At 46.1% G+C, this 284882-nt stretch overlaps 7 protein-coding genes, 2 long non-coding RNA genes and 3 other non-coding genes across 17 annotated transcripts in view; 9 read left to right on the top strand and 3 right to left on the bottom strand.

Moving 5' to 3' along the window:
• The first annotated feature begins 2665 nt into the window (after nucleotides 1–2665).
• On the top strand, nucleotides 2666–45683 carry WASF2 (WASP family member 2). 2 transcript variants are annotated; one of them, XM_033157896.1, is made up of 9 exons: nucleotides 2666–2756; nucleotides 28346–28499; nucleotides 33111–33245; nucleotides 34100–34253; nucleotides 36751–36868; nucleotides 37877–38007; nucleotides 41690–41839; nucleotides 42853–43352; nucleotides 44269–45683. In XM_033157896.1, exons 2-9 carry the CDS (start codon nucleotides 28370–28372, stop codon nucleotides 44424–44426), a joined length of 1476 nt encoding a protein of 491 aa, XP_033013787.1. In that variant the 5' UTR covers nucleotides 2666–2756; nucleotides 28346–28369; the 3' UTR covers nucleotides 44427–45683. The 2 variants fall into 2 exon arrangements, with proteins under 2 accessions (XP_033013787.1, XP_033013788.1); XM_033157897.1 differs by lacking the exon at nucleotides 2666–2756 and adding an exon at nucleotides 3718–3742.
• A 21551-nt stretch (nucleotides 45684–67234) lies between these two features.
• On the bottom strand, nucleotides 67235–68472 carry GPR3 (G protein-coupled receptor 3). The gene has a single exon (XM_033157899.1). The coding sequence runs from the start codon at nucleotides 68430–68432 to the stop codon at nucleotides 67443–67445; it is 990 nt and encodes a 329-aa protein (XP_033013790.1). The 5' UTR covers nucleotides 68433–68472; the 3' UTR covers nucleotides 67235–67442.
• A 28543-nt stretch (nucleotides 68473–97015) lies between these two features.
• Nucleotides 97016–131461, top strand: CD164L2 (CD164 molecule like 2). Of its 2 annotated transcripts, none has more exons than XM_033157901.1 (6): nucleotides 97016–97257; nucleotides 110459–110566; nucleotides 113858–113935; nucleotides 114912–114980; nucleotides 117851–118013; nucleotides 130618–131461. In XM_033157901.1, exons 1-6 carry the CDS (start codon nucleotides 97167–97169, stop codon nucleotides 130622–130624), a joined length of 516 nt encoding a protein of 171 aa, XP_033013792.1. In that variant the 5' UTR covers nucleotides 97016–97166; the 3' UTR covers nucleotides 130625–131461. The 2 variants fall into 2 exon arrangements, with proteins under 2 accessions (XP_033013792.1, XP_033013791.1); XM_033157900.1 differs by lacking the exon at nucleotides 130618–131461 and adding an exon at nucleotides 122707–123030.
• Nucleotides 131462–134711: 3250 nt separating this feature from the next.
• On the top strand, nucleotides 134712–146080 carry LOC117051967 (ficolin-3-like). Its single transcript, XM_033158694.1, has 7 exons — nucleotides 134712–134851; nucleotides 138086–138169; nucleotides 138250–138326; nucleotides 140870–141100; nucleotides 142413–142542; nucleotides 144096–144230; nucleotides 145772–146080. The coding sequence occupies exons 1-7, from the start codon at nucleotides 134761–134763 to the stop codon at nucleotides 146011–146013; spliced, it is 990 nt and encodes a 329-aa protein (XP_033014585.1). The 5' UTR covers nucleotides 134712–134760; the 3' UTR covers nucleotides 146014–146080.
• Nucleotides 146081–154371: 8291 nt separating this feature from the next.
• Nucleotides 154372–193309, top strand: MAP3K6 (mitogen-activated protein kinase kinase kinase 6). Its single transcript, XM_033157902.1, has 29 exons — nucleotides 154372–154974; nucleotides 158354–158493; nucleotides 162800–162823; nucleotides 164327–164517; nucleotides 168731–168899; nucleotides 169292–169398; nucleotides 170077–170247; nucleotides 170519–170631; nucleotides 171465–171624; nucleotides 172271–172421; nucleotides 174444–174551; nucleotides 174904–174953; nucleotides 176250–176345; nucleotides 177913–177991; nucleotides 178195–178328; nucleotides 179441–179568; nucleotides 180542–180678; nucleotides 181827–181932; nucleotides 182053–182210; nucleotides 183741–183918; nucleotides 184277–184424; nucleotides 186036–186207; nucleotides 187122–187331; nucleotides 187872–187977; nucleotides 188461–188710; nucleotides 189562–189671; nucleotides 190388–190506; nucleotides 191762–191838; nucleotides 192638–193309. Exons 1-29 carry the CDS (start codon nucleotides 154638–154640, stop codon nucleotides 192780–192782), a joined length of 4074 nt encoding a protein of 1357 aa, XP_033013793.1. The 5' UTR covers nucleotides 154372–154637; the 3' UTR covers nucleotides 192783–193309.
• Nucleotides 193303–231643, bottom strand: SYTL1 (synaptotagmin like 1). Of its 3 annotated transcripts, none has more exons than XM_033157905.1 (15): nucleotides 231406–231643; nucleotides 217041–217445; nucleotides 214885–215033; nucleotides 213234–213330; nucleotides 207918–207966; nucleotides 205159–205222; nucleotides 204423–204514; nucleotides 203516–203644; nucleotides 201416–201579; nucleotides 200865–200967; nucleotides 200143–200304; nucleotides 197097–197175; nucleotides 195244–195343; nucleotides 194301–194506; nucleotides 193303–193860 (listed from the first exon to the last, which is right to left on the bottom strand). In XM_033157905.1, exons 2-15 carry the CDS (start codon nucleotides 217166–217168, stop codon nucleotides 193721–193723), a joined length of 1662 nt encoding a protein of 553 aa, XP_033013796.1. In that variant the 5' UTR covers nucleotides 217169–217445; nucleotides 231406–231643; the 3' UTR covers nucleotides 193303–193720. The 3 variants fall into 3 exon arrangements, with proteins under 3 accessions (XP_033013796.1, XP_033013794.1, XP_033013795.1); XM_033157903.1 differs by having other exon boundaries at nucleotides 213234–213333; XM_033157904.1 differs by lacking the exon at nucleotides 231406–231643 and having other exon boundaries at nucleotides 213234–213333; nucleotides 217041–217553.
• Nucleotides 231644–237317: 5674 nt separating this feature from the next.
• Nucleotides 237318–243559, top strand: LOC117051489. Its single transcript, XR_004427188.1, has 5 exons — nucleotides 237318–237404; nucleotides 238821–238897; nucleotides 240590–240643; nucleotides 241414–241557; nucleotides 242907–243559. It is a non-coding gene; the product is annotated as an uncharacterized LOC117051489 (long non-coding RNA).
• Nucleotides 239507–239715, top strand: LOC117052533. Its single transcript, XR_004427273.1, has one exon. It is a non-coding gene; the product is annotated as a small nucleolar RNA SNORA73 family (small nucleolar RNA).
• Nucleotides 240958–241166, top strand: LOC117052534. Its single transcript, XR_004427274.1, has one exon. It is a non-coding gene; the product is annotated as a small nucleolar RNA SNORA73 family (small nucleolar RNA).
• LOC117052532 lies at nucleotides 241843–242050 on the top strand. The gene has a single exon (XR_004427272.1). It is a non-coding gene; the product is annotated as a small nucleolar RNA SNORA73 family (small nucleolar RNA).
• Nucleotides 243560–246789: 3230 nt separating the features above from the next.
• RCC1 (regulator of chromosome condensation 1) lies at nucleotides 246790–262396 on the top strand. 2 transcript variants are annotated; one of them, XM_033157907.1, is made up of 10 exons: nucleotides 246790–246893; nucleotides 251972–252041; nucleotides 253510–253697; nucleotides 254595–254774; nucleotides 254877–255000; nucleotides 256139–256261; nucleotides 257668–257823; nucleotides 259516–259635; nucleotides 260707–260859; nucleotides 262157–262396. In XM_033157907.1, exons 2-10 carry the CDS (start codon nucleotides 251984–251986, stop codon nucleotides 262327–262329), a joined length of 1275 nt encoding a protein of 424 aa, XP_033013798.1. In that variant the 5' UTR covers nucleotides 246790–246893; nucleotides 251972–251983; the 3' UTR covers nucleotides 262330–262396. The 2 variants fall into 2 exon arrangements, with proteins under 2 accessions (XP_033013798.1, XP_033013797.1); XM_033157906.1 differs by having other exon boundaries at nucleotides 246790–246879; nucleotides 251970–252041.
• A 17822-nt stretch (nucleotides 262397–280218) lies between these two features.
• LOC117050645 overlaps nucleotides 280219–284882 on the bottom strand; it is a 6462-nt gene continuing 1798 nt past the window's right edge. The window contains exons 2-3 of the long non-coding RNA XR_004427115.1: nucleotides 284551–284729; nucleotides 280219–280367 (exon numbers count right to left, since the gene is read on the bottom strand). This is a non-coding gene — a long non-coding RNA (uncharacterized LOC117050645). The remainder of the gene's footprint in view (nucleotides 280368–284550; nucleotides 284730–284882) is intronic.

Raw genomic sequence — 284882 nt, forward strand, 5'->3', positions numbered from 1 at the left:
AATTAACACCAGAGTGGTGTGAGTTAGAAGAAAAGCAGCAAATTGGAGAGTCCATTTGAATAAAAGGATGCAGCTATGGGGGAAGAAAGACCCTTTTGGGGTGCTGTGAACCACTCCGTAGTAAATAAGCCATCTATCATAAAGACACCATAGTCTCCACGAATCCCAGGTTAGCGCCTGGAATCTCACACAGCTCAGAGATTGGGCTGGTGTGCAACAATAATGTCACTTTGTATCATGAAGCACTGGTGATGCATATGTGCCATTTCCCCAGTTAATAACATTTGGAAGAATCCAAGGGGAATTTCAGGCTTGGGGAGACCAAATGTAATCCTCCAAGTCTCTCTAACTGGACCTCAAGGCTCTTCCAAGTCTGCACCCCCTCTCAGGCCCTGCTTTGCATCTTCCTTGAGTGTTTTGGGCTGGCTGCAATGTGTCCTTGAATTCTGATATTGCCTCTTGCTTGCCGGGATGGAGAACGGAGAGTGGGGTGTGAGTGTGTACAGAAGCTAGCCTACTAGACAAAGGCAAAACTTGCATTCATTGCTGTGCCTGCTTTGCTTCTGGCCCTGGCCACCAGTGACATGTGGCCCACAGAAGATTGCACAGAAGGGTATGTGGCCCCCTGGCAGAAAAGGCTTTCCCATTCTGGCTTAAATGTAGCGTGCACACACAAACACGTATAAAACAATGCAATAATCATCCAACCAATAGAAAATAAAAAAGGTGAGTAGAACATTAAGAAAGAAATGTAAATGAGAAAGATGGGTTTTAATAATTTATTTAAGCAGGATAAAGAGGCCTGGTGAGCCTTGAACTTTTTCATCCATCTGTTTTACCGTATTTTTCAATCTATAAGACACCACCCCTATTTTGGGGGATCCCCCCACTCTGCACTATCCGTGTGTAAGACGATCCCAGATTTTGAACATAATTTTAGAGTAAAAAAAGTTATACATGGAAAAGTATGGTAATTGTTTTTTAACTATTAAGTTATGATTTTCAATTGGCTAGTTTTATTGTATCTTCCTATATACATTAAAACAGTGTTGCAATGCTCTGCTGTTCACACGGCCACCAACAGAGGTTTATCATGGTGGCCAGGGTGGGGGCAGAGAGGCCCTTTATGCAGCTTTAGCAAGCTGTGTGAAGTGTCTCGCCCCTCCTTTGAGGGTTGTGGGACTTGGGACAGGAAGGGCTTGGGTTGAGCTTTGGGGGTTAGGTGAGGTGTAAAGGGAAGGAGGAGGAGCTGGTCAAGTGTGGGGAAAGACGAATGGGGTACGTGGAGTTGATGCCTGGGCAGTAGCCACTAGTATTTTAAATAAGTGTGTTTTAATGTTTTGACGGAATGGTTATTGTGTATAGATTTTATTATTTATCTATATTGATCTATATATTTAATAAAAGTTAAATACCGCTTGATTGTAGAAACCTCAAAGATAAAACAGTAAAAATCAAGAAAAATGCACAGCCCTATTTTAAAAGATACAAAATACTTTTTTAAAAATATTGAAATTAACTCAACTTTCTAAGCATCTGGGTAGGCTTGCCCAAACAGGAATGTTTTTAACAGGCGCAGAAGAGAGTACATGGAAGGCACCTCCTGCTAGATCTCCAAAGGCAGGTAGTTCCAAAGTGCAGGCTCTGCCACGCTAGACGATGTACTCCTTACAGATGCCACCGACTGATTTTTATGCTTGGAAACGAAATCAATCAATCAACATCTGAAGACAGGGTAATTCCGCACAAGGAGCCATCAGGGAGACAGACCACAACTGGGTCGAGAGAGGTGGGTGGAGAGAGAAATAGCAAAAGGAAACAAGGTTTTTTAAAAAAATAAGGTTAGTGTTTAGAGTGGCCAGATGCAAACCAGGGTTGGGCTCCTGTGCCTTCAACAGCTCTTTGGAATTCTACATAACTTTTAAAGCTCCAGGAACCTTGCCGCCCCCCCTTGCATCTGGCCACCCTGTTTTGTGTTTCATGAATGGAGAGACCGCCGGAAGAGACGTCTGAAAGTACCGCAGGTTCCACTGAAAGGGAAGTCCCAAGCAAGTGCCACCCCGGCTCTCGCCGCTCCCTTCCGTCTCCGGAGTCTCAAAAAGCAACCCCGCCCCTTTCCCCCTTCTTGCAGTAATACCTCTTACGCGCCAGGGGGCGCCCTCCTTTTAAGCCCGAAGAGCAGAGCACTGGTCGGCCCCGCCCGGGTGAACGAACGAGAGGGCGGGCGAAACCACGAGGAGGTCCGTTCCCTGCTGAAAACTGACGCGAATTTATCAACAAAGAAATGACTTCTGTTAAAAACAAAACAGTAACCGATAACAAGCTGTAACTTTCCTTTCTCAATCCATTGGCATTCGCTCCTAAACGTGTTTCACCTCCCCGACCGACCACTTTAAGGCCCCCCTACCCACCTCGGCATTATGGTACTTCCCGCGTTGTTCTCTTATAAAAAAAGAAAAATCAAAGAGGAGGCTCGGTTTGGGTGTGGTCATTTAAGAAATCTGGGCGGGTACGCAAATCGCGTAAGGTTATCAAGTGACTGACAGCCCGGCGCGGCCAATGGCATTGGGACGGGAACACACTGGCCGGCCAATGGGGGCGCGGACCGGCGGCGGAGCAGGCGGGGCCACCTTCAGTCAGGGCAGGCTGGGGCGGGGCGGGGGAGAGGAAAAGCTGTGGAATGGCGCCCGGTCGGGACGGCCCGCTTCGGTGCTGAGGAGTTCAGAGGGAGGCTCGGAGAAGGCGGCCGTGGGCGGGTAAGCCTCGCTCCGTGGCGGCGGGAGGGCGAGGCGCTGCCCTTTTCCGGGTGTCCGCTGGGGGGCATGGGCAGGAGCGGTTATTATGGGATGGGGCAGCTTTTTGCCTTCGCTGTGTGGGAGTGGGAAGAGGCTGACACGGGAGAGACCGAGGAGCGGCAGAGGGTCGTGGCACGGGCGGGGCCTTCGGGCTTTCTGAACAGGAAGATGTTGGGCCGGGGAGGGGGGGGGGATCCGCGGCCCTCCAGGTGCTGCCGGTCTACAACTCCCAGCATCTCTTAGCCTCGGCTGCACTTGCTGGGGCTGATGGGAGTTGTAGTTCAACTTTATAGAGGGCCGCAGGGTCCTCAGCCCCTGGTGTAGGAAGCGGGCTGCGATGGCTACCTTCTCCTTCTCCCTTGGGTGTGTGTCTCGTCCCCTCTACCTTCTTCGTCAACGCCCTTCTTAGGCAGACCCATCTTTTTGTAGAAGTTTTTTTTCCCCTTCGCTACCAGCCACTGGTGTAACCTCTACTGCTCGATGCGGTTTTTATTCATCCCTTCGGCCAAAAGAAAGGAGAACGAGTTAGGGGGCTCCCAGAGTGGGTTACGAATCACAGGATTAAGAGGGAGGAGGAAATAAGCAAATGTTTGAAAGTTTAGTTGGGTTCTGCTTTTAATAAGGGCTGCATCACCCACCGGTGGGGTGGGGTGAGAGGGCTCCTTTCGAAAATGAGAAACGTTGGTCTTGATTGTTTTGCTCTAAGATGGCTTTTGTACTACGGAACGTACAATATGGTATACACATACGCATGCACGCTTCTAAACTGCGACAGCTTGCTCTCTTGATAAATTCTGAAGCAAAGCACTCTTTCTACCATGCAGTCTCGCACTGCTTACTAGGTGGAGGAGTTGGAGGTACAGATAGATAGTATCAAGCGGAGTACTTTGCTGCTGAAGCAAGAGATCGTTTTTGGAGAGGACAATCCTGTATGTCCTTAAGCAAAAGTAAGTTCCATTGTAAGAACCAATGTGATGCAGTGGTTAGAGCAGCCTTTCTCAACCATGGGTCTCCCGATGTTGTTAGACTATAACTCCCATCATTCCTGACCACTGGGCCTGCTAGCTAGGAATGATAGGAGTTGGGGACCCAAGGTTGAGAAAGCCTGGATTAGAGTGTCAAACTGCGACTGAGGTCCAAATCCCCATTCAGTCAGGATGCTCACGGAGTAATCCTGTTCCTGTTGCTATCTCTTAGCCTGACCTACCTGATACTAGGAATGTTGTGTAAGTAAAAAGGGTGGAATAAAAATGAAATAAATCACAATATAACAGTAATAGTTGTGCCCAGTAGGGCCTCCTTCCTGATCAGTGTGTTTTGGATTGCAGCCTGAATTTATTCTCACCTGCCCAATGTGAGAGCATAGGTATGAATGTACTACCCATTTGTGTGCTCCACAACACAGCCCTTTTAGCTTATGGCAGATTTTTGGGTTTGTCCTAAAGTAATGCATGTCCTTTTCCATCTCTTTCCACTTTCCTGGTAAGCTTGTTTTGGGATTGGATTTCCTTTCATTCTTCCTTAGGGGTTCATCAGCTGCAAGTGATGGGGGAAACCCTTTATGAGTGAGGTGTTACAGTTAAATGTGTCATGTGATAGGAAGGATGTGGGTACCTTGGGACCGGAAGAAGGGCAGGGTGTTTTTGTGTTTATGATGGCGGAAGGTAGGACAACTGATATACTGTAGGTGGCACAGCTAGGCAAAGACAATAGGGACAGGAAAGGGAATCCAGGGGGAATAAAGAGGACTTTGAGTGTGGGTGGGACAGGCTTCTGACCATACTGAATGTGAGGGTGTTGGTGCAGGAGACAAAGTATGAAGCAAGTCTGTAAAGATATGGAGACTGTCTTAGTCATTAAAAGCAAAGATAGCTTTGTTGGTCTGTAAGGGGGGCGGGAACCAAATGCAAAAGCTACAGTTGGGCAATACCTTTTTTAAAGACCAATACTTTTGGTTAGTCCCAATAAAGATATTGCCAAGCTGTGGATTTTGTCATTTCAGTTGTAGGACTCTTGGTAGGAGCATGGTAGATTAGGGAGTCAGTGTGGTTTATGTGGGGGAGGAGCCTAAATTGGGCCCTAGGATTAAGAAGTACTGGTTTTTAAAGCTATAATGTGTATGACAAATGCTGTAGGCATGGCTGGAGGTCTTGGGGTAGTGATCTATGTATTTGTGACCTTAGTGTCAGTGTGGCATGGACATTGATACCTTTGAGAAAGGTGGTCATCCTGTAATAAGAATGGTATCCATGCTCCTTATTTTAATTTCAGATTTATGCTCTATTATAGAGGCAGTGGCTGGGCAGAGATAGAGGAATGTTTGCTTTGGGAGGCTCTTGGATTGTGAATTCCAGGGGTTCATTGAAAAGTGCACCTGCACTTGGTTGGGGTTATCCAGGTACAGGACTGGACTTTGTAACGTTGCCACAAGCATTGGGGCAGTTGTGGTACTCGGTAGTAAGGAATGAGACTCTGTGCTTCTGCATCTACAAGTTTAGACTTTGGAAAGGGAAGGAAGTTGTGTGCCTGCGGTCTTTCTTGTTGTCCTCAACTTTCGCCAAGGAGGTCAGAGCAGTACACATACAGTTTCCTCCATTTCATTCACACAGCAACCCTCTGATGTAGGATAGGCTGAGGAATTTGTGACAGGCCCAAGGTTGTACAGTGAGCAGTGTGACCGAGTGAGGATTTGAATCTGTTTCTCCTGACCCAAGTTCCATGCTCTGGCCATTACGCTGGCAATGGCATAGTACAGTGGGGGTGCCAGTTCTGGAATGCAGGAATGTTTCCTTTATATGATGAAAGAATTAGTTCCTTTAAGGCCACCTGAAGATCTCTTTAAGAAACAAAACAGGTCTTATTTCTCAAGGAAACCTGGTGGATACTATGATTGGCCTGCTCCTGAACAAATCAACAAAGTTTATTAGCGTTTTTGTTTATGTGGGATCATTTTCTGTATGCACGTTGATGGAATTTGTCTCCATGAAACTTGCTTTGCTTGTGAAAATCTCACCCTTTTTGTTGGCACATGCAGCCAGTTGCCCTTACTTGTAAAATCTATTATGGGTGGAATTGTTCTGGAATTTACTTGCATAGTAACCTTTTAAAACAGTGTTTTTCAACCACTGTTCCGTGGCACACTAGTGTGCCGCGAGATGTTGCCTGGTGTGCCGTGGGAAAAATTGAAAAATTCAAGAGAATTACTTTATATATAGTCAATATAGGCACAGAGTTAAATTTTTTAACATTTTCTAATGGTGGTGTGCCTCGTGATTTTTTTCATGAAACAAGTGTGCCTTTGCCCAAAAAAGGTTGAAAAACACTGTTTTAAAATGCGTATCAGTTTTCACTGGTGTGCAGTATTGGCTGTGAAGCAATTGTCTGCTACTTATTAATTGCCCTTCACAGGGAGCTGCATTTAGGGTGGTTTTCTATATAAAAATATGGAGATATATTGAATGCTCAGCCTATGTTTGCCTATGTATGTTAGTAGAACAGTGCATAGCATAAGACTGCTTCCCTTTGCCATCAGTACTAATATTAGAAATGTCTGAACTCCTTAATTGCCCTAGTACTTTACTGTAAATATCACTGGCAGCATTGCACCAGAACTGTCCTTGTTTTTCAGTTACCCCAAGATTCTTTGTTTACATAGCATTAATATCTTTTGCCTTTTTTCTATTTGTGTTATTTTATTTCTTAACGAGAGCCTTTTATATAATCATTCGATATAAATTTCCCAAGGACTGTGGAACATAAAACCACAACAATCCAATAACAAAAATACAGTTTAAATACACACACAAATCAAAGCTAATAAATAAAATAGAAGTTTATGTGTTGCTACCCGTTTGGAATACATGACTGAGCCATTCAAAAATAAATCTCATTTGCCCACAAACATACCTTCCACAAATAGAAAAATAGGATTTGTCATGGTTCCCTGTTAAAGAAGGAAAAGAACTGGGGAACTTCTGGCCGGTGTCTGCACAGCATATCTGTGGAAATGAGTCATTTACAGACCAAATGGTCTCATACTAGTTTTATTAGAAATTCTATTTCAAGTCATATATAAAGTGTTTGTTATATTTAAGTTCTGATTGCTTTCTGCAGTTATTAGTTTGCCAGAAGGTCTTGGTACAAAGTAGATTCATTGCTTGAATTTGTGGCATACTTCTTGTGCAACTTTTCAAAACTGAGGCTGCAGTCTTATGCACACATACCTGTGCATACCTTATGCACACATTCCGTTGAACTCAGTGAGTCTTAACTTCTGAGAGGACATATATTAGAGTGTCATGCCACTTTTAGGTTATTGTCATGTTGCATTGTATTCTGATAGGCATATGTTCTACACTACCCTGAAATCCTTTCAATAAAGGATGGCATACAAATGTTTTTAAACAGGTGGAGCAACTGATTTATTCATCACACTTGACTAATCTCAATCTACTATGGTGTCACTCACATTGTTTATCTTGGAATCCCCAGTAGAAAGGAGTAGGGAGGAACACTGCTCGGGTTATTGGGTGTAGCCATGATTACTTAAGTGTAAAGGAGTGGAAAAGCTTTCCAAATCTAGAGTTGGATGTCTTTGCTGTAATGAGAAATTCCAATTTATCTTTTAGCACAGCCTTTTAGATTTAGTTTAAAATTAAATACCTTTGAAATAAGCCTTCCTAAGAGGATGCGGGTGGCGCTGTGGTCTAAACCACAGAGCCTAGGACTTGCTGATCGGAAGGTTGGCAGTTTGAATCCCTGCGACAGGGTGAGCTCCCGTTGCTCAGTCCCAGCTCCTGCCAACCTAGCAGTTCAAAAGCACGTCAAAGTGCAAGTAGATAAATAGGTACCAATGTGGCTGGAAGGTAAATGGCGTTTCTGTGCGCTGCTCTGGTTTCGCCAGAAATGGCTTAGTCATGCTGGCCACATGACCCGGAAAAACATGTCTGCGGACAAACGTTGGCTCTCTCGGCCAGTAAAGCGAGATGAGCGCTGCAACCCCAGAGTCGTTCATGACTGAACTTAACTGTCAGGGGTTCTTTACCTTTACCTTTACCTTTACCTTGTACCGTATTTATAACAAGCCATAGTCAGTCCCCTCTTAAACTGCGCTTGCGGCTTCTTTTCATGTTGCAGCATGATTTCCTGAAGAGGTACGAGTATTTGTTCCAAGGATAGGCAGGTTCAGTTTTCTTAATGTTAGTTGGCTCACTTCATTTCTCACAATAGGTTGATGACTTACTTTACATGAGCAGTGTACCAGTGCATGCTGCTCCATCACACCCCCTGTGCTCCATCTCTAGTGTAAACATGAGCAACAAGCCAAGACTTTTGGCTTGTCATTAACATCCAAACACCAGCATTGTGTTTTATGCCTGTGTAACAAACCATGATCATGGTTTGTTCTTGGCTGGTGTGTTGTTATGTCCTGGTTTGGATGTCAGACTTTATGGCCTGTTACTTCTGCTTGCCCCAGGGGAGGAGCGAAGCAGAAGCAACTAGGCAAGCATGTATTGTTACTCTGTTCATGCAAGGTAACCCGTTTAACCATAACTTAGGTGATGTGTGAACTGAGTTACCCCTCCAGGAGGCAGACAGTGGCTGTTAGTGCATATCTTTATTTGTATTTGTATTTATATATCAGATTTGCGAATACCCAGTAGGTGTTTTCTATTCCTTGTGTTTTCAATGCTTATTATATTTTGTTTTTGCTTGTATACAAAGTACATGCTGCTAGATCTCATGGTGCCTACTCAGTGCTTAACCAAACAAGAAAAGTTGAGTAGTGCCTAATGGATTGGTATTCCAGTTAATACAGCATTTGTCATACACATTATAGCTTTAAAAAGCAGCTTAAAAATGTAAAACTGTGATGTGACATGAATATCAGGTCTCCTGCATTGCTACAGTCTTGGAAAAGCACACATCATGCTTGTTACAATTGCATAGAGGTTTTTATACCTGCTTAACTGTTGTGGTTCCCCCAAATCTTAGAAATTATCGTTTGCTGATAGTGCTGCAGCCTTCTTCTCAATTTGGAAGTGGGGGTAGCAGGTATGAATCTCGCAGTTGAAGCATAGTGGTTGGGGATTATTCCCTCCTTGGCTCTAGGTCCCCTCTCACATTTGCCAAAGGGTAATGGGACACTTGTCTATGGTGATTGAAATTGTGGACTCCTGCTCTTACATCTCTCTTCCCCACCTCCACATTTAAAATGCTGAACTGGCACTTACATGGTTTGATACATTTTAAAGAACGCACCCCCCCCTCATTTTTTTAGCACACTGCTATTGGGATTGTAGTTAAAAGATTCCATTTGATAACTGCACTTCCAATAGTAGGTCTGAAAAAATGATAGTAGCAATTTGCCATTGGCGGTTGTCTGCTTTTTTGCATGTCCTAGTCATCAGGATAGGTTTTCACTTACTTATCCCTAGACACTGCAACTTTCTCCGATGATAAGGCTATTAAGGAAAAGCAGGGGTACAGCTGTACAACAAGAATTCAGTTTTTCTCCTGGCATTCGATGTTCCTACTCAGGTTTTATTTTTATGTTCTTTATTCTTCCTACATTACTGAACTTTGGGATTCTGATCATCTGTTTATCTTTTTTTCCAAGGGCCTGAATAAAGTCTGTGTGCAGTTTATTTTAGCCTTATATCTATTATGATAGAAATAAATGTTTCCAAACAGGTGACTCATAGAATACAGATTTGTTTTCTCTTGAGACATTGGCAAAAGGGGAGATGGGACCATTGTTCATTTAGCCTCACTTTGCATCAAAGTTCCACATTCTCTGTAATAAGTATAGGATGTCAGGGAGGCACTGTGGTCTAAACCACAGAGCCTAGGGCTTGCCGATCGGAAGGTTGGCAGTTCGAATCCCCGTGATGGGGTGAGCTCCCGTTGTTCGGTCCCAGCTCCTGCCCACCTAGCAGTTCAAAAGCATGCAGTGCAGGTAGATAAATAGATACTGCTCCGGCAGGAAGGTAAATGGCATTTCCGTGCGCTGCTCTGGTTTGCCAGAAGCGGCTTAGTCATGCTGGCCACATGACCCGGAAGCTGTCTGCAGACAAACGCCAGCTCCCTCGGCCTATAGAGCGAGATGAGTGCGCAATCCCAGAGTCGTCCGCGACTGGACCTAATGGTCAGAGGTACCTTTACCTTTACCTTTGCATCAAAGTTCCACATTCCCTGTAATAAGTATAGGATGTCAGGTATGTCAGAAAATGCTGAACTAGTATTAAATGTCTATCCAGGATTAATAGACTTTCTCATACTTGTTTTTCAGCTTGGTAGTAACCATTAGGTGTATTTTATTTTGACTTTTAGACTTTCTCAAAGTGGAACTACTAAAAATGGAATTTAACTTAAGGATAGTAAGTGCTGTTAAGATGGTTTTGCTTCTGAGGCTGTTGTTCCCACTTGCTTTCTTGCATTCATTGTCTCTGATTCTCTGCATATAGTTTTTCAGGGGGAAACTTGATACTGTCCTTTGGCCTTCAAGCATATTTACAATGAGATACTCCAAATTGAATTCATGGGCGAAAAACATGCCACGTGGGGCATGTTGCTATGGCTGCAACATGTGCAGAATGCAAGCAGTAGAGCCTAATTGGGAACGAGCGCTGGTGTAATTGCAATACTTTCAAGGTTCAACCAAAAAGACCTCTTAAAGTGGTGTAAGAGCAGAAGTGATAGTTCCCCTTTTGCACACATCTGCTTGTATATGCAACAGCTGGTTGCATATATAGCTACACACCTATGGTAAATGAGTTCGCTGGTGGGATTAGTCCCACAGCCCATCTAGTTTAGCACTGTAACTCAAATAAAGGCCTGTTGTAAGCCATGTGAAACTCATAAGTAGGGCAAGGTGAAGGTAGCCATTTCTTATTTTTCACTTGCCTTTGATAGTAAGAGGTACACTCTCTTGTCACACAATTTCCATTCTTAAACCGTAGTGAAAACCATAATTAGACCTAGCCTTCATGAATTTGTGTAATCCCATTTAAATAACATAAATGCTAGAGGCCATCCTAACATTTTGTGCCTGTGAATTAAAGGTGGTTATGAATTGAAACTGATTCTTTTCAGATATATCTTCTCCCCAATCATGAGGACTAGAATCATTCTTTGAGAAAAGTCTTGAGAGACTGAATATCTCAGAATGTCAAATCCTCTGCTGCATTCTGTATTCTGTGAGGAGCATTTAGAGGTAAAAAGAATACAGGTGACTCATAGCCCAAGGATTTGACCCATTCTCTCTGACTAACCTAGCCAGTGACTTCCAGCAGTAAAACATCTGAATCCTGTTCTGCTAATTCTAGCAGCTTCTGGGTCTGGTTCATTGGAGAAATCTTCTGAAGGCAACTTGCACAAAGGCTTAACTGTGCCTCTGAGAGTGCAAAAGCTGTCTGCTTCCCCAGAGAAATGCCCTTGACCTACCTATTTTACAAAGCAGCATTAAAAAAAAACAAAAAAAACTATGAGAAGCCAGAACAGCATCAAGGGCATTTCTGTGAAACTTTGCTTTACGTAAGAGGTTTCAGTTAGCCTTCATTCCTGAGCAAGCTAGATATTATAAAGCCTTCACGATAAAAGGACATAGAATCTCAGGTTTACATTGGTGATGACCCTAGTGGTGTGTGTGTGTGTGTGTGTTTAAAACCACTATTTTTAATTATTTCTGAAACAAATAAATTAAAATAAAGCAACTAATTATAGCACTGGGGACAAGGAATATGTATTTCCAGACTAAGAGCTTAAATTACAGTAGTGGGTTACATGGGCTGTGTTTGAATATATTGACATATAGGTCATTTGTGGCAATCTGCCTTCAATAGATGACAGAAAATATAACTCTCAAGAAAGTGATCTACAGGCCTCTTGTAATCTCCTGGGTCTGTGCTGCTACCGGTATATGCTTATCAACAAATAGTGCCAGATATTTGCAGAGCAGCATTGGGCGGATGGATACTTATTTTCACTGAGCAGCAAGCTGAGATTTGCAGTTGCTATGGGTATACTATTTATTCAGCACCTATAACATTTAGGATGATAACTTATGGTCTCATTGATTAAATCCGTGATTTTCTATCTATGGGTGTGGTATGGTACCTTGTTCTCATAGTTCACGCCTATGGCAAGTTCACCAGATATACTTAAACTACTTGTCTTTTTCAAACCTTCATCAACACTGGCCAAATCTTACCATTGTGCTTCACTTAAGTTCATCATATTTATGATGCCATCAGTTTAAAAAGTGCTTTGTCTATCTTTGAGGCATGGAGATGTTTTCCAGACCAGAGCCTCAAGTTTCTTTCTCTGGTGTCCACTACCCCTACTCCCTGTTCCCATAACTTAATGTCTCTTGTTTCTATTTTCCCCCCACTAGTAAGAACCTAAGTGGCATAAAAATGTAGTAGCACCTTTAAAATATGCAATGTATCTGATTGATTGCTTAAAAAGTTAAATTACTCAAGTATTTTTAAGATGTGGAAATTGCATGAACTGAGACCTGGAAATACTGGTACCTAGGGAAATTTACATATTAGCTAACGTTTTATCATCTTGGAGGGTTTAAGTGAACCAAAAATATTTGCATTGGCTCTTGAAATTGCTACTTTGGATTAATTACAAATGAGAGATATTGGGGATGTAGCTGGAGCCAGATGCTTTCCCCCCAGTCGTTCCAGACTTTTAATTTGGTGTATAAATACAAATTTTGTTAAGAGCCTTCTTTGTCATTACCCACATCATTTCTTCAGAGGACATAAGAGGAGTCTGCTGGATAAAACCATCTAGTCCAGCATCCTGTTCTCACCGTGGCCAACCAGATACCTATAGGGAACCTGCAAGCAGGACTTGAGTACAGGAGCACTCTCCTGTCCTGCAATTTCCAGCAGCTGGTATTCAGAAGCATACTGCTTCTGACTGTGGAGGCAAAGCATAGCTGTCATGTCTAGTAGTCATTGATAGTCTTCTGCACAAATTTGTCTTATCCTTCAATAATAATCATAGTAATTTATTATTTATATGACACCCATCTGACTGGGTTGCTCCAGCCACTCTGGGTGGCTTCCAACAAATTAAAACACCAAACACAGTAGAACATCAAACATTAAAAACATCCCTATACAGGGCTGCCTTCAGATGTCTTCTGAAAGTCTAGAAGTTGTTTATTTCCTTGACATCTGATGGGAGGTTGTTCTACTAGGTGGCATGTCTCTCTCTCATCTATCTATCTATCTACCTATCATCTATATCACTGATAAATAGTTTCTTACTATCTCTGACAAGAAATAGGCATGGAAATGTAAGAAATGGGTACTGTGGAATTGGATAAAAGCTTTATTTAGTCCTGCATTCTCTTTTCCACTGTGACTAATCAGTTGTTTTGGGGAAGCCTACAGTCGTGGAATCGGCAACAGTCTTCTCTAACTGTTGTTCCCAGCAAATGGTATAGAAAGGTATATTGCCTCTTATTTTGGAGGTTCAATATGGTCATAGTGTATTTGATTTTTATATTGTACATTGATTTTAAGGTTTCTTGTTTGTATTATATTTTATCTCTGTTTTGTACACTTTTTATATTCTTTGTTTGGTACTGGACCTCTAATTTGTACAGTGTTCTGAAATTCTGTTCTATGGTATTTGATTTTTCTGTACATTGTTTTTGTGATTTTTAAAAAAATACAAAATAAATAAAGTTTCTAAATCAAATCATGGCTATATTCCATGGATTTGTCAAATCCCCTTTTAATGACCTATTGGCTACTGTCCATCATTACCCATCTTGCCCGTGAATTCCATAAACTAATGGATGTGAGGGTACTTGTAGTTGCTTATTACTGCAACACTTTGAACTACCTCTCTTTTGTAGTTGTAATTGGACTTTATGTCCTCTCTGACATAGAGAACACCATCACTTCCAGTACCTCCTGTTGGAGATTCATTCCCCGTGTGCAGTCATGGGTTTTGTTATCTATCACATGACTGGGTATGTGTTTTCATTCCACAGAGTGGGAAATGGGATGTGACGTAGACAGGATGTTTTGTCTTACTGTGTTCCCTGAAGTGGGACTTTTGTCCTTTGTCCTTTCCTCTTTGCTGTCTGATGCTAGAGAGAGGGGGCCATGTTGAAGTGCTCCGTGTGTGTTTATATGTAAATAAAGTAGGTTAGCCAACATGCTGAGTTGCTGTGGTCTGTTACGCAACTGTGCAAACCTCTGCGGATGCTAAGAGCGTGCTGATGTCTTCCCACATCAGTCGCAGTGATGTTCGGGCTAAGAGAGAAGCTAAGAAGCTCCCGAACGATCGTCCAGGAAGAAGGGAACATGCCAGTCGGGTATGTGTCTCTGTCAGGGTCCTATTTGTGAGTCGGCCGTTTCCTGACACCACCTACCCTTTTCTTCCTGTGCAGCTTTTAACCAGGAATAACTGATCCACTGACTTTCTCCATTCCATCAGGCTTCTGATATTTTTACTTTATTGTTGTTCTGTTTTAGCATCAAGTGCTCCACCTCCTCCATCTTGGCTTGGTGGTTTCTAGTTGACTAACAGAATGCTTTAAGAACTGATGGTAGTCAGTATATTTTAGCTCTTGCCTTTCTGTTACTCCTGGGTTTGGAAACTATCCAGTTGCTTGGTTACACCAGAAATAACATCTGGACTATCAAGATGCTGCTTAGGTTCTTGAATTCCTAGTTTTTTGTTTGCATTTGTTTGTTTGTTTTAAATAATCTTTTCCTCAGATGCAACTACTGTATTCAGCCACTAGTAAGCATGTCTTAAGACAGCATCTTAAAAAGCAGAGACACCACCTTGCCGACAAAGGTCCGCATAGTTAAAGCTATGGTTTTCCCAGTAGTAATGTATGGAAGTGAGAGCTGCACCATAAAGAAGACTGATCGCCGAAGAATTGATGCTTTTGAATTATGGTGCTAGAGGAGACTCTTGAGAGTCCCATGGAATGCAAAAAGATCAAACTTATCCATCCTTAAAGAAATCAGTCGTGAGTGCTCACTGGAAGGACAGATCCTAAAGTTGAGGCTCCAGTACTTTGGCCACCTCGTGAGAAGAGAAGACTTCCTAGAAAAGACCCTGATGTTGGGAAAGATGGAGGGCACAAGGAGAAGGGGATGACAGAGGATGAGATGGTTGGACAGTGTTCTTGAAGCAACCAGCACTGCGGGAGGCAGTGAAAGATAGGTGTGCCTGGCATGCTCTGGTCCATGGGGTCACAAAGAGTCGGACACGACTGAACAGCAACAACAAAGCATGTGGCGGGTGGCGCTGTGGGTCCCAGCTCCTGCCAACCTAGCAGTTTGAAAGCACAAAGTGCAGGCAGAAGGTAAACGGTGTTTCCATGCGTGCTGCTCTGGTTCGCCAGAAGCGGCTTAGTCATGCTGGCCACATGACCCGGAAGCTGTACGCCAGCTCCCTCGGCCAGTAAAGTGAGATGAGTGCCGCAACCCCAGAGTCGTCCATGAGACTAATGATCAGGGGTCCCTTTACCTTTAAGCATGTCTGTATTTGTGCAACTAAATGTCTCACAAGCAAAGACTGAAGAAGAAGCCTAAAATGTTAACGAGGACAGAACCTCAGATTGCAAACCCACTTTAGTGTAGCATGGTCACTGATGAGACTGGAAAGCACCCCAAGATTTTTAACCTGGGTATTTTGTGAAGTTTTATCCTGATTCCCGTAACTTCCATTTCTTAAACTGAATTTTATCCTGAGGAAGTAAAACATGAGTTTGAGGTATAGATTGCTAACAAAAAATATAATGTGTTCAGAGCTCAACTCCTTTTCTGTCTTGGCACCATTTCTATACAGGCATTCCTGGAACCCATGTATGTTGACGGAGTGTGCATAAGTCTGTCCCACCCCGTTATGCCCTCCCCCAGTTTCAACCCCTTTCTACCTTCTTCAGGGTTACACGTCAGTTGGACACACGCAAAATCTTTGCCGCCTGTATTCTTATTTGAAATGCTTGAGACAGTTTTTTTTGGTTTTTTAAAAAGTTGATTTCATTTCTAAAAAAATATCTGTAAAAACATTTTAAGAAGATAAAATTGACTGCCATAAATTTTGTAATGTCAAAGGTTGACTTAATAATATGAATGCAGCCATGATTAATTTAAGATATTAAATCTATTCAGGCAAGAATGCGTGTACATATTGTAATGACTTCCTTTTCGTACAATTAAAGTAATTGGATTATATTTAATGAGCTATTTACATTTAATAATTAAGAAAAGACTTATCTTTCCAGTATTCCCTAAGTGCAACAAACGGAAGGGTGGGGGCATTCAGTACTGGGATATAATTAACAAGCCATAAGTTGAAACTGAAAGAGCTGCTGTGGAAAAGACTGCTTTATTCCTGTAATTTAGAATTGCTATTGAAAGAGCAGTGCATAATTTAGAATCTGCATTAAGGGAAAGCATTAAGGGAAAGAGAGCTTCTAGGGACTTTCTTGTATGATACAATTTTGGGCACATGTCCTGGAGAATGCCAACAGATAACCATTCCTAGCTAGATACAATGTGAGAGGAAGGAAATGTCTGTAAAGGGAAGATAAATTTTCTGCTTTTTCTGTGGGGAAGCAACCCTCTCTTTTGTAGTCTGGCTCTAGCACATGTAAATTTTAAGAGAGGGGAAGATGCAGGGTATTTCCTAGGTGAAGAATGCAATATGCCAGCCATGAGCAAATGAAAGTGAACTATCCTCAGATGTACTTTGATATTGGAGTAACCCCTTTTGTAAGTAGGTGCATAAAGGTTCTATGTACACTCTAGAGCTGGGTGATATATTGATATATTGTCCCAAACCAGTTTGAAGGCCTTATTGTGATACTGGCTTCATAATTTTTGACCTGGCAATATATTGCGAATCGTGATGTGTTTTATGTGTGCTGTGCAAAAATCAGTGTGGGAAAAACCATGATGCCAGCCAGTGCCTCTACATAGCTCAATCCTTATTTCAGACATTGAGATATATTGGTATATCACAATGTTTAGCTGGTGATATATCATTATGTTGAAAAAACAGGTAATGCCCAGCCCTACTGTTCACCTCTAAATAGAATCATAGAGTTGGAAGAGACCACAAGGGCCATCCAGTCCAACCCCCTGCCAAGCAGGAATAGTTCCATCCATATTTCAGACATTGTGATATATCAATAAATTATGATGTTTAACTGGTATATTGTGATGTTGAAAACCAGATATCACCCAGCCCTAGTCTACACACACATAGAGAGATGCATGTATGCTAATAATTTGTGGAATGTCTTTGGGCATGGAAGAAGAAACTAAGCAATTTACAAATGCTTTCTTGTCTAGTCACCTCCAGGTGTTTATTTGCCACAGGCAAGTGGTGATTTACAAGTTTTCTTAATCTCTTTGCAACTGCTGTTAGGATACTGAAAAGCATAGGAGGGTTTTAAGGATGTGCCACCTATGGTACACCAGTTGTTTGTAGCTGTCCTCACCCATATCATCGGAGCTCATCTATAGTTGAGGAGGCTTGAAGTGTTCCCCCACTCCTTCACCTAGGAAAGTTCATGGCTTACCCTAACCAGCCTAGTATCTTTTGCATGTCTTCTCAGCAGTAAGCCATGTTGGTAAGTAGCCATGGAGTAATTGTTGCATCAATAACAGTTTGAATTACCTGCTTGAGTTTTTGGTGCTGTGGAATATGCTAGTGGTGCAGTTTTCACAAATTAGGTGGGCAACTGAAACACACTGTAGAACAAGGAGTGTGGAACCCTTTTCAGCCCAAGGGCCACATTTCTAATGTGGATCTTCCGGAGGCTGCATGTTGTTGGTGGGCAGGACTAGAGGTGAAAGTGTGTGGAGCAGTGGATGTGGTTCCTGCCTTTGTACCATAGGCTACATTCCAGCCATACAAAAGTCAGAGGTTTCTGTACACACCATGCCTCGCCATCATCCATCCAAACAGTCAAGTAACATCACATGGATCAATTTTATCGAGCCAAAACCTATTAAGGGCATGGAGCAGGCCCAGTGAGGGGTGTAGTCCTCCCAAGGACCAGATGGAGAGGTTTGCATTCAGTTCCCGAGCCTGAGCTTTCTTTCCCTTCTGTAATATATTTGCCAACTAGTCGGACTAGCATTAGGCCATACAAAGTGGCTTCAGTCTGTAGAATTGAATCAAAATCTCTCACTAATAACCTAGGGCAGTGTTTCCCAACCTTGTGCCTCCAGATGTTTTCAGACTACAATTCCCATCATCCCTGAACACTGGTCTTGCTAGCTGGGGATGATGGGAGTTGTAGTCCAAAAACATCTGGAGGCACAAGGTTGGGAAACACTGACCTAGGGGGTAAACTAGGTTTCCTATTTGAGGTTGCACCTCAAAATCTGGTCACAATCACTGCACAACCAAAGGAGTCATAGATCACGCATGTAAACAGCCCCCAATTGCATTGTTTCACCTATTTGCAGAAAGTGTATGTGCCTATGTGACCCACAAGAGCAAGACTGATCTGCTACTCACATAGTATTGTTACTAGCTTTGGGCAGGCGACTAACAGGCTTAGAGGTGGTGTGGGGTTTCGAAGAATCCCACAATTTATATTGCCAAATCACCAACTTCTCTGGTTGGTTGTTTCCCTCCCCTGGTTATAATGAACTCACTGGCTGGTGATAGTGGTGATTTAGTCTTTATTATTGCAAATTAGAAATAAGTGAATTGGTATAGTTTGATTTTCTCATTAGTAAGACATTTGCTTCGGTTAGACTGGGCCATGCTGTATTTGCAAAACATGACCAGAAAGCAGATAGGCTCATTTTTAAAAAGCTGGTTAAAGAACATAAATAGCACTTTTGAGATGCAGAAGGTGCTGAAGGCATGTTCTCCTCACTGCCTGTTTATTAGTGACAGTTGAAACATGCTGCACATGTGCACACTGCACCTTTTTATGTCTGAAAGATACCTGCTCTTAGAGCAGCTCTGTTAATTTATGGACTTGAGTTAATATTTACTATCCACAGAAATGTGTGTACTAAAATGTCAGAATGGTGGGATGAGTGCCCCTTCCCAGAACACATTCCTGGAGTCAAACTGACATTGTGGCTTTTCAAAACATGAATCTGAGAATGAATAACCATTCTGTCATTCTTCATTTACATGTGCATGCTTTTTTGAAACTTGCTGATATCCAAACGTAACACATAAAGTAACAGATAATCAACCCTTGACCAAGTCAGTCATTAGCTTGTTGACTTAAATTCCTGTGATACTCAACTTGCTGTGATAGGACTTTTTCCATTGGAAAGAAATACTAGTTTTAATCTATTCCACGCTACTCACTCACTATAAATTATATAACCAGTTATACAATGTGGGAAAGCTTTTGCCCCTTATAATTTCACTTATCTATCATTTATTGCATCCAGTTCTAATACTGAAGGTGCATAATGCCTTGGATGCTTGAATAGCTGAAACTAGCCTCCGTGGTTGTAGCTCTCTGTAGCCAGGGGTTGTATTGTTTGTTGTAGAAAAACAAGCTGCAAGAATGAACATTGTGGAGTCATGCCATATTAAAGGGGCATGGGAGTGTGCCTTTAGTACACTATAAGCCTCAAAATTATACAGCTTATAAAAATGGCACCTGTTGAACTAATAACTTGAAAGTTGGGGTATATGATCTACCTGATGAAGTCTACCAATGTGCCAAATGTTGACCTGACCCATGTTTCCTAGCACTGTTGTGATTGATGGTGCCAAAAAATAATCGTTAAAGCAAGTTTTAAAAAGAATTCACTTGTTTCTTAAAGAGGCAACAACAAAAAGTGCAACTTGGCATAGTGAAGATGATTTGCATGCAGAAATGGGTTGCTTAATCATTTACATTCCAATGCATTTGTTGGCCAGTTACTCTCCTCACCCCCAAAGGGTCCCTCAGAATTTATATAAAGTATAAAGTTAGACAATTGAGTACACTGATCTTAGCCTCACACATTTTTTTTTCTGTTGCAAGATGATGTTGGGAATGGACAGTTTAAATAAAGAAGAGCTGTTCTGGATAAAGATCTTCAGCTCCTCGAGGGAGGGAGGGACATCCAGCTCTTCCAAGACAAGCAGAGTCTGGATATGACATGTCAATTGCTGTGTCAAAGGCCATGTTTTCCCATGAGTACAGTTATCAGTAGTGCTCTGCCCATCACTTCATCTGCTTACTGCAGCCTGTGATGGTCTCTCTAGACAAAGTTTTCAGTGGTGAAGTTTTTCCAACTGTTGTTCCAAAGGCTTTCTTCATGCCTTTGGCCATTTTACCCTAAAGGTACTAGAGATCTTGTCAGTTGGATGAACATTGGTTACTGCAGTTATCCACTTTAAATTGGTAACTTAGTATTTGAGGAATTAAACCTTTGTCTAGATTTTTTCATTTATGTATTAGTTTGCAGTGATTAGCACACGCATGGCGCTGTGGGTTAAACCACAGAGCCTAGGGCTTGCTGATCAGAAGGTCGGCGGTTTGAATCCCCGCAACGGGGTGAGCTCCCGTTGCTCGGCCCCAGCTCCTGCCCACCTAGCAGTTCGAAAACACGTCAAACACGGCCCCAGAAGTACAAGTAGATAAATAAGTACCACTCCGGCGGGAAGGTAAACGGAGTTTCCGTGCGCTGCTCTGGTTCGCCAGAAGCGGCTTTGTCATGCTGACCACATGACCCACAAACGCCAGCTCCCTCGGCCAGTAAAGCAAGATGAGCGCCGCAATGCCAGAGTCGGACACGACTGGACTTAATGGTCAGGGGTCCCTTTACCTTTACGTAAACTGACCAATTTTTGTACAGGAATCTCTTGAACAGATTAATATTTTCAATTTGTGGGTACCAGGATGAGGAATAGCCTAGGATTTTCTTAGTGGTGCATTTAAGCCCATTGAGCTGTGGGACTATTACTCTGCTTTGGGTTCCTCATGAGGAAAGAAGTAAAACCTGTTACGAGGGTATAGTGATGGCCACACACGAGCTAACTCTTCCTTATGATTAGGAAATGTGAGAGGCCAGAGTTTTGGTTTTTTTTATTTGTGGTGGATATCCAGGCCTCTCAGGGTTGTTGGGAGAAGAGGATCCTGTTCAAATCACTATAGCTGCCCTTTCCTACCAATTATTATTTGGCTGCTGGCTATAGCTGGGCAGCTATAGCCAGCAATGACAGATGAACCCATGATATTTGCGAAAGAATAAGTGCTCATTACAGGGAGAGAATAAGCGCTCATTACAGGCGGAAAGCAATAGCATGTGCCATCACGTGGTAGTTGCTTCATAATTATCACTCTAGTGCCGATTGCTGGGGCACCTCCCTTAGGTTGCCCTGTAATTCTAGCAACCTGGATTTACAGCATCCTTCTCTGTGAATATTGCTCTGGGCCCTCAGCAGAACTTTTTGCTGAACATCCTTTTTATTTTTTGGTCTCTGCGTGTATTTCCAGTGTTGTTTTTATTCCTTATTTTTTCCCTGGCCTTTCAGAGTTTCACAAAGCCAGTCTTTCTGCCTGTTTCAAGGAGGAACTGCTACTGCTGAGAGACACTTAAAGCTAGTTGTCTTTTTAGACGTTGGAAGGAACAGTTGGCCTGTGTTGGCAGAATGAAATAGGACTTCTAGCTCTGTGGCCTGATGAGAATTTCAGATTTGATGATCCTCTTTCTCCCTTGCTTCCAAACCTTCTGGTGTGTCTAATCCACCAGTGGGCATTCTCAAAAGCTATCCCTGAGGAAGCTTTGCTTGCTCTGCTTGGCTTTGCTGTTTGGGTTTGTAGGGTGTATGTGTTGGGGGGGGGGGATAATTTGCAACTACAAGCATCCCACTTACACGTGATCGACTTGCGTGTGACCGCGTATATGCTTGGAGCCAGGAAATAATGAAATAATTCAATTCAAACCAGGAAATGGCATGAGAGAGCTGGAGAGTCCTTGTGGCTCATGAAGAGACTCCCCCCAGAGCCCGAAGAGGACATCAGTGAGGGTGGAGGAAGCCCTGAAGAAACTGGAGGAGCAGTGAGGCTTTGTTTACACTGCTCAACCTCCCTGTCTAACAGCTGGTATGCGAGGTAGCACAGTAGCAGCTGCTCTCCGATGTGTTCTCCACCCTCCTGCCTGCCCCAGAGCTTCAATTCTAGTTGTGGATATTTTTGGATACCGAATTTTTGGTATGGCAAAAAAGTGGCAGAGAAGGCATTTAAAAGGTTTTTAGGAGGTGCTACCTATTTTACGCGGGTGGCGCTGTGGGTTAAACCACAGAGCCTAGGGCTTGCTGATCAGAAGGTTGGCGGTTCGAATCCCTGTGATGGGGTGAGCTCCCGTCGCTCGGTCCTAGCTGCTGCCCACCTAGCAGTTCGAAAGCACATCAAAAGTGCAAGTAGATAAATAGGTACCGCTCTGATGGGAAGGTAAACGGTGTTTCCGTGCGCTGCTCTGGTTCGCCAGAAGCGGCTTTGTCAACCACATGACCTGGAAGCTGTTCGCCAGCTACCTCGACCAGTAACACGAGATGAGCACTGCAACCCCAGAGTCGGACACAACTGGACCTAATGGTCAGGGGTCCCTTTACCTTTACCTTTTACCTACTTTACATGATTTCACTCATGTGCATAGGGCCCTTCTGTAGAAATGCTTCAGGAACGCTGGCCTTGGGTTCAGGGTCAGGTATCTTGAGTTATTGCAAAAGTGCTCAGTTCCTAAAGATGCCAGACCTTTAGGGGGGTGGCTTGCTGCTAGCAGACAGCCATTGTGGCTGTGCTAGCTTAAAGATGTTTCACACAGATGGTGTTTAGTAAAAGATAATCTTTCACAGTAAAGAAGAAGTGAAATCGGTAATGTCCATGTGTGGTTCCTCCCCACCCTTTTCTGTCTTCACCCTCACCTTTAAGTAACAGTGCTAAAGCAGGCTCCAAATTTCCTCTGGCTTACTTGAAGCGGTTCTTACAGTTGTGTTGGGGAGGGTGGGGCATATGTTGGCTTCCTTCCTTTCTGTGTTCACAGATAGCTTTTAAACAAAAAAGAACCTCCCCCTGCCCACAGTTTGGTGGCAAAATATTACTGCCATGCGGTATCTTTTCTGGAAGGGCATTTGTGATCTTTGGCACTGAAAATGTGTTGGTCTGCTTTGTTTAGGGCAGTTGTTCTCTAATTTTTTTCTCTGGGTCACTTTCAGAGTATTTTTTTTTAATTGATAGAAATGCCATGGAAAACAAAAAGAAGCACCTCCTAGCAGTGCTTGTTTTGTAACATAGAACACAACTGCAGCTCCACGTTGGGCAAAATATTTCTGCATTGCTGGGAATTGGAGTAGATGACCCTTAGAGTCCCTTCCAACTCTGCAGTTCTGTGATTCTGTAAAGCTTTATAACAGGCATAGGCAAACTCGCCCTCCAGATGTTTTGGGACTACAATTCCCATCATCCCTGACCACTGGTCCTGTTAGCTAGTGGTGATGGGAGTTGTAGTCCCAAAACATCTGGAGGGCCAAGTTGCCTGTGCCTGCTTTATAATATGGTCATGGGGTAGCCAGAAAGTAAAAAACAATGCAGCTACATAAGAACATGAATCATTCTCAAAATACAATATTGATTGTCCTTGAATCTTCCCACCACAATTGCTTTTCTCTCCTGCCACACCCTTTGAGAACCACTGGTTTTTGGGACACATTACCTGGGTACATGCTTATGTGTTTGGTGTTATGCAAGAGTAGCATCTTCAGCCCATGTGGTAAGTTTGTCTGTATCATGTTTAGGGAGTGCTATAATTTATACTACCACAATCTTTATGAGAACCTATTTGGTAACAACGTTTTATTAAAATGTTAATGCTTGCATATGCATCATTATTGTTGTTTTTATATGGGGTTTAATTTTTTTTATATTCTAGGTTTCTTTGGGGCACTGTCCGGTGTATGAAAAAAGGTTAATAAATATAAATAGATAAATAAGCAATATATTTAGCTGTACTTAGCATGTGGTTGTTATTACACTTTATGCAATTGGGAGACTTCTGTCTCTGACATAGCTGTTGTTCAGTGCTAGAAATAGCCAGTAAGTCTTGTAGGTGGACCTTTTGGACCACAGCTCAGCCATTTCTGTTTTCTGAAGCTTAAAATAACCACAACCCCACAGGATTATGTCAGCATTATGATTGCCACAGGCCAGGAAGGCTGCTATTGTTGGATATCTGGTCAAGATACATAACGCCGGCAGAGTTCCTCCACCCTCATATTTTGAGGTTACAAAGTCATATGTTGGGATGGTGCCCACAGACACTCAACAGTCCAGGTGGTTCTTTTCTTTACTATTGCTATGGAAGTCAGGCCTTTTCAGTGTGCCTCCTAGGTGTGGAAGCAAGTGACTAATCTTGGAGTGGTTTTACATTGTCTTCTACAATTTCCACAGAACAAACCTGAGGTAAACTTTCAGAGAGCAAAACTTGTGAAGCAAAGATTTCTTCTCTTTAGTACTGTTTCTGTATGACTGGTGGATAATACGTCTCCCTGCCCCCTTTTTTTGCTCTGTTGCTTGGGCTTGCACTTTTATTTCCCCTTTCTTTTTTTTCTTTTAAAAAATCCATTATAATCCCCTCCTTCCCTTTTTCCTTTTTACATTTGTCTTCCTTCTCACATTCTTGCTTATGTGTTTCTGATATGGCAAACTTGGTTCTTAGGCTGATTCTTGAGTGTTCCATTTCTACCTCCTGTGATGGTGCAGCGTGCATTTCAAAGAATCACAGAATTGAAAGGGACTAAACAAAATAAAATAAAAAATCCTTCCAGCAGCACCTTAGAGACCATGCACACGACTATGGAAGACCAACACAGCTATCTACCTGTAACTTGAAAGGGACTGCGAGGGTCATAGAGTCTAGCCCCCTGTTTTGCCCAATGTGGGGCTCAAATACATGACCCTGAGATTAAGAGTCTCATGCTCTACCAGCTATGTTGCAGGAGTGACTAGATATCCCAGTGTGAGTGTGTGTTCATTGGTCTGGCACAGATTCTGGGGGAAGGGGTGTTCTGAAAGTTATCCTACTCCATATCCCCACCCCACCCCATCTGTTGTTAAATGTGATAAGATACATGGGTTTTTACCATGCCCATATTTTTCCCCAGTGGGGCAATTTAGGATGGAAAATGGGCAGGAAGGAAAGCACCCCTTTCTCTAGAACTGCTATTCTGACCTAATTTACAGGTCTATCAGCTGTGTATTAAAATGTTACAAAAGGGTAGGGGCTTTATGGGAGCTTGAGTCCTTCCAGAAGATGGGGGGTTTGGGGTTTTTTAGGCTTTGTGTTATGATTATGAGCAAAGAGTACTATTGGGAAACTCATGAACTTTAGAATACAGTATGCTGTTTTAATTCTTTAATAATCTTCCAGGTGGTGCATTTGCATGTGATGTTTATGAATTGCAACACCATTAAACAGCTTAAACCAGTATATGAGATTTTAAAACCTTAATAAACATCAGTCGAACAATAATCAAATGTTATCACAGTAGATTCCAAATCACAATAAAAATGTAGAACAAAAAATGTATCCCTTAAGGTGGAACAGGTATTTTTTAATTAGGCCTGTCACTTTATTAAATTTTAGTTGATGATGCATCCACCTTCTTTTCAACTGATTAAATATAACAACAGCAATTGAGGTAACCTTTTCAGATCCTAAGTGGTGTGAATTTTCATTTCTAGTAGCAGCACAGAACATTAAATACCGTGTGTAGAAGTCTAGTTCCACACTGTGTGTGTTCATTTCTAATGTTTGTTATGTGGAAGTCCTGAATTCAGCGATAATTTGGTGTGGCTGAATTTTCCTTGTATTTGGAACATTAACATTGTGCTCACATGGGATGATATATCCACCTAAACAATCACCAGTGCATCTGAGTGACTTTAAACTGTTAGTATTCAGTATTCTGTAGTTGTCCTTGGCAGAACTGACATGAAGAAATATGTTGCTCTGGGAGTTCCTTTGTATTTTACATAGTTAATCACATGTGGTCTTCCAGACTTTTCCTTTGGACCTCTGCAAGTTATGCTTAGAGCTGCAGTGTTTGGAATCACTCCATTGTATGACATTGTTTATTGTCCTCCCACCCACCCCAAATACTGCAGCCAGTGATGTGAGGGAAAACTCACAACATGATGATTGGCAAGTGATTCTCTAGGGGTGCTATTTGCAGAATTTTGTGTAGCTCCGCCTTTCAACAAGAATAGAAAACTATTCTAATTGTAGTAATAAAAAAAATCTAATGCTGCCCTTGGTTTAGCCAAGACAATGGTTGACTTTGAGCAAATTTTCTTTAGCCTCGGTTTTCCACCTCCAAAATAGGTTAAAGAGCTATGCTGCACACAAAAATGGATGAAAGACTTCAGTCATATACAAAGTATACCAACTTTTCTGGCTATGAATAATAGAAGTCTGTCCTTTTTATCATTTGTTGTGATTATGCATACAGCAAGCTGGCTGACCTCTGCAGTATCCAAGCACAGGAAGACCCATTAAAAGGTGAATGTATTCCTGTCAAGATTTGCTGGTGCTTCTTGGCTCACACTGTTAATTTCTTGAGATTTTTGTAACCTCATGTTACATATAAAACCTTGGATGCTGTTCTGTGCCCTCCAGATCTTGAACTCCTCTGCAATGGCAGATCAGATTTGGAAATTCAGATTTTTGACTTGGGAGGTAATTAGCAAAAGCTAATATCGGCTTCAGTCCCTTAACGCACTGATAGAAAAGCATCCAGGAATGACTCCTGGACCTCAGAGATAAGCTGCCAGCTGCCACAGAGACTATAAAAGGGTGGTTCAAAGTCAAGCACAAACAGCTGACTTTTAAAAATGATTCTTGGTTTGTTGCTGTTGGTGACAGGAAGTCATGTTCCCCAAGCTGTCAGCTTCCTGCTTTTATTTTTTCCATTCCATCCACAGCAGATCAGAGTCTTTGTCATAAGACAGCTGTCTCCTCCGGCAGAGCTGTTCAGCATCTGACCTAGGAAGGGGTCCACCTTTTTCCTTCAAAGAAATGAGCAAATGAATTTCGGTGTACTCTATTTTCACTAGTTGGATATCTTTTAAATGCTTGTTTTTGTTCTCCACTTAGAGCTTAAATTTCTCCGAGAAATACTCTCTTGAGGATGAATGACTTGGGCATATAGGCACTACAAATGGACTTTATATTTGCAAGAAACAGGGTTGTGTTTTTTGTAACTAAGTGGAAAGGAGATAGTGATGATCAGAATATTCTTATTGGGATGTGTGTATTTGATATTTTTATACTGGAATGCTGTAAAATGGGGGGATGCTTTCTTCAAGTGTCAGGTTAGCACAGGGGTCCCCAAACTAAGGCCCGGGGGCTGGACGTGGCCCACTCGCCTTCTAAATCCGGCCTGCAGACGGTCCAGGAATCAGCGTGTTTTTACATGCGTAGAATGTGTGCTTTTATTTAAAATGCATCTCTGGGTTATTTGTGGGGCATAGGAATTTGATCATATTTTCCCCCAAAATATAGTCTGGCCTCCCACAAGGTCTGAAGGACAGTGGACCGGCCCCCTGCTGAAAAGGTTTGCTGACCCCTGAGTTAGCATAACTGCAGATTCTTTAATAGTACAGTGGTACCTCGGGTTAAGTACGCTTCAGGTTAAGAACTCCGCTTAAGAACAGAAATTGTGCTCTGGAGGCGCAGCAGCAGCAGGAAGTCCCATTAGCTAAAGTGGTGCTTCAGGTTAAGTACGCTTCAGGTTAAGAACGGACCTCCGGAACGAATAAAGTACTTAACCCGAGGTACCACTGTATAACTTTTGGGAGAGCAGATCAGCACGATTCCCTGTCAAACCCTTTCAAAGCTTGTACTTTAATTCCTAGAGCTGCAGTCTTCATTTGTCAAGCTATCAGCTGCTGTATGCCTTTGTAAAACTACTAGTGTGCATGTATCTCCAAAACCATAGCTGCTTTAGTGGGGGAATCTTCCAAGACAAGGGACTTTGGGGGGGGGGTGATGCAGACCTCAGACTGAGAAGCATTTGTTAGCAAGCTTCCTGGTCAGTTAAAAGTGCTTCCTGTTTTGTCCTGAGAGCCCAACTTCTCTGATGTGATGGAAAATGTTTAACCCTTTCCCAACTGGACTTGGGTTGGTGTTGTTCTCCACACCCCTCTTGTTAGCCTTTAATAGTTTTGGCTAAATGTTTAGTAGTATTTGAAAGAAGTTGGCTAGATAGATTTGAACACATGGTTTGTGGGACAGATCACAGCAGCCCAGAGTGGGATGCATCATACAGTGGATGGCCCCAGCTTCTCTGTAGCAAGCCTTAAAACTGCAGGGTTTTTTTTATTTTGAAAGCCTAGTCCTGACAGGGGTGTGTGTGTGTGTGTGTGTGTGTGTATGTGTAGGGGGGGGGAGAGATGAAAGCAGTGATTTAGATAAAGCTGATTTCTGAGCAGGGAAGCGAATGCTGTGCTGCTGGTGATGCCAGCATCTGTGGCTGAGTAATCCTTTTCCTGTTTGCGGGATTTTTTTTTCTCTTTTCAGAACGCTGCCTGAAGCTGGTCCACCATGCCATTAGTAACAAGGAACATCGAGCCAAGGCACCTGTGCCGTCAGACATTGCCTAGTGTTCGGAGTGAGCTGGAATGCGTGACCAACATCACCCTGGCAAATGTCATTCGACAGCTGGGCAGCTTGAGTGAGTACCATGGCCAGCCTGCCTGCTGCCCTCAGGAGCTGCTGGGCTCTTGATTCAGCTGCCTTCTCTCTCTTCTTGTGTTCCTATTTCTCCCCCATCTGTCTTCCATGGGTAGTGCTAAAAGATCCTCCTAGTGAAACCTCATTGAACCTCGATTTCTCCCTCTACTCAACCAGGCTGCATTGGAGGGGGATGAGCAAGGGATAACTGCAGCTGAAGCACAGCTGGAATGAATGCAAGACAGGCAGCCTCCATACAGAAGCGCTGGGCTGAGAACCTTCAATATGTTGAGCACATTATCAAGTGTCCCTCTCATCTGTTTTCAGTATTTAGTGTGCTAGTATTCCTTTTTATCAGATTCCGGTCATGATGCAGATGCAGTTACTTACTGATTTGAAGATTATGCATGTACCACATTGTATACTGAAATTCCCTCATGGAGACTATGAACTGTCACTCTGTTTGGTTTCTTCATGCTGTTTATTTCTGCGGATGATGAATAGGTTTTGGCTTTTATTTAGCTGGCTTTGTAAAAGGGCAGGATTGCTACGTGGGCACAGGTTTAAAAAGAGAAATCGGCCACTTGGGTCTTTGTTACTCTTTAAAAATCATGATGGGATTGGAGTTGCATTAACTCTATTTCTCTAGACTTTTGACTTTCTAAAAATGCTTGGAAAGGGTTCCTCATACACTATGTGAGGTAGATGCTCATTAGAAAGTGCCTGTATAAAGCCATGTAGGGTTAAGGTTGAATAGCTGTGTGAATTGATTTAAATAAAGTTGTTTTTAATGCAAATATTTCCTGAACAAGTGTACCTGGTGGCAATTAAACAATTAAAACAACTGATTTGCAACTTTTAGAGCTTTATACAAGCAAAGAGCAAAATTAAAAGCCTTTTGGTCATGAAGATATAGGTCTTTTGCACTGAGAAGATATAGGTCTTTTGTTTGGTTTTCTCCATGTACATGCAAGGATACTAAGCAAGATCACTTACTTGATTACTTGATTGAACAAAATGGGTCACATATGAGTAAACATCCATAAAATCAGCCTTTAAGTATCCAGATCTTTGTAGAAGCAAGGGCTAATACAATATGTATGCGGATGAGCTAGAATCCTCCTCTTGTTAGGTGTCATCTGAGCCTGCCTGTATCTGTGCTGCTGCTTTTTTCCTTTCCAGCATAAGAGAGACTGTGCAAGGAGGTAGGTTTGTGGGCTGTGTTCAACCACTTTCTTTTATGTGGTTCCTTGTGCAGTTGCAAAATGTAGTGCATCAGTTTCAACTGGGCCAGCATACCATGGCTGGAAAGCAATACAGCAAGCCCTCAACGTACGCAGGGGTTACATTCCAGGGGTTGTGTCTAAAGCCAAAATCATGTATAGACAAAACACATTAAGTGCAATGGCAGGTGGGATTAATAAGAAGGATATTGACATGCTGGAATGCAGGAGGAGGAGGAGGGCAACCAAGGTGATAAATGGTCTGGTAGCCAAGCCTTATGAGGAACAGTTTAGCTTGGAAAAGAGGAGACTAAGAGGAGATAGCCATCTTAAAATATCTATAGTGCTGTCACATGGAAGACGGAGCAAGCTTGTTTCCTCCTTCTCTGGAGGGTAGGACTCAAACCAGTGGATTCATATTACAAAAAAGGAGATTGTGACTAAGCACCAGGAAGAACTTTCTGACAGTAAGAGCTGTTTCACAGTGGGACGGACTCCTTCGGGAGGTTGTGGGCTCTTCTTCACTGGAGGTTTTTTAGCAGAGGTTGGATGGCCATCTGTCATGGATGCTTTGGTTGATTCCTGCATTGCAGGGGGTTGGACTAGATGACCTTTGGGTCACTTCCAACTGTACAATTCTGCGATTCTATGATTGCCGAAGTCTTTTATCCTGGATGCCTGCCCCTCCTCCCCTTTTAATTGTTTTGCCAAGCATGTGAAGCTGAATGCACACAAGTTAAATGTGTGTAAGTTGCAGACTGCATCTATAAAAGGGATGGCCTAGGAAGTTGGAAGACTCAGAAATTCCATCTCTGCCTCCCCTGGGATAGGCCAGTTCCCTTGGGTGCACAAACACCATGAGAAAATAAAATGTGTGTCAAATTCATTAGCAGGTGTTGCCATTTATCAAGGGTATGTGTGCTAAAATCAATGGAATGGCCAGGACTGTACCAGAATAAAGCACAGTTCCCACAGTACAGGGTTTCAAAAGAGCCATCATATAATACTGTTTGTTAAGGAGTATACAGGTGAAACTCGAAAAATTAGAATATTGTGGAAAGGTTCATTTCTTTCAGTAATTCAACTTAAAAGGTGAAACTAATATATGAGATAGACTCATGACATGCAAAGCGAGATATGTCAAGCCTTTATTTGTTATAATTGTGATGATTATGGCGTACAGCTGATGAGAACCCCAAATTAATAATTTCAACTTTGGGGGTTTTCATCAGCTGTACACCATAATCATCACAATTATAACAAACAAAGGCTTGACATATCTCGCTTTGCATGCCATGAGTCTATCTCATATATTAAACTCCAGTAGCTAATGAAAACAATTGCTTACATAAATGGACTTTTCCATGATATTCTAATTTTTTTAGTTTCACATGTATAGCAGTGCAGCTTTACTTGTGTCTTTTTCTAGATGCACATGCGTAGACTCAGACTGTATATCAGTTGCACCGATAACTTAATGAGCAAATGCATAATATAATATCGATGCACTTTTCTCTCTCTTCATGGTGAAACAGCTTGAAATGTAAGTGTGGCTATCCAACACTATAAATGGACTGATTCAGTTGCATGAGAGTGGAAATAAATGTACCTTCAAGCAGGTATGGGCAGAACATAGCTCCGTGGTTGAACACACAGCATTTAGAATGTCCCAGGTTCAATCACTGGCATCTCAATTTCAAGTGATCAGGTGTTGGGTGGTGGGATATATTTGCCTGAAGCATTAAATTGCTGCTGCTAATCAGAGTACGTAGCTCAGGGCTAGAATTTATTTTGACTTTATGTGAGGCAGCTGTATCTTCATATATACTCAGAAACTGATTCCCTTGACAGAAGTCTAGTTGCAATGCAGGCACCCCTTTTTGTCTGAGGGAATATAAGATAAAAGCAAGTATTCCACAAAGCTGTTTAGGGGAACTCCTGCTCTTCATCCAGGTCTAACTAACAGTGAATATTGTTTAAAAATCTTATGTGGTCTTGCTGACAATGCGAACCCACTGCTAGCAATACTAAGGAAAGCAAATATTCTAAGTTGTTTTGTTGTGCGCGCAGCTTTTATGGGTGGGCTTTGAGGCTGGTATATCTCCGAAGTCTGGAATCTGTATACATTTTGTAGCTATTAGTAGCTGAGGCTTGATTGGTGGCGATGCTGAAACTGAATTGCTCTCCCAGAGTTTCTAGCAGTTGACTTAAAGATTCCACTAGCTGCTTCTGCTTTCAAGGCAGCATCACCTGTCTTGCTACCTTTGCTTCCACCTAAACATATTAAATGTTCTTGTCCATTTAAGTCTATTTACTCACAAAAATGGTGAATTTTTGTACTTGTATCCTGCCTTTCAGCCCTCTGAGACCTTCAGGGCTACTCACTGGATTTGACACTGCTTGGGGATGAGGATCTCTTTTCTTTAGATCCTTCCCTTATTTCCTTTGTTTTATACTTTAAGATTTACATAATCCACTGTGCTTGCATGAAGAGTTGACCTGCAGAGCTTAACTCAATACTGAATAGTTTACTTTGCTTTGTTGGCTTCTCAAATACACCAAACACTGGTTTAGGCTACTTGGGTTCCAGTGGGAACTTCAAGTGTTCTGTAGTTTTTAATTTCATCTTTAAATTTTAAATGGCTTAACTTCAGGTTTCCTCTTTCGGAATACTTGTTGTAAGTGTCTAGTCTGGCAGGAACATTAACATCTCCCAACTCAGAACCGGAGGCATTGTTTTCAACCTTGAAAGCACCTTGCTTTTTTGTGCTGCCACCTGCAAGTAATAAATGACTCTGTGCCGGCTGTGAAAGAGAGCCGAGAGATGGGGAGTTTCTTTTGGCAGCATTTAATGAAGTGAGTCTTTTCGAGCTTTTAGAGGACAATGAAATGTATCTGTCATTGTGTGTCTATCCAGTAGTAGACCATCCTAGAAGCTAAAGAGATCACAGACCCACAAGATGAAGGCTAAATGCAACAATATCATCTGATTCATGGCTGCCCTCCTTCTTTATTACTTCATGGAAGTCTTAGATTTTTGTTTCTCTTCCTTCCTTGTTTAATGATGCTGTGGAAGGGTCATGTTTAGCTAGATTGATTTGTAGGCTTTTCCCCTACATGATTTGCTTGTTACAAATGTCCTGATTAGGAGAGCAAAATGTGACTGTTTCTAGTCATTCCCTCCTGAGATAAGAGGACTAAAATATTTCTATATAAATACTTAGCACACCTATGCATGGACATACAATTTCTGGCACCCCTCTACCAATTGACATGTGGGGTACATAACAAAACTACAAGGAAAAAGGATCCTTTGCCAGATTGCTTTATGACACAGAGAGAGCAAGAAACTGCATTTAGAATTATAACATTCTGCTACTCTTTTTCAGGTAAATTTGCCGAAGACATATTTGGAGAGCTTTTTACTCAGGCAAACACCTTTGCCTTTCGTGTAAGCTCTCTAGTCGAGAGAGTTGACCGCCTTCAGATCAAAGTTACTCAGCTGGATCCCAAGGAGGAGGAAGGTAATGGTGCAAAATTGATACACTTTTAGGCCAACTACACTAAATTGCCATAGCAGCAGCTGCGAAATGCTTGTGGACTTGGAATGAACTTGACACCTGCAGGCTGTCACAGTGAGGTCAGCCAACTTGCTTATCACCCCATGGATGTGTGTGTCACTTGGTAGTAATGGCAAAAGTGAGGACCTCTTGCTCCCCTGCTCTGCAGGTTTAGGGACACACATGCATAAGCCTGATACAGCATCAGGCACCTTTTTTTCCTTGCAGCTCCCTCCAAAGAGCTTCTGTCCTCTCCTCTTAGGTCACACTGTTTAGTTGTTCCTGCAGGCCATGCAAGTTAGCTGCAGGGATTTTGGAGGAAGCTGAAATTGGAGTTCATGAGGGCTTAATGAAGCAAAAATACAATCTGTAAGGATTCTGAGCTTTATTGGCCTCCAGAGATTTTTAGAAGGTGGTAGTTTTTGTCAATAACCATTATTCTCTGTTCATATGTTCCAATACTTGGCTATTCTTTGACTGGTCATTAGACGAAATAAGGGTTTTGGTTTTTTATGGGGGTGAGTGGAGGTGGACTGGTCAAAGGCCAATTCTACTTGGAAGTTTTTTCTGAATGCATATAGATCTTCTCTTTGATTAAAGGGGGTTTCTCTGACTCCCCCCCCCCCCCCGGTGTGTGTATGTTTCTTTTCTTTTTTTTGAAGCATAAGTTTCAGGTGATATTGTCTTGAAAGCTTTATTGATGTGGCAGAAGGATCCCATGTTGTGAGAGTATTGAGAACTATAACTGGGCAAACATTGGCTTAGGTTGTGTTTGAAGTGGCTTTATTTTCCTTATTCTTTCATTTCTCTCCTCTTAGTGTCTCTGCAAGGTATTAACACCAGGAAAGCCTTCAAAAGCTCCACAACTCAGGACCAAAAGCTCTTTGACAGAGACTCTCTCCCTGTGCCTGTCCTTGAAACTTACGGCGTTTGTAATATGCCTCCACCTCTTAATATCCTCTCGTCCTACAGGTAATGCACCTTACGCTTCTAGCTAAATGGGGATGCTGCCCATCCAGGTGAGAAGGTAATGGACCAGTTCTTAAAGGGCTTTCTTTTGTAAAGACTGTGACGTGGTCCAGCTAGCCCATAAGAAAACCTGCTGACTCACCAAGGGGCCAGCGGACCTTCCTTACAAAGGCTAAAATGTCTTGGCCTTTTTAGTTGAGAGAAAAGTTGATGAGAGTGGTGGGCAAAGACTACACAATACAGATTTGTAACATTAAGGAGATGGCGAAACATTTTCTGCTACAGTACTAGAACACTCAGTTGAAATTAGGAACTGGTTTTGAAAAAAGGAGAAGCACTACTTCACACAGCATGCAGTTGACTTCTGCATCACTCCCACAGTAACTGGTGATGCCTTCTAGTCTTAGAAAACTGTTAAAAAGCAGTAAACAAAACTGTGTAATAAAGGGCCCATCTGTGGTGGGTAGCCATGATACGTAAATGAAACTTCCATGTTCAGAGCCGGCCCAGCCTGAGTATGCTGGAGATGTGCTGTGCATGTGAGGCTCAAGATGGTTCTTAACATTGCCTGCTCTGCAATGGAGGGATGTCTAATGCCATGAGCCTGCAGACTGGATTTCCTTTAGCCAAACTGCTCAAGGGCCATATTTCTCCACCCGCAGCAGTGGCATAATTTCATGCTCCTTCTGCACACCCTTGCCAGATCAAGCATTTGACGGAACGGCATGTGCAAGGTGGAGAGTCAGAACAGGAGGGTTCCATGGTACACCCCTACCTTGCAAGTGCCCCTTCCAGTGGGAAATAAGAAGCTGCCCCTGCCAATGGAGGCCTTTTGCTTTCAAACGGAGGATATGTCTGTCCATGAGGTCTACACTGAGCGTGGGCAACTGCTTACCTAGCAGCTCCCTATATTATTTTCTGATGTGTTTCCCAATGTGTTATGGGGAGAGGCTGCTTTTCAGTGGTAGTGCTCACACTTTCCATGCAGAAGGATCCAGGTTCAATCCCTGGCATCACTAGGTAGAGCTGGACTCTGGTCTGAAACCACAGAGAACCACTGCCAGTCAGTGTAGACATTATGGAGCTAGATGGCAGGGTTCTTATGTGGCATGGAGGCCTCCATTTGGCTCTCCCTGCTACTGAGGTTATTTGTAACTTCCCTTTTGGGAATTTTGAGGATTGATGTGCTTTGAAAAACTGTTCTGTGCTTTGTGGTTTAGATTTTGTAGTCATAGCAGTAAATACATTTCTGTGATGGCAAGCCTAGCATATAACTTTGGTGTGCGTTCATACAAGCTCTTTTGTGTAATCTTGCTGTTCCCTTCTTACTCCCTTTGTGCAATTTGCAGTGCATACATTTGCACGTATTATTGCCTGAAGTGGGTGCAGACAGTTCTTCTGAAAAGTGTGATTGTCTGTTGGTCCTTTTGCATCTCCAGAGACTGATGCATCCTAGAGGAGAATGTGCCAGTGATACCAGACAGTTTTTCTTTGCTTGCCATCTAATTATGTCATGTCATCTTGTGAAGATAGTACACATGGTGCAATCAGAATGGGATCAGGGTTAAGAATACACATATTTACTCAATCCCCATCAACAAATACCTTTTGAATAGGTAAAAATAATTACTAATAGCTGGAGGCAGCTGTCTTTGAGATGCAACTGCACTGCAGTGGAGGTGTGTGGCTGTGAGCTAGAGACTGAGAACCTGTTTCCTCTCCATTGGTTTTTTGGACTCCCAACTTCCATCAGCAAGCATGATCAGGGACTGTGGGGTGTCCTGTCCCCAGACTCCACAGTTTAGACAGGTGTCTTGCTTCTTTCAGGAGCAGCCAGATGGGCGGGGTATAAATAATAAATTATTATTCTTATTCTTATTATTCTTATTCTTATTCCTTCTCAGCCTTCTTATTAGAACAGAGAATCTTTGCTCATCTTAGGGTGGGTGGGAAGAGTAGAGAAAGAAACCCACCTAATACTTAACACCAGTTTTAATATACTTCTTCCAGGTGTGGCCTCTTCCACTTTCCCCCTCCTCTTTCTTGTCTGGTTGTCTTAGAAACTTAGAAGCTGTCAGCCCAAGTTTGGAGGACTTGCAGCCTCTTAACAGCCCCACACTTATTGAGCTGCAGCCCATCGTGTCTGATTGGACTACTTGTGAGAAAGCAACCAGTTTACACTCTTTCCTACATGGGAGTCGTAGTCCAACAACATCTGAGAGGGCAACAGGTTCTCTAACCCTGATGAATACTGTGAAAAATTGCCTTCTGCGCCTGGAAGGCACAGCAGATGCCCTGGCTAGTGCAGGATGGGATGGGAAGATTCACTCCTCTTCCACCTGCCCCAGACGGTTTTTTAAAAAAGAGGTGGGGGATGTTTTCATTCTTGGACCACAGCGTTTGCATCTGAAATTTGGTGCATCTTAGTTGGGCTTTAGGTAAACATTAGACTATCTTGTGGTGAGTCGGTCTCTGTCTCTCTCCCCCCGCCCCCTCCTAGGGATGACGGCAAAGAAGCACTTAAATTCTATACAGACCCGTCATATTTCTTTGATCTTTGGAAGGAGAAAATGCTGCAGGACACGAAGGATATCATGAAAGAGAAGCGGAAGCATAGGGTAAGATGAAGGGTATCTTTTGCTCTTTGTGAGTTTTTTAACCCTTAAACAGGGAAAGGCAAGATATAAGATATTGCCACTGTCTGAATCCAGGCAGCCCTTTTTTGAAGTGGACATGAACACACAACAGGCTTGGTTCTTTTTAGTTCAGTTTAAGTAGATAAAGTGGCATCAAATCTGCATCATTGGGTGTTTGTGCTGCGATAAGTCGTGTCATTTATTTACTTGTGGAGATAATATTTAGAGTCTCTTCACAAATTCCAGTGTGGTGTTAACATCTCTTCATTGAATATAGTGAGATTTGCATCAGAGTGAACACAAATGCATAGGCTTGGACTACAAGCTTTTTACTCTGAAGAAAAATCTGGCTTTTGTACTTATTTGTTGTAACTCATCAAGGCTGTCCTTAACATTCTGGAAAAGAATTAAGTGCATTAGGAACATTTTTCTCCCTTTCCTTTGCAGTGTATCAATTTGTGTTGGGATAGTGCTCAGATGAAGCTTTTCCAAAACTAACCCCTTTTCCCCTGATCTGAGGCCTGCAATCCCTTTGGGGTGGGGGAGATAAAGGGGAAGGACTGAAAATGTCCATGGCAGAGTGGCAGGGTGGGGAGAGAAGGCAAACCACAATATGCTAAAAGGTGTTTTCTCTGAACCAATTTTTCACACTCGCTCTCCTTGATCTCTTCTGAGGCAAAGGGAGCCATGCTTCTCTTTTGCTTTGAAAGGGATTGTGGCTGTGCAGATTGTGGTTTTATGGCACATGCATATATTTCAGTATAGAAGGAGGTTTTTGAAGGTGAGAAGTGAACGCTATTGGTCTCTTCTACCTGAGTTGCAGGTAGAGCCTTTTGGGAACTGGGACACAAGGTTTGGCATATTAGTAACCTCTCCTATGTCCTATGAAGTCTAGGGCAAGGGGCAGCACTTGGCCGTCTTTTGTGTCTTTTGTTCAACATCATTGCAGGTTATTGTGGTAACTCATAATCCTTTTTATATATTTTCTAGAAAGAAAAGAAGGATAATCCAAACAGAGGAAATGTGAACCCTCGGAAAATCAAAAGCCGGAAGGAAGAATGGGAGAAAATGAAAATGGGACAGGAGTTTGTTGAGTCAAGGGAAAAACTTGGACCAGGAGGGTAAGAGCTTATTCAGCAAATGGTCTGCTTGGTTGATCTGAATATTATCCACATAGATCTGCTATTCCTCTGGTTTCACTTTTCAATGCCACTCTTATTGTGGCTTTTACATTCTACCAGTAATCTATTTGGTGATGACGTTTTATAACAAAGCCCAGGAGTGAAACATTTGTCATAAGTTTGCAACTTGCTGCACGTGTGGTGCTTTGGGGAGGTTACTTAAAACTGGCTGAGAGTCTTTAACGAAGTATTTTCAGAATTTGATTTATCCTTGGGCTGGTTGCAGTGCAAGCACAGCAGAAGTGCAAAACAAGAAACAAAAATGCAAGGAGCTTGAGGTTTCCATTTCTTGAATAGCAGCCCTGTGTCACATGGCAGCCCACGTGGAAACTGGAGGGGCTCTCTGGCTGCTTGTGATCTGGCACAGAGGTGGTCTGTTGCTCAAAGCAAAGTCAAGATTCGTATTGAGCATGACCCGCCCATAGGCATGCCTGAAGCAGCTTTTCAGATCCTAGCCCAAGTCAGTTTTCTGTATCTCTGGTGCAGAAGTTCAAGGGCTTGGAAGCTGATTTCCCCACTTCTCAGATCTTGATTTTGATAGCTGTCTGCAGGAGTCCTGTCTCATTCTGCTTTCACAAAACCCTCTTCCACTCCCAAATACTGCATGTTTATTGATTTGCATAATTCTGAAATGGGATAAAAGAAGGAGGAAAATGAGCAGCTTTGTAATAGATGTTAAGTACATGATAGTGGGTGCATGTAACTGCATGCTATACAGCCCGATGGATGGATGGTCTTAAGGTAATAGCTGCTGAACTTGCATACTGGTGCTTGGAGCCATTGCAAATGGTAATAGGGACTGAGGTAGCTGCTCCTGGTATGACTTACTGGAATTAAGGTCAGAGCATGCTCTCCGAGCTGGCCATTCTTCATGAGGAACACAGCCATTTATAAGAAGAGAATTCTGCCTGCATAATCCAAATTGAGGGTACTTTCTTCACCCAAACTTGGCCACAAGCTGTGTGTTCCTGTTTGGCCCCAGCTCATGACTGTAGAGGTGGCACTTCGGACATGGTGTTCTGGCATTCAGAACAATTCCCAGCTGGTTAGCTTGGCAGCATTCTAGGCGGTAGCTTTCTACCCAGAGAGATAAGCACACAAGATGATTCTGGCTCTTTCTGATATTCTCTTAACAGAGAAGGGAGGGATCAGAAATGGAACCATTTAGTAGCCTTTCTCATTTAAGTTGAATCAGAGATTTAATGGAACTGTCCATTTCAAGGTTGAATGCCACAGCAGGTGGGGAGAAGATGGCAGGGACCAGGTTTAATGGCCACTTCCCCTATAAAAGAATGTGGCCTTCTGTTTTAGACCCATGTAGTATGAAGCTTCCACCCATTTTGCATTTCCCAAGCCTTCCTTTTAGGAAAAGAAACCCTCGTTTTTCTTCCAGAGCACTTGCTTGTTTGTGGATTTTGCTTTTAGCTCTTGCCTTAGCTTCCACAGAATTGCATAATTGTAGTCTGAAGAACACCATTCCTGCCCTTTCAGTGAGTGGACTGGAAAGCTGTGTGCACTCAGGTCATGGATACTTGTTTGTTCCTACTTGCTGTCCCTTTAAAAAACATTAAAAACCATTAGCTTGTCTAAAGCTGCTCCTAAAATTGCAAGCATTTCTGTTGCAAAAGAGAAGCCTTTGGCTGTGCTGGAATGGAAGGATGATTGGCAAAGTTGTGCCCTTGCCTTGCCTCTTTTCCAGGGTGCCTTCTGCTGGGCCCTGATCTGAAGGTTATTAGAAGAGAGCTGCCCACACTGATGTGGTCCAGCAGTGAACTATAAATGTCAATTAGGTAACTTTAAAGGGTTTTCTTAATTCTTCTGGCAGGCAGGTGAAGCTTCAGTAACTGTGTATTTATGTCCATCACTTACAGCTGGTACCTGTCGGCTTGGAGATGTAGAGCAAATTTGTAAAAACAAATGGAGCCTATATCTGAATCAGGTGTAGCACTACAGACACAATGCTGGCCACACAAATGAGTGTTTGTGATTTGGCTGAGTTGGTGTGATCATGAGCAGGCTCCCAGGACTGCACTTCCCACCTTTGGCAGGAGAAAGTTGCTTGTGTGAATTATTCACCAGTGCTTTATCTTAAAGCAGTTCCTGTACTGGACACTCCGCTATTTCTAACTGAATCCAATCTGTATATGGCTAGATCACTTTCAGATGTGCAGGTAGGGACAACTGGAGCTCCTAAAATTGGTGGTCCTTTGGAGAGGACTTCCCAAATGTTCAGAACACACATCGCAAATACATATATGCACATGCAGGTATATTCCTTTCTAGCTCCTCCTGCCTGAAAAAGTGTGGAATATGCAGCCCCACCTCACTCTATAAAGGTCTGATGAAATGAGAGCAATATGGGGAGCTGGAGAGTCCCCTCTATACCAGTGTTAGAAACTGAGATATGAAAGCTAGGAGCTAAATGGCACCTTTAAGATAGGTTATGGGTGCAACAACAGAATGTCTAGGCACGATACAAAGATGAAAATGAATAAACCAGCTAAAATCTTATGTTCATTTTTCACATGGTCTAGTCCTTCTCCTGCCCCCCCCCCCAATATTCTTAAGAGGGGCACTTCTTCAGTCTTCAAAGAGTAGCTGGAAGTAGGGAGGCAGAAAAGGGTCCTCATTTCCTTCTACTCTGCAGTTTTAATCTGAAATCTTAGGCGCAGTACTGTGCCCAGAGCTTAGAAACTGCTCGCGCTAATGAAATTCCCTGTCACAAAATGCGCCTAGAACAATGTGAGTTTCGAACACTGCTGCATACTAATCCCATGCCAGTCTATTTCACCCATGGATGACTGGATCAGACCCCATGCTTAGTTTTGTGCAAAGGCTGTAAATTGTTCATGCTCAAAGATATGCAGCAACTTAATTGCTTAAAAAGTTATAGCAGCCATTATCCTCTTAAAACAACAGTGCATATGAGCACACAGTTTTAAAATATGTTTTCTTCACAACCACAATTTAAATAATTCATTCTAAAAGAAAGTATTATATGCTTTATTTCAGTATTATATGCAATATCTAATTCTAATGAGTCAAATTTATATGTGGTGGTCTCCTTTTTTAAAGTCATAATCTTTATTGAAATTTTAACAATACATAATGAAAACAAAATAGACAAATATAAAACGTTGACTAAACAAAAGAACCGAACAGTGGGAATATGTGTAAACACAGCTCATAGAACATGCATTTGTAACAGTAGGGGACACAACTTGTATTTTAATTTTGTTTAATTAATAAACTCCATTCTCTTGCTGATTCATGTGTGATCTCATAATGTTCCCCAGCAGCATCTGCCCTGCCTTGCACACATTAGCAGGAGTGTCATTGGGATTGAAAGTCTTTTGGCAGGGGCTGTTCTCTGACTCTTCATGGGCACACAGCACCACTCTGGTACTGAAAATGCTAGCCTCTTACTAGACTTTCAGTCCAAATGATCTGGCAAGATGCTACAGTTTTCAGTACCAGAGTGGTTCTGATCTTGATGGCATTGTTTGTATTTCTTCCTGACTTGAATGTTCTGGAAGTATTCTTTACTTGGGGTCCATTGAAGCCTTGGAAGGGAAGGGTTTTGATCTGATGTAGTCCTTCTTGTCCTTTTGCTGATTTTTAGATACCCGTCTAATATGGTCTATCAGAATGGTAGCATTGGTTCCAATGAGAGTGTTGATGCCAGCTACTACCCCCCGCCTCCGCAGCCAGATTCACCATTGCCTCCTTTGTTCGCAGAGGACAGTCTTCCACCACCACCAATGGAATTTAGGTAAGCACCATTGAAGGACCACAATCAATGGAATGAAAGAAGCAAGCTGTTTCATTTTTCCATAAAACAAGTGCTTTCCAGTAAGACCACAATGAGCCTGTCATATAAGCCCCATCCATGAAGCTTGTAGAGGTAGCTTGGGAGGAGAACTGCCCATTATTGTTTTTTAAGCAATCCATAAAACACCTCACAAACAAGGGTGTTGCCCTGTGGTTTCTTGCCAGATACTGCTTAGGGTTGTGTTGCGCATGGAGAGATCAGATTCCCTGTTAGGCTGCTATGTGCAACCCAAGTGTCTTGCCATGATTGCACATGACTGTCAGCCACTGTGAATCCAGGTGGCGAAGAACAACTGTAGTTACTCTCCAGACTGGGGAAGCATTTTACTAAGAGGGAGAGTATACTACTCCTTAGGGGAGGTATGTGGAGGAGGGGAGGAGTTTAGGTGAGAATTCACATATTTCTTCTTGTTACCAGAAGGGCTTCAAACTTTACTTACTTGAAAAAGGATGTCTCTGTCATCCTGACATTCCTATGCGGTTTTGTGTTAATGTGCCATATTCCTAAATCAAGTTCCAGTGGATTTCCTTCCCTCTTCAAGGTGGCTTTAAGAGTGGTTCCTGTAGCTATCTTAGCTGGAAAATGCTATTGTGGAATGATGGGATTCCAAGGTTGCTGGAGATGGACATTTGCTGGAGATGGATTTAAAATAAACAAACAAACACCCTGGCAACAAGAATTTTTAATCTTTTGAGCAAGCTGTGCTCAAATACTTTCACATGTGTGCATGTGTTGGAATCCTTTCCAAAGTCAGCCGTTGGATGTTAAACAGAATATTGGAACATAACTCCCAAACTCCTGGATCTCTTAGCCAAGAGTGATCTAATAAATGAAGCAAGTTACTATCAGGAAAACCTGAGAAATAGTGCTTAACCTTTTCCAATTTATGATATTTGCAAAACTCATGGAACATTTCCCCCCCTGTCTCCTTCCCAAATCTCTACCCTCAACAGCTATCCAGCACAAAATCAGAGTGGCTCCGGAGGGCTGAAAAAATCCAGCCTAGTCAGCCCAAGCCACCCTCCACCAGCTCCACCTATTGGCTCGCCACAGGGTGCCAGGCCAGGATTTGCACCGCCTCCTGCACCGCCGCCACCACCACCGATGATCGGTGTTCCTCCACCGCCTCCACTGTCAGGCTTTCCGACTGCAGGCATCCCACCTCCACCCTCTCCACCCTCATTCCCACCTCACCCCGATTTTGCCGCCCCTCCTCCTCCACCACCTCCAGCAGCAGAATACGCTGCTGTGCCTCCACCCCTGGTACCCCCGCCAACAGGAGGTGCACCGCCCCCTCCTCCGCCCCCGCCCCCTCCTGGTCCACCTCCATCGTCTTTTGGCAGCATGGATGGGCCGGAAACCCATCTTCCAGATTCGGGGTCATCCAAGGCCAAGTCCTCATTGCCTGCTGTTAGTGAGGCTAGGAGCGACTTGCTTTCTGCTATCCGTCAAGGTAAGTCTCTTCTCATTTTGCATATCCTAAGTTTTAATGCCTGAAACTAGACCAGTGGATTGAGAGCTTGTGGTCCTCCAGATGTTTTAGAGCACCCATCAGCCTCAGCCAGCATGCCTAGTGGTCAGCGATTATGAGAGTTGTGGTCCTGCAATGTCTGGAGTACTCCATATTCCCCATCTTGGATTGGACATTTCACGTGTGTGTGTGTGTATTTTGGTGGGGGCTTACTGGAGCTGCTAGATGCCTAGTCATTTAGCAAATGTGTTCTGGGAATACTTGCAACAAACATTCCTTTTTCACTCCAGTGAGGGCATCCTCTTTGAACCTTTGCAATTTAGCCTGTTTGTAACTGTCTGTCACGTGTCCTAACCTGAGAAAGCAGCGAAAGAGCCACACCTTTTTACTCTCGTTTCCTTGTTACTCATTTGAATTATTCACTGCCGGTGATAGTTCCACCACCAAATTGGTTCAGACTATAGCTGTAACGGAATATTGGGACCAGTTGAAACTTTAAAAACTGCAAGTCTAAATAACTGCTGGTTTTTGTCTTTTCAAAGGGAGGCTGCTTGTTGCTGCTTTATCCCAATATGCTTTACTTCAACCTGAGATCCTTTGCTCTTGACATAATCAGTCTTCAATAAGCTTCCTGCGCCACAGTCTTCAGATGATCATATATTAGGCCCCTGCTATGTCCTGCACTAGAAACATTTCTTTAAAAAATCATCTCTCTTGAGATCTAGCTTGTTTTTGTTTGTTTGTTTTCAATAGGCCCTAATAAAGGTATTTCATATTACTCCCATGTCTGCCCCTCCCTCGACACTGAGCAGCCCTTATGGGGCAGCCCCACAACGTTACCAAAGACCACTGTTTCCTGAAAGGACCACCTCTAACCTTTTCTTTCCTCCCTTGGTAGGATTCCAGCTCCGTAAAGTAGAAGAGGAGCGTGAACAAGAGAAGCGAGAAGTTGTGGGCAATGATGTGGCAACCATCCTTGCCCGCCGCATTGCAGTGGAATACAGCGATTCCGAGGATGATTCTTCAGAGTTTGATGAGGATGACTGGTCCGATTAAACACCTGCCCACCATTTGGGGGTGGGGGGGTGGGGAGTGGGTTTGAGAGAAAACTTATATAACTTTTGAGATTGCCAAAACCATTTCCCTCTTATTTTTCTCTCTCATCCAGTAACCAAAGATCAATGTGTCCAACTTCTAAGTAACCACCAGCCTCTTTCTATTGTTGGGATTTGTGCCTCCTTCCAGCAAGAAGGAAACTGAAACTAACCCCAGATCTCCATATTCTCAGGGTCCTAATAAAAAAAAATCTGCTCTCTTGGGGTTGGGAGATAATTTCGTAAAAATGAAACAAAAGAACATTGCCGGTCCTGTTGCAGTCAGTATGTGTTGGTTAAAATAGCGGGCGTCTTGAAGGCGAATAAAACTTCCAGACGATGCTCTTCCGCTTTACAGCTTTACAGTGTGTATTGGAAATACTCTGCAAGCCGCCAGTGATTTGCCTTATCCAGTCAAATCAGCAAATGGATTTGAATTTCTATTCCCAACCCATCCCATCAGCAATCTCCGGAATGCTCAATTCAAAATGTAAAGCCCAATGTTCATGAGAGTTGCACTATATACAGAACAGTTACTTCCCCCCCCCAAAAAAAAAATCCTGTTTTGACAGTCTGAGGTGTGACCCAGAGGTCATAGATCCTTTTTGCCCAGTTCCATATTGCCAAGCTGGTTTCACTAAGGATAGAATTAGTACCTGCTACATGGGCAGTTACTTTCTGCCATGTTCCCCAAATAGAAAGCAATAAGCACTGGGCGTGATCTTGTATTGCAGACAATACAGCTGCATCATCTTGGTCTGTTGGGGGCCGTAAGCGGATCAGATTGGTTGCACATCCGTTTCAAAATTATGAGACTGTAACATATTAGAGGCTGAGCAGCAGCAATTTCAAGCCATTGGCCCAAGCTCTCTGGCTCTTCGGGCATCACATGGGAACTTTTAGGATTTAAAAGTTGGTCATCTCTATATGCCTAGTCTGCTTCACTAGCTTGCTTTAATCCTTCAGCAGTTAGTTCCAAGGTCTAAAGCAGCAGCTTTAGATCCCCTTACCTCTTTTTAGACAGGTGCCTTTTTACATTAGCTTCTCTGGGTCAAGAGTTCTGGATACATTAGCTTCTCTGGGTCAGTTAGTTCCCTTGGCCAAGAGCTGGTGTGCGGAAGGTCCTTAAATTTATCTGGGGATCCTGGTTACTGGAATAATGACAGCCACTCCCATAACGAGGGTGCTTCTTCTGGGTGCTAATTGGGAGCTCTCCTTTTTTTAAACCTGTTTGAAATTCTTTACCTTTCCACATGCCTCTCCTCCTTTTTCACACTGTGACATGCCTTGTAACAGCTTTTGTACACCAAAGGAAAGGTGTCATCTTGTTTCTTTCTGTCTCATGCTTCCAACCCTTTATTACATGTGCTTCTTCTTTTTTTAAGGGTGTCTGATGCCAGAGCTTAGTGTTTTGTTTTAGCCAAGGGACCAAAGTATTAAAAGCAGGCACAAATTTGTTTCGGACTGAACGCAGAGTCCCAGCGAGGGAGCGGGGAGAATTTGTATCTAAATTACACTATGAGGTTCCTTCAGACATTCCCTGACGGAAGGCTGGTGCTTTTTGCTTTTGGTGCAGAGCTGCTTTAAACATATGTTTCCAGTTTATTGAGAAAAAGGAGACAATAGGCTCTTCACTGGTGGATTAGCACTCAATGTCAGAACACAGGATATTTGTATCATAAAAAGGCAGGGGGGAGACAGGGTGCAGCTTTCACATAGACCATGAATCCTGGAAGGTGCTGTGTCTGCTGTGATTTGGAACACCGAGTTTCTTGTTCAGGCACCGAGATCAGCAGCTGGCTTATAATGTCTGTTGTATAATGTGCCTTGCAGTTCTTCCCAATCTTTGCTCTCAAAATCTATGCAACAGAACCTGCAGCCTTGCACTAGCGTAACTATTTAGAGATGGCATTTGCGTGTGTGGTGGTCTGTCTAAGGGAACAAGTATTACTCTGCAAAGCCTAGTGTACACATTAAGGATCACTAAAGACGGACTGGTTATCCATGGACATGCTATGCCCATTATTTTGTAATCTGGTCAGTGGTAGTTAGCGTGGCTGTCCACCCCACCCCACCCAGTGGATGGTTGCACACTGGCTAGCAGCTTGAACCTAAGTTTGTAATCAAGTGAACAGAAATACGAGTAGTGGCCATCCTTAATTTTGCAGAATAAGCACGTGAACTTCTCAGCATGTGCTTGGACTTCTAAAGGTTTTATAGTGGTGGTGATAACTTCCTGCAGTCTTCAGATGTGAATATAACATATGCACAGAGCAATTCATCTTAAGAGTGGAGAAATAAGTTACCTGTAACCATTGCTATTTTTCTAGAATAAGAGGTGCTGGAACTCACCATGAACACCTCCCTTGTTCTCTTATAATGACAATGGCGCCCACCTGAGAGGTGCGGGAACTGAGTTCCAGTGAGTTCCAACTGGGGAAAAAAGTCATGCCTGTAACTCAGGTTCTCCCTGCTAAATCTGTGTCTGCTGTTGCCCTTTGAAAGGGGCAGCATGATGCATTGGAGAATGACATGCAGCCAATGGGAGTTTAAGATGAATGGTTTAAAATAAGAGATTGTTTGCCCAGATTGTATCATTGAGGCTTATGAACCTCTGGCTGCAGCCGTGTAATCGGGGCTGTCAAAATACTGAACAGCCTACCCCATTTTTGCAGTTTAGTTTTGCAGTAGAAACAGGTATCAAGCTTTCTAAAACAAATCACGCTGTCTCCTCTTGAAACATCTGCTAGTGTGTGCTGGCAACCCAAATGGAAACAAGATGTGTGTCCGGGATGGTCTCCATCAGTCAGTTGGCTTTTTTTTTTAAGCTATTTTGACCATAGAATCACTTGCCTATCATGGGTGTTGTGTGGTTTTTGTTGACTGGTTTTCAACCCCTCCTTGAGGGTTCTTAAATTGTACTTAGCAGTCTTCTAAAGTGGAGTGGTAGGGAACAGCCATTGTTCAGTTAAGTGAAGAGGGGGGAGCAAATTTCTTGAAAATCCTTATGCTTGAGCCTTTTTAGACCCCAGGACTCTTAAGCACATCCACTAGAACTGTGGTACCACCGATTGCATTCTGCAGAAAGCTTGCCAGTTACTCTGCCCCCTTCTCTTTTACTTCACAGCACATTTCCAAGTCAGTCCTTTTCCAAGCTCTTTTGACCTTTGCTTTTAAAGTGCTCTTTCTCTTCATCCTTGGCTCCAATTTTCGACCACAGCCACCTGGGATGCAGAGTGTTCGGTCTTAAACCTCTTCTACAGCCAATGAATTTCCGCTTCTTTCCTTGCTTCTCCATCACAGCTGACCAAATCCAAGGAGAAAGACCCTTGAATGTCCCAGAGGCCACAAGCAGCCTTTCAGTTCTCTAAAATGTGCCTCCTTTTGAACTACATGCTTGGGGAAAGGAGAGAGTGTCCTTTTTGACAAGCTGTTCATGCCTTCAGAGACTCTCAAGCTGTTCTGTGTTTGATTTTCTTTTGTATGTACCTTAAAAAAAATCTTTATGAAGTGTGGAGTGGGATAAGGGTCTGATTATATATATATTTTTTTGTATTGCCGCTTTTAACACAATTCATTTTAATTTTTTTTTTAAAAAACTAACCAATTTCCTTTTGTTTCCTGTCTAGGATGATAGATGACTTTGATAAGTGCCTTATTTCATATGACACAAATATATTTATAAGAGTAATTATTTCATGTGTATTGTTAGGGGCTCACCTAAACAAAAGATGGAATGCTGAGGAAACCACCTTTCATTCTCTCCCTTCCCCAGTTCCCCTGGTGGATTTTACGATAGAGAAACATCATTAGATGCGCCTTGGTATCTGTGGGGGAAGCAGTTACGACTGGAGTTGGTTGATTCTTACTGGGGGTACAATATCCTTATCAGACCAAGAGTTTGTTCACATGCTTCTGAGTGCTAGGCACAATGGCTGCCGCCATGTTTTCCCAGATTGATCATCATGTATATTTTCACATGGTTGTTGAATAATGAGGCATGTGGTCAGACAACTGTTTTTGTTGCTGTACATACAGAACTTACTAGATGCCCAGAAACTGGCTGTTGCCATGGATCCAGTGGTTGTGTGAACTTGCCCTTGGGTGGCTCTAAGAAAATATTGTCTGATCTTACCAGAAAATGCTATAATGAGCCCACACTTGTTCAACACTGAGGCCAGTAACGGCTCGAAGGTGAGGTGACAAATTCTAGTTTGTCCACCTTGGGCAAGGAGGGAAGTAACATCATTGTCATCAGTGACATTGCTTTCCTCCATTACCTTCAAACAGAATTTGGCCCTCCTGGTTCATCTGATTATTATTTCTGGCTACAGTTCTTAATCCAGACTTTTTTAAAATAATTGCTTTTATAAACTCTTCCAGTCTCTCTCTCTCTCTCTCTCTCCTTGAGGGACTTTTTGTAATGTACATGTGATTTTAAAAAAATACTTTTTACCATGTAAACTTTAAAGAAATGATAAATTCTTTCTAGCCAATCAAAAGTTGTGTTCATATTACTTGGAAGTGGGGGGGACGGACAGACGACATGTTTGAGGTAGGGGAACTGTAAGATGCTTTCTCCTTCATGCTGAGACTGAGTATTGAAAAGGCTCTTAAACTGTTGTTGTGTCTATGCAAACTAAACTGAAAAAGGAGGTCACCTTCCACAGCCTCCCTGTGCTCATAATGCCCCAAATAAATAGCCAACCTTGTCATTCGTTTCCAGGAAATTCTATCTGCCAAAACAAAAAAGGTCTTGCCAGATCATATCAAGACTGTCTCATCCAGCAGTTCATCTCCCAACAGTGGCCAGCCAGATACCTTGAAGTTCATGGGTAATAGCTGTGCCCCGTTTGCAGTTAGAATGCACTGCCTTCAGTCACGAAGGCTCTGTTTTGGTCTTTGTCATAGCTAATGCACATTGATAAGTCTATTTTCTGCACATTTGTCTAATCCTCAACGAAAAACAACCAACCCACATCAACCATATGTGTAGCAGAAATTCCACTCGGCCTGGTCGGTGTCTGTAAGATTGAGGGTGGTCTAAAGCTTATTTTAGGTAGCTCATATTCAGGTTGTTTGTGCAACTCTGTTGAATCTGGGACTGGCACCTAGAAACAGACTTCAGTTATGCATGTTACCCTAAACACACGCATCTCCCTAAAAGATTTTTAAGAAGTCTGGAGTGACTCGTGAAAGAGCCCTGGGCTCTGCAAGGCAAGTGGAGAGAATTCTGCATTTACAGAAGAAAGTCTGTAGTGGTTTCCCAAGTCCAAAATGCACCTTTTCATGTGCCTTCCTCATTTATATATTCCCTTGCCTAATAAATCATCACTTGTTTTTCTCTCTCCACCTGCTGCCCCAAAGTTTCAAATTCATTAGTTCAAGAAAAAATAGTGATACAAAAGGATGCTATAGATGTGTTTTTGTTCTGTTAGTGGGTTTTGCCAGTCAGTTTGGCATCCTTGTCCTTCTGTATTAAGTATTTTGTCATGATTAGGCACTGGCCTTGCTTAATATTATTGTATCTTCCCCTCTCCCACCCCACAAAATAGTGTATTAAAAAACAGTGACACAAAAATTGCAAAACTTATTAAATCTGCTATTAAATATACAGAAGTTTAGAGAATGTCTGCAAGGATAAAAAGAGGTGGATGGAGACTAGGGTTTCAGTAGTGGGGGAAACTGTCACTTAAAAGGGAGTATAATTAGCTAGTCAAGATCTCCTTTCTTGTTCTCAACTGCTGGAGGGAGTCATCCCAACAGCTTCTGATTTTCTCAGCCTGCACCAACTAAAGGCCACATAGCTCAAACATCTTTCTGTAATCTGAAGCAGGCATTGCTCAGCATGCCAAATTTCCTGTTGGATTGTGCATTTGTGTGGAAAAGCACAGGGGAAAAATAATCATACTAAACAGCAAGCTGGTTCCCAGAAGACATCTGTTTGTAGAAGAAATACCAAAAATCCTTAGGAGAAGAAACCCCCAAGACAAGAAAAACCACCCAAACAGCTCATGTGGACTGAGAGTGCTGTGTAGCCATGGAATGCAGACTGGGAGAATGGAAAACAGAATGTGGAAGGGAGCGAGGAGAAGGGGGAAATGGTTTATCCAGCAAAAGGCCAGGTCTGGAATCTTGAACAAGAGCATCCCACCATCTGTATCAAATATTTTTTTGAATATTCAGTGTCCATGCTCACAGAAAGAAATTGGCCATTCGTTTCAGGTTGATGTAACACCATCTTCTATTTCCTTTTGCTGGAATTCTTCATCATTACACTGCTAGGACCATCAAGGGAAGTGCCCCAGGCTGTATAGAGTACGTGGTTGCACATGGCTTCCCCTGAAGAATGCTGGGAATTGTAGTTAAGTGTGGTGGAAGCTGCAGCTCTGCAAAGAGTAAAGCCCAGTTCCTAAGGTCCTTGGGGGGGGGGGGTGCCATGGCCTTTGTGCAGAGCCCGACTACCTACAGTGGCTGTCTCGGGCAGCGAAAGTGTGAAAGGCAGCTCCCTGCTGCTGCCACCCCTGGTGGAATGCCGCCTCTCGCTAGGAGCATTCCAGCACACAGTGTTGCCACTCGTGTTCTCTGCCCCCGAAGCGGAGAAGACAAGCGTCAAGGCCTTCTGGAATGCTCTCCCTCTTGCCGAGGGAGGGGTTCCAGCATGCCACTTTGCCTTTCATCTTCCCTGCCCCTGGGGTGGCAAGGATGCATTGCAGAATGCTCCCCCTCTCGCCAAGTGAATCTGCCTATGTGTATCTGTGGTCATTAGTTAACAACTTAGGTTTAGTTAGGGCTGGCAGAGCCAGCAATAATTACAAGACTCACAGTGGTTTCAAGATCTAGAGAGAGTTTGGGAAGGCATCCACTTGAATATATATCTGCCTCCATGCTTGTTTTCCTCACTGGAAGTGGACTGGATACTGCAATGTTGTTGTTTTCTGTCAACACAAATTTGGGGAGAGAAATAAGAGGGCGGTTGGTCGCTAAATGTGCAAGCTGCTTCTGTTGTTTTCAGCTTGCAGGGAGGTGCTCTATGGTGCTCCCATTTCAAACCCTAAGACCTTGGGCAGGAGTCAAGAATAGGTGTACCAAAATATATTAGTCCCTGGCCTGCCGCTTGATTCCAAAATGCACACGGTTGAGTCATTCCAAGCTTTTAAAAATAGTTTTTAAGCTTCTCCTTGGCTTGCTGCTTAATTAAGGGGCTTAAGACATTTTGAGAACGTTTGGGGGAAGAAGCAAGCTATCCAGGTTTGAAAAATAGTTGAGGAAATTGTCTCAGTACGAGAAGCCAGGATGGTGTAGTGCAGAGGGCCAGACCCAGTGGGGAGATCAGTGCTCCCAAGGGCCACTTTTGGGCCCTTGCCAATCATGACAGGTGATTGTAACTTCATGGAGGCAAAACATGTGAGACATGCCCCATGTGAGATTTCTTATGTGAACTTGGACCTACAAGTCATTCCAGAGATAAAAAAAACCACTGGGCTAAATTCAAAGTTCTAAAGGCCTTTAAAAGCTTGGGATCAGAATACCCGAAAGATCATCTCACTGAATTGATCCCTGCTTCCTGCAGACGCCATCTTACCAAGAAATCCGTTCTGCACAATGTAGGAATTAGACTTCTAGTGTGGTGGATAGCCAGTTAGAATTCCCTCCCCTCTGTCTCTATTGTCTTTTTGACACCTACTGAAGACCTACTTCTAACAAGCTCGTTTGCATACGTTTGCTGCCCTGAGCTCCTTTGGGAGGAAGGGCAGGAATGAATGAATGAATAAATTTATTTATTTATTTATTTATTTATTTATTTATTTATTTATTTAACCACCACCATCCCAAAAGAGAGAACAAGAACATGCTGAAAATGCGCAAAGGTTTGGCTTTAGAAGTTGTGGGAAGAGTAAGGTGGGGAAGGCTTTGTCCAAAGTTGAACCACCCCCTGTTTCTGCAACTTCACTCCTTTCTCCTGGAGACCCTGAGGAGGAAGCCTCACATTTTTATTCAGAGCTTGAGATCGGGCAACTGTTTGCTGAGGTGATGGTATCTGGTGGTGATGTCGCAAAGTGAGCACTTTGCAGCAGAAAATCCAGGGGTTCACTCATTTGGAGGACCCCCCAAATGCAGCAGTGCTGCTAGCATTCCACTTTTAGTCATGTCCAAATAGGTGTCCAAACAAGATAGTCAGTTAGAAGATACACCTTCCCATGTGGAAAAGGGGAGTAAGGCTCCCTCAAACTCGGCCCTCCAGATGTTTTGAGACTACAATTCCCATCATCTCTGAGCACTGATACTGGTAGCTCGGGATCATGGGAGTTGTAGGCCAAAAACATCTGGAGGGCCGAGTTTGAGGAAGCCTGAGTAAGATGTTAAGACCACTGAGTGGGTATTTTCTCTTCCAGCCTGCAATTCTGCAACCACAAGGGTTCACAAGATCCACTTCTGTTGGTCAGCATATCACAGTATAGGTGTGTGAGAACATCTTCAAATACATGGATTTCTTAAGTTAATGTATATTATATTTCAGTTAGTTTTGATTGATTACTGCTGTTAATAGGAGCTGATTAGGATGGGTTGGTCTCCCCCCCTGCCCCTTTTCCATTTCCCCTTTTATATTTGCAATAAGAAGAATAAAAGCTTTCCACATTCTGAAGGAAAAGTAATACAAATTGCCACAAAAAGAGGGTGTCAGTGTAAGACCATTAAACCCAGAGTCTTAACATTCCTAACTCCCATTACTGTGTACCTAACTCCTCTCTAATTAAGGAGGAAGATTGTAATCAGGAAATACTTTGTGGGGAGCAGTCAGGGACTGGGGTGCTTAGCTAAATCCTGCCCTCTGCATATGCTTGGGGCTAGAAAGTAAGCTCATCTCAGCAGTGAGCGGCATTGGTTGACTTGGAGATGGTGGTGGGGACGGCTGCTCCTGCCAGGGGCAAATCCCAGCAAGCAGAAATATCACAGCTGCGGCTTCTCCCTCAGGAGTTTGCTGCTTTCCGAGCAGAGCTGCTAGCTGGCGTGTGAAATCATTAACCACGGAAACCTCGCTTTGCAGCCTCCCTTCTCTGAAAAATTAGAAAAGGGTAGCTCTTGTCAATTGTCAGGGCAGGGAAAAGTTTTAAAGCCAGATCAGATTCTCCTTTTAACCTGGATGGATGGATGGGGGTGACTGGTTGGTGGTTTCAGTTTATTATCGCCTGTCTGTTTAACTGATGAACAAAATCAGTGATATGGTTGGAAAACACTTTTGTTTATTGGCAAAAACTCTATATGGGTGTCTGATGATCCTAAGGTTACTACATATGACTAGTTGCCATTTTAAATCCCCAAAACTGCGCATCATAAAGCTATCCATCTTACATGCTGTCTGCGTGTTAACAGCAACACTCTGCTCTGCTTTTCTGTCCCCTCTGCACCAATTGGCTAATGGTTGCCCATTGACTCATAACTTTCCTTTAATGCACAAAAATGGGCATGGTGGATGTTGTGAACTTTCAGATGCTGTTGGGCTGCAACCCCCATCAGCTTCAGACAGTATGTCAATAATTAGGATGGTGGAAGCTGTAATCAAGCAGTAACAAGGTTAGGTTCTCTATCCCTGTGCTGGAGCAGGGATGGGGCACCTTTTTCAGCCCAAAGGCTGCATTCCCTTTGGCAACCTTTGGAGGGCCACACCTTTGTACAGTAGGCTAGTTTCTACACTGCTGCAACTCTGTCTTTGCCATCCTGTCAAGAGGAGGTTGGAAGCCTGTCTTTCCCAGCCTTCTCAATTGTTTTTGATTCCATTGGACTTACTGGAGATATTTTGTCCTCCCACCCTTTTTTGGCCCATGTGAGCCCGCAAAGCAGCTACCCAAAAGATTCAAGAAAACGCATCACTAAAGCAAATCCAATCAATATGGGCTGAGCCACAATGGTTCAGGGTGTAGAGACTGCAAGAGGCAGGGCTTGTGGAAAAGGAATCTCGGAACGGCATTCCAAGACAAGCATCCCCTTTCCAACCAACTGAAGGCTGGTTTGAACTAAGTACCGTAAGTTGTGACGCAGGTGGCAGGGTAGTTGCTCAGGTATCACCAAGTCATCTGTTTGACATCTGTTCTTGAATATGTGAACATAGGAAGCTGTGATTCCTGCATTGCAGGGAGGGGGTTGTAGTAGATGGGCCTTTGGGTCCCTTCCAACTCTACAGTTCTAAGATTCTGTGCGGTACACAGAAATACAATACATAGCATAGTGGTAAAGACTGGTCTATGCGCCTGCCCAGCCTGCTGTACAGCTGCTACTAACAGTTGATGGGCTACTTCAATGCCGCCTCTCTCTCCCTTCTTAGGGTTCTTTGATCTGTAAACCAGCCTTGAACTGAAAAATCTTTGAATCCAGGATTTTCTGTGGAAGGAGGTGGGTATAATATGACCCACCTTACTAAGTCACACAGGATGAGTGACTGTTTCTCCAATACTCAAGGAGTCTTCCTATTGCAGTGAAGGACAGAAGATACCTGGAAGACCTTTTGGTCATAAATATAGCTTTCTGCCATGGAACAGACACTTTGTTGTTGTTGTTCGTTCTGGAGCTTATGGAGGGTACTTAAGACACACAGCACAACTGTAGGCATATCAGACTTACAAAGTTTAATGAGACTTATTTCCAGATATGTCTCAAGGACTGCAATTAAAAAGCTACCCTTTGGCATCTGCCAACATAGTTTGGTGTTGCATCACTTTTTAACAAACAAGACACTGCAAATAGCTGCTGAGGAGATCAATTAGGTCCAGTGCCGGCTGGTGTCCTTTGGGAGTGGTGGGGTGGAAGGCAGTGGCAGCCAGAGCTGTTATTTGACTGGTTGTAAGAAGATGGGCAGATAGGGGCAGGCTGAAGTTGGTGGGGCAGTGCCCCACTTTCTCTTATCAACTGGCCTCCACTGATTAGGGGCATGTAGAGAAGGGTTGAAGGACGCGGGTGGCACTGTAGTCTAAACCACAGAGCCTAGGACTTGCCGATCAGAAGGTCGACAGTTGAAATCCCCACGATGGGGTGAGCTCCCGTTGCTCGGTCCCAGCTCCTGCCCACCTAGCAGTTTGAAAGCACATCAAAGTGCAAGTAGATAAATAGGTACCGCTCCGGCGGGAAGGTAAACTGCATTTCCGTGCGCTGCTCTGGTTTGCCAGAAGCGGCTTAGTCATGCTGGCCACGTGACCCGGAAGCTGCGGACAAAACGCCAGCTCCCTTGGCCTATAGAGCAAGATGAGCGCCACAACCCCAGAGTTGTCTGTGACTGGACCAGGGTACCTTTACCTTTTTAGAGAAGGATTGAAGCCCCAAATAAAAAGACACTTCCCCCATTCCACCCCAAATCTGCTATCTGGCACTGAGCAGAAGCTGCTCTGAGCATCTCTGAGCTCTGCCAGTGAATGAACTAAAAGGTTTAAATTGATTTAACCAGCTGATTAAACCAACAAATGCTTTTAGCCCTATTAAAAATTGATCGGCTCCCTAATGAGGGAATGTTCAAGGTGATTTACACAATTATTTAAAAACAATGAAACATTGCAATAGCCATTTAATACCAAAGCAGCCGCAGTCTAAAGAGTCTTTCCAAAGTGGCAGTTTTCAAAGCCTGCCCAAACTGTACCGCCCACCCTACCCCCTGCCACACACACACTGAAAGAGAGAGGGGGGCGGCAATTGTGAGGAGCAGAAGCGAGAGCTGCAGTGGCCTCTGGTCAGATGGGCAGCAGACTCTGGCTGCGCAGGGGTGGAAACAAAGTGATCAACATGTAAGCCTCTCTGGGCCAAGGATGGGAAACCTTTTTTTCCAGCCAGAGAGCCTTCTGGGCAGCCTGAGGGCCACATGCCAGTGGTGGGTGGAGCCAGAAGGCAAATTCTACCTTCCTAAAGTAGGCCAGTATTGACACACGCAAACACACCCCTCTCTATTGTTATAAAAATTAGGTTCAACCCCAGAAGGGAGTCCACGAACCCAGGGAGAGAGCCTTAGTAGGGCTCCCCTCCTCTCAGGAGCACTTATGAATAAATAGAGACGATACAGAATCTCCCAACGCAAGGCGGTAGCCCTTTATTAGAACTGCTGCAGCAGGGTGTTTTTGCAAGCAAAAGACCCCGAACAAGCTCCTATATAGATTTTTGAAATTGCCCCCCCCCTCCAGCTCAAGACCACCCCTCCATACATTAGAATTACATCACAAATTGGGAGGGTCTGGTAGCATCTTGGACCCTGCCCCCATGTCTCCTCTCGCCCTCCACCAAAAACCCATCAGGTGAAACAAAAGATATTTACATTTCCCTATATCCCAGCCAAGTTAATCACACCCTTTTGTCTGACACAGGTATCAGGATGCCAGAGATTATCACTCAGGCAGAGGGCTGCTGAGTAGCTGGAGGGGCAACCCCCCCCCTTTGTTCCTGAGACAAAGAAATACTTGGTCAGTTGGGAGTTAAAATGGAGTGAGGCCTGTCCTCCTGTGCTGCTTTTCAGACATGTGGCCTTATTTGTTTTGGTACATTAATAACAATTATTATATATAAATAAAATACCTTAAAATTTTTACAACACTATCCTCCATTCAGACAAGCAAGAGGGGGCATCAGGGCGGGCAGACTGAGGTGCCTGGCGGGCTGCATTTGATAATGCCAAGGTTGCAGGCTTAATTCCTATATGGGGCAGCTGCATATTCTTGCATTGTGGGGGGTTGGACTAGATGACCCTCAGGGTCTCTTCCAACTGTAAAATGCTATGATTCTTCTCTGCTAGCTGTGATTTCTCGGGATGGAGCTCCTCACAGATCTACTGCCAAGGGCTCTTGGAGTTGAGGAGAGTGTATGCATTTGTGTGTCCAGATGCTGCTTTTACAGCGTCTGGCCTCCCAGGAACTGTTTAATTTTCTCCTTCCAAGGTGGCATTAGCAGCAACTGCGAGACGATGCTGCCGCCTTAACTCGATCAAACGGGGACCGTCTATCCTCTCCAATGCAGACCTCGTGCTCCTCCTTTCACCCCCTCCATCTTAATTCCCCCTCTGAGGCGGAGGTGAGATGAGGGGCTGCCAGCGCCAATCAGCGTTAGCGGTGCAGGTCTGCCGCTGTCATCTCGGTAGTGTCGGCCATCCGCCGAGGACAAAGCAGTGGATGTTGCAAACCGTTAGGAGTGCAGGGTGGTTTTTCTGCGCAGGCTTCTAGATGTCCTGTTTATTGAGCATTGCTCCTGATTAGTTTGCAGAAAGATCAGGCATGGCAGGCTAGTTAATTAGCGTTTATTCTGATTTGTTTGTGGAGTGGTTAGATGACGTTGTTTGTGTCAAAAGCAGGGGTTGTCCCCCACTCTCTGCTGCATTCTCCCAGCACTTTCCTTATCACAGTAATTCTAGTTCCGTGGGCAGTGAGTTTGTTGCTCAAGACCTCCCAACCAGCTCTGGCCACATACAGGGTGCCTGTACCCCTCATGCATTTAAAGCACATGACTTCCCTCCCAAGAATCCTGGGAACTGCAGTTTGCCTCTTTCAGAGCTACAATTCCCAGCACCCTTAACACCAACCGCGGCTCCCAGGATTATTTGCTGGAAGCACATCTTTACATGCATGGTATGTACATAATCTATAAACACTGTTATGAGAATTATAAGGTCTAAGATATAAATGTTCATAAATGTACCAAACACATACATAAATAAATATATAAACCACATGTCTGAAACAGTACAGGAAAACATTCCTGAAACCATTTTGACCGTCCCAAATTGACCTCAAATGTTTCTCTGCAAGGAGGAAGGAAATGGGAAAACCTTCCCATTGTCTCTTTGCTCACAAATCCTGTCTGAAGGGCATATCTGTGTATGAATTGGGTCAGCCTGTGACCTGGTCCCTGGATTCAGGAACTGAGTATTTACCATCACAAAAGAATGGCCAGGATGCCTAGGTAAAAGCAATAAGTGACCATTATCAGGTATCCTGGCATACAGGTTTTTGTTTTTGTTTCTTTTGCTGTAGACCACCCCTTCAGTGATGTATGTATGATGTATTGGGGGGTGGCCTTGAGCTACAGAGTGGCAATTTCAAAAGTCTATACAAGAGCTTGCACACCAATGTTCTGGGTTCCTCCTCCCTCCTGCATGGGGGAGCGGGGGCGGGGTGAGCACCCTGTTGCAACAGTTAATAAAGATCAGGCTTATTAGCTGCTTTGCTTCTCAATATTCTCTGGTTGGCCTCTGTTATTTTCTCCTACCGATAGAGAACCTACATAAGGACTCTATACAGGCTCTTGGGTACCCCATAAGGGGAAAGGAACAGTTTTTTCTTATAAACAATGCACAACCCGAATTTGTCGGTGTGTAATTGAATCCCACCTGGATACAGCGGTGGTATCTGGAAATGTCCTGTGTTGGGCTGCCATTTCAGTGACCCAACTTTTCTCAGTGTTGCTTCATGCCTCCCCAATCCCTTGCTATGTTGTGATTCTGCAGGCTTTTTTGTGTGTGTGGAAAGCCTACAAGCCAAGCTTTTAGAAATGGCTGACATTTTTACTGTTGACTCCACAGCTGGGTCAGAAGCAGAAACGGCCCTTTAAGCCAGGGGTGGCTTTGTTCCTAGCCTCCCGTCCCCCATCCTCACTCCCCAACCTGTTTCGCAAATAACTACAGGCTGCCACAGGAGGAAATGTGAACTCGAAGCTTCTGCTGCCTGGCAGTGTGTGAGGCTCAAACGCTTAACAAAGGCCAGCTCCTACGTGCCGAAGGCTTAGAGCAGAGAGCTTTGTCAGATGCTGGGTCCACACAGATGGGCCGGAGCAATCTAGTGGCACAGCAATTAGGCAAGGCTGCATTTTCTCTCCTTCACTGCTTCCAGCACAAGCTCTCCCCTTCCGCCTTTCTTTTTTGGCAAATCAGGATTTTTTTGGCTACTGAAGAGAAAGGCCTGATGTTACTCAAGCAGTTGCCAGATTCAGTTTAATCAGAGGACTATGTATACAAGGAAGATCTGTCTGGGCCTAACATTTGCAACTGTGTTTACTGCTTGACCATGGTCATAACAGTTTAGGACGGCTTCTGTTGCTTCCCCTTTCCATTGGTGCATATGGGAAAGTGGACCGATCATCTATCAAACACTCCAGTTGTGGGCAAATGAAATGTGCCTGTCCATCTCTCTCCACTTCCTGAACTGCCTCGCTGATGCAAGCAGGCAGAATTACTGTCGGAAAGCTGACATGGAGGAGAAGGTAGACTCAGTGTTGGAAGGCACCTCAAAGGTCATCTGTTATTACCTCCTGCCCGATGCAGGAAATCCACTTCTGTAGGGTTGCCATATGTCCTCTTTTTCCAGGACACACACCCTCTTTTCCATGGGTAGAGTCGCCATAGCGATCCGTAGTTAAAAGCAGAAGTTGGCAAATCCGAAACCAGCATGATCAAGTATTCCAAAAGGACTGGAGTAAATTTACCGGTATATGATATATGAAAGATTACTGTAAGCAATTAACATCACTAGCAGGGTTGTCTGAAGACTTGTAATGAGAAATTCTCTACCTTTCTATTTAAATGCTGAGTTATTTTGTAATGTGTGTAATTGGAATTGGAAAACGTACCAAAATGCAATGATATAAAGCAGGGGCCGCCAAACTTACCTGGCCTCGGGCCGGTTCCTCCAGCGCTGATCGCGCGGCGGGCCAGAGGGCGGGGGAGCACACCCCCACACGCTATTTCTGGCGCACTTTAGGGTCGGCGGAGAACCGGAAATAGCTTGTGCACATGTGCGCGGGCTTCCGCAGACCTGAAAATGTGCCGGAAATGACGCTTGTGCATGCACAGAAGCTATTTCCGGTGCTCTGCTGACCCGAAAGTGGGCAGCCATGCCATGCTGGTAAGAGTGGGCGGCGGCAGCGGGCAGCGGGGTTCACTGTGGGCTGGAAAACTGAGTCCCTCAGGCCGCATCCGGCCCGCAGGCCTTAGTTTGGGGAAGCCTGATATGAAGGTTAATTTTGAAAGCCATGAGGCGGGCGGAAGGAAGCTGACAGGCTCTAAAGAGCCAAGGACATAAAGTGGAGTGTTATGATGTGAACATATATTATAAAATGGAATAGATATATGGGGGGGGGGGCAAATGTGTCCTTTTTTGCTCTTCAAAATATGTTAAGCCTACATTCGTGCAGGTAATAGTTTGGAGAGCAATATAAAATTTAAGATAGGGGTCACCTGGCTTACTAGCAGTACATGTGAAAAGGATCTGGAGGTCTTGGTGGACCACAAGCTGAACATGAGTCAACAGTGTGATGCAGCAGCAAAAAAAGCGAATGCTATTCTAGGCTGCACCAACAGGAGTGTAGTATCCCGATCAAGGGAAGTAACAGTCCCACTCTATTCTGCCTTGGTCTGACCACACCTGGAATACTGTGTCCCATTCTGGGCACCACAGTTTAAGAAGGATGGTAGCAAGCGTGTGCAGAGGAGGGCGACCAAGATGATCAAGGGTCTGGAAACTTAACCTTATGAGGAATGGTTGAGGGAGTTGTTTAGCCTGGAGAAGAGGAGACTGAGATGAGATCTGATAGCCATCTTCAAATATCTCAAGGGCTGTCACATGGAAGATGGAGCAAGCTTGTTTTCTCCTTCTCTAGAGGGTAGGCCTTGAACCAAAGGCTTCACATTACAAGAAAGGAGATTCCGACTAAACACCAGGAAGAACTTTCTGACAGTAAGAGCTGTTCAACAGTGGAATGTTCTCACCGTGGCCAACCAGATGCCTATGGGAAAACCAAGAATGTAACATCAGGGCAACAGCACCCTGCTCACCTGTGATTCCCAGCAGCTGGCTTTCAAAGGTCTGGTTCTGGAGGTAATATAGCCATCATGATTGGTAGCCACGATGGGCCCAAGTCCCTTGATTTCAAAAGGCTTAGGGGCACACCACATTTCCTGGGGGTCGGGTGGGGGGGAATAATGCTGTTAGGCTCCCTCTATTTTAATTAAAAAGAAAAGTAAGTTGGCTACATCAGGGGTCTGCAACCTTTAAGACAAAAAGAGCCACTTGGACCCGTTTCCGAAGGGAAAAAAAAACTGGTAGCCGCAAAACCATTGCGACCCACACCTCCCCATTGAAAATCTCCTCCCTCTCTGGGAACGCAAAGGTGTCTGTATTCTCCTGCTCTGGGGCTACAAAAGCAGTACAGCAAACGCCCCCACCCCGCCCCATGTCCCTTCCTGTCAAGCTGTTTCCACTGCACAGTAGCAGCTTCCCTGCCCCCCCCATCTCCTCCCCACCCCCGCAGCCTGGAAAGGGCAGTGGCTGAAGGAAGGAAAGGGTCATAGGGTGATGAGGGGGTGGCAGGAGGTGGGGGGGGTTGTAAGACAAAGCCGGAGCAACACTAGCCAGGATGGGGGGCTGCAGGAACCCGAAGTGTCGCCACTCAAAGTGTTTGAAGTTTCATCAACACAAAGGCGGGTGGCAATAGCAAGCACTTTGCTTGATTTAAAGGAGGAGCCCACAGAAGGCAGGCAGGCAGGCAAGACAGGCGCGAGCTCGGCTCAGCCCTTGGAAAGGCTGCGGCGTGTCACCGCCGCCACAGGCTACAGCCAGCAGTAGCCAAAGCAGCAGCAGCTCTGGGATGAGGTGCGGCCGGGGGCGCGCACAGCACATGGTGGGGCCGACTCGCCGAGCGGAACTGCCGCCTGCCGGACTCGCCCTTTCCTGGGCAGGGGCCACTGGACGCTGCGGGCACGCCAATTCCGCCGCGCCGCACCCAGCAGAGGCAGCGCCATCACTGCTGTGCACAGAAGCGCGCTCGCCGAAGCGGAACCAGCGGCAGGGAAACAGGCGCCGCTTCCTCGACCATTTTTAAAAAGAGGGCTTCCCCCCTCGCCCGCCACCCGCCGCCCCTGGCCCAGCCCGCAGCTGCCTACCTCGTTGTCGCCTCGACGCAGCAGCCAGCAGCAGCTCCACGCCAGCAGCAGCAGCCACACCTTCGATACAGGCGCCAAGGAGGGAAACTGCTGCTGTCTGCTGCTGGGCCTGCGCTGGCAGAAACGAGGCACGACGCATGGGCAGAGCAGCACAGCAGCAGCGCCCTCAGCCTCCGGAGCCGCGGCAAAGGTGTAAAAGAGCCGCATGCGGCTCCGGAGCTGCGGGTTGCAGACCCCTGGGCTACATGAAGAAAGCGTTGCCTCCTCTTCAGGAAATTAATGTGATTGTCATCCTTCCCATTGGAAAGTACTGTTTCTTTTACAGAGGTGTTTGGTTTCTCTCTCTGAACAGTTTGCTCCGATCTGAAGGTCTGGAGCCTATTCTGCGTGGAGCAGCTGCCTTAAAAGAACAGGAAGGACCAAACTTTCACAGCATGGATGCAGGATGAGGTCAGTGCTTCATCCCTCTCCTTGCAGGAAGGGTGACATTTTCAGTGACATGGTTTCCACAACCCCCCCTTCTTCTTTTGATGATGCCCTGCATTCCTAGTTGGGTTTCTTTTTCGCAGGGTTGCCATATTCCCAAAAGTTGGAATCTGTTGATTCCCAAATATTTATCCCAAATAAATTTAAGTTTTGGGGCTTGCTTTTGAATCTTAAAGCATTTTCCCCCTTTAAAAATCGCCCTACTTGCCATACCTCTTGAGTTTCCCCCTAAACATTTTGCCGATTCAGTGAAAATCCTCCCAGATGCCTTTTTGACAGTCTGATTCCCGGATGTGGATATGTGATATGTGATATGGCAGTCCTACTTTAAGGGTGTTTTGGATATCCATGATGAGATACAAAATCAAATGCTTTTGTTAATTTAAATAATTTTCAGTATTTTAAATATGCTGCTGACTCTGCATTATTAGATTGCATACAAAGATTAGTGTCATGAACTGGCAGGACTATAGGGAAAAGGAGGAGGATCCCAGCGAGGGGTCTAGCCAGGACTGGGACACACCAGGGCAAGCTGGGGATGGGGAAGGAGATGTTCGTATAGGGAGTACTCACAGGGTGGCAGAGGAGGACGAGGGGATGGGGGTTGTTGTACCGAAATCAGAGCAGCAGGACCTATCACCAGAGCGGCCCCTGTCTCCTTGAACACAGCAGGCTCTGAGGTGCAGGGAGCAACAGGCAGGGTGCTCCAGGAGGCTGAGGCAGGCAAGGACCCACAGCCCAGCTCACTAGCTGCCCAGGTGGGGCTCATTAGCTCCGGGAAGGAAGGTGTGATTCCTCAGATGGAGCTGGCTCAGAACAGGTGAGGGTCACCTGCCTCATCAAGTCCAGGTGCTGCAATCAGCAAGCAAAGAACCAAAGGGAAGCAGAGCTGAGGTGCTGTGTCTGCTCAACTGCCCATGTTGATGGACCTCTGCTTGGATACTCCTGGACCTCCACGGGACTGTACTTTGGGCTTGACTCTGCACTGTATCCTGACTTCAGACTTGGATTGACACTGAACCTTGTTTCCTGACCTTTGGCCTTTCAGCTTTGGTTCTTCGATTGTGGACTTTGCGGATGCTGATTGACCCTCTGATTTTGAACGTGGCCTTAGCACACTGTCTGGCTGCCAGGTAGGCCTGGGGGCTCAGGACAATTAGTAACTGAGTATAATCAGGTGGTTTCCTGGGACCACATATATGCTGTGATTAGGTGTCAGGCTAGACGGAATCCTAGGCTCCATTGCAGTGGAATGGGGGTGAGGGAAAGGGTCAATGTATTTCATCTCTCTCCATTGAATCAGATTGCAGTGTTTTAGCTTACGCCCCCTTCTTTCCAGAGCAATGTTATACTGACACAGGAGCCGGTCTGAAATGTCACTCTAGAAGTAACTCTTTGTGTCCAAAGACAACAACAGAGTCTTACAGCATTGTGGACTAGAGCCTGTCTTCATCTGATGTAAGATAATATCTGTCTGCAAATTTCGTCTCTCGAGAATGTTTAACCTGCTCTTCAGCCAAAAAGGCTCCCAGAGCAACTTCCCGACATTTAATTAAAACAAGACAGGATTTTAATCTAAGAGACACAACACAAAAGGGGATGGGGAGGGAAGAGTTGGGGGGGGACAACAACACAAAATTCTTTAAGTTAAATAGTAGCTCTTATAATGGCCAGCTGCTATGGAAACAGTTCAGGGGCAGGAGGAGCCCAGTGGAGCTGTTATTTTGATGGAGCTGCTTCTCGTCACATGAGGCTGTTGAATTTCCAAATCTTCATACTGTACAGCTAAATCTGGTGCCATTGATGTCAATGACCTCTAAAGGGTTAAGTCTGCACCAAAGGTCCACATGTGTTAGCTTGGCTTACTAGCCAACCATTATTTGTGATCACCACCAATTTGCTTCCCCATATCTTCTGGCATGCACAGGTGACTTGGGAGAGAGGCAGGGCCTTCTCTCATCTGGATGGGGTTGGGCGAAAGTAAGAAGCAGAAGGATTCTCTCCTACTGCTCAGATGGGACTCCTGCAATTTCTTACCTCCTCAAAAACTGCTGTGAAAATAAGACCTCTAGGGTGGTGGTAGGTCAACTGTTCAGTTCACCAGTGGGTTGGGGGCACTTGGCTCTCATGTGCTGATTTGTGGATTGCTGGTCTATCAGAGTGCTCTCGTTCCACTAGCATGAGGATTTACACTTGTGCAGTGGAACTCCCCGCCCTCCTCTTCCTCCTGCACATGCCCCCTGCCCTCCCCAGACCTGCTCCGGAGGGTTGGGGGAAACCCCAGAACAGATTTAGGGGGCACATGGCAGGAGAAGCAGGGGAAGTTCTGTTGCACATGTGCAAATCCTTGCATTGCTGGAACAAGTTACTGGTACTCAGTGCTGCATTGGATATAACCCATGTGGTTTTGCATGGCAGAAGCAGCAGTAAACTGCTGTCCCCACAATGCTATGATTTGAGGGAGTCTTAAATGAAAACTGCACATGCTCAAAGTATTTATTTCCCCCCTCAGGGGTGAACAAGATCATAGCAGGGGTGAACAAGTAGTTGTGAAGCAGAGGTCGTGTAACCTTTTGGATCTTGTGGGGATCTTTGCAAGCCAGAGGGACTGTTGTGGGCACCCCACCACAACAAAGCACACCCCACTACCCATTCTGTTAGCTCTAGTGGGATGTTAGTTTGAAGCCTTCATTGGGGAGGGACCCGGGGGGCGCACGCGCATGTGTGCCCATGGGCACAATGTTGGCAACCCCAGATACTTATTTGGGAAGAGAAGGGGCATGTTAGTTGTGTGCTTCACAGCTTGAAGTAACACACACAGCTGTTTTAAAAAAGGGACCCCTGTTTTAAAAAAGTGGCCCATAAGACAATGAAATGAAGATCTGAAATTAACAGCATGTCCCGCTGTCTTTGCATGTAATGCTTACATTCTCAGTGACAAGAATAGCTGTGTGCAGGAGGGCCGGGGCAATACTTTGCTGGCATTTGCTTTATGGAAAAGATAGCCGTGACTCAACTCCCAGAGTTTCATATCCAAAATGAGTTTTTGCTGTCAAGGTGTTTTCAACCTGAAATGACTACCAGTAAGTAGGCTGCTGTTTGTGGGTGCAAGTCAGGGGGAAGCAACAGGTTTAGGGGTAAGAATGCACAGCATCAGCCCTTTCAGTCTCTGCAGCTGGCCCTGGAGCAAACTCTGCCATCTGCAAAACAACAACCACAACCACCCCCCACAAAGCAGCGCGCAGCCATGTGTATCACAAAATTATCTTTATTTCTCTGATGGCTGTAAACAAAAGTGTACAGTACTTCTCAACTCATACAGAGCCTTTTCTATAAGCTGCTCTGCAACACAGTAGTAAAAACATCAGATTTCCAAAAGTGCCTTGTTACATTAATTTCCTTGCCAGGATTTGTGCAAATTCAGAGGAGCAGGGGAGGAAATACAGTATATAGATCACCTTGCCCCAGCCCCTTCCTGGATGTTACTCGAAATAACCCCCCCAGATGGCCAATGCTTGGGACAATGGGAGCTTTTCCCCAACAACATCTGGAAGGCACCAGGTTGAGAAAGGTTGATTTACAGACTATGTGATCCATGGTTTTCAATGTTGGCTGTTCTGTTTCCCCATTGTCAGAAGTGCCCCCCTTCTCCTGTGCATGACAGTTTCTAGTGCAATGACTGTGATCCTTAAATCACTTATTTTAGAGTATTACCTCTGAGGTTCATGACAGCACGATCCTAGGCATGCCTACTTAGATGTAAGTCCCACTGGGGTCTGTGGGACTTGCTCCCTAGTAAATGTGTCTAGGATTGTAGCCTTAGCAACATATTAATCTCTTTCAACTCACATTGTTTATAGCCAATAGTTATACATTCCATTTGTTAATACTGGCTTTGCTAGACATGCAAAATAATCCTCCTCTCTCCCTGTTCCCCCACCTTCGTATTTTTATGTGCATTAAAACAGAATGAACACCAGAGGGCAGCAAAATACAGAACAGGGAGAAATCTATTTTGTTTCTAAAAGCTGGAAAATACAAATAAATAATGTGCACATTTATTTTAGAAGCTGGCGAATTTCGGGTCTCTCTCTTCTTCCATCAGTTGGGTGGGGTGGGAGAAATAAAAGATGGATCAGGGGATACAATGGAATTTGTCTAAATGTAGAAAAATATTTTCTGAAGATCTGAGGTAATTAAGGCTGTAGGAACTCAAAAAGCAAGGTCAAAAGGTCTTGAGGTTTCTTCCCATTTAAGAAAATAATGCATTACAAAGATCTCAAACAAACAACTGATATCAGGTTTTGGACATGTAACTAACACACGGACACACACACACGCGTGCGCAAACAAACACACACCAATCTGTCCGAAACACGTTTGTGTTTTGTTTTTTTAATGTATGGATTAAAAAAATAAATGATATATATTTCTCTCTTCTTTCCCTAAGTGAAAAAATAAATAAAAAGATAAAACGGCAAGTTCACTCACATGAGGGAAAGGACATGTAAGAAGGGGAGAAATGAAGGAGGGGGGGAAGGATTTTTGCGAATTAGTCTTTGAGCAGCGCAGGATCCTTGGGAGTGGAATGACTCAGACGTCACTGGGAGATCTGGATCGGAAAGGCATGGTGGAGGAAACGCAGCAGCAGCAGATAGTCCACAACACTTTTTGGATTTCTTGGTTCCTGAAGGCATAGATCACAGGGTTGATCATGGAATTGTAGGTAGCCGGGAGTATTGTCATATAGGTGTAGAGAGCTGGGTACGTGTAATCTCCGAGGAGGCAGTAAATGGCAAAGGGGAGCCAACAGGAAGCAAAAGTCCCCAGGATGACAGCCAAGGTGGAGATGCCTTTCCTGGTGGTGACGTAGTGCGAAGTGGCCAAGAAGTGTCTCTGGAGGGCAATCTGCTGTGCATGCCTGCAGACGATCTTGCAGATCTGCACGTAGAGCTGCAACATCAAGGCGAAGACCATGAAGAAGGAGATGGAGAGGATGATGAGGTTGTTCTTGGTCAGCGGCTTGACGATGCTGCAGTTGGAGTCGTCCTTCAGGCAGTTCCAGCCCATGACGGGCAGCAGTCCGAAGCAGATGGAGACCCCCCAGGTGATGATGAGCATGATGTACGTCCGGGTCACTGTCCTTTCTGAATAGTACGTCAGCGCATTGTAGAGGGACAGGTACCGGTCTATGGTGATGGCCAGGAGGCTGCCCACGCTGGCAGTGAAGGAGCACACCAAGAGGCCCACCGTGATGAGGTTCACCACCTGGGACTGGATGCAGTAAACAAAGGCAAAGTGGAAGATGAGGCCTAAGCCGGCTAGCAGGTCTGCGGTGGCTAAGCTCCCGATCAGGAGGAACATCGGAGTCCGGAAGGCAGGGGTGTAGAAAATGATGGCCACCACAATGGCATTCTCGCAGGAGATGATGGTCCCGGAAACGCAAAGCACCACGTCCCAAGGATTCAAGGGAAGAGGAGGAGGAGCTTCGGAGAGATACAGGGAATTGCTGCTGCCATTGCTGGGCAGGAACCAGCCGGGCTGCTGGTCTTTAGTGGCATTGAGGCGCACCTCCTCTTTCATGCTGTCCTCTGGCAACCTGCAGTGGCACAAAAACACCCACTTAGCATCCTCTGAGACATGATGGAAATCAGCAGGCGTTTGTAAGTGTCGGGGGACCAGAGGGTGTGTGTGTGTGTGTGTGTGTTGATGGAGGTGGGTGGAGGTATTAGAACCAACTCCAGCCTTTATGGTGCTAGAAATCAAAGCAGGGGCAGACAGGCTACCTTTCAGGGCTAAAGTTTGCTGGTGGTGGTAGGAGTGCCCATCAAAATGCCACCCCTGTTGCACGTGATGGCTGCATGCCTCTTATCTGTGGTCTCTGGATGGGATATTTCTGGCCAGGGCCTGTCATTGTTTGCCATCATTCCCCCCCTTTCTTTTTTCTCAAATAAAGCCATCAAGATAAAGGATAGTAAACAAAATGCCACTATTGTTTCTGGTCAATGTACGCTTCCCTGGATTACATCATCACTGCGTACCTGGCAATCTTCCCTCCTTCCTTCCCCCCCTCCCTTGCCCAAAACACACACAAACTGAGCTCTCTCAGATCACTGACTTTCCCAAAAGTTTATGCAAGACTCTATAATGGAAAACTGTAAGATGGCAATGATGCCTCACAGCACAACCCTTAGGCTGATTGCAGTCTTTTGGCACCAAATGCATCACCGGTGGATTTGTAAGGTCTGGCACCAGCCTGCTCATCTCAGCCTTTGCCACGGAGCTGACATTGTTATTACATATGCCAAAGACCCGGTTTTGCTCCCTTTTCTTCTTTGCTTGTCTGTTGTACTAACCCCCCAACACTTCAGTTATTCAGCAGTTATCTATTAGAAATCCTTTCTCCCAAATTCATACTGCAGAGCTACATTCTGGTTTGCTTCCTGGAGAGAGGGCTACAGTGGGGGTGCTATATGTGGGTGAGAAAGTGAGACAGAGGTTTGGATGATTCCAAGCCCCTTCCTTTCTTTTGCCCGGGGACTAAGAATGCATGCATACCATACCCCTTACAGAGCTACAATTCCCAGCACCCTTAACAAACTACAGTTCCCAGGAGTCTTTTTTGGGGTGTCCTTTAAATGTGTGGCATGTCTGCAACCCTGTCCAGGTCTATTCAGAAGTCAGTGCCATTTAGTTCACTGAGGCTTCCTCCCAGGTAAAAGCATACAGGATTGCCGCTCTAAGGCTTAATTTTTAATAGATTTGTTTTGGGGGGGGAGGGGGTCTCACCTTTTGCATTGGGAAAGGGGCTTTGATGCAGAGAAGCTGGTCTGTCCTGAGCATGTCAAATACTGCGGAAAAGAGGAGGGCGGCGGCGGCGGCGGCACTTACCTCGGGTGATGTTCCAGAACAGGAGGCTGCACATTCAATCGGGATGGAGGGGAGGGGGGTCCGCTGCCTTGCGCGTCCGATTGGGTGGCTGCAGGACAAGGAATCCGCCTCTCTCAATGCAGATGCCCGCGGTCCTCCTATACCAGGAGGGCTGCGGACTGCAGGCTCCGTTGCAGCTACAATCCGAAGAGCAGTGAGGCTGGCAGGCAGGCAGACTGGCAAGGAGAAGCGCGGAGTTATACTTGAACAAGCCCCCTTTTTGAGGGTGACTCACACTTTCAGGCTTTGGGGCTGGGGCGGCTCCTCCTCACTTCGCATGTCTTTCTCCCGGGTGACGTCAATGGGCGGCGGGAGCCAATCACCTGGCTGCAGAGGGTAGGGGCGCGCGCGCGCCGTGTGGCATAGTAAGGCTGGAGAATTCCATTCATAAAAAAGGGAATGTATGCAAAATAATAATAATAATAGACAGCACCGCTGGGGCTCTTGATGCGTAACCAGCAGGTGCCTTCCTCCTCCTCCTCCTCCTTCCGCCCACCCTGTCCTTCCAAAGTCCTCTGCGGAAAAGGAATTGTGAAGGGAGGAGGAGGAGGAGGGGAGGAAGAGGCTCCCCAGCCCCTGGATTCCCCGACCGGGAGCAGCACCGGATTTTAGTCTTTCATATACCAGCAGTACCCTATGCTGGCTCAAAATTCGGCACCTCCCACCCTCTCGCCTTGTCTTCTGTTCAATTCACTACTACATCATAGTTGTGGCACCTGCTAGGCTGGGTGCCCAATGCAGTGGAACAAGTAATGCTGCCCTAAATCCACCTCTGGTCCAAGGACATAATGGTGGGAAGAGCTGCTGGTGTGGCTGGTTTATTGATGCGCCAGGTTGGGTTTCTACGAGGATGAGGCATGAATGGGACAAGCACATTTCGAGCCTCAGGTCCGACCCACCCATGAGGCAAGGTGAGGCAAGCCCCTCAGGCAGCAGAATCCACCAGGGCAGCCGATCCAGCCTCCAAGAAATGCATTGCCTGCTGCCACAGTGACAGCAACAGCTGTGGCATACTCCTTGGAGGCCAGATCTGCTGTGTCCTCTTGGCAGCCCCCCTCTTGGCGAATAGGAGGTGCTACCTGTATTCTCCCACCCTTGTTCGGGATGTAGATCAGTATATGTCCCTAAACCTCATGCCCAAGCAAATGTGGAAGTCAGAACATGGAGATTCCCTCTGCTTTTTATCTGCCACCGAGGGCATTATGATTCATCTGCCACACTGAGTGTTGTCCCACAAGTTGAGAGCGTGAACATCTCTCCGTGGGATGGTTTTACTGATCAGAGCTTTACTTTAATTTACTTTGTACTTAGATGCTGGATTTCTGCCTGTGCTCCTTGTCTGAAGTGTTTGGGTATAGTTCGGCATGAGCCTGTGTGACAGGGGTAGGGAAACTGTGGCTCTCCGGATTTAAGTTGGAGCCACAACTTAAATAAGTCCCAGCCAGCAAAGCCTCTTAGGTTGGATGGGCCACCTCTGCTCTGTTGTGGGACATCGTGTTAATACCTGAGTTGATTTTAAAAGGTTTTCTGACCAAATCTGGCCTTCTGAACGAGCCTTAAGCAAGAACATAAGAGGAGCCTGCTAAATTAGGCCAATGGCCCATCTAATCCTGCACTGGAGGAGGGCTGCAGCTCAGTGGCAGAGCATCTGTCCTGCATGCAGAAGATCCCAGGTTCAGTCTTCAGCATCTCCAGGTAGGGCTGGGAGAGACTCCCTGCGTAAAACCCTGGAGAACCAAGCCAACGCTCTGAGCCGCTTCATAGATGTTCTTCATCCTGTTTTCACAGCTGCCAGCCAGCTACCTGTGGGAAACCCTTCATATCTGTGGTCATGTAAGGATCTTATTCATCAGTCTTCATAGACTCTAAATCAGACGGGGCAAACTCATTTTATTCCAGCACCGTTCATCCACTTGGAGGTCCATTTTTAAACAGCAGCAGCAGCAGCAGCAGCAGCAGCAGCAGCAGCAGCAAGGGCTTTGACTAATTTAGAATCAAGGCACTCTGGCTGATAACGGTGTTTTTGCAGAGCTGCAATCACTGCCTGATTGTCAATCCCGGTCTCCACGTAATTTGCTACAGAGTTGTATTCCCCTTCATTAGCTGCACTACATCATTGTGCGGCTAAAGGGGAACATGCTTGAATCTACATTTTCAGCCTCTCTCTCTTGGGCTACTAAAGACGGTGAAATGGGACGGTGAAAAGTCTGCTGGAAATCCAAAACTCATTGCTCTGGGGAAACCTTCCTTAACCTGGTGTCCTCCAAATGCTTTGAACTACAACTCCCATAATTCCTGGCCATCAGCCGTGCAAGCTGGGGCTGATGGTAGTTTGATTCCAAAACAGTTCAGGATGCTCCGATGTGATTACTGACAGGAGTGAAACCTTGCCAGCATATTACACCTCTGCTCAGTGACCTGCACCGGCTGTTGCTGTGTGAAATTCAAGGTTTCTCTATTACTATATACAGCCCTTAACAGTTTGGGACCTGTTCCCTTGAAGAATTGCTTTACACCATATATGCCCACTTTGATTGGCAGAAGTGGCTCTTTCACACTTGCAAGTGTGACAGCACATTGTTGTTTAGTTGTTTAGTCGTGTCCAACTCTTTGTGACCCCATGGACCAGAGCATGCCAGGCACTCCTGTCTTCCACTGCCTCCCGCAGTTTGGTCAGACTTACGTTGGTAGCTTTGAGAACACTGTCCAACCATCTCGTCCTCTGTCGTCCCCTTCTCCCTGTGCCCTCAGTCTTTCCCAACATCAGGGTCTTTTCCAGCACATACACTGTGTAACTCCCTGCCTATTGATAGAAGGCAGGCATCTTTGCTGTACAGTTTTCAGCACCTCCTAAAAACTTTTTTGTTTACATATGCTTGCCCAGGTAAACTTAAATAACAAGTCTTATGTAAATCTGACATGTATGTTAACACCCCCACCCCCACCATGCATTAACCTTATAGGAAGCTCAGAGGCCTTCCTTGTGATCGTGCCCCAAGGATTGAATCTGTCTGCTTCCTACTCTGCTGGCCAGTTGCCCATCTCCCCTTCTTGGGCAAGGTTCTCGAGCGGATGGTCACAGAACCAGATCCAGGCGCTCTTGGAGGAAACTGATTTTCTAGGTCCATTTCAATCAGGGTTTAGGCCAGTTCTGGCACAGAAACTGCTTTGGTCAGCATGTATGATGACTCCTTCTGGGAAAGAGAGACAGGGGAAATGTGTCCCTGTTAATTCTCCTCAACCTCTCAGTGGCTTTCAATACCATCAGCCATGGTATCCTTCTGGAGTTGGGGATGGGTGGCCCCACTTTGTGGTGGTTGTGGTTCTACATGGATGGTCCTCTCCAGAGGGTGATGCTTGGGGAGTGCCCTTCATCCCCATGGAGTCCTCAGGGTTCAATTTTATCCCCTATAATCTATAACATCTATATGAAACTGCTGAGTGGGGTTATCCAGAGTTTTGGAGTACGCTGTCAGCAATATGCTGATGACACACAATTCCACTTCTCTTTTACATCTACAGGTGAGGCAGTGGAAGTGCTGGACCATTGCCTTGCCTTGGTAATGGACTGGAGGAGAGACAACAATCTGAAGCTCAATTCAGTTAAGACTGAGGCACTGTTAGTGGGTGGTTCCTTAGACTGCATGGATGGCAGGTTGCCTGCTCTTGATGAGATCACACTCCATCTGAAGGAGCAGATATGTAGCTTGAGGGTACTTCTGGATCCTCTGCTGTCGCTTGAGACTCAAGTGGCCTCAGTGGTGTGGAGTGTCTTCCATCAGCTTTGGCTGGTGACCCAGCTGCCCTTATTTGGACAGAGATAGCCTAACTTCTGTTTTCTATGCTCTGGTGACCCCTGGGTTAGATTACTACAACACGTTATATGTAGGAATGCACCTGAAGACTGTTTGGAAACTTCAGCTGGTGCAGAATTCGGCAGCCAGGCTGCTCACTAGGACAAGACAGTTTGAGCATATTACACGGAACCTGCCTTACTTTGCCATGTGATAAGGCTGCCTCTGGGGTCTGAGGCCCAGAAAGATCTGGGAGGGACCATTACTTGGTGGTACATGCTTTGCATGCAGAATGGTCTCTGGTTCAGTCCCTCCCATCTCCATTTAAAGGAACAGGTAGCAGTAGTGGGAAAGAACTCTGCCTGAAACCCTGAAGATTTGTTGCCAGTCCAAGTAGATGAGGTATGAGGAATGTTTGGCTCTCTATGACATCCCTGAATGACAATATCCACCAGTCCCAGCAAGCATGGCCAATAGCCAGGGGTGGTAGGAGTTGTAGTTCAGCAACATCTGGAAGGCCTGAATTAGAAAATACTGAGCTAGATTGAGAAATTGATTGACCTGTTATTTGGAACTTCTTAGCTTAACCATATAATTTACTTCCATGACCTTTTAAGATACCTACTCCAGGACAGACTACCAGAGTCAATCTGACCTTAGGATAGACTTCCTTTCTATGTCGCATAAATCATAGGTGTGCGCCAATTCCTCTTACTATAGACATCTCAAGCAGAGTGGAAGCTCGTGCTTCAGTGTGAATGGGGTGGACAACCATCAGTTTAAAATAACTCCTTTTCAGAACTTTTCCTGGGGGTGGAGGTGGGGAATATCTTTCAAAATAGAACATCCTAATTGAGATTATGATGCATCATCTGTCTCCATCTTTTTATTTTATATTTTTAACTAGTGACTCTACCACTGAAGCGAATGAAATGCAATATATCTCCCTTTTCTCCAGCTGGTGCTTCTGCCAGCAGAATATCAAACAGCACCAGTTATATAATAGCCCACTGCACGCCATACATGTGTAATTAGATCCCACCAGAGAAAGCAGGCAGGCAGTGGAAGGAACACCCTTTGAAGTATTTCGGAATGATGATCTTGAGTGCTCCCGTATGCATAATGGATTTTTAATTTTTTTTGGCCTTGAAATAAAACAAGGGGTTGGACACTTGATCCCGTTGTAGGTGTCGCCTGTGGGTCTGTTTGCAAGGCTAACAACAAACCGCCCCAGGATCTTGATCACTGCTGAAGATTCAAGTTGCTCTGCAAGGGCTACAGAGCAGGGAGCTGTCTGTGGTGCTGAATATCCGTTCTTTGACCCAGCAACTCTGAATGAAAGGCTCCAAGGCTCACCTTACCATCAAGCAAAATGAAGTCGTTGCTTCAGCTGGCAGATTTCAGAGCGGGAGGCTTCTCTTCCCATATTCATCTCTCCTCAGCTTTAAATACTATGCAGTCACAGCCCACTTTGTGCCCCCCCCCTCCAGCTTCTCGTTATCTCTTGGATATTCAGCCCCGTGGCTTCCTAGGGAGAGTGAATTTGGATATCATCCTTTTTCTTTTCTTTTCTGAGTTATGGGGAAACTTGAAAGCTCCAGAACAGACCTGGGGATAAATGCAGCCTCCTCGTCTCTTTCTGGCCCCCAGGACTCCTTGGGTGCTTTTTACATTACTGGAATATGCCCTTGAAATCAGATCCTGCTTCCTGCTTGCCGGATGAAGGATAGGGAGGGGTGTGGGAGTGTGGAAAAAGCTAGCCTACTGTTATGAAGGTAAAATCCACATTTGTTGCTCTGACCCTGCTCACCACTGGCATGTGGCCCTCCGGCTGAAAAGGATTCCCTACACGGGCGTAGCCAAGTGGGGGCAGCCCCCCCATCAAGTAAAACAATAGAAATACTTAACTAACTGGCCAATCGTGTCGGTTCTGACCCCCCCAAAAAAGTACTGCCTCCCCCAACCAAGTCCTGCTCCCCTACCAAAAATCCTGGTTATGCCCATGATTCCCTACCCCTAATCTCCAAACCAACCATAGTGCCAAGGGCATGTACTTAAAGGCAATATATTCCCTGAAATTTGTAGCTGGAAAAAACAGCCTGAGTGATTTGGAAAATAGAGTAAGGGGATCTCTTTTTGGAGAGGGGGAACTAGAAATGAGGTGAAGCCAAGAGAGCTTTGGAAAGGAAGTTACAGGGTGGGGCAGTGGAAATCAAGTTGGGACTCTGGACCAGCCTTTACGGTACCTTTCCTGCAGCTGGTTTAGCCCTGCAGTGTTTTGCTGGAAGTGCATAAGAGAGAAAGATGAGGGAAAGGTGCAAGATTTGGAGGGCAACTGTCCTTGCTTAGGAGTTTAAACATACACACTGCTCTTACTTGATCTTCCCATGCTGGTCCTGCTAGCAGTGACCACTTCACAGATTTTCACATTCTAATATGGCTTGTTGGGAGTGAAGCACGCTGAACCACACTTATTTCCAAAATTTGCGAAATGCTGTCCTTTTTAACCCCATTAAAGTCTAGGAGCACATTGTAAGGAACGCCATCTGCCAATGGCTCTCAACATGATACCGGATTTTTATTTATTTAAAGTATTTGTAGTCTGCCTTTTGGGATAAAGTCCTCCCAAGGTCCCTTTGAACACATACATTAATAATAGAAAATGCTAATGCATCAGGGATCTGCCTTACGGTGAGTCAGAACACTGGTCCATCTAGCTGTGCACTTTATACACTGGCTGGAAGTGGCTTTTCCGGGATGTCAAATGTCTTTCCTAGCTATACCTGGAGATGCTGGGGATTAAGCCTGGGACCTTATGCATGCGAAATGGATATTCTGCCACTGACCACAGAGCCTTCTTCCCTTCTGGTCTCCCTCCACCTCACTGTTGCCTTCTCTGTTCTCTTGTTTCTTATAACCGTAGAGTTGGAAGGGACCACAAGGGTCATCTAGTCCAACCCCTGCAGTGCAGGAGTATTTTGCACAACATGGTGCTCGAACCCACAACCCTGAGATGAAGAGTCTTGTGCTCTGCCTACTGAGCTATCCCAGTTGGTTGCTTTTAATTTTAGACTGCGCTTCTTCACTGAGAGAATGGCAGGCAAAGGCTGCCATAGAGGGAAAGAATGGAGGACAGAGGTCGTAGATGCCATTCTCAATTTTTTGCAAAAAGGAAATTAAGAAGGCGAGTGATGCTGCAGGGGTTCACTTCATCAGTCACTGTGCACTTCTGATTATTATTATTTTTAAAATTATTTAAAGCAACAATGCCAGAAAAGCAGCAAAAGCAGCCTTTTCTGATGCAAGGTGAACTGAGGATACAGGGTGAAGCCAACTCAAAAGCAATAAAAGGAAATACAGCAAAAGAAATCAAGGAAGGAACCAAGGAAGGATGGTTGTAAGGGACCTCTGAAGGTTAATAAATGAAAGCATTGCCTCATCGATACCCCCAGATAAAGGCTGTGCACACACCACCAGCCTAAAATTGAGCAAGGTCATGTTTCCACATCCCCACTCCTCTGCATTTCAAATTACATTTGCACATTAATCATTCATTCATTCATTGGATGTATAGGCCACCTTTCTGCCAAGTCACTCGAGGCGGTTTACAATCTTAAAACACTAAAATAAATGCATTATATAAAGTGAAGAGTCTCTCATGGCTTTCTTTGGGGACAGGTCAATGGAAGCTAACCGCGACATCACACTGACTCTCAATAATGACAGAAAGCGGCTTGCAGGAGCTTATGGGAATGGGAGTCCAAAACACCTGGAGGGCACAAGGCTGGGCCAGAATGATGTGCTCATGCATAACATGCTCTGGGCCCCAAATAGGCAAGGGGGCTGAAGTAATCCAACATACACGGGTGATTTGGACCCAGATCTTCCTGGTCTGAGTCCAACATTGGTATTTGCTAAACTGTGTCATGCTAGTTCTCATGCTGGCACACAGGGCAATGCTATAAATCCCCCCCCTTCCAGTAGCACCTTAGAGACCAACTAAGTTTGTAAGGTGGCGGTGTGGGTTAAACCACAGAGCCTAGGGCTTGCTGATCAGAAGGTTGGCGGTTTGAATCCCCACGATGGGGTAAGCTCCCGTTGCTCAGTCCCAGCTCCTGCCAACCTAGCAGTTCGAAAGCACATCAAAAGTGCAAGTAGATAAATAGGTACCACTCCAGCGGGAAGGTAAACGGCGTTTCTGTGTGCTGGCCACATGACCCAGAAGCTGTACGCCGGCTCCCTCAGCCAGTAACGCAAGATGAGTGCCACAACCCCAGAGTCGGACACGACTGGACCTAATGGTCAGGGGTCCCTTTACCTTTACTAAGTTTAAACAAAATCTAAAATTCTTTCTAGTAGCACCTTAGAGACCAACTGAGTTTGTTCCTGGTATGAGCTTTCGTGTGCATGCACACTTCTTCAGATACACTGAAACAGAAGTCACCAGATCCTTAAATATAGTGGGGGAGTGGGGAGGGGTATTACTCAGAAGGGTGGTGGGAATGGGTGATAGGCTGATAAGTGTGGAAAACCCTCCCCACTCCCCCACTATATTTAAGGATCTGGTGACTTCTGTTTCAGTGTATCTGAAGAAGTGTGCATGCACACGAAAGCTCATACCAGGAACAAACTCAGTTGGTCTCTAAGGTGCTACTAGAAAGAATTTTCGATTTTGTTTTGACTATGGCAGACCAACACGGCTACCCACCTGTAACCTTTACTAAGTTTGTTATTGTATGAGCTTTCATGTGCATGCACACTTCTTCAGATGCAATGCTATGTAATTGTCAGTCCGACACCCTCAATGGGAAGCCGAGCAGCTCTCCTCCAGACTGATTTGTATGGTGATGCTGCTGCACTCTCTCTCTCTCTCTCTCTCTCTCATATGCACACACATTATAAAAGAACAGAGAGTGCTCTGGTTCAGGGTGTCCTTGACCCTCATTGTGCATTGTCATGGTGCTATTGAGCTGAAGTCACAAAACGCTCTTTGCACAGACTTGGCTGAGTGTCTGGAATCTATGCAGCCTGTACGAAGCAGGCAAGCACAGCAGTGCCTTGTAGGGAACCAGTGGAGAGAGCTGGCTCTGCAGACATCATCTCATTAATCTGCATGAAGCTGAAGCAAAGCCTTTTGGTGACGGCTGCATCTCAGGCCATCCCGCCATCACTAGGGCTGTCATGTGTGTGCGTGTGCTTTGACACAAATCACAAATTATGGGGAAAGGGTGGGGGGGGAGGCGCTTGTTCACTGCAAGATCTTCAGCAGGTGTTTCTGCACCAATGCTGCAAGCATGGAGGCAGAGGATAGCCATTGCGGCTAGTAGCAGTCGGTACCCTTGTCCTTCATGATCTTCTTTTGAAGCCAGTGTTGTTGAACTTCATCTCCTGTCGTCCCTGACCATTGGTCATGCTGGCTATAGCTGATGAGAGCAGGCTCCAACAGCATATGGAGGGCACCATGTTGGCTACCACTGCAATTGTTCAAACAGGCAGTATCCTCGTCCAGGAACAGCCATAGCTGGAAATAGGCAAGCCGCACTACGGAAGTCCCTTGGGCTGCCACTGAGAAGGTGGACCGTAGATCAGCCTTTACTAACCTGGTGCTGCTCATGCAAACCAGAAAAGTACAGGTAAATGTGCTTCATCTGCATAATATATTCAGTTGCAAAAATGGGGCTTTACCCATTGTTTCAAGCCCTTGCAGGATGACGCATTCTATTCCTATGCAGGAAACAGTTGCCCCTGTCTATACCTGTAACTCTCCACCTACCACCAAGCCAAATTAATTAAAGACTCCTGAGCGAAGAGAATCCGGTGCTTTATTTTCCCCTTTACATCTCTTAACAAGTGTTTTGCTTCTTAAAATAGCAATGCCAACTTGCACCTGTAATTAAGTTGCTTCCCTTTTTTGAGCCAGGCAGCTGATACTAATTGCTAAAACTTTCCAGGTGTGCATGTTTCTTCCTTTCCATTTTCTTTCTCGTGAGGGATGCCCTGTATTCAACAACACCAGAGCTTAATGGGGAAACCTCTGCTAATATTATGGGGGATGCATGTCTGAGAGAGAGATTTGCAGAAGGCCACACGGAGAGCTTTATGGCCAAGAGAGGATTTGAACCCTGGTCTCTCTAATCCAAATGCAACACTCTGCCAACCACATTGTTCTTGATTTTAAAAATTGTTTTATTGTTGACTGTCCTTGCTGTGGTTAATTACCTTGGGTGCTTTGTGTCAGAAGGTGGGTATAAGCTGAAACTAATCAATCGCACCAGATATCAGAGAATAAAGAAAACTGTAAACTGGATCATCCCTTTAATAGTTATAAATCAGGGACGGGGAACCTGTGACCTTCCAAATGTTGTTGGATTCCAGCTTTGATCAGCCTCAAGGGTCTTATCCAGGCATAGGCAACCTCGGCCCTCTAGATGTTTTGGGACTACAATTCCCATCACCCCTGACCACTGGTCCTGTTAGCTAGGGATCGTGGGAGTTGTAGTCCCAAAACATCTGGAGGGCTGAGGTTGCCTATGCTTGCTCTTATCCCATGCCTAGCAAGCATGGATTCGAATGGTTTTCCACTTGCCTCACTCCTGTCCCAGGGAAAACCCACTCTTTAATGCTGAATCAGAGCAAACGTCAATCCAGAGAAAACCCAAATTGCCATTTGCTCTGATTGAGCGCTATAGAGTAGTTTTCCCAGGGGAAAAGAAGAGGGACAAGAGGAAATGTGAATGAGCCCTCTGTCAGCATGGCCTGTGGTTAGGGATGATGGGAATTGTAGTCCAGCAAAGTCATAGGCTCTCCATCTCTGATCTTCAGCGGGAATCCCGGACACCACAATAAGGCTGGGCTCCCTTCCTTTGCATGTGGAAGGGAGATAGGGTTGCTAGTGCCAAGCTGTGCATCTCACGTCAAATGTACACCAGGGATCAGCAGCAGCACTTAGTACAGGGGTCAGCAAACTTTTTAAGCCGTGGGACGGTCCACCGTCCCTCAGACCCTGTGGTGAACCGGACTATATTTTTTTTTGGGGGGGGGGAGAAATGAATGGATTCCTATGCCCCACAAATAACCCAGAGATGCATTTTAAATAAAAGGACACGTTCCACTCATGTAAAAACACGCTTATTCCCGGACCGTCCGTGGGTCGGATTGAGAAGGCGACTGGGCCGCATCCGGCCCACGGGCCTTAGGTTGCCTACCCCTGATTTAGTGCATGCTGCTTTAGCTGTGCAGAAACACCCTTAACCAGCACAATAATGCAATGCTGGAGAAGGATTGACAGCAGGAACTGGATTAAGATCCACCTGCATGTGGGTGTACACGAGGCATTGTACTGACCTTGGCTTCCCTCATTTTGGTAGCACCCCTCCACAAATGAATGAGTTTCTCCCACCCACATTACTCCACACATCCGCAGGCCAGCAGAGCAGAGGCTGCTTGCAGCTTGTTAGTGCTGCTGGGGAAATCCAGCTTGGGCCTGTGAGTGGATGTCTGGGTGGGGTGGGGGGTGGGGAGAGAGAAAGCAACAGGCTGTATATGTGCGTACAAATGCATGCACAGAGGCAAGTCCAAGAGAGTGAATAAATGCTCAGGGAAGCACTCAGGGCTTATGACAGTGGGACTGATGTGCCATTTTATGAATCAACATGTGTAGGCTGTACTGAATTGGTGACTCAGCGCACTGCAGATACATTCGCTTCTCTTCTCTTTCTCTCTCCCCCCCCCCAATGTTCTTGAGAGAACAATAGCTTTTGGACACCGTCAATTCCTGGTACTTTTGGTTCATTACCTGTCTTAACCTTTTCTGGATGCATTTTGGCATATTTCCCTCCCTCAGAAGAAGTGAAGAAGGCAAGAAGGCACTGAAGTTCCTGGTCAGTGAGAATTCTTCCCCTCAACCAAAACCTCAGGTGTGTCATTTAAGATACAGTACAAGGTGAGAGCTGGATTTTGTCCTGGGGGCAGTTCCCTCTGCTGCTTTATTTGGCTGCTTTATTTCAAGGTAGGCTCCCTGCATGAGACCAGGATGATTCCTAAGGTGGTCAAGGAAATTTCCTTACGTAAACAGCAGAATCATTCATGCGATACAGACTGTTTTGGACCGTGTTGCTTCAGGCAGCAAGCAGATGCACCTGTGTGTGCCATGCTTTTGAATTCTCCCCATGGGGTGGTGGGGAGCCCTTCCTATGCAGAAAATGCTAGCCTGTCAGGATGAAAGCCAGCCTATGAAATCCCTGACATGCTGGTTTCTTTTGTCCTGGGAATTTCCCTCTGCTTCCCAGGGAGGCATGCTCTACCTTCTCCTGCAGATGTTGTACCATCCAGCCCATGGAAATCAGTAACATATGATTCTGAGGCACCTGCATCTTGGTTCTTAGATGACATGTTGACCAAGCAAAGCAAGGCAAAGTTCAGTTTCCATTTAGGCAAAGTAAAGTGCTAGTTCCCAGGATGGCAAAAAAGCAAAGCTCAAGCTATAGGTAGCACACTGGATAGAGCTTTGTATGTTGCTCAGTCTCGCAATTCATACAAGCCGGCTCAAATCGTGCTTCCGCCACATAGAAACTCAAGCAGAGCTTCAGCTTAGTCTGTTAGGAGCAGCTTCTTCCAGTCACAGGGGCCTTGCTGGATTGCAACAGCTTTTGGTTCTGACAACATGGAGGAGACTGTGCCACCCTCACCCACATGTGCAAAACCTGGCTTTCCCTGAATCATTGCTAATAGCACCCTCTTTTTTCCTCCGCAGCCCGGTTCTGGTGACACAGTCCTGATTACAGTCATCGTAATACCTCTGGTGACCCAGTAATCATACTTCAGCATCAGTGTTCAATGCTGGTCTTTGTCAGGTATGAGTACCCTGTGCCTCTCCTGGGCTGCAACTCTCACCGCCCCTGGCCATTGGCCATGCTGGATGGATGGGTTGATAGCAAGTGGAGTCCAGCATCATTTGCAGGGTCACAAGTTTCCCATCCCTGAAATATAATGTGAAGGTGCTGGAAATTTTAGATGGGGGAGTCCTAGTCACCCAACCTCAAAGGCAGAAGGAATAACTACTTAATCATGGAATAGTCAATGTCGTGCCTACCATGCATTGCTGGGCTATAACTCTCATTTTCCCTAACTATTGGCCTTGCTGACTAAGCCAAGGATGAGAGTCATAGTTCAACAACATCTGGAAGGCACCACACAAGCTGCTAGCCATGATGACCATGCTGTGCCTCCATGGTCAGAGGCAGTAATGCTTCTGAATGCCAGCTGCCGGGAACCACAGGAAGGGAGAGGTCTCTTGGGCTCAACTCCTGCCTGTGTGCTTCCCCACAGGCACCTGGTTGGCCACTGCGAGAGCAAGATGCTGGACTAGATGGGCCACTGGCCTGATCCAGCAGAGTTCTTCTTAGGTTCTTAGTCCTGATTTAACCAGTTGACACCTGTGGTGTAGATAATATGCTCCTCTCTGCAGTAACAAACTGATGCTAAAATGTTCATGTAAACATAACTTTGAGGGAGCCTATGTGACCCCTGGAATAATTCAAGGGGAACAGGTCTGTTAACTGCAATTTGATTTGATTACTACTACTACTACTGGTTTCCATCTCAGTGTCCCGTTGCACAAGAAGCAGTTGCCGGAAAGCTGTCTGTGGACAAACACCAGCTCCCTAGGCCTGAAAGTGAGATGAGCGCCGCACCCCATAGTCACCTTTGGCTGGACTTAACCATCCAGGGGTCCTTTGCCTTTACCTTTACTACTACGAATAATAAAATAGAACCTCCATGTATGGAAGCAGTATACCTCTAAATGCCAGATTGCAGGGACAGAGTAGGAGGAGACCACAAATCTTCATCATGCCCTGTTTGAGAGTACCCATAGGCATCAAGTTGGCTGCTTTCGGAATAGAGATTCATCTAGCTGGGCTTTTAACTCTCAGCCAGCCAGCCAATAAATCCTACGTGCTTAATTAAACTGCTGTGTGGGCTACTGAGAAGCATGGGCAGGCTGATAACCTCTCAGCCCTACTGCCTTCACTGTGGGCTCTTTGTTTTTCACCTGTGCATATTCCCCTTTTAATTGCTTGGCTAAACCCCCCGCTTTTCTTTGGCATTGATCTGATCTGATTTGATTCTGGAGGAGATTGCGTGAGCCGGGTCTGTCTGTCAACCTCTGTAAGCCCTTGAGACCTTGGGGTCCTGCATGGTTTATCAAAAGGCTGCTTTGCCAAGGTCTGATCGGCCTGGAGACTTATGTGCGGTTTCATAGCAACAGAGGGAAATAGCTGTGGTGAGGCTGGCATGTGTATGTGAGAGACAGAGAGAGGGTCAGAGGGGGCTGCCTGGAATTATTGTCAGTGATGTGTTTGATTTAAGTTTTGAATCCTGCTAAAAAAAAATCTAACCTGGGAAGCCTGCAAGCAGAGCATGAATGCAACAGCAACTCTCCTCGCTTGTGATTCCCAGAAACTGCTATATATAAGAGACTCAAGACCTCTGACAGGTAGAGGCTAGTAGCCTTATCTTTCCCAGATTGGTCTGGTCCTCTTTTAAAGCCATCTCAATTTGTGGTCCTCAGAGCATCTTGTGGCAGAGAGTTCCATGTTTACTGTACTCTGTTTGAAAAAGTTCTTTCTTTGGTCTGTGCTGAGCCTTCCACCATTCAGCTTCAGTGGATGGCCCTAGGGTTATGATAATAAGGAGAGTCAGGTGGAAACTAGGAATGCTCTATGGTGGAAGAATGTATCTGTGTGCATTAAAATACTCTGTTGGTTCAGCCCAGACACTGAGGTCCAGCTCCGAGGGCCTTCTGGCAGTTCCCTCACTGTGAGAAGTGAAGTTACAGGGAACGAGGCAGAAGGCCTTCTTGGTAGTGGTGCCTGCCCTGTGGAACGCCCTCCCATCAGACGTCAAGGAAATAAACAACTATCTGACTTTTAGAAGTTCTGAAGGCAGCCCGGTTTAGGGAAGTTTTTAATGTTTGATGTTTGATTGTGTTTTTAATATCCTGTTGGAAGCTGCCCAGAGTGGCTGGGGAGGACCGGCCAGATGGGCGGGGTATAAGTAATAAATGATTGTTGTTGTTGTTGTTGTTGTTAGTAGTAGTAGTAGTAGTAGTAGTAGTAGAGTTTCTTAAATAAAGCAGGTGGAAACCAGAGAGAAAATTCTGTCAGCCCTTCACTGAACAAAGGGAACACAACAGCATATATAACTTGGGGAGAAAGAAGCAGAGGTGCTTTGCCTATTCGGGAGAGGCCTTGTTGAGAAAAGTTCAACCAAACTTCCAGAGGAAAGCTCCCTCAGAGCTGCACAACAAAACAGAGCATGTGCTGCCTCTTTGAGGATCTTGCCACTATATGGTTGCTAAACAACACTGCTGCCATCTGCTTGGCCAGTGGATTTACTGACAACTGTGTTAACCCATAAGTGACAAACTGAATGATCCCTGCTGTTGCCCTTCCAGAAGGTTTGTATATACCATTCCACCTTGCTACACCCCATCTTTCACTGGCTACCATGGTTTGCTGGTGTTGCTTGCCTGAGAAGCCAGGCCTGCAGGGCTAAGGATGTGGGCTTAGGTGCCCTAGAAGCCATACGTGTCTCTGTCATTGACTCATTGATTTGCGGAGGATGCAAAAGATGCCTCAAAGGTAATCTCCAAAGTAAATTTGCCAGTTCAGGCCACGCTCCCACTGCCCGGTGAGTCACTGCACAGGGATGGCTCACTGTATGCTATTTAGTGATATAATCCCATAATCATAAGAGTTGGAAGGTGCCTCAGAGATCATCTAGTACAACCATCTGCTCAGTGCAGGATCTGCAATGCAGGATGCAACCACAGCAGGAGCCAACCATGTAGCCCTTATGGATGCTATGGCACTCTTGAAGTCTTCCCTTGGCACCTACAAAGTCTCTGAGTTTACACACACACACACTGCCCCCTTGGTTATGAAGTGGTGAGGATGGGGACCTTTTTCATCCTTGAAAATCGCATAGAGCTGAAGGAGGACATTGGAAGAGAGCCACGCTTTCCAACTTCCTCGCTCAGCTTCATGTGCATTTGATGGCTCAGATTATTTCCATGGGATCTGGCTCTTATCCAGACCCCATGGGGAAGTGAAGTGTGTGCAACTGTGCATGCAACACTTTCTCTCTGGTCTCTTGGGGTGCAGGGTGGGTGATCTGGGGAAGTGGAAAGAAAACTGACCAGAGAAGGTGGTGTCCATGGCACTCACTGACGAATGGCCTAAGGTGCTTGGCAACCACAGAAGGAAACAGCATCCATGGCAGATGGCGTCCCAGCCTTGGACTAAATCCCTCCAGTGAAGGAGAGTACACCACCTCCCAGGGCAGCTGGTCCTTCTGTGGAACATCTCGTAGTGTTAGGATAAAGTTCCAGTGAAACCTGCTTGCCTGAAGTTCCCACCCATTGCTTCTAGTTGTGCCCTCCTGAATCACAGAACTGTAAGCTGGAAGGTACCCTGAGGGTCCTCTAGCCCAACCCCCTGCAATGCAGGGATCCTGCCAACAGCCTTCTGGTTAACAGACAGATGCACTGACCCATTGCACCACCTGACGGTCTACTTGAGTGACCTTTCAGGTTGGGTTGGAGTATAGCTCCCCATCATCCCTTGCCAATGGCGTTGCTGATGGGAGATGAAGTCCAACAACATGGGGAAGGCTGCAGGCTCCCCATCTTTGCTCTGGAGCAACAGCTTGGCATGTGGCAGCAGACCAGGCTATTTGGGTGCTCAAGACCTGCTTCTTGATCCAAGGACAAAACTGCCCACCCAGCCTCCACAATTGGCTTACAACCTGAGGGATAGCTCAGTTGGTTGAGCATGAGACTCTTAATCTCAGGGTCGTGGGTTCGATCCCCGTGTTCGACAAAAGATTCCTGCATTGCAGGGGGTTGAACAAGATGATCCTCGTGTCCCCAACTCTGTGATTCTATGATTCTAAGGGCGTTTCACCTAAGGCCAGTGCAGCTAGAAAGCAGCAGTTGGGAGCTTAAACCCAGCCCCTGATTGTTCCTTTGCTGGAGCAAAAAGTGGGTATGAAAAGGCTCAAATTTGGAAATGGAAGGGTTTTGTGCTATTGGAGCACCAAAGCCCCTTGACACTGCAGCTCCTGACAACCAGCTAGCAGTTGGGCACTTGGGAAGTGCTGCAAAACAGGTTTCAACAGGTAAAAGGGGCAACCCACCTGACATCATGATGACATTAGGTGATTGGCAGGTACATTGTCCTACCCCCTGTCAGTTGTCCTATGGGAGTGGGGCTAGAGAAGGACCCTGCCCTCCACCCACCCCCCAAGTCCCCAGCATCTGGTTTACACTGAGTGACAAAGGCTCTCCAGGATATAAGGCTTCTGCTCCAGCTGCACCTGCAGATGCTGGGGGTTGAGCCTGGGACCTTCTGCATGCCAAGCAGATGTTCTGCCACTGAGCTTCTGACCTTTCCCCTTGTTCAGATTTGCTTCTGCATGAGCTCTGTCCTCAGACCAGTTATGATGTGCGTACTATGAAAAAAACAAAAACCTCTCCCTTGCAATGTTGACCTTGTGTTGTGTTGGTCCTTCATGTGGCCAAAGCAGCACCATCCAGACATGAGAGGAAAATGTTGGCTGGTTCAGGGAAAAGTTTATGGAAGTTCAGCCCAATGAGGACTGAGCATGCTTGGCAACCACAGAATGCCGTCTGTCTGGGGTGGTGGAATGGAAAGCTCAGGAAAAGGGCACGGCTTGCTGGCTGGCACCTTGAACAGGAGCCCTCCGCACTCAGGTCCCATCCATATCCATTTAAAGCACATGGCTTTACCAAAAATAATCCTGGGAGCTGTAATTTACCCCTGCAGGTTCTTTAGCTGTCATTCCTTCATTGCAGCGGGTTGGACTAGATGACCCTTGGGGGTACCTTCCAACCCTGCAATTCTGATACTACATAGTGTGGATCTTTTCTCAGTATTTGTAGCAGGTCATAGAAGCATAGAATTGTATAGTTGGAGAGGACCCCGAGGGTCATCCAGTCCAGCCCCCATCTCAGCTAAAGCATCCCTGACAGATGGCCATCCAACCTCTGCTTAAAAACCTCCAAGGAAAGAGACGGTTCCACAATCGAACAGTTCCTACCAGATTCCACAGTGGGCTATTTTCTGAGCTTCAGCAAAAGCGAGGGAACCCCTCTCCACCACCCCTGCCTCCCATCCTGCTCTCCTTGATTCTTGCAGGTGACCCCCAGATCGAAAGATGCTGATGCATGTGTCCGCTCATGAATGCACACAATTGTGTGTGTACCCAGAGGCAGGTCCTCTGCTTCCCAAGGAACCTTTTTTGCCATTAGCCTTGAAAGGCTTCCATCCTTGAGGGAGTCGTCATTAGCCGTGGTAATTTCCAGAGCTCATAAAACAAGGAGTAAAAAGAAAGTGTGCGGGGGTGTGTGTGTGGGGGGGAGGAAACCCATTAAAGTGATTATTAATATTCCAGGCACCTATGCAGAGAAGCTGCAGAGTGTTTACGCTGAGATCCCCCGGCGCAGGATGAGGTGTCAGCTACACAGCGCAGGAGGGTGTTGTGGTCTCCAAAGGTTCTGCACTGCCAGGTTTACAATTCATCCCCTCAGATGCACAAGTGTTTCATTCAGAACTGCAGCAAAAAGGAATCAATACTGTCGTCTTTGAACACTGCAACTTCTGTAGGCATTTTAATTGCCCCCCCTCTCCCCAAACCTGGTAGCTATGCTCAGACCCAGAGAGCATCGTTCTAGCAACTATCACGCATGCTAGGGACATTGCCTTTCCCCCTCACCTGCCAGGGTTCCTGCGCCATTAGCAGCTTGCAAAACAGGTAGGCATTCAGCAGGTGAAGTGCACCTTCAAAGCAGCATCTGTTGAATTCTTACCAGTTGTGGAGCTGCTCACCTCCATGCCAGGAAAGATAAAGAGAGACGAGTCCTTTGGATTGCACAGGTTGCTCAGATTTCTTTAAAAACAACAACAACCCAGCACCACAAATTTATATACAACTGTAAAAAAAAATAATTCAGGTTGAGACCAGGCTCTACAGTCCACACAATGGACAAAGGTGTGGAATGCAGTGCTTGGGAATTCCCTCCCCTACCTAGCTGGATGGAACCAGCAATAGGAACAACTTGTGTGACAGCCGCACCTTACATTTAAAGCACATGGCTGCCCCCCAAAGAATCCTGGGAGTTATAGTTTGTTAAGGGTGCTGGGAATTGTAGTTCTGTGAGGGGGTAAACTCAAGTTCCTGTTATTCTTTGAGGGGAAGCTACCACTGTATAAATGTAGTTTAAATGCACAGTGTGGATACAGCCATAGGAAGCTCCCTTGAAGCAGGCCCAACTTTCCATGTTGCCTGGTTGCATAGTTTATTCTGACCGGCAGCAATTCTCCGGGCAGGAGTTCTTTCCCACCCTGCGGTACCAGGGGGTCTTTTAACTGGAGATGCCAGAGACCATCTTGTAGCTCCTTGAAGGCAGATATGCCTGTAGAGTTCTATGTATGCCCAGTTCTAAGCATGCAAAAAACTTACTAATGAACCCATGAAGGTCAGAGTACGCAATCCCTATTACACCACTTCCACAATTTCTTAAACATCTGAGAAGGGATCTTTCTCATCACACCTACACCATACATTTAGAGCACGTGGCTTCCCGAAAGTACCCTCTGGGAACTTTAGTTTACCACCCGCATAGTGCTACAGTTCCCAGCACACTTATTAAACTACAGTTTTAAATGTGTGTTGGGTGTGTTTTCAGTGTACAGTGTGGATGCTCTTCCCTTGTTCCATAGGGCACCCCCTGCTTGGTGAAGCAAGGATTGCTGCAATGGTTGGGACCTTCCCTGAGTTGTTCTTTCATCCATCCCTTCCTTGGCAAACTGCTGGCCACTCAGCTGTGGTGATTTGCTTAGAAAAAGGCACGCGTCTGCATGAAAGACCTACTGCCACATGGATCCCTTCTCCCCCATCCCAGATGTGTGGCAGTGTTCATCAGCACATGCTCAGAGGGACTCTTTTTATAATTCACGACGGCACGTCTTCTCAGTGCTGAGCCCTAGTGTTTCAAAGCACACTCCACAGAGGGCCTTAGCTTGAATGGAAACCCCCTTAGGTCACGCTCACCCCATGCCTGGCCTCCCAAAGACCACCCGCTCACTCTCTCCCGCCTCTTCTCCTTGAGTCAGACTGCAAAGCAAAATTAGACGCGGCTCATTCTCCAGGGCCCAGTCAGCTGCCACCTTTGATTAGGATTCTACGCACCGCCTCCCTTTCCCCACCTCTGATGAGCTGTCAGAGCAGAGTTGGCAGCGGGGAAGCATCATTGTGGTGGCATTGTTGTTGTTGTTGTTGCTACTGCAGCAGCAGCAGCAGCAGTGGATTTTTCCTTTCCCGGGGATGAACGTCACCAAGCGAGGGTGTGGGTGTCACAGCATCCCTCCTTGCTGTTTTGGCTCTCGCACCGATTCCTAACCCAGCAGTAACAGCCCACTCATTAGGCCTACCAACTCAGCTGCTGCCGCCGCTGCTGCAGTCACCAGGAGCCAGGTAGCTCCCCCATTCAAACCCAGAAGCATTGCTAGCAGTGCAGGAAGCTGTCTTGCCCTTTTCAGCTCAGGGCTGTTGGCACTAACTGGCAGCAACTGCAGGGTTTGGGGCAGGGCTCACTCCCAACCCTACCTGGAAATCATAGAATTGTAGAGTTGGGACCCTGTGGATCATCTATTCCAGCCCCCTGCAATGCGGGAATATGCAGCGGTCCCATACCATTTTTTTGGGGGGGGGGATCCTGTTTCCAAATAGGCATTTGTTCAAGCAGGACACCTGTAGCCAGTCTAAATAAGAAAGGACATGCTGGTTTTCCCATACATTTGGAACTCGGAGGTTAAACTCGGAAATGAAATTTCTCCTGCAGGTTTTACTTAGCTGAACCAGACCATATTATCTGTTTACAGCATGATTGCTCCAGTTCATTTGCTTTAAATGTTCATTATGGTTATTCCCACAAAGGTGCTCCTCCTCCCATTTCTAGCGTCCTGACTCAGATGCTGAATCTTCCATTGTGAGCCATGATGATCTGCTCAGGAGGTTCCCATCCTCAGGAGGTGGCGGACTCTCCTTCCTTGCAGGTTGGATGCTCATCTGTCATGGATTCTTCAGCCGTGATTCCTGAATTCCAGGAGGTTGGACCAGACAACCCTTGTTAACTCATTCAGCTATATTTTATGCTGGGGCGGTGATTGAGTAGAAGGGAAGGAATCACCAGATTCTGAAGAGAGCCATTGTGGTGCAATGGTTAGAATGCCGGACTAGGATCTGGGAGACCAGGGTTCCAAATCCCACTCAGGAATGAAGCTCACCTTGGGCCAGCCGCCATCTCTCAACCTAACCTACCTACCTCCTGATGATAAAATTGGGAGAAAGCTATACATGCCACCTCAAGCTCCTTGGAAGGGAACTATGATGTAGATGTCATCATTTAATACAGAAAAATAAAAAGTTGAGTGGCAACTTGGACTGATCAGGTGATGAGCCTGAGATTTGCCGGACCATATTAGGAGCTCATGGATTGGTGTGCAGCACCCCTATGTGGTGAACCACTGAACTGCATGTGGCAGCCTTCTTACTGAAATACCTTAAGCCCCTGTAACAATCCATCTAGATCAGTGTTTTTCAACCACTGTTCCGCGGCACACTAGTGTGCCGCAAGATGTTGCCTGGTGTGCCGTGGGAAATTACTTTATATATAGTCAATATAGGCACAGAGTTAAATTTTTTTAACATTTTCTAATGGTGGTGTGCCTCGTGATTTTTTTCATGAAACAAGTGTGCCTTTGCCCAAAAAAGGTTGAAAAACACTGATCTAGATCTCCATTGAATTCTGCTCTTTTTCTGCGTGGAATGCTGATACTTATATTATCTCTTTTCCTTTTCCTTTGTATTTTAAAAATATGTCACATATTATGTACTATATGTGTGTGTTCTTCCATGCAAGTCTCTTGGAGACCCGTTAGGTGACAAGCTACAAATAAGTTTAATAAATACCGGTAATACTACATAATAGATAAAAGATACTGAATCAACATTCCGGTCACACGAACAGCCCTGCATCATCCAGCCTTTGCCAGCCTGGTGATTTGGAACAACAGCACCAGCTGGAGGGCGCAAAGTTGGAAAAGGCTGCCCTAGTCGGTGCATCCACTTCCATGCCAGCACACCTTCCTCCTCCTCCCCACCTCCCCCCCATCTGTCAGATCATGCATGGAAATACCCATGCAATAAAAACAGAAGCTGCCAATGCAGCATTGGGAAAAGGCCCCCAGGGAGCAACTTCAAGGCAGTGCCAGCTGTGCCACAAGTAACCTGTTATTAACAGGGCTCAGGGGAAATAGGAAGCTGCCTTATATACTGAATCAGACCATTGGTCCATCTCGCTCAATATTGTCTACACTGACTGAGCTCTCTAGGGTTTCCAGCAGGCCCTGCTTGGAGGTGCTGGGGATTGGGCTTGGGAAGTTCTGCCTGCAAAGCAGATGCTCTATCACGGAGCTACCATTGCTCTTACAGGAGGGGTGTTACTGCAGAAAAACCAAATAATGAATGCAGGTATCCTAATGCGCTTAAATGCTACTTCAATGGATTCCCTCTTTTGCAGTTGGGGCCTATATGTAGTACTCATGCTTGATGGCCACTTCAGATCCACCCTGTGATATGTGAACCTAAGAAACTGCCTTGTACCAAGTCAGGCTGCCTTGTACCAAGCCTATCTCAGCGTTGTCCACACTGACTGGCAACATCTCTCCAGAGTTTCGGATAGAAGTTTTTTCCAGCCCTCGCTGGAGATGCCGGGGTTTGAACCGGGGAACTTTCTGGATGCAAAGCAGATGCTCTGCCACTGAGATATAGTCCTTCCCCTGGTTCCCACACACCACAGGAATCATAGGAAGCGGCCTTATGTCAGGTTGGACTGTTTGCCCATCTAGTTAAGTATTGTCTGTGCCAGGGGTTGGCAACCTTTGGCCCACGGCCTGCCAGGCCTCCCCATTTGATATCAGATGTGAGATGACGAAGGGTAAAGCAGGGGCTGCAATGGAACCACCAGGAGCTGGGCTCCCAAAGGATCCTTCACCCTGGAACAAAGTGTGCTTTCAACCACCCGTTGGAAGCTGATGGCGCGGTAGGTGCACACTTTGCACAAGGAGGAGGAAGCAGTTTGGTGGAACTGCTTCTCTCTCCCAGTCTGCTTATATACCACCAGGGGGTGGGGGAGATAAAGGGAATAATTCTTTCTCCTCTTTGTCCCCCCCCCCCAGCCGCTGCCTCTGCTCCTGGTGTAAACAAGAGAAGAAAACCTGGATTTTTAAAACACAGGCTTTCTTCTCTTCCTCCTACAGGGCAGGAGAGCCACAAGCAGAGAAATCTTTCTCAGCTTCATTCCCTAAGGGATTTTGACAGGTAGCTGCCAATTTTGGCCCTTCAGGCTGGTCTTGATAAGGATCTTGTCTGTGGAGCCGAAAAAAGATTCCCCACCCTTGGTCTGCACTGGCTGGCAGTGGCTCTCCAGGGTGTTAAGCACAGAAAGATTTCTCGTATCACCCCTAATTGATTTTCCTTTCAGGTAGGTAGCTGTGTTGGTCTGATGCAGTCGAAATAACAATTTTTTTTAAAGAATTGTCCAGTAGCACCTTAGAGACCAACTAAGTTTGTTCTGCATATATGCTTTCATGTGCAGCACACTTCTTCAGATACACTGAAACAGAAGTCACCAGACCCTTATATATAGTGGGAGGGTGGGATGGGGTTTTTCCTCAGAAGAGAAGTTGCTGAATTACAACTTATTACTAAACTGAAAACTATGGACAGACCTGGTCTTGAATTTTTTTAAATTTTTTTAAATTGATTTTCCTTCTCTCTCTTTTTTCCCCGATAAGGAGGTTGCTGGGGGTCGAACCACCGACTTTCTGTATGCAGGGCACTGAACCATGGTCCTTCCCAGCTTATATGGTCATTGGAGGTCTCTCCAGGCCCCTCTTCCAAGCCATACCCCTCATCTGCTCTTCTTGGTGTGTTTGCTTAACTGGTCCTTGAATTCTGATTGGAGGAAAGAGAGGGGTGTGTGGTAGAAACTAGGCTACTGTGCATATGTAGAATTGACGCCCATCTCTCCGCCCACTTTTGATTCTGGTCCCGCCCACCACTGCCACGGGCCCCTTGGGAGGTTACCCAGAAGGCCTGAGGAAACGTTTCACACCGCTGAGGTAACCTAAGCTTACCTGATCACACAGTTCTGGAGATAACTGGGAAACAACACTGCCGTTATTTATTTCTTTATGTGTTGAAATAATATTTTAAGAGGAGAGTTAAAACCCTGCTCCCCTTAACCCAGAACTATGAAGCAAATATAAATCTCCAGAAAAATCAACACTTGCACACACACTCCTCCAGAGCATTATTTTGGCCTGGATTTTCAAAAGTGCTTCCCCAGTTCTGGAAGTCGTGTTGCCATAGTAACGGTCTCTTGAGTGATTTACGGCTCCCCTGTGAAATGTTTTGGATATAGCAGGCCAGCCAAAGGCAGGCTGAGACAACCCAACAGGCCACAGCAAGGGAATACTAGGTGTGTGTGGGGGGGGGGGGGTCATTTAAATGGCAAACCTATCTCATCTGCACTTTCCAAAACAACATGACAACCAAATATGACAACCAAAACACAGCCATCCTTTGAAATGTGTACTTAAATGAATTTTGCAAAGCAGCTCTCCAGGCAAGTAAACATAGAGACGAGGCGCAGAGTTGGATCTGGCTGGACCAAGTTTCTAATAATGTTGCTAATTTCCCCCCCCCCAATAACTGGAGTCCAGAAAGTATGTGCCCACAGGCTGCTCCACCATATGTGCCAATAAGTCCCTATGGCTCCACAGTGCCTCCGAGAGGACTTACTCCTTGAGTTTTGAATATGTGACATTTGCACAGGTGTGAGGAACCATGGAATTTTCTGCAACTGAATAGAATAGTTTCAAAGAACAGGGTTTATTCCACCAGCTCCGGCTTTCATGCATCCCAGGGACCATTCAGAAATTCAGTGTGTAACTGTCATGGTCACGCAGAAGGAAACTTGTCTACTTCAATGGCCATTCTCCAGCATTCCTGTTAGTGCCTCCTCCAGCCTTTGCCCTCCAGCTGTTTTGAACTACCAGGTTGGGGCAGGCTGATTGGGTATGCGTGACTACTTGCCTGTGAGTTGGATGTGGGCTAAAACTTCGTCTGCGGCTCTTTTCCTAATTGCTCAAAAGGACTTCTCACACCCGATAAGAACTCTGTAAGGTAGGCCAGCACACAATACAGTACTAACCTGCCTGCTGACTTTGCCCCAATAATCCACTAGGGGGCGATTTTAGCTAACGTTATTCTCAACTTGCATTCTTACAGGTTTTCCCAATTTAAGCATTTGTCTGGTGCTATTTTATGCATTCGTTTTGCAGGTATGTGCGCTAAAGTTGCCAGGAAAGGCTGATAGGCCAGCATGCATGGTTAGAAGAGAGAGTTTATTTCTCCAGGCAGTTGTATGTGTTTACTTATTGTGATTGCACACAACACATGACATTCTCCCAAATAAAGCAGTAGTGTTTGAACTATATGGTTTTAATTGAATAAGGTGGAGGGATGGATCAAATCGCTAGGCTCCTTGTGCCCTGGGTCTTGACAGGGGACAATGGGCATCAATGGAAAATTTGACTATCCTTTTCAAAAGCCATCTAACTGACACAGCTTCCCATACCAAGCATGTTTCCCTAGCTGAAAGGGGCCCTTGAACTCTGATAGTGCCTATTACTTGTCCAGATGGAGGACAGAGAGGTGCAGGGAGGAGGGTGTAGAAACTAGCCTATGGCACAAAAAGGTAGTATTTCTGTCTGCTTTTGCTTCTGGCCCCGCCCACAACTGGCACGTGGCCCCTGTAAGTGTTGTTCAGGTGGGAGTATGGCCCTCCAGCTGAAAAAAGGTTTTCCAGCCCTGCCCTTAACTGGCCTGCTGTCCTCAGGTGTGGTGGAAGATAATGTGACACCTGTCCTTAAAGATCTGCAGTGGCTGCCTGTTTGCTACAGAGGCTGATTTAAAGTGCTAGCTTTGGTCTATAAAGCTCTATACTGATTTGGCCCCCCAAGTACTTGAAGGATTGCATCCCTGCCTTCTGGCTGACCCATGTTGTAAGATCTATGGAGGAGACCCTGCTCATAGTTCCACCTACAGCTGCAGACCATGTTGTGACTACATGCAGCAGGGCCTTTTAAGTTGGTGCACCCCAAGTGTAGAATCCCCTCCCCACAGAAATGCAGCTGTCTTAAACATTAGCTGTGTTTAGGTGCTGGATCAAGACACAGTTGTTTCTTGAAGCCTGACCTGATGCTTGTGGTGACATGGAGGTTTTTTTTTTTTTTTTAAAAAAAAAAACATTTATATTTATACAGTTGTGGCACCAGTGTTATACCCTCATCTCTACTAGCTTTTGAAGGCATCTCTATTGACACAGTCATTCCCTTGATCACTCAGTCAGTGTCTTGTTTTAATTGCTGTGTTGTATTAATTGGATTGCTTTATTTCATACTTTAATTACGGGTGTCTGTATTTCAGTGTTTTATGATACTGCTTTACTGCATATTTCCAGTATGGATTTTTATATTTCAGTATTGTGCAATTTATTCTTCTGCTTTGTGAATTGCATAGAAGCCTATTTTGGCATTAAGCAGTATATAAATAATAAAATAATAATAATAATAATATGAAGATGGATGGTGCAAAACCCACAGCGTTATTAATTAATTAATATATACCACTTACATGCCAAAATTACTTCTGGAAGCCAGCCACTGGATCCTTTCTGATTTTTATAATTTTAACTTTCGCTATTCGTATTTTATTTATATTGTTGCTTTTATCACCTTTGCATCGATGTGTGTATCTCACGAATGCTTTTCTGTAGCACTCTTTGGGTTTAAAAGGCAGGACCAAAAAAACCCCCCGACATTTCCCCTAATCACCGCAGGTAGCAAAACCTCCAGGGCAGGCCTGTGATCATGTGCAGAGTGGGTGGGAGAGAAAAACACACTGCACGCGCGCATGGACACCTTTTTACTCATCATTATCGTATAAAACCTCCAGGATGGATCCTGCTTCTTAATTGCAGCAGCTCAAATAAAGCGGGCGAGCTCTTTGTTTTGGCGAAGGCTCTTCGGGTTCCGCTTACGAACGGAGGCTCCTCAGCATAAGAAATGGACGCGCGCCGCGGCGTGCGAGGGAGGCGAGGACCCGCCCCTCCCCGGCGGGGGCGGAGCTACTAGAGCCTCGCCGGCGCACCTGCCTGGCCCACCCCCTTGAATTCCTCCCTCGGTCCCCGCCCGTGCGAGCCTCTGCTCGCTGACTCCTCGCCGCCGCCGCCGCCTCCTCCTCCTCCTGCTGCTGCTCGGTTGAGTCCTGGGAGACCCGATCACTTTACAGGCGATCATTGTTCCCAAAGTGAAAAACAAGCGCCACTCTGAGCTGGGCGCTCGCTGCTGGCGCTGCTGCTTGCTCCGGAGAGGACCCAGACATGCCTCCTGCTGCGGCCCGCGCCTGGCACCTGCGGGCGGCGCTCCTCTGCGCCCTGATTTGCGCGCACGGCGGGTTCCCCAGCCAGGCAGGTGGGTGAGATCCGGCGTGGATTTGTCTGTGGTCCCCCCGCCTCCTAAGCCCCATTCCATTCCACCCCACCCCCCTCCACTGGGGGAGGTCTCTCTCGCTCTCGGAAGGGAGAGTTGTGGGCGCGCGCGCGGGGGAAGTTTTGGAGCTCTCGCTTTCCCCGAGGTGGGCTTGATCGTGGGCCAACGGCCGGTTCCGCCGAGCCAGTCACCAGAGAACATAGCGGCAAGGCGGGCGAGTTTGCTTTCTGGGACAGGGTTGGTCCAACCCGGTCTTCGCTCCGCGGGAGAGACTCGACGTTACTTGCGGCTCTTTAGTGAGCAATAAGGTGTTAGTTACTTTGATCCACGAGGAGCCTCTCCGGGAAAGGGCTTGGAAGTTCCTCTCCTTGGTTCATTTCTTAACCAAAGAGCAGCGTCTGCTCTTCTGAATTGCGGTTGCAGGCGTGTTTGTTGGACTCCAACTCCCAGCAACCCCAACACGGCCGGGATGGTGGGAGTTAAGAGTCCAGCAACAGGTTGAGGGCCAGGGCCACAGGTTTTTCATCTCTGCTTTTAGAAGATGTCATTCTCACGTTGGCGTTCATGCTGTGTATATAGGCCATGTTGTTCAGTTGTTCAGTCGTGTCCAACTCTTAGTGACCCCATGGACCAGAGCACGCCAGGCACGCCTATTGTAGGCCATAATTTTGGTTTTATTCTTAATCTTGAACTTCAGAGGAATTCAGAGCAACATTCCTGCAGCTGTCCCCATTAGTCCTCACAACAATCCTGTGAGGTGGGTTCAACTGCTGTATGTGCATGTCTGAGAGAGAGAGAGGGACCCAAGGGCACTGAGTGGAGCCACTCTAGGTTTGAAACCAGCTTTCTCTTCTCAAAGTTTGATGCTTCATAGGCCACATGTTTAGCCAGTGTGCAAATGGATGTTTGGCATTTAAGAGAAGGTTGGCACACATGAATGGCCCATCCACAGACCTGGATAATTCATGGCATAGATATCCCTTTCTGTCACGTTGGAATGAAAATATAGACCTGCTATGTGGCGGGTGTGGAAACAGGCAGATTCTACGCTAGAGGTCATTCCTGAAAGAATTGGAAATTAATAAGCAGGTATAGTAATGCAAATGCTGGGTACAGTTCTTGCCACTTCTTTCTGCAAAAATGATATTGTAGAGTTGGGAAATGTTTAGGAAAGGGCAACCAAAATGCTCAAGCAACTCCCCTATGAAGAAAGGTTGCAGGGTTTGCATTTTTTTCAGTTTTGAGAAAAAGCAAGTAAGAGGCAACATAATAGAAATGTATAAAATTAGACATGGCATGGAGAAGGTAGGTAGAAAAAAGCTCCGCCCCTTTATAACTTGTGAATTCGTGGACATCCAATGAAGCTGAATGTTGGAAGATACAGGACAGATAAAAGAAACTACTACACAAGGTGAATAGTTAAACTATGGAGTTTGTTCCCACAGGAGGCAATTATGGCCACCAACTTAGATGGCTTTGAAAGAGGATTATACAAATAAACGGGGGATAAGGCTATCCATAGCTACTACACATATTTGCTATGTTCTGCCTCCATGGTTGGAGTTAGTAATGCTTCTGGATGTTGCTAGAAACCACCGAGTGGGGGCAGAGATTTCTCCTGTGCTCAGGTTTTGTTTGTGGGCTTCCCATAAGCTCCTGGTTAGCCACTGAGCCATGTGGGTCAATGGCCTGATCCAACCGACTCTTCTTTTATTGATGCAGGGCTTCTTAAATTTGCACATTCTTTGGCTGGTCACCCCAGTGCTAATTCAGGTGCAGTCTGGCATTGTGGTGCTGCCTGGGATTCTGAGTAGACCCGAGCCTTGGGAAGTAGTTGGCTGTCCAGATGAAAAACAGGATAGGCCTTCTGCTCCTTTAGTAGCTGTGTAGAAGAGGAAACCTGAGCAGATGTAACTTTGTCATACAGGTTGCACTTGCTGAAATGTCACCTTCTGCTTATTAAAAGTTCAGAAGCCCTATCCACCTTTGCACTTGGATGATCTGTGAAGGCATGCCACCACACAGAAAACCGTATGTGAGCCCAGCCACTGGTGGAAATGGGTGTGTAATTTAAGGGAATGGCTGTAGAAGGTGCCAGGTTCAGTCCCCAGCATCTCCATGTAGGGCTGGGAATGCCACCCCCCTGTCTGAAACCCTGGAGAAGCCACACACTGCTAGCCAGCATAGTAGGTCCCGAACAAGGTAATAAGAAGGAATCGGTAATAAGAGAATTTCCTATGTTCCTAATTCAGCTAAGATCTGCCATCCAACCATGTTCCTCTTTGGAGGGAAAGGATTATGGGGAACGTCAAGCATTCATTTGTACATATGAATGTCTGATTTGCATCTATGCTTAATTAACCTGGTAATAAGAGGAACACGTTTGCATGAAACAGCCTGCTGTTACCCATGTGTAGAACAATGCAGCTGTGAGTGTTTGAACTGCTTCCAAAAGCAAGACTAATGGAGAGAAATTAATGTTTTCATCGTAGGCCTTTCTCTGGGTGCTGCACCTGAGGGAGGTGTACAAGTTGGTCTTTTCAGTGGTGGCCCCTGCCTGTGGAATGTTCTACCTAGGGAAATCTATCCAGTACTGTCTCTGTTAATCTTTATGCAACAGGCTGAATCTAGAAAGCTCTGAGAAATAGAAATAACTTTGCCTGTTGATAAAATAGACCATAAGGTATGTTCTAGGCCAACTTCCTTGCAGAGAGTATTACACAACCGGGGAGCCACCACTAAGTAGGCCCTCTTCCTGGTAGCTGCTCACCTGACTTCAGAGTTTCCTCCACTGAAGATGCATGTTAGCATTATTTAGCTCACATCAATCTCAGTGTTCAATCTAGGGCATTTATTGCTTTTTAATAATGTTGTAACCTGAGAAAAAAGGGCTCCCACAGTTGCTTTTCTCCTACTCTGGGTGGGTTTTCAGTCTGCTTTGCATGCAGAAGGCCCCAAGTTCAATCCTCAGCATCTCCAGATAGGGCTAAGAATGTCCCCCATCTGAAACCCTGAAGAAGTGCTGCCAGTCAGTGTAGACAATACTAAATTGGATATACCAATGGTTTGACTGGGTATATGGCAACCTCCTATATTCCTTTGTTTGTATGAACAACCTAACATGCAGTGGCCTCTCTGGTTGACATGTGCTCTACAAACCTGTCGCTTAAGGTTTTCCAGGATGCCTGTTGGCTGAGGAAGTGAATCAACGCTTTATATATGTGTCCTCTCTCACTATGGATCTGTACCACAGAGCCCTAGGAGTAACCTTGGCACTGAGCCTTTGCCAAGTTGCTGTTGCCTAATTAATGTTGTGAAGTTGTTGTTAGGGTGCCAGTGACAGGTGGATGCATTGTAAGTGTAATCTGAGTCCTTGGGGTTGGGAAGGGAAAGGGGAGATGGTAAATAAGTGACCTCTCAAAGAAGCAGAAAAGGCTTTAAAGCAAAGGGCGACAAGTGCTGTGCAAGTGCTTTAAAAATGCCCCCACACCGAGATCCCTTGGGGTCAGCCCAAGAAAATTACCCCAGAAAAGCAAAAGGCTCCCTGATTCTTCAAGGGGTGGGCCTGGTCTCAGTAGTAGAGCATCTGCTTTGCATGCAGAAGGTCCCAGATTTAATCCCTGCCATCTCCCTCCCTGTAAACCTGGGGAGCCATTGCCATTCATGTGTAGACAGGACTGTACTAAATGAACAACTGGTCTGAAGACTCTGTATAAGGCAGCAAACTACTGTATATTCCTTTTGGAATGCCTTGATGCTTGAGTTGACAAGGCCTTTGCCCTAATTCCCCCCCCCCCCGAAAAGCTCTTTTTAACGTGCTAAGATCTGTACAATCCTTTTCACCCATCTTTTCAGGGCCCCTGCAAGGAAGGTGCTGCTGTTCCCATTTTTCATAGGGGACCCATAGAAAATGGTTTGTCCCAGGACACCCAGGGAAACCTAAGCCTACAATTCTGTGTGTGCTTTTCCCCCAGTGACTTCCATTCAGTTGTCAGGCTGACTTTAGTAAGCATGGATAGATTGGGGTGAAAGTTTCCTTGTTCAGTCCTTTCCCCACTGTACTGCATTGCACACCTGTCAGCCATTGGTGTCCATTTAGCTGCCTTGAGCGAGCAACTGGTATTACTTCAAGTGACCAGGTGCATTCAGGTCTGGCACTTTTAACACCTGTATAGAAGTGGGGTGTCTCTGTTCAGCAGCTAGAGTAAGCCCAGGTCATTTAACAACAACAGCAAAAGGGGTGGTCTCTCCTGGATCTTTTGCTATTCGACTTCACTTCTTTACATATGCGTCATTCCTCTGTGCTTGACTTTGTTAGAAAGCAGCAAACTGTTAGTTTATTTTTAAAAAATGTGCAACCTGCTTTTCCCAGGTGCCTTAAAATGACTTACAAAGAAGACAAAATACAGCGTACAAAATATAAAGCATAGATTGAAACATCTGTAGGAAGGGAGAACATCAGAGCAGCACTCCTGAAATAAAACCATTTTGGCATCTGAAACTTTCCCAGGGCGGTGCCTGCCTGGTTTCTACTGGGATGGCGACCCACAGATTCGGGCCCCCTATCCTGAAGGCTCATGTTGACATGAGTCATGCTTCTGCACCATTGGGAGCCACTGATAGTGCTGCCCCAGATGATATTGGTGATTGGCTTGGGACATACTGGGCAAGACAGTCCTAAAGGTATCCTGAGCCTAAGCTGTTCCGGGCTTGCACTTCTTCAAGAATCTTGAACCTGGCTCAGTAGCAGACGGGAAGCCAGTGCAGGTCTTTTAACCCGGTTGCCATACATTGGCTGTAGTCTCTTCCCATCTCCAGTCTACCACAGCATTCTGCTCCAGCTGAAACTTCCAGACCAGATACAAGGGCAGCCCCACACAGGACACATTGTGGTCATTCAGCCTTGAGGTTGTCAGTGCCTGAACTAATGTAGTCGGGTTTCTGAGCCCAGAGCCCAGCTCCTGCGGGGGACTACAGGAGATTGTGGCAAGGGCAGGTTGCTAATGACCCAAGCGCAACTCGGGTGAGAAATTGCACTCCCTGGATGTCCCCCTTCTCTGCAGGTATTAAAACTGCCAGAACTGGTTCTCCCTTAATAATGCATCTAGTCACTTGTTCTTTCAAGGCATCTGAATGTTCCATGCAGAAAGCAAGGCTCTGCTGTGAGCTGGCATTTAATTGAGTGGAGATCTGTGACACTGCTGAGACCCTTGTCTCACTGCCGACTCGCAAGTTTCCTTCTCCCTCCTTGGTTTTGTAAGTAGCTGCATCTATAGAGAGACTAGCACAGCAGAGGGCTATTTTAACTTTCAGCTTCAAGCATACATGTATGGTCAAACCAGCATCAGGGATCAACTTCTTTGAGCATCCCCCATGCCCCTTTCAGACCACCCACTGCTAACTCCCAGAGCCCCCTAACCATGTTCTCCTTAATAAATTTTATTTACTTCACAACATTTACACACTGCTTGACTGTAATAAAACCTCCAAGCGGTTTGCAAAAATAAATTAAAAACATCAAGATGATCAAAACATGTACAGTATTTAAGGACACCCCAAAGCAGATTTGAATCAAAAGCAAGCAAAAAGAGATTAAAACACATGTCACCATCCTAGATATCTGGATAGGCTTGCCTAAACAAACTCAAGCAAGTGCTGAAAAGGGGCCAGCAATGGTACCTGCCTGGTGTCAATAGGCAGGGAGTCCCAACATGTAGGTGATGCCATGCTAAAAATTCAACTTCTCACAAGTGCAGGAGGAGTATGGCACCTGGGCATACATGGGGTAAGGCGATTCTGCAAGTGAACTCCTTGCAGGGATGGGGAATGTTTTACCATCCATTCAAATGTTGTTGGGACTCCATCTCTCGCCTACCTGACCCTTGGCTATGCTGGTGTGAGTTGATAGTGCGACAACCTCTCTGTGTTACCTCTTTCCCTCCCCAAGTGAGGGAGTGGCAGCAGGGACAAAGGAAAGGAGTACCAGGTTCTGCTTGCCTCACCCTCTCCTTTGGAAGCAGAGAGGGAGAGGGTGTGGGTGGCAGCAGCAGCAGCAAAGGGGAAGAGATAGCCCCCTTGAAGGCATCATGTCCGAAGGACTCGAGCCAACGCTGACCTGCCTGCCCCATAAGAGCTGTTTCAATGCCCACACTTAGTGATATGCCTCTTTCAGTTTCTGGTAGTGGGAGGAAACAATTGTGGGATAATTCCTGCTGCCCCAACGGAGCCATGATGATGTGAGTTTTCATTGATTGTAGGACTCAGGTCAATGTCTCTTCAATGGAGGCTAGTCCATTAGGGTCAATGAGGCACTGCCTCATCCACATATTCTGCTTTCAGCCAGCCAGCCAGCCTCCCTGCCTGCCTTCTTCCTTACAACCATTCCATGAGGGTGGCACTCTGTGTTGGCCTTGTAAACTCAGGAGGTAGGAGGGTGTGAGAAAGACTCCTCATTGGCTTTGGTGCCACCTGCTGCTGTTCTCTGTGCCTTCTGGCTTACCTGTCCCAATGGGCACCACTGAATATCTCGGAGGTGTCTCAGCATCATTATTATTACTATTATTTATTAAATTTGTATACCACCCTTTGTCTGCAGATCTCAGGGCGGTTCACAGCATGGATCTGTGGCAGCCAACATGGTGCATTCCAAATAAATAAAACTCCCATCATTTCTTGCAATTAGCCACGTTGTGGGGGTGGCGGTGGCTAGCGGGAGCTCTTCCATGAAGAGAGTGATCATCACGGGAAATTGGAAGGTGCAAAGCTGGAGCCAAAAGGCACATTCTGTAGACTCTTGCATTCCTTTGGCTGTTGCTCTTTCTGAAACGGCTTGGAGGCAATCTGTGGATAGCACAGGGTGTCATGCAACTCTATGGATGAATGGTGGCGTTTGCTGAAAGTTTTGCAAGAGGCCAGGTGACCAAGGAAGATGATGGGGTTCTTGCGTGGTTTTCTTTTTTTACCAGTTGTGTGAGAAGAGGAAATTTTGGCGTGCAGGCAGTTTGCCCTGCAGGGTGATGAGAAGCTGCCCTAATCAAAATTCTTCTGCACACCTTTCAAATACCAAGTGAGACCCATTGGTCCATGTAGCTCGGTTTTGTCTACTGAGCAGTGACTTCAGAGTTTCAGGAAGGGGGCATCCCTCACCCTACCTGGAGATGCCAGGGATTGAATTTGGGACCTCCTGCATGCAAGGCAGATGTTCCTCCACTGAGCTGTGGCCCTTCCCCCATACTTGCAGAGAAGTCCTACAGCTCTCTCTCTGATGCCTGTTTTATCTCCCTCTGATTTGAATGGGATATGCTTCCAAGTGTCTGCACGGAATTGCAGCCTCGTGGATGCCCATAAGCGCCCATGGTCCTGCAGATGGGAAAGTGGGAATAACTTTCGTTAACGCTTTCCCTCCCAGTGATTTGCTTATTTGTAGAGGTTACTGTTTGAGGCCCCATATGTAGTGTGGCTGAAACAGATTGGGAGAGATTTTGAAACAGCTGGTGCTCTCTATACACACACACACTCTCTCCACCCCCACCCCCACCCCCATGCTCCTTGCTGTCCGATAAAGCATGCCAGGATTCGGAGGAGTCAAGTAAAGCATCTGATTTTTGAGCATCTTTTGCCACGATAAAAATAACTCGACTTGTCGAAACCTGCCAGAAATCTGGAGAGCAAAGTCCTGCTTCCTGATTGGCTACTGTACCAGTCCCTCACTCGTAGGCAAAGCTCAGCAGCCAGAATTCCGTATCCATGGCAATAGGCCCAGTCAGCTTTTGAACTTTTCCACCATGGAAAGGTAATTGGTTAACTCGTGTGTTCGCATGAGCAGAAAAGACTCACACGCTGACTTGGTTACCACTCCATTGCTTGTTGACAAGTCAGGTCCAAGTGAGTGGGTGTCACCTGCTTACCGTTGCCTCCCAGTCTCGAATTCCTTCCTGTCCTGTGCATACCGACTTGGAAGTAAGCCCTGTGGGAGCAGGCTGATTGGCAGATTTCTTAACCTTGCTTTGCAGCCGTTTTGGATTACAACCTTTTTGGATTGCAACCATGTCAAACCCTGAAGTGTGTGTCCCTTTTTTTGGATTACAACCCATTTTTTAAAAATTGCATCCATTATTTTTTGGGAGGCCCCAATTGGCGAAAGCGCACCTTGGGTTACAACCTGTTTTGGTTTACAACCGGACCTCCGGAACGGATTATGTTTGTAAACCAAGGTATCGCTGTACATCTTTCCAGTGTGATTTGTTAAAGGATATTTGGAGGGTTGGGGGGCAGCGCAGTTATACCTCTTCAGCCCTCTCCTGCTTACACACAACTGCCACGTTTTCAGCTTGGAGCAAGAGCTCATCTGGGCATCATTGAGAGGCAGTGTGGTGTAGTGGTTAGAGTTTTGGCCTAGGACCTGGGAGATCAGGGTTTGAATCCCCACTCGGTCACAAAGTTATCACTGGGTGGCCTTGGGCCAGTCGTTCAGTTTCAGCCTCGCCTCGTAAGGTTGTTGTGGGGATTAAATGGGGAGGGGGAAGAGAGCTACATACAGCATCTTCAGCCCCTTGGAGGAAAGGTGGGATATAAATGTAATAAAGAAAGAAATGAAATGTGGTTGCATTCAAGGATTGGCAATACCTTCTCTCATATTTAACCCTATGCCCAGAATATCCTTCACCTAATTGGGGTTGCTGTGTGGCTGGTGTGCAAATTTCCACATATCAGTAAAACTATTCATCAAACAGAGAAGAAAGGCAGCAGGGTCTTGGAGGGGAGATACACAAAGGCCGTGTTGTTCCCTGGCAACTGGTATTTAGAGAGATGGAGCCTCAGGTGGTAGAGACTTCATACAGCCATGGTGACCAGTGGCCTTAATCTGCAGTGAATTTATCATAACCCCTTTTAAAAGCTGTTAGGCTGAGAGGCAATTGCTGGTCCCAGATCACTCAGTGTGCTTCATGGCTAAGTGGAGATTTGGGCCCTGGTCTCCCAGGTCCTTGTAAAACACTCTTTAACATATGGCTAAAAAACCAAACGCTCAGCCACCTGAGGTTTGATTAGAATAAGGACCTGCGCAGTGGCGGAGGAAGCCGCTTTGCCTGTGCAGTGGCGGCAAACCCGGGGGCGGAGTCACTCCGTAGCATGCATATGCAACGTCACTACGTTCAACGCACTTGGCGCTTTGCTTCGTTCCTTCCCGCTCGGGCTGCAGGTGGAGGGGAGGGGCGGGCTTCTCTTGGGCCCCTGACGCCCCTCCCTGGCTCACCTCCGCCCGCAGCCCAAGCAGCAAAGCACGTGCCGACGGCTAACCTGCTCGGCACGCGCTTTGCTATTCCCTCGCAAATCGCATGCTGAGCAGGTTTGCGAGCCCCGCTGCCAGGTGTGGCTTTTTCCCGGTGTCCGCGGGGCTCGGCTTGGGTGTTGTGCTGGGGAGGGGGGCTGCCCAGAGTCTCACCCCCTCCAGCCTGGAACCCAGGGCGCTCCGCCCCCTTTGCCCCCCATTCCTACACCACTGGACCTGCGCCCTAGTTGTCAAACTCCAACTCCCCTCAACCCCCGTCAGCATGGTGGTTGGGAATGACGGGAGTCAGAGCCCTAACAAAAATGCAGCATCCTCAGAAACTGACCTCTTTTATTGCCTTCCCCAAACTAGTTCCAAACCTTGCTTCCTTTCGTATGTAAAATTATCACAACATATTTTTGTGATACTGGGAGAGAAACTTGCCAGTATAAATCCTCTTTTGAATCTCGTTCTATTGGCATGCTGAAGCATAATCTCTGATGGGGGAGTGAAAAGAATTCTCTAGGTAGATTTCATAAAACAAAGCTACGGATTTGCTATTAATAAGCTGTGACTCATGGTTTTTTTTCTAGCTTATTTTCTCTTTTTAAAAAATTGAGTGTCAGCAAGTGGATGTGGGGCGAGGGAGGGGGCTGCCATAAAGAGATGGCATTCCATGGTAATAGGATTTAGGATTAATGTATGTCATGGTAGATGGAAGGAATGTGGGTGGGGGAGTTTAACCATTTGTTCTTTCCCATCATCCCCCATCGATTCTAGTATAGGAGTCGCAAATGTTAACTAAAGGAAACCATTGTTAGGACCAGCGAGGCTAGATGTTAAGCAAGAAATCTGTAACTCTGATAGCAAGGGGAGAACCACGTGTGCCACCTTGAGCTCTTTGGAGAAAAAGTGGGATATAAATGAAATAAATGAAGCGTTTGTAACTGAACTATGAGTTGGTTATCTTAACAATGATTTCATTGTTTACGTGTTGCTTTTCGCAGAATTCTTTGTATGAGAACCTGGGTTGAAGGGTGGTAAAAAAAATATAAATTAGGATTATAGGCCCAGAGTGGAAGACCGACAAGGGTTTGGAGGCAGATATTAAAAGCCTGAGCCTGCAGATTGTGCCAGCCCTAAGCTGAAATGGAGAGGTGTTGTGTGGGCTTTAATTAGATTCGGTCATGCTTGATGCGAAGTTGTATTGGGTTTCACCAAAGGCTACAGGAACTTTTGGCCACACTTGGAAGGGAAGGTTACATTGACGTAGCTGGGATCATAGTTCCTCTTGCAGCTAAATTGTGTGTGTGTGTTTGTGTACAGTTTCTTGCTTGGAAGCTTTTTGAAAATTGTTTTAAATTTGACAAATGGGCCCTTTTAAGGAAGGGTAATAGAAATAGTTTGCTCTTGGCTGTATAACTGCTTTCCCCCATAATTCACTGCTGCTGCTGCTTATCATGCTCAAATTAAAGGAACCAGCTGTCAAAAACTAGAGCCAGTGTGGCATAGCAGTTAAAAGTGTTGGACTTGGCAGATCAGGGTTTAAATCCCCTCTTAGCTACAAAGCAAAGGTGATCTTGAGACAGTCATGAGGGCTGCCACTCAATGGTAGAGCATCTGCAGTGTGTGCAGAAAGTCCCAGGTTGGACCCCTGGCATCTCAGGTGGGGCAGAGAATGTCCCCTGTCTGAAATCCTTCTACCACTCAGTTTAGCCAATACTGAGCTAGATGCACCAATGGTCTCACTTGGTATAAGGCAGCATGTTGGCGTAGCCAACATGATGCCTTCTAAACGTTGTTGGCAACAGTTCCCATAATCTCTCCCCGTTGGTTATGCTATCAGAGACTGATGGGAGCTGGGAGTCCATCAATATCTGGAGGGCACTTTTTTTGGCTTCTCTTCTCTTAGCCTAGCCTAGCCTGTGAGGGTGGTTGTTGTTGTTGCTAAAATTTGTATACTCAAAGGTCTCAGGGCAGTTACAACATAAAGTCGCAATATAAAAACACAAAATGCATAATCGAAACAAAAACAACCCACTAAGATACAAAGAGCTGGGAAAGAGAACTATGCCTGGCACTGTCAGCTTCCTGGAGGAAAGTTGGGATATTGGTGTAGTAATAAAGCAACAGATAAAATAAAAGCAGGTCTATATGACTTAGCCTGTGTGAAGCAGGTAACTTTTCAAAAGTTTGCAAGTTGTATTAGAGACCCACCTAGTTTTCAATGATTGGGAGTTTCCACACTTTGAAGTGTTTTGAATCCTTCTTCTATTTTGCAATAGAGGTTGCCAGCTTTTGGGTGGCCCTACAGACCACTCTGTCCGGCCCTTGGAACTGTCACAGGCCATGCCCCTCACTGGCCCTACTTCCCAGCCTCTTTGAGTGCTTTTGCTTGTCTGGAATGTGTCCTTGTTGAACGCCTCTTGCTTGCCTGGAGGGAGGGTAGAGAGGGGTGTGTGCATTTATTGATCCACCCACTTTTGCCTTTGGCCCGCCCAACACTGCATGTGGCCCCTGAGAGGCTGCCCCAGGAGGGAATGGGGCCCTTGGTCTGGAAATGGCTCCTTACTCCTGATGTAACGGAAGTCAGGTCACCAACAGTTTCTGATCTTCTCGTGTTCAACCGAAAGCCTTCGTCTCCCGAAGGCCAGCTGACTTATTGAGCATGGAGTGCAGTGGCAGAAACGTAATCCAACATTTATGGGTTTAATAAAAGTTGAATAAGCTTCCATGCGCTGCAGCCTTATCTGTGCTCCAGCATGCAGAGACTCTTGGCAGTTCCGCCACTGGCAGGTCAGCGTTGATACATAAAACAGGCGAGTTTGGTGAGAGCTCATTCTGCATGTTGTCGTGCAGGCAGGCAGCTCTTCTGGGTATGGTACATTCAGTGCAATCTTCTCCAGATAGCTGGGTACTCTTCCAGCCCGTTGCCACAGCTGTAATAGGCAGCAGCTTTAAAAATATTTCTGTATTTATAGCTGATAATAGAATTCACAGTGTCTTGATAACAAAACTGATGGCGGCGGTGGTGGTGATTTGTACAGCACCTAGCATTTTAGAAACATGGCACAGATGTTTTCCAAACTACAGCAGTCCCTGCCTGCCTGGGGGCTCACAGTTGGATAGACTGGATACTAAAGGGGGAAAGCAAGCAAAAATTCAAGCACTAAAGTTCCAAAACGTTATGTGATTGTTCTTCTCATGGCTGGCTGGAATGGCTGCTGACCAAACAGCAGTTGGTGCCTGGTGGGCTGATGGTTTGGGCCTCAGTTAAGAGATATTATTATTATTTTTTCCATTAAGTGGCATATGCATTTTATGAATACAGTGGTATCTCGGGTTACAAACACTTCAGGTTACAGACTGCTCACCCGGAAGTAGTACATCGGGTTAAGAACTTTACCTCAGGATGAGAACAGAAATCGTGCGGCGGTGGCAGTGGGAGGCCCCATTAGCTAAAGTGGTACCTCAGGTTAAGAATGGTTTCAGGTTAAGAACGGACCTCCGGAATGAATTAAATACACAACAAGAGGTACCACTGACATGAAATCAAATCAAACCATGATAGCTAAATAAAACTTCCATGTTCAGAGGCAGTATAGCACAGTGAGTATCAGATACAGAGGATTCCATCTCTGAATCCTTTGATATATCTAGGCTTGTGTGTGTATATATCTATGTGTGTGTCTTTACAGTTTTTCTAATAGTGGGGGCTGTAGCATACAGGACCACAGGCAAAATGTGGGGCGAAGACTCCAGAAATCAACAGACCGTTGGGTATCTATACAAGCCCAGACCACGTAGTGCTCCACTTCCTGTTTTTTGTTTTCTTTTGCAGCCTGCTCCAAAGTGGCAATGCAGGATTCATACTTGCCTGAAAACTCAGCCTGTTCATTTTTTGCTGTTTTGCAGGAGAATGCAAAGAATTGGAGTCATGTGACAAGTGCATTGAAGGAGATTCTACTCTGAACATCACAAACTGCGTGTGGATGCACTGCCGAGAGTCTGAGGAGAAGCCAGGTGAGCTGCAGCAGGTGGTGGGGGATGCTTGCCAAAAACTCAGTTCATACACCTTGCAAAGAATGGCCCAATTCTACACGTTTTCTGCAAAGTGGAACATATTTGCCTAAAGCAATTCCATTTCCCTGCCTTATCCTCCCAGTGCTTTGAGTTTTTGTAATGGCTTCCCTCTTCTCCCCCAGGTGGTCAAAGAATTCCATCGTGGTGTTGGTGCTACATAATGCTGCCAGATCCAATGATTTGCTCACCTAGCTCAGTATTGTCTGCTCTGACTTACCATCACCTGCCACCTCTTTTCAATGGATGATGCATGTGCTCTGCCATTGCGCTGTGGTTACTTCTTCAGCTCAATATTGTCTACTCTGACTGGCAGCAGCTCTCCAGGGTTCCAGGAAGAGAAGAAATGTTTTGGGAGTAAGGGGCAGGCAGTTGGAGAGCCAGAGAGAATGGGTGGAGGTCATCAGGGAGGAGCAGGAGCTGCGTCAAGCTCTTCTAGCACCTGAACGTCTCTTCATATATGGAGTGGAGATGCTGTGTACATCTCCAAAAGTGAAAACTGAAGTTGTTGAGTGCCCCCAAATCGTTTTGGGACTTGTCTTTGATTTTTAAAGATTTTTTTTTAAACTAGCCCAACTTGCCATACATCTGGGTTTTCCAGGACATTTTGCCGATTCAGCAAAAATCCACCTGGACGCCATTTTGCAGAATGATTCCCCAACGTGTCTGGGAGAACCCGTCTGGCAGCCCTAAATATGTACATCTCATGCATCACTGAAACCAAGACAAATGTAATTTCCAGGTGGTCACCCATCCAGGCACTGACCAGACCCAAACCTGCTTAGCTGGTGGCTTTGTGGACCTTCAGACCACACCCTAGGACCACACCCTGCCTTGCATGCAGAAGGTCTCAAGGTTCAATCCCTACCATCTCTTGTTAAAAGGATTCGGCACCAACCAGGTGATGGGAAAGACCCTTTTCTGAGACTTGGATAGACAATACTGGACTAGATGGAGAAATAGCCTGACTGCTTCCCTTTGTTCCTCTGAGCAGTCTGCAAGGGCCACTCCACCTTACACATTACCAAGATGTTAGGAAGCCACAAAATGGTGCATCAAGCCCTTTACTATCTTCTCTGACTGGTTCTGGCTCTCCAATGGGGCCACCAGCCCCTTCTCACCAGAGGTGCCAGAATCTCTCGCGCATATGCCTTGTGCTTCGTCGGTTGCCACCTTCTCTAAGGACCACTCAGTCCCTGATCTGCTGGATGTGCCAGAGGCAATATGCCTCTGAATAAAAGTCACTGGAAGTCACAAGTAGGGAAAGGATGCCTTAGGCCTGATCCAGCAAGACTCTTACGTCCTTTACATGGCCTTCTGCCTTCCGCTTGTCTTGCTTGAAAGCAAAAGGCAAAGGACCTTGCTACTTTAAGGTCTATGCCCTAGCTGATACTTGGAAACCCCTCCTTCCATTTTGCTGGGAGTTTGTGGCTACCCCTCTGAGCGGAATCGCCTAAAGCTCTGCATCTGTGTCGGTTTGTGTACTTTGTTTATTGCCATGACTACCATCCCCGGGGGATAGATAGATGGGAGCCACAAAGATACAGCCTTCTGCTCTCTGCTGGTTCAGAAACAAACTCCCATCTCACAATGTTGTCCTGAAAGCTGCTGCTGAAGTGCTTATCTTCGTATGGAGAAAGAACGGGGGGGGGGGGGGTGTCCTGCCCATTTCCTCGCTGCTACCTGGCCCTTTTGTCCACTTCATCAGGTGTGCAGGCTGCCTGGAGCCCTACTTGCTACAGCAGGTGAAAGAAGGGCGAGGTGAAAGATGTGAACTGGGGTGGGAGAGATTTGGTTAGGAATATAGGAACCTACCTTATGCCCAGTCAGACCATTGGTCCATCCACCTCAACATTGTCTACACTGACCGGCAGCTGTTTTCTGGGATCCCAGACTGTCTTCTTTCCCAGACTGAGATGCAGAGGCGTGCATGCGTTGTACGTACGCCACAAGCGCAAGCGCCGCCAGGCTGTTTGCCCTGCCTCCTGACCATAGCTGTCAACTTTCCCCTTTTTTTAAACGGAAATTCCCTTATTCCGAATAGGATTCCTCGCAAGAAAAGGAAAAAGTTGACAGCTATGCTCCTGACACCCTGCACTGGGTGCCGGTTAGCCTTCCTTCGCCCCTGTCTGGAGGGCCAAAGGTTCTCCACCCCTGATCTCAGGTGAAGGGGTCTTGGATAGCAGTTGCATCTCCCACCCAGCAAACTCTAGAGTGGATCCTTCTTTTAGGAAAGTTTTGGGTTGTCAGGTTTCCCCACTCCACATTCTTCACTATCTAGTTAATACAACTGTGTATCCCTGTATAGGGAAGTTTTTAATGTTTGATGTTTTATTATGCTTTTATATTTGTTGGAAGCTGCCCAGAGTGGCTGGGGCAATCCAGTCATATGGCCAGGATGATGATGATGTTGTTGTTGTTGTTGTTGTTGTTGTTGTTGTTTTACTTATTTATTTACTTACTTACTTGTGTGTTAAATCATGCTTGCTATTGACTGCAGCATCCTTTTCCAGGTATGCTTCTCTCTTGCCATCACAATTGTGTGGTGAGGAGGGCAGCAGGGTGGTGCCTACTTAGCTCCCTGCACCATCTCTTGCATCTGCATCAGCCCCGTCTTCCTCACCCGTTGGGGAGGGGGAAGATCAGATGACCTGAGCGTGCTCTACGCAAGCAGGATTCTAAATTGCACCCAGAGCCTAAGGTCCCATCTGCACCATGCATTTGAAGCATTCTTAGACCAATTGAACAGTCCTGGAGTCATGTTAAGAGTGCTTAGAATTGTAGGTCTGTGTGGCCATGACCTGTAACAAGCTGCGGTTCCCAGGATTCTTTGGAGGAAGCCATATGGCGTGGGTGTGACCCTGGAGGGCAGCCAACATGGCAGACTCCAAGCGTTGTTGGACTGCAACTCCCATCAGCCCCAGCCAGCATGGCCAATGTTCAGGGATGATAGGAGTTGTAGTTCAACAACATCTGGAGGGTGTCTCATTGGCTAGTGATCTATGTGTGACTCCTCTCTCCAGACCTTCACCCAACGTTCAGGGGCGGGAGAGGAGCCAACAGACATGGCACATGATGTCAGTCACGTGATGTGAACCCCAGAATAGGGCTTGTCTTTCACTTTGTTTCTGGTTGCGTAGCCCTGTATAAAACAGTGGGGGAAATGTGTGTTTGGGGGCGGGGGGAGGCATGCAGGATTTTAAATGTGATTTGGTTTCTCTCCTGTATACTCAGGTTCCGGTAGCTGTGTTGTGAAGGGAGAGCCGGCCAAGGAGAAGTGTCTCTTTTACAATGTCACTACCAGTTGTGAAGGTAATGCTTTTCTGCCCAACCACTGATCACCATGCTGTCCGTTAGGCCTCATCATCTGCCTCAGGACCTTTGCCTCTGCCTGTTTTTTCTGGAACCTGATCACCAGGACCACCTCAAACATTTTTTTTTGCCTCTGACTCTTGATACAGAAGCAAGAAAGAACTAGGGAGGCGTCCTGTTCTGGGTGGGGTGGCACTTCCTCTCTGAAGGATCAGAAAAGTAGCTAGTGGGGAGACTCCCTGATCTGGAGGGCCACAGGTTCTTTATCTCTGGCATATAGGACACTTTCACATGACCAGCTGGAGGAGTCCTCTTCAAACCATGTGCCCACCTGATCCAATGCAGGCTGCCCTTACTGGCAGCAATTTTTTCCGAGTTATCAGGCATCTTTATGGAATTTCTTGCCATAAGGTATGTAAGGGTTCATTCCTAGCTACAGTATTGATGTCAACAACCATTTACGTCTTATTTATTCATGTTCTACAGCTGTCTAAATAAAAGCAGCACTAAATAAATAAATAGTTAAATCACAAAAAGCAGGTGCATTTAAAACAAAAACGGAAACAATACAAAATATTCGCTCGTGGCAAATATCCATGATACCCAGCTATGAAAGCTTGTCCTAACATAGAACCATAGAATCCTAGAGTTGGAAGAGACCACAAGGGCCATCCAGTCCAACCCCCTGCCAAGCAGGAAACACCATCAAAGCATTCCTGACAGATGGCTGTCAAGCCTCTGCTTAAAGACCTCCAAAGAAGGAGACTCCACCACACTCCTTGGTAGCAAATTCCACTGCCGAACAGCTCTCACTGTCAGGAAGTTCTTCCTAATGTTTAGTTTTTGAAAGTGCAGACATTGGGAGCCGATTGTATCTTGACACAGGCAAGATGGTCTCCATTAAGATCTAGCTTAATTAAGGGGTGTGGGTTGACCTCCCTGCCCCCGCCCCCGCTAATGATGGTTCTTTTCTTAGCATCTGAAACAACCACCAAGCAACCTCCACAGCCAACCACCAAAGAGCCTCCAAAGCCATTCACGCTTGGTAAGTATGATTTCCCCTTACCTTTTGCGCATTGGAAAAGGAGAGGGTTTGAATGTTGGTGAGCTAGTGCAAGAAAGAAGAACCTTTGCCATGATGAGCATCTCCAAGTGGGGAATGCAGAGTGGCTTCTCGGTGGTCATACATGCTCCAGGCGCTGTTTTCCTTAGCAAGCCCTTCTGTTGTGGTAAACCCCACTTGTCACTCGGGGAACAGGACCAAAGCTTACTTTGAGACGTGAGAGCAAACATGGCTTATTGCATCGCCACCTTACCTAAGTAGGACTAGGATCTTTCCTATCAAACATCTATTTCCAATAATAAATGTTAGCTTTCTTATTTTCCTAAACCCAGAGTCTCGGTGTGATTGTATCCAGGGCAAAGCGTGCTTCTCCAACAATTTGGACAATTTTAGAAGACATCTGAAGGCAGCCCTGTTTAGGGAAGCTTTTAATATTTGATTAATTATTGTATTTTAATACTTTGTTGGATGCCACCCAGAGTGGCTGGGGAAACCCAGCCAGGTGGGCGGGGTATAAATAATAAATTATTATTACCGGTATTATTATTATTATTATTAGGATTCAGTTCAGATTCTGCTTAGAATTTAGCTCCAGATCTTACCACCTACAAGCCCGCAACATGTTCCCAATCCTACATGGAAGGTCATTCAGACCTCACCTTTGAATAATGACTGTGCTTTTAGCAGCAATTTAGAAGAGAGCAAGACTTCCCGCCCCTATTTCAGGTGAAAATTAAGGGGCTTTAATAAAATAAAACAGATCCTCTTGCTACTGCCAAGAGGCCTGGCAAGCTCTTGCTGTACACCGTCGCTGGTTTGGATGAGAAAGCTTAACAAGGCAGGCCAAAGGAACGGAAAGGGAAAAGCTAGCTAATAAAGAAGTGAAGGAGAGATGGATATGTGTGTTCTCGGGGAGAATGAATCTTCCTGCCGAAAAGAAGAGCAAGAATTGAAGAGCTTTGGGCTAATTAAAGTGAGTAACTCTATCCTGAATCCTTGTGAATTATTGATCCAGCGCAGGCTCCCGACGGGAAGTTTTATGCACTCATTTATCTCTGCGTGAGCGAAAGCTCCTGTTTTTCGGCTTCCACACCAGTCTTGCCCACACTGTGTCTAACTGCTTCCTCTGTTTCCTTGCACAGCGCACCCCTTCAGTAGCAATGCTGCAGCATTGCGTGGCTGCTTTAGTGATGGAGATGCGAAACACTTGGCTGGGTGGTGAATGCACAGTCCATGGAACGAAGGTTTAAGTTCTAGCAGCTAAGCCTTTGCAATACGACCTGTACATGAGCTGACTAGTGTGGCTTGGTGGAAGACAAAAAGAAAGAGAGAAAAAACTTTTTAAAAGCTTGCAACAAAAGGATGCTTTTCGATCCTTACATCTTGTAATGTGAGGTGTAAGGTTGGCCATTTCAGACACTGCGCGCTCCAGCCACCTAATCTCTTTCACCATCAGGAAAGCTTGGATTGTTCCTTAAGGGGTTTTTTTTTTTTACTGTGACCCGTTAACATTGCTAGGGGGAGCTTTTGGCAAAAGCAGGAAATTCAGTCTGCAGAGGCTGTTGGAATTTCTGTGCAACAGATCATCATAAGACTTGCAGGGGGCTTGGTACCCCCTGTATGCTGCAGGAAATTCTGGAGATAACCAAGGGTATGTACCGCTCTGGCAAGACAGTGCGCAGGCAGGTAGAGTCTCAGCTGGCATACCAGATGGAGCTGGTAGACAGCCACCCTGCATATAGAATTATCCTGCGCCTCCTTGGACAGCTGTGAGTCCAAAATGACTCCCAGGCAGCGCACCTGGTCCTTCAGGGGCACAGTTACTCCATTCAGGACCAGGGAGCCCCCCCATACCTGCCAGCCTCTTGCCCCCCCCCCCAACGCCTCCAGACAGTAATAGTAACACCTTGAGCTTGGCAAATCAACAACTAGCACAGATCTCTGAGCAGAGGTGTTATATGGTCTGTGGCCAAGCCTCCATACAGGTCTTTGTCAGCTCAAACTCGAGAGCTCTCTTTAAAGTTAGTACAGTACTGATACCTTACTCTGGGACTGCTCTCCATTGTGTCCATCTTCACTGTGTTGGAGGGGCTGCTGTGTAGTTGGTACATAGAAGCACACGTGGGACTGCTCAAAGGTGGCTGAATTTTTGAATAGGTTGTTAGCTGGGGTTTTTTTATGAGGGAACAAATCATTACTCCATCTTTGGAACCTGTATATGAAAACAAAATCTTGTTGTAATTTAGTGTATGTATACAACCTTGTGGCATTTTTATGAAAAGTGCAGCCTATAAATGCTTAAATATTATTGTATAAGCGATACAATACAAAATACACGCTTCCCCCTCCCCGCCAAAGAAAAACCCCCACTCAATCTGGAGGGGGCCAATAATAGTGAGTTAATGCAGTGTTTTTCAACCTTTTTTGGGCAAAGGCACACTTGTTTCATGAAAAAAATCACGAGGCACACCACCATTAGAAAATGTTAAAAAATTTAACTCTGTGCCTATATTGACTATATATAAAGTAATTCTTTTGAATTTTTCAATTTTTCCCACGGCGCACCAGGCAACATCTCGCGGCACACTAGTGTGCCGCGGAACAGTGGTTGAAAAACACTGAGTTAATGGACTGGTGGGAAAGTAAAGAAAATGATCTCTCAGTTGTAAACTCTTTTTTAAAAATGCAAGTCAAACCAGCATTGCCTACCCTGATTCGCAGTGGCTCTCTCTATTATTTCTGTGCAGGGGTGTCTTCTGCATACAAAGCAGATACTCTTCCCACATTAAGCTGCAGCCTTTTCCCTTTTTGCCATTTACCTTCACAACCCCCTTGCTTTGTCTCCCCCCTAGGCACAACGGCCAGCCTTCCGCTAACTGACTCCCCGGAGTTCCACCCGCCAGGATTTGACTCTGCCAGCTTCATCGGGGGAATCATCCTGGTGCTCAGCCTCCAAGCCGTTGTATTTTTCGTGGTGAAATTCCTCAAGGCAAAGGACAGCACCTATCAGACACTGTAAGTTCCCTACAAGCAGCTGGAAGCAGGTTTTTTGGGGGGTGGGGTGGGGTGGGGGGAATGCGCTGTCCTCTGAGAAGCAGAGAGGGAGATGGTCTGTCCGTAAGAATATTCTGATCTTTCTTCATTTTGGGGTAGTTTCCAAAACCATTGGTTTGTTTAGTCTGTGGCATCTTCAAACACCGACAGCTTTATTATGGCATGAGCTTGGTGCACAAAAGCGCCTGCCGTAATATGTTTGATGGTCTTAAGGTGCCTCAGGGCCTTTTGTTGTTTTTCATTTGGTGCCCAAGCTATAATAGTTTAGACCAGGGTCACAACACCATACATTTATAGAGCTATTATACCTCTTTGTCATGGCTTCCCCCAAAGAATCCTGGGAATTGTAGTTTATTACGGGTGCTGAGAGTTGCTAGGAACTAACAGAACTCCGTTTTTGAGTGGTTTTACTGTCAACCGCTCTGGTTAGGGAACTTAGGAAATTAGAGCTCCTACTTCTAAGCACCTTTAACAAATGACCATTCCCAGGATGCTTTGAGGCAGGGAGGAGCCATGACTGTAAAAGTGGTATACTGGTGTTTTAAATTATTGTGTGGATGTGGCCCAGGGCAGTTAAGAGACTATATTCATTAAAAAAATAAGACAATGGGTTGGTGTTAGTGGGAAAGTTACTGGAACTGACTACTCACACATGAAGTCCTAGAGCATCCAGTGGGATGCAAAGCCTGCCTTCATGATGGTCGGCCATCTTGTATCACACAGTAGCTTCCTGTGTGTTTTCAAAATGGCTGTGAGTTTCAGCTCTCCTGCTGTCTTCATTTCTCCACCCCACCCTCAGTCTGTCTTCTGTGGGTTTTAGGGGGATAAAGCACAGCAGATCAGCTCTTATATCCCTCTAAACACAGAAATAGAGGGATCTTACGTTTGACAACCTTCCTCCCCTCTCCCCCACCTTCGCATTATTCCTGTGTCCTTGCACTCAGTTTTTTCTCTCCGTTGCTGCTGTGCAATTCTCACATACATGCCACTGACTGTGTTCAAGGGCTGGCAGTTCGACATGCCACTGAGCTCAGTACTCTTTGTGCCGAGCAAGGGGCTGGCCCAGCCTGCTCACACCACATAACTTTTAGTGAAGGCTTGTTTATTTCCACAGCACATATATTTGCAGTCTTCTCTTATCCAAGCCCATGACTGGCTGTCTGCAGTTCTGGGTTTCTCTGTCATCTTCCTCCTTTGTTCTGCTTTCTCTCCCTCTATCCCCTGGCCGCAAAACAGTGACTCACTTAAATGAGGACTATGGATCTTTAAGAAGGGCAGCAAAGCTTTGCAATTTTCATTATTATTTAAAAATCTTTCTCACATTCATTGTGGCTGTGTTGTGATTACGGCCCTCTTTAGGTGTTCCAAAGTGGCAGCAGGTAGGGGCGTTCACATGTTACATTCAATGTTGGCATACCTGTGAACACAAAATAGTTCAGCTGCGCACTTGTACAGTTATACACATGTAACATTCAACGAGTGTAGAGTCTATGTTCGCAGTAGCTGAGCTGTTTCACGCAAACACATGAACGTGTGTAGAAACAGCTTGTACTTGTGTTCAGTGTAATGTGTGAATATGCCTTAAAACACTGAGGTGTGTGTGACATCAGTGGCTACTTTCACACACCTAGGGTCACTGTTTTTATTACCTTTCTCATTCCCATGGGTTGCTATTTTCATTGTCCTCCAATTCATGGAAGCCAACTGTCTGCAGCAGGGAACGTAAGAATAGCTCTGCTGGATCACACCAGTGGCCCATCTAGTCCAGCATCCTGTTCTCACTGTGGCCAGCCAGATGCCTCAGGGAAGTCTGCAAACAGGGCCTGAGCGCAACAGGGCCCTCCCCACCACTGGCAATCGGAGGCATGCTGCCTCCACCAGTGGAGGTACAACAGTTTTTGAAAAGCATGCTTGAGCTGGGCTCCTTTGGGAGGAAGGGCAGGCTTCAAAAATTGGTATAAAAAGCAAAACACAGAGAGAAAATTAAATTATACAATTAAAATAAAGGAAATAAATATAGTAAGCATCACCCTCCAGTCTAGAACTCTCCTAATCTACATCAAGGCCTCACACCAGAATGGGGCCTTGTGCCATTTTCCTAGTGACACCTTCCCACAAGCTGATATTTATCTGTGAAGTTGGTGCTGTTTACTGTAAGTGGCACTTTCAGAGGGCAAATAGCTGGAGGGGGAGAGAGTGAAAGTGCTTTCTGTGGTGAACGAACCCCAGACTGAGAGTACATCTTTGGGACTGATGTTTTATCCATATAACAAGAGAGGCCAGTTTGAGCATACTTTGCTAAATTGTGAAAGCTACAGCTTGTGGTTTGCCCTACTCCAAGTGGGTTATACTTTTGTCGGCAGGTGGTGAACAAAATCCTAGCCAAATAGCTCTACATCCCTGCTGTGTGTAACCTTTGGTCAGTGTTAAAGGAAATTTCAAATGTTCTGTGAAGGACTCTCCTCCTTGCATGTGCCCAGCAATATTTCTGGGCTTCTCATCTGTATCTTCTGCTTCCATCTCTGTCTCCGACAGATCCTCTGAGAGAATCACCAGCTGGGTTCTCCTCCTCTCAATCTGTCCTTGATTCTCCCTTCTTTCCTCCCACCCACCCCTCATAGGAGAGTGTGGGATGAAAAGATGTCTTTAAGCCTGCTTCACACAATGATGCTTTCTCCTACACAGAGGTAATCCACTGCCACAGTCATGTGTGGATTATGGCATGAGCACCATCTTTTTCTCCAGTTGTATGTGGTAGGAAGCCATTTGGGCAGGGCCTGTTGTGGAGTGAAGTGACTGCCTCAGGCGGCAGGTGCCTTGGGGCTGGCAGTGGTGATGCCGAGTTGAGAGGCCAGAGCTGTATCTGCAACGCAGCCTGGCCTGTACGCCCAGCTAGCCTGCTGTCCTGCGGTACGCTGGACAAGTCACCAGTGTTGAGCTCAGTTGAAAGTCCAGTTGGCTTCTGAACATGGAATGAGGGTGGTGGTACCATTTTGGTCTTTGCCTCGAGGGCAGCAACGACTGCACACACACCATACTCTTAAAGCACATGACTCCCCCCTTCCCCAATAATCCTGGGAACTGTAGTTTGTTAGGGGTGCTGGGAAGTGCAGCTCAGTGAGGGGTAAACTACAGTCCCCAGGATTCGGGGGGGGGGGGGAAGCAGTGTTCTTTAAATGTATGTTGTGTACACAGACAATGTCTTCAGCCTTGAAGTTAGATATACGTAAAGAAAAATACCTCTGTGTAGGATAGGGTGCTCAAACTTCCCTCAGCAAACTTGGCTGGGTCTTAGTTGAATCTTTTTGCCCCAGTTTTGGATCTCTTCTCAGTCAAGGCTCAGTTTAAACAGCGGGCCAGCTAGGAACACATTATTGGGGGCCATGGAGGAAGAATTTGAGGCAAGATAAGACAGTTGTATCCCTTTGCCCAAAGCCTTGGACCGTATTTTCAGCTTTTTTAAATAAATAAACCCTGCCAATGTTCCTTTCCAGCTTTTAAAACATCCTCGGGCAGCTGGCTCCCTTCCAAAGCCAGCCTGGCAAAATGCACTCCAGAAGCCTAGCTATTGAGGGCTTAACTTCCTTGATGATTGCAGCCATGCATGATCCTCAGAATTTGACTGTGGGTGCATTTGCTCGTGCTGATCCTCTCCCTAAATCGTAATTGTTCAGGCACCTTGAGAGAGGGGTTTGCTTGGCATTCCAGCACTGGGGAAAGCTGCCGCTATTGGGGGTGGCTGGGATGTCAACCAGACAGTGATTGCTGCTGTTTTTTGTTTGCAACATTCCTCTCACTCTCTTCTTTCTGCTTGTGTAACAAATTGCTTAGCCCTAGCTTGATTCTATTCCCAGTTGGGCTCATTCAGGCTATCTTTTGCCCCACACTTTCCAGCCACAGGCCTGCGCTTTAAAGCTTTGTGTCCGGGTGGGGTTCCCCCCCCCCCCGTCGCTTTTCCCAGGAAAACCCACGTTTTACTGCTGAATCAGAGCAAATGGCAATTTGCAGAAAACCAAGCTATTCAGTGGTGAAATGCAGGTTTTCCCAGGGAAAGCACTGGGACAAACAAACAAGCAAACAAACAAACGTTCAGACATGGGGCTTTAAAGCCCAGGACTGTGCCTAGTAACACGGCACAAAAGGTAGTTTGGATGAACCCATTGCACCTGTCATTTTTCAGAACTCTCTGAAAGGCAGGTGCATCTCCCCTGAACAAAAAGTGCTGCATTTATGAGGAGGACTGCCCTTGCTGAAAATTCAGAGTTCTTTAAAGGGAACAGAAGCTCTGCTCTTCTGGGGGGTAGCCACCATCTTCATCGTACAAATCTCTTAACACCTTAGTCTCTCTTAACTTGGTCCATGCTGCTTCTCTGTTCTTAACTGTACCCCCATCCTTGGCTCCAAACTAAAGCTTGTAATTTTGCCATAGCTCTATTACTTCCATTCCTCTCCAGACCCCGTTAACCTGAGCACTAATGCTAGCCAAGGGGAACCTTCTATTTACTTGGTGTGTCAGTGACTCTCTACCAGAAATGTGTGTGTTGGGCGTGTTTAAAGGGGCATTGTGCTTTGATATTGTCTCTAACGTCATGTCCCCAATTGCCATCTCCCCACCCCTTTTTTTGTATCTCCCTTGCACGCTGCCTGTCGTCAGAGAGGACAACCAGCAGTAGGTGTAGCTGTGTGTGAAAGAACAGTGGGAAGTAATGGGCTGTCTCTGGAACCAGGAAAACCTACGAACCTTCTCTTAGACCCACTCCCTTTGTGGGGCTCTTTCCTCAGAGCCAAGAAAGGCTATTATGGGCCTGTTTTTATGCATTCAGCAGCATCAAATGATCTTGATTTTCCTGGACCATAGAACATTAACCTGCCGCAAGGAGCTTGCATGTTTGATTGTTCCTCCTTGCACATAGAAATGTAGCATGTCTACAGAGAAAGCTACCTTGAAATCCCTGGCCTTTTAGTTTTTCATGTGCTGGTGATTGTGTGTGTGTGTGTGTGTGTGTGTGTGTGTGTGTGTGTAGGAATATTCAGATGTGCATCCTTCTCTTCCATGCTGAAGTGGCACAGGCCACGGAAATCGTTAACTCCTGGCTTCTGCTGAAGGCATAAAACTGTCTCTGGGGATCCTGCTTACCTCGTGCTTTCCCCTTTTCCTGTTTTCAGCAGAGGGATGGATGGAGAACAGGGACTGCTTTGAACTGAATACTGTTAACTTTCTGATTGATCGTGTGTGTAACAGGAATGTGCAAACAACCAGCTCTTGTTTGTTTTTGAAACTATGGGCCTTCCCTAGGGCAGGGATGAGCAGTGGAGATGAGCTTTTCAGAGCTGACCAGAGTCTGTCTCTCTCCCTCCTCTGCTCCCCCCTTATTTATTTATTTTTGCTGAGAGCATGAGCACATATTACATTTGCCACGAGAGAGCAGCTGAATCTCAAAGGTTTTTCCACCAACTGGCAGAGAAAACTGGGGGGGGGGGGGGACACAGAAACTGCACACTGAGTGGCGTAGGATCTACTTGCTTGCCAGCATAGCCAATAAGAAAAGAGAGATGGGGAGACGGGAGGGGGAAATTGGGTCAGGAGATAAAAGCAACCGAACAGCAGCTCCACTTTCATCTGTGTGTGCAAATTCTAACTCCTCCAGCCCTTTTCCTTAGGGTCAAAACAACACATCACGTTAATTATGTAGTGTGCAGGTACTTCTTGATGTTTTTAAAATGAATACCTAGTGCAGGAGGTTGGGGAAGTTGCTACAGAGAATATACGGTAGGTCGCATGGACTGTGGTCAAATCCTTCCCTCTCCCACCACTGGAGGCTGGTCTGTGAGGGCAAATGGGGCACTGCCCCACCGACCTCAGTGTTCCCTCAGCCAGGCTCCATCTGCCTGTCTTTGTACTTACCAAGCGGTCCAGGGAGTGTCTGAGACTGTCAGCCTCCTCTTTAGTCTCAGTATCGCCTTGTAGAAATGAGCAGGGAGGAGGGTTTTACAACAAAACTAGAATCGGTTTGCTCCACCTGTCACTGGCTCTACCTGCTGTTGGTCACCCTACCAGGCTGCTTGCATGCTATACCTTTCAACTTAGGGGAGTGCGACCGGTTCGGTTCAGTCGAACTGGATGCAGAGCCTCGGGGGGCGGCACAACGATTATTTAGACTGGTGCGTGAGAGGCGGGAGGGCGCCACATTTTGGCGTCTCACACGGCACGGCTGAAATTTGAGAACCAAAGGTATGCCGTTGCTTTAAAGCACATTTGAAGTGCCTGCCCCCCCCCCCCAAGAACTCTGGGTGCTGTAGTTTGTTTGTGAAGTTGCAGCGAATGGTAGCCCTGTGAGGGGTAAACTACAGTACCCAGAATTTTTTGAGGAAGAAGATGTGCTTTGAATGTGCTGTATAGTGTGCAAGCAGCCCCGTTCTTAACAGGAACCAGTCACCACTATCACTGACCGAGGCCCCTATGAAACTCCTCCTCCCCCCTCCACCGCCCCAGCAACACACACACACACACACAAAATCTAGGGTAAAGCTCCCATTGCCCTAGTGAGTTTCCCCTGCTAACTGCTGCACATGTGTTCAGAAGCATGCAGACTGGTAGATCTATGGGTGAATTGTGGGAGGCCAGCAAGGATTTTTGATTCCCAATTGTCTTAACAACAGCAACACCTTAAAAGCTCTCCTCCCTTCAAATAAAATAAAATAAAATAAAAAAGTGTTGCTGAAATTTAGGGGTGGGATGGGAACCAACCAGAAGTGGATTTTTTTCTGTGAAGGAAATTGTGAGCTCGTTTTTGGTACTGATCACATCTGCTCAGAGGCATCCTGTTAATTCTTAGGCTGGGTACACACCACACATTTAAAGCACACCCCCCCCCCCGAATTCTGGGAACTGTAGTTTACCCCCCTCACAGAACTACAGTTCCCAGGATATTTAACTACACTTCAGGGTATTGTGCTTTTAATGCATGGTATGTATGACAACATTTTACACCTCAGGTTGGACCTTAGGGGGTCATAAATAAATAAATAGCCTGAAGTCTGCCCATCCTGGGATTAGTTTTCCCCTCTAGTGGTGAAACTTTAAGGAGCTCTCACGTGGCAAGTGTATTATGTGGGGGTGTCCCAGTACATCCTGCTCAGAAGCAAGGCCTCTTCTCCCTCTGCTGGGCCTATGGCTTCCCTGTGGTGTGGCTGAGAAAGTAAAGGATCGAAAATATGAAGCTGTGGAGTCACCATGGCGACTACTGGATTCTATTCCCAGCTGGCTTTCCACCTCTTTTTCCTCTCCTTTCCCCCCTTGCGGGTTTTTTTTGTAGCTGTTTTGTAGCTGTTCAATTGAGAAATAGCTGTTCTCAGTGTGGGGGGGGGGTTTGAAGACTTTGACACCCTTAGTTAAAATGTGGTATTATTATGCCCTGTTGCTTTTAGTTCTTTTCTCCTCCCCACCCCAAGAAAAGCTTAAAAAAGTGGCTTATGTTTAAAAACAAGTACACACCAGGAAAGAATAAATCGTGGATTGTAGTTGGTGGTATTCCTACTCAGAGTAGTCCTATTAACATTTATGAGCATGACTAAGTAGCTCCATTGGTTTTAATGGGTCTTCTCTGAGTGTAACTTGGTTGGATGCAACTCCATGTTTTTTACATTTATGGGAACTTGATTACATTAACAATGAGCTCATGACCCTTATTTCCTTGCACGTACTAAGAGGGGCTTTTAAAGTATGTATTTATTTATTTATTTATTTATTTATTTATTTATTTAAATAATTCCTATACAGCTTCACAATTGCAAAGGAAATCTCTTAGCAGTTTTGCAACCTGCCTTAAATAATCAAGTAGAACCTTACAAACTAGCAAGCAGTACAAATGAGAATCAGACACAACTACAATGCTGATCCACATTTTAAAAAGCGTAATAACAAGAAAACAAAATATTATCCTTAACATTTTTTTAAAAAAAACTGTATACATTTAAAAAAAACCAAATACAAAAATAAGTGCCTCCAGGTGACTAGCTGGGTGTAATGTCCTGATTCTCGGAGAGTTCTTCCCATGCTGCCTTTTGCACCTTCAAATCTTATTTATGAAAATTGTCAAGCCATGCCTTGCTGTGGAATGCCCAAGGAGATGTACAATAAATTGATAGTCTAATTAGCCATCATTTGTAAGCCACCACACAAGCTGATTCATAGGTGGAAGCAGATTGTTTAGGTTGTAATCCTGGGTATACTTAAGTGCTATCTGCACCACAGATTTAAAGCACCGTCATACCACTATAAATGGTCATGGCTTCCTCTGATGATACAGTTCCCATAGTGGTTTAAAAATCAATCCCTCTTCCCAGGGAATTCTGGTAATTGTAGTTCTGTGAGGGGATTAGGGGAGCTCCTAACAACTCTTAGCCCCCTTAACAAACCACACTTGCCAGAATTCTTATGGGAGGGAGAAGCGGTATGATACATTTAAAGCAGTATCATATTTAAAGCATTATTGTGCAGATTGGGCCTATATGTCCATCTAGACCAGTATTGTCTACTCTGACTGGCAGTGACTCTCCAGGGTCCTGGGCAGAGGTCTTCCCCATCGCTACTGACCTGGTACTTTAAACTGGAGATGGAATCTAGGACCTTCTGCATTCAAATCAGGTGTTCTGCCACTGAGCTTCCCTGGGATCTATGGTTGCTTTTTGAAATCCAGAATGATACTTGCAGACCCCTATAGGCAACCTCTGCTCTCAGAATCTCCCAATAGCAGAAATGGGGTTCCTTCCCCTATCATTTAAGTGACTGGCTGCTACTGGGACTCAGGAGTTGAGCACTGCCTCAATCAGAACCGATCAGTGTCAGCAGCATTTTAGGTTTCCTTGGGAATCTGCTTAGCAACAACATTTCCAAACCACTGGCAGGTCTGCTGCCAGGATGGGAGATTTTTTTTTTTTTTAGTTTGAGTTGATATTTGTTTTTGTATTTGATTTGATATTTGTATTCCACTTTTCTAAGAGCATTGTGGAGCTCAAAGTGGCTCACCATAATAGTAGCATTTAAAACGGACAAACATTAGTACATATAATCATACAAAAAGCACGATAAGGTAACCCATAAAACAATTACGGTGATAGCAATCGACACAAACTCATAGTGATTCAAAATATCTGAAATGTCTGGGCTGCTGTCATCTTCATTTTCCTCTTCCTCCTTCTCCTCCTCCTCCTCGCCCCCAAATCTCAGTGGTGCAGTTAGGTACTGTTAGACTTTGGTCTTATTTTCCCCATCTCTTTGCTCAGTAACATAGGTTATGTCAAAATATGGTAAGCCAGCCTTTCTGTATCTGATGTCTCCCTAAAACCCTTCCTTGGTGGCGACAATGCCAAGTCCAAAAGCCTGCAGACCCACAGCAAAGGAATTATGGGGGTGCTCTCTAACTAGCTGCCTTCTCTACTCCCCTCCCACCAGCTGAGGAATGAATTCTGTGTGTTCTTGCTGTGCCTTTTGTGTGTTTCCGTGTGACTTTTGTAGTCCTGGAGCCTTCCTTGGCAAGTGGGGGGAGGAAGGAGAGAGGGAGACTAGCCGAGTGTTGTATGCCATCTGGGGCACAGACTTGTGATCCTGACATCTTCATTAAAGCTTGTGGGAGTTTGATTTATCCAGGGCTCCAGTAGTGGTGTTGCTTGCGGTCTTCCTTCTGCAGTGTGACCTGTTTGCAGGGAGCACAGCCTGAGGCTTGGGTCTCCCTTGGTGAGAAATCCCTACCCCAAAAACAGTCACACATCTTTCCAAGAGTAGCCTAAGATGAGCAGTGCATTGTGGGGGGGGGGCATCCTGCCTTGGGCAAAACCTGGTTCTCCCACAAGCAACAAACCGAAAGCTGTTGCAGAAAGGGTGGATCTGAGGCAGCTGGGGAGCCACTTGATACTGGTTTAATAACTTAACCCTATTTGCTCCTGGAAATGCATGGAGCAGGTTGATTGGCTGGCTGCAACCTCAAGCCTACTAGCATGGGGGGGGGGGGCAGGGGCAATTGCCCTGGGCAGATAATTGTTAGGGCGTAAAATTTCAGCCTCAATACTGCTGGTAGGCACACCCTGCTATGTGTCAGTTGTCATTCTCACCCTCTTAGGTGAATGAACCAGTAGCCTATTGGTCATTATTGTGCAGAGCCTGCAATTGCACGAGGACCTATACTTGCTTCTGCTTAGATCCCTTGCTACACTAATCAGTTATTTCCCATTAGTGAATGCATCTGAAGTCCTTAACTTGTTCTTTAACTTGTGCACTGTTCAGGCTGGGAGAGGTGTTTAATGGGTGGAAAGAACAGGAGTAACAAAGAGCCCCACTTTAAACGAGACCAATTTCCCCCTGTGGTGGTGTGTGCTTGTGCATATAAAAGCCACTGAATTTGGCCTCCCAGAAAAATAGCCTGTTTTTAAAAGAGAAAGAAAAGCAAGCAAGTAGGTTTCTTAGTTTGCTTGAAAACTTGTGAGCAAGGGATGCTGCAGTCTTGGAAGCCTTGGGAATTGCAAACTTAAGTTTCCAGTGGTTTGTGAGGTGGGGGGGCTGCAGCTCCCTGGCCCTTCCCTATTATAGCAAAGCTGCTGCCCTCCAGAATATGTTGCTGGACTACAACTCCATCATCTCTGACCACTGACTGTGCTGCCTGGGGCTGATGGAGTCTAGCCATATCTGAAGGGCCTAAGTTGTCCTTCCCTGAGTAATAGGGTGTAATCTGTGTGAATATCCCAGGATATTCTCTTGCTCTTCCCCTTCCTGGAGTGCAACTGACCACCCATGAAACAGCATTTGCACTGTGTGAGAAGAAGTGTCTAAACAAACACTGGACATTTACAGGACATGGTCCTCCACGTGGGGGTGGAAACAGTGTCTTATTCTCAAGAGATGTCTCAACAGCAGGAGTGTCATCTCAGGTTTTCGTTTTGCTTTTCAGATGATGGGCCGGGAGAAAGGGGATAAGATTTACTGCAAAATGCATTGATCTCATCTTGGATACCTTTTTAGCTGTCCCAAACAAGAAGAACCCACAAACAAACCATGCAATTAATGATAATTGGTTGAGATTACCTTTTTTCATGCCACAGAATATCTAGAAATCTCTGTGCTTATAAGGAATTTTTATATAAGGTCTAAAATGGGCTGTGAGGGGGAAAAGGGAAAGTGTGATTTCCATCAAAACACAGAGAGGGAGACTGTTCTGAATCACGACTCAACCATTCTGGGATTGAACTCTTGACATCTCCTTTGAAAGTACCCAGTTCCTTTCACTCATGTTCATGAGAGTTACTAATTCTTAAATTAGATTTATACCCCATTTCTCAGCCAAGATGGCTGAAAGAAGCCCATGATAAAAATCCATTGTAAATTATAGTCTCTAATGCGGCATTGCTGATCTCCCTCCACAAGTCTGCATATCTGTCTTGTAAGACCCTATATTATGTATATATCTTTGTTAGTTTCCATTGCAGGTTTGGCTGGCCATTAGACACCCCCATGAGTGCAAATCTTAACATTAGAACTGGTCTGAGGCTTTAACACTGTAATCATATGCATCAGGTGCACAATCTGTTGCCCCCCCTCCCAATGTTGTTGGACTCCCAGGCCTGATAAACATCTGTTCAGAATTAAGGCTGCAATGCTATACCCAGTTTCCCAGGAGAGAACCCCGCTGAATTCAAAGATTCAGAGCATTCCTACCCATACCTCTTCAGAAGTATGTTCTATTGAATTCAGCGGGGAACGAGACGTCTTGGTAGACATGCTTAGGATCGCTCTGTAAGTAGGTGAGTATAGGACTGCTGCCTGACAACAGTCTTTTGCATGTCTACTCAGAAGTAAGTCACCTGGGAATAAGCTGCACTGAACACTGTTGGCTGGAGCTAGTATGAACTGTGCTGCAAACTTAACTTTTCCTCACTTTTCAGCAACCAAGGAGAAAGTGCCTCTTGTAACTTGAGAATGGCCAGCTTAGAGCTGAGATGGTCTTGCTCCCAACTATGTAATTCTTCTCTTCTGCAAAATTGGTTATCTAATTTGGTGCCCAAATGCCTCATAACTTGGATGTTACCATGTATTGATTATTTTATTTGATGTTTCATATTTAACAGCATTCGGGGAGTGACATGCAATGGCACGGCACCTGATGTGGCATATGTTCGATAAGATGCAATGGTGCATAGGTTCTGGCAATAGAGAGCCGTTCACATTTTTATGATGCCTGCCTGCCTAACTAGGGCACAGGGAGCAAGGTGCTAAGAAGTCTAAGTTGCTCTAATTCTGAAATTAAAATCCCTAAATTTTCAAATTAAAGAGGTCTGCAAATAAAGATGTGAATGGTGAAGCTGGCAGTGCCGACACGTGCATGTCATGAGATCCAGCCGTTCACAAATTACACAAGTTGCGCCTTCCTGGTTTTCCAGGTGAAGACTGAGGAAAGCAAGGGAGAGGTTGCTGTTACAAATCTGAGCTAGGTGCTCCCCCTGCTGTCTGTTCTCTTGCCTGGTGAAGTGTTTTCCCCACCCCCCACCCCCCTTCACATTTGTTCCATCACATTAGGATCTGATGGCTGAACTCCAAGGAGCTGCCTTGATAGCGTTTCTCTTGCTGGAGGAGTTGCTGAAGAAGAGGAGGCTGCCTGTGGCCGCATTAGGAGCCAGGACTCTTTCCCCCTCTCTCTTCTTCAAATGGAGCTGCTGAAGTGAGAGGTCTGTCTGTTCCAGACCTAAACTGCCTGTTGTCACGATGGGTGATGCTTGGCTCAGATACCTGGACCCTTTAGACTTGCTGCGGAAATAGTATAAATATATACATGAGATACTAGCAAGCTCAAGCTGCAGGGATCTGCTTCGTATGTAACTATGTGAGGTGAAGGACACCTTCAAATGATTGTGGGGTTTCCTTTCTATTTGTTTTCCTTCTGTGCAACCTGCTTTTGGTTGATTATCCTTATTCTAAGCCCACAAAGATCCTGTTTCAGTACCTGCCCGTCCTGTATATTTGTTCTTAAATGCTGCACCAAAAGTGGACTGTCCAGTGGAACTTGGGGCTACTTCACCCATGTGACTTCTTTCTCCCTCCACCCAATATTGTTTAAGCCAGATCACTCTAAAAGGTCAGAGTCTTATGCAGATGTCGAGACACTTGAGTCACGGTGTTAACTTCTTGCACAAGAGAGTTGGGGTGGGTCTCCTTCACACTCGTTCTTGCGGGTGAGTTTCCGGTAGGGAGATGCGTCGGAGCAGTTGACTTGTTAACGCTGAACCCAACTGATGTTGGACTTCATTGGAAGTTGCCTGTCCATTAAAGAGCGGATCCTTCTAAGAGTCCAGTTCTCAGCTGCCTCCCTGGAAAAACGAAGAACACCCCTTACTGTGGAATGGCAGCAAACACAACGGGAGAAGATGCTTCCAAAATAAAACGAAATATTTGTGGAACGCATTTTGTGTTTTTGTTATTGAACAGTTTGTACTTCTACGCCTTTGGGGGTAATTTTGATTATAGCCGCAATGTTGTCAGCCGCCCTTCTTTCATCTAGTGCCTTTGGTGTTTCGGACTCCCGACTCCCATCATCCCCCGGCGAACATGGCTGATGGTCAGTGATTATGGGAGTTTTAGTTCAACAGCATCTGGACGGCACCAAGCTTGGGGAAGGCTGCTGTAGTATCTGTCAGCTACTGATTTTATAACATCACCCTACTGGAAAATTGGTTTAATTGAAATATTTCTAAGCGGCTTTTCTGGGCAGCTTGCAAGAGTGAAAATTTATACATAAGGTAAAAAAGAAAAGACCCCCCCCCCGCTACATATCTTCTCTGTTCCCCCAACCGTCCAAGATAAAAACCAATACATGTACTCATTAAACCACTCTTCACAGCACTACTAACCCAGAGTCCAAGGCAGGCAGGAACTTACCACCATCCTGTTAACAAATACTTAATATTACCGTACTCTAGCTAAAGCTATTGAACCTGGGAGCTTCATATTGGGATGATATAGAGGCAATGTGTTCTTGTTGCATGAGTTCATTGGCTGTGTTTGGCAGAGCTGAGCAAAGAATGTATGTACTGGACCCTCCCCCCCCCCCCCGAGAACCAGAGGCACAGTGAAATATAGCAACTTATTTCTTAATTTCCTTTAAAGAAAAGGCTGTGCTCAGAGTTGTTTACCTTGATTATTTATTTGCAGTCTTCAGCCATAATGGTTCTCAAAGCGGTTTCAGGATAATAAAATCAGATTTATAGGTGGTCCCTGCCGTTCTCGTTATGATGCATCCCTGGAAATATATGCAAGCACTGGAAAAGGTACATTTCTAAAACAGCACGATGGCTCCGGTCTGAGAGAGTGCCAGAGGTGAGAGGTTAGACCTTAACAGCAGGGATGGATTTTGCAGGGTGGTGGGTTGGGTGCCCATTAGTAGGCTCTGTCGAGCTTTCACAGGGAGGGAGCAGCAGCAGCAGCATCCTGAATGCTGGGAGGTTGAGAGCCACTGTTTAAATTTTTCATAGTGCCCTGGATTGATACTTTAGGATATATGGTTTTTCTCTATACATATATGCATCCTGAGCACTAACAGATCTTATGTCCCCATTAGGTTTCCGGGGGGGGGGGGTCACCAAAGTCACAACTCTTTCTCGGCGCAGAACAATTTCAGCTTCTCTGTGTCTTTTAAATGCAAACGGGATCATATTTCTCTCTCATCCCCAGTGCTATTTTTCTAGAAAAAGAGATGCCAGAACTCACCATGAACACCTCCCTCATTCTCTTAGAATGGCAATGGTGCCCACCTGAGAGGTGCCGGAACTGAGTTCCTGTGAGTTTCCCCTGAAAAAAAGCTCTGCTCGTTCCTAACAGAAGCCCACGTATGCTCATACTCATTAGTAGGGATGGGATTTGCAATCACAGATGTGACAAGTCTCCCCCCCCCCCCCCCGCAATTCCCTAGGACAAACACTATTCATTTTGCAAAATGGTTCATAAAAACTCAAACAGGGAACCTTTGGACTATTCTTATCACCTAATTGGCTTTGATTCTTCGAAAAATTATGAGCCCTGTAAATGTAAAGTTTCTCATTACCCATTATCACCATCCATTTGTATGCCCCCAGAGATAATGAATTTTATCTAGAGTTGTGCACAATGTGAAGTCATCAGAATGCAACGTCCATTTCAGTTAGTTTTAACAGAATCTTACCCAGCTTTTTAAAAGTGTGTATTTGGGTAGAGGAAGTTACTTGGATGTTGTTTCTGTGAGTCTATCTATCTATCTATATCAATATTATTTATATATTATTTGCCACAAGAAGACTGGGAAAGAATCAAGATGAAACAAATCATATGCACACTTTGCTAGGAAGTAACCGGGATTGAACTGGATAGAATTAACTGCAGAATAGACATGCATTGGATCAGGATAAATGTTCTCCATTCCTAATTTATTCTCTCTTCCCCTCACCCCACACTCTCTCTTTCCTTCTTTGTGCTTGGAGACCAAGCCCCCATGGTGTTCTCTTGGACTTACTGCTACATATAGCTGTCGTAGCAAACCTCATCCTCTCTCTCCCTCTCCAAACCTGCTTTTAATAGTCCCCACATCATGATTTAGAATACATTCACAGGGTGGTGTTTGCACACAAGTGACATAGAAGTCAATGGGTATGGCATGAGACACTCAGACTAACACAGAAGTATTGACTTTCCAGGCCAGGGTATGGGCTGTAGTCATGAATTCTGTGTCTTTAAAAATATGCTACTTGCTCAATATAGAAAAGAAACATGACCCCCCCCCCCCCAAAAAAAAATCCAGTAACATTTACATTTTAGGTAAAAATATTTACTGCCTGTCCTTCCCAATGTTAAAATAGTCTCTGGGTTGTTTCCTCTTCCATGTGAGAAATAAATGAAAAACATGACATGATGAACTGAGGGTGAGAAATGAGAACCCTTGCACAATGAAGAAATGATCTCTGTTTTCTTTATAAAGCTAGGCTAGAACCAGTAAGCTTTACGACTTCCCTCCACCCCCAAGTGAACAATCCTGTCGCCATGCACTGGAGAGACAAAACAGATAAGAAACCCGGGAACAAATGTTAATGGCTCCTTTAGCACCTCCATAAAACAGAGTTCAAGGGAATACACAGTTCAAGAAACAGTTGCAACATTATAATGCCATCTTCTAAACAGCTGCCCTTCAGTTTTGTGTGTTTTGGATTTTGTGTGTGTGTGTGTGCTGCAAAAAAAAAATCATTGTGAAAATGCCAACAGTCACTCGAAACCTGATCGGCTCTCAAACATTCATGAACATGCAAACAGGGAAGAGCTCAGTATCCAATTTGCCTTTTCTGAATGTTGTTTTCACCCCTACTCATTAGGCAAATAAAAGGGGAAAGTCCACTGCACAAAGTGAAGTTGTGCATGTTACAGCTTCCTTTAAAGGAAGAAAGAGACTATTGATTTGAAGTCTGGCACACGTTATGCTATTTGAGTGAAGCAAAACCTGACCTCTTCACCACCTCTACACATACCCTCTGGGGAATGGGAAATTAATAGCCAATAATAGTTCTTTATTGCTGCTTTCTTGAAATGGAACCATGATGGGAAATTTTCCCAATATAAGCTGCCTGTAATGTCATCGGTCCCAGCAAGTATATAAGGAGAGCAGGGCAGGGAGATGAGTGAATTGCACAGAGGAACAAGGAAGCCATGCATTTGGAGCTGCGCTACAGGGTTTTTGCAGCCTTGCTCTGTTTTCCCACCTGGATGGAGGTAGCTGGTGATACCAACACATGCCCAGGTAAGAGATTTTAATTTCTTGCCAGTAAGTAAAGCTGTTTTATACCATGTCAGGCCAATGGTCCTGCTAGCTCCATATTGGCAGCTCTCCAAGATTTCATATGGAGGGTGGGGGGAGAGTCTTCCCCAGTCATAACTGGAGATGCCGTGGTTGAGCCTGGGACCTTCTGCATGAAAAGCATGTGTTCCACGAATGAACCATGGCCTCTTCCACCCTTGGAGAATGCTGAACATCATACAAAGCTCATGATGGGAGGGGTGGTTTCTACATTTTTGTGAGTCATTTCTACATACTTGAAGGTCGGCATATCCCTGGGTACACAGGGTACACATATATGCTTGTAAATTATTGTTTTTCAAAGCAAAACACCAAATGGTCTGATGAGGACCTTTGAACTTCTGAAAGCATTCAGGTGTCAGATGAGATTTTGTGGGAAGTGGAGACGGAAGAGGGAACTGGTGTGCTCAAGCCCTTAATAGTTTCTGGTAGATAAACTAGGGTTGGAGGAATGTGAGCTGAGAGGCTAAATAACTCAGCTCCCAGAATTATTTCAGGAGGATGAAGAGGGGGGTTTCAATCCTGAGTCCTAGAAAGGAAGGCATCGGGGCCTGGGAAAGGGGAAAAATGACTGTTTCTCTTTCCTGAAATTACACACACAAACACACACACACACACACAAAGCTATAAGGTTTTCTGAAGCCCTGAGCAAAAGTAAAAGTTGAGGTTTTTATTTTCCACTTAATTACCACTCCCCTCTGTGGAATTATGCTGTCCTTTGAACTGTGATACTGGTGCAGTGCAGACTACTATTAGGCAAAGGGAGGTGACTGCCTCAAACAGCAGATGTTAGGGCAATGGAAGCACCTGCCTGGCTGTTTTCCCCATGTCCCCCTGGTTGAAACTTTCTCCTCTGATAGAGTTGTCAGTGTCACATGGCCTGTCCTATACCCCTATATACTAAGCAGCCAGTTCTGAATCGTGGTCCTCTGCATAATGCCCAGGGGTGTAAGTTTTTACGGAACATAGCAGGGGTAAGGAACTCCTGGTCCATGGGGCAATTTTGGCCCAGCACAGGTATCAATCTGGCCTGTGGAGCCGTTTCCCCTGAACCGTGTCCACCTGCCCCACACCTGGGCCAATATGTAACATCAGGGGTGGAGCAGGTAGGGCTGCAGCTGGCACTGCTGCACATGCAAGTTCTTCATGGATAGCACAGCTGATCCTTGCAGAGAGAAAGGTTGCTCACTGCTTGTCAGCTGATGGGCGGTGACTTCAAGCCTGCTGCATCCCTACAGAAAGGGAAGTGTTGAGCATATAGGGATGGCAAAGTTCCTTGACCTGTGGTTCCCAGTGATGGAATATCATGGTGAACTGAAAACGGGCAGTTTCTCCTCTTGCTCCTGTATTATGGAATGCCCTTCCCTCTGCCATATGTGAAACAGTGACCATCAGTTGTTTCAGACGTCTTACAAAGACACTTCTTTTTACTCGGGCTCATAAGATTGGACCCTGTTTTGTATGTTTGAATCTGCTAATTCCTGTTTGAGTGTTTGCTGTCATATATTGCTGTTTTGTTGTTTTTAGGATGTATCCTTTCATTTTTATTTTAAGGTATGCCATTTAAGAGATTTTTTAAAAAAATCTCTAAGTGGATTTGTTGTTGTTCAGTCGTGTCCGACTCTTCGTGACCCCATGGACCAGAGCACGCCAGGCACGCCTATCCTTCACTGCCTCTCGCAGTTTGGCCAAACTCATGTTAGTAGCTTAGAGAACACTGTCCAACCATCTCATCCTCTGTCGTCCCCTTCTCCTTGTGCCCTCCATCTTTCCCAACATCAGGGTCTTTTCCAGGGAGTCTTCTCTTCTCATGAGGTGGCCATTTATAAGTGGCTTATAAATGTTTAAATATTAAGCGGCTTAAGCGGCTTATAAATGCTTTTAAATAAACAAGGAGATAAGTGCTCTGGCAGGTGGAAAGGATAAACCACCTGCCAGTCCTCTAACATCATAATGACATCAGGTGGTTGACAGGTGGGTTGTCCCACCCACCTGTCAAAGTTGGCTTGCCAAGGGGTCAGGGTCAGATAAGGGTCTGGCCCACCCAGCCAACAAAGGTCTCCACTGCTAGAAGACAGCAAACCATTTCTGAGGAAGCATGGCTGATTACCAGGGCTGAGAGATTACCTTTCAGCCTATGGGCCACACCTGGGCAAAATTCCAGGGCCACCTGCTGGCAGAGCTAAAAGTAAGCAGAGCAATGAATGTGAATTTTACTTTTGTCCAGAAGAGCAGTTTCTTCGCACTCACAGATCCCTCCCTACCCCCTCCATCCAGGCAAGGCGGAAGCTCCTCACTGGAGTTCAAGGACGCATTCCAGCCAGGCATCAAATAAGGTGTATAGCTTGTTGAAGACAGGGGAGGGCCAGAACAGAGAGGCCTCAAGGGCCACATGTGAGCCTCCCCATCCTTGAAACAGGGTCTAATCTCAGGTGGACACTAACGTTAGCATAGGGTGTGAAATACTTCGTTTCCTATCATTTCCCACAGAAGTGCAGGTTGTGGGTCTTTCGGGTGATGAGAAGCTTTGCCATCCTGAAGGGATGTCCTGGGTTTCCTGGAGCAGCAAGAACCCCTGAGAATCCTAGGAGCTGTAGTTTGTTAATTGTGCCAAGAGTTGTCAAGAGACCCCAATTCTCCTCACAGAGCTGCTGTTTCCAGAGTTCATGGAGAAGAGGCATTTATTGTTAAGCAACTTGGGGGATTCTAACTCTGTGAGGGGAGTAGGATCTGTCCCACCTCTTTAAAAAAAACAACTACTCCAGATCCTGGATATGCCAAAAGCAGAAATAAAGAGAAGCCCGGAAATCTTCAATTAAGCAAAGTCAGGGATTAATTTTGGTTGGCAGGTGTGAAACTTGATAACTGCAGCACTTGTTGGGAGGAACTTAGCCTGCAGACTCCCTTCGGTCTACCAGCTGACCTCATGGCTACAACATCAGCCTTAGTTTTGTACACTCCCCCCCCCCCTATTTCCCTCAACTCTCTACCCCACCCTTTATGGGTGACATCTCGCCTGATGAAGAGTTCTGGAGAACTGGAAAGCATGCCACAAGTTTGTGACATTTTGGTGAGTCCTAATCAAGGTATTGCCCAATTGTGGGTTTTGGAATCATTTCGCCTTCAGTGTATTGTTACGATTTGCTTAGTAACAAGTTTGTTTTCTTTAAATATCAGGTGATCCAGGATATCTTTTGGCCCTCTGCCACACCTGTGAGTTTCTTTCTTGCTTCTCTCGGGAAATGAACCCTCTGCCATCTAGTGGCTCAACTTTATAATAATCCTCAAACTCTTAATACATAAAATCACAATCACATTGCAGTTCAGTTTGCCCCAGACAGGTAGCACTGAGAACTACAGTGTGACGAGCTACTGGGCCGTCCAGCAGGTGGATCAGTGGACAGAGATGCAGGTCAAGGTGATGTGAGGAGAGGCGGCAGGTGGGCAGCTCAGACAATTAACCCAGGTGAAGCAAAGGGGAGGGATCTGGAGAACAGAGATGAGGGTGGGCAGCCCAGGCAAGTAGCCCAGGTGAGGAAAGGATGAAGGAACTGGAGGACAGAGATGCAGGCAAGCCAGAAGGGGGCCCAGGTGAGCTGCAGAGAACTGGTGAGGTCCAAGGTTTTCTTTTGTGAGGTGCAAAGGGAGGGAGGGCGGAGGGGTTGGGCAGGTGTTGTGGAAGGAAGGTGGGGGTTGACAAAGTTTAAAGGAAGGGGGGCAGCAGTTGGTGAGTTGGAAAGGGAGGGTGTAGGGGGTTGGCGAGTGAAGCAAGTAGGGCTTCAACCCTAGTGTACTATATAATGATCTACAACCTGCCCCCAAATACCTACGCCATAGGTAGTCAACATGGTGCCAACAGGGATGATGGGAATTGTAGTCCAGCAGCATCTGAAGGGCACCACGTTGCCTACCCTAATTGCTTACGTGACAGTAGTTCCTCAGGACTGCCACGATAAGGAAGCGAGCCCATTGTGAGCCCTTCAAAGCCTCCCACAATTCTCCTTTCTTCAAAGGCATATGCGGACTTTGAAATCCCACAGCTTTTCTTCCTTCCTTCCTTTCATTCATTCATTATATATGGTTTAACATTCCCTTTTCGTGGTACGAAACGCGACTGAGCTGCTGATAAAATCCCAACATCATTAGGCAAAGCAGGGGCTGCTTCTAAATGCTTCAAAAGCCCCAGTGAATGAAGTTTCACACGCCTTATAAATGTAGAAGTGTTATAAAACGTAGAGATAAAAGGATGTCTCTTTTACCCAAGGGCCAGTTTAAAAATGTGGAGTAAAATTTGTAATCTGCACTAGCGACCTGTTGGAACACTTCTAGGCTAAAAGCAGACAGACTAAACAAGATCACTCTCACAAACACAAATAGCAAAATGAGAAACGCAGCTTTTGTATAGTATACAATGTGAAAAAGTGAGCTTCAAACTGTGTCGTAAGCAACAGGAATAATACATTAAACCAGCGGCTCCCAAGCTTTTTTGTCCACTGCCCCCTTGGTTCCACAAACCCATCCCCAGTGCTCCCTACCCCATCCTATAAAAATATTTATTCAGAATAGTGGTTTGGACAGCCGAATAGGGAAGATAATAACATAATGAAATTCACAACAGTCATAATTAATGGCACATTCATTCAAAATCCAATTAAAACCAATTAGTTAGATAATTCAACAAAACCAATGAACTTGATCCAGTGATACCAGCTTTTCAAAATCTCATTCACACTTCCAGCGCTCCCCACCCTAGGTAATCCCCCTATTCCCCCCAGGGGTGGTACCACCCTCTTTGGGAACCGCTGCATTAAATAAGTTAAAATGAACCTATGGAGTGGTCTTAATGCACTGTCATCAATATATGCAGGTTTTTTCATTGGTAGTGCTGATGTTATGGAATTCACTCCCTGCTGAATAAGAGAGGCCCCCATCTGTATTGGCATTCTGCTGGCTTTTGAACTGTTTGAACTATTTAATTGGTGTTCTGGTTTAGCAGGATTTAATTCTGGATGCTTATATTTTAGAGTTTTAATTGGGTACTGTGAGGGATCCTATTTCCCCCTCCCTCAATACTTCCCCAACAGTGACTCTCCCTAGGTTTCACTGACAACCAGGATGAATCCTTTAGTGTTCATATGGGAGTTGTCTCTGGGGTACCTCAGGGCTCTACGTTTGAAAACCTCTTGCCACCTATGGGATCTCCCTACCAGGGTTCCCAACTACTGCAGTCTGCCTTCCCTTTAGGCAAATAAGTGGCACACTTGGCTTCACTGTCCAGCCCTCTGTATGACAGGAGAATAAGCAAACAGTTTCCTCTTCCACAGGAAAGCTTTGTTCTCTCCTCTTAGTCACACCTCTTAAGGTACTGATACACTGCCACAGTCAGCGAATGTTTAAACACATTTAACTTTATTAGGTAACTTGAAAACATGGATGTCTCGGGTTATTACTGGTACAAATCTTCTTCTCATATAATTCAGCTTAGTTATAATATTTCCTGCATCCCTTTAGCAATGGTAATGACCTTTCCTCCCATTCCCCAAAGCCTAACCTCTCATTTTCTCACTCCACCCTCCACCCCCAACTGCCAAACCCCCAACTGCCTTTTAATGGTTGTTCCCCCCTCCTTTTAGAATGCCAACTAGCTCCGCCTCCCAGGGAATACCTACCTAACATGGGAGTGATAGGTTAACCCATGATGAACCTGAATCATCAGCAGGCATTATTCCGCCACAGATACTTTTATTATGTGTTTTTATTCCAGATGTTTATATCTGAATGTTTCTCTTATTGGTTTTTATACTTGTAAAACAGCTTAGAAGCCTAATTTGGCATTAAGTAGCATATAAATAATAATCATATAATGACATTAATTGGGAGCTATGGCATAGCTGTCAACCTTCCCCCCCTTTTTTGCGGGAAATCCCCCTATTCGAATAAGGAATTTCCTGCAAAAAAAAGGGAAGGTTGACAGCTATGAGCTATGGTGGTATTCCTAGCTTGCTACATTTCCTGCCTCTGTTGCCTTTTGTCTTGCCTTTTGTCATTTGGCATATTCTCCCAGCGCCAAGAAGCTGCAAGGAGCTGCTGAGCAAGGGGGAGTTCCTGAGCGGCTGGCACACCATCTATCTGCCGGGCTGCCGGCCCCTGAGGGTCTTCTGTGACATGGATACCGATGGAGGGGGCTGGCTGGTGAGTGGCTGCCTTGAGCTGAAGGCAGTGCTACTGCAGTGTACTACACCCTGTACAGTCATACCTCGGATTGCGTTCGCTGAGGGTTACATGTTTTCGGGTTGCGCTCTGCGCCGAACCCAGAAGTACCGGAACGGGTTACTTCCGGGTTTCGGCGCACACGCATGCGCAAAAACACCAAATCGCGACCTGCGTGTGCGCAGATGCGGCGCTGCGGGTTGCAAACGTGCCTCCCGCACGCATCACGTTCGCAACCCAAGCGTCCACTGTGTTGTTACTGGGATTTTTGCTCCCGCTAGGTTTAATAATTTATTTGCCACTTGTCACCTAAACGCTCTCCAAGTAATTTGCACTTAAAAAAACATATACACAGATAACATAGAGAAGAAAATTAAAGAAACATTAACATTCCATACAACATGGGAAAATCAAGCTCTCTCTCTGAGACACACACACACACACACACACACAAAATAACAGCAATGGAAAACTTTGGCATTACGCTAACATGAGAACACGGCAGTTTTTCCAACCCACTAACCAGCAAATTAAAATAAAAACAAACACTGATACTCCTAGCCCAGAAGTTGGCTGCCTTAAAAATCCCCTACCCATACCTTCCAACACAACGCAGCCCAAATCCAGGATGTCATTTTCCAGGTCCGCATTCCTACAGATACTGCGCACACATGCCTGTGAAACCTAGGGTGGGAAGCCTCTTGCACTCCAAATGTTGCTGCACTGGAACTCTTAGCAACCCCATCAGGCATGGTCAATAGCTAGGGGTGCTGAGGTGTGAAGTCAAACAACAACTAGAAGGCCATAGCCCAGGGGTCAGCAAACTTTTTCAGCAGGGGGCCTGTCCACTGTCCCTCAGACCCTGTGGGGGGACCAGACTATATTTTGAAAAAAAATATGAACGAATTCCTATGCCCCACAAATAAGCCAGAGATGAATGAATGAATAGTTTTTATTACGGTCAGAGACCAGAAAAGCCAGAGATGCATTTTAAATAAAAGGACACATTCTACTCACGTAAAAACACCAGGCAGGCCCCACAAATAAGCCAGAGATGCATTTTAAATAAAAGAACACATTCTACTCATGTAAAAACACCCTGATTCCCGGACCGTCCACGGGCCAGATTTAGAAGGTGATTGGGCTGCATCTGGCCCCCGGGCCTTAGTTTGGGGACCCCTGCCATAGCCCCTGCCACGCAAACACTGGGTGTGAGAGACTGAATGAGGAAACAATACATTTACAGGCAGCGTACTCATTTTCTGCTATATTTGTTTCTATATCTCTTTCTCAGGTGTTTCAGAAGCGGTTGGATGGGTCTGTTGATTTCTACCGTACCTGGAATGACTACAAGAAAGGCTTTGGGAACCAGCTATCGGAATTCTGGCTGGGCAACGAAAACATTCATCTCCTGACGCGGGAGGGTAACGAAACCCCACCTTTGATCTGGGGATAAGGGTGGGGGAGAAATTAGATTTGGTTTACAATGAAAGCTGAAGTTGCGTAATCTGCACTTTCTGAAACTGTTTGTGAACTGGAACACAGCCACACCTCAAAGTTCACACTTCTCTGAATTTTGCAGTGCAGTTCTCCAGCTAAGTAATGTGTACAAAAAGTTTGTGTGCAAGGGTAAAGTCTGCATACAAATGAGTGTATTAGTCAGCAGACATGCCCAACTGCTTGACCGCGACCGACCAGTAGATTAAATAAAGTGGGTAAGGAATATCGTCGTCCCCCCCATGCTGGGTCCTGCTGCTGCCGCTGGGAAGGCAGGGTCGGGCGACATTCCTTGAGCTTGCTACCCATTCCGGCCTTCCCTGTGGTGGAACCCAGCACTGGGGGTGGGGTGGGGGGAACGGCGACATTCCTTCCTTGTTTGCTCGCTTGCCGCCCGGCCTGACTGCAGCAGCTGCCCCGGCGCTGAGTCCCTCTGCCGCTGCTGCTGGGAAGGCCGGGCTGGGCGGCAAGTGCGAGGAATGTCACCTGGCCTGGCTATCACTGCTGCAGCAGTGGCCCCGGTGCTGGGTTCCTCTGCCGCCACCGCAGCAGCAGGGAAGGCCAGGCCAGGCGGCAAGCACAAGGAATGTCAACTGCCCGGTCTTCCCAGTGGCGGCGGAGAATGCTGGGGAGGGAAGGAAGGAGGGCAGGCAGGTGCGTTCAGGATCCGTGTCCCTTTGATGGGGGGGAGAGAGAAAGGGCTGGTTTGGTGGGGTGGGGGGGGGGGAGAGAAGCCGACTCAATCCTCAGAGAGAGAACTTTTGCCTCCCTTCCCGCCCCCCACTTAAACTCCCTCCCGCGTCCAGTTAGCCACCTCCTTCCACACACACACCCCACGCACGCTCCTCGTCCCTCCAATGACATTTTTTATAATGGGAGTAGATTGCAGTCTCTTGGGAGCTGGATGTGCCTGCATAGGAACAATGTACAAAAGGGCATTATATTGGGGAAAACAGTGTGCATAAATGTGTATATTCCCACACAAATGCATTCATTCATTTAAAACTGATGTAAAAATGTGGGGAACTGAACTTACGACTGGAAATCTAAAAGAAACCAGAAAGGACATATTTGCCGATCCCTATCTGGAAAAACATTCTTTCCAGGCCAGTAGCAGGGACCTGCTATGCTATTGTGAGCCTCGGGGAGGCAAAAGAGAGCTGTGTTTTTATTCCACCACAACAATAATACTGGATTTATTTTGCAGCATCCTATCTGTGCAGGATTTAAAAAATACAATGTCTCCACTACCCTCTTCCACCCCACTCTTCTGATAGCAGCCCCCAGTTCAAAATGTTAAGACACCTAGTGATGTGTTTTGATATGACAGGCACAGGAACCATTTTTCAGCCTGAGGGCCACGTCCCATTGTGGACAACCTTCTAGAGGCTGCTTTGAAAATATTTTCTTGTGCCACATCGCACATAAGTTTTTCAAGTGCAAAAGGCAAAGTTGTGCTGAATTTCTGTCTTTTCCTTAGGGGAGCACCAGCTGCGTGTGGACTTGGTAGACTTTGATGACCACAAAACCTTTGCTCATTACCAGTCCTTCCAGCTCAGGGGAGAAGAGGAGAAGTATCAGCTTGTCTTGGGGCAATTCCTGGGTGGCTCTGCAGGTGAGGGATTACAAACCTGCTTTCCACACGCACTGTGGCCTGGTTCGCATGCCGCTTTAAACCAGGAGTTGGGAACTGTCCCTGGTCAGAGGCATTTAGTGCATAGATTGGAGATAACGGATCTCTGTGCCTGACATCAGGTGGTATCAGGTGACTGACAGGTCGAGTGATTTGCCTAAAATTACTGTTTCATCACTCCAGCAGTGGCAGCTGTTGGAAGTGTAACAGCAGAGATCATCCTGTGTGCAACTAAAGGGTTTATTCTGTAACTTTCCAGTAGCACCTTAGAGACCAACTAAGTTTGTTCTTGGTATGAGCTTTCGTGTGCATGCACACTTCTTCAGATACACTGAAACAGAAGTCACCAGATCCTTAAATATAGTGAGGGAGTGGGGAGGGGTATTACTCAGAAGGGTGGTGGGAATGGGTGATCAGCTGATAGGTGTGGAAAACCTGTTGACGACTCTTATTAACGGCTGCAATTAGCCTTGCAGGGAAAGGCAAGGGGTGAGATGGCTAAAGATAGCTTTGTCATGTATAATGAGATAAGAATCCAATGTCTTTGTTCAGACCAGGTTTCTCCATGGTTTTAAGTTTGGTGATTAGTTGCAATTCAGCCACTTCTCTTTCCAGTCTATTTATGAAATTTCTTTGTATTAAGACAGCTACTTTGAGATCTTTTATAGAATGTCCTGGGAGATTGATGTGTTCTCCTGGTGACTTCTGTTTCAGTGTATCTGAAGAAGTGTGCATGCACACGAAAGCTCATACCAAGAACAAACTTAGTTGGTCTCTAAGGTGCTACTGCAAAGAATTTTTTATTTTGTTTTGACTATGGCAGACCAACACGGCTACCCACCTGTATTCTGTTACTGTTAAAGTCAGCTAGCCAAGAGGAGAGGTGCGGCTTAGCAACCTGGCAGAGCTGCATGATGTTTGCTGAGGTAGCACACGCTCAGATTGGTTATGTTGCTCTGAGGGAGTTTTCCTCTGTACATATGTCTGGTTGACTGTCTCCCTTCCACGTACAAGGCTTCTGCCGAAAGAAGGACAAAACCCCTCTGTTCCTTTCTCCTCACATTATACACTGTTTTTGTTCAATTTCCTCAGTAAACGGTTATCAGGATTTCTCTTTTCTCTGCACTCCATCTGCGTTATTTAAGTGACATAGGTAGGAGCTGCCAGGTCTCCAGCTCCTGACAGGACACATCACTGGCACCTTACCTGCCCCCACCCCTGTGCCTAGAGCTACCATTTAAATTTCCTACAGTGCCCTGGAGCAGTACTGCACTGGGGGCACTGGGGGAAATTAAAGTGTTTGTTCTCACACCCAGCAGCCGTTCAATGCTGATCAAAGGGCTGCTGCTCCTCTCAACCAGATGAGCCCACCAGGGCCTACTGACATGGAAAAGGCACTTTGACCAAAGCTTCCTCAGACCCAGAGGCGTTGAGGCTGGAGGGGCGGTGGGGAGAGAAATGTAATGGGCAGCAGATAAAGGAAAAAAGAGAGTACTTTTACACCACCTCTTTCTCTTCTGCAGGTGACTCCATGGCCGTTCACAGGGGGCAGCGTTTTTCCACCTATGACAATGACAATGACACCGGGGAGCAGAACTGCGCTGTCACTGTGCATGGAGCTTGGTGGTATGTCAACTGCTACGCGTCCAACCTGAACGGAGGCTATCCAATTGGTGATCGGAAAGGGCAGCTCTATGGCATTGACTGGGCAACTGGCAAGGGCGTTGGCACCTCCTACAAGCGCACAGAGATGAAGATTCGCTAAAGAGATCCCAATGGAGGCCTAGAAATCAACCCAAGGGAATGAGTAAAGCAAAAATTAAGCAGCTAAATGGGTGTTTGTGTGTCTCTTTATTTTGCATGAGGGATTATTCTGCTTCCAAAATCCTTTCAAGCTTTTAATAGGTGAGGGAGAGGCTCCATTAGGGCAAAATGTTTACTGTCCATACTGAGGATGCCTAAGAAGCAAGAAATTTAAAATCACAAAGGCCTAAATCAATTAATAATAATAATAATAATAATAATACAATCCAGCCCAAAGTACCTGGTTTATTCAACAAAATACTCAAATGTTGAAACTGCAGCTAGCTACCAGTATTTATTTATTTGCTTGCTAGCTACTTGATCAAAGAGCTCTCTAAGCAGTGTGCAAATAAAACACACCTAAAGTCCACCACTGCCAGTTAGAATACTTAATATTTGGCAACCCTTGTAAATGAATATGTCTGACTTTGTTTTGAGTTACGGTAAATGAAGCAGTCCCCTCTAGCCTAATTCTGGCCACATTCACACCATACATTCAATGCACTATAATACCACTTTAAACTGTCATGACTGGGAATTCTGGGAGCTATAGTTCGTTAATGGTGCCGAGAGCTGTTAGGAGAGCAGTATTCACCTCCCAAACCTACAATTCCCAGAGTTCCCCGCAAAGTGGGATTGTTTGTTGAACCGCTCTGATAACTGTAGCTCTGTGAGGGGAATCGGGGCCTCTTCACAGCTATCAGTACCCTTAGCAAACTATAGCTCCCAGAATCCTTTGGGGAAAGCCATGGCTGTGTAGTAGTGTAGTGCTTTAAATGGGCAGTGTGAACCTGTCTGCTGTGACTGGCAACAGCTTTCCAAGGTTTCAAGTGGAGACCTTTCGTTTTCCAGTCCTGATTTTTGCGGGAGCTTTTAATAGGAGAAAGCAGAGGACAGGATGTCCTCGACCTCAAGGTAAGTCTCTATCTTTGGTTCACTTTGGTTGCCAAGAGAGGTTATGTAGGGATACTGGCATGGTTGACAAGGCAATTTTCAACCATGGGTCATATCTGGATGAGAAAGAGGCACTAATAAAGCTAGGGCTGTAATCGGGAAGACCCTGAGTGTATTGGTATTGGAAAAGTGAGTCAATATAGGCTTCAGGCCTATCCATTCTCTGTTTTCATACTGCCATCCTCTTTACTTCTTCCACCAGCTGTTTCCTTTTGTTTTCTGTTGTCAGACTGTGGTTGTCTACTTGACTTATATCGGTTTTATACCATCTTAGCTGATCGTTCCCACCCAAGCATTCTGGGAATTGTATTTTGCTAAGGATGCTGACAATTCCCTGTTAGCAGCCTCTAGCACTGGCCTCCCATCACACAACGGCAATTATCATAGTTCTGAGGGAAGTAGTAATACATGTTAAAAGTATACAAACAAACATATTTTTATGAGGGCCCCCCCCCCCCCCGCTTCTCTGAGTGATGAGAAATCCCAGGGGTTGTGGGACAGCACTTACCCAATTTTGTTTCCTTTTAGGGAGGAGATCACTGGAGACTCCTGGGTGGTTTGTAATATTTACGTTTATTTACAAATTTATATAGTTATTTAATTTCACAGCATTTCTTCAGCGCTTGATTGTAACAAAAACTCTTGAGCAGTTTAACAAAAAAGACTCGCGGCAACATCAAAACATTACGAGTATCAGTTAAAACAACAACAACAACAGGTAAAAATAGGTATTAAGAACATTCAAATCAGCAATGCCAAAAAGAAATTAAAACACATGTCTGGATTCTGCGTGTCTGGATAGGTTCCATGGTTAATTTTGCATAACATAAATCCTTGCATATTTTTACACAAACCATTCAGTATTCCATTATTACATCCATCGAAACTTATTTACACTGTTGAATTTATCTGCCAACGTTTTCAAGTGTACACAATCCCCCCCCCCACATATTCAATAAACATTTTCCAATCTTCCTTAAACGTATGTTCTTCTTGTTCTCTTATTCTATATGTTAGGTCTGCAAGCTGTGCATATTCCACCAGTTTGAAGTTGCCATAGGCAAAAGTGTTTTAAGGGGGCACTAAAGGATACAACAAAAACTCCTGAATAATGGCAACAGGCAGGGACGAAGGTGCTGCCACACTAAAATATTAACAGTGCCAGTTCCACAGATCAAAGTGGCCGATTGGATATATGGGGGGGGGGAGCGGTCCTGAAAGTAAATTGGCAATCCGTGCAGGTCTCTGAGCAAAGGTGTTAGATGCCAACAGGGTCTCACCACTGTCAGCAAGCTTGCTGCAGCATCCTGCACAAGCTGTGGTTTTCCAGATCAAGGAGCAAAAGCAAAGCCCCACATAGAGCACACTGCAGTAATCCAATCCTGAAGTAACGAAAGCTTGAACCACTGGGGCCAAGCTTTCCTACTCCAGGAACTGTCATTTCCGTCGTACTGTCCGCAGCTAGCCAGTGAGGCTACCTGGGTTTCCAGTGACAAAGATGGACACAGCACCCGCAGACTGTGAACCTGCTCCTTCAGGGGCAGTGCAACCCCACCCAGGGCAGGCAGTTGGCCAATTTCTCAGGGACACTGAAACCACTCACCCACGGTGTCTCCATCTTGCCAGGTTTCAGGCTCAGCTTGTTTCTCCTCATCCATCTCACCCACTGTGACTACACAGCCCCTCCATTTTATGGAGAAATGGAGCTGAGTGTCATTGGCCCACTGATGGCACCTTGCCCTAAAACTACTAAGGACCACTCTCAGTGGATTCATATAGATATTAACTCGCACTGGAGATAAGACAGTGCCCTGCTGGAATTAATGCTTCCTCCTTTGTTTACTTGTGTCTTACTGGAACGTACAATAAAGTTAATATGTTTCTAAACTGATAAAGGTCAGACAGGTATTCTGCATTTCCTTTTTTTTTTACACAAAATAATTCTATGTTTTAATATAGTATAACATTGTATTTCCTGTACTTGTCACTCCCAAGGAAAGTATACTTAATCATTTATCCGTGGTATTTCGAAGCTTATTTATCACTTTAACAAAATGGAAATGCATCAAATAATTCTAGCTGGTTATTACTTTTAATATCATGAATGGGGGCCATAAACTTGCAAACAGCTTTCGCATCTGTCTTCCTTCTCTCATTCTTCCACTGAAAGCAGTTCTGGAATTCTCCATTTTATTTTATTATTTTATTTCATTTCATTTCATTTCATTTATACCCTACCCATCTGGCCACGTCTCCCCAGCCACTCTGGGTGGCTCCCAACAGAACACTAAAAACAGAATAAAATATCAAACAAAACTTCCCTAAACAGGGCTGCCTTCAGATGTCTTCTATAAGTCAGATAGTTGTTTATTTCCTTGATGTCTGATGGGAGGGCGTTCCATGGGGCGGCGTGACTACCGAGAAGGCCCTCTGCCTGGTTCCCTGTAGTTTCACTTCTCGCAGTGAGGGAACCGCCAGAAGGCCCTCGGAGCTGGACCTCAGTGTCTGGGCTGAACGATGGGGGTGGAGACGCTCCTTCAGGAATACTGGGCCGAGGCCGTTTAAGGCTTTAAAGGTCAGCACCAACACTTTGAATTCAGTGGCTAGCAACGTTTTGTCAGGCTCTCATTGAATTCCCAATCATTGTATGATTTGACCATTATTCTTCCAATATCCCAAATTTGGAAAGGATTAAAAATTCAATATAGCCCATTATATCCTCAATGGTGTTTTTTTTTTTTTAAATAAAAAGAATCCCCCTCATTTAACTTTATCACAGTTCCATCACATATGCAAGAAATCAGCCCCATTTCTCTCACTTCCAGCATCGATACTCAACCTCTTTCCTAATCAGATGTTAAATACCAACAATCATAGAATCATGGTTAGAAAGGACCACAATCGTCATCTAGTCCAACCTCCTGCAATGGAGGAATCTTTTGCCCAATGTGGGGGCTCAAACCCACAACCCTTAGATTAAGAGTCTCATGTTGTACCCACTGACATTAAAAGAATCTTATAATAATTCCCCATCATATGTGTTGGTAGTGACTCAGCACTATCAGTATCTGAAGAAGTGTGCATGCACACGAAAACTCATACCAAGAACAAACTTAGTTGGTCTCTAAGGTGCCACTGGAAGGATTTTTTTTATTATTTTTTATTTTGTTCAGCCAAATGTGTAATCTATTTTAACATGGTTCTGTGATATAAATTTACCTGTAACATCTTTTGCCATCTTAACTTGAAGTCATTAATTTTTTCTCATAGGGCGTTCTGCATTTCAGAACACTTTAGTACAGGAATATGAAAACTCTGGAAGAAAACACTCTGTGGTTTCTAAATGGTTAATGAGGAGGAACAGGACAACATTGTTGTACAGGAAAGGGCCAATGGAAAAATTGCAGCTGCTGGAGATTACCTTAATGGCCTTGGCAAGTATTCTATATGTTAGGGAAATTACAGGTGAGTGGCCTGCAATTACTAGGAAAGAGTTGGAGGTTTTTATGGAAGGTTGAAAACCATTTTTACTTCACCTTTCTCTCAAAGTGTGCGTAAAAAGCAGGGGTTGGGAACCCTCCTTTACCCCAGCCCACATGGTCAAGATTTCTATCTGCCCTGCCTATTTTTGGCATCTGTCTGTCTGGAGACAATGGAAGAATGCACTGGGGTGTGTGTGTTTAAAAGTCAAACCATTGGAGAGTTACAGTGCCCTTTGTGGCTGTAGAGACCAAAACGGGATAAAAATGTTTTATTGCACTTGGGGCAGATGAAGTCTTCCAGTTTTGCTGCTAGAGGCGCACCATGGTGTTACTTCTCTCCTCCCAGTGTTCCCTTCTTGCTCTCCACTGACTTTTTCTGTTTAGGGTAAAGGTTACCAGATTTTTTTTTCAAAGAATCTGGGGACACTTTTTTTTTTTTTTTTTGAAAAGAGAGAAAAAAAATTATTTTAAAAAGTATTTTTCCTTTAAAAAAAGAAGTAATCTCTTCTGTGGTCTCTGTCGCACGGCCTTCCTCTGGGCCTCGGCATGCTCTCTTGGAGCGCTAGCTGGCATGGAGTAGGCTCGGGTCGGGTCTGGGCTCGGCCACATTTCCTTGCCCTCCCGGTGCACTCCTACCACTCCTTCTCAGCGGCAGCGGCAGCAGCAGCGGAGTGGCAAGGTCGGGGCTTCCCTCTTTTTTCTCCTTCCTCTTTCTCTCCTCCTCCTCCTCTCCTTCTCCCTGCCTCGGCTCCAGGGTTTTAGGGTTTTCCTGTCCCCGGAGCACTGCTGGGCAGTTGGCTGGGTGGCCGGGCGTTCTCGCTCCCGGCTCGATTTGGGTCATGGGGGGGGCCTGCGTCAGCGGTTCCCCCAGTTGACGTACCGGGCGCCCCTCGGTTCCCCCTTGGGAGTGGCAGCCGCAGTCTCAGCAGCCCAGAGCCAGCCTGGTAGCACAGTTGGCTCTGGCTGGCTTCAGGAGCTGCTTGCTGCTGTGGCGCCCGCCAATTTGCCTCACCAGAAGTCCCCATATGATGTGTCTTGTGCCGTTGAACGCAACATTCATTCCCTACTAATAAATCTACAACACTTAAAATATAAATCCGAGGACATTAAATGAAATCCGGGGACATTCCGTGGATGGATTTTGTCCAGGGACAGATTTGTAAATCTGGGGACTGTCCCTGGGAAATGGGGATGTCTGTTAACCATAGTTTAGGGTCTGTGTGCAAGTATTTATTGTACCTGTGCAGGTGTCACGGTGAAAATGCATTTTGTATTATTCCAGCATAGTTCTAGTAAGTAGGAAGCCCTAATAAAATGGGGGGGGGGACCTCCCAAAAGTGCATCAGAGTGCAAAAGCAAATATGGGGAAGGGGCCAAAACAACCTTACAGATATATTCCAGCAGTAACTGCAGATGTGTAACAGGTTCTTTTTTTTTTAATTAACATATTTTTTCACAGTAAGGGGAAATCTGGGTTGAATGTTGTTGTTTTTTAAAAAAAATGGGCTGGCATTTTGATAGTGACATGTAGACACTGTAAAACACTTGAGTGCATGCGTAACACCAGTTCCACAATAAACTCCTATCTGGAAGCATATTGAAACCACCCAAGAGAACCACATGAGTTTTTAAAGTGACCAAGAATTGTTAGCAAGAGACAAGCTGAGTAAGCAGTGGTGCAGTTACGTAATTTTTTACTCGGGGTGTGTGTGTGTTAGTGATCTTACAAACACTTTGGATGGACATGTGAATTACTTAAGCATGTGGTACACCAGCCCTGCTGTGGTTTGAGGGCTCTCCTGCTCACTTTGTCCAAAGGTCCTGCACTGATGACACCAATGGAAAAAGAACAGTAATTTTTCAGCCCGGAAAGATTATTATTACCCTCCCTAAGGCTCACACAGGAAGATTATACGGAGTCATCCCACTGCTCCATCTGGCTCAGTATTGTCTACACAGGGACTGGGAGATTTCTCCCAGCCCTGCGTGGAGATGCCAGGAATTGAGCCTGAGCTAAAAACAACTTTCGTTTAAAAGAACTTCCTTACGTTGCTCCTCACACCCTTTAAGAGAGAAAAGGGGGATTCCCCATCACAATTTCTTAAGCACATAGTAAGGATGATGGTAATCAGAAAAAAACCCACGGTGAGGCAAGTCCTGTGCAGCCCAGGCTTAGGTGGGTAGAATATTTCCACTCCTGGGTGGCATTTTAAAAAACAAAAACAAAAAACCAGTGTTCCAGTTCTTAGAAAAAAACAACAACTCTCATTCTTTGGAAAGTGACGTGGGACAAATTTACTCACAGAGTGATCCAGTTTGGGCAGCGCACCCGCTGACCTCCTGCTGGCAGGACTGCCTGGAGAAGCGGGGGGGGGGGGGGGAATTAGCTGTAGACTTTCACACCTCTCCATCCCTGGGTTTTTTTCTGTCCATATGCCCTCTTTCAGTTCTCTACTCCCCCCCCCCTCTCTGCCTCAACTAAGAACCAGTAGGACTTACTTGTGCTCTTAAAGAGTTTTCCACGTGGTTTTAAAGATGCACCTGCACCAGGTGTTTTCTCCAGGTTGCACCCTCCAACCCACACAGCCCCACCCCGATTCTAGTACCAACAGATCCTCATTACAAAAAAGCTTCAGGAATACTACTGGTGTCTTCACAAATCAACCTGCAGTATTCCATTGCCCAAGGAGGTTCAATGACCAGGAACGGCATGTTCCAGGCTGCCACGTCAGTGCAGTGGAGGCAGTGCAGGATTTGCACACAAGCTGAATACCAATTCATAAATAAATACACTACATTTCAAGTTTTACGCAACTGGTTAAAAAAGTAAGAAAACCGGGGAAACAGGCTCTAAAACAGACATTATTGTTCTGATATGACAAAAATATACTTAATGGCTACAGTGTTATATGTCATGTTTGGTTTAAATCTGTGCAGAAATAACTGTATCAGCACTTCATTGGGCCAGGTGTCCATAAACTGTCAAACAGCATTGGTGGCAGGTGACGTCAGGTGCAGGATATGCAGCATCTTAAATGTGATTTAGGATTGGCAGGTGTGAGGAGCCTCTGGACCTCCTGGTGTTGCTGAACTACAACTCCCATCATCCCTAGCCAATGGCCATGCTTGCTGGGACTTATGGGGGTTGTAGTCCAGCAGCATCTTGCGAGCCAGAGGTTTCCCCCACCTGGTTTAGGGCCATAGCATGACATAATCCTACCCTGTGTGGCCCTGAGGCCCACCTGAGAGCTGTCCAAGGTCCACTGTTTCAGAAACACTGACCTGCTGCAGCTCTTCAGAATTTTACAGCTGCTGTCTAGACTCACATTAATTACGCTCTGAATGACATTAAACACCAGCTGCATACACAACATACATTTGGAGCACTCCCCCAGAGAATCCTGGGAACTGTAGCTTGTAAAGTGCTGGGAATTAAAGCTCTGTGAAAGGTAAACTACAGCTGCCAGGATTCTTGGGAGCAGAATGTGCGTCCTAAGAGCACCACGTGTTGCCATTCTACTTTGCTGTATACTTTAGGTGGCGCACGTGCCGGATATTGCCCTCACTCGAGGTGGGAGCGAAGGGGGGGGGGAGCCGGACGCCGGTGCCAGGAGGAGGCACTGCGGAGCAGACGCCATGGAGACGGCTCTGCGTGTGCGCTCGCCGCTCTCCCCCTCCGCCCCTTCTTGCACAATCGCCCCGGGGGCGCTGGCGCTGGCGCTGGTCTCGGGGTGTTTGCGCCAACAGGAAAGGCGGCGGAAGAGCGCGCCTGCCGCGCCTTCCCTCCCCAGCGCTCCGCTCCGCTCTCGGCTGTGGGGCATTTCTCTCCCGATGCGCGCCTCCGCGTCGATCCCTAGCAGCGCAGCACAGGAAGGAGAAAAATGCCCGGCGAGACTTTCCGCAGCCAGCCAGCGCGACCCACCCACCTCGGGAACTCGTCGAGGAAGTTTGGTGGGGCGGGGCGGGGCTTGGTGATCCCACGTGGGGCTGAGATGGACCAAGTTTGGGAGCTGTAAATAACCCTAAAATCGGAGGCGGGCGGAAAAACAAACGCAACTTTTCTGCTTGTTCGTTCGTTTGGGGCGAATCCACGCAATGGCTCGTTTCTTTCTTTAAAAGAGCCGCTTTCTGAATCCGAGGGAATCGCAGCATGGAAGAGGACAGCAACAAGCTGGGTAGCGCCGGGAGCCTCTGGCAGGACCCTTTGGCGATCGCACTCACCCCCAGCAAACCAGTCTCTGCAGGGAGCCAGGGCGCCCGAGGGGGCGGCGGCAGCAGCGGAGGCGGCAGCAGCAGCGGCGGCGGTAGCGGTAGGGGCCGACCCCTGAGCGTGGTTTACATCTTCCCCGATGATCTGGAAGAGCCTCTGCCTCTCCAATGCCTGCGGGAAGCCTGCAAGGAGGTCCCGGCGACGGAGCTGACGACGCTGCCTTTTGGCACCGTGGCGCTGGGGGACACCGCGCCCCTGGATACTTTCTACAACGCAGGTGAGTCCCTGTAAACGCAGCCTCGGCCTCGGCTGGCTAGCGGTTCCGTCAGTTCACCTGGGAAGGAAACCTGCCCAGGGCAACTCCGTGTGAGAGCAGTGGGCATTGGCAAGTCAGAGCTTAACGCCGCGGTTTTCATCCAGGTTGTCTCGGGTGGACCGAGACGCTGCAGATGTGATCAGACGTGATCAGACGTTGCCAGCTTCCACCGCAGCAAGGTTCTTCTGCATGTCCCCACGAGGGTGGGAACGTCGTCTTTTTAGTGAATTTTTACTCGCACTTATAAGCAGCTGTTAGTGTCCGGAAGGACAGCCGGCAAACCTGGTGAAATGGAAGTAGAATTCTTCTGCAAGTTTGAATTTATTGATTTAGGACTCAATGTTGACCAAGGTCTCTCTCCCCACTGTAGGTGTTCAGTGTATTGAACACTGACTGGCAGCTGCTGTCTGGGGTTTTGGGCAGGAATCTCTCTCATCCCTACCTGGAGATGCTGGGGATTGAACCTGGGACTTTCTGAATGCAAAGCAGATGCTCTACCACTGACCTATGGCCTATCCCTAAAGGCTATGAAGGCTGTGTTGTTATTATCAGTTACAGTGGTACCTCTGGTTACGTACTTAATTCGTTCCGGGGGTCCGTTCTTAACCTGAAACTGTTCTTAATCTGAAGCACCACTGTAGCTAATGGGGCCTCCCGCTGCGCCGCCAGAGCATGATTTCTGTTCTTATCCTGAAGCAAAGTTCTTAACCTGAAGCGTTATTTCTGGGTTAGCGGAGTATGTAACCTGAAGCATATGTAACCTGAAGCGTATGTAACCCAAGGTACCACTGTACGGCTGTTTTAAATGGTCACTACGATCATCATCCACACATTTTATGATTCTCACAGAAACTTTGCACAGGCTGTACCAATTGTGTTTTGTGATGTTTGGGTCATGTGGTTAATTCCACTCTGCCCCAAGCATACCTATCATAGAATCTTAGAGTTGGAAGGTTCCTAAGGGCCATCTAGTCCAACCCCCTGCAATGCAGGAACCTCAGCTAGAGCATCCATGACATATGGCCATCCAACCTCTGTTAAAAAAACCTCCTAGGAAGGAGAATCCACTGCCTCCCTTGGGAGTCCATTCCACTGCTAAACAGCTCTTACTGTCAGAAAGTTTTTCCTAATGTTTAGTCGGAATATCCTTTATTGCAACTTGAAGCCATTGGTTTGAGTCCTACCCTCCAGAGCAGGAGAAAACAAGCATGCTCCCTCCTCCATGTGACAGCCCTTAAGATATTTGAAGATGGCTATTGTATCTGCTCTCAGTCTCCTCTTTTCCAGGAGCAAAACATACCCAGCTCCTTCAAGCGCTCCTCATAAGGCTTAGTTTCCAGACCCTTGAACATCTTGGTTGCCCTCCTCTGCACACGTTCCAGCTTGTCAACATCCTTCTTAAATTGTGGTGCCCAGAACTGGACACAGTATTCCAAGTGTGGTCTGACTAAGGCAGAAAAGAGTGGTGCTATTACTTGCCTTGATCTGCACACTATACTTCCATTGATGCAGCCTAGAAAAGCATTAACTTTTTTTTGCTGCTGCATCACACTGTTGGCTCATGTTGATCTTGTGAAGGATTCCAGGATTCAGAGGAACTGTGACTGTGGTTCAGAACAGAATAGTTGGCTGGATCACTTAATGCAGGATCCTTGCAGGAAAGCATGATACAGCTGCTCCCAATACTAAGTGTGGGGAGGGAGGGAAGGATGGAGGGAGGGACACACACAGAGAGAGACTTCTACCGACAGGCAGGCAGAGGAGGGAGCCTATGCATATGAGTGGAAATTGCACTGTGGACAGAACAGAAGCCAAGTAATTTTCATGGCAGTCACAAAGGGTGTGAGTAGAACACCTTTCTAGTGAACAGCTTGCCTAACGAGTTGAGCAGCTTGGGCAAGTAGCTAGTCAAGAAGCTGGATGACACATCCTATACTTCAAAAGGCCCCCATTTAACCAGGGACAACCTAAATTTTCTGGTACCTACTTCTGATCAACTGCTGTCCCTTGCCTTTTGGGGATGCCTTTTAAATATTTGTTCAAGAGCACAAATGGATGACTGTTGCCTGTCTTTAGGTTTCAGCCCCATCCTCGTGATCTATATAAGTTAAATCTCTGTGGAGACAAGGGAGATGGGCCAGTGCCTTTTGAGGTCCAGCTCCGAGGGCCTTCTGGCGGTTCACTCACTGCGAGAAGCGAAGTTACAGGGAACCAGGCACAGGGCCTTCTTGGTAGTGGCGCCCACCCTGTGGAATGGCCTCCCATCAGATGTCAAGGAAATAAACAACTATCCGACTTTTAGAAGACATCTGAAGGCAGCCCTGTTTAGAGAAGTTTTTAATGATTGATGTTTTCGTGTATTTTTAAATATTTTGTTGGAAGCCACCCAGAGTGGCTGGGGAAACCCAGCCAGATGGGCGGGGTATAAATATAAATAAATATTATTCTTAAACAGTGTTCGAAATTAGCCAGGCACCAGGTGCATTGTGACCAAGTGAAGATGCCTGGGTACCAGGATGGTGTCTGACATCCACACCCCAGGTGGTACATGCCTGGGGATCATTGGATCTGGACTGCTTTCACATACTAGCAACACATCCTGTAGAATTCTATTTGCACAATCAGAATGAATTTCAGGAACCAAAATTATTTTTCTGTGCAGTCTGAGCAGGATCGTTAATTGTTGTAGCTTGTCTTCACTTACCCCACCCCACGCCTCTGCTCACAGTTGTGAAGAATATTCTCGAGTTATGAATGGTCTGTGTGTGTCACCATTAAGAAAAAGAGGTAGGAATAGGCCAGTGTGTGTGTGTGTGTGTGTGTGTGTGTGGACTGTCCCTGGATCAAGTGACATTTCTTCTTTAAGTTCTTAAAGTTCTTAACCTAGATCAAGGTTGTCATCTGAACTAGCCAGATATTTATCTGATAGTCTTATCATTTGAAAAATAAGACTTGAGAGACACCTTGCCCCCAAAATGGCAACTAAACACTCTGTTTTGGTGACTGTAACCCTGGTTTAGGAAACCATTTGGCGCCTAGCTTATATATCTGAGTTTCTAACACTGCAATTCATAACTATCTTGTTTCTTGAGAAAAAACTCTGCTTTGATGCGTTTTCACCCAACTCGGCTTCAATCCAAATAGAGAAAAGGGACAACCTGGCTGTGTTTTAAGCTGATGATATGTATACAGCCCCGTACCAGCAGCCCTTGCCAACTAGCTGTCTCAGAAAAGTTTGAACCCAAGAAACAAGATGGGAGGTGTGGGAACAAACTGAAGGATGGGGGCAAGCTGGTGCTCTCTGTGATAATATCTGTGTCATCTTTCTCCCTCCCTGCAGATGTGGTTGTGGTGGAGATGAGCAACAGTCTTTGCCAGCCCTCGCTCTTCTATCACCTGGGGGTGAGGGAGAGCTTCAGCATGACCAACAACATCCTCCTGTGCTGCTACACTGATTTTCCAGAGCTGCAGGCTCTCCGGGTGAGTTGGGGATGCTGTTCAATTCTACAGGTGGAGTCTGTTCATGGAGATTGCTTTGAGATGCTGGACTGCCCGGAAAAAGGGCCACTTGATCAGATCAGAGGAACATCTGTAGGGCAGGAGTGGGCTGCCTTTAGACTTGCTAAACAGTTGGGATTTGAGGAAACCCTTCATGCAGGGGAATAGTTAGGCAGTTTTAGAATCTGGACTTTCTGTCTTTTGGTAGAAATACAGTGGTACCTCTGGTTACGTACTTAATTCATTCCGGAGGTCCGTTCTTAACCTGAAATCATTCTTAACCTGAAGCACCACTTTAGCTAATGGGGCCTGCTGCTGCCCAATTTCTGTTCTCATCCTGAAGCAAAGTTCTTAACCCAAGGTACTATTTCTGGGTTAGTGGAGTCTGTAACCTGAAGCATCTGTAACCTGAGGTACCACTGTATGTGCAGTGTCCCCCCCCCCCCGCTTTCTTCAAAATAATGGTCAGCCAGCCCTGCTGCATTTGGAGTGCCTTCCTGCTTATTCTGTGGGTGGTGGTGGGGAATCCTGGACCTTTGCCCCAAAGTCCTGCTCTGATAGCATCACCGACTTGATTATCAAGACACTTAGAATCTGCTCTGAAAGACTGAAGTAAGGATAGGAGGAGTTTCTTAAATGTTTCACATATGGCGATTGTTCTGCTGAAAAGTTCCCCCAAGTATGTTTTTGTGCATAATGGGGAACAGGGATGTGAGTGCGTGTATGTGTGGCAGATGACAGATTTTGTCAATAGAAAGAAAACAGAGTTGGCGCGTGTCCTGTATGATACTGCCCTTAGAGGGAGATTTACCCCCAGGGCAACGTTTGATTGATTGATTGATTGATTCATTCATTCATTCATTCATTCAAGTGCCTTCCGTCCTGCCCATCCTCCAGTCTGCAGGACAGGGTGGCTAAGAACTGATAGATGAACTTTATCATAGAAGATGAGATGAAACACAAAGTCATAACAGCAACCATTCAGCAGCAAATAATATCAGTAAAACCGCACCTAAAAATAGTTTCTGCCCTTCTACGAATGCTTGATGGGTGTAAAATATCTGCAGCCACCTTGCAAAAAGAAGCCTTCCTCCCTCTCCCACTGCTGCCCAGATACAGATTGTGTCAAGCAAACAGGCAAGACCTTCAACATGTAAGGCTTAAATCAGTCCTACAGCAATCTAGCTATTGGCCAGTGGAAAATGGGGACAGACAGATTCTCTGGGAAGCTGCTTTATGCTGAGTCAGACTATTGGTGCATCTAGCTCAGTATTGTCTCCAAAGGGGTATTTCTAAGCCCAGCCTGGAAATTTCAGGGGTTGAACTTAGGACCTTCTGCATGCAAAGTGTGCGCTCTCCGAAGAAGCTCATGCTTTCACCTTCAAAATTGTGAAAATTTTTCTCTTAACAGCTACTTACTGCATTGGAATGCAGTTCTGTGCATGCCCAAAGTCCTCTTCTGACCTTAATGCTTCTGAATTACCTAACATGGAAGTGGGGGGAGACCCTGTGTAGCCCAGTCCCCTATGGTCCACCTGAACAGCATGACCACCTGTCCCCGCAGAGCCTTTTTGTATCCAGGTATATGCACAAAGGTTCCCATGCAACCCAGGACCCCAGTCACCCAGATTTCCAGCTCACATGGAATCCTTCTTTTGTACAGCTGTGCATGTACAAAAGGCCCAGATGGTCAAGGTGTTCACACAGACTCCACGGGGCAGTGCTACCTGGTACGTTCCTGGTTCTATATTGATTAACACAGAAGCATTGATGACTGAAGAGGGCAAGAGCAGGGATGAGGAACAGTTTTCAACCTGAGGGCCACTTTCCTTTATGGACAACTTTTGCAGGGCCAGAAGCAACTAATGCAAATTTTATTTCTGTACAGTAGGCTAGTTTCTACACACCCACCCACACCCACCCCAACCTTTTCCCTCCATCCAGGTAAGCAAGATGCATTATCAGAGTTTAAAGCCACATTCTAGCCAGGCAAATGCACTCAAGGAGGTTGCAGAGCAGAGCCTATAAGGGGTGTGCTCTGGGGAGAGTCCCAGTAGCCAGACAGAGAAGCCTGGAGGGTTGCGTTCAGCATCTAGGCCTGACCTTTCCTGCCCCACTTCTAACCCATTTAGAGCAAAAGTCCCTCTTCAGATTTGGCACCATGCTGCACTGCATAAGGTAGTAAATTGTAGAAAAGCTGCATCATCTCACACAGGTGATGTGCAGCATATTAATGCATGAAGACGCTTGCAAGAATTGCTTTGGGGGGTCTGCCCGTGCGTAGGAGCAGCAAGTTCTAATGAGTTTGTGGTTACTCTGCATTATCCTGTACTAACAGCTATCTAATGTGATAAGGAAACATCGCACGGCTGCAGCAGGGCAAGAGAGCAGCTGTGTATCTGCTTCAGTAGAGAGCTCATTATCACACTGTTACATACATGTGACCAAACCCTTGTGCTCTCCATTAGCGTATCAGAAGTAAAGACAACCCCAGCTTCATTCTGTGTAGTCATGCAACCAATCCAGATCAGGATTGATGTTTTGTCTTCTAAGCACATATGGAAGCTATCAGGGGAAGAAGTGATGTGCCCCTGGTGCAAGTATGATAAATGGCGTTTCCGTGCGCTGCTCTGGTTCGCCAGAAGCGGCTTAGTCATGCTTGCCACATGACCCGGAAGCTGTACGCCGGCTCCCTTGGCCAGTAATGCGAGATGAGCACCACAACCCCAGAGTCGTCCGCGACTGGACTTAACGGTCAGGGGTCCCTTTACCTTTATGCATGCCTCCTCAGAAGGAAGCCCCAGTAAATTTAATGGGTATTGTCTCCAAGTGAGTGTAATTTCAGCCATCCATGAGTGGGATCCTAGATATGGAGAAAGATAACCTACTATCTAAGTTCCTAACATTAGCAAAGCTGGAGATTAATTTTTGGTGGGACATATTAGATAAAGGGTCAGTAGATGCCAAATTGGACAGTATTGCCTAGTGATTGAAGGACATGTTACCTCCACAATAAGCAGAGTCTTTTTAGGTTTCAGAACAAGGGTGAGAAACCTCGGGCCCGGAGACTAAATGTGGCCCGCCAGTCATCTCTGTCAGAGGTCTTGTCCCATGCCCTCCTCGACTGCATTTTTTTTGGCTGGAATGGGTCCTTGAACCATGATAATGCCTCTTGCTTGCCTGGATGTCGTGTGTGTGTGTGTGTGTGTGTGTGTGTAGAAGCCTTCGACTTTCCCATGGCTCAAATGTAGCCTGTTGTGCAAAGGGACATTTATTATTCCATCATTTTTTAAAAAAAAACAAAAAACACCCCAATGGGCTTTGAGCAGTGGACTAAGCAGGTCACCTGCTCACAATCTTCACCACTATCATGAAACGGATTGCATTTGTGCTTAAATTACAGTGACTGCTTCTAAATTTGCATTCATACGGCTCAGTTAGCACAAGCCATTTTTATGAAGGTCTGTATCGTCTGCGGTGATGAATTTCTGCTCCTCCTTGGTGATGTGTAAACAGCCACTCTAGGAGCATGACTCCGTGGCATGCGTTGAGACCCAGGAGGTTTCCAGAGAAAGTGATGCATTAAGTCACTGGAAGGAGACCTTCTTGCCCCACTTCCTGCAGGCACTGGTTTGCAAGTTAGGCAACTAAGTTCAAGGGAGGCTTCTGACCTGCTATGGCATCGTACAGAAACACACTGGAAACAAGCCTGCAGGAAGTTCTTGTGCTTCTTCAGAAAGTCTATGGATTTAAAGCCCTTGGTGGTGCTGCCTTGCGGAACCTCTGCAGTTCCTGGAAAGCTTTAATAGCATACATGTATTCTATACATTGTCCCTAACAGCTGCTTTTAATTTTTTTAAATTTATTTATTACTACATTTATATTGTGCCTTTTATATGCCACTGTAGTTTACCCCTCTGAGAGTTATACAGTCGTACCTTGGAAGTTGAATGGAATCCGTCCTGGAAGTCCGTTCGACTTCCAAAACATTTGGAAACCAAAGCGCGGCTTCTGATTGGCTGCATGAAGCCCCGTCAGATGTTTGGCTTCCAAAAATAGTTCGCGAACCGGAACAGTCACTTCTGGGTTTGCGGCGTTCGGGAGGCAAAACATTCAAGAACTAAGCTCTTTGAAAACCAAGGTATGACTGTAATTCCCAGCAAACTTTAGCAGAATATATTGGGGATATGTGGTGTGTACACATTTTAATCAGCCTTCGAGTAAATCCAGTTTGGCTCTTGGGTACCAGCGGCTAATGATAACCTCCCCTTGCCTTTCTCCTTTCTAGGAGGAGATCTTCCAGAAGAATTCAGTAAGTCCCACTTTGTTTTTTGGCCATGCACCATATGAGACTCAAGATCTGTTTCTGGGAATTGAGCTCAGTGAGCCTCACAAAACACAGTGGGGGCTTCTCCATAAACGTGTATAAGGTTGCACTGCACATGATTTATTATCTATCCAACTCGGCTGTTCAGCTTTTGGAACATGCATGGCAAAATCCTTATGGTTGAATTTTAAAAAAATATATGCTGGAGACTGGATAGTTTGCAAAGTGAAATAGCAAGTATGTTTTCCAAAAACAACCACCATCACCCCACCCAAACAGTGTGGGGGAACTAAACTAAAAAGAGAAAGGGATTTGCTCTTTGAAAGAATACCATTACATTTATATGCTGCCTCCTTTCATTCCATAAAGCAGAGCTGGGAAACGTTTGGCTCTCTAGGTGTTGGACTACAACTCCCATCATTACGGACCACTGGCTATGTCAGTTGGGGCTGATGGGAGTTGGAGTCCAGCGACTTCTGGGGAGCCAAAGATTCCCCAGCCCTGCCATAAAGGTTCACCCCAAAAACTTGTGCATGTTGGTTCAAATTTTGGGCACAATTTTTGGAAACAAAAAAATGCTCTTTTTCTTTGCTGCTTAGAGAAATTGCCCCCACCCTAATACTGCTCAAAACTCATGTGGTGGACAGTTTTGCACCCCATGAAATGGGTACATACTACCTCTAATAGGTCTGCTTATTTGTTTATTTATTACATAGATAGGGAACCTGTGGCTTTCCAGTTGTGGTTGGTTTCCATCTCCCATCATTCATTGCCCATACTGGCTGGTGCAAATGGGAGTTGGAGTCAATATCTGGAGAGGCACAGGTTTCCCATTCCTTATTTATTGCATTGCATTGCATTACTGAACTGTAACTCCCATCAGCTTCAGCAAGCATGGCCAATGGCCAGGGATGATGGGAGTTGTAGTTCAGCAACATCTGGAAGGCCAGAGGTTCCCCACACCTGCCTTGTATCCTGTTTTTCTTCCATAATGGGCCTCAGGGTGGCATCCATAAGGTTCCCAGGTGATCTTCCACCCAGGCACTGACCAGACCTGCTTAGCTTTGCGAGGTTTCTGCATCATGTGCCTTCACACCACATAGTTTTGATCCTTATCTCGCTGATCTGAGCAGATTTCCCAAAATAGAAACAGTTCCTAGAGGAGAGGTGGCAAACGCTTACCTTTCTGCCACCTCAGCTAATGGTTTAATTTTGACCCAGAACTCAGCTCCAGAACCAGTGAAGGTAAAGTGGAGGGCCTATAAGTCTTCCTTTCCCCCAAAAGGCACGTGAAAGATTTAAAACAAATAAGGATACAAAAGAATAATGTAATTTTCAACTTCCAGGAGGATGCCAGTGCGGAGATGTGTGTGTTTGTGTATACACACACACACACACACACACACACACATGTTCATAGTGCCATGTGTGTTTTAGAACTGGGTGTGTGGAGGGATCATAGCATTAATTCATCCAGCTCTCTTTTAGGATGGCAATGGCAGCTACACCTTCATCCCCTACATGGTGGCAGCCCAGAACAAGGTCTTCTGCTGCGACCCGAATGCAATGATGTGCCTGAGCGAGCTTTGCCAGCCTAACAACTTCACCATGGAGGCCTTCTTCACCCCCCTGACGGCACAGCTTGCAAAGCTGCTGGAGGGCACCTCCACCAACACCTGGTAACACACACCCACACCCGGTTATCTTTCTTCACATGAACTCAACTAGCGCAGCAACAGAAGTTAGGTGTACCCTCCTAGGACCACACTCCTCACCGGGCATCCTCCACACTCTCCGCAGCTGCTTTTGCCCGGCTGAAGAAGTCCTTGCACTGTGATCTTGCCTAGGTAGTAGAGGATGGAGGTGTGTGTGGGAGAGTGCAAGTTTCTGCAACGTGGTGTTCCTGGTGCGAAAAGAGCTTTTAAGCTCCCTGCCTTGCTTGCCAGGCAAGGCCCTCTTGGTGTGGCGGCTCTGGAAGCCTACAGATGGTCGCGTGGGAACTCGCACGGCCCCGCAAGATCTCAAGAGAGGCTATCCCAGATTATTTGTATTTCTGTCCAAAGGCATTTTGGGGAGGTTGTTTTAGCAGTTGTGTCGTTTGGCGTGATAACTTTCAGATTAACAGTAAAATTCTACAGCCCGCTCCACACATTGTCACAGATTTTTGCTGCAGCATAAAAGGGTGAAGCACTTGGGCCTAGCTTAGGCATTATCTAGGTGGGGTGCTTGGCGGACTCCCACATTGCCTTACACGGGAAGCTGCCTTATACCAAGTCAGACAATTGGTTCCTCTAGCTGAGTATTGTTAGCAGTGCCTGGCAGTGGCCAGAGGCGTAGCGAGCCGCTTTGCCGCCTGGGGACGGCAAACTTGGAAGGCACCCCTCCCCGGGGGGCAGTGCGCCGCTCCCTAGCGCGCGCACCCTGACGTCACAACGCGTGCGCAGCCTCCTGGGTGGACTGCGCATGTGTGGACATGCACAGTCCACCCAAGATGGCGGGCGCGATCGGCCGGCGCCCCTTCCGTGGGGTGCGGCAACCTTTAAGGCTGCAGTGTGCGAACAGCAGCACAGACGCTGTGCTGCTGTTCGCGCGTTGCAGCCTTTTAAAAGTTGCCGCGCCGCCGGTGTCGATCATGGGGGTGGGGCCTGCCCCCAGAGTGTAACCCCCCGGGCGGTACCCGGGGTGGACTGCCCCCCCCCGCCCCCTTGCTCCACCCCTGGCAGTGGCTCTCCAGGGGGCATTTCTCAGTTGTACTTAGGGATGCCTGGGGTTGAACTTGGGACTTTCCACATGCAAAGTGCTGGGCTATGATTACTTGCTGGGCCCTGTGTGTCTTCGTAGTTTTCCTGGTAACCATGTAAGCTGTTCTTTCTTTTTTTCCTGCAAAGCTGAGATGTTCGAGATTCCATCAAAAGATACCAGGGCCGTCTTGATCCTCTGCGTTCTGTTATCCGTGCCCTAATCACAGCTGGGGCAGATTCTTAGAATCGCTGAGGGCTGCTTGTAACTCATAGCAGTTCTCAAGAATCCTGGGAGGTGCAGCAGCATCAAGTGCAGCATTTCACTTGGATCCGAGTTCAAGTTAGAGTAGCAGGAAAGATGGCCTTCCAGCAAGTGAAGGGGAAGGATTCTGACACACTGCCTTTGGGGAAGCAAGGGCAGCCCCAAGAAAGAGGGAATGCCTTTCGCTTAATAAGAGCAGCTACTTGAACCTGTTGAACTCTGGCCACACCCTCTCCTTACATTTAAGGCTGTCTCCTTCCACTTTATTTATTTTTTATTAAAAACATATAATGCCACTTCAAACAGTCACAGATTCCCTCAAATAATCCTGGGAACTGTAGTTTGTGAAAGGTGCAGAGAGTTGATAGCAGACCCTCTAATCCCCTCACAGTCCTGTAGTTCCCAGAGTGGTTTAACAATCCGTCCAGTGAAACTGCACGTCTGGGGTGAGAACTAGCTCTTCTAGAGACAGACCTGGTTTTATGAATGATCTAGGCTGGGTGGTAACCATTACCCTGCCGGGGATATAATTACAGAAATGCCGCACATCTTGATGGCCGAGCTGTAGCAAGCTGAGCAGCGAATGGAGAAATACCGGACAAAAAAGGCTCTTGTTCAAGGGTAGCTGTGAGTTGGTCTGTTGAACTTCCGAAGGAAAACAGGAAGTTGCATCAGAGGAGCAGTTGAGGACAGGGCAGCCGCACAGTGTCATGCAAGGCTTAAGTGAGTGGGGGTGGGGGTGGGCTGTCGCCAGGCCAATAGCTGATGCGGGGAGATGCTGTTCCTCTGTGCTATTCCATGCACTTATGAATCTCCAGCCCTGGATGGTTTTCTTAACGTAAGAAAAAGTGCTTGCTGGATCATCTAGTCTGGCACCCTGAAACAGAGCAAAAACACATGGCAGATTCATGTGTTCCAGAATGAATGGCGTAGGGGGACAGCATTTCTCATGCGCAGAACTTAAATACACTATGTACATTCCCTCCCAGTAAGCTATTAGATTTGGAGGTGAGGGGAAAGTGTTTTTCAAGAGGGGGAAATGGTCATCGTAGAGATTGCAGTTAATCCTTCCCTCCCCAGCAGCTACACTTCCCACAAAGAGAGACACAGCAGTTAGACTTGAAAACAACCTTCCATTGGCATTCAGAGGAGGCTGTCTTCAAGCTCCTGAATGTCATGCAGTGGGTTTGGGGTGGGGGAAAGGATCATTGAGGAATGGGGAGTAGAGGATTAACCCCTCCCCTCCCCAGCTGCAACCTGCCAGATCAAGAAACTTCCTCTGTGGGAGCAATTAAATCTTGAAAAATCTGAGTGATTTTGAGTGTGTGTCTCATAGTGCATGGGAAGGGAAGAGTTAACTTCTTCAGCTGCAGTTCTACTCTCCCCACCACCACCACCTTGCACTGCTCTCAGGCTTGGGGGGAAAGCCTCTAATTGGCTCAAATTGCTAATTGCTGCTGGCAGGTAAAGGAAGCGATTCTCTGAGTTGGATGGAGAGGCTCCTGGGGCCATATCTGGCCTGCAGGTTGCTGGACTTAAAGAAGCAGGAAGTGCCATCTCATTTGGGGAGCCTTTCATCTTAGGAAATTAACCTAGAATAGCAGTGTGTTTTCCCATTCTGCTGAAAACCAGAATAAAGGGATCCTTCCTACTGTTCCCAGAACTTTGCAGGAAGCTCTGGTGGGTCTCTGTGATTGCATCACAACTGAGCACACTGTTACCAGTGGCAGTCTGTTCTAAATCTGTAAGCTGCCCTGGGACCTTAGGTAGCTCTGCATCCTATAGATAGGCATCCCTTTGCAGACATCCAAGACCCATGGGCAAAAGTTGGCAGGCTGGCTCACAGTGCAGTGTCAGGAGCAGGGCAAGGAAGCAAGACCCCACTCTGTCTGCTCCCTGCTTTTAATGATACTATTTTCATTGATTTTACACATTTTTTTTGAGAGAGAAAGGGATAATACCGCTTAGAAATTCTAGCGATGAAGCAGCATATAAATTAGCTCAAATAAAATTTTAAAATCTCCTGCACATATTAGCCCTATGTATGGAAGAAAGTCTTGAGTGTCAAAGCTATTCTGTCTGAGCAATGGGAACAGGCATGGAAGTCAAGTGGGGACCGCTCAGGGTTCTGGCCAGTCATGCTGTTTCCCAGGATACTCCATTTCATTTCCACCTCCCCCAATAGAAGTGCAGCATTCAGTGGCTGTTGAGCACAGTCAGTCCACACGGGACTGTTCTGAGTCCTCCTCCCACCCCCACCGCTTAGGTCATTTCCCCCGCTAAAGGTTTTCCATACTGCCAGTCTTGGGGATACCCCAAGCCTGCTGATGTCTCCCTCTTGTGCATGGATGGTCCTGTTTTGGCTACATGAAAAGGACACTGGGAGAATGAGTTTCCTGTTAGTATGTAGTGGGGATGGGGAGCCCTTTCCAGCCCCAGAACTGCATTCCCTTCAAGGCAACATTCTGGACGCCACATACCAGTGGTGGGTGGGGCCAGAGGCAAAAGAAGGTGGAGCAATGCATGTAAACTTTACCTTTATACAGAAGGCATTTTCTACACGCACACAAACACCAGTCTCTGTTCTCCACCCAGATAAGCAGGAGGCGTGATCAGAGAGCAAGGATGGCTTTTCAGCCAGGCAAAAACATGTGCACTGTGGAGAAGGGCCAGTGAGGGGCATGACCTGGGGAGAGTTTTGAGGGGCATGACCTGGGGAGAGTTTTGAGGGCCAGAGGGAGAGGCCTTGAGGGCTGCATTTGGCCCCCAGATCCCCCACTTCTGATATATATAGCACTGGCCCTGGGTAAACATGCCTTCCCCTCTTGGGGTAAGCCAAGGGGTGCGATCCTTTCCTCAGAGCAAAGGAAAGCTTCTTGTTTTCTCCAGTGGCTACTTCCGGGAGATGATCCGAAGGGACATCCGCAGGGCTCGCGAAAGGTACAGCGGGGAGCAGCTGAGCCGTGAGCTGACCAGTATCCAGCAGCGACTGGACAGCGTCGAATGCCTCAGCCTTGATATTGTCATGAACTTTATTCTGTCCTACCGTGACGCACAGGTGAGCTGATCCACGGGGCCCCTCGTCTCTCGTGCCGTGGCCAGTTAATGTGCACGAATGCAGCCCAAATGCCGTCAGCGGCAGCAAGCAGAATATTTTGGTGTCTGTTCCCCAGGGCAGACGTAACCCCCTGCCAACCCAGTACTTCCATTGCAGCGGTCAACTCCAGCAGTGCGCATCAGTGCCGTGCAGGCATTCAACACCTATGGCTAGATGCCCTGCGACTGAGCACCTGAACATCCCCGCCCCCTTACACATCCTGGCCTGTGGTGTTTCATGGCAGGTTCCCAGAGTAGGAGCCATGTGTATTTGGGGCTGATCTGACTTTGGGTTTAGTTGAAGGCTGTGTGTGCACACCTGCCTATTGTGGCTTCACTTTATGTCTTCTGCAGGATTGTAATGGCATCATCACCCTAGTGGAGACCTTACAGGCCCTGCCGACTTGCAATGTCGCCGAGCAGCACAACATCTGCTTTCACTATGCCTTTGCCCTTGACAGGTGAGGAACATTGTCAAGTAAGGATGGGCCTCTATTCTCAGCCCTGTTAGGCCTCCCTACCCTCTGCTTCCCTGATGCCCACGGACATTAGTACACTTAAGAGGTGTCCTCTGGCAACGGGAGCTCTGAAGAGGAGATGGATCCACTCCCTGGTCTATCCCATGGGTGTCTGCAGACACCAGGGCTTTCCCTGAGCCCCGAGGACACACCTCTGCCAATGGACAATCATGGTTGGTTTGCAGACTCCTCAGCAAATCCAGAGGGCATGGAGGAGGGATTCCCACATTTGGAATGCCCATTATCTTGTTGAAACCAATGGATGTAGCAGAAGGCAGTGGCCCTTTAAGTACCCAGAAGGCAGCACCCAGTGGGCAGGGTCTCTAGTCAGTGACTATGCCGAGACAACCTGAATGTTTGGCCTCTGCGGCATGGTGCTGAACCCACACCTTGGACTCTCTCCAAAGTCCCTGTGCCTTCATAACCAGGAAATTCCGATCTCCCCTTGCTTGGGCCAGCAGCCCTCCTCGGGGATGGGCATCCCTGTGGATCCCGACATTAAGGTCCTAACACAGTACCAGATGGGCAGAGCTGGTGTTCCTCCTGCACCGTGGCTGCTCTAGCCCCAGCATTGGAGCTTCTGATGCTACGTGTGTGACTGTGTGTGATATGCATTTGCAGGAGGAACCAGCCTGGCGATCGGGAGAAGGCTCTCTCTGTTATCCTGCCCCTGGTGGAAAAGCCTGAACGGGCAGCGCCTGACCTGTACTGCATGTGCGGCCGCATATATAAGGACATGTTCATTGATTCTGGCTTCACTGATGCCGAAAAGAGAGACCAGGCCTTTTACTGGTGAGGAATGGAAGGGGATCTTTGCTGAACTTGCACTTCTGCTTTAAATTATGGCTCCAGGCGTGGAAATCTCTTTCAAATGCTCATTGCTTGTGGGATGGCTTGGTGGTGGTAAGGTGGCCGGGTGAAACTCCTACTTCTAGACATGATTGAAGGTGCAAGCAACCTGTCCTCTTTTTTATCACCCATTTGGCTTGTTTGCTGGGTCTGAATTGCAGCCTTCCTAATTAGTTTTCAGGTCTGATATTTCCTTGTGCTTCCGATTCCTCAGGTATCACAAGGCCTTTTTAACAGACCCGAGCCTCCATGCTGGGATTAACTCCGTTGTCTTCCTCATTGCTGCTGGACACAAGTTCGAAACCTCCATGCAACTTCGGCAGTTAGGTGCGGGGCTGCTTGTTCCCATCTGTATCTCATAAGGGTAGCTGGATGTGTGAATCATCATTCTGATCTAAAACCAAGATATTGACAGTGTTCTTTTTTATTCTCTCTCTCTCTCTCTCTCTCTCTCTATATATATATATATAAACACAAAATCTGGTTGATTCATTTCCAAGCGATAGTGTTAAATGTCCAGTGCAATGAACGTTTTGTGATAGGGAATATTGGCTGGGTGGTGGGTGGGATCATATTAATGTGTGTGTGTGTGTGTGTGTGTGTGTGTGTGTGTGTGTGAAAATGGAAAGAGCAGTTATCACCCCATCTGCACCATATATTTAATGCAGTTATCATACCACTTTAAACAGTGGTGGCTTCTCCAAAAAAATCCTGGGAGCTGTCGTTTGTTAAGGGTGCTGAGAGATGTTAGGAATGCCCTGTTTCCCTCACAGAGCTATCGTTCCCAGAGTGGTTAAACAACCAATCCCTGCTCCCAGGGAACTCTGGGAATTGTCACTCCATGTGGGGAGTAGCGGTTTCCTAGCACCTCTCAGCACCCTTAAACCGCAGTTCCCAGAATGCTTTGTGGGAAGCTGTGACTGTTCAAAGTGGTAAGATGCCTTCAGGGCCCCTTTCCCTCTGCCTCTTCTCCCTGCTGAAATGAAGCTTGAAATATATGTTATGTCGTAGCCAATAGGATGGTGACTCCCGGTTTAGCCAGAACGTCCTGACCATTTTGAAAATTTCCCTTGGAAATCCCTGCCACTGCCCCCCGCCCCCGAAACATACCTGTTGCAGTTTAGAAAAATCTCCCTTGCTTCTGGTCCTTCCTTCCTTAGGTATGAAGGTGAGCTGTGTCCTCGGCAGGAAGGGATGCTTGGAAAAGATGCAACATTACTGGGATGTTGGTTTTTACCTGGGCGCCAGTATCCTGACCGGCGACTTTGACAAAATCGTCCAGGCCTCGGAGAAACTTTACAAGCTCAACGCTCCAGTTTGGTGCGTGGTGGGAACTTTGTGTCCTCATGGGGATGTGGGGGGGGGGGGGACCAAGGAAGACTAAGTAGCTGACAACCTATTGAGATGAACGGGAGATGTGAGTGTCGAAGGGGGTGCTGGGAGAGGGCAGGTTTCTGAAGAGGAAGTGATTTTCTCCTTGCTCTGTCTGGTGGGACGACAGATTTTGAACCTCTGCTCAGCCATGGAGCTCATTGGCTTACCTTGGGCCAGTCAGGGTTGTTGTGGCGATTAAATGAGGAGGGGAAGAACCATGTACCGTATTTTTCCATCTATAAGACGCCCCCATGTATAAGACACCCCCTATTTTTGGTGACTCCGATTTAAGAAAATGGGGGGAAGATGGCCTCCGTGTATAAGACGCCCCCAAATTTTGGACATCATTTTTTAGGGGGGAGAAACTAGTCTTATACACGGAAAAATACGGTATACTGCCTTGAGCTCCTTGACTGAAAAGGTAGTCTATAAATGTGGGAAATAATAATATGTGACACAGACCATTTGCATCGGATGGAAACTTTAACTTACTTCACCCTTTGCAGACTCTGTGGGTCTGTTTGAAGTGCGTGCTTCTTTCTCTTTTTTTTAACTTGGTTCTCTTTTGCCCCCTGCCCAATTATTGGTTCAGGTTCTTGACATCTATCAAGGAGACTTATGTAATCTATAGTCATTTCAACACTGCCCCCGACACCTGGTCACCGAAACAGGAGCTGGTTGATTTCTGGCTGGGCTTCTTGATGGATTCCTGCCAGCCCTTTGTCTCCACAGAGGAGTGTCTGGTAAGGAGGCAGTGAACGTTGGTGCCTTGGCAAAACCTCTACTGAACTACCAGCTTCTCCTGCCTGCCTGCTCCTTTGCTACACTACTGTGTCATCTGTTGCTTTCCATCTTACTAGTGGGAGTGGCTTGTTCTGCACATGCAGCAGAACCAAGTGGTTCTGGGGGTGGCAGAGCACTCCGGCGGTAAATGGACTTTGCCATTTCAAACAGTGGCTTAGAAAATGAGCACATCTAGATGAGGCGTGAGCTAGCCTAACTAATATGCTGGTACTTTGTTTATGGAGGGTGTGTTCCGTTTCATTATTGTATAGGGTAGCCATCAAAAAGGCTATGCCCAACCTGCTGTCTGAAGTAGCATAGTCCAGTCTGCATTAAAGGTCATGTACGTGGCATCAAACCATTTCCCCCACGACTTTCTGTTCTGCAGCTCTCCAAGGCCTTAGAGAGTTTTCCAGCCCTTTTGCCTTAACATTGTAAACGAGTCATTCGGAAACTGCAAGCTGGCCATCAGCAAGAGGTTTTTTTTTTTAATTTATCCGATTTTGCCCAGAAAGTTTGAATCGGGATTAAATGGCATTTTGATGGCCATATCAATGCTGTGACCTTATGCATGCAAAACTTTTCCTTGCTCATCTGTCAGTTTCAGCAGAGTTGCAGAATGAGATTCTTAGGAAATTTCCTCTTCTGATGTAGCAAATCCTTCCTTGCCTAAGGTGCTCTTTCATATTTCCTCCCTTAAGCTACATAAAATTCAGGGCAAGCTTTGCATAGCTGGGTTGGAGAGCGGACTGGACAGTCTCTCTCTCTCTCTCTCTCTCTCTCTCTCTATCTCTCTCTCCCCCCTCCCCGTTTGTGTGAAATTTGTGTGCTGACAGATTTGCGGGGGAAGAGAAAATTGTGCAGATGCTTCTCTCTCTCCCTTTAATTCCCCTCTACAAATCTTCTTCTTGGGAGAAGCCTTTGGGATAACTCCTAGTTCTTATCTCTAGGTGAAACAAGGCGAAATTATCTACTTCTGCTCAAATTTGCGAACTTTAGTCTCTCCCAACCCTTCCTTCTCTCATCTCCCTCCATTGTGGAAATTTGGATTGTAGTTTCCTTGAGACAGGGGCCTGTTTACCTTGCAGATTGGTGGCTTGCGAAACATCGCAGGTTGATTTTGCCATGCAAAAACTGATCCTGGAGCAACACCAATGCAGCCCTCTCAGCCGGCACCAAGAAACTCTGGAACATGCCGAGCTACCTTTCTCAAGCCATTTTTCCTCTGCAGTCAGTTATAATCTCGACACACAACAGGCTGCATACACACCATACATTTGCAGCACATTTTTTCTCCCAAAGAGTTCTGGGAACAGTAGTTCACCCCTCACTGAGCTATAATTCCCAGCAACCTTCGCAAACTGCAGCTCCCATGATTCTTGGCAGGGTGGGGAGATGTGCTGCAAATGTATGGTTTGTATGAACACAAACACCCCACCACCACCACTTTTTCCTCCTGCCCTCCAGTTGTAGCCCCAGGCATCACATCTGAGAATATCATCATTATATCCCATAAGATGAAACAGTCAATTAGCTGTGCTCACACCTGACCACAGGACTGAGTCCGCCTTGGCTGCCCTGATGAACCAGCACTGTTACAGGTACCACATAATACTCATTCCACATTTGTAAGGAAGCACCCAGACTTTGGAACTTCCTCCCATCAGGCAGGCACCTTCACTGTGCTCGTTTCAGTGACGGTTCTGCAGATCAAAGCAGTCAAATGGGCACATGTGGGCTTAAGGCGATCCTGCAGGTATACTGGTCTCAAGTTGTTGAGGGCTTTGTATACTAATAGTAACACCTGGAGCCTGGTCCCGTAGCAAATGGGCAAGCAGCGCAGATCCAAAGGGCAACCAGCAGAGAGGTTATGTGTGCCGTCTTCTCTTAATTAAGTCCATGCTCACTACAACTTATTTCTGCTGAAATAAGAAGTGGCATTTAAGTTAACTAGCAATCTAACTCGTCATCTGTCCCAATAGGTCTTGATTCTAGAGTTGGGCAGAGTGTTGCAACCATCTCAGCTCAGTGTCTGCAGTCAAGAAGGGCAAAAATCAGTGACGCTGAGCCACATTGGCTCCCCAGAAGAGGTAGGTCCAGAATTGTGTCCTGGCTGGGTCAGTTTCTTTTTCTGATTTTAATTTTTTTTAATTTTAATTTATTACCCGCCCTTCACCCTAAGGTTGCAAAACAAGTTACAATAATTTAAAATAGAACTTTTTTTTTTAAAAAAACAACCTTATAATTACAGAAAAAAACACAAAAAATGTAATAAAAAGTAACAAAAGTTGATGTAATTACTTTCATTCTATTTAGATATCCAGTCTTTATGCATTATAAATCTTCATGGCTGTTTATCCCTCCGGGTGTGTGTCTCAATTTCCTGTGTTTCCCCACTCGGGGCATTTGTATGTTTCTTTCACCTTTTGGGTCTCTTTGCAGGAAGGGATTTCCAAGTGGACATTCCCAACATCTTCCATCCGTGGAATCAGGTGATGATTATTATTATTTTTAACATAAAACAAATAGTTTGAATTCCTTGTCTTTAAGGCTAGGTTGGTGCTTAAGATAAGAAGCAGCCTTTATACCAGGTCAGAGAAATAAGCCACATTGCTTAGTATTGGTTACACTAACGGACAGTAACTCCCCGTGGTTTCAAAGCCTTTCCCAGTCCTTCCTTGAGATACATCACTGACTTTTACGGTTCATCCCCCTTAAAAAAAAAAAAAGTTCTAGTCCTCAAGACCCTGAAATAAAGGGCTGGTTTAAATAGGAACATAGGACACTGCCAAGAAAGACCATTGGTGCATTTAGCACACTATTGCCTATACCTGGGGTGTCCATCATGGTGCCTTCCATGGTGGGCACCAATTCCCATCACCTCCAGCCAGCATGGTCCATGGTCAGGAATGATGGGAGCTGTAGTTCAGCAACATCAGGAGGGCACCGCATTGGCTACTCCTATTGCCCTGGGTGGCAGAAGGTCACTACAATTTCAGGCAGAAGCCTTCCCCAGCCCTCCTGAGAGACATAGCATGCAAAGCCAATGGACTGTTGATGTACAGCCCCTCCCCTGAGAAAATAGAGCTAGCCAGGTGGCACTTGCAGTAGAGAGCACTGGGTAGAGAGGACACACGAGAAGCTGCCTTTTTACGAGATCACAGTACACATTTTTGTGCATTTTCTATAAAAAAGAAAATGCACTGCAAAATTTGGAGAAGCGTGTAATTTGACTGAGAGAAATGCAGGAAGCTGCCTTATATGGAGTCAGACCCTGGCTCCATCCAGTTCTGTGTTGTCTACACTGACTGGCAGAAGCACTCCAGAGTTTCGGGTACAAATCTTTCCCAGCCCTACTTGGAGATGCCAGGGATTGAACTTGGGACCTTCTGCATTCCAAGCATCTGTTTTATGATGTGAGTCACAGCCCACCCCGAAGATTAAGTGCATTCCAATCTACACTGAAGTCTGGGATTGGTGAGTTAGGTCAGTTTGTCCTTAAAATGCAGATGGAACACATTTTTCTTCCACTTCGTACTGTAGCTCACGTGTCAACGCTCCTCCATGCAACTATAAATACAGTAAAACCTCATCGCACATAGAAAGCTAGCATCTCAAGGAGAATTGGGTCTGGCCTGTGGCTGGTAAGCCCCTGAGGCTGATGCGAGCAACTTGGGGTGGTGGGACATGGAGAGAGGCAGGTTTTAAAGCAAGATTCAGGCTTGCGCTGATAAGGAAAGGAGACTTGCTGAAGTCCTCCTTCCACTCCCATCTTTTTTTCTTGCCAGTATCTCCAAGTGCGATGAGCGGTGCTGCTTCCTCTACGTGCTGCACACAGCGGAAGACTTCCAGCTGTACTTCCCTACCCAGTACCATTGCCGCTGGTGAGTGAGGGGATATGAATGGGCAGCAGAGGGACAACCTGCAACTTTTGGAAGAGGGACAGTTAAAAACAACCACAACCCAACCACATTCCCCACTCGGGGAAAGGGAGCATCTTCTGCAGGATGCTGCTCTAGACAGAGTGCTTCCCAGGGGTTATATTGCAGACTCAAGAAACCGGGTACCATTGATGCCCTTTCTTCTTCATCATGTGCAACCATGGAGACACGTGATGCTTGGATCTCCACTGCCCGCCTGCAGCTGCAGTGTGGGTTCTGAAAACGTGTTCGTAAAAATTAAAGTCAACGAGGGTCAGGGAAGGCAAAGTTAAATAAAAAGGAGTTCGGGTTCTCAAATCTGATTTCTACCCCCTCAGCTCTAAAGAAATTGAATTGGAGGTAAACCCTGCTGGTGTTCAGAGGGAAGTAATTTTAAACTTGTAATCAGCACCTTCCCTCGCATGCCCAAACATGAAAACTGCTGGCTCAATGTGTGGAGTTAAGAGTTTCAGCATGAATTAATGGCTGCAAATATAGTTTCACATCCACAGAGTTTGCATGGAATAAGGAAATGAAAATCTGAAGCACCAGATTTCCTGTTCCTGTTCTAAATTTCAAGGTTTTCTTTTTATTTTCCCTTTTTTTAGAGTTGAGCCAAACTGCCCCTCCTCCATTTCACTACTCAATTTGCAGGTGACAAAATGGGTGGGTGGGTGGAGAATGCATTTCAACTGAAGTGGTGGTGGGTGACTGGCGGCTGTCATTCCCTCCCCTTCCCAAACCCCCCTGGAATGAATTTTTTACTTTTACATAGCGTTTCTCCCAGAGCTTTGCACAAACAAATACAGGTGAAACTCGAAAAATTAGAATATCGTGGGAAAGTCCATTTATGTAAGCAATTGTTTTCATTAGCTACTGGAGTTTAATATATGAGATAGACTCGTGACATGCAAAGCGAGATATGTCAAGCCTTATAATTGTGATGATTATGGCGTACAGCTGATGAAAACCCCAAAGTTGAAATTGTTAATTTGGGGTTCTCATCAGCTGTACGCCATAATCATCACAATTATAACAAATAAAGGCTTGACATCTCTCGCTTTGCATGCCATGAGTCTATCTCATATATTAGTTTCACCTTTTAAGTTGAATTACTGAAAGAAATGAACCTTTCCACGATATTCTAATTTTTCGAGTTTCACCTGTAAATAGTAATAGTAAAGAGTAAATAGTAAAAAGTAATAGTAGCTGCTAGAAGGATCTCTGGAGATAGTGTGTTCCCTGCTTGGCTTCCACTCACCCGCCACATCCTCTGAAATATCCTGAGTGATTTGGGGTCCCCTTTCCCCCTTTCCTTCCAAATTCAAGCTGCAATAACTTCGGGTTCAGTTCCTAGTCCCCTCTCCCTTCTCCGTTTGCATAATTCGTCCAGATTTTCAGTCTTTTATTCAACCCATCTAGTCTGGGCTTCTAGCCTTTGATTCTGAACCAGTGATAACGAGATGTTTCTTTGAGCTGGTGTCCATTCTCTTAGGGGTTTTTTTCCTCCCCCTTTGCTCTTTTACATTAGGTTTTGTGAACTGATCCGCTCCTTCATGGCAGAGATGGGTGAGGAAGTGAATAGCTGCAGCTCCCTGGAGGAACTCGAGGTGAGCTGGCGGAAGAGGACGCTCCTTTGTTTCAGGAACTGGGAGCTTTTGTCAGGGCCTGTCGAATGATGGCTGTGAAGGCGGATGTGGGAAATGGCCAAGCCCAGTGGTGAACAGGCCAAGAGAGGGTGCTGCGCATAGAGATTTCGCCCAAAGGGCCTTTTACGTTCCATAACTCTGTGTGTGTTCTTTGACTTGCACAGTATGACTATGAACGCACGGAAGCAGGCGACAGGGTGATTCTGGGTAAAGGCACCTATGGGGTGGTCTACGCTGGCCGAGACCTCAGCAATCAGGTGCGCATCGCCATTAAGGAGATCCCAGAGCGTGACAGCAGGTAAGAGTAACAAAAAACAGGGAAGGAAATACTAATATTGTCAATTTTGGCTTCTTGTTTCTTCAGCCTTAAGCTCAGTTCATCACACTTCTGCATTTCCCCCTCTTTTAATTAGGCCATTAAAATTCATACTAATTTTTGTGTGCATTTCTCCAAATATAGCCATTTTTGTATGCTGTCTTGCCTATGCTTTTGCAAGCAATTTTCCCTACCTAGTACAAGGCATTTTTTGTACATTGTTTTCATGGATATACACATTTTTGTGCACATTTTTTTGTTGTAGTGCTGTATCACAAAATTAGGGAGGAGTTCAAATTTCAAAGATGAGCCATCTTTCAGTTTGTGCATTTGTCCAGGAAGTGTGAGTTCGGTATATTTATGCTAAAATGTGAACCCAACTATTTCCTTCCCCTATCCTTAGAATGGCCAGACCGCTCTGTGGGAATCTGGGGCTTCCTTCATGTTGCAAGAACTCCGGGGATGTTTTTGATGACCACTTACGCATCACCAAAAAAGATTTGCACAAAACCCGAATATGCTAATTGTTATGTGTAGATAGACACAAATTTGGGAATAATGATTGTAATTTAAACAAAAACCCAGTGCATATTAGGAAGACTGTGACCAGATGACCTCCGTGCCTACTCAGGAGCTACTATCATCTTTATGATCTTAAATATTATTATTAATAGCCTATGATTCACTTAGCTCCCAATTAATAGGTTATGGGCAGCTTCAAAGGCCCTGCTGCTGCTCTCCCTTCTGAGGGTTCTTCATCTTTAAATCGGACTTTGACTGGAGAGCCCTTCAAAGAGAGGACTGTCCTCTCTAAAGTAGGACATATGGCTATCCTACTTGGCAGGAATATGCTCAGTATGGGGGGAGGGGCTGTGGCATCCCCTGGCTGCTGCCTCAGAGAGAGTTGTGTGTTTCTGTTACATGTGGATAGCCGTGCTGGTCTGCCATAGTCGAAACAAAATAGTATCTGAAGAAGTGTGCATGCACACGAAAGCTCATACGAAGAACAAACTCAGTTGGTCTCTAAGGTGCTACTGGAAAGAATTTTCTATTGTGTGTTTCTGTCACTCATACACGCCACACTTGCGCTTCAGATACTCGCAGCCCCTTCACGAGGAGATTGCTCTCCACAAGCGCCTGAGACACAAGAACATTGTTCGCTATTTGGGCTCCGTCAGTCAAGATGGCTTCCTCAAGATCTTCATGGAGGAGGTACCTGGGGGTAAGTGTATGCAGTAAATATGCAATGTGCAATAAATAAAACCAACAGCCAGAGACCACCAATAAAGATGCTTTCTTAATTGTTTGCATCAGCAAGGCAGCACAGGAATGTTGTTACAAAAGGTGTTCCAAGCTTAAAAGAGAAGCTGAATCTCGGTTGGCCACATGCAACTGGGCCGATGACACTAAAAGCTCAGTTTCTTGTCGCTGTCAGATGAGCCTCAATAGCTCAGGGAATGACCGACGATGCCCCTTATCTCACTGACTGAGCCGCGATATTAGGGTTTAGGTTTTCCACAGAGAGCACTGCAATAATTCAGCCTTGAGGTTACTAATGCAAGGAGTGCAGTGGACATGACTAGTAGCCATTGATAGCCTTCTGTTCCGTGCATTTGTCTAATCCCTGTATAAGGGATTACAGGACCGCCTCTGATGGTATGCCCCGCAGAGGACCTTATGGTCCACAAATAATACCTTGGAGGTCCTGGGCCTCAAGGAGGTTAAATTGGCCTCAACCAGGGACAAGGCCTTTTCGGCTTTGGCCCCAGCCTGGTGGAATGCTCTGTCGCAGGAGACCAGGGCCCTGTGGGACTTGACATCCTTCCGCAGGGCCTGCAAGACGGAGCTGTTCCGCCTGGCTTTCGGTCCAGGCCTGTTTGACCCCCCTCTATGGGACCCTGCAAGTTACCTCTTTGGCCCTTTTATTGGCTCATGTGGGACCAACATGGATAGCTGGCCCTGATGAATACTTGAGGTTCCTGACCCCTATGGTTGTAATTCATGGGCAGTCCTTTAATTTTATCCTGATTCTAATTTTTAATCTGTATTTTAATCAATTGTTTGATTGTGTTTTGATGTATTTAATATTTGATGTTGGCCGGGGAGGGCAGGGTATAAATAAAAATTTACTTACTTACTAAGAAATCAGCATCTATAATGTTCCATGTCCTTCTCTCCCCACCGCAAAAATCCAGGGAGCCTTTCCTCTCTTCTGCGCTCCATGTGGGGCCCCCTGAAAGACAATGAGCCCACCATTGTTTTCTACACCAAGCAAATCCTAGAGGGGCTGCGCTACCTGCACGACAACCAGATCGTCCACAGGGACATCAAGGTGAGAGCCACCTCAGCTTGGGCTGCCAGGTGTAGGTGCTAGTTCTTTGTGTGGCATTGTCAGGGGTCAAGCAGCTCTTTTCACGCAGCTTTCCTTCTCCTCCTTCAGTTGGGTTTTGACTCTGCATTAGCTTTGGTAAAGCAAAGACTCCACGGGGTATTTCTTTTCAGGACCTTTTGGCTAGCTCATGCACAACCTGCTTGCCTTGCTCCTTAGGCATTTCTTAAAGACGGCCCTTAATGACTTTCAGCTAGCTGCTTATTTTAGGAATTTGCATGCAGTTAATTATCGTACAGCTTTTGCTCTGGCCAGATTTAATATGATGCCTTTCTCGGTTGCTCTGGGGAGGAATAGGCTGGTGTTCCTTGAGGGTTTGTCCTTGTAATAACCAGGATCTGGAACATCTGTGGAAAATGTCATTTTGTTTTTATAATTTTTATGCTGGCACTCATCAGCAGATGATTGCCCCTTTATTGGCCAAACCAGGCAGGTCAGTTAAATTTTATGTTAAATATTTACTGGGAGATAAAACCCTGCGTGTGTCATTAGTAATGGCCAGATTTTCTTTATCAGGGACAGTGAGAGCAAGAAGGCAATTAACCACCTGAAGTTGGAAATAGTATGTTTGGGGAGCTATTTAAGACATTTGTTATCCTGTCAATATGTATACTTGAGCTGGTGGCATTTAGATAATATATTGCTTTCTGTTTTGCTCTGTGCTTAAGATTATGGAGCATTGTATGGCTTTATTTTTGCCGCATTCCTGGTCTGTGGATCATAATAAATTGATGATGAAGTTAATACTACAGTTGAATTTCTAAGCACCAGTCCTTGGGGTTTTGTTTTTGTGGAAAGGGGGGAGTTTTTGGCACTTCCACTCCTACAGTTCCCTCCATGCTCGCTCAGGGGCAGTGTGGGAAATTAAAAAGCTGGCTGGATCTAGCCATTTGGCGCTCGCAGGCTGTGCAGGGAATTGCCTGAGGCGCATGTCTAGGGCAGACATCATCAGCAGGGCCTTCGTAGTCCCGAGACCCTTGCAGCTGTCCAGGCATGCCAAGACACTGGTGCGAGGCCTGTTTGCAGTTGGAGGAAGCCCTCAGAACTTGAGTGCTTCCAAAGCAGTGACTTGGCTTTTCTTGGATAAACAGGGTGATAACGTCCTGATCAACACGTACAGCGGAGTGTTGAAAATTTCAGACTTTGGCACATCCAAGAGGCTGGCGGGGATCAGCCCCAGCACAGAGACATTCACAGGTAAGTGTGTGTGCAGCTCTGTGTCGTTTGGGGAAGAGAGCCGACTCATCCAGGCTCTCGGGCATTGGGATGGTGGCACCCATGACTTCTTCCTTCTTGGTTTCTCTCTTCCTTCCTCAGGCACCTTGCAGTACATGGCCCCAGAGGTCATTGATCAGGGACCCCGTGGCTATGGCAAGCCGGCTGACATCTGGTCCATGGGCTGCACCATCATTGAGATGGCAACAGGCAAGCCCCCTTTCTTCGAGCTGGGCAGCCCTCAGGCAGCCATGTTCAAGGTGAGGCTGGGATTTGCGCCCTTCTGCACAGCTGGGAAGAACACTTGGCAGTTTTCCTGAAGGGAGGAGGGGATCCTTGCAGGAGTTGTCTCTGCCCACTTGCTCCACTAGGCAGGAAGAAGTAAATGGGAATGGGTAGTCCAGTCTCTTCCCTGGTTCACTTGCCCAGCTCCGCAGCAGCTCTGATTCTAGGGGAATTTCCCTTTTCTCAGCAGCATGGCATTACTTCTCACCTTTCTTTCTAATTGCAGCCAGGATACCAAAAAGGGAGAGAGGATTGATGGAAGACCTGAGGGGGCAGGTCATCATCAGCTCCCCAGGCCTTTCAGCAGACTTCTTTTAAATGATCCTAGGGTTGGGTATTTCTGTTTTTTAATATATATTTTTATTCATTTTCCACAAATCAGTAAAATTACAACTTACTTAAATTAACAAAGTTAATATACATCATCACATCTTATAACACAAATAAATTTTTTTATCCTCCTATCTTTCCTCACTTGTTTACATGACTTCCTCAAATCCCTCTTTGTTGAATTTCATTAGAATACATCTTTAGCAGTTTTCCAAATTCATTATTAAACTTCAAAAATCCTCAAAATTATCCTCCTTTTTATCATCATCTATTTTTACTACCATAATTTTCCATTTTTGCTATTTTCATTATGAACCTAAGCCACAACTTACTTCCAAAATCTTTCCAATTTTCAAATATTACAATATTTTTTTAAATATACTTTATATTTACTCCAATCTTCCTCTGCCGTCTCCAGGGTTGTGTATTTCTGGGTTGCTCGGAGCTTTGTGGAAGACCAGCAGAGCAGGCCAGCTCATTGGCTAGTTGCACCAGCCTCTGTCTGGGACTGTTACAGCAAGTCTGGTGTACTTGTGAATGCAAGTAGTGCAGTCCTTTAGAGTTTAGGTTCCATTAGATCTTTTTGCACCATTTAGACGCTGCATATAATCATAGAGTTGTCACATTGGAAGGGACCCCGAGAGTCATTTAGTTCAACCCCCTGCAATGCAGGAATCTCAGCACGTGCCCCACCCCCCAGCCAATTGGAAACCATACTGAACCCTTCTTAGCTTTGCAGATGGGCTAGCAGTCAGGATACAGCAGCCTCCATCATTCAGCCTGAGCTTTGAGGACCAGTGTAGTTACATAAACAGCCTGTGACCCAGCACTGCTGACAAACCAAGGCCTCTGCCCTTGACTTAGTGTCTTTCCATAAAGAGGAAGGGCTGTAGCTCAGAGGTAGAGCATGTTGTGCTTCACATGCAGAAGGGCCCTGGTTGAATCCCTGAGATTTTCAAATAGGCCGGGAACCCTGGAAAGCCACTGTGCAGACAATACTGAGCTAGATGGATCAACAGCCTGACTTGGTGTAATAAAATATCTTCCTCGTTTCTTAAAAACCGACAGAAGCTGACTAGCCTGGCCTGTTGATTCCCCACCATAAATGGATAGCAAGGTCATGTTTTCGGGTGGTGCACTGTATATACTATTGCCAGTCGTTTGCCTTTTCTCAGGTGGGCATGTTCAAGATCCACCCCGAGGTGCCCGATTCGATGTCGGATGAAGCCAAGGCCTTTATCCTGAGTTGTTTTGAAGCTGATCCGGACAAGCGGGCAACTGCTGCTGCCTTGCTTCAGGAACCCTTTCTGAAGGCGCCCAGTAGGAGGAAATCCAGGAGCCCAGTGGTGACAGGTGAGGCAGGGAACCAGGCAGAGGGCCTTCTCGGTAGTGGTGCCCTTCCTGTGGAACGCCCTCCCACCAGATGTCAAAGGAAAAAAACAACTACCAGACTTCTTTTAGATGACATCTGAAGGCAGCCCTGTTTAGGGAAGCTTTTAATACCTGAAGGACTATTGTATTTTAATAATTTTGTTGGAAGCTGCCTAGAGTGGCTGGGGAATTAATAATAATAATAATAATAATAATAATAATAATAATAATAATAATAATAATAATAATAATAATATTTATTGATCTGCGAGCCAAGCCAGGCTGGGGCTCGGCATTGCTTTTGATGCCAACCTTGTACTCCTCTCTCTTCTCCCTACAGACGAGCTGTCTCCTCCGAATGTGCCAGAAAGGTCGATTTCAGCAGAGGGTGTCAGCGAGTCCCAGAAACGTTCTTTGTCATTGCAGTCCTTGAACACCTCTCTGTCTCGGAGCACCAGTGAAGTGGCTCAGAGGCCCACCTATCTCAGGTAAGGCCTGGAGCAGAAGGGAAGCAGGGAGTGGGGAGCTTAACTCGGGCAGGTTTACACTACAGCTTGTGCCCTATGGAATCGAGGCTCCACAAAAGCATCGGTGTCTGAACAGGCGATTTAACCTGCTTGGAAGCTTGGTGTGCTCTACTGCCCATCCATGTTGCCACAGTGATGATGCACCTTAGCTCTGCCTCCACTTGGCTGCCTTGAAACCTGCCTGTGCCTGAGCTGCAGCTGCATTGCTGCTCCTGGTCCAGGAGGTGTCATGTGGCAGCCACTTTAATATCTGTGGCCCCACACGTGTGGAAAACCTCTCCTGCCATCAGGCACAGGGTCCCCAGCATGCAATACAGAAAATGGGAGAATAACAATGAAAACAAAGATACTATTTTTAAAAGCAGCAAGCAGAGGAGACAAAGAAACAAAAGCCATCTTTCTCTCAAATGGCGGTTTTGGCCAGAAAGGTAAATATCATGAAGGGTCCAGCCAAAATCGCTGGCCCGTCTTCTTCAGCCTTGGTACTGGTTCTAAAGTAGTCAGGTCAGGTTGTGCACAAAATTGGTGGCTGAGAAAATAAAGAAGGATTTGACTGCCACCTGGTGGCAACCCTTTGCCCCTGTCACTGCAAGTTTCCAATACTGCACCAGCATTACCGTGATAACATAGCAGTGTGCGATCTGATGTCTTTTGAGCTCTTCAAAAAGTCACAGTATGATTTTTGTTCTTAACAAGCGAGCAGATGCACTTTGTACTTTTAGCTAGGTAAATCAAGCCAAAGCAGTGACAACCTTTTGGGTTTGTTCCTGGGGAACGTTGATTCCCTTGCAACAGGGATGGACAATGTGTGGCCCTTCAGACATTGTTGGATTGCAACATCCATTATCCCGGACCACTGGCCAAGCTTTCTGAGACCTGGAGGGTCACATGTTCCTAAGATTTTCCACAGCTCCACACAATACTGCAATGTCCACACACTTCCAAATGACAACAGAAATAATTTAAAGCAGGGGTGGCTCAGGTCGGATCCACTGCCATCTCAAGGCTTTTCAGGCTCCCTGCACACCTTGAATAATTTGGCAATTTACTACACACACACACACACACACACACACACACACACGACATTGTCTCAGTTCAAAGACACATTCCAGTCAGGCAAAAGCACTTCAGGAAGGTGTAGGCTAAGGTCAGTGAGAGATACGGCCTGAGAATCCTTAGTCTGGTCTTTGGTACTTCTCACTGGCCTTGGTCCCAATGCCTGGATGGAGAAAAGTGCTCTCTCTCCCTCCCTCCCTCCCTCCCCTCCCTCCGAGACACACACACAGAGAGAGAGAGAGACGTCTGTTGTCTGTTAGCCTACTATACAGAAATGAGTCTCATTTGTTGCTCTGGCATGTGGCCCCCACAAGATTCCCCTGAAGGGAACGCAGCCCTCATTCTGAATGAGGTTTCCTATCTGTGCTTCTGGTAAGAATTCAGCACAACCTGCATTCTCACGGACGGCTGACATTGTCAGCTGCCCCAGAGTGGCAGCGGTTCCCACCCCTCTTACCCCCAGCCACTGTTCCTTCGGGATCCAGTCCCCTCAATTGCTATGTGTCTACACAGGGCCCCTGAGGAACTGCTCACTGGTGACCTCAGCCTCTCCTCTTCCTCCCACGAGGAGAGCGGCTGCTTGTTCTTGCTGAGGAAGGATAGCGAGCGGAGAGCCACCCTCCACAAGGTCCTGACGGAGGAGCTGCCCAGTATTGCCGCTGCTCTCTTTGAGGCCCAGGATGAGGTAAGCACCACTCAGGCCTTTGTAGGGTTAGGAACTGGGGCCTTCCAGGCACCAGGCTGGGGAAGACTGACTGAAAGCGTTGCCAAATCCAGACCTTGGGGGTGGGGTGGGGAGTCTCCTCTTTCCTTCCTCAGCCCCAAATGTAGAAATGGAAGATGAATAAAACCTATCCTCACTGTGGATTCTTGCAGAAGTTGTCTTGGGGGCACAAGTTTATTATTCTGGATTTATATACCCCCTTTCTGCCAAGGCAGCTTACATTTTAAACATGAAAACAAATACATTATATAAAAGAGAAAACTGGCAGTGTCTTCTCATGCCAACTGCGAGCTGTTGGTGTGCGTTCTCCCTGGCCTGGCTCCCTTGCTTCTCCCTTCCCTCAGGGGAGGTGTGGAAGAAACTGCAACATTCCCCCCCCCCTTGATTATGAATATTGTAAGGTAGCCACTGGATGTCAAGTCCCAGAGCAAAGGGGGAACTGAGAGGAGTGTGCAAGTTATTTTATTTATTGCATTTATATCCCACCTTTTCTCCAAGAGGCACAGGGTGGCGTCCACGGTTCTCTTCCTCCCCATTTTATCCTCACAACAACCCTGTGAGGTAGGTGAGGCTCAGAGACTGGCCCCAGGTCACCCAGTGAGTTTCTCACGGCTGAGCAGGGACTTGATCTCTGGTCTCCCAGGCTCAACATGCCAGCTGTTGACACCACACAGGCTCTTAGTTTGGGGGATGAGGAATCTGCAGGCCTCCGGATGTTTCTGGGCTGCAGCGCCTCCCTCATCCCATCCCTGCAGGAGAGATGATAAACAGAGGGAAAGCAGAATTCCCACACTTGGTAACAGGCACAGTGCCATGGCTTTCCCCCTGGCCCTCAGCTCTGTTTTGTTTTGTTTCTGGTTGTGTCTCTCCTCCAGGCCTGGCCTCCTTCTTCGCCTTCGCCTTCCCCTCAGAGCCCAGTCTCCTTGGACCACATCTCCCAGCTGGTCTCCTGCCTCAAGAGATACATCCGCTCCCCCAACCGAAAGCAGCTGGCTCATGACTTGCTCCAAATCCAGACCAGCTTGCAGGCGGATGGCCTGAGCCTTTGTCAGCTGCAAGCGCCCCTCTTCACCTTCCAGGACACCGTAAGTGGGCTTGGGTCGGTGCGGCTGGGATCCCTCATGAAAAGTGTTCCCCCGCAGTGCCCAGGAAGCCGCCCTGGGCTCAGGGGCAGACCTTGGTAATATGCTGCCCTATGCAGGGGTACTTTTTATTCTCCCCATAATGCTAAAGTGTATGTCTGCTCAACTGACCCCAGCTCTTGGCTGCAGTTGATGGGTCTTAGGGGTCTAGTTAAGAAAAATGGATCCCACCAGGATGGTCTTAGATGAACAGCATCCTTTCCAAATTTGGTAAGACAAAGGAAGGAGGGATAGCTACCATCCTAAAGGGCAGGAATAAAATTCAAAATGCAGGCCACAGCACTTTCTCAAAATGGACTAGATAGTCCACAAGTCCTCCCCCTCAACCCTATCAAATGCCATCTCTGGGGCAACTATATTCAGTGTTTTGGGTGAAGCTAGAATGGCAAGGGCAGGGTGTGTGTGTGTGCCTAGAGAGCTAAGCAGAGGAAGGAGGCCCAATGCATCCTGAACCTGACTCCTCTCTGTCTTCCACCTCCACAGGTAAAGCAGGCGCTGCGGAAGCTCCAGATCAAGCCTCACTGGGTGTTCGCCCTGGATAACCTCATGGGGCAGGCGGTCCAGGCAGCTTTCACCATCCTCTTGACAGGTAGGAGAAATGGGTGGAATAGAAGGTTGGCTCAGTCTGAATACAGTCTGGAATACTCCGGGTCTGAGGAGCTGAAGAAGACTGTTTATTGCATTCATATTCTGTCATTTCATACGAGGAACTCCAGGTGGTGTTTGTGGTTCTCACTCTTCTCGTTTTATCCTGGGAGGCAGTAGCTGGCCCAAGGTCACCCAGGCTGCATGGCTGAGTGGGGATTTGAACCACGGTCTCCCAGGTCCTAGGCCAACACTCTCACTGCACCACACGGGATGTGTGTGTGTTGTGTGTGTGTTCCTGGCACAAATGGTTGGGGATATGCTTTTTTGACCGAATGTGCCAGAGAACAGCTTTGGGGTCCTCCCGCATGCCATTGCATGCGCTCTTAGCACTGAGCTGTGAAAGCACCGCTGTCTGCCACTATGTTGGGCAACTGCCTTGCCCACCCTCCGCCCCTCTTCTATCACACACATTTTGCCTTTCCAGAACTCAAGGTGAAGCCGTGGTCCTCCCGGGAGGAAGGCCATGAACACGCAAGCCATGAGGAGGAAGAGAGCCTGTTGCCCCAGGAGCTGCAGTCTTTGAAAAGCCAGGACCATGCCCTCAAGGACAGCATGGACACACCAAGTTCTGGGATCGGCACCAGCAGCAGCAGCTGGATGGACTCCCAGCATTCCCAGAATGGCCGTTTTCCTCTCATGGCTCAGCTGAATGAGCTGCAGGCGGAGACAAGAAGGTAAGCCCTTTCTGGCTTTCCTCCTCTAGGCTGGGGTGGGGTGAGTAGCAAAGGAACAACAGGCCTCTGCCCCATTTTTTTTTAGGGCTTTAGAGCAGAGCTGGGGCTCTCCAGATTATGTTGGACTACAACTCCCATCATCCTCGACCATTGGGCATGCTTGCTGGGGCTGATGGGAGTTGGAGTCCAGCAGCATCTCGAGGAAGCATCACAATGGCTGCTCCTGCTGTGTGTTAGAATGGTGGTCACTGATAGTCACTGGAGTCCAGTTTCCACCAGCCCCGGCCAGCAAGTCCATTAACGGCACAAGGGGAACCCAGATGGTTCAGGTCAAAGGCCCATTGAGTCCGCACATGCCTTGATGGGAAGCCTACCGGAGGAACCTGAGCAAAGCAGCACTCTCGCCAGTGACCTCAGTGGTTAGGGATGATGGGAATTGTAGTCCAGCAACATCTAGCAGGCACCAGGTTGACTACTCGCTGGTGCAGGATAGTCTTATGCAGCTACATTCAGGGCTCATCCACAGAAGCTGTAAAGCACAGCAACCTGTTTTCAGTGCCAATGTTTGGGCTTTGAAATATGTGTCGTAGCGTTAAAGGAGAGAGTGTGTCTGAGCATGTGCAGAATTCACACATCACTTGGGCTTAATCCCAGCCACTCCTCCTCAGTAGGATGAGAGTTTCTAGGGCAGAGGATGTGACTGCCCCGGCAGCCAGGAACTCCGACATCTCAAATGCAACCTACTTTTTCGCAGTTGGACACGCTAGCAGAGCAATCCGACCCCCTTTCTAATCTTTTTATGCATGCACCTGCAAGCAAGTTCACTCTCTAACCCTTTCTGGCCTTGCCAGGCTGCAGTGGGAGCTGATGAAGAAGGAGCGGGAATGCCAGAAGCTTCTGCAGGAGGCATTGTGGAGTGTGGAAGCAGATTCCTGGGCTCTAAGAGGAGCCAAGCTGAGAGGTGAGGTCACTGGGACTAGGAGGCTCACGCTGGAATCGGCACCTGAGCTTGCTCCATCCTGAGGAGCTGTAAGCAGAGCTATGCAAAACAAGTTGAAATTATATACCCAGCCAAAATGGAGAAAAGCCTAATTTTGAAACCATGGGAACATTGGGAACTGCCTTGTGCCAAGTCAGACTGTTAGTTCATCTAGCTTGGTACAATCTACACCAGGCTTCCTCAAACTTGGCCCTCCAGGTGTTTTGAGACTACAATTCTCATCATACCTGGTCCAGCTAGCTCGGGAATCATGGGAGTTGTAGGCCAAAAACATCTGGAGGGCCGAGGTAGCCTGGTCTACAATGACTGGCAGCAGCTCTCGCCACCAGTATCCTGTTCTGTGCTTGTGCAACATCACACACAGATATGCAGTGATGGCTGTGTCCTAGTCCACACTCCTGTGCATATGTGTCTGTGCGCTCACACACAAATACACACTTCATTCTTCCTCCTCTCCAGGCAAGACATTGCATGTGGCATCTTTAGCCCACTGTCCCATCATCTCATTCTCCCCACAAGGGGTGGCAGTTTGGGTGCCTTTCAGAACCAAAAGGCATCTAAAGCAAGGTGCTGTGGGAAGATCACGCTTTATGGTTTTAGGAAGCAGAAGCTGATCACACAAGGCACTGAAGAAACCTTTTAAAAAAACCTCTTCCTTTTTTCACCTACTTTCCCAGGAAACACTACTTCCCCAATGCATTCCTGGGAGAGAGAAGAAGAAGAAGAAGAGACTGCAGATCCTGTCCTTGCCGAGTGGTTGGAAAAACACGGGGCTGACAAAGCCACAATTGCAACGGTAAATTCCTTTTTGGAGGGGGGGGGCGTTTCAAGCATCAGCTCCTGGCCCCATGGTTTGGCCCAGCCTCCAGGCCTGTTTTTAAATGCAGTTGGTAGGGGGTGGGGGAAGAGAATGTCATTGGGTTGGCTTAACTCAGAAGGGACCATTTTATTGCTGGGGGAGTTTCAGAAAAGAGAAGCCGAAATTATCAAGGGTTTGGAGCAACTCCCCCATGAAGAAAAGTTCTGGGGCTTTTTAATTTGGGCAGGCAGGGGCAAGATGAATAAGCAGGGGCATAGTAGGTGTGTGTAAAGTCATGCAAGGTGTAGAAAAAAAAATAGATAAAAAGTTTTTCTCCCTCTCATAATACTAGAACCTGGGGGTGTTCAGTGAAGCTGAGTGTTGGGAAACTCTGGGCAGACAAAAGGAAGTTACTCTTCACACAAGCTAGAGAACTGGCTCCCACAGGGTGTGGCGTTGGCCACTAGTGGGGATGGCCGTAAAAGTGGATTACACAAATTCATGGGAAGCTAGGCTATCACCAGCTACTCGCCATGATGTCTATGTACTGACTCCATAGTCAGCAGCAGTTGCTGGGAATCGCAAGTGGGCGTTTTCTACAAGCAGCTGGTGGGCCACCGTGAGAGCCAGGGCCTTTTCTGCAGTGGCTCCACATTTGTTGAATGCTGTCCCTGAGGAGGTTCACCTGGTGCCTTTATTACATATCTTTAGGTGCCACACAAAAATATTTCTCTGTGAGTAATTAAACTATCTCTGGCCTTTTAAACTGAGGACAGGTATGGTTTTGGTTTGTGATTGCAATATAAAACCACAAAAATATATAACGCAAACAGCCTTGTGATCCTTGGATGAAGGGCAGTATAGACAGTTAATAAGAATAAATAAAAAATAATACAGTGGTACCTCTGGTTATGAACTTAATTCGTTCTGGAGGTCCATTCTTAACCTGAAACTGTTCTTAACCTGAAACTGTTCTTAACCTGAGGTACCACTTTAGCTAATGGGGCCTGCCGCTGCGCCACCCCTGCGCGATTTCTGTTCTCATCCTGAGGTAAAGTTCTTAACCCGAGGTACTACTTCTGGGTTGGCGGAATCTGTAACCCGAAGTACCACTGTAATTGCACAACACTCCTCTCCACTTCCATTACCTTTCTCAGCCAGAGAGGTTGTTTCTCTGGAGTGGGTAGGTGTCCATCAACTGCCCTGTTCTCTGGCCAACCACAGCTAAAGCAATTGCATGTCTCTTTCCTAGCTCTCACACCATGGGTTCACCCTGCCTGACTTGCTCAACTGTGCTACGCCCGACGACCTCCGGTACACCCGTATCAGGTAGGTGAGAGGCAGCTTAGGTGGGCAGGCAGGGGTGATTAAGAAATTCATTGGGTCTGGGGTGCAAAATGGACTTCCCAGATCTGTACCTTCCTCACTGACGTCTGTGCGGTGGGTTGACGGCTGCCTTCATGCAACGCATTCCTCCTCCAGTCAAATGGGGCTGCTGCAAATGCAGAGTCCACGGGGCAGCCATGTGTTTTCCCTGTGCACAATTTCCTGAGAGGGGACAGTGCATAATTACATCCCACTGTTCCCCTGGGTAGTTTTGGCTCCATTTTCAACACAACCCAGAAGAGTCGTCATCAGATCTAGTAAGGCACTTATGTTGGCTCCTCTCCCCCAAAAGGCAGCCCTCCTTTCTCACCACTCTACAGAGCCCACGATAAAAGAAACACCATCCAAACTTCTGCCTGCATGATTATTTTTTGCTATTTATTATAGTTATGAAATTTAGTTGCTGTTAGCCCAGGAGGGAGGCCTGGAGCCTGAGTATCCATGCTCAGAGGGATTGCGATCCAAGTGCTGCTACCTCTTTATAAAGCTGAAACACCATTATCATGGAGGCTGCTTAGGAAGCAGCAGATGACAGGCTAAGGCACTCGATTCAAGTTGTGTACAAAGCATCACCCCTTGTGTCTAGTTGGGTTCTGAGTGGTCCAGGTGTTTGGACGGCATCTTCCAGTGATCTGCTGTGTCCTGTCACTTGGAGCACTGCAAGTCACGTCGGCTGAACAACCCGAGAGGTGCAATATAGCATGTTCACCATCTGAATCTTTCCGTGGTCTTTTCTTGGCAGAGGGGGGATGGTGTGCCGCCTCTGGAAAGCCATCTCGGAGCATCGGCAAACACTCGGCCAGAAGTTACAGCCCGAAGCGGAGCAAGAGCCACGCCAAGGGAAGCCCTTAATCTGTTTGGAGGACAGCAGGCTCTGGTTGGCATAGACCTTCTTCCCCAGCAGTAAGCAGAACAAGATTCCAGGCTTGCCCTCACACAGAGGTGATGTGAACTGACTTTCCATTTATCCTCTAATTGATGGTGATGGGGAAGGTGGCACTGGTCTATTCTGGCACCTCAAGCAAATCACGTCTGGAGGAGATTATTTCTGCCGCGCTGCAAAAAATCTGCAGTTCTCTCTTGGCTTGAGACAAAGGGTGCTTTGTCCTGTGACCTGGATTTCAGAAGAAGAGAGGCAGAGAGATTCTGAGCTACCCTGCAAGGGGTGGGGTCGCTTCAGAGTCAGCAGTGGGAAAAGCCCTGATTGCATCATTCACGGCTGTGCTGGACGGCGATTCTTTGGCCTGCTGCAGAAAACACAGCTCCAGGAGTCATTAGTGTAGCAGCCATTGAGGCTGGGAAATGATACTCTGGGTGTCCCACTGGACGGCAGAAAGGAAACAGTGGGATTGTTCAAGTTTTGCCGTAATACCAACAAGGATGGAAGAAGTAAATAAATTTTTTTTAAAGAAAGCATGACACTGCCTCTTGTCGATAGCGTGTGGGGATCAGGGAGGCGATGGACAGAGATTGAAGACGGATGTAGCCACAGCATGGTTCTTGTCATGGGGCATCTTTTGGTCTCCCCTAAACTACAGTGTGAAAACCATTGCAAGGCCTTCAAAGAAGTCCCTTTTAAGAGCCGGACCTGCTCACCTCCCTCCTTAAGTCTGGGAGAGCAGCAGCACAGGCTGAACCTGCCCATGGGCTCATGGTACCAAAGGCTATTGTCCCCCTGCCAGGGCTGCCCTTCAGAAACCACTGTGGTTGCAAGTCCTACAGAGACTTTGGGCCTGTTCATTTGCATCCAGTAGGCTGCTGCTAGGGAAGCCGATCAGCTTTTCCTCCATCATCCCAAGAACGGGTGTCCTGCTGCAGTTTGGGATTAAGTCCTAGGGTTCAAGTTGGTCCTCAAGGGAAGACTCATTTCCACCCACTGCCCAGGCTGCTTGAACACCATCTCCCAGGCGTGGCGCTCCTCTTCTGTCGAATCCATCCAGGAGACGGGCAGGCCGTAGCTGTTCCCTGTGTGGAAACAGAAGGGCTCTAATTCAGTCACCTGGAGCCCACTTGCTTGTAGTGACCATCAGCCAGAAAGGTGTATTGCAAGGCACCGGAACGTGGCATTTCTGGGTACCCTGTGTCCTGCCCACCTCTCCATTAAACAGTTTCCCCTCCAATACTCTCATCAGCTCTGGGTGAGCACCCTTTAAATTTCCCACAATTCCCACAACACACTCAGCCGTTGTGGAAAGTTAAAAGAGTGAGTCCCTGGCCCGCCTCTCCACTGCCAACTGGAACTCTACATAACCAAACTGAGGGATTGGGGGACTTTGTACTAAGGGCCCCCTCTAATCTGGAATCCAGCGCCTGGATCATTTCCCATCTCTCAATAAGGTGCAGATTCAACACACACACACACACACACACACACACAACATCCCCACAACACTTTGCTGCCTCACCGGTGCCAAGGCTGAGCCGGATGCCTCCGAGTTGCTGCTTAGAGAATGTCTCGTGGTCCCAGATGGTAAACTCTGCACATGCCTCAGCCAAGTCCTTGGCCTGGAACCCATCGTAAACCATGGTGTGGTTGAAAGTAGGGCTGAGGCTCTTCTTCACGATGCGGGTCCTCTGCCGGCTCACCTTGCTGTCGTCAGGGAGGATGTAGCTGCAAGGGGAGACAAGGAAGGTTAGTGGCTAGAGGATCTGCTTTGACTGCAGGTGGTCACAGGCTCAAGCCCTGCATCTTCAGGTAGGACTGGGAGAGAACCCAGCGCAGGTGATGGATTGTAGTTCAGAAGCTTCCTCCTTGGAAACAAAAAGACTCCCTGCAGAAAGAAAGCTAGCCAGGCAAGGAGAGCAGGCCCAACAGAGCTGTTTCCCTCCTGTGCTGGCTTTCTACAGGCAAGGTGCTCATTCTAAAAACCAAACTGTGATTGCCCACTCCACAGTCCAAAGCGGGAAACATGCACTTGTACACATACATCAGGCCGCATACAATGCCCTGCTTAGCACTTGAACCACCCCTTCCCCTCCATTAACCCTAGCCCCTTCCCCACTGCAAGAGGGCTTAAGGACAATTCCAGATTGATGGGATCCAATCACATCCTGGCAAATACAGGTTGCCTAATTAAAAGCTGATTTGGTGCTGTTGGCTTCCCCACCCCACCGCCCCAAAATCGGGATTTTTGCAACAAGGAAAGTGATGGCGAAATTCACTGGGAAGTGTGGGATGGCAACAGCTTGATGCAACATTGCATAATGTCCACGCACACCAGTCAGAATGAATGCTAAATAAATAACAGGCATTGACTGAGCTCCCCTTTGGAAAGTGTGCAAACAGATCAGGATGCATGCTCAATAGACAGGTTGTCTGGAAGGGACCCAAGAGCAACAGGCACGTACCACTGAACGAAAGAGTCTGCTGTGCTGCCCCGGTGGGGAATGATGTTCTGCGCATCCTTCACCCAGATGTGAAGCTCACCAGTGGGAGGAAGCCCTTCCCCTGAAAGGAAGCCGTGACAATGAAGGTGGATTCAGAGGCCAAGCACCATCTCTTCCGACCCAACACCTACTGAATTTTAGATCCAATCCTTCTGGTAGCTGGAATCTCCTGCTGACAGCTGGATCCAAGACAGATGAAACTGCTATTGGTTCTTAAGCTGCTTAAAGCCCTGAATCAGGGATGGGGAACTTGTGGTCTCCAAATGCTGCTGGAATTTAATACCTGTCAACCCTGACCATGCTGGTCCGGGGTTAAGGGAGTCCCAAAAAATCTGGTTCTCCACCCCTACCCTAAGTGGCTTGGGAGCAGGGTACTTGGAAGGTCACTTGACCCCATATGAACCTTTTCAAGCAGCTGACATCACTGAGAGGAGGTAAACCATACCTGCAGAGGTTAGGTAGGTGACCAGTCCTGTAGTTTCATGCAGATGGGCTTATTCCCTCCCTAGTGAGATCTGCTTGATGCCTTCGTCGTTACCTTTGAGTATCAGGCAAAGCCTTTCCTATTTACTCAGTCTTCTGCTGGGTTGCTCTGTCTGCTCCTAGCCAAACTGCTGCATTTATGGTTGCTATTTATGTAGAATGATACCTTGTTCTCTCAATTTAACTGTGGCATTTGGTTTTTGTTATACCAATGTTTTTATGAGGTTTTTTTTGGTCAGGGTGCCATGAATACCAAGTACAAAAGAAAGGCAATACCCCCTAGGGAAGGGCCATATCTTGCTCAGAGACCACCCGCCCTGCATGCTGAAGGTCCCAGGTAGGGCTGGGAGAGAACCCTGCCTGAAACCCCAGAGAGCTGCTGCCCCTCCATGTGAACGACACTGAGTTAGGCAGACAAAGGCCTGACTCAGTGTAGGGCAGATGCCTATGTTCCACACACACATTTGAAACAAATAAATAATTGCCCAGTTCAGATAATCCCTCAAAACACAATTTAGGTCAATGGGGCTGTAGCCACATGAGGACCTCTCTGGGACATTCCATTCCCTGATTCTATCAGGCTATAATTCATCTGACTATTCTTTCCTTCTCTCCCTTTTTCTAGCCTTTTTACAAGTTACTCTGCTGAACTGTCCATTAAGGAAAATGGATGAATGAGTGGTATGTAAATGTAATAAACGAAGTCGCTTTGGGCTTCCAATGATCCAGCTAATATAGGCGAAGGCAAAGAGATGGCGGGTGAACATTTGGCATGTCTTCTTCGCAAAGACATCAGACCTACCGAAATCCTTTGCTCTCAGTAATATGTAGGACAGCAACAACTCACCCGTGCACCCAATGTACACGACAGATCCTCCGTCCTCAAGACTTTTCTGTCTACAAGCCTCTATAGCAGGCACCCCCAAACTCGGCCCTCCAGATGTTTTGGGACTACAACTCCCATCATCCCTAGCTAACAGGACCAGTGGTCAGGGGTGATGGGAATTGTAGTCCCAAAACATCTGGAGGGCAGAGTTTGGGGAGGCCTGCTCTATAGGGTTGAAGGAATTTAGGATTCCTCCAGCTTCCCTCTGCCTCTCGCCTCCCAGCACCTCTCCCTGAAGTCTTAGATTCTGGAACATCAGTTTGGTTCGTGGCTGGCTGATTCCCATATTTCTTTAAGCTTCCCCCCGCCCCCGCCAAGTCAAATTGGGCTAATAAATGTCTACCGAAGGGGGGGGGGCTTGCAGAAATCCTCCCACCCCAATCCAAAAACCCAGAGGGTGGTGGTGGTGCTGGGAGGTCTGGAAGAAACAGGGCCTTGATCTCACCTCCTGATCCAGCCGGGATGAACTTCAATGCCAGGTTGAGGATGCCACGGCTGCAGAGAGCGTCAGGAGTGACCAAGGTCTGGGAAAGAAGCAAAGGAAATCCGTCACAAAAGGTGGGTAGATGGGTGGGAGAAAAACTTCAGTGTCACTTCCGCCCTCTGTGACGGAACAGCAACACCCACATGGGAGGTTCCTGCATGGTCAATAGAACATCTTGCATTAAACATTTTGCAACCAGGAAAGTAGAGGATGGTCTACAGGTTAGCGGAAGTAGCATCCACCCTGTATGCAGGCTTCAACCTCTGGCGCCTCCAGGTAGGGCAAGCAATGTCCCTGGCCTGGAATATTGGAGAGCTGCTGCCAGTCAGAGTAGAAAGTATTGAGCTAGACTGGGCTGGCTTGGTATGAAGCAGTTTCCTATATGCACAGAAAGCTATTAGCTTATTCTTAAAATGAAAAGGGAAGGAAGAAACTCAGGAAAAGCAAATGGCACCCTGCGTAGCCACTAGACTTCTCAGAGGGGCATCTCAAAGGGTGCAAAGTCAAGGCTCAGACTCCCATCTAACGCCACCCTTTAAGGGGAGGAGCTCTCTGGCAGGACACCTGCTGTGCATCCACCCTGGCTCAGTCCCCTGCATCTCCAGTTAGAAGGCTCAGGCAGCAGGTGGGATGGGGCAGACCTCTGTGTGAGACCCTGCCAGCAGGCTAGGAGAACCAATCATCTGACCTGGTTTATCACATAAACACACAATATCCTTGCTGGGGTACGGTGCTTGCTGGAGGCCCATATTGAGAAAGGCATGTGGAATGATGGACTAAGGCTCCCCCTTGCTACTCTTCAAGATGAATGTAAGAAGGGTCTTGTGGGATCACGCCAGTCACCCATCTAGTCCAGCATCCTGTGGTCAACCAGGATGCCTATAGGCAGCCTGCAAGTTGGACCCGAGTGCAAGAGCCTTCTCCCATCCTGCCATTTCCGATGGCTGGTGCTCTGAAGCATACTTCTGCTCCGTAAGTTTGACCTGTGTTCTTTCAAAGCCACCCACTTTCTAACGTTCTTCCTGCAACTCCTGTTGCTATTCAGTCCAGAGAATCTGGTGTGGTGGTTCGAGTGCTGGGAGACCAGGGCTCGGAGCAGCCACTCAGCCATGAGGCCCACTGGGCAGCCCTGGGCCATTCACCGGCTCTCAGCCTAACCCGCCTCACAGGCCTGCTGTTAGGAGAAAATGGGGAGCGGGGAGAACTGAAGCTTCTTGGAGGAAAGATGGGAGATAGATAGAACAATAAACGAAGAGAATAAGAGCATTCTTTCGCCGCCTCTTGTGTCGGCAGCTCTGAAGCCAAGAGATACCCCCTGAGGAGCCAAGATTTCACATGGGCCTTGGCCTTCAGTTGCTGACCCATACAGCAGCAAAAAGCCCTGGATGTTTAAGAAAGGAGAACAAAGCTTTAATCACCCTCTAGTTTAAGATGCAATGATGCGACAGGCCAGGCACTGAGTGGTGTCTGAGTATTGTTTTGGGTGATTCTCCAGAAGCAGGTTTTGAAATGCTCAAGAGGAAGAGGTGCATTTGGGGTGGGGAGAAAAACAATGTAACGGTTTGTGGGGGTTTGTGCAACGGCTCTCCGACACCGATTGCACCAGCTTACTGATGCAGCAAGCCCTTTCAACTATTGTGGAACGAGCACAGCTGCCATGAGGGTTGCATTGCACTGAGCCCTTCAGAGACACACCCTTTGAGGAAATGCCGGCAGGGCACCTTTCCGTCACGGGGCAATAGGGAAAATGTGGGAGCCACCATCAGTGAAATAGGGTGAGGGAACTGTTGCCAGGACCATTGGTTGCTGTAGTTTTGCTTGTTTGCCTTACGACAGAATCATTTTGTTGTTTATTGGTCTTGTTTATATCATTTTGTACCGTATTTTTTGCTCCATAAGACACACTTTTTTCCTCCTGGAAAGTAAGGGGAAATGTTTGTGCGTCTTATGGAGCGAATGCATGGTCCCTGGAGCCAAATTGCCCAAGGAGGAAAGGCAGAGCCTGCTTTTTCTGTTTTAGAAAGAGCTAAAGGCTAACAAGAGGGAAAGAGAGTGTTGAAAAGAACCCGCTCAACAGCTGATTGCAGGAGATCGGGGAGGGAGATAAGGGAAATTGAGTTTTTCAGCCATTTGGGGCTTTCTGTTACTTTTCCTCTTGCTTTCTATTACTTGCTGGTCCTTACTGGTTTGCTTTCTTCTTGCTTCCTATTACCTACTGGTGCTTACTGGTTTGTACTGGTTTGCTTTCCTCTTGCTTTCTATTACTTGCTGGTGCTTACTGGTCTGTACTGGTTTGTACTGGTGCTTACTGGTTTGTACTGGTTTACTTTCCTCGCTTCCTATTACCTGCTGGTGCTTACTGGTCTGTACTGGTTTGTACTGGTGCTTACTGGTCTGTACTGGTTTGTACTGGTTCGCTTTCCTCTTGCTTCCTATTGCTTGCTGGTGCGTACTGGTTTCTACTGGTGCTTACTGGTTTGTACTGGTGCTTACTGGTTTGTACTGGTTCGCTTTCCTCTTGCTTCCTATTGCTTGCTGGTGTGTACTGGTTTTTACTGGTGCTTACTGGTTTGTACTGGTGCTTACTGGTTTGTACTGGTTCGCTTTCCTCTTACTTCCTATTACTTGCTGGTATGTACTGGTTTGTACTGGTGCTTACTGGTTTGTACTGGTTTGCTTTCCTCTTGCTTCCTATTACCTGCTGGTGCTTACTGGTCTGTACTGGTTTGTACTGGTGCTTACTGGTTTGTAAGCAATGCTTTTCCCCCTTTGCAAAAGCTGCACAAATCTGAACTGATCCTCAAAAAAGCAGGGCTTTTCCCTTTGCAAAAAAACAACTGTAAAACTTTGAGCTGATTCTCAAAAAAACCCATGGGTTTTAAAAGAGGAAAACCAGAAAAAATATTTTCCCCCCCTTGTTTCCTCCTCTAAAAACGAGGTGCGCCCTGTGGTCCGGAGCGTCCTATGGAGCGAAAAATACAGTAATTTCTTTATGGAAGAAACTCACCCTAGGCTGGAGGTTGAACCACTGAGGACTCGTGTTGCTCCAGTCCCAGGAATTCAACGCAATCTCCACTTCTCCCATGAAGAGGTTTCGGCTCAAGGCATCATGATGCCAGACAGAGAGGTTCAGGATCCGGCCCTGCAGGTCCGCTTTCTCAATCTTGTACTGCAAAGCCAGGAATGTTGCAGGAGGGCAGGAAGAGGAGAGAAGGAAGAAAAGGCAGAACGAAACAAAACAATGGGAACTAGCCTAATCAACCCTTCTGCAAGTTAAGTTCGTAAGATATAGTCCTGCCGCCTGGGGTAACCAAGCCCTCTTTTGCCTGGGGGTAGTCTGGGTATTTCAAGAGTGGTATCCTATTCCCTGTCTAGCATTCCCTTCTCCAGGCTACACATGCCCAGTTCCTTCAACCCATCCTCACAGAACTCTTTCCCCATACCCCATTGACTGTCTTCCTTGCAGTCCTCTGAACTTTTTCCACTTCACCCAGGTCCATGCAGAGCTTGTCTGAGGCCCAGGGCAGGAGTCCCCCGTCGGCTGGGAAAAAGAGGGCATTCTTGGCATGACAATGTAAGTCCAGCAGGCCCCTGGCAAGGCCCCCCAGCCAGCTTAGCCCTCCAAGGCCTGGGGCAAGTGTACCTAGCTGCCTCTCTCTCTGCACGGGCCTGGATTTATCCATATCCTTCTTAAAGTGCTCTCACACCACTAGGAGCTACAACCCTCACCTTAAGGGTCTCATTGAAGATGGGATCTAGGCTCCTCTTCTTGACAGCAGTTTTTCTCTTACTGTGATTGGATTTGTCGGGAAGGAGGTAGGACTTGACGTACCTGGGAGGAAGAGGGCGGAACAGTGGTGTAAATGGTGTGCTAGCTAGGCTAATTTCTACATGCAATCAAATATGCTCCATCCAGACAAGCAAGAGGCGTCGTCAGACATTCCAGCCAGGCAAAAACTCTTGGGGTGCAAATCAGGGCCGGGGAGAGGTGTGGTCTGGGGAGAGGGCCCAACGGAAAGGGCTTGAGGGCCCCATTTGTCCCCTGGGTTTGGTGTTCCCTGCACCTGCTCTAAAAACCCACCCTCAATACTTGTGCTGCTTGCATAGATCAAGGGAGTTGCACCAAAGCTGACAGGTGACAGCTAAGAGCAAGCAGAGGTTGGATGGCCATCTGTCATGGTTGTTTCAGCTGCGATTTCTGCATTGGAGGGGGTTCGACTAGATGACCCTTGGGGTCCCTTCCAACTCTACAATTCTAAGCCCCCCAACCCCAAACCTACGGATCTGATCGCTGCTTCTTGGCTTCAGCCAAGTCTCGGCACTGGATGACTTGAATATGCAGTGCCTTCTTCCTGGAGTCATACTGCAGGGAGAACTGGATGCAGCCGCGGACATCCACGTTTCCAACGTCGTCGCTGAACACGCTCATCATGCTGCCACTCAACTGCAACAAAGCAGGCGGGATCAGGGTCAAAACAGGAAGAGCCAGGATCCAAACAGGGAGCATGGATGAGGGACAGGAGAGCAGGGGATCCGGGATGAGCCCAGAGCTCTCCATAATTAGCCTTCACAGGCGAAAATGAAAGAGACCAAATAAAAGTGCTCTTTATTCCCAAGTGTACCCTGTGCAAAGGAGTCCTGCTCTTGGTTGCAATAAAATACTTTGCCACTCGTTAAGAAACAAAGTGGGGGGGGGAACCTTGGTGTGAGCAGAGGGGAAGTGCAAATCTGACTTCTGAAACTAGAAATCAATTCATCCAAGCCTGATGGGCCTTTGGAGCCAAATCATTTTCTGTAGCCTTAATGGCAATTTTAAGGGTTTCCACGGGGATTTCTGAAGTAAAACTTTTTCTATTCTATTCTTTGAGCCCCATGCTGGGCAAAACATTCCTGCATTGCAGGGGGTTCAACTAGATGACCCTTATGGTCCCTTCCAACTCTACAGTTCTATGATTCTATGGTTTTCTTTGTACAGTTTTGTCTCCTTCTACCCTCACTGCCCTACCTTAAAAAAATAATAATCTGTGCTTTTACTTCCAAAAGAGAGGGTCCTCATGGAGACTAGCAATGGACAGAATTACCTCTTTTGGTTTTTCTCTATTTCTGTATTTTTCCAATCTTAAATTCAGTGCGCCCCATTTCCACATCAGTCTGCATTTTTAAAAAAATTCCATGTGAAAGATGCCTAGCATACACATTCATCCAAGAAATTTCCCCTTATGTAATGTATTTGTGTGTCATTTTTATTTATGCGCTTTTGCGCAAACTTCCCAATCGTATGAACTGGGGGGTTGGTGGGGAGGACAATGAATGGGGGATGTTTGTCTGGAATTGGCTGGGAATGAGGACGAGTGGTGGGAGGCTCCAGCTGAGAAACCCCCTAGGGAAGCCATGGAGGAAGAAGGCTCAGACCCAGGGGACTGGTGGTGAGACACAGAAGACAGATCAGAGGAGGGAGGAAGCTGGGAGGTGGAAGACACAGGAGGCTTCAGTGAAGAAGAGCCAGAGGCAGGGAGCCCTCCAAGGACAGGACTGGGTGCAGAGGGACACAATTTGAGTTCAGGATCTGAAGGAGAGGACAGGGAGGGGCAACAGTTTCACAGCTGCCCAGTCCCTCTGCATTGAGCTTCCCTTCTCCCTTGACTCCAAGGTCACACAGAACTTTACACATAGCTGAACAGAAAGCTAGAAAAGCCCGGGGTGGGGTGGGGTGAGCTCCTACCTGCCAGAATTTGTGTCTGCTTGGAAGACATCCAGAAGAGAAAGTTTAGAACAGGGGTCGACAAGACTTACCGGGCATGGGCCAGATCACTCCCGCGGAGATCCTCTGTGGGCCAGACCGGTGCAGCGCGATGCCAGAAATCGCGTCTGTGCATGCCCAGATGCCGAAAATCGTGCCTGCGCAGACATGATTTCTGGTGTCTGGGCATACACAGGAGCGATTTCCAGAGCCGCGGAAGAGAGTCCCCACACTGCATTGCAGTGGTTTAGTGCAGTGCGTGGGGACTCACCAAGCGGGCGGCTCGGTTCAGGGGCAGCTCATGGGCCGGTTAAGCGACTCTCATGGGCTGCTTCCGGCCCATGGGCCTTAGGTTGCCGACCTCTGGTTTAGAAGGAGGAGGTGTCAAGAGCCAGTCTTGGCAATGTCTTCACTGAGGGCAGCTGTGCCTGAGTGATCTCTGTTGTATACTAATTTCCTGAATAAAATAGATGACTTTACTTTGAGTCTCCCTTCTGACCTGTTGATGAACCTAATCCCCTGATAGCCCCCTGACAGATTGCAGAGAGAAAGTCTATATATATTCTCTTCCATTCCCCATGCTAAAAAGCTGCCCCCGTCACTGAGCCACTGCTCCTCCAACCCCTCCCCAGTCACATACTGTGGATGAGCTTAGACTGGAAAACGAGGAACTGGTGCTCATCAGTTTATTCCGGGAACCCATTGCATTGTTCTTTGGAGGTGATGTATCCAAAGTGCTTTCCTGGCCATTTTCAAGACTCTCGTTGCTCTAAGGATGCAAAAGACAAGGTAGACAACAGCTCAGTTGCTAGAACATGAGACTCTTCACCTCAGGGACATGGGTTTGAGCCCCACATTGGACAAAAAGATTCCTGCATTGCAGGGGGTTGGACTAGATGACCCTTGGTATCCCTTCCAACTCTGATTCCAGGAAAACAATTAGGAAAATGGGGGCTTATCCTCACAGCCTTTCTACAATGTAGCACCTATGAATAACAAGGCAATTTCTGGTCTTTTGAGTTGCAGGACACCACTGAGTAAGAGAGCTACTCAAATACCAATGCTGCAGGCAGAGCTGAACTTTCCGTGCCGCAAGAGTGGTTTTTAAAAACAACAATAACAACCCTCAACTCTTCCAGTAGAGGGTAAATGATGGACAGGTTGTACCCTATTTTCCAGATTGGGAATTGAGGCAGAGAAAACTCTACAATTCTAAGACGATTTAAACATAAACAAAACAGCCACTCAGTTTCTCCATGACAGAGCATAAATCTTAACCCAGGGTCTCAAGTCCTATGCACATGATGGTTTTTACTTGGCTTGTGTTTACTCAGGCCTCCATTTAGAGTGCACAGTGCTCAAATCAAGGGTGGGGAGCCTGTGGCCCTCTAGATAGTGCTGGACTACAACTCCCATCATTCCTGGCCACCGGCTTTGCAGGATGAGGCTGATGGGAGCTGTAGTCTAACAACATCCAGAGGGCTGAGGGTTGCCCACCTCTGGTCCAGAGGGAAGATGTTATTCACTTGCCTAGCAACACCTCATACCTGCATGGTGACCATGATGGCTGGCACTCTGTTGTTCTGCTGCTCCTCTTCTCCAGTTTCTGAGCTGAGGCTACTAAACGAGTCGCTTCTCTCTGCATTAAAAGATAGGGACATTAGGGGAGGGACGGAAACTCAGTTCTGTGCAAGGTTGAAATAGAACAAAAACATAAATGGGCATCGTGCTTCCAAGCCTCCAAAGAGCTTCAGAAACACCGTCTTCTTGCTATCCTTACAACAACCAGGTAGGCGACTCCCATAATACTGATGAAGGACTGAGGCTAAGAGGCTGTGGCGTTATCAAGCCACTTCACCATGAATGGTCTGCGGTGAAATTCGAACCAGGGTGTTCCTGATTGGTGGGCTCAGCCAGCCATGATGCTGTACAAGGCAGTAAATGGCTTGGGAACCTCAGCTTCGCTGTGCTGCATGTCACACACACCTTTCAGCCACCGCCATGGGAGGCAGAACTGAATTAAAGTGTGCTGCAACCTGCCCTGGGACTTCAGAAATCACCATCTCAATAATAGTCTAGTTTGCTTAACCTCTGCTTTTTCCTCACTCATGCACACACTCTAATACGTGAGTGGTATTCAACTATGTGTTACTCAGGGTAGACCCACCATAATTAATGAGCATGGCCAAGTTAGGCCCATGAATTTCAATGGGTCTACTCTTGAGTAAAATGTAGTTGACTACCACCCTGTGTGTGGTGCTGCTGTTGATGATGTTGTTTTACCTGGCTTGTTTTCAGGCACCTGCTCTGGGGACTGGATCACATCTTGCAGAGTCAAGTCAGCCATCTAAAAAGAAAGAGAGAGAGACAGACAGACAGAGAAGAGAGAGAAGCCGAAAGCTGGGTTTAATGGCTGCAAATGGTCCGATAATAGGAAATGTATTTGGATTCCTATCTGCATATGCAAACAGCATCAATTACTGTCACCCATCCCTCTAGAAAGCAGATCTGTGACACTCATGCCAAAGGAACACAGATAATGAAAGCACCTCAGACCTCCCAGGCAACCAATCTGTAGGTGAAAAACATTAAAAACAACTGCTGCCTTCTGCATAATGCAAACAAAGACCAGCCTCCTTCTCCCTGTAGGTTTTAGGAAGCCTGGTTCTCAAAATGAGGAACTGGGCTCTTGTTGTTTTTAAAGCATGTTCATTTTGAAGTTCCATTCAGGGAGCCAAATCTGTGCCTAGACATTTTCAGGAGCACCGACAGCTTGTGTCATTCTGTTGCCTGCTCCCCACTGACCTATTGGCAGGGTCAGGATGAGCTGGCATCATCAGACATCTACCAAGGCCCTGCCCCCGCAGGGGAGCCCTTTGCCAAACCCTGGAAATCTTCTCATAGCATGAACAGAGCACGGAGATGGAAGAAGAAGAAGAAGAGTTTGGATTAGATATCCCGCTTTATCACTACCCGAAGGAGTCTCAAAGCGGCTAACATTCTCCTTTCCCTTCCTCCCCCACAACAAACACTCTGTGAGGTGAGTGGGGCTGAGAGACTTCAAGAAGTGTGACTAGCCCAAGGTCACCCAGCAGCTGCATGTGGAGGAGTGGAGACACGAACCCGGTTCCCCAGATCACGAGTCTACCACTCTTAACCACTACACCACACTGGCTCCCACCCACCCCGCTTCTGCTCTTCCTTTGGGTGGCTGTGTGGGTGGGACACACAGAGAGAGGGCAAGCAAAGAGGCAGCGATGACTGCAGCCAAGATGAGGCGAGCCGACTCAGAGGAGGAACACAGGCATTTTTGCCCAAGAGTCCCTCCCCATGCTGCTGCCCACCTACAAACCAAACAAACCCTGGAGACCTCATTGCACATCGGATTTAAGAGCCTGGTCACAACCACACCATATATTTAAAGCACACAGCTCCTTGTTAAAAACCCTGGTTTGTTTGTTAAGGAGGCTGAAAGCTGTTAGGAGACCCCTATCCCCCTCGCAGAGCTACAATTCGCAGAGCCAATCCCTCTTCCCAGGAGACTCTGGGAATTGTAGCCCTGCGAGGGGAATAGGGTTGTCTCCTAAAAACTCCCAGCACCCTTAATAAACGGCAACTCCCTGGATACTTTGGGGGAAGCTATGACTGTTAACGGGTAATAAGAGCGCTTTAAATATGTGGCCAAGGTATGGCCTAAGATTCAGCTGAACATAGAAGAGGAAATTTGGGCAGGGGGCACCACCGTGTCCTATTCCTCAGCCTGAAAAATGTGCAGGGCCAGCCCTGGAGGTGGGCATGCCCCCCCTCCCAATCTTCAAAAGCCTTCTGCAAGCTATCTGGTCATACCTTTGCCTCACATCCTGCTCCCTGCAGCCTGAAAGGCAAGGAGGGGCAGAAAGAGAGAGTGAAGCAGTGGCAGAAGGAGGGAAAACAGATCCCACCCCTATTTTGGCTTTGGTTCTGGCCACAGATATTTACACACACACGACAGCTAAGATAGATTTACTGTTTGGGAAGCTCAAGCTGGCCTTTATCTCAAGCACAAACCGCTGAGCTTGTGTCTAACCAACAGCAGAGACCACAGTTCAGTGGCAGCGACACACTTGCAGGCAGGAAGCCCCGGGTTCAGCTCCTGTCATCTCTTGCTAAAATGCTAAGACAAAAGGCCAGGGAGGACCACAACAGAACTTGGGAGGCTGGCTACCAGTCAGAGTAGACCATGCTGTGCCAAACAGACCATCGGTCCGACTCAGGCGGCACACACACGTTCAAAAGCATGTTTTGCTTTTCCTCTCAAGGAATCCTACAATCTGTTAAGAGGGCCGGGAACTGCAGGACTGTGAAGAGTAAACTACAATTCCCAGAATTCCTGCTGAGGCAGCGGGCAGAGAATGCGTTTCGAACAAGCTTTGAAGGTCTGGCTATCAAAGAGCTGCTAAACAAGCTAGTTATCTCCTGCCTCCAGACAGTACGCCAGTTGCTGGGGAATGTAAGTGGGAGAGGACAATATTGGCCACTGTGGAAAAAGTAGACAGGCCTTTGGTGCGACCCAGTGTGTTCAAAATGTGCTAGGTACTGCTCCAGGACTTTGTTTTGAAACACAACACAAGCCCCAGTTTCAAAACCCACTTGGAAGGTTAGACGCCCTTCCATAAATGTGAGATGAGGAGAAGGCTTGTTGCGCAGCACTACAGCATCTGCCTTGTGGGCAGAAGGTCCCAAGTTCAATCCCCGGCATCTGCAGGTAGGGCTGGAAAAGACTCGTGGGGTCTTATCCAACTAAATTGAAATCAGAGTAGACCCATTGGGATTAGCGTACCTAAATTAATCTTGTCCATTAATTTCAATTGGTCTACTCTGAGCGGGACTAACCTTTTGGTCTGAAAAGCTGGGCAGCTGCTGCCAGTCAGTGCAGACAATACTGATCTAGATGGGCCAGTGGTGTAAGGCAGCTTTCTATATTCCTATTCCACCCCCCACCCCCGCCCCGAATAGGTTTTGTTATCACAGTGAAGCTCACCCCACCAGCCAAGGGAACTCACCTGAGTCTCTTTAGACATGGATGGCTGAGGATCTGTCTCACTTGGGAGCCTATGAAGAAATGGAGATATTTTTACTCTTTCGGTGAAAGCTCTCTGGTTCATATTTTTTTTTCCTTCTTTCTCCAAGGAGCAAGTTCTGCATCCACCTCATACTTTTGAAGCACACACCCCACACCCCAAAAATCCTAGGATCTGTAGTTTGTTAACATTGTTGGGAATTGTAGCTCTTTGAGGGGTAAAGTACAGTTCCCAATATTCTTAACCATGGATAAAAATATTCAGAATAGCTGCCATCAAAATGAACGTTCTACCAAGGATGCTGTTTTTATTCCAAGTGATTCCAATCTTAGATAAACTAGACTGTTTTAAGATTTGGCAAAAGGACTTGACGAAGTTTATCTGGCAGGGGAAGAAGCCAAGAATTAAATTTAATTTAAATTTAAGATATTAACGGACTCAAAGGAAAGAGGAGGCTTTGCCCTGCCAGATTTACGGATTTACTTTGAAGCAGCAGCCTTTTGCTGGATGAAGGACTGGTTTAAACTAGATAACACTGATGTATTAGACTTGGAAGGTTTTGATAACGTGTTTGGATGGCATGCATATCTTTGGTACGATAAGGTAAAGGCCCACAAAGCTTTTAAGAATCATATAGTTAGAAAAGAAGAAGAAGAAGAAGAAGAGTTTGGATTTGATATCCCGCTTTTCACTACCCGAAGGAGTCTCAAAGCGGCTAACATTCTCCTTTCCCTTCCTCCCCCACAACAAACACTCTGTGAGGTGAGTGGGGCTGAGAGACTTCAGAGAAGTGTGACTAGCCCAAGGTCACCCAGCAGCTGCATGTGGAGGAGCGGAGACGCGAACCCGGTTCCCCAGATAACGAGTCTACCGCTCTTAACCACTACACCACACTGGCTCTCTTTTTCAGGTTTGGATGAGAAATAAAGATTTATTGGAGAGAAAGACTCCCAGATGGACTTCACCTGTAGAAGCTAAGGCCTATAAAAAACCTAATATGTCTGCAAAATGGCCAAGATATGTAGATATACTGCAGCAAGAAGGTGAGACGTTTAAGTTGAAAAGTTACGATCAAATGAAAGAAGAAGTCACCGACTGGCTGCAGTATCATCAAATTTTTGAAACTTTTAGATTAGACAAAAAGATTGGTTTTCAAATAGAAAAAATCAAAGCTGGAAACAGAGCTAATTGAACCGAACTCTAAAAACCTTTCCAGGATGTATAATTTGTTGCTAGAGTGGCATACAAAAGATGAACTGGTTAAATCTGCAATGATAGATTGGGCAAAAGATGTGGGACACAATATTATGATGGATGACTGGGAGAGGTTATGGAAGGAAGGTATCAAATTTACGGCTTGTAATGTATTAAGAGAAAATATTATGAAAATGATGTATAGGTGGTATTTGACACCAGTGAAGATAGCTAAAATATATCATGTTACAAGTAATGTGTGTTGGAAATGTAAAACTGCGGAAGGTACCTTTTATCATATGTGGTGGACATGCCCAAAGGTTAAGGCTTTCTGGGAGAAGATTTATAATGAACTCAAGAAGGTAATGAAAATTACCTTTAGTAAGAAACCAGAGGCCTGCCTTTTGAGCATGACCAATCAGGAGATACCCAGTCAGGATAGAGTGTTTTTTATGTATGCCACAACAGCTGCTAGAATTCTACTTGCAAGAAACTGGAAAGGCGAAGAGATCCCGACAGTGGAAGAATGGCAGATGAAGTTAATGGATTTTATGGAACTCGCTGAACTGACCGTGAGACTCCGAGACCAGAGGGAGGAGAAGGTGCAGCAGGACTGGAAGAAATTTAAGGACTATTTTAAAAATCGTGTAAAATTGGATATCTGAGCAGAATTAGCATGGTGAATTGGCTTAGCTAGTTGATGTTAGACAAAACTGTATATAAGAAGTATTGTTATGAACGATTTAAATGTTTAAGAACGTTTTAGGATATGTAGACTAAGTAATGAACTATATTTGATTAATTAATGTCTTAAAGACCATTAAGAAGAGTGGTTAATGTTATGAAAAAAGATACAAAGTTACTAAAGTATATTGATATTGAACGCAGTTGAGGGAGCAGGGGAAGTCCCCTCTCAAAGAAGATAGAAACTAGATTTAAACAATGATAGTATATGGTTCCTGTTTATGTAGGTATGTATAAGTTTTCTTTTATTTTTAGTTGTTTCTGTTTGATGTGCTTATTATGTTTTCTTTATTGTGTATTTGTGTATGTATTGTGTTTTTGTTGTTTAATGTGAAAATAATAAAATATTTTTTAAAAAATAAATAAATATTCAAATAGAAACACATTTACGCATATAAAAGGATGCTGATAATTCACGTGGGAGTCATTCAGATCTTTGGTGAGCCTCTAAGGCCCAATGCCAATCTCAGCTAATGCTCACTGACTTTCTTTCCCCCCCCCCCGTCTTTAAATATCTCTTTATTCTTTAAAATCATAGCAAAACAACCATCATCAAACATTAACCAACATAATTGCATACATACATTACATAATAGCATACATACATAACATTACATTACATTCATACCTTCAACCATCTTACATATACACATTTATTCTCGCCTATCTTGCAGTACTTCATATCATGCAGTCTCTAAACTTCCAATTATCCTTTTTGTATTTTTTGTATTTAATTTCTTTAACATAACGTACAGTTGTGATTCTCTTTCTTTATTCTTACAGTCTTCTCGTACTCTCCCATTGATTTCTTAAGGTTCAATCTAGGTCTGCTTTTAGGATTTCAGTTAAACCACTCTCTATTAGATATTCTTTAAATATCCTCCATTCTCTCCAAACTTCCTGGTTCATCTGTCCTCTTATTTTGCCCGTTGTTTTGGCTAACTGTAAGTATTCGATCATTAGGTTTTGCCAATCAGCTATAGATGGTATAACCTTACTTTTCCAATTTCTAGCCACTAGCATTCTCGCTGCTGTGGTGCCATACATACATAATATTCTTTTCTCTTTTTTGATCTCCTCTGGCAGAATACTTATCAGGAACATTTCTGGTCTTTTTTTGAAATTGATTTTTGTCTTTTTTTTTAAGTTCTTCATAAATCTGATTCCAATAGTTGTTTATTGCTGTACATGACCACCACATATGTTTATAAGACCCATTTTCATTTCCACACCTCCAACACAATGGGGATCCATTCCTATACATTTTAACTATTTTTTCTGGAGTGAGGTGCCACCTATACATCATTTTCAGTGTGTGTTCTTTTAAGTTGTAGCAGGCGGTAAACTTTAAATCCACCCGCCACAATCTTTCCCACTGTTCCATTAATATATTATACCCAAAGTCCTGCGCCCACCTCACCATCACAGATTTTACCTCCTCCTCTTTTAAATCCCATTCTAACAGTATGTTGTAGATCTGTGAAATATGTTTCCCCTTGCTTTGGAGTACTTCTTTCTCGAATCTAGATTTTTCTTTAGCCAGACCATTTTTTTTATCTATTGTAAATCTTTGATAAATTTGAAAGTACTGCAGCCAATCGTTTAGATGTTCCTTAATTTCTTCATATTTTTTCAAATATAATTCATTCTCTTTTTCCTCTAATAACATTCGATAGGTAGCTCTTCCTCCCTCCATATTCGTTTTTTTGATTGTTATTACCTCTATAGGTGATGTCCAAAGCGGGATTTTTGGTTCTAAGATTCCTTTATATTTTGTCCAAATTAAATATAATGATTTCCGAATCAAATGATTCAGAAAGCCTTTGTGGACTTTCACCTTTTCGTATATCAGGTAGGAGTGCCAACCATATCTATTTTCTACACCCTCCAAATCTAATAGTTCATAATCTTTTAAAGTTATCCAGTCTCTTAATGCTCACTGACTTTCTGATGAACTTAGACCACAGCCTTATCACAAACACATTCCGCCAGTGCAGAAAGGAGATAAAGACATGTACTCAATCTTTGGTTTGCTAAACTTCACATTTCATTGCAGGAATCTGCCCCCCGCTTACATACAGGCAAACAGCAGTCACTGCTGCCATCTCCTTTTGCCCAGCAACTTGGCTAAACAATGGAATTCTAAATATGCCTACTCAGAAGCAAGTCCTATTGAGGCTTATTCGCAGGTAAATTGGTTTAGGATTGCAGCCTCATCTTTGTAGCTACAAAATTCTGTTAAGCCAGCGGTTCCCAAGTCCCCCCATCTGCCCCCATGGACAACTTGAAAATTATTTAGGGTCCTAGCGGATTCTTCTGCCTGTTGTAGATGTGCTGTACTAGATGCCGCATGATTTCCAGTTTTATTTTTATTGCTTCCTTTATTCCTTATATACTGCATGTTATTGCGTTACAGTTCAAATTCCACAGGATGCATATTGTAAAACATAAAATACGATGTAAGGGGGGGGAAAGAAGCATCACGGATAGAATTAAAAATCAATATGAACCTTGGATGAGATGCAGGTGCCAACTCCCGTCTTCAATCTCAAATCCACAGACATGCCATGGACCACCTGAATGAAGCTCACAGAGCACCGGTGGTCCACACACCACAGTTTTGGAACTCCTGTGTTAAATCATGGAGATGTTGGCCCGTCCAGATAATGCGCCCCCTCTGACACCATCCCCAGCCAGCAGGGCCAAAAATCAGGAGTGATGGGAACTGTAATCCACCAACATCTGGAGGGCCAGAGGTTCCCCAGTCCTGTGCTAAAACACTGCCTCATTTAAAAATATTTATCTTCTTTATCCACCTTGGTTATTTAGGGTTAAACGGCATGCTATGCTAACTGCTCGGCTATCAGAAACATCAGGATATTTTAAAAAGGTAACCCTAGGTGCAAAAGCCCCTCCAATTTTCATCAGGACCACAACCAGTAGGGAGGGGGTGGTATAACCAGTGCTATTATTTTTCTAGTAAAAGAGGTGCCAAAACTTACCATGAACACCTCCTTTGTTCTCTTAGAATGGCCATGCCGCCCACCTGAGAGGTGCCAGAACTGAGTTCCATAAAGTATAACCCGTCTTCCCCAGCTGCAATCTTGACTAAAATCACCCCTATGCTACAATTTGCCTTAAACAAAGCTGCTCTCATTATTTAATACCAAGGCATGACTGGTAGCCCAGCAGTTCACATAAGATGTCGTTTTGCCCTCAGCCCGATGCTATTCATCCTAAGAACAGTCACCAGCTTTTAGACATTGGGCCCTCTCTCCCGGAGGAGCCAACATTCCCTAATGAAAAGGCAAGGTCCCACCCCACCCCCCTTCACACACCCAAACTGCCCATGCTTCTCACCCGTCCACTGCATCCGACACGTTCTCCTCCTCCGCTGGGGGTTCACTGATCACCTCCAGATCTCCTAAGCTGGCTCGCTGCTTTGGGTCCGGTTCACCTGCTTTGTGATAAGTAAAAGCTGTGTCTCTCTGAATGCCGCTTGTTGGAAGCCTTGCAAGGGGGGTGGGGGTGGGGGGTGGGGAGTGCTCCTGTGTTCAGGTCCTGCTTGCAGGCTTCCCACAGGCATCTGGGTGGCCACCATGAGTTAGAGGATTCTGGACCAGATGGGCCATTGGCCTGATCCAGCACACTCTTCTCATGTTCTTGTGATGAGGAAGAGTCTTTAGCCTGAGGGCTGCATTCCCTTCCGGGGGGGGGGGCACATGCAACTGATGGGCAGGGCCAGGGGCAAAAGCCAGCAGGACAATGAAGTAAATTTTACCCTTGTATGGCAGGCTAGTTTCAACACAAACCAATCTCTGTCCTCCATCCAAGCAAGCAAGGATAGATGTTTGTGTGTGTATGTTTGTGTGCGTGCATGCGTGCGTGCGTGCATATACATATAGACTCACACATATGCAAGGTGTGACCGAAAAGTTTGGTGAATGGTCACAGAAATGGGACAGCGAGAAATATTTGAACATACATACCTTGCAGGCCTTCAAAGTAGGCCCCCTCTGATACAATGCACCGTTGACAATGTTCGTAGTACTGTTGGAAACTTCTGGAGAAGTCCTCTTTTCGTACTGCTTTCAGTTCCCTCGTCAGAGCAGCTCGGACGTGTGAAATGTTGGGAAATCTGTGCCCTTTCAGTGCAGATTTCAGTTTTGGGAAAAGAAAGAAATCCGGTGGGGCCAGAGCGGGAAAATGAGGGTGGAACAACTCAGTAACGTCAGTAACGATTTCATGCGGAATATGCAATTCTTCCGCCATCATTCGGACGGACAAACGCCGATCCCACATCAATAACTCACGACATTTGACATCTGTTGACATTTGGCATCGTTCTGCTTGTCAACGGTCTGCCAGACAGAGGGTCATCTTTGATGGTTTGCCGTCCTTTATAGAAATGCTTGAACCACTCATAAACTGTCTTTCAAGTTGCAGCTTCATCTCCGCACACAACTGTGAGCATTTCATGGGTTTCCAATGCCGTTCATATATTCAAATATTTCTCATTGTCCAATTTCTGTGGCCATTCACCGAACTTTCCAGTCACACTTTGTACATATTTTTGTGTGTGTATTCTAAACTGTCTTTAATATTGTGTTTTAATGTTGTAACATGCCCTAGGACCTTAGGGAGAAGGGTGGGTAATAAATATATTATGATTATTATTAAGGGTTCAAGGGCACATTCTAGCCAGGCAAAAACACTCAAGGAGAATGCAATGCAGAGCAAGTGAGGGGAGTGACTCGGGGAGATGGTATGTGACTGGAGAAACTTCTGAGGACCAGATAGAGGGGTCCAGAGGGCCACATTCAGCCCATAGACCTGAGGTTCTGCACCCCTGTTCTACAACATCTGAAGGACCACAGACTCCCCCATCCCACTTGTGGACTTAAATACATCCACATCCCTTTTGCCCCCGGTTTAGAAGTGTGAGGAGAGAGATGCGCGCTTTAGCACTGCAGGGATGGCAGCCAGGAAGAGGGTCTTCTCTCTCCCTTACCTTTGGGCTTCTTCTTGCGACGGATGGAAGCCCGGACAATGTCTGAGCCAAAATGATTGTGCCGGTGCCGCTTTGAACGGACATCGCAGAACCAGTCCCCCGACAAGATCTTCAACCAGCTGGGATCCGAGACGGACTCGCGCAGTTTGCTTGAGGGAAGAAAGACAAGCGGGCAGGTGAGGATTGCTTCTCTAGAGCAGAATCTCAGGCTGCAATCTCCTAGGCACATTTACCTGGGAGTAACCCTCACTGAACTCGATGGGAGTTACTTCTGAATGGACGTAAGTAATATTGTGCTGACCATCTCAGAATAGGTAACCCTATCCTATATCCCAGAGATGCAGAACTTGTGTCCCACCCCCAGATGTTGATAGACTCCATCTCCCATCAGCCTCAGCCAGCATTGCTAATGGCCAGGAATGATGAGAGCTGTAGTTCAAATATATATAGGGTTAAAGCTCCCCATGACTTGCTATCTGGCCATGGAATGCTGACTGACTTTTGGGGGCAGGAAGTGAAAAATTGTTGCGTGGGGTGACAGAATGGTAGCACCCTGGAAGAAGACATGACTGGCTGGCTAGAATTCTGAACTGAAGCACTTCATACTGCAACATTTTGTTGCAGGCTTCCGCTCATACAAAATAATAAAAATAAAATTTACGACATGCCCTTTACTAGCGGTTCCCAGGGCAGTTTACAACAATTTAAAATTCAGCATTAAAAACAACTAAAGCCAATTGCAGTCACAGGAACGGGGTGAGGCCTGAAAACATACATCGCAGGTGTCTGAGGCCAGGGTGAAAAGGCACATCTTCAGCAATTGCCAAAAGTTGCACAGCAGCTGTGTCTCACCATCACTGGGCACCACATTTCAGAACCATTTCTGAAAACCATTTCCACTCAGGCAGCTGAGCTAGGAAATCCTTCCAAAGGTGCCTCATAAATTCCACGCCAAATGCCCACGGAGAGAGAATCCAGGGACTGAAATATTTCATTCTCCACCTGCCCCCAACAATTCCTTCCTGTATAGACAGAATCAAAGGAGGCTGCCTTATACCAAACCAGACCACTGGGCTCTCTAGCTCAGTATTGTTTGCACTGGCTGGCAGCAGATCTCTGGGGTTTCAGGCAAGGGTTCCCTCCCAGCCCTACTTGGAGAAGCTGGGGGTTGAACCTGGGACCTTGTGCATGTAAAGCAAATGCTCTGCCACTGAGCCAGGGCCCCTCCCAGAATTTGTACTGACTCAGATGAATTATAGCTACGAAACGTAAATTACATTTGCTCCATTCCGGCTAAAGAAAGTGTGCTCCTTTGTTAACAGAACTCTGGTTAGGATGGGGTGGGGGCGGGGGCGGGGCGGGGAGAGGCAGAATACAAAATAAACCAGCCTAGCCAGTTTGTTTTCTTTTGCTTTTCAGCCAGTTGCCATAATGAGAGAGAGAGAGAGATAGGTTCTTGGCCAGTTACTTTCTCCTCAGCTGTATATCTTCCACTTTTTAGCAGAGCCCACTAAGTCTAGTTTTGTCCCCAGCCTCCTCCCTGCTGAGTTCTTCAAGGGTATCATTGAGACTGTCAGTACCACAAACCTGGAAAGAAAGGCAAGGAAGGCTTGCTGAGGGCAGACTGGGGTCTCAGGAATAGCCACAGAGGCCTGTCCTCGTCCTGTTTTTTGGTTAGCCTAACTGACGCCATTTTGCTTCTGTGTAAAACCGCCTGCTTTAGAATTTAGGAGGGTGAGCCAAAAATACGTGAAGACCAGATAACGTTGCTAGGCGATTTTCAGGAAAACCTCTGCCAGGCAACTCTCCCCTTCAAGGTCTCCAGGCAGGGTGTCCTGTTTCGATCAGCGCAAGGAATCTCGAAAGGGGGAAATGGAGGGGGGGGTGCCTATAAAAAGTATGAACAAAGGCTATTTGTGGCGGCTTCACCATCACACTGGTGAGTGTGGCTCGCCCGCTCCGTTTTAGTGATTATGGGAATCTCTTCTGCCTACGACATTTATTGGCTTTTCAAGGCAGCTTGGGCCCGATTAGCGGACCCCAACAGGTGGGGCAGTGCCCTAATGGACCAGTCTCCACCAGCTGGTCCTGGTATAAGGAAGCCTCTGTGTTCATACATGTTGGGGCTACACTACCACCATGAAGCTGCCTCTCACCTGATGCGTCCTTCCTCCGACATCCGCAGCTGCGAGTCTCTCCGCAGCACTTCCGCAATGGCGTTCTGCTCCTCCTCAGTCAGAAAGCTGAGGTCCAGCAAGGAGTCCATGCCAATGTCTTGATCCATTGGGGGTGGGGGTGGGGAGGAGAAGTACTCTGTGTGACAGCCGCAAGCCAACGCCACCAGGGTCTAAATGCTGCTCTTCTGAAAGGCCCTTCAGGTATGGCCTGTCAGTACATCATCCTGTGACATGGAAACGGGAGGTCCAGCCAGCAGGCCAGTATTATTACCCCACTCTTTGCCATAGGTACAGCAGTGGCTCTCAAGAAGCCTTCTAGGTAATGCTCCATGGAGACTACACTCCGTCCTGATCGGCCATTTTGAGAGACAAGGCCACAACCAGCTGAAAGAGAAAGGCAGGAAAGACACAATTTTAATGCCAGAAGCTCATTCTCAAGCGCAACACATTGGTGTTAATTTAAAAATCAGTTGAACTGCCATGAATTGTTCCAAAGAACCTTAGGAACTGTAGTCGGCTGGGCCTCTGACACTACAGTTCCCAGAGTTCCCTGAAGGAAGAGGGAATGATGAACAAGACAGTTCTACATCTGTGCTATACAGATGTACCTAAACTAAAGGGTTTGTTTCCTATTACCAAGTACTGCTTTTGTGGAGAATGTCTCCCCAGGTGATTCCTAAGAAGAAATCTGTTGACACAGATTCCTTGTCCTTATTTTTAAAATGCCCCTTTGTGCAACGTCCTCCCATCATTATGGTCATGGGTCAAGGATGGTAGCAATTGCAGCCCAAAGCATCTCTTCAAGAAACTGCTTCAGGAGTTCAGCTGTACACTGGCGGGAAATGCTTCTACAGCCACAGCATGGGAAGCATCTAAATAACAATGCTTCTGGATTATGGTTTTTCAAAGGAAAGCCGAACTGTGGACATGGAACTGTGTTGATGGAGAAAGAGACACAGCTAGAGTAGAAACAAGGCACGCTTGCAGTGCATCTGTGCTGCATCCCGAAGAAAGATCCTGCAATGGAAGAGAAACGCAGATGGAGGGCCCTAAAGCAGGACACTTTGCAACAGCTTCTGTGCAACTCAAGGGGTGCAATTCAAGCAGACTGAACTAAGGTCTTGCCTGTGCTTTACATTTAAAGCCGTAACATACCACTCTAAACAGTCGTTCTATGGGTTCGCATTTTGTTGTAATTTTATGATGTTTTAGGATTAAAAAAATATGTCATACGTATTTTTGAATTCCTCCCCTAAATGTTAAGTAGTCTATTCAATTCAGTTCTCAGTTAAAGGCAAACCTAGCTAATTTGCACTTTCCAATACAATTTGCAAGGGAAACACTTTGTAATTCACACTTCTCCAAATTTTGCACTCCAGTAATGTGTACAAAATACATATACTAAAGTAAACTGTGCATACAACTACCTATTAGTGAAAATGAACAGTAAGAATGCACTATACCGGGGGTCGGCAACCCGCGGCTCGCGAGCCGCATGCGGCTCTTTCAAAGGGCTGCCGCGGCTCGGGGCAGGGACGGCGCTTAGCGCCGAAATGTAGGCGACGGCGCGCCGTGCTGCTGGCCCACCCACTTGCCGCGCTGCTGCCCCGCCTGCGCTGCTGCCCCGCCTTGGGGGGGCCTCCTGCTGATTGGGCCGCTATGGTTGGTGCTTAGGGGGCTGCCTGCTGTGCCTAGAGCGCTGAGGGAGCCCCCGGGTTCGGGCCGCGCGGCGGCCAATTGTTTGCCGTCGGCGCGGGAGGGCGATGGGCCCTGCCGCCGCCGACACTTTCGTTGGGGGCCTCTCGCTGGGCCTGGCGGGCTGCGGGAGCCCCAGGATCGGGCCGTGTGACGGCCGAAGAGATGGAGGCGGGGCCGCCTCCGCTGGTTTCAGGGGCCTCCTGCTGGGCCTGGCAGGCTGCGGGAGCACCAGGATCGGGCCGCGTGGCGGCCGAAGGGATGACGGCGGGGCGCAATGCGCTGCCGCCGTCGCTGCTGCTGTGGGGGCTTCCCGCTGGGCCTGGCAGGCTGCGGGAGCCCCCGGGGATTGGGCCGCTTGGTGGCCGAAGGGATGGCGGCAGGGCGCCACCCCCGTGGAAAGGGAGACCCCGACCCCCCCTGCCGCCCCCACAGCTCCCGTCCCAAGGGAAACACTCGTTGCCGCCATCGCAGCCGCCGCCGCTGCCGGCTAATCGCCATCCCAAGGAGAGAAGAGGGACACCCAGGGAAGGTAAAACCTCTTCCCTGGTGCCCAGCCGCCGTGCAACCACCGCCAAAGAGGGGAGAGGTAGGCTGAAGAGGGCCACGAAGGGACACAGGCCCAACCCGAACCCACCCCCCCCAGCGGCCGGCTCGTCGGAGGAAGGCCTGACTCTCACTGGTAAAGACCTCTTCGCCATACTCTCACCTAGTATTTTTTACTTTATTTTATATATATATATTTATTATTCAAATACATTCTACTTTATTTCTTTTCTTGTTTTAAAAAAACTATTTTTTAAATATTTTTAATTACTAATTTTCCCCCCAATATCTTTTCTTTTTTTCCTTCCCCCCCCAAACCTGTTTTTTGCTTTTGGCTTTTTGCCTTGCTCTCCCACACCCCCCCCCCCTCTCTTTTTCTTCCTCCCCTCCTTTTTTAATCCAAGGGGGGAAATCCCATTTTTAAAACAAACAAACAAATGAAAAACAAACAAACACCCCCACAGCTGCTGCAGCCACTCTATTTGAATTTTTATTATTACCCTTTTCTCCCTCTATCCCCCCTTTTTCTTTTCTCTTCCCCTTTTGTTTTTGTTTTCAAAAAAGGAAAAAGAAGAAAAAGATTTCCCCCCTTTATTTTTATTTTTTAAACTACTACATATTTTTAATAGATATTCTCCCCACCCCACCCCACCCCCAATTTATATTTTTTCCACCCCACTTTTCCATTCTCACCCCCATCTGTTTTCTACCCCGTCTCTTCCTTTCTCTCTTTCCCTTTGTGTCCCTCCCTCTCCCTTTCTAAACCAAATTCCCCCCCCCTTTTTCTTTCTTTCTTAGTTCGCTTGCCAACCTATCTTAGAGGGGGAAGCCCTCTCTCCCACCCCACCCCCAAAAACAACTTTGAGCTGAACCCCAAAAAACGGGGGTAGATCACTGCTAAAAGTAGATCACAGTTTCTTGGGAGTTGGCCACCCCTGGTATAAGACATGTAACTAGAATAAAAATTTAAAAAAACCAAGCAAATAATTGTAATAAAGCACTGCTATAATTATATATAATTTCCCTAAAATTTTGGTTTCATTCGCCTTTCCGTGCTGAAATGTCACAACCTGAACGACCATGGCTTGCCCCCCCCCCCCCCCCAGTTTTGATCCTGGGTACGCCCCTGAGTCAATGCAAAAAAGTAAGAACTTATTCTTGTTGTTTTTACTGATTATACTTTGCATTGGCTCCTATACGTTATTTATTATTATTGCATTAAGGTAAGAAACAATATATGCAGTGCTATATTTGTTTTAAATGTCGCAATGGTTTTGCGGCTCCCAGTTGTTGTTTTTTCCTTTGGAAACGGGTCCAAGTGGCTCTTTTCATCTTAAAGGTTGCAGACCCCTGCACTATACTGTACATGGTCGGCGGTTCGAATCCCTGCGATGGGGTGAGCTCCTGTTGCTCGGTCCCAGCTCCTGCCCACCTAGCAGTTCAAAAGCACGTCAAAAGTGCAAGTAGATAAATAGGTACCGCTCCGGCAGGAAGGTACCAGCGGGAAGGTAAACGGCGTTTCTGTGCGCTGCTCTGGTTCACCAGAAGAGGCTTTGTCATGCTGGCCACAGGACCTGGAAGCTGTACGCCGGCTCCCTTGGCCAGTAACACAAGATGACCAGTCGGACACGACTGGTCCTAATGGTCAGGGGTCTCTTTACCTTTACTTTATACTCTACTAGGGGAAATAATTCTGCCTTGGGCACCAAAATACCTTGGCCAGAATGTATAGATGTGTATTCCAGATGTGTACCCATTAGCCTATACCAGTCAAAAGGTAAAAGGTGTATTTTAGAGGCTGAGAAGCTAAAGATCAAGAAAAATACAAAAACCAAAAGAAAACGCTACAATAATCCGGATGTGGGTTTCACATTCCTGTTGCCTTGAGTTCTTGCTTTGTCAGCGTGCTATTGTGCAGGATGCCTCAACCTGCCACTTTCTTGGTCCACTTCCTGTATCTGATGAAACAGCCCCTGAGCTACAAAAGTTCATGTCTCAATAATCTGGAAGAGGCATTTTTACTCAAGTCATATTAACACACACAGCCTCTTCACTTGCCCTGACCACCACTTCTGAACTGAATGTTATCCAGTTCTGAAATCCAATGTTAAATACAGATGTCAAGCATTCAGCGATTACTTCAAAAGTATTCGAATATTCCAAAAAGAGAGAGAAAGGAAGAAATAAACTGGTGAAGATTCAGCACCCAAACATGTAGACGAGACCATAATCCTGCCGTCCAGAACAATTACAGGGAGGTTGTACCTTTTCAGTGGGATGCAAACATTTGTACAACAAACACCTTCTGCTACCCCCAACCCACAAAACAGAGGGCAAAGCAGGAAACCCAGTTTGACAGATCACAGGATGTGATGTGGTTTGTGCCATTATCTAGAGCAGATAATGTGAACACCCAGATTAGTTTTAAAACACAAAAAGAGCGCTGCTGGATCAGGCCAAACACTCATTTAGTCCAACATCCCTACATTAGCCATTCAGATGGACACGGGAAGCCCACAAGTAGATTATACGAAGCAATGGCTCCCCAGTAACTGCCATTCAGAGCCATGTCACTTTTGATCCTGGATGTTGTAGGTACTTACTTACACAGCCACAACTTTGCATGGCTGGGTGGGAAATAAATAAATAAATAAATGGAGAGTGGAGGAAACCCATTCTCCGTTTATTTATTCCCACATCTGTGCAAAAGCTGTGATGGCTCTGGCTGCATCCCAGAGCCCTCACACCCCCTTCCCAAAGCCAAAAATCCACACTAAAATGCTGCTTAATTTTCATGAGGGATATAGCAAATTTCTGCAGCATGTGGAGAACTTAATTTAAGACTGGAAAGAGGAGAAACTGAGAGAAACAAAATTGAGACAACCTTCCATCCCTAGGGCTGTGTGAAAAAAGGCTTCTCTCTGCCCGTCCTGAATCTCCCACCATTCAGCTTTATTGGGTGACCCACAGCTCAGGTGTTATGAAAGTAGGATTACTTTTATGGTCACATTCAATTTCTTTCCACATTTGGGGCATAAGCAATTAATTCCTAAGCCTAGAGTAGGCGTGGAGGCCCAACTTTATACCCCAAGATCTGCATTCTTTCCTGAGCAACCTTTTGGGAGGTGCATGTGGGTGGGGCCAGAGGCAAAAGTGGGTGGAGCAACTAATGCAACTTTTACCTTTGTACAATGGGCTAGCCCCCCCTCATTCCAGACAAGCAAGAGGGCCAGGGAGAGGTGCAGATTGGAGAAAGTTCCAGGGGCCAGATAGAGAGGTCAGGAGGGCCACATTCAAGTCCTGGGCCTGTGGTTTCCCAGGAAAGCTGGACAAGCTTTGCCAGACAGCTACCACTTCTTCAGTCCCCTCGCAGATACATGCACTCCCCTTTAATTTTCAACCTAGCCCTTGCCCAAGTTGAGGATGGACCTCTGGGGCATGCCTCCTTGCAAACACACACGCCTGCATCCTGGAGAGATTTCAAGGGGCTTTTCTTTTTCCTTTTTTACAGTCACCTGAAGTTTACTCGGGCAAGATCTTGCTGCAAGGAATCACACCCTGCACAAACACAGCCTCTCCCTCCACACACACACACACACACACACACAGGGGCTCAGCTCACAGCTTCCAGTCTGCTGCTCCCTTCCCACAACATCTCTCCGGTTCAGGTTCAAGCCCAAGACACGGTTAAACATTGCTTGTTATTTAAAGAGCGTTCAGGCAATAAACAAAAAGGTTTGTCCTTGTTCCAACTTTTGCCTCACTGCTTAGCAATTATGCAGGTGATCAAAAAGACATTGCAGCAGGTGTTTCCCATTAGGGGCCATGTAGGAAAGGGGAGGGGGACCTCTGTTAATTACTAAACCTGCCCATTTCAAAAGCACTTTGGTCAAGAATGCCAAGATACAGAGATTTTGATCATTTGTAGCATAGGCCCAGCCCTATAATCTGGAAGCGTAGCAGTGGGTCGGTTATGGTGAGATGCAAGGAAGTACATATCCGGGATTTTTTTCCAGAGCAGGAGCAAGGATATCATCTGATGAAGCACCAGGGTAATGGACAGTCCCCCACCCCTTGCCTCAGGGATCGATGAAGGGAAAGGTTGATACCTGCACAGTGCAGCAACAATTTCTAACTAAAACATGGGTTGTAGAATGGGGACAGGAGCGGGGAATTTGGTGCAAAAAAAATAAAAATGTATTGGGTCAGGCCAGCACTCATTGTTTGCAATGGGTGGCAAGAAATTTCAGGGGTGTGCAATATTGCCTCCTGGATATTTCTTACTGAATCACAGGAACGGAGTATAAACCGGCAGCATTGTTTCATCACTATAGGTTATTTACAGAGATGGGAAACCTTTTTCAGCACGAGGGCCGCATTCCCTTCTTCACAATCTTCTGAGGGCCACATGCAAAAGTGGGCAGAGCAATAAATGTGAATGTTTCCTTTGCCCTGTAGGCTATAGTCTACATACACTCCCACCCCAGGGCCACTGAGGAGGGTGGCCAGTGGGGAAGAGAATGTGATTGGGGAAGAGTTCCAAGGGCCTGAGGTTCCACACCCCTGGCCCTGGGTTATATCAACCACATTTTATCTAAGACTACGTCACCTCCCCCGGCCCCCATCCACCTCCTCTGGACAGTCAGCAATCTAGTTTCTAGCTTCCTCCTGAAGCTTGTGTTGGGAAAGATATGGTGCATTCTTGGTCAACTGGATGGAGGAAGGTTGCATAAGAAACAGCCAGAAATACCATTATCTCCAGGATGAGGCAACCGGCTGGCTTGACAAAAAAGAAGCCAGTCTTGGTTGTTTTTCCCTTGCCCAAAACTTCTGCCAAAGCTCTTTCAAACAGAGACAGGGTTGATTGGAGAGCTGTGACGCCTAATACCAGAGGACGATAGGCAATACCTGGTGGTTCAGGAGACAGAGACTGGCTGCTCAGGGGTAGTGCTTGATGAGTAAGGGGTGGAGCAGACACATGTTTATTCCATTTTTATAAAGCAGCATTCAAAATTATTTCTGCTCCTTCAGGTTATCACCATGTGCCGGGGGTAGGGTGCAGAGAGCACATCAAATAAGGACAGAACAGGAGAAACCTTCTGTTGTTTTTTGGCTTCTGTATGTTTCATCTGAACTTTTCTTCAGCCTGAGGGCCACATCTCTAATACGTAACCTTTTGGGGGCCACATTCCAGTGGTCGGTGGGTCCAGAGGAAAAGCAGAAGGGGCAGAGCCAAAGGTGGGCAGAGCAATGGGTGGGGCTCTTACCTGTGCACCATAGGTGACATCCAAGCTGGGCAAGAGCCAGGAGTTTCTGCAAGCACAACTCAGCCAAGCCACAGGCATCATCACAGGTCAAGGCCAAACCCCAGCCAGGCGAAAGAACTCAAGGATGGCACAGAGTAGGGCCAGTAGGGCCTGGAGAGAGCCCTGAGGTCCAGATAGACAGTCCTAGAGGCCAGAGGCTCCCAACCCCTCTGTTAAAAGACATACTGTGGGCTAAACACACCCAGCTCCTTCAACTGTTTTTCTCTCTGCCCCTGCAACTCATAGGCCACCATATCCACACACACACCCCAACACGTTCCAAACACTTCCGTCTACAATAAAGGCATGCAAACCTTTCTGCAAATAGTTTGTGGTCATAAATGCCTTACTTTGGATAATGGTATTTTGAGTAAACAGCTTGGCTTGTGGAATGGGATGTTCATCCCCAAGAAAAGCAGGCAGGCCTGCCCCCTGTTTTGAGGATGGGGGAGTGCCTTGCCCTGCCAAGGAAACGGGTCTATACTCCAGCCCAGAGATCCAGCCCGGGATTTGCCTAGCGCTCTTTCCAGAAAATCAACATTCAACTCTGAAGCAGCCCAGCTCAGCCTGCTTTCGCCCTGAGGGACTCATTCCCCTGGGACAGGAAGAAGGAATTCCCTATCCCCCCCCCCCCCCTTAACATGTGCCCCACAGGCAGATTGGCTGTCAGGCTGTTTTGCAGGCTTTATCCCCAGCCATCCAACCCTTCTCTTCCTTGATCCCTTGATCTTCTCCCCACTCCCTTCAGGAGCGTGCAGCTGGCAGCAGGTCTCAACTTGTCCTCCGCAATCCATCTGAATCACATTCAGCCAAAACCTGGCAGCAGCAGCCATTCCATCAGGGTTCAGCAGAGGAAGGAATAAAAGGGATTGAGCAGGGCCCCCTTATTGGCACAGCAAAGAGTCTAGCACCTTTTGTGCCTCCTTCCCTGAATTGCTTCACTCCAGCTGTGCATTAGAACAACTTGCAACTAACTTTGCTTCCCCCCTCCCCTCTTTTCTCCTAAACCATTTTCCTTCAGTGCTGTGTCTTTTTTAAAATTGCAAACCCGAGGGCCGGGACTGTCATTTATTGATTGCTTGATGATTTGTAAGCCTCTCCGAACCACTCTTAAGCCTTAAGCTATTTTCTTGTTTTAAAGAAATAAAATCACAACAGGCATCCATTTTGCTCATTAAACTCAAGATATCTTTTAAACGGCAGCATGAACAGCTCTTGCAGTTTCTTGTCTTTCCAATCCTAAATCCAGCTCGCCACCTTTCTTCAGCAATATATTTATTTTAAATCCCCATGAAAATTTGTCAGCATTTTAGCCTATCTCCTGATATACACATTTGTATATACAATTGTGACTGATACACACATTGCAAGCAGTCCACCCCCTCGCCCCTAATACAAGACATTTTTGTACACAAGTTATTTTCATGGTTTTATGAGAATTATAAGGTCTAAGATATAAAATAAATGTACCAAGCAAACACATACATAAATATATAAACCACATGTCTGAAACAGTACAGGAAAAAAGTCCTGAAACCATTTTGTCTCTCCCAAATTGACCTCAAATGTTTCTCTGCAAGGAGGGAGGAAATGGAAAAACTGCCTTAAACCTACAAAATCCTGCCTTAAACCTACAAAAGGACTCTATATGGGCTCTTGGGTACACCATAAGGGGAAAGTAGCAGGTTTTTTTTCTTATGACAATGGCCAAGTGGGGGATTTGAACCCTGGTCTCCCAGGTCCGAATTATGGTGCTGGAGGAGACTCTTGAGTCACATGGAGTGCAAAAAGATCAAATTTATCCATCCTTACAGAAATCAGCCCCGAGTGCTCACTGGAAGGACAGGTCCCGACGTTGAGGCTCCAGTACTTTGGCCACCTCATGAGAAGACACCCTAGAAAAACCCCTAATGTTGGGAAAGATGGAGGGCACAAGGAGAAGGGGACGACAGAGGATGAGATGGTTGGACTAGCATGAGTTTGGCCAAACTGCGGGAGGCAGTGAAAGATAGGCGTGCCTGGTGTGCTCTGGTCCATGGGGTCACGAAGAGTCGGACACGACTGAATGACTGAACAACAACTCCCAGGTCCTAGTCCTGCACTCTAACCACTATGCCACAATAGCTTGTCAAATTTTCTTTCATAAAAAATCAGGAGTGATGCACTGAAGTCTATCCTAAGATGGGGTTTATGATGTATAGTTTATGTGCATGGTGACGAACCGCTGCTGTTGAAGTGAGATCAAATGCAGAAGTTTCCTATCCTTCTTGCACCGTGGCACAAAGGTGTGTGGTAAAGTCATGGGGGGCACTGTCACTAGGTACACCTGATTGTAGCCCTGTGAGGGGAACAGAGGTCTACTAACAACTTGCAGCACCCTTAACAAATTACAGTTCACAGGGTTATTGGGGGGGGGGAGCTATGGCTGTTTTAAAGTGGTATAATACTGCTTTAAAAGCATAGTGCAGATTAGGCCTAAATCCCACCCCCGGGGGCCCCCAAGCTCAATAGGGCCTATTGCCAGCTAAGTGGATGTTACCTTAAATCTTAACTGGATAAAAAGGTAAAGGTTAAGGTGCTCCTGACCGTTAGGGTCCAGTCGCGGACAACTCTGGGGTTGCGGTGCTCATCTCACTCTACAGGCCAAGGGAGCCGGCATTTGTCTGCAGACAGCTTTGCAACGGGGTGACCTCCTGTTGCTAGGTCCCAGCTCCTAAATGGATATGTTTGTATGTATTCTGGGATTACTGCAACTCAAACACATTTCTTTTCTTGTTTTTGTTACCTTTGCAAATATTTTTTTTAAGAATTCAAACACATTAAAGTAACATTTCATATCTTGATAGGCACTTAAGTAATGAGATGAAAGGCAGCAGCTCAGCATTTTTGTGTTTAGGCAACCAAGAAAGAACCAGCTTAGACAAGGCCTGCATCTCGCCATGTGATTTAGAAACAAGAAGCTGTTATGCTAGAAAGGCACCATCGTTCTATATAATATGGCATTTAAATCAATGTGACACTACTTTAAACAGTCATGGCTACAATTCCCAATCAACTTCACAGTGAACTATGGGAATCGTAGTTCTGTGAAGGGAATATGGGCTTCCTAACAACTCTCAGCACCCTTAACTACAATTCCAGCGATTCTTTTCAGGAAGCCATGACTGTTTAAAGTGGTATCCTAGTGCTTTAAATGTATGGTGTGAATGTGGCCAAGGCCAAATATGTTGGGTCCCCAGCTGTTGCTAGACTACAACTCCCATCATCCCTGACAACAGGTCCTGCTAGCTAGGGATGATGGGAGTTGTAGTCCAGCAACAGATGGAGACACAAGTTTGGGAAACACTGAGGTAGTTAAAACCAGTGCTCCAAATTTCACAGTGACTGAAGTCAGGACTGTTTTTTTGGGGGGGGGGGACACGACAACTCCAGGGTACATACATGCTTTTAGGTTTATAAAACTCCTGCAGTCCAAGTGTTACAATTCAGCAACCAGTAGTCCCAGACAATCAGCAAATATTCGGGCTCAGCCAGGCTTCCGTTTGCCCCACCACTTCCCTTCCAGGAATCCCACTGTTTATTGTGAAATCAGAGCAAATGTGAATCAGGTTTTTCTGAGGAAAGTGGCGGGGCAAACGGAAAACCGCTACGACCCGGGCCTAGAAATATTGGGAGGCGCAGGAAAGCTCTCAGACCCATGCTTACTCATCACACAACAAGTGGAAGTGTGGGCGATTATAGAATCGTAAAGTTGGATTATAGAATCGTAAAGTGCGGATCACCTAGTCCGACCCCCTGCGATGCAGGAATATGCAGTTGTCCCATATGGGGAATCGAACCTGCAACTTTGGCGTTATCAGCACCACGCTCTAACCCAGGGGTCGGCAAACTTTTTCAGCAGGGGGCTGGTCCACTGTCCCTCAGACCTTGTGAGGGGCTGGACTATATTGGGGGGGGGGGAAATATGAACAAATTCCTATGCCCCACAAATAACCCAGAGATGCATTTTAAATAAAAGGACACATTCTACTCATGTAAAAACACGCTGATTCGCGGACCGTCCCTGCGGATTTAGAAGGCGATTGGGCCGCATCCAGCCCCCGGGCTTTAGTTTGGGGACCCCTGCTCTAACCAACTGAGTTAAGCAGGCTCCCTCAGTCTCAAATGATCATGGTCCCAGGAGCATCCCTTGAAGGCAAAGATGACTAATGTCTTGAGGAAATTGCCAGAAACAAACTCAAGGACCAGAGTTCTTCTGAAGAACTAGGACCTTTACAGACACAAACAAACATGCCTCCTCCTCACACAAGGAACCAATGTGGCTGAGGTCTTACCACACTCCTAAATATGTTCAGGTTGCGGTTCTATTTCTGTCTCCGATGGAAACAAGAGAGAGGTGCTCAGCCACTATTGTGGGCGGGATACAGGAAAATAAGTAGTATACAGCTCACAGAATAGAGCACAGCAGAAACAAAAACAACCAGATGCCCAAGCTGATCAAACTTTTGCAAATACCGTAGTCCAGTGACACACTAAAAGCACTTACAAAACTCCACCTGTTGGACACACAGGTACACCTTAGCCAAACAGAGAACACCCTCAGCCATATATGCATTTATATACAGCACACACCCCACACAAATGAGCTCAGGGTATTAAACATGAGGGTTGCCAACTTTAATTGGATTAATCAATAAAATAATTAGTTGATTAGCAGTTAAAGGCCAATCTTAATTGGAGGGACTGCAAGTTAAGGGTGCCCTTGTTTATTTTCTGAGGCTATTAAAACAGGGAACAAGACAAGAAAAATATTAAAAGGAGAACATTCTTCCCAAATACGAGCAGTAGTTGTTGCTTTAAGACAGCTAACGTCCCTCCAAATTCCGACTAACTTAAGGAGAAGGAACCTAGTGCCGTTTGACCCCACTGCACTTTCCTTTTATCTATCTGCGTCCTTCGTCATGCACCCAACTCTGGGATGAGACACTACAGTCCCCTGTTTTTAACAGCTCGTGGAACCTGGTCAAGCAGTTGCACATTTTGTGAGGAAAAAACATTACTGTCCAGGAGCAGCTTGTTTCAGAGCAAAGGGGGCGATGACAGGCAGCACCACTCCATGTTTGATTCCTTCCCATCTAGGGATAGGTGAATCTGTCAAATTTGGATTCTTTCATGCTCTCATTTTACCAACCTCAAGTTCAGTTTACCCTGTTTCTGTACCAATTGGCCATTTCCCCCACAAAAATCTGCACAAAATCCATATGCATTTTCACATCGATTTCTCTTAAAATATGCAGTTTGGTGCACAATTTTACCCAATATAAGCTTTCCCTCTAATGCAGAGCAGTTTCGTACATCATTTTCACCAATATGTGCATTTTTTTTGTTTGTTTGGCAAACTGCACTACAAAAATTCAGAGAAGGACAGCTATGCCTTCGGCCCTCTCTACTGGCTCAGGAATTGCAAATCAGGTAGCTTTGCATGAAAACGCAAGCCAAACAAAATGCTCCCGTTTTCGCCAGCTGCTAAAAGCACAGGGATCTTGCATGCAAAGGGATGGACGGCCTACCGACTGCAAGTTCACTGCCTTTGCTGTTTCTATTGGGGTCGCACATGTGTCACCTCTGGGACAGCAGTTCACTTTGGTAATTTTAGACTCTAGAGGCCATGGTCTCCTGGCTGGGACCAGGGGAGCTTTAAATAGTAATGTGCATTCCTTCAGTTACTTCAAAATGGTTACACAGGAACACAGGAAGCTGCCTTACACTGAGTCAGCCCAACAGTCCATTTAGCTCAGTACTCTCTGCACTGGCAGACAGCTGCTCTTGAGGATTTCAGACCGGGAGTCCCAAGACCTTCGGCATGCAAGGCAGATGCTGCACCACCGAGCTATACCTACCCCTTGACTTCAGAGACTACAATTGTAAAATTGGCCCTGCTGTGATTGGAGACCCTCCTGCTCCTTCTGCTCAGGTGGGGGCTCTGCACTTTTGCCCCACAGTCCCACCCTGGCAGCACTACTAGCTCTGAGGTGACTGCGGGACACCCTTAGGAGACCCCTCTCTCAGTGGGACTCCATCACTTGGGAGTTGGGTCTGCAAAACAACCGTTCTTTCACACAAACACCCCCTGCCCCACGAATGTTCCTGGGTGCTCCATGCGAAGGGAGAAGTGTGGCGGCTCTGGGGTGGGGAAACCAGTCTTCCAACCTTTGGGAGCCTGCCCTTGCTTGTAGGAAGACCAGGTGGTGTCTCCCCGGCAGAGGCAGTGGCATCAAAATAGGAGAACAGGGCAGGGGAGGATTTTGTGGCAGAAGGGTCCCACAGCATGCAGAGTGAGCAGGGGGGCTCCTGGAAACACAAGAACGCTGGCTCACCACATTTTGAAACCAGTGAAGTCAGGTAACAAGGGGGCCCCACCTTTCCAAAATAAAAATAAGAATCCCATTAAATCCAGAGCCTAAAATGACTGAAATTGCACCGCGGGCATAGCATATGCACACTGCAGCTCTCGGGCAACCAGCATGGGCAAGCGGCCATCACACACAAACATACATACACTTTCCACCAGCAGGCACTCCCCAAACAGGTACGTGTATTCGCAGCTGAACAGGATCTGGGAGACGGAGAGACAAGCAGAAACTTGAGAGCCAAACCAACTCCGCAGCGTATTACACAGTTCCTTCCCTCCCGGATCCTGTCTCAGCTCTCCCATATGCTCCTGCAAAGGTGGGACTCCTGAACCTCACGCCCAAAGCGTCTGCCAACAGGAAAGCAGAAGGAGGAAGTCATGTTACCTGCCCAGGTGGGGTCCCTACCCTGCAAGACCCAGCCGGCCAGAGGAAGGTGGGGTGTGCGCGACTGAGTGTCACTGTGGCAGCAGAAGGATCCTGGAGGAGCCTCCCCGGCTCTTTCTCGAGCAAAGCAGAAGTTTGCTCTCTTGAGTCATCCCCACTTCCCTCTTCCTCCTCTGCCTGCCTTGTACTTTCTCAATGCAGCTCAGAAACAGCCCTAGCAGGAGTGCTAAGGCTGAGTCAAGCGCAGAGAGAGAGAGAGGTAAATACCTACCCACAAAGCTGGAGGGAAAGCCGGGCCTGGAACCAAAGCTGCTGCCTGGGCTGGAGTGGACTGCAAGGATCAAGCCACTGAAGACTGACATTTGGAGCTGTCTAAGGAGCCAAGCTGGTGGGTCGGGTGTCCATGCAAAAAGTGGCTTGGAACTCATTAAGGAGGGGGAGGAATTTGATTCAGTCCACATGTAAAAAGTGAACCAGCCTAATTCACATTTTCCAAAACAATACATGAGCAGAAGCCATCCTTCAAAACCTGCTTTTTGCAATGCCATTCGCTAGCCAAGTAATGCGTACAAAAATGCATATACTAAGGTAAAGTGTGCATATCGATGTATATTAGTGAAAATAACATAAAGCTCTATTAGGGGAAATTGCTTTGTAAAAGTGCATACATTTGGCAAAATTGCATAGAAAAATGTGCATATCAGGAGAAATTCACACTAAAATGCTGCTGTGTTTTCATGAGGACCTTAAAAAATAATAATAATTGCAAGCTGATGTGGAAATGTGGAGAACATAAATTCAAACTGGAAAAATGAAAAGCCAAGAGACACCGACAGATTATCCAGTCTCTCAGCTTCAGTTTCTTATGGTCCCATTCTTCAGCTCAGTTTCCTGCATGTCTACACCAGTTTGTGATTTTTTCATATTTATAACAAAATTTTATTTACAAATGTTGATTATTGCAAACATATATATAATCTATATGCAGTCTGAATATTTACAATAAAGCAAAGGCACTACTGGTATGTGGTTGAATATTGTCCTGATGTTTGATGAACAAATAAGACCTTGTACAATTGTTTATTATCTACTGTATTATGTTAAATTTGACACTCTGATAGTTCATATTTATCAAATCAATCTAACACTGATGGAGCACTATTTTTGCTATACAGTACATACTTTTGCAATGTGTGGGGTTTTTGTAAGTCCTCATGAAAATCTGTTAGCATTTTATTGCAATTTTTCCCTATATACTTCCCCCCTCCCCAGCAGATTTCCCTAGATGCATTTTTGTACATAAAAAGGTAAAGGTACCCCTGACCATTAGGTCCTGTCACGGACGACTCTGGGGTTGCGGTGCTCATCTCACTTCATAGGCCGAGGGAGCCGGCGTTTGTCTGCGGACAGCTTCCAAAGTCATGTGGCCAGCATGACTAAGCCGCTTCTGGTGAAACCAGAGCAGCGCATGGAAACACCGTTTACCTTCCCGCCGGAGCGGTACCTATTTATCTACTTGCACTTTGACATGCTTTCGAACTGCTAGGTTGGCAGGAGCAGGGACCAAAAAACGGGAGCTCACCCCATCATGGGGATTCAAACTGCTGACCTTCTGATCAGCAAGCCCTAGGCTCTGTGGTTTAGACCACAGCACCACGCGGGTCCCTATTTTTGTACATAGTTCTCACCAATATTATTTCCCCTAATATACATGTTTTAGTTGGAGAACTGGAGAATTTCTAAAGATAGATGCATTTTTATTCCTTTTTTGTTTTGGGATGTGTGAATTAGGTAGGGTTCACTTTAAAATGTGAGAGGAACTGAGTTCCTCCCTCAGCCCTGTTTGGGCATAGATAAGACAGCTGAATCTCACAGCAACTGACCTGTGGTTACAATATTTTAATCTTCTTCTCCAACTCTCAGAGGAAGGTGTAAATTATCAGAGTGAGGGGCCAGAATATTCCCCCCACCCTTTATTTCTCAACACTATCACCTCTCACATTTCCTCTGAGGAGCTCAAGAGTGGCAGACTCAAGAGTCACCTTATTTTACCCCACCCTGCAAAGTAGCTGAGCAAGGATTTGAACTTGAGATTCCAAGTCCAGCACGCTAACCACTAACACCAGGGTTTGCCAGACTTTAGGGGCCCGTGAACCAATTTGCAAACCAGAGTAACTGCTGAAAGCACCACACACAAACCCACAGAGCCAAGCAGGCATTGGAACCTATTCTGTGGGCCTCATTCAAGCCTGACAATTTCAGATAAGGAACTGATGGTCAGACAATAAGGTTTGGACTACAAAAGTCAGAGATCCACACATCCTCTATGAGAAAGCATTGCCTTGTGTTCAGCCCAATGCTTTCCTTAGGAGCAAGACACTGTCAAGGGCCCCCTGCCAAGAAATATCCAAAATATGTAGGAACTTGGGTTACATCACAGGGGCAGGAACAAAATAGATCAGGAACTACTGGTAGATCTCTGGGTGAAATTATACTGCTAAAATGAGTAAAGCTGGGAGGAAGGAGCTGATCAGGAATAGATATTTGGATGGAAGGACTGTGAACTCACCTCAGTTCCATTACTCGAAACAAATTCCCAGCCTCCAAAATCTTTAAGTGCATGCCTTTTGTACCTAGCTCCAGTAAGAGGTGTGTGGTAGAAAACAAAGTTGATCCTGCCAGCCGGAAGGCTGTTCACCTCTGCATTAGGAGGTAGCATTGAATCACACCAAAGCATGCCTTCTGCTTATGACAATTTCTAGCCACTAGTCCGTATAGTTAAAGCTATGGTTTTCCCAGTAGTAATGTACGGAAGTGAGAGCTGGACCATAAAGAAGGCTGATCGCTGTAGAATTGATGCTTTTGAATTATGGTGCTGGAGGAGACTTTTGAGAGTCCCATGGACTGCAAGAAGATCAAACCTATCCATTCTCAAAGAAATCAGCCCTGAGTGCTCAGTAGAAGGACAGATCCTGAAGTTGAGGCTCCAGTACTTTGGCCACCTCATGAGAAGAGAAGACTCCCTAGAAAAGACCCTGATGTTGGGAAAGATGGAGGGCACAAGGAGAAGGGGACGACAGAGGATGAGATGGTTGGACAGTGTTCTCGAAGCTACTAACATGAGTTTGGCCAAACTGCAAGAGGCAGTGAAGGATAGGCGTGCCTGGCGTGCTCTGGTCCATGGGGTCACAAAGAGTCGGACACGACTGAACAACAACAACAACAACAAGAGGGAAGCCTCGAACTGTTCTGTGGGTATCAAGAAGTTACAGTGCTTGGTCACCTTCATAGGGCATCCTGGATCCCCTATAAAGGGCAGCTGAGGGTGCCTGGAGCTTCAAACGAAGTGGAATAGTGCTAAATGTTCAAAGTGTAGAATTTGGGGAGCTGAGTAGTATGCAAAGGGAAGGCCACGGGCTGCATTTTTAACACTCACTCAATAGCTACTTAACTGTGCAGTATTCGGCATGTCTGCCCAGAACTAATTGCACTGAGTTCAATGGAACTTTTGTTGTTGTTTAGCCGTTTAGTCGTGTCTGACTCTTTGTGACCCCATGGACCAATGGACCAGAGCACGCCAGGCACTCCTGTCTTCCTATTTTATCTGGTGTTTTATGGCTCCTGTTGGCAGAAACCAAAAATGGATTTGCTGGAAGTGGACAATATCAGGGAAAATATTTCACCAGAATTATGAAGATGAAAGTTTGGAAAGACCAGTGGCTGCAAACATAAATGAAAATTTAAGTGAAGGATTAATATCGGAATGGTTTATTGACTAATTAAGAAAAGCAATGTAATATGAGATGATTAGCACTCCGCGAAATTCAGAGCATGGGAAGTCACCCAAAGATATATAATTTGGCAATATATTGGGCCTGTTTATTGTATTGTAATTTGGAATATAATGTGTTTTTATTGGATTATTAAATTGGAAAACTCAATAAAATATTATTTAAAAAATGTTATAATACATAATAATTTTCAGTATGTCTAGAACACAGCTTCTGATCTGCCAGTGCAAATTTAGCTATCAGTTGTGTAACGTATACCAGCTGGAAGTTCCATTACCACTTTGTGAGGCAATTGATCAGAGTACAATTGAAGATGACAAATGAACCTTTAATTATCACTATCACCAGCATAGCCTTAATGAATACAAAGTAAAGCATTAATATGTACAGAGGGATAAGATGCCCCAAACTGCTTGATGGGTGTCCCCAGCCTGAACTTTTTAGCCTGGTTCCAAGCCAGCCAAGCAGAGCTTTTCTTATGTTGCAAGTGATAATCTATAAAGCCATGCACAGCTCCAAGCATCCGCCCCAAACACTTTTCAGTTTTCTGCCATGCTTACTATTACTGGATCTTAAGCATGTAGCTTTGGTCAAATGATTTTTTTTTTAGCTGATGTGATTTTTTTTGAATAGACTAACCCATTTAAAATACAGATTCAGGTGGATAGCTGTGTTGATCTGTCATAGTCATAATAAATAACAATATGAAAGATGAAAAAATTGTTTTTAGTAATTCCAGTGGCACCTTAAAGATCAACTAAATATAAGCTTTCAAGGTATGAGCGTTTGTGTGTAATACACACTTCATCAGATACTCTGAAGCAGTAATTGCTTCAACCTTATAACTGTTGATGACTCTAACTTATGGCAGTTGGTACCACAGGGAAGGGCAAGGGATTTTTAAAGGGATAGATGACCAAAATTAGCTTTAGTATGTATAATGGGACATGAATCCAATATCTCTATTCAGACTAGGTCTCTCCATAGTTTTTAGTTTGGTGTTGTTGTTCAGTCGTTCAGTCGTGTCCGACTCTTCGTGACCCCATGGACCAGAGCACGCCAGGCACGCCTATCCTTCACTGCCTCTCGCAGTTTGGCCAAACTCATGCTAGTCGCTTCGAGAACACTGTCCAACCATCTCATCCTCTGTCGTCCCCTTCTCCTTGTGCCCTCCATCTTTCCCAACATCAGGGTCTTTTCCAGGGAGTCTTCTCATGAGGTGGCCAAAGTACTGGAGCAACAACTTCAGGATCTGTCCTTCCAGTGAGCACTCAGGGCTGATTTCTTTAAGAATGGATAAGTTTGATCTTTTTGCAGTCCATGGGACTCTCAAGAGAGTTGAAATTCAGCAACTTCTCTTTCAAGTGTATTTCTAAAATTCTTTTGAAATAAGACAGCCACTCTAAGATCATTTAAAATATGAAGGTGAAGCAAAAATACAAGATAGACTTTCATTCACTATACTGTACAGTATTTATTAAAATAACCTGGGCTCCTCTTTCGGCCTCAGTTTCGCACGAGTTGCTATTCGCCATTTCACTCGGTAGAGGGAGCCCTTGTTGTCAGAACGGCGTCGGAGTCTCTTTTCTCCTTCTCTTTGAACTCGGCACCACCTTAGAGTTCAACCAATCACTGCTCCTCTGCATCCATCCTCCCTCTCCCTCCCCCTCTCTCCCTCCCTCTCTCCCTCTTCCCCCACTCCGCTATTACGCATGCGTTGTGTCGCCGTTGTTTAAATAGAAAAAAATTTAAATTCTTCATGAATCTGTAAAAAGTTCGGTTCCCATTGGCCATCGATGTACTCCACCATGTGCGGAGTAAAACTGGTAGAATTAGCTATAGTGGAGTAAGGTTTAAGAGGGAGAGGGAAGGGAGAGAGAAATCTGGAGACAGAAGTGCAGCGCTCTCAAATACTCACGATGCGTCGAGGACCATTTTTTTGTTGTTCGATTTTTAAAAAAATACTATTAATATATGCCTTTCCGCCCCACATTGCCCCGCATGCTGAAAAAGCCAATTGAGAACCGGAAGTGAGGACCGCCTATACAGATCAAACTCGTGGGCTTTTTACGCCTTCCCATTCGACGGGAAACCTTTGCCGCATGCGCAGTGCAGTCGGGTGGCATGCTCTTTCCCGTCAGCCCCTGCGCGTTATAAATACCCATGTCGTACGTCCCACATTCTTTTCTAGGCGCGTGGGAAGAAGAGGTAAGTAGTGGAGCTTCTGCCTTCTCCTTAAAGAGCGGGAAGCGCGCCATTTTAATCTCTCAAGAAACAATGTTAGGGACTGTAATAATTATAAGTGATTATTTAAGTTGCTTTAATAATTGCACCGTTTTGATGCCTTAATAAATGAAAGAAACGGCGGAAGATGCAGTGATGAGACTTTTCCCTATTGAATTTCCGCTAGTTTCTTGAATTTCAACGTTGAGGGAGCGCCGTTGTTGCAGTTAGTGCCACAGAAAACTATCCAAAATATAAAATAAATTCTTGGGAGAGGGAGAGTTCCTGCAACTTGAAACTCTGGCGGCAGGCAGAAATTCAACAGGTACAGCAAGTCGGTGTGTTTTGGAGGACAGCAGTCGGCATGGCTCGCAATTTGTTTTTGAGGTCTGGAAAGAATCGTGCCCTACAGCAACCGTTCCTCTGCTTACAGTGCATTTCCTGGGAAGAAAGCTATGACAAGCCTCATTTCTACCCGTTTGCATGGGTGTCTTCTTTGTGAAATTCTGTTAAACTTGTGAGGCAAATTGGATCTCTCTAAAAAGTTCTATTCTTTAATTAGTTTCTCACCTTTCCCTAAAGGAGCTCAAGGTGGTGTACAAGGTTCTCCCCTCTTCCCATTTCACCCTCACAACAAGCCTCATGTTTGTTGGAGGTTTATATTTATTGAACCACTAAAAACCTGCACCAGCATGATTCTATGCTTGATTTGAAAACCCTTTTTCTGCTTGCTAGTGACCTCTTAACAGTGTACACATGTGCATATCAAGGTGCTGATGGGTGGGGAGAAACCTTTCAACTTTGATCATTTCAAGCAAGATTGTAATCGTCATCATCATTCTTTATTTGATGGTCAGTCAGAAAAGATAACATTTGCAAGATTGTATTTAAAAACTATGAAACTCAGAATCAATTAATCTGCAAGAATACAGACTTGCCTAACAGTTTTTCTGATCTTTGTGATGCTTTAAAGCAGGTAGGCAACCTAAGGCCCATGGGCTGGATGTGGCCCAATCGCCTTCTAAATCCGGCCCGCGGATGGTCCGGGAACCATTGTGTTTTTACATGAGTGTGTTCTTTTATTTAAAATACATCTATGGGTTATTTGTGGGGCATAGGAATTCGTTCATTCCCCCCCCCCCCCAAAAAAAATATACTCCGGCCCACCACATGGTCTGAGGGACGGTGGACCGGCCCATGGCTGAAAAAGGTTGCTGACCCCTGCTTTAAAGCTTGCCTGAAACCAAGCATTTATAAACAAATACAAGTTTGGGCATAAATGTTTATGTAGTGTATTATTGGATGCTAGGCTGTACCTTGCTTGGTGCCAGTGTTACTGTATAAAGCTGTCTTTCATGCAGTTACAATACACTAATGTACACTTTTGTTCTTTGTGGTCAGAAAGCCTTGAGAACCTCATTAGATGCTGAAGAGGGCATTTGATCCACAGGAGAACATGTCCAGTTTGGAAATGCAAGGTATTGGAGAATTTTTTTCTGTTTGATCTTAACCAGCAGATTACTACCTGAACTAGCCTTCATCAACCTGGTGAACTACAGCTCTTATTGGGCCCCAGTCAGGATGGCCGATAGCCAAGAATGATTGGGAGTTGTAGTCTAGCAATACCTGAAATGCATCTGGTTGGGAAGACTTTCAAAGATAGGAAAAGCATAATTTTATACAAATGGAATATATACAGATGTTCTACTTTGGCTGTGTATATAACTTTGAAGCATATGCTTTTCTGTAGCACTGTAGTTAAGCAGTTACTGGCAACTATGAGTGGTAAACTACAGTGCTCATAATTCTTGGGGGGCGGGGAATGCGTTTAGAATGTACTTTGAAGGTAAAGTGTATACACAGCCTCCTTCCAAGATATGTCTAAGGGAGAAGTTTTTCTTTAGTCTATTGAAAGTGCAAACTCCTTATGGAGCACATCACTTGTTTCCACCGCAAAAATAAAGTCCTGCTCCTTGGACTTTACCCTTGGGAGTTGGGGGCACCAGTATTTTGAAAGTATTTGGCCCTTGCTGACCTAGAGACTATAAAACCATAAAGAAATGGAGGCATTTCATCATGCTGTCAACCCAATGGGGATATCTGGAGAGGTTGCTCTCTCTCAGCTCTGTCCATGTGGCGTATGGGAGCGTAGGCCTTTGGGCTCTGTGATGTATAGTCCCCTTCCACACCGTTGGAGAGCAAGCTGGGCCCTCTGAGGTCTGCAACCTGCATATTCCTACTGCTTCTCTGAGTCTTTGGACGGTGACTGAGGAGATAAACCATGCAGGAGACACTGCTTCACTTGGATAGTATTTCCTTAGTGTAGCTGTTGCTTTGTACTAGTGGTATTGTTAAAAAGTTGTGTTTAATCCAGTGCTGCTTAAACCTTTGGGAGTGAGGTCCACTTATAAACACAATTTACTTAGCAACATAGGAAGCTGCCTTATACTGAGTTAAGACCATTAGTTCATCAGGCTCAGTGTTGTCTACGCTGACTGGCAGTGACTCCCCATGGATTCAGGCAATGGTCATTACCAACCCTACCTGGAGATGCCAAGGATTGAACCTGGAACCTTATGCATGCAAAACAGATCATCTCCCACTGAGCTCTGGCCCTTCTATTATTAGCTTTTGAACTTACAAGTAGCGTGTTGCACAAAGGTTTCCAGGCCACCTAGCAATATTTTTAAGAGCTTAAGTAAAAAAAAGATTATAAAAAGACATGCAGTTCAAAGAAATCAACCAGAACATCTTTCTCCCCCCAATAACAGCAGCAGAAAGCTATGGCAGCACAAGCAGCTAAGCTTTCTAGTCCTATATCCTCTTGCTGTAAAAGAAAATAAGACTTTCAAGTTCAAATTTAACACTGGGTAATTACATATTATATATTCCATGTTTAAATTAGTGTATTGGTGTTAAGAGTACATATTGCTTATATAAATAAAATTTAACATGCAGGGGGTCAGTAACCAAGTCGCTCCGAGAAGATGCAAGAAGTGCTGTGCACCCATCATTAATTTTCTTTAAACTCCCTAGAAATTGGTGCGGGGGTGTGTGTGTGTGACACATACACATTACTCAATGTGTGACCAGCCAAGGAATACATTGGGACTCCCAGTTTGAGAAGCAGCTGTCTTAACTATTGTACAATTCTGTTCTTCCCATTCCAGTACGCTTGAAAGTTCATTGCATGCTGTTGGAATGGCCATATAATCCTGAAATGGGTATGTACAGCAGTTTTGACTCGAAAGGTATTCATGAGAATAATAATTTTTTTCCTATTTGCCTTTTGTGGGCGTGTGTGTGTGTGTGTGTAGTTAAGACCACTGTGGGTGTTATCTTTATAAACTCCACTGTGAAAATAATGCTGTACTCTTAGGTTTAGACTAAAAGTATTGAAATATAAAATACTGTCTTGGTATAAGCAATTCTGAAAGGGCATCAGCTGTGTTGGACTACAGTGCCCATTATTCCAGGCCATTGGCTTAGAGAATAGACAGCTTTCTACAAATGCACTTGCCGTTCATCCTGCCTTCAACCAACGGGGATATCTGGAGAGGTTGCTCTCTCTCAGCTCTGTCCATGTGGCGTATGGGAGCGTAGGCCTTTGGGCTCTGTGACGTATAGTCCCCTTCCACACTGTTGGAGAGCAAGCTGGGCCCTCTGAGGTCTGCAACCTGCATATTCCTACTGCTTCTCTGAGTCTTCGGACAGTGACTGAGGAGATAAACCATGCAGGAGACACTCCTCAAGCAAGAGCTTTGCTAGTGGGGTTTTGTTTTCAATACACTTTTCAAAGCGACCGCAACCGTTTTCTCCTGATCGTAAAAAATACAATCACTTCCGAAGGATATTGTGGCGGGTGGGGGTATGGCATGTATGTGGGAGTGCAGATTATTTGTTCAAGGGTTGCCTGTTTTTTCTTGTTGGGCAAATGCCCTCCGCTTTCAGAGGCCCAATTCTGAAAGATAACCCTTCTTTTCATTCTTTGTAGCAGGTATTCTGCATTTGCTACGTCATGCTGCTAGTTGTAAATCATACCTGGGGCCTGAGCAAGGATGAGGGGCTGAATTCTGGAAGTGGCGAGATTAAGACTTCTGCACATCATGGACACTGGAGCTCCACAAGAGTCAACCAGGTAAAATGTTTGCTTTGTCCTTCCAGAAGAGATTTTGCTAATGTCCTGCTGGCCTGCATACAACAGTTTTTGTAGTAGTTTGGGATCATTATATTGGAAGTGGGTATTACACTTAAGCAAGCATTCTTTCAACATTCCAGATGTTGCTGGGCTACTACTCTCATCATAATATACTCTGGTTTATTGGCTGAGGCTAATGGGAGTTGGAGTCCCAACAAATACAAGGTGAGTACCACTTTGGGGCATGCTGGTATAGAGGCACTTTGCAGTTCATCCTGCCTTCAACCAACGGGGATATCTGGAGAGGTTGCTCTCTCTCAGCTCTGTCCATGTGGCGTATGGGAGCGTAGGCCTTTGGGCTCTGTGATGTATAGTCCCCTTCCACACCGTTGGAGAGCAAGCTGGGCCCTCGTGGTCTGCAACCTGCATATTCCTACTTCTTCTCTGAGTCTTCGGACGGTGACTGAGAAGATAAACCATGCAGGAGACATGTGTGCTTGTTTGCTGCTTCATTTATAAACCCTTATTAAATCTTTCAGGCTTCCTATTGGGGGATCTGGTTGGCCACAGGATGATAGATTAGGTCGCCATTTGACCTGATCCAGCGGGAAGTTAAACGGCTTTTCCGTGCGCTGCTGTGGTTTACCAGAAGCGGCTTAGTTATGCTGGCCACATGACCCGGAAGCTGTACGCCGGCTCCCTCGGCCACTAACGCGAGATGAGCGCTGCAACCCCAGAGTCAGACACGACTGGACCTAATGGTCAGGGGTCCCTTTACCTTAACAGGGCTCTTGTGTTCAATTTTTGCCTTACTCTTTTTTGAGTTTTTGGAACTATGGTATGAGGGATGTAAAAAATTAAGGCACTTAATGGCCTTATAAGAGGCATATGCACCAGTTTTATGTCAATTGTGTTAATAAGCCTAAGCTTGTGGTTCCTGGTTGGAAGAACTTCTGGGAGCCACAGATATATTGAGTCTTACTGATATTATGTTTTCATCCTTACCTATGCAAGTTTTATAAACAGCACACTTGGGCTTGTTCAAGTTGGTCCTTGCATATTCTCATAATTTCAATGCTTGTGCAGTGACTAGTTTGAAGTCTTTACATAGGGGTCTGATTTTTTTTTTACATTAGAATGATTGAGGTCCTGCTTTTTATGGATGCATGCTTGATTTCTCTCCCTCCCTCAATTATTTTTGCATTGCTTTCTCCACAAAGTCTTAAAGTGACTTACAGGTCTTTACAATACAAAAAAGCTTTAAAACCAGTTAAAAAGTGCTGATTTTTATGTTCAGGAAGCCGAGAACCAGAAACAGCCTGTTGATGTTTTTGGTTTTTATTTATCAGGCTGTTTTAAATGGAAGAAGAATAACCAGGAGAAAAAGAGCTGGAGAAGATGCTGAGGATGTGGTCTTGTGAAAGCACCAGCTATTTAAGCGTAGGTCAGAAGAGAACAAAGTCTTACAGATCAACGGAACAATCCTGGAGAAATGGCTGCCTTTGGTCTCCACCTTCAGTATGCCTTCAAGTCTACAATTCCCACCATCCCTGGTTGCTGACTATGCTGGTGGGATTCGGAAGGCCCCAACATCGACGGCACTAGGATGGCTTTCTCTGGCAGCAACATGATGGAAGAAAAGCTGCATTGCTGCAGATACTAATATGAGCAGGAATGACTTCCAAAGCCTTAATGCGGAGAATTACTATCTTGCTTTTTTTCCTGATTAGCAGCTGCCGCCGTAGTGGTAACAAAACAGCAAGCTGCGACACACTGCTTGTGTGCTCTGAGCAAAGGTGGTTGAGGGAAACACTTAAATGGGGACAAAGATAATGGTCCAAAACCAAATTGGGATGAAGAGGTTTTCTGCATTTGCAGAATTTGACAACTGATGCATGCATGCCTCCCCCCCCTTGCAAGTAACAGCGGCTTCAGATTTCAAGAACTATGCTATTTACCTGTAAGAGATGGCTTGTTGAACACCAATAAAGCATATTATTCTCTAAGTTTTTTTTTATTAATGTGTTAGGACATGATCTGCAGTTGGTATTGACATTGTTAGAGAAAATGGGTATAAAGACAACAGAAGATGAGATTCTGCAGCTCTACCAGGCTCCAACAATGTCTGCCAATTTAAAATGGACTTTGAAAAACAGGGTTACATCCAACTAGGTTCTGCTCATAGTAGACCCATTGAAATTAATGGACCTAAGTTAGCTATGACCATAATTTTTGGTTGTCTGCTCTTGAGTAGGAGTAGCAGATAAAACAAAAGGGATTGGCAGATGCACATTATCTCATATCTTGGAATTGTTGATAACGTCAGTTTATCTAGTCTTTTGTGTTTGCCTAATTGAATTGTGCAGTGTGCAGATTCTTTAGCTTACCGATTGTGGGAAGTGAACTGAGATTTTGTTCTTTGTACACACCAGTGAGTTACTGATTATATGATCACCTTCCTTATATCCTGTATTGGATCATGTATGGCTTTTATACCCCACCCTTTAGCCAAAAACTCAGAGCAAAAATCAGTACTAAGATTACCGCTCCCCTCAGGCTCACAAGTTAAAAAAGGCATGACATTTTGAGGAAAGAGGGTCAAGATAGCAAGCTCCATCATAAGCTCTTGTAAGTTCTTACAATGAAGCTTTATACTGCAAATTCTGGCACCTCCTGTGCAGATCTTATTCAAAGTAGACTGCAACTAGCTTGCTGTTCACATCCTTCCCATGTAATTCCTGTGCCTATCAAATAACATAGTCTGTAGTTATGGGGGAGAAGGAATCATGACGGCAAATTTCTAGACGTTTAGTGATCAGTTTAACCACTTTTTAACCTGCTGTTCCTCTGAAGAGCTTAAGGTGATACAGTTCTCCCATGTTACCTGTACAACACTCCTGTGACTAGGCATTCGGTTAGCCAAAGAATTTAGTTTGCACTCTGAAAGAAACCCAGGCCTTTTTCCAATATGCTAAGCAACTGCAAGTAGACTTGCACGTTCAGCCAGTCCTAGTTCACTCTGGAATTTGGTTTTAGGTAAAATGCAGGTGATGGTTAGTCTCCAGCTGTGAAGAAGCTAAAGCTTTAAATTTTTCCACCAGGTTCCAGGTAACACAAAAAATGGTGCGCAAAACTTAAAAACAGCACCATGTGACCATTGAAGGTATATTTTTAGTGCGATGTGATTGCTCAGCCTGACCTTCAACTGATCAAACAATCCATCTTTACTGGCCTGTACATGCATTCTGTGCATTGCAAAACATTGCTTCCTGTAATTAAGTGACTCATGCTGCTGCCCTCCCGAATTACCTGTTCAAACAGCAACTGCAGCAGGCATGGGATAAGCTGAAACTGGTACAGAATCTACCGGTACTTTGCATGCAAAAGGTCCTAGCTTCAATCACCAGCATCTCCAGGTAGGGCAGGGAAAGAGTAACCTTGGAGAGCTGTTGCCCGTCGGAATGCAAGCTAGATTGACTGATTTGTTTGACTTTCTAAATGCAGCTTGTGAGACAGGAAAGCAAGTACACTCCTATAGTTGTTGTTCAGTCGTTCAGTCGTGTCCGACTCTTCGTGACCCCATGGACCAGAGTACGCCAGGCACGCCTATCCTTCACTGCCTCCCGCAGTTTGGCCAAACTCAAGTTAGTAGCTTCGAGAACACTGTCCAACCATCTCATCCTCTGTCGTCCCCTTCTCCTTGTGCCCTCCATCTTTCCCAACATCAGGGTCTTTTCCAGGGAGTCTTCTCTTCTCATGAGGTGGCCAAAGTACTGGAGCCTCAACTTCAGGATCTGTCCTTCTAGTGAGCACTCAGGGCTGACTTCTTTGAGAATGGATAGGTTTGATCTTCTTGCAGTCCATGGGACTCTCAAGAGTCTCCTCCAGCACCATAATTCAAAAGCATCAATTCTTCGGCGATCAGCCTTCTTGATGGTCCAGCTCTCACTTCCGTACATTACTACTGGGAAAACCATAGCTTTAACTATACGGACCTTTGTTGGCAAGGTTATGTCTTTGCTTTTTAAGATGCTGTCTAGGTTTGTCATTGCTTTTCTCCCAAGAAGCAGGCGTCTTCTAATACTCCTATAGTACTTTACCAAAACCCAAGGGCATCCACTGAAGAAGAGTCCCAATACAGAGGTTGTTGTTGTTTTTTGCGGGGTGTTCATTTCCTGGGTTTAAGGTTTATGTGGGAACTTTCTCCTCTAAGCCCCTTTTGTAGGACTATATCGTTGTTCCCTTGCTGGAAGAAAGCCCATGGCAAAATGAGTGGATGGTTGACAAGACAGTGAATACTATGTTGGGTCCAGATGGACTCTCAACTCCTATCAGCCCCAGCCAGCATGGCCAAGAGAAAAGTTTTACTGTATTTTAGCACAATTTGGAGGGTGGCAGATTCCCCATCCTTCCTCCATGGCACCTGTGTTCTCTCCAGCTAAATTTCTCTTCAGGGATAATTGGACTTAAAGGTTTGTGTACATGCTATATACCTTTAGAATACATTTGAAGCACTTTCTGTCCCTCCAAGAATTCTGGGCACTCTTGTTTAAGGGTTGTTTGGGAATTAGGTTATCCCTCACAGCTATCTCGCAGTATTGTTTATAAAATGGAAATTTTGTGAGTCATGTGCCTTAGGTGAGCCTTCAGCTTCTTTGAAGATAGGCAGGATGTTGTGCTCCAGCCCACCTTGAAATTACACTGAAGCAAGTCCCTCTGTCTGTTCGGGCTTATTCCCAAGTAAACATGTGCGGGACTGCAACTATACAGCCAAATTCTAGGTACTGTACTCTGTAGTGTTCCCCATCTAAGTGTAACGGCTCCTGGCCTGAAAAAGAACCCACTTTATTAATTACAGGTGGGTAGCCGTCTTGGTCTGCCATAGTCGAAACAAAATAGAAAATTCTTTCCAGTAGCACCTTAGAGACCAACTGAGTTTTCTATTTTGTTTCCACTTTATTAAGATCATTACGTATATGTGTACGTATTCAGGCTTCAGCCAAATGAGAAGCGATCTACCCTCTGAAGCGGCGTCCGAGCTTTATCTCATACTGTACAGTATTTAACCTCAGTCTTGTTCGAATGGCTGGGGGATGGGATTCCTTTCCCTGCTTTGCAGCGGCCGATAGTTGGCGCTCTAGAGTAAATTTTCTCTGTTCCTCCTTTCTTGCCAGCCAATGGTATCTGCGCCGGGGGGGCCTCAGTGCGCATGCTCGAACGGATAAGGACGCCAGGGGAGGGAGGGGGTGCAAGGCAGAGGGAGTGCTTGTGGGGAAGAGGAACAGAAGACTTGTCGGACTTGGGAGTGGGAAAGCGAAAATAAGACAAGTAACGAGGTGAGTCTGCTACCGGCGGCAGCAGCAGCATGGCGAAATGGGGGTTGCCCAGGACGGTCGGTTGCAGCGGAGTGAGAAAAAGAGAGAATCAGCTCGGGTTTTGTGGGCTTCGCCCCCTTTGAATCTCGTCTTAAGTTATGGAAGGGCCCGACCGGCCTCGTCCCCACGTGGCTTGAGAGCGGCGTGGCGGCCGAACTCGCCGGTGTCCGAACGTTCTACGGATGGAACGCGAAGTTGCAGGCTCGCGTTCCAAAGCCGGCGGGCGAGTGCGCGCGCTCCTGGGAGAACGTTTCCTTGGAGAAGGAGAAAGTCGGAGGTTCTGCCTCGCGCGCCCTTCCCTCCCTCCCTCTCCCTCTCCCTCCCTCTACGGGGCCGGCCCTCTCCTCGGGCGGCTTGCAACAGCAGGAAAGGAAGGGAGCGTCAGCGCGGGAAATTCAAATCCAGGCTGCTTCCTTGAGAGTTGCGGGAAAGGGAAATAGAAGGGGAGTTGGCACGGGGGTAGAACATGATAGATGAGCGCGGGTGGAGAAAGCGGGCAGAGGTGCTTTTCTCCCTGGTAGTACTGGGACCGGAGGCCATCCCAAAAGGGTTGCGTGGGTGCGAGATTCGGGACAGCTGGATTTCTTGCACTGGCATCTGGTGGTGGGACTGAGTAATTAAATCTGGCCCGAAGGCTCTTTGTTCACGTGTCATGTGTTAGTCAGAATAGATAATACTCAGACTGCATTCACACAGTTCTCAGGTGCATTTTACTTTTCCTCTTCAAATATACCTTACAGTTCCTTCTTTTTTGACCAAGTAAGTCCAGGGAGCCTTTTCACAAACGCAAACAAAGGGGCAACATCTAGACACCCTAACATTGTTTGAACAACAGGACGCTTTAGTAGTTGCAATATAATTATAATGTTTTACATTTATTTTCTAGTTTATAAACCACTTTTTCTTCTATCTCTCTCTTTTTAAAAGTGTATAAGGGTGTTGGGTGTTCAAAGCACTTCACTTCTGCTTTCCCTGTAATCCTCTCAACAGCCCTGTTAGGTAGGCCAGTACAGTATTAATTTCCCTGTTTTGCAGTCCAGGGATCTGTGGCTGAGAGGGATTAGCAAGGTATCTGGGTCTCCTTGGTTGTTGCAGAGGGGGGGGGGAATGAACTAGGGGTGTGTGTGTGGCTTTTCTGATGTGGAGCTTGGCTGCTTAGCTACCTTTTGCCTTTCAGCACAACTGGTTTATTTTGCAGTCAGGGCTCATCTTTGTTTCCAGACAGCCTCTCATGCCCTCAGCTGTGCAACAGGTGGAACTGTTGAACAGGTGTGGTGTTCATTGGCAGAGAAGTGGAATGCAGTTGTGCAAGGTCCCTTCAAACTCTACATTTCTGTGATTCTAATTGCTATGTGAGCATCTACTGCAGGGTTGCTGTTGTGTTTTTTTTTAAAAAAATAGTTAGTGACAAGCCGCCCAGCTGTCCTCTGCATGCCCCTTGATATTCCCTTCGCCGAACTACAGTTCTCAAGAGTTCACCGGGAAGAGGGATTTATTGTTAAACCACTCTTAAGAATTGTAGGTCTGTATGTGTGTGGCGGGTGGTGTAAACCACTGAGCCTTGGGCTTGCCGATTGGAAGGTTGGCGGTTCGAATCCCTGCGACAGGGTGAGCTCCCGTTGCTCGGTCCCAGCTCCTGCCAACCTAGCAGTTTGAAAGCACATCAAAGTGCAAGTAGATAAATAGGTACCACTGTGGCGGGAAGGTAAACGGCGTTTCCGTGCGCTGCTCTGGTTCGCCAGAAGCGGCTTAGTCATGCTGGTAATGACCCGGAAAAACTGCGGACAAACGTCAGCTCCCTCGACCAGTAAAGCGAGATGAGCGCCTGGTTCGCGACTGGACTTAACTGTCAGGGGTCGTTTACCTTGTTATGTGTGTGTTTGTATGTCCTAACAGCTCTCAGCACCCATAACATGGGGGAAACCATGACTGTTTAAAGTGGTATGATACTCCTTTAAATGTTTAGTACAGATGGACAATTAGATCTGGTACAAGACAGCTTCCACTCCATAGCAATTGTCATGGACGTTTTAGCTGAGATTCCTGCATTGCAGGGGGTTGGACTAGATGACCCTCGGGGTCTGTTCCAACTCTACAATTCTTTGATGAGTAAGTGCCCAGCTTTTGTTCTCATGTTCTGCTTATAGGCTTTCCATTGGCATCTGGTTGGCCCCTTAGGGGAACAGGAGGTTGGAATACATAGACCTTTTGATCTGATCTCGTGGGGGGGGGGTCTTACTATGGTCAGTTAAGAATCATAGTTCAGGAGTAATGTACATGCTTTGTATGTTAAAGATCCCATATTCAGTCCTTGGTATCCATAGTTAAAAGGACCAGGTTGTACAAAATGATGGAAAATACAACTTGAGACCCTGGAAAGTTGCTGCCAGTCAAAGTCTTTATACCTAGTCTCACTAGCTGCGTCTATTCCTATTGTTGTTATTATTTATTACTTTTTTCCATGTTGATTAACAGCATCAGGGTGCCCTGGAGAATGGGCCAGCTTTTTGAGATCTTTTCCCCATTCTTTGAAGACTGTACACGCTTCCTCACTTGTGTAGAAACACACAAAATTACACTCCAAAAGGCTAAAAAGGCAGCAGGGTATAGTCCTGTCTCAGTGGAACCTTCCAGCTATTCTCTTTATATGGGGTGTTGCACTGGGAAGGGATTTAGAAGACGCATCATACCAGGGAAGTACATGCACAATACTGTACAGATGCAAACTGATTTATTAGTCATTGGCAACTTCCCAGGGTGTTCTGGGAATTGTAGTTTTGTGAGACTAGGAGCTAGGAATCCCAAATAAAGAATTCTCAGCAGTGGCATGAGTTTCCTGGAAATTTTTGAATTGGAAAGTTTTCTGGAAATGTCTCCTGTGCAAATTAACCTAGTTTGCATTGGAACATTTTCAGTTTGCATTGTATTTTTTGTGATGCCCCTAGTGTGGTAGCATGCTTATTTTACTTGTATTTAGTAAATACAAAGCTAAAAACGTTGAAACGGGGAAGCTTGCCTAGTCATTGTGCCTGCATTTGGCATCCATTCATTGCTACTAATGAGTTTATGAAATGGGAAGTTTTCCACAGAAAAATAAAGCACTGGAGAAAATTCTGCCCCATATTGTGGATTCTCACCAGTTCACAAGACAGCATTTCCCTGTGTTCTTTGGGGGCAGTCACATAAATTAAAGTTGCATAAAACTGCCTAAAGTAAGATTTGACCAAAGTCAAAAATGAATCTAGTTTGTTTTCATGGTGCAAAAATAACCTTACCAGATTACGTGACATCTGCTCTCCTGCAGAAATTGCACTGAGGAATCTGTGACCTTGACTTCCTGTGACACTTAGATTTATTGCAATGAATTATACACTTTTTAGAAAAAATAAGTTTTGCCATGACTTCTGAAGCCAAAGAGGACCGAGACACATTCCCGTCGCAGCCAATAACAAGTCTTCAACATTGCATTACTGTACTGTTAAATTAAACAAGCACATTCCATTTTGTGTGATTTATCCTGCAGAGGAAGCAAAAGCTGTGCGAAGTGGCATGAGTTGCGTAACCCACTGAGTGCAGAATCTGGGTTGATGGTGGGGCAGGGGGCTTGGCGTTAATACCAGTGAAGTTAATTTCCTGCATTGTGCAAAGTACGTCAAGTAAAATTCTTCTTTGCCAGAGCTGGCCTTTGTTCCCCTAATCCAGTTATTCACACATTACCCCTGTTCATTGGAGCTGGAAAAGTGTTCATTTAAGCATCTCCCAAAGTCAACCATGTATGATGCCTCGAAGCATTTTCTGATCCTTCTTGTGTCCTTTTGTGAGAGCCAGTGTGGTGTAGTGGTTAAGAGCGGTAGACTCGTAATCTGGTGAACCGGGTTCGCGTCTCCGCTCCTCCACATGCAGCTGCTGGGTGACCTTGGGCTAGTCACACTTCTCTGAAGTCTCTCAGCCCCACTCACCTCACAGAGTGTTTGTTGTGGGGGAGGAAGGGAAAGGAGAATGTTTGCCGCTTTGAGACTCCTTTGGGTAGTGATAAAGCGGGATATCAAATCCAAACTCCTCTTCTTCTTCTTGAAAAAAATGGCAATTTCCCCCTCACATCCTTTCTGATGCTGTGCTTTTCCACGCCAAAACATGAGAGGATCGAACAGGTGGCCCTGGAGCCAGTGAGGCACTGGGTGTATAATGATAATGACACCCCCCCCCCTCCAAATTTATTTGGCCAGGCACCATGGCAAATGGCCTTGGGGAGATGTGGGACAATGGAGGGCTTTGACTTTTGAATTTGCTTCGGTTAGGCTCTGAAAGTTTGGCGGCCAAAACATTTTTATCGCTATTGAGGGACAGGTTCTCCATTTCTGCATTGGCGTCATCTTCCTGGTCTCATCCAACACTTCTCTTCTTCCTTAAGGATCCTATTTACCCTCTTGTTGCAGCTGTGGAACATAAGGCAGGGATGGAGAACCTGTGGGCCCCAGATGTGGATGGACTGAAACTCCCATCCTTCTTTATCATTGGCAACACTGAATGGGGCTGGTGGGAGTCCAACAACATTCGGAAGGCCCAGGTTCCCTTTCTGTGATCCCCCGTACCCCCCGGTAGCCAAATATATTTTGAGGGGATTCAGTACACTTCAAGATGCATCCTACAAACTTTATTGGGACACATAACATATTGCTGGATATTTGTAGATGGACAGAGCAGTCTTCTATGGAAACAGAAAGGCAGATGTTTTCACCAGAGATTCATAGCTCTAGGAGCTTTATGAAGCACAAGGGCAGGGATCATACAAACAGAGCACAAAAAAATCGCTGTACCTAAAAAAAGGGAGTATTTGTTTTCAATTCAGAAAATGGCTTCAGGTGTTCCGTTAAATTCACAGCTTCCCAGTTAAAATATAAGAAGCACTGTACTAAAAATAATGCCTGTGAAAGAGTAGTCAAGAATGCTCCACTGAAGTAATCCTGCTCTGTGTTTTGGACCATGCCAGCCTTTCATGTTTTGATTAGGGATGTCTTCCACTTTCCCCTCCCTAACAGCACTAAAGAAACATGCCAAGAAAACGGGTGCTGGAAAAAGATGACGCTGTCAAAGTGAAGCGGACTAAAGGTGAGGTTGCGCTCCATTTTTCAATTTCCATTTAATTTGTATACTGCCATTCTAAATCGCTTTACACAAGGTGGTTTGCAAGTCGTAGAAACAACAAAATACACAAGGATCACACAGCCTATAGCAATCAGATCCAGTGCAAATTATAGAAGTATAGAGTTGGAAGAGACCCTGAGGCTCATCTAGCTCAACCCCCTGCAATGCAGGAATTTCAACAGTGACAGATGGCCATCCAACCCCTGCTTAAAAATCTCAAAGGAAGGAGAGTCCACAACCCCTCATGGGTGTCTGTTGCACTGTCGAACAGCTCTTACTGTCAGAAAGTTTTTCCTGATCTCCTTTTTTGTAACTTGAATCCATTGGGATCTCACCCATTAGTTCATTAAGCTTTTTGAAATAAGTCGTCGTCGTAGTAGTAGTAGTAATAATAATAATAATAATAATAATATGACTACAGGCCACTCCCCATTTACTCATGTTCTGTTTGTGTGTGATGCCGGGCACCCGGAAATAGTACCTGGAAAGGGGGAGCACCTGGTCAACCAAGCATGAGCCAGAGGGACAGTGGGGCTTGGTTGACCAGCTTACTAAGCATCCGGTTTGCGAGGAGACCCTCCCAGGAGCCTGAAGACTGCATCCTCTTTGGGCTCTGGGGAGGGTCTTTGCGTGAGCCGGAGGGTCAGCAGGGCTTCCTCATCTGATGCACAGGGAAGTGGCTGATGTTGCTGCGCTGCCTCGCATGTCAGCTGTTAAGTTGGGAAGCTAAGGAGCCCCACAAAACCCCTCTGCCCCTCCAGTTCGGGAGGATATCCTCACCAGAGTCTGAAGAGAACCTTTTCGGACTCTAGTATGCGTCTCTTCCCGAACCAGGGGGGCTCTCCATTTTTGGCATTTTTGTGCAATTTTGTGTATGCGCACGGGGTCCTGGAACGTAACCCCCGCGTAAATGGGGAGTCCCCTGTCTTGGCCTATCCACACCAATCTGCTGAGAGCCTTCTCTGCCGCCGCCCCACTTTGTACCCTCGGAGGCTGCGGTGGGTTGCAACCGCTGTTGTGTGCAATTCTTGTAGCCTTCAAAGCTCACGACAGCCGTAACTGACGTCAGTATGGGGAGTAGCCATGTTTGTTTAAGGCCCCATCAGCACCATGAAGTGGTATGATGCAGTCATGTCTTCCCTGAAGGAATCCTGGGAAATGAGGTTTGCTAAGGGTACTGTTAGTGTTTGTTGTCCTCTAGATGTTGGACTGCAGCTCCCAGCAGCTCTGGCTATTTACTATACTGGCTGGGGTTTGACGGGAGTTGGAGCCCAACGTCAGGAGGGCACTACTTTGGCTAGTCTTGGAACGGTTGGGTCCTGAGCCAAGAGCTTCCTGAATGGATTTGGGTGGTCATGTGATGCTTCTTCTCTTGCCCCTGCCCCTGCCCCGTGTATTCCATTTCTGACTCCTCCTCACGTTTCCTCTCCAGTCAGCCATCAGTCGCACCAGACAGAGCCCGGACTGGTTCTGACCTTGGGGCAGGGCGACCTTGGTCAGTTGGGCCTCGGACCGGACGTGTTGGCGCGGAAGAGGCCTGCCCTGCTGCAGCTCCCCGAGAAGATCATCCAGGCTGAAGCGGGAGGGGTTCACACGGTGTGCCTCAGTGAAACGGGCCAAGTGAGTCTCGTTGTGCCTTTGCCACCTGGGTCGTAACAATTTGCATTCCTTTAGTAGTGCTTGCAAACCCTCAAGGCATTGTAGTGGAGGGTAACCTCAGGCCCAGAGGCCAAAAAAATCCTCTATGCCTCTATCTGGCCCTTGTGACGCTCTTTAGGCCATGCCCCTTCCCCCCACCCCTTTATTGTCCCTTCTCTGCACCCCAAGTAGTTTTGCCTGGCTGTAACTTGAATTTGAACTCAGAAAAATGCCTCCTGATTGCCAGGATGGAGGTGTGTGTAGAAACTAGCCTCGTGGAGGGCTTGAAGCAAGACCTGGGAAAAGTGTCTGACTGGGAACAGTCCCAAGGCCTGGAGTGACGCATGCGGGGTTCCCTGCTTCCTGTTGAAAGTTGTTCTCCAATTGCCGCACTGTCTCAGCCCTCCATCTGAAATAACGAGCCCTTGGATTTCCTCTTGGCTTCCTTTTTCACAGTGTAGCCTTTTTTGACCACAACTGTGTTGGCAGCAAGCACCACTGATGGCTTTAAAATGGGGGGTAGACCTGGGAAGCTGCGTTATTCTGAGCCAGGCCATTGGTTCCTCTTGCTCAGTATTGTCAACACTGACTGACAATGGCTTTCCAGGACTGCCTGGAGATGCCGGGGATTGAACCTGGGACTTTCTGCATGCAAGTCTGATGCTCTACCAACTGAGCTATGGCCCTCCCTATAGACAGAGTCATGGAGAATGGCTGCTAGTCATGGTAGCTCTGAGTTACCAGTTGCTGGCCTTTAGTGTCCTCCATGTGGGTTTTCCAGCAACGTCTGCCGCTCTGTAAATCAGGATGTGCCTGGACTCGATCTGCCTTTGTTCTGACCCAGCAAGACGCTTTCTTGCGTTTTCTCCTGTTTTGCAGATTTACACTTTTGGTTGCAACGACGAGGGTGCCTTGGGGAGGGACACTTCAGAGGAGGGGTCAGACTTTTTGCCGGGACTTGTTGACCTGAAGGAGAAGGTGGTGCAGGTTTCCGCTGGGGACAGCCACACGGCGGCATTGACAGACGACGGGCGTGTCTTCATTTGGGGAGCTTTCCGGGTATGTTGCCTGCCTTGCTTTGGAGGAATTAAAGGTTTGTTCAGCCCCTCTGTTCTGAATTGCCAGCTAAACCTTTCTCTTTCTGCATCTGCCTCTACTCAGGATGAGAATGGAGTCATCGGTTTGCTGGCTCCTTTGAAGGACGGAGAGCAGTTGGAGTCTACCAGTGGCAGTGCTGTTCCTGTGGAGCTGCAGTTGGATGTGCCAATCGTTAAAATTGCCTCAGGTGAGTCACAGAGGCCTGGTTTGCATCTCACACTAAACCATGGTTGTTTTAAACAGGGAGTTGTCCTTCAGGTAGTCAAACAAACCATGACACGAAAGCTCATACCAAGAACAAACTTAGTTGGTCTCTAAGGTGCTACTGGAAGGATTTTTAAAATTATTTTTTATTTTGTTTAAACCATGACCTGTTGCTCCAAAGTCTTTGTTTGCCAACTGTTCTTGCCTTGTGCCTTGGTCGGTGTGGTGAGGTTCAAGTTCATATGTTTATTGTTCTAGCCATGACAAACTTGTATTAGGCAATAATATTATTAAAATAATACAGAACATACACCTATAATATAAAAATTTGTTATATGCTGTATATATATGACTGCCAAGTTCCCGAGCAATAAAACACAATTTCCCTTTTGCATCTCTGACGGCTCCAATTCTAATATCATTTTGCCTTTTAAAAATCGCTAATTGCCTTAGGCAGAATTTTCCTATCCGCTTAGCATTGACTGTCAAACCAGCTAAGGTGTGTTGATTGTGTGTAGACTGGGGTGAGGTGGTCAAAGAAACCATGGGTTAAGATTGATTGCTGGGTTAGCACATAATACAAAGCCATAGGTAAAACAAGTCAAGGTTTGTAAGCCAACAGCAAAGCATGACTTCAGATTGAAGCTGGTTGGCAGTAAACAGACCATCGTTAGGTTGCTGGGCAGAGCTCACACATAACACTAAGGCATAGTTATATAAGCCCTGGTTTCGTGTTGTGTGTGAACCAGGCCAGTGAGTGATGCACATGCAAACTGGAGTGTTGACTTTCCAGTGTCAAATTTTTACTTCCTGTAAAGCCCAAACCTCCTGCATAGGAGACTGAAGCGGTTATCTCGAGTTGATAGCTTTGGGTGGTAGTAAAGAGGACGTTTTCCTTGTTCTCCTGTGTTCCTCCTTGACGTAATTTCCTGTGCGGTCTTCCATAGGTGGGATATCAGGTGGCTAATGCAACCGCAGAAGAATGTCCCAATCTGGCTGTTTTTCAGTCTCCCACCCAAGCAATCAAAACCATTCTTTGGAAAAATAGTTGCTTGGTGTGGGATTAAAGAACCAACTCATCACAGATGGGATAGTTTTATGCCTCTGCTTTCGCTTCTCAGGGAGCCATCACTTGGCATTAGTGTCCATGGCGGGAGGACTTTACACCTGCGGTTGCGGAGACAACGGCCAACTGGGGCGAGTCCCCCAAGTTTTCACTGCCAGAGGAGGAAGAAAAGGATTGGGTGAGTTTATTGGCATTAGATTCATTCTGTTGCTTTGGAGTGGTCTGAGGGTGGTGGTGACCAGTGATAAGGGTTTACTGGGAAATCTTGAATCGGGAAAACTTTATAGATTCCATCCTGTTTGGAAAAAAATATCTATGCAATTTAGGGTAAAAATGGAATTGGAAAAATGGCCTGTTGTCCCCCCCCCCCTGAAATTTTCCTCTGAGAATTTGCATTGGAAAAATTTCTGATGCCCTAGAGTAGGGGTTATCAACATGCTGCCCTCCAGATTTTCCTGGACTCCAACTCCTGTCATCCATGACCATTGGATAAACTGGCTGGAACTGATGGAAGTTGGAGTCCAACAACCTCTGTAGGGCACTAGCCTGGCTGCCTCTGCTCTAGAGAGTGATCTAGTTTTGCACATGCATTTCACTTGTATTTCAGAACTCAAGCAAAACAGTTTGGTAGTGCCAAGCTTGCCCAATAATATTGCATTTGCACTTTGAATCTGTTCATAGTTGTGAATGAACACATGGAAAAACAAGGCGATGGGACATTTCTTGCCCCGTGTCACTGGTGATGATAGGGTGGGGAGTATGTTGAGAGTGGATTGGGGCAGTGAGAGAGAGTGCTGAAGTATCAGTCATTAACTCTCAGCCAAAAGCTGAGTCCAGCTGGTGAGGAGTCGTCTCCCCCCTCTCACAATCTCCCCTTCCCCAGTCTCCTAGAATCAGAAGAGGCGTGAAGAGGGTGGAGAAGTTGGCTTCGCACAGGCACAGTGTCAGATTGCTTGGGGAAAAACCCTAGAGAGGAGGGGACTTAGATAGTTGGAAGGCAGGGGGACCTTCAATCTCAGCAACTGCTTCATGTGGGCAAGACCTGCCGGAGATGAGTTGCTGTGCTCATTTTACCTGACACTCCTGTTTTTGCCAATAAAGAGTTACCGTATTTTTCCGTGTATAAGATGCCCTCATGTATAAGACAACCCCTATTTTTTAAGTCAAAATTAAGAAATTAAGTTGTTTAGCTTTTTTGGGAGGTGGGGGAGGTTGCCAATCGCTCACCCGCCTGCCCGACACTGCCGATCGCACACCTTGCTGCAGCCGCCAATTGTCTGCCCACTCGCTGCCACCAACAGCCCACCCCCCCCCACTTGCAGCAGCTGCCAATCGCCTGCCCACCTCACCACAGCCGCCAATCACCGTTGCCAATCTCCTGGTCTTTTTCCCTGCCCCAGTTTCCCCACACCTGCTATACAGGGATGGTTTTAAAGGGAGGGGACTCAGGCAGGAGACTTTTGAGATTTCCCATAAGGGAGCCTACATTATATTCCAGAAGGAAGACTTCTTTGTGCTGGATGGCTTCTTTCTTCACCCGCCAATTCCTCCTAAGCATTCCTCCCCCCGCCACTTCTCTTCCAGAACGGCTGCTGCTCCCGCAAGCTGTCGCCATCAAGCAGAGAGGCTGCAAGACCAAGGGGCAGATCCGGGACGTCTTCTGTGGTTCTTACTCCACCATCGCCATCACCCAGGAGGGCCACGTCATTGGGTTTGGCCTCTCCAATTACTACCAGCTGGGTGAGTTGGTCGCCTGCGTGCTGCCCTCCGGGCTCAGAAGGAGCCAAGTGGACTTGGTGGGAGGCAGAGCTGTTTTTCGAGGGTCTTCCAAAATGTGCCAAATTCACGGGAGGGAAGGTGGGGTCGGCTCGGTTGTCCCTCTTTTGCCAAGGGAAAAGGGAGCAGCTCCCAGCACCTGGGTTGCACCACAGAGTAAAGAACAAGCAGCAACCTTTCCCACCATCAGTGTCCTAAATGGCAGGTGCGGTGATGGCTGGTGCCCCTTGGGTGAGAAACTGGGAGACCAGCACACAGTTGGGGGCTGGTTGAGGTCGATGGCGCCCTGTCCCGTGTGCCTTAATGGATCAGCCTCCGCTGCGTAGACCTGTTTCCTCCAGGCCCTGTAGGGCTTTTCCCTTCTTCCTGTGCTGTTTACCCATTGCTGCTGCAGCGATTTTTTATCTTTCTTTGCCCAAATTTGCTCCTGCCCCCGTGGCCATTGCAGTTGCGCCCTCCTCCCTTCAGCCTGCTAAACAGGTGGTTGGTGGAAACGACGTCTCTCTTTGCTGGGGTCAGGGATGGGTTTGCCTTTTCCTTGACCTGAGCAGAAAAAAACCACTTTGGAAATGAAGGTGCCCTTTGCTGTGTGAGTACGGTTTATCTCCCTCCCTCCCTTTCATAACTCAGAGAAAACAGTAACGCCATGAAACACCTTAGCCTTTGAAAAAAGAAAACAGTTTCTGTGGTCCCCCCTTTTTAAAACAGGGAGTACAGGCGACTCCCAGCTTACACGGGGGTTATGTTCCATAGATTGCGCTTAAAGACAAATTTTGTATTGTCAAAACACATTGGTTGCGATGGCGGATATGGATTTCCAAACCTATTTCCCCTGGATGCCTGCCCCATTTTTAAATTTAAAAAAAATCACACGCCCGCCTTTTTGGCCCTTGCACAACGTGTCTGGATAGATTTTGTTGATTTTATTTATCTTTACATGAGTGATAATACAATCCGCTCTCATGATTTTAAAACAGTTTTCTCTTCTCTAGATTTAAAGAAAATTCATGTGCAGATTTCCATGGGTTTCCCCAGATACCCAGTGGGACTTTTCCCCTGGTTGTTGGACCCATTTCACAAAATAATCATTGATTTGCTACAGTTCAGTTCCTATTTGACCAAAAGTGAATAGATTTTTGCTCTGGAGTTTCTGCCTTGAAACTTGCTTTTAACTTCTGAGTATGAAGTGACCAATCCCTTAGTTACAAGATCTTGAACCCTGATTAGATTCTTCTTCCACATGTGGAAATCTATCCTCCCTCCCCCCCTTTAATCCTGTGTAAAGGTCTAAAAATGATTCCAAAGTGGATGGACTTGGGCCCAAGGCGCAATATTCATTTTCAAAGGGTTTTTCTCTTCCTGCTGGGCTGGAGACGGCCCTGCCCTTCTTCAACCTCAGCTAAGAGAGAGACATCAAAAATGTCCATGTGTGCTGCTGCTATAGCCCTTGGGGACAAAAGGTTGCCCACACCAGTCTCGAATCATTCTAGTCTAACTTGGTGGCAACCTCTGTAAGCTTGGGGCTAGGACTATGTCGAGATGCGTTGAGATTTAAACCTCCAAAATGCTAGGTTGAATTTTTCAAGTCCTCTTTCTCTCACAAAACTATACATTACACATTATTTACTGGCTTGGGTTTTCTTGCTTATCTCCCAGGATCGCAAGGAATTGACACCTACTATTCGCCAAAGGTTCTGACGGCGTTCAAGAACTCTACCAGGTCCTGGGTTGGGTTCTCAGCTGGGCAGCATCACACTGTGTGTCTGGACTCGGAAGGTGAGTGGCTGCTCTTTGATGGGCTGGAGGAGAGGAACATAATACGGGCATGGGGAAATCATGGCCCTCCAGAAGCTGTTGGACTACAGCACCCATCATCCCTGGCCATGCTGGCAGGGGATGATGGGAGTTGTAGTCCAACAACATTGGGAGGGCTTTAGGCTCCCCCTCTATGATTTCAAAGGAGCAGAGGCAACAGTGCCAAGGGACATAAATGCCTTATACCAAGCGAGACCGCTGGTCCATCTAGCTCAGCAGTGTCTACACTGACTGGCAGTGGCAGTTTCAGACAAGCGAGTCTCTCCCAGCCCTTCCTGGGAATGAACCTGGGACCTTCTCCATGCATAACAGTTGCTCTGACACTGAGCCATGGCTCTAGGGCTGTTTTAGATGATTTGGTGAAATTGGGGTTGGATTTCTCAATACGCTACAGGACCCTTTTAATGCTGTAATTCTCCCCGCCCCTCCAGTCAGAACTATATTCATTTAAGGATTTCAAACCATTCACACTCAACACAGTCGAGTGGAAAATAGCGTGCATGCAAAGGCGAAGGATATTTTCCTGTTGCGATACAATGATAGCTAAGCGACACAATCCACAGGTTAATTCACATCCAGGCAGCCCCCCCCCCCACATTGTCGTATGGTGCAGCACAGATAGGTGAGGATCTTTGTGCAACTATTCATGGAATGTATGAAAGGGAACCAGGCCTTCTCGTGCCTGTCAGGTTAAGCAACCTCTCTCCAGTGACAGAATTGTAGAGTTGGAAGGGACACCATGGGACATCTAGTCCAACCCCCCCTGCAATGCAGGAATCTCAACTAAGAGCATCCGTGACAGATGGCCACCCAACGTCTGCTTAAAAACCTCCAAGGAAGTAGAGACCACCACCTCCTGAGGGAGACCGTTGAACAGCGCTTCAGACGTTTGGAGAGGGCTGTGGCCCAAACAGCCTTCATCCTCACGCCGTCTGGGTGATGGTCGGCCCCTCGTTGATCCTAAGCCTGCCTGTGGGAGTCTTCAGTGAATCTCTCCTAACAGAGCGATGTCTCTTCTCCCACCTTCCGCAGGAACCGTGTGTAGCCTGGGCAGGGCAGACTATGGCATGTTGGGCCTGGGAGAGGGAGCGTCTGACAAGAACTGCCCCACGGCTGTCCCTGGGCTGCCGAAAGCATCATCAGTAGCCTGTGGGGAACGGGTTGGCTTTGCGGTTACGGAAGACGGTGAGTCTGAGCCCTGCGCTGGGTTGGCAGGTGCCGAATCTCTGGCAGCTCGAGTGAGTGGCTGCCAGTCGGCAGTAACTTGAGTATACAGGTGGAGGGCATTCGGCTGTGTTCTACTCAGGGTAGACCCATTGAAATGACTGTGTCTTGGGGGGGGGATCCAATGGCAAGATGAGCAGCTTAGTGGGTCAGCTGAACTTAAGCCACCAACACTGGCATTGCTTTATCATTCTGGCTCAACCGGGATTCAGCCGGCTGAGCTGAGGCTGGTGCAGGTTCTCCAAAAAGGGCATTTTGGATGTTGGGCAGAGGTGGGACCAGAGGGGTTGTGTGTGTGCTTAGGCTGGATCCTACAGGTCCTGGCAGCCTGGCCTAGAACACTTTTGAAGCCTTGTGTTCCCTCTTCCAGGCTGAGCGCCACACTGTTTAAACAGGGTTTTGATCTGGCCTAAAGTTAATTACGCCAGCTTCTTGCGCATAGGTTTGCCCCAGCCACTCTGGATGGCTTCCGCAACACATATAAAAATATAATAAAACGCCAAACATTAAAAGCTTCCTGATACAGGGGTGCCTTCAGGTGTCTTCTAGAAGTTGTGTAGCTGTCGGGCGCGGGAAGGAAAACAGGGAAAAGAGAGAATGGAATGGAGGTGTCTCGAGCCCTGAACAGGGAGCATACCACGCTGCAACGTTTTGTTGTAGGTCTCGCTTCTCTGAGAGGAATTTGAAAAGGTTTTTGCGGTCAGCGTGGAAAGATTTGGAACTCTCACCCCCCCTCCGTAAAACCATACAATGGATTCATGTATACTTGTGAAAATGGGAATGTAGGAAGTTGCTATTAGTCCAACTAGCTCTGTATTGATATCCGAGGCTTTTGCCAGGGATGTTGAGATGCCACAGATTGTCCCTTGGATATTCTGCAGGCAAAGCGTGTGCTCTGCTGAAGAATCGCAGAATTGTAGAGTTGGAAGGGACCCCGTGGGTCATCTAGTCCAACCCCCTGCAATTCAGGAATCTCCGCTAAAGCTGAGACCCAGCTAAAGGAATCTCAGTTAAAGACTTGCAGCCCTTCCTGACTGGGATCCTTGGTGATGGAGCTTTTGAGCCCCTAAGTTGCTCAGGTCTTTAAACAGTCTGCACTCATTGAGGTCTAGAAACTTAAACTGAATATTGCACCTCTCCGTACTGTGAATAATATGCAATGGTTATGTGAGAAGCCCTGGCACGCATTGCGCAGCCAGCTTAGGGCACAACTGCTCAGGGCTCTTTTTCACTGTCATACTTTCCCTGTCCTCTGTAGGCCGAGCATTTGCCTGGGGCATGGGGTCTAACCTCCAGCTTGCCACTGGGGACGAAGAGGATGCCTGGAGCCCCGTTCAGATGTCTGGCCAGCAGCTGGAGAACCGCAGCGTTCTCTCGGTGACCGGCGGAGGGCAGCACACCGTCCTCCTCGTCAAGGAGCGGCAGAGTTGACAAACTGTTCCTGCAGCCCCGGAGAGAAGCATCCAGGAGGCAGCACTTCCCTGAGTCTTTGGGACGGGGCTCGGAAGACTGGCTTCCTGCGGAAAACTTTCTGATATTTCTCTAGGGAGGAAATTAGCCAATATAAAATAATTCCCTTAAGATGTTGGTATTTGTTTAAATCTAAAAAAAAGGGAAAAAAGGCTTCCCTCACTGCTCTAAAAGCTATTGATAGTCAGGACAAGGTCTTATTTAAAAAAATAAAAAAAATAAACAAGACAAGGGACAGCATTTGGCTTTGGAAACAGATGGTGCTTTTATTCCCTTTCTGCTATCTTTATATGCCCTGCTTCTGAAATCTGCACAATTTGTCCTGGTTTCGCCATCAAACCCGGGGTTTTCCTCTCCTAAACTCTTCCCTTCCCCGCCACTGCCCCCCAGTTTTTAATGGCTCACCTCAAAAGTTACCATTTTCTCAATTTTGACATTCAATCCCTCTTTGGTCCTGGGAGATGGATTAATTTGTACACCCATCGAAGTCAGCCTTACCAATCCTGGTGCCCTTTGAAAGGTATGGACTCCAGCTCCCATCAGCCCCAAATCAGTTTGGATTACAGTGGTCAGGGATGATGGGAGTTGTAGTCTAGGGACATCTGGCAGGTACCAGTTTGGAGAAGGCTGTTTTTAAGGGGAGGGGAGGACTGCCTTCTCTTTAATCTAGGTGTAGTTTCAAGCTTCCTGGTTGAGGCAAGGCGGGCAGTTAGAAGCAGATATGGTTCTTGAGTGTGACCCTGGTTCCTTATTTGTACACATGGACGTCTTAAGAGTCAGAGTTCTCTGGCAGCTGCAAACTCGATTGCGGAGTGACTCCGGAGCACAGGGATGGGGAATGCAGTCTTCCCAATGTGGTTGGACTCCCAACTCCTATCAGCCCCGGCTGGCATGGCCAACAGTCAGGGATGATGGGAGTTGTAGCCCAACATCTGCAGGGTCAAAGGTTACCCACGCCTACCACAGCCCCAAAGGACCATTGCCTGTCCTTTCAAGAGCTCCAGAGTCTTTGAGTGCAGCTTCTCCCATCTGGGTGGCTGTGTGATGGTTTAGGGACGTTGCCTGTGCTCAAATGTTTTCCCTGATTCAGAATTCTTGAGGTAGAGGAATCAGTTTTATTATTTTGGATATATCCTGTAGACGGCTGCCTTTTTAAAGCTGTGTCTGTAATCCTGGGAGGTTGCAAGGGTGCTGTTGCCCTGACTCTCCATCTTGGTACCCATATTTAGTTTCTACCTGCATCAGCCACAGGAAGCCTGTATTGCTCCAGATTCTAGACTCCAACTCCCATCAGCCCCAGCCTCTATGGCCAACAGCCAGGGTTGATGGGAGTTGGAGTCCAACAACATCTGGAGGGCCACACCCTGTGCTGAGTGTCGGCCCTGCGGGGCAGACATGGGCTTTGGTAAAGCCGGTGGAGGAAAAATAGCTGAATTGTACCGACGCACAGATCACGTGCGGTAATCTGACTGCGATAGAAACTTTGTGTGTCAATCTCTTCTGCTCACTTTCTTGCTGTTGTCTCCTTCAACCACGTTTTGAAGATCCTGCCAGCCCTACGATGGGCTGTGTTTGGGAAAATGCCAAGTTGTTGGCAATATTTGGGCGCCCTGGGTATTTTTATTTTTATTTTATTTTATTTTTTAGGAAGTAAGGGAAGCAAAAAGTGGTTTTTATTTTTTTTGCAGGAGAGATGTGAATCTGTAAAGATTATAACATTTGAAATAAATTGAGTTTTGATAACTCTTGAGTGTGCATCTTCTGCAGGGCCGTTGATTCTGTTTTTGCCGCCTGCATTTTTATTGCTTATTATACACCATCCCTATGACTTGATTTGAAGTTTAGGGGCGTGGAGCTTTGCAAACGCAGCAGAAAATGGGATGCTTGCTCAACTCTGCTTCAGAATAGGGTGATTTGCCGTATTTAAAATACTAATAAGCTGCCTTTTCAGGTAAGCCTCAAGGCTGTTTCCAGCAGCATGTAAAACATAATTCAAAACCAAAAAGATGCAGTAGTAATAGTAACAAGAAATAACATTGGAGCAATACTCTGTGCAATAAAAAATAATAATAATCTAAAAATGGTTGTCCTGTGTAGACAACAGCAGGGATCAGCCAGCCATGAGATGCTTCCAGCCAAAAATAAAACTAGCTGTGCAGGAAAAAAAAAGATTGTTACTTTTGGAAGGACTATAATTCTCAGTTACCTACAAAGAGAAAGTGATTGCTAAACCACTCACAAAATTGTAGCTCTGAGGGTAATAGGGGTCTCCAAGCAAATCTCTGTAGCCTTAACTACTGTATTTTTCGCTCCATAAGACACACTTTTTTCCTCCTAAAAAGTAAGGAGAAATATCTGTGCGTCTTATGGAGTGAATGGTTGTCGCTGGAGCCGAATTGCCCAGGGGCCAAAAGCAGATCATGCTTTTTTTCTTACAAAGAGAAAAGGGGGTGTTGAAAGGACCCGGCTTAGCATCTGATCAGCAAGAGATCGGGAGAGAGATAAGAGTCCTGGCTCCCTTTCAGCCCCGCCCTCCTTTGTTGAATGTGCTGCAGAGGGAGGTTGTTTGTTTCCCCAGCTACATCTGACTGGCTGATTAGATTATCTGTCTGGAAACTGTAGAAATGGCTCCCTTATGATTTTTCAGAAATGTGAGTTGAACCCCATAAAAAACGGGGCTTTTCATCTTGGCTTTTCCCCCTTTGCAAAAGGAGCTTTGCTTTTCCCCCTTTGCAAAAAAGCTGCAAAACTTTTAGCTGATCCTCAAAAAACAGGGCTTTTCCCATTGCAAAAAAAGCTGCAAAACTTTTAGCTGTTCCTCAAAAAAACGGCTTTTAGAGGAGGAAAACCAGAAAAATATTTTTTTTCTAGTTTCCTCCCCTAAAAATGAGGTGCGCCCTATGGAGCGAAAAATACGGTACATCTCCCAGAATTCTTTGGGGGAAGCCATGACTTCTCAAGGTGGTACTGCCGTGCCTTAAATGTGTGGTGTGAATGAGGCCCTGAAATCTTGAGCAAAATCTGGGGATATGGTATAACATTTCTTCCTCTACACCTGCATCATATGCAGTACGTGTATACAAGTAACATCCATGCCTGCCTTCCCCAACCTGGAGCTCTCCAGATATTGCTGGACCACAAATCCCATTGGCCATATCATCTGGTGCTGCTGGGACTTAAAACATGTGAAAGGTGCTGGGCTTTAGGAAGGCTGGTCCACACTATAAATCAGGGTTTCCCAGCCTTGGGTCTCCAGCTGTTTTTGGACTACAACTCCCATCATGCCTAGCTAGCAGGACCAGTGGTCAGAGATGATGGGAATTGTAGTCCAAAAAACAGCTGGAGGCCCAAGGTTGGGAAACTGCTATAAATGGTCAGTGTACTCACTCGTTAGGAAGGAGGTGCTCTCCTCTGCATAGTGGGACTGAAGAAATGACAGGCCCGGCCCACCTGAAAGAAAGGAGGGAGGTAAATTTAGGGTTGCAAAAGCGGCAAACCCAGAAGTATTTTTCCAGGTTTTGCCGCATGCGCAGAAGCGGCGCCTCAATACGGATTTTTTCGGGGTATCCCCGGAACAAATTAAATTCGTATCCAGAGGGTCCACTGTGTTGTCTAGTGCAGTGTTTTTCAACCTTTTTTGGGCAAAGGCACACTTGTTTCATGAAAAAAATCACGAGGCACACCACCATTAGAAAATGTTAAAAAATTTAACTCTGTGCCTATATTGACTATATATAAAGTAATTATCTTGAATTTTTCAATTTTTCCCACGGCACACCAGGCAACATCTTGCGGCACACTAGTGTGCCGCGGAACAGTGGTTGAAAAACACTGGTCTAGTGCAGGGGTAGGGAACCTCTGGCCTAAGGGCCAAATCTGGCCCAGGAAGGTCTATGAGGTGGTTCAGCACAGGGAACTGTTGCCCAGGCAATCCCTGCAGAAAGCAAGCTTGAAATTCCTGCCTGTCAGCTGATAGGCAGTGACTTCAGTCCTCAGCTGTTCAGTGGTGCTTTACCTACTGCTCAGGACTTTGCAAGCCTTACCTCAGGCATAGGCAAACTCGGTTGTCCAGATGTTTTGAGGCTACAACTCCCATCACCCCTGACAACTGGTCCTGTTAGCTAAGGATGATGGGAGTTGTAGTCCCAAAACATCTGGAGGGCCGAGTTTTCCTATGCCTGCCTTACCTAGTGCTTCAAGTCCTGACTATCACCTGTTGGTGTGTGTCTGTGTCTGTGTTTGTGTGTGTAATTGCAATAACATCCCACTAAGTTCCCCCCCTCCCTGCAATAATGGAATGGGACACTATTTTTTAATGAAAGATGTTCCAAAGTTGAACAAGGGTGTTCAGAGGATGCCACACTGCAAGATTATCAGTTGAGAAAGTAAAGGGCACCATGTTTCTATAAAAACCCAGCACCTTGTCTTGTTCACCCCTCTGAGCTTTCAGGGGTCTGGTAATTTTTTCCATTATACTTTTTTTTTGTCTCCACAGGGATAGATGTAGATCCAGATTCTTCCAATTTTGAGCAATTGACAGTTTGCTAGAATTCTTTAAAAACTGTGTAATAATGAAATATACAAATACCGTTGAACTACAACCCCCACTATCGTCAGCCATTGGCCGTGTTGGCTGGGAAAGGAGGACAGCAGATTCCCCCAAAACATCTGGTGGGCAGGCACTAGATTGGCTGCCCCTGTTTATAAAGGCATCCAAGTCATCCTGGGGTTTTGATTGTTTAGGAACAGCCCCTGCCCTCTCTGACTCCTTGTACTAGGCTCTCTCACCCAGTGGTGTTTTGAAGCTCAGCACTGACCTGTTTCCTAGCTTTTGGTGAATCCAATACAATTCTCAGGTCTCCAAATACCCATTCCATTAGAACTAGCTCCCAGAGCGGCGCCACAATGTGCAATGTTGGGTCCTACCATGCATGAGATCACCCCCGGAAGGTGACCTGAATGCTGTTACCCAACCTTTCTTGTGTTCCATTTGTGTTAAGACAAGAGGGGCAAAGTGATTTAAGAAAACTCTGGGCGTCTAACCTTCATCGCTTGCCCCCATTGCAACAACACAATCTGCAGTGTGAGGATCCTGATGCACAAAGGACAAACTCCCAAAACAAGAAACTGGTTTTTTTGGGGGTTTGTTTTTTAAAAGAGAGTTATCGTCTCTGCTTTGAATCAATTAAGCCTCCAGCACTGATTTTGCCAACACATTTCAGAAATGCGAAGAGAATACGACCTGGGCAATTGCTCTCTTGAAATCTATTAAGTTGTTAAATGATGAAGTGTCCTTTATTCCACTCCGGCGTGAACAGCTGCGGTAACTAAGCCCACTCCAACAACTGAGATGAACGATGGGCATATACAACTATATTCAAGAAGCTCATGGGCATAATGGGTGGATTGGAGCGCATGCAGTGTGGAGACAGTGCAGTTCCTTTAAAAAAAAGAAAAGAATTCTAGAATATTGGGAAGAAAGATGGGCTATCTTTTCCCTGGGAACCTAGCTTTCTATGTTCGGGGGTTGTTTTTTGACATGGGGACTATGCAATATGACTCTGAAGTGGTGCAGTCCCTGGAGGGCTGTTCTGGAATACAGTGGTACCTCGGGTCACATACGCTTCAGGTTAAGAACTCCGCTAACCCAGAAATAACGCTTCAGGTTAAGAACTTTGCTTCGGGATAAGAGCAGAAATCATGCTCTGGCGGCGCAGCGGGAGGCCCCATTAGCTAAAGTGCTTCAGGTCAATAACAGTTTCAGGTTAAGAACGGACCTCCAGAACGAATTAAGTACTTAACCAGAGGTACCACTGTATATAGATCAGAGATCTTATAGAACAGGCTAAATAAATTGATCCAATTCAGACTTATGAATTAAATTCTTTTTTTTTTATAAAGGTTTTATTATTTTCCATTAAAACAAAAAGAAAACACAGCATAAACATAAACATAAACACCATAAAAACACAATACATAAACACAATGAAAGCAATAACAATATAAACAAACATAAAGAAAAACGTATACAAACCTTAACCACCACTTATCTTTGTAAATTTCTTGTTACAATCTTCTCTATTCAGGGGACTTCCCCTGTTCCCTCCACTGTCTTCAAAATCGTATATATGTTATAGGTAGCTTTGTATCTTATTCCATTAACATTTACCATATTTCTTGATGCACTTAACTTTACTTAATCAAATATAGATCATAGCTTAAACAAAAAATCTTAAAATGCTTTTTAACAATTAAATCCTTCATACAAAAAAAATTCTTCTAAACAGTTTTATCTAACATAAACCTGCTAAAGCCAATCTTCTGCTTAGTTCTGCTCAAATATTCAATTTTACAGATTTAACTAAATAGTCTTTAATTTTTTTCCAATCCTGCGACACCTTCTCCTCCCTCTGGTCTCGGATTCTAGCGGTCAGTTCTGCGAGTTCCATATAGTCCATTAACTTCATCTGCCATTCTTCCACTGTTGGAATCTCTTCACCTTTCCAGGTTCTTGCCAATAAAATTCTAGCCGCTGTTGTGGCATACATATAGAATACTCTGTCCTGACTGGGTATCTCTTCATTGGTCATGCTCAAGAGAAATGCCTCTGGTTTCTTACTAAAGGTAACTTTCATTACCTTTTTAAGCTCATTATAAATCTTGTCCCAGAAAGCATTTACCCCTGAACACGACCACCACATATGAAAAAAGGTACCTTTCGCAGCTTTACATTTCCAACACACATCTGACATTTTAGAATTCATCTTAGCTATCTTAACTGGTGTCAAATACCATCTGTATACCATTTTCATTATGTTTTCTCTTAAACTGTTACACGCAGTAAAATTGATACCTTTTTGCCACAATCTCTCCCAGTCATCCATCATAATATTATGTCCCACATCTTTCGCCCAATCTATCATTGTCGATTTAACCAATTCATCTTTCGTATGCCACTCTAGCAACAAATTATACATCTTGGAAAGGTTTTTAGAGTTCGATTCGATCAGTTCTGTTTCCAGTTTTGATTTTTCCACTTGAAAACCAATTTTTTTGTCTAATTTAAATGTTTCGTGTACCTGATGATATTGCAGCCAGTCGGGGACTTGACTTTTGACTTGATCGTAACTTTTCAGCTTAAATGAGTCCCCTTCCTGCTGCAATATGTCCATATATCGTAACCAACTTGCAGACATATTCGGTCTCTTATAGGCCTTGGCCTCCACTGGTGAAATCCATCTAGGAGTCTTTCTCTCCAATAAGTCTTTATATCTTATCCAAACCTGATACAAAGATTTTCTAACTATATGATTCTTAAAAGCTCTGTGGATTTTAACTTTGTCATACCAAAGGTATGCATGCCAACCAAACATATTATCATGTCCTTCCAAGTCCAACACATCCACGTTCTCTAGTTTAAACCAATCCTTTAACCAGCAAAAGGCCGCTGCTTCAAAATAAAGTTTTAAATCCGGCAGGGCAAAGCCTCCTCTCTCTTTAGAGTCTGTCAGGATCTTAAACTTAATTCTAGGCTTTTTGCCTGCCATATAAACTTCGATAGGTCCCTTTGCCATCTCTTAAACAATCCGATTTATCCAAGATTGGTATGGCTTGGAATAAAAACAGCATCCTTGGTAGGACATTCATTTAACCGCTGCTATTCTTCCCATTAACGACAGTTTTAATCTCGTCCATATCTCCAAATCTTTCTTATCTCTATCCACAGTTTTTCATAATTGTCCTTGTACAGGTTCAAATTTTTTGCTGTGAGATTGATACCTAGATATTTTACAGTTTTAACAAAGTTAAGACCAGTGCCATCTTGTAGTCTTTGTATCTGTTCTGCACTCATATTTTTACTTAGAACTTTGGTTTTCTGTTTATTTAATTTGAAGCCAGCTACACGTCCAAATTGTTCAATTAATTCCAGAGCTTTGGGGACACTGCTTTCCGGTTCCTGTAGGGATAGCATCAAATCATCTGCAAAGGCGCGTAGTTTGTATTCTTTCTCTCCCAGACTTATGAATTAAATTCTGATGCTATGATGCAGCTAGAATAGATTAAGGACATTTTATGTGTCCTTGTTTTGAGAGGGAGAGCTAAGCTGCAATTCTAAATACATGTTGAACTGTGAGTTCCATGGAACTCATGGAGACTTCTGGGTAGATGGGTGTAAGGATGAAATGCACAGCAGATGCTAAATCTTTGTCAATTTAAAACTTTGAAATCCTCAGTTTTGTCTAGCTTGTTCCCTGAATATATTTTTTTTCCAAATTCATCTCCTTCCTTTCCCGCTCCACCAAGATCATCCGTTATGAATGCTGTTAGTTTTATGGGGTTTATTTTTTTAATAAAAGGAGTGGAGGTGGGGGACAGGACTTGAAAACTCTTGACTTTGACATTTTGACGTACAATGCTGTTGTCTTATAACTAATTAGCAACATGTGCACTTTTTATTTATTTAAGAGCTATTCCTTGAAGCTGAATCCCCAAAGGAAAGCATGAACATGTTTTGTTTTTCTTAATTCCATTTTTATTGATTTTCCATTAAGTTTTGCGTGCGTGCGTGCGTACACACACACACACACACACACACACACACATAAAGTCAGTTATAGAACAAAGCATGAAAAGGTTAAAAATTCAAAAAAGGTGAATTTGAATTCCGAAAATCTTCCAAAGTTGGAAACCTCGTGATATTTCATTCTTGTTAGATTCATGACTTACTCCTTTAAATGTAATTGTAGTTTTAAAAACAGCCCACAAGATGGCGGCAGCAAGCAGCAGTTGGGCAGACATTGGACCACAAATAGGAAATCACATTTCTTTTTCTCCCTTTTTCCCTAGCTAGATCAAAAGATCTGTAAAGAAATTAATGAAGCAAGGTCCAGAAAGGCTAATAGTGAGAGGCTACAGTGCTAGATTTGCAGTGGGAGCGAATGAAGCAGCGAATGTTCTGCCTTTCTTGAAAGTGCCCTGGAAACTTAGCAGCCTTTTAAAAAGGCTGCTCGGGAAAACAGCCAAGATGAGCAAATTCTTTCTTAACAAGTCATTCATGGCCTTTTGTAGGGGTTTGGATCGCTGGAGAGTGTTTGATCAGTCCTCTCCTCTTGAAACTAATGATACTGCCTGCTGTACCGTGATCTTTGGAGCATCTCATGATACTTGATAACCATAGGGAAATGCTTCAGACCTGAGCACGTTTGATGTGGGGTCTGATTGAAATCAATGGAACAACAAACAGGGCTATATTTAAGCAAGGAGACATGGAAAATCCAACACGTGTAGCCTTGTCTGTTGCAGCAGCGCCATCTCCATACTTGGGTGAAGTGGCTGAATTGCAACTAATCACCAAACTTAAACCACGGAGAAACCTGGTCTGAACAAAGACATTGGATTCTTACCTCATTATACATGACAAAGCTATCTTTAGCCATCTCACCCCTTGCCTTTCCCTGTAAGACCCTGTAAAAATTGCAGTCGTTAACAGTCATCTACATGTTTTCCACACCTATCAGCTGATCACCTATTCCCACCACCCTTCTGAGTAATACCCCTCCCCACTCCCTCACTATATTTAAGGATCTGGTGACTTCCGTTTCAGTGTATCTGAAGAAGTGTGCATGCACATGAAAGCTCATACCAAGAACAAACTTAGTTGGTCTCTAAGGAGCTACTGGAAGGAATTTATTTTATTTATTTGTTTTGACTATGGCAGACCAACACGGCTACCTACCTGTAACTCCATACTTGGGTGTTATGTACTAAGCTTGAAACCTATAACAATAGGCAGGTAGGAAACCTAGAATGCAACAACTGATTGCTTGCAGTAGAAGACCAATCAGGCTCCAGGAGGAAGTTAATCAGCCAATCAGACGGGACTCATTGTGTAAATAATGTATATAAAAGCCTGAGGTTTGGGGGGGGGGGGTTTAATCACTGTTTTACAAGCTGCAATAAAGAGCATGAAATCACTGCAGGTCCTCCGAGTATATTTCATTGGGAGAAGCACATTTGTTGAAAAAGCAAAATAATGATCATCAACATGGGTTTTGCTTAGTGCTGGAGACTGGCCTGAATAACTATTTCTCTTGACCAAAGTGGGGGAGGGAGAACAATAATTGTTTCGTAATCCCAGCAGCCCTGGATGGATTTGTTTCGATCTGACTCAGGGATGTATGTACCTTCCAGATGTTGCCGAAGCAACTCTTTTTCAATGAAGCACATCATCGGCACATGCTCTTGGCATTTACGCATTTGCAACGGATTCCGCAACGCAAACTCGTCGGCATTTCCAACTGGATGGAAGCTGGTCTCCCAAACTGGACGGAAGCAGGACACGTTCTTTAGAACACCAGCAAAGCCAGTGAGAATACTTTCTTTGAAGGAATTTGCCACTCTGCACTCTTCCCCATTTTTCTGCTCTCTTTTGTTACTTATTCCCACCTCAACTAGGGGGTTGTCCTACTGATTCAGATCAAAACAATGTGGGGAAATCAGGTGCTGCCATGCGAGAAGCAAAGCTACAGGGAACCAGGCAGAGGGCCTTCTCGTAGTGGTGCCCGCCCTGTGTATCTCCCTCCCTTCAGATGTCAAAGAGATAGACAACTACCAGACATTTAGAGGACATCTGAAGGCAGCCCTGTTTAGGGAAGTTTTTAATGTGTGATATTCTAATGTATTTGATTTTTGTTGGAAGCCCGCCCAGAGTGGCTGGGGAAAATCCAGCCAGATGGGCAGGGTACAAATTATTATTATTATTATTATTATTATTATTATTATTATTATTATTACATGTATGTGCCTTTCAGCATACATGTAAGTTTTGTGTCATTTCGAAAAATAAAATTGGTTTTATTTTGGATTACATATGGTGGGTACCATAATCTTTTTGGTGTTCAGGGCCGCAGATTGGCTGGGTACAGATAGTTATTTTATTCTTTCTTTCTTTCTTTCTTTCTTTCTTTCTTTCTTTCTTTCAGCCCTGCCTGTGGTTTTCCCATATGTTGCTGGACTTCAGCTCCCACTGTTTCTGATCATTGCCCATTCTGGGTGATGAGAGTTGCATGCCAGTATCTTCTATGGTAAGCAATTGAGCTAGCAAATATGAGCAGATGATGATGATGATGATTTTTTAAAATTATTATTTATACCCCACCCATCTGGCTGGGTTTCCCCAGCCACTCTGCGCGACTTACAAATCCAACATCATCGGTGAGTTAAAAATGTGCCAAGCTGTAAATTAAATGAAAGAAAAGAGAAGCAGAAAAGAAAAATGCATCAGAACAAGGTCAAAAGTCTGCTTAATTAAACAGACTTAATTAAAGGAAATTCTGCCGCTGCAGGTCTGTACATTGCAAAGTGTAAAAAAAAGTAGGCAGGACCAGATGCAAATACTGTTGTGTTTGAAAGAATATGACTTCCTCAAAAGAATCCTGGGTAGTTTGTAGCACTGTGAGGATGGGGGAAACTACACACCCCAGGATTTGGGGGGTGTGGTGGGGTGGGGGGAGCCGTGCTATTTAAATTAGGGTTGCCATATTTCAAAAAGTGAAAATCCAGACACAAAAGTTGTTGAGCTTTCGTTTGGCAAAGTTGATTTTTTTTTTTTTGCAAAATCTCAAAAACAGAAGTTTTTGAGCTATTTTTAAGGAAATTCACCGAAATCTACACTTCCGACATGGTTTGCCGTGCGTCAAGAATTCCCTGGACATTTCATCAATTTCTACCCAGACACTGTTTGCAATGGCCAAATCCAAGCTATGTCAGGGAAATTCCAAACGTACGGCAACCCTGTGTAAATGTACAGCAGAGTAAGCCGTTGTGCTTAAGAATTCTCATGAATGCAGTTCCAAAAGGTAAGAAACGGACTCCTATATTTACTCGGAATGATTGTATAGCCTGCATCCCTCCCTATCACTACTTGCAACCAGCCAACATATTTATTGGCTCCCAAAAATTCTTTTTAAAAAATTGCGAAACGGAACAGATACTTGAATTCCTGGGCCTTTACAGTTTTCGCCTCCATCAGTCTTGCTACAATACTTAAACAGCCCACCAGTTCACAGTTTCATGATCCAGTAGTAGTACCTTTAATTGGGTCCAGTGCTTTCATTATCTTTTATCTAATTACTCGACTGGCTCCCAAGGCATAGATTGGGCCATTCTGCTACAAAAGGAAGAGAGAGCATCATTGGCCCATTCGGGATATGCTTCTTCCAGCAGAGGGCGCACAAAATGGGACGCTTGCTCAAATGTGTTTCAGAACTGGGCGATTCTTTATTTAAAAATATTTAAAAGCTTCCATTTGGGGGAAAACTCTGCCAAAGGTGCTTGGAATGGTATGTGAAACATCATTTAAAAGCAGATGGTTGTCCCATGAAAACAAAGAGATGTGAAAAGGAATATGCTTTATATGTGCAGTGTGGATCTGCCCATTTTTATGTGTGTAGCATGGATCTGCCTTTAGGTTAATTTTCTCAGGAGGGTTACCTGAAGGGACCATGCTTCCATAACCACTGCTCATTCACACACCTGAATCTCTCTCCCTCTCTTTCTGTGAGTGTGTGTCTCTGTGTGTAGAGCCCACGCTGAGCACATGGCAGCTCATCACCTCCTGCAGCAGCCCCTCTTTTGCCCAGCAGGGCTCCCCACCTTTGTATGCCCCTACACACCCCATCTTGTAATGGGGCATGAATGCAAAAGGGTGTCTATACTTGGAAACTCCCACTTGATGCTTGCAAATTTAGAGCTCCCTATTAGACTTTTCAAAAGTGTGAGTGCTAGTTTTTATGCCTTGGTTTCATAACACAAGATTAAAATAGCCGAATTCATTTTCTTTTCTTTCCATGGAAAACTCTTCCATTCCCGTGCTCCCCCCCCACCCCAATTCTAAGGTGCGTAAACGAGGCTGAGATTTTAAGTGGAGGAGCAACTGGAAAGAAGTGATGCTTAACCTTTTTGCTACCATTTCACACAGAATTGCCACTCCAGCGGCTTCCTTGACTCCCACAGTGTGCCAGATGTGTGCTTGTGAAAAGAAAATAAATTGGGGGGGGGAGGAAGTCAGGGTTTTCTTAGAGTCATTTGTGGTCCACTGGAAGAGTTAGCAAGTGCTATGGATCACAAGAATCTGCCCTATACTAAGTCAGACCACTGGTTTATCTATCTCCACATTGTCTACACTGGCTGGCAGCAGCTCTCAAGAACAGCGGCTCGTTCAGACTGGGATATTTTCCCTAGCTACTGTGGATTTAACTTCTGCATGCTAAACAGAAGCTCAGCCACTGAGCTTTGGCTCTTCCCCAGGAGGGAGCTGGGAGCAAATTCAGAAGCGAGGGATCCTTTCATGCTAGCCACTGCCTTACCCTCTCAGACCCAGGCCCCTTCTAAGATTATACAACCTTCTAAGATTATACAGTAATCTTCTATTATGCAACAATAATAATCAAGGATGAATTGCAACGATCAATGCAGATCTCCAAATGTTGCCTTTCAGCTAGTTTATGTGCATGCACAGGTGAAACTCGAAAAATTAAAATATTGTGGAAAGGTTCGTTTCTTTCAGTAATTCAACTTAAAAGGTGAGACTAATATATGAGATAGACTCATGACATGCAAAGCGAGATATGTCAAGCTTTTATTTGTTATAATTGTGATGATTATGGCGTACAGCTGATGAGAGCCCCAAATTCACAATCTCAACTTTGGGGTTCTCATCAGTTGTATGCCATTATCATCACAATTATAACAAACAAAGGCTTTGCATGTCATGAGTCTATCTCATATATTAAACTCCAGTAGCTAATGAAAACAATTGCTTACATAAATGGACTTTTCCACAATATTCTAATTTTTCAAGTTTCACCTGTACATGGGCAAATGATTTGGAGTGCTTCAGTTTCTTCTTTCGGAGTAACTTAGGTTGTGTTTTGCTTGAAACCACACACCTGTCTTGCCTCCTTACATAAGGTGATACCTGGCTGTAGCTCCCTGTAGTGACAACACATCTGCAGCTATCTCGGGAGAGAGCTTGTGCAACCAAGGCTTCCTTGGAGCTGTCCAAGGTCCTGCTCTTACCTGGTTCAGACTGAAGCCAGCCTGTTCCCCTTCAGAACTGGACAGGGATATGTGTGTGGGAGCTTAAAATGGCAAGCTGCAGACCCCAACACCAGTAGGGGGACCAGTGCAGCGGTGAGTTCTGCTGGGGCTCTGGCAGCTGTTTTGAAGGTACTGGCTGCAGATGTTGGGTCTGGGTCTGCTTGTCATTCTATTGTAGCTTTTTCTCCTGGATAGTAGGTGCTGGAAAGGAGGCTAAGCTCACTTTTGATGAGTGAGCTGAGCCACCCTATCGCTATCCTGTTTTAGTGGAAAAAGAAGACCCTCTCCCCCATTCAAGGCCATATGTTGTGAGGATGATCTGGAATCAATAATCAATCAATCAATCAATCAATCAATCAATCAATCATCAATCTCCTTTATTGACATAGAAAAAATGCATCGTATACATGGATCAGAGCACAACAGAGTTAACAAAACATAATAGGAGATACTTTAGGATAAAACTGTCCAGACATCGTGAGGTATGAAAATGGCTTTTAGGACCTATAGTGATGTACGTTTCATGGCGTCACTCAAAAATCTTGCCACATTCTCTAGTCTACAATGTCATTCCTACAATTGTTCAGCAGATAAGACATCCTTCATTAAGAGGGCCAAATACTTATAATATATTTTTGCATAAAATGGCCAATAAAATAAAATGTGTGTGGAACTGGAACCAGTTTCCTGTCCTATGAAAGCTACGGTGACCGTCTGCTGATGCAAAGATGACTCCACTCTACAAAGCCACCGAAATCCAATCCTCCTAACCTCCTGCTGCTGCTGACAGGAAGCCAAAACAGACTTTCAGCTGCCTATGAATCGTAACAGCTCAACAGCAGCCCCAATGCATGATGCTCCAGGCTTCAGTCATATGGGACAACCTCCTCCTGCTCTCGGCCAGCTTAACTGTATCAAGCCAAGCTGTTGGATGACTTGATGGAGGATAGAACCTCTGGCTTCTGTCCAGAAACTGAGCTGAGTCTGGATGTCTGCTGTGGGTTCCTGCCCAAAGCAGCCAATAGCTGACTGGCTGAGGAATGCATTGCAATTTGGGGCTGCTTTCAGTCCAGACTTCTTCATGCTTCACCTCAGTAGCTGACAATGGTCCATGGATATCAGTAACTGCAGTGGGCCAATCACTTCACTTTCAGGGACTTTGACAGGAGAGACAGCCACACCAATTGGGGAAAAATCAAGATTGCTGGAAGGATAACAATATCTTGTGGGGGGGAAATGTTTTGTTTGCATATTTAAGAGAACTAAGTTAGTTTGCATCTTCTGGACAAGTACTGGGGATCAGAACATAGTTATCCTTTGAGATTTTGCACTTCTCAAAATCAACCGCTACAGTCTTCTGCTAAAATAGCATACAATAATGTGTAAAAATGGATAAAATACATTTCAAAAGGTGTACACTGAGATTTAAAAAATGAAATAATATTTTGGGATGAAACGTGTTTAAGTATGTGTTTAAATACTCAAATACAAACTCTTGTAAGGATTTTTATTATTATTTGAAGATTATTGCAGAATTGGGACAGAATGCATTCTGCACACATGCAGAAACTGTCACAAATTGCAAATAGGCTGATCTGTCCGTCCCTTTATGGTCTGTTTAAAGACCATTCTGAGCAGGGAATTTAAGGAACAAGTATATCCCTTGAAGTAGACATCCTGAATCTGTAATCTTCTTATAGGATTGGAGGATTATAGCTGGGAACCATCATGGGATGTTTCACATGCACCAAGAAAGTAGGGCCCAAACCAGTGGATTCAAATTACAGGAAAGGGGATTCCAATTAAACATTAGGAGTAGCTTTCTGATGGGAAGAGCTATTCGACAGTGAAACAGACTACCTTGGCAGGTGGTGGATTCTGCTCCAGTGGAAGTTCTTAAACAGAAGCTAGGGGGTCATTGGTCAGTGATTCTTTAGGGATTCTGATTCCTGTACTGCAGGGGGTTGGACAAGATGTCCCTTGGGATCCCTTCCAACTCTACAGTTCTATGGTAAAAAAATAATGAATGAGCACACACAGGATAACAGTTGCATCAGAGGGGATGGACTTCTGAGATGAATAAGCAAGGCACATTATACATTTTCTGAAACAGAGGTGTGGGCGTTTGCAACAGCTGCTACCATTAGCAACCTAGATAAAGGCAAGTTTGGGAAAGGCTGCACATCTGAAAAAGAGATGGCCTTCTTTCTCCCCCCCCCCACTTCAAGCTGTATCCTTGTAATCACTAGTGATCCCCCCCTCCTTTCCCTGTTGCATACATTGCCATGGAAACCGAAGGCTCAGGACCCCTGTAGCCTCTTGTATTGTTCGGTGACAGAATCTGCAGCGGTCGCTTGTTGCTGCTGCTTGACCTTTCTGTTGTTATCAAACTTGCTTGGAAACTGCTGTGACAGCAGAGCAGTGGTGGGTGCTGCCAGCTCGGCAGGCCCGTCTTAGAGGGATCTGCCGCCCTGGCGCAGCGATCCCTCGGCGCCCCCAGCCTGCCGCCTCTCCGCCCGCCTCCCTCCCGCGCTGGCCGCCCCTCGGGAGGGGGGTGGGCGAGGGGGGATGAGGGGCGTGGTGCTGGAGCGGGCGCCCGCGCTCCGGCGGGCAGAGGATGAGGGGCGGGCGGAACGGGCGCTCGCGCACCGGCGGGAGGGCGGGCTGCAAGCCGGTCGCCCTTGCCTCCCAGAGCCCCAGCTGGAGTGCTGGAAGGTCGCGCAAAGCCCCGCGCCGCTTCAGCGCTCCAGCTGGGCTCCGGGAGGCGAGGGCGGGCGGCTTACAGCCCGCCCGCCCGCCGGCGCGCGAGTGCCCGCCTGCCCGTGGGGGCAGGGGTGGGTTGGGGAGGCGGAGCCCGGTATGCCGGCGGGCTCAGGGGCGCCCCTGGGGTGCCCTGCGCCCTGGCGCGCCGCGCCACTGACCTCTATGGATGAGACGGCTCTGCAGCTCAGACTTGCTGAATAACTTGCATTGGATTTCATTGGAATCAGAAAGCTGAGGTGGATGTGGATCTTTCTGGCTCCAGCAAAATTGGAGGAATTTGGTCAGCAAGGGGGGGGGGGAAGAATCTGATCAGGGACAGCCACTTATTGGGCAGAGTGAGGCAAGTCAGGATGGCTGAATCTATTAATTTCAGTTTCTCATTTTTTCCAATCTTAAGGTCAATTCTCCACATTTACATATCTATTTGCACTTTAAAATAATAATATATAATAATAATAATAATAATAATAATAAATGTCATTGTGAACTTCCAACAGCTTTTTTGTTTATCCCCCCCCCCTTATAGTCACATCTTTGTAAAGCAAATTCCTCTAACATAATGCACTTTGGTAAGTTATTATTTTCACTAATACATATGGTACATTTTAATCACAGCTGTCAACTTTTCCCTTTTTTAAAGGGAAATTCCCTTATTCCGAATAGGACTCCTCGCAAGAAAAGGGAAAAGTTGGCAGCTATTATTTTAATGCACACTTTGCCCCGTCTTCTGCAGCATTCTGGGGGTTGCCATATGTCCTCTTTTTCCAGGACGCGTCCTCTTTTTCATGATGAGAGTCGTCATAGAGATCCATAGTTAAATGCAGCAAATATGTCCTCTTTTTGCTCTTCGAAATATGGCAACTCTACATTATTCAACCCTCCCAGTTTGGTGTCCTCTGCAAATTTGATGAGCACCCCCTCAATACCTTCACCCAAGTCATTTATAAAGACGTTGAACAACAATGGGCCCAGGACATCTGGATAGGCTTGTCTAAACAAGGATGTTTTCAGATGGTGGTGGTGATGTTGATGATAATAATTCTTTCGCTCCTGTTCCTCCAGTTGTCTTCCCTTGCCACTGTGACTCAGGCTGGAACGATGAAGGCAGCAGAACCTTCTGCGAGGCAACATCAGCACTGAAATTATAGCCATTGTTAAGCGCAGCTGTTGATTGACTGCTATTGAAGATTCTGAATGTTTCTCTCCCCGCAGCGTCCTGCCCCAATCTCCAACCCCAAACCCTGTAATTTTGTTTCTGACATGCCACTCTTTATGAACACACCATGGCTGAGTCTCTCTGAATAACAAACAAGGGAAGAACACTGGGAATACAGGAAACTGCCTGATACAGAGTCATTGACCTATCTAGCTCAATATTGCTTACACTGACTGGCAGCAACTCTCCTGGATTTCAGACCTTTTCCTGGGGAAGGTCGAGATGGAACCTTGGGTCTTCCACCTGCAAACTGGACATTGTGCCACTGAACTATAGCCTGGTCCTGGTGTATGAACTGAAGAACAAAGAAAGGGATGGGTATCCAAACTATCAATTTTTATTTATCTGTTTGTTTATTTTACTTATTAAATGTCTATACCACCCTTCATCCAAAGATTACAGGCAGTTTACAACATAAAAATACAAATAAGGAGAGAACATTAGCTCAGTTGGTAGATCACGAGACTCTTAATCTAAGGGTCTTGGGTTTGAGTCCCACATTGGGCAAAAGGTTTCTGCATTGCAGGTGTCAGGGATTTGCCTTCTCCTTGCAGGGAGAGCCCAAGAGGTCTTGCAGGGAGCCCCAGCCACTGCTGTCATCTGACTCCTCTCAAAGCCCATCGCCAGAGCTCTCTCCCGTGGAAGAGGAGGACCAGTCGACGGTCAGGGATGCCGGGCAGAGACCCAGCAATGCCAGCCAGAGGAGATCAGAGGGGGAGTTGCAGCTTCTGGTGCCAGCACAGCACCGGGGTGGGTGGTGGTGGTGGTCAGGGGACACAGAAGATGTCGTTTCAGGGTGCTGAGGCTTTGGTGCTGGGCGGGAAACAGGAGAGGGGCACTTCCGGATTCTGCAAGTGACTGAGTGGTCATGTTTTTTGCTAGCTCTGCACTGTAAATAGCTATGCACAATAAAGTAATCTTTAGTGTAAGAGGCCTCTGTCGTTACTCATGAGCAACACCGTGGTGTACACTGACAGCAGGGGTTGGACTAGATGACCTTTGTGGTACTCTACGATTCTATGACAACTTAATAAGAAGCAAAGAAACCAATAAGCCCCTCCCACAAACACATTTAAAAAGTCGTAGATGGTTCATCAGCCAAAGGCCTGGTTATAGAGAAACGTTTTTGCCTGGTGCCTAAAGAAGGTGCCAGGCAAGCCTACCTGGGGAGGGCATTCCATAAATGGGGAGCCACTGCAGAAAAGGCCTGTTCCCGTGTTGCCACCCTCCAAACATCTCGTGAAGGAGCTACACAAAGAAGAGCCTCAGGTGATGATCACGGGGTCTAAGTCGGTTTATATGAGGAGAGGCAGTCCTTGAGGTATTGTGGTCCTGAGCCATTTTAGGTTTTATAGGTCAAAACCAGCACTTTGAATTGGGCCCGAAAACGAATTATCAGCCAGGCCAGGATTGGCATTGTATGCTCAAACCGTCTTGCGTCATTCTGTCCACCAGATTCTTCACCAGCTGAAGTTTCTGAACCATCTTCAGAGGCAGCCCCATGTAAACACATTGTAGTAGCCTAACCTAGAGGTTTCCAGAGCTAGACATAAAAGTTAGGCTATCCCTGTCCAGATAGGGGAGCATCTGGGCCATCGGCAGAAGCTGATGGAAGGCACTCTGCACCACCGCGGCTACCTGAGCCTTCAGAACTAATGTATTGAAGTGATTTTGATTAAACATACCACTGCAAACTGTTAAATATCAATTGCAAAGTAAGTTTCTATAAGACACTGCTATGTCTTAATCCTATACAGTGGTGCCCCGCTAGATGAAAATAATTTGTTCTGCGAAAATTTTTGTCTAGCGGGTTTTTCATCTAGCGAAGCGGCAATGACAGCCGCGCTTTCGCTAGACGAAAAAAAAAGACGGAAAAATTTCGTCTTGCGAGGCAGCCCCATAGACAAATTTGTCTTGCAGGGCAGCCTTCGTCTAGCGAGTTTTTCGTCTTGCGAGGCATTCGTCTAGCGGGGCACCACTGTATTTAGAACAGCAAGCACTTTGTCCAGGTGCTGTAAATGAACAAAGCCAGCATGCACATCTTCTGGACTTGTCCTAAAGTAAAGAAACTCTGGAGCAAGATTTCAACAGAAATAGAAGCCATGGCAGGAGGCACACTGACAATGAATCCAATAGCCACAGACCTTGGATATGTCAAAGATCACCATCTTACAAGATAACAAAGAAAGGGCTATTAATATATTAACTGCTGCATGAATATCCATATTTTATAACTGGAAAAAGACCAGAACTCCCACACTGGAAGATTGAACAATTACAGATTGGGATGCTATAAACGTGAAGAAACTGACTAATTTAGTCAAAGTGAGAGAGGGCAGACAACCTTATGATTGTTTTCCAGAAAGAAAGGATTGTGTTTATAATGTGCTGCATTCTCAGTTTTGGAGATACGTGTATCTCAAAGGACGTCAATTTGCACATTACATCAGAATCTGCAGATTTGCCTTTAGATATGAACTGAACTTAATTTCTCCCCCCACCCACCCTTAACTGTGTCCAGATACTTCTGCCTTTCAAAAACTCCCTGCATGTCGCGCTGGGCAGACGGCTAGCAATAAAGTCATAATTTAGCCTCTCGTTATGATGTACCAGCAATTTTTTCGGGCTCTCAGGCAGAAAAGAGGCTACAGTCAAGCACAGCTGTTCAGAAGCACTTGAGTTGGGGGTGGGGGTGGGGACTGGGACTCTTTGCTCTTCACTGTGGCTCTTGAGTATCTCAACTTAAGTGCAACCTCTCTGCCGCCTTTCTCTGGCAACGGCGATGCACTTTCACACATGCTGCTGATTGCAAAGAACTGAACTTTTTGACTGCTGGGGCATGTGAGTCTCCAGATGTGGTTTTAGGGTAGCTCGACTGGTGCGGCTCCAATGCTGTGTGGAACAGAGTGCGAGAGGCTGGGGGGGGGCACTGAATTTTAGCATCACACAGGGTACTGCCAAAATTTGAGAGCCCTAAGTCTGCTACTGGAGACCTCTGGCTCTGAGAAGTCTGTGGATTTCTTTGACTGTCCCTCATTCCCCCCCACCGAGCAAAAATAAATCTGGCTCATCACTGGGCCTGCTAGTGATATGGGCTTGTCCACAATTCCATTTGTCTTGCCCCTCCCCCCCGGGGGGGGAACCCGCTGTTTACCACTGAATCTGAGCAAACATCAATTGTTTTTCTTTGATTTGTTCCTCTTCAGCAGTAACCAGCAGGTTTTCCCAGGGAAGGCTGCGGGACAAACAAAAAAACTACTCAGACCTCTGACCAGAAAGCTTGGAAGCAGTGAAAAACCTCCCAGACTCATGCACAGGGCAAGCAGAAGTGTGGGTGAGCTCTGAGGAAGAGGCAGCCTCACCACAATGGGAAATTGAGCCTCCATGGGCTCAATTTAACCTGCTTTGATGTTTGTGTGGAACCACAAAAGACAGAGAGATGATGGGGCTGACTAGTCATCAATCAACCGGTAGGCATGTTTCAGGACATAAAGGACATACACACACTCCTCAATGTTTAATGAACAAAGATACTATGGAAATTCAGGATAAATTGTTAATATATGCTGGTATCAGGCCCTAGGATAGGCTACTGCTGAAGATGAAAAATGGGAACCCCTATTTTGCCACCAGCAACTATTATTTCAGGGATAATGGGAATTGTAGTCTGATCATATCTGGGGTCCACAGATTCTCAACCCCAGTTTTAAATATTGATCATTTCCAAAATTAACTGATTTATTTTGCCACCTGACATCACTGGATCACTCCAGATGGCCTGACCCAGGGCAATCGCAGGCTGGCTCAACCCTACTTGGCCCAAGCCCAGAGCCCCTTGAATTTGCCCTGGCTTCAGGCTTCGATAGAATCTGGTACACAGCCCAAGTAAACAATCTGACTTTAGGCTGATCCATCCATCCTTAGTAGTGAGATATTTAAAGGGGGTGGGGAATGTTTCAGGAAACAAGCAGACAGTAGTCAAAGTCTCATCAGTTTCACAATGGCTGGACCCAGTGTTTTATTATGCTTTCCCCTTCTTCTGACAAAATTTCCTCATACCCAGGGAAATTCTCTTCAATCTTCTAACTCTGAGAAAACTCCACCTGAGTCTCTGTGTTGCTAAGGATCCATCTGGCTTCATTACAGAGTAAGGAGGGGTTTGCGGGCCCGGAGCCAAATAATTACAGAAGTCTTCGTTGGGCCTTTGGGAAATTAAGCTGGTTTGCAATATGTACTTCCTCTCACAAATGGAAAGCCATCAGCCTCCGCAGATAGGAGAACCCTTGAAAATTAACAATAAATAAACGAATAAATGAATAGCAGTAGTAATATGGGGACACGGGTAAAGTGGTAATTCCTTTACCTCTATACCCAGAGCCTTGTCTAGGTGCCTGCAGCCACAAGTCCAACATATGAAGGATGGTATTCAGATTGT

Source organism: Lacerta agilis, chromosome 8 (assembly GCF_009819535.1).
Source record: "Lacerta agilis isolate rLacAgi1 chromosome 8, rLacAgi1.pri, whole genome shotgun sequence".
NCBI lineage: Eukaryota > Metazoa > Chordata > Lepidosauria > Squamata > Lacertidae > Lacerta > Lacerta agilis.

Bases quoted from the DNA above. Each gene is read 5' to 3' on its own strand.
- MAP3K6 (XM_033157902.1), top strand. From the start codon at position 154,638: ATGGAAGAGGACAGCAACAAGCTGGGTAGCGCCGGGAGCCTCTGGCAG. The intron at 169,399-170,076 runs GTGAGGAACATT...ATGCATTTGCAG, and splicing joins TATGCCTTTGCCCTTGACAG to GAGGAACCAGCCTGGCGATC. The intron at 186,208-187,121 runs GTAAGCACCACT...TCTCTCCTCCAG, and splicing joins TCTTTGAGGCCCAGGATGAG to GCCTGGCCTCCTTCTTCGCC.
- LOC117051967 (XM_033158694.1), top strand. From the start codon at position 134,761: ATGCATTTGGAGCTGCGCTACAGGGTTTTTGCAGCCTTGCTCTGTTTT. The intron at 138,327-140,869 runs GTGATGTGAGGA...TGCAAAAAAAAG, and splicing joins GGACAGAGATGCAGGTCAAG to GGAAGGTTGACAGCTATGAG. The intron at 141,101-142,412 runs GTGAGTGGCTGC...TCTCTTTCTCAG, and splicing joins CCGATGGAGGGGGCTGGCTG to GTGTTTCAGAAGCGGTTGGA.
- WASF2 (XM_033157896.1), top strand. From the start codon at position 28,370: ATGCCATTAGTAACAAGGAACATCGAGCCAAGGCACCTGTGCCGTCAG. The intron at 28,500-33,110 runs GTGAGTACCATG...ACTCTTTTTCAG, and splicing joins TCGACAGCTGGGCAGCTTGA to GTAAATTTGCCGAAGACATA. The intron at 43,353-44,268 runs GTAAGTCTCTTC...CTCCCTTGGTAG, and splicing joins GCTTTCTGCTATCCGTCAAG to GATTCCAGCTCCGTAAAGTA.
- SYTL1 (XM_033157903.1), bottom strand. From the start codon at position 217,168: ATGGATCAAGACATTGGCATGGACTCCTTGCTGGACCTCAGCTTTCTG. The intron at 205,223-207,917 runs GTGAGTTCCCTT...CTTTCTTTTTAG, and splicing joins CCATGTCTAAAGAGACTCAG to ATGGCTGACTTGACTCTGCA. The intron at 201,580-203,515 runs GTATGTGACTGG...GCTTTGTTGCAG, and splicing joins CCAGTCTAAGCTCATCCACA to TTGAGTGGCAGCATGATGAG.
- RCC1 (XM_033157907.1), top strand. From the start codon at position 251,984: ATGCCAAGAAAACGGGTGCTGGAAAAAGATGACGCTGTCAAAGTGAAG. The intron at 252,042-253,509 runs GTGAGGTTGCGC...TTTCCTCTCCAG, and splicing joins CAAAGTGAAGCGGACTAAAG to TCAGCCATCAGTCGCACCAG. The intron at 253,698-254,594 runs GTGAGTCTCGTT...CCTGTTTTGCAG, and splicing joins GCCTCAGTGAAACGGGCCAA to ATTTACACTTTTGGTTGCAA.
- CD164L2 (XM_033157900.1), top strand. From the start codon at position 97,167: ATGCCTCCTGCTGCGGCCCGCGCCTGGCACCTGCGGGCGGCGCTCCTC. The intron at 110,567-113,857 runs GTGAGCTGCAGC...CTGTATACTCAG, and splicing joins AGAGTCTGAGGAGAAGCCAG to GTTCCGGTAGCTGTGTTGTG. The intron at 113,936-114,911 runs GTAATGCTTTTC...TTCTTTTCTTAG, and splicing joins TGTCACTACCAGTTGTGAAG to CATCTGAAACAACCACCAAG.
- GPR3 (XM_033157899.1), bottom strand. From the start codon at position 68,432: ATGAAAGAGGAGGTGCGCCTCAATGCCACTAAAGACCAGCAGCCCGGC.